The sequence below is a fragment of the Oncorhynchus keta genome, chromosome 15, assembly GCF_023373465.1.
Source record: "Oncorhynchus keta strain PuntledgeMale-10-30-2019 chromosome 15, Oket_V2, whole genome shotgun sequence".
In the NCBI taxonomy this organism is placed as follows: Eukaryota; Metazoa; Chordata; class Actinopteri; order Salmoniformes; family Salmonidae; genus Oncorhynchus; species Oncorhynchus keta.
The window spans coordinates 26,659,788-26,877,697 of record NC_068435.1 but is presented as its reverse complement, the minus strand read 5'-3'; the positions used below and the strand labels follow the sequence as shown (position 1 = coordinate 26,877,697).

At 42.1% G+C, this 217,910-nt stretch overlaps 3 protein-coding genes across 11 annotated transcripts; 1 reads left to right on the top strand and 2 right to left on the bottom strand.

Moving 5' to 3' along the window:
* Nucleotides 1-46,983: 46,983 nt before the first annotated feature.
* On the bottom strand, nt 46,984-48,443 carry LOC118395110 (pancreas transcription factor 1 subunit alpha-like). Its single transcript, XM_035788895.1, has 2 exons — nt 47,632-48,443; nt 46,984-47,511 (listed from the first exon to the last, which is right to left on the bottom strand). The coding sequence occupies exons 1-2, from the start codon at nt 48,230-48,232 to the stop codon at nt 47,303-47,305; spliced, it is 810 nt and encodes a 269-aa protein (XP_035644788.1). The 5' UTR covers nt 48,233-48,443; the 3' UTR covers nt 46,984-47,302.
* A 12,736-nt stretch (nt 48,444-61,179) lies between these two features.
* On the bottom strand, nt 61,180-192,140 carry LOC118394681 (disks large-associated protein 1-like). 8 transcript variants are annotated; one of them, XR_008065214.1, is made up of 13 exons: nt 186,557-187,011; nt 137,459-137,539; nt 100,549-101,684; nt 89,401-89,627; nt 84,479-84,674; nt 82,769-83,009; nt 67,201-67,595; nt 66,829-66,914; nt 65,269-65,708; nt 64,977-65,065; nt 64,711-64,878; nt 63,273-63,349; nt 63,003-63,129 (listed from the first exon to the last, which is right to left on the bottom strand). XR_008065214.1 is itself a non-coding variant. In XM_052463776.1 (12 exons), the coding sequence occupies exons 3-12, from the start codon at nt 101,626-101,628 to the stop codon at nt 62,914-62,916; spliced, it is 3,138 nt and encodes a 1,045-aa protein (XP_052319736.1). In that variant the 5' UTR covers nt 101,629-101,684; nt 137,459-137,539; nt 191,967-192,140; the 3' UTR covers nt 61,180-62,913. The 8 variants fall into 8 exon arrangements, 6 of the variants coding, with proteins under 6 accessions (XP_052319736.1, XP_052319735.1, XP_035644023.1 ...); XM_052463776.1 differs by lacking the exons at nt 63,273-63,349; nt 186,557-187,011 and adding an exon at nt 191,967-192,140 and having other exon boundaries at nt 61,180-63,129; XM_052463775.1 differs by lacking the exon at nt 63,273-63,349 and having other exon boundaries at nt 61,180-63,129.
* Nucleotides 192,141-192,148: 8 nt separating this feature from the next.
* Nucleotides 192,149-201,649, top strand: LOC118394683 (carbonic anhydrase-like). Of its 2 annotated transcripts, XM_035788134.2 has the most exons (7): nt 192,150-192,319; nt 192,622-192,819; nt 194,175-194,293; nt 194,405-194,497; nt 194,618-194,680; nt 194,793-194,948; nt 198,360-201,649. In XM_035788134.2, exons 1-7 carry the CDS (start codon nt 192,286-192,288, stop codon nt 198,477-198,479), a joined length of 783 nt encoding a protein of 260 aa, XP_035644027.1. In that variant the 5' UTR covers nt 192,150-192,285; the 3' UTR covers nt 198,480-201,649. The 2 variants fall into 2 exon arrangements, with proteins under 2 accessions (XP_035644028.1, XP_035644027.1); XM_035788135.2 differs by lacking the exon at nt 194,405-194,497 and having other exon boundaries at nt 192,149-192,319.
* Nucleotides 201,650-217,910: the final 16,261 nt, after the last annotated feature.

Here is a 217,910-nt window from a genome sequence, read left to right as displayed (position 1 = left end):
GATACCAATTCAACAAAGTAGGAACCAAAACGAAGTAGTTACTTCAGCAGCTAGCCTGGTATCATAGACTAGACGTAACTGGGACACTTTGTTAAGACCCGGTTATGAACTCGGGTCTCCGGTGTGAGAAACAGTCACTTAGCAAACTGTGTCACTAATAGTCGGCAGAACCCATAAGATGAGGCAGACACAGCAGTACTTGAGACAGTGTTTTAATAAAGTTAAAAGGAAAGTTCTTCAGGCAAAAATATAAATCCACAACATCAAAAGTAATTCCAAGAGAAAAAGGTAATCCTCCAAGTCAAAAGGTAAATCCACAAGGTGGTAGGTACAGCAGGAAAAAGACTCAAAAGATAATCAAAAATAAATGAGAACAAAACCAGAGTACCACAAGAGAGTCCAATTGGCACAACAAATGTTCACAGCATCACTGGGGCTGGGTGCTAACATTCAAACACAGAGCAAAGAACTGAGGAAAACTAAGGGTTTAAATACATTCAAGGGAAACGAGGCACATGTGCAAATAATAACTGGAAACAAGGGAAAACAAAAGGGTCAAAAAGCACAATGGGGGCATCTAGTGGCCAAAACCGGAACAATCCTGGCCAAATCCTGACACTCAAATTAGTTGATATGTTACATTTGGTATGGTTACATCAGACAGAACATTATTTAAAGCAAAAATTAAGAGGGTGGTTGGTCGTGGTGGATGGGTGGGCATATATCACAGAATCTAGCAACCCAAAGGTTGCGTTTTTGAATCTCATCACAGACAACTGTATCTAATTAGTAACTTTGCACTTCCTAACTACTTTTTTAGTACCTTGCAACTACTTAGCATGTTAGTTAACCCTTACCCTTTCCCCCAGCCCTTTTAGCTAACCCTTCCCCTAACCTTAACCCTTTAACCTAACTTCTAACCTTAACCCTAAGCGCCAACCCTAACCCCTAGTCTAGCTAATGTTAGCCAGCTGGGTATCTTGTATTTACGTACAGAATAATACGAAATGCTCTAAGACCAGGTTTCAGCCAGTAGCTGATTTAGTCTGACTATGCTAGCAGCTCAGTTAGATGCATGTCCCTTTAGTTTGACAAGAGCACAGTCTTGATGTGCATTTTGTATTTTAAAGTTAAAGGCTATAATACATAAGAACAGTTCATTATTTGGGGAGGCCTATTCAATTTATACGATATGTCGACTAAACAACATTTAGTTTACAGTATAAGAAGAACAATAATGCTAGATGCAGTTCAGTTGATGAATTGTGCTTGAATGTATTCCTGCTCAACATGTCTACATGTCTCCCCCTTTGCTTGTTACGATATAGATACCCTGAAAAAAGAGATTGTTTTGAAAATGACGTTCATACAGGCACACAATGAGCCCAGGCTTCAGGCAAGAGGCAGAGTCCTTGTAGGCTATACCAGAATCAACGACAGCAGTGAAGGGTTTAGTGAATCATCATAAGGACGTGAGAGATATTGATTCATTTTTCAAATGTATTTTGTTACATAAATAATGACCATGTTCTGAAGAAAATATACTGAACACAAATATAAACGCAACAGCCAACAATTTCAACAATTTTGCTGAGTTACAGTTCATATAAGGAAATCAGTCAATTTAAATAAATTCATTAGGTCCTAATCTATGGGTTTCACATGACTGGGCAGGGTATAGGCCCGCCCACTGGGAGCCAGGCCCAGCCAATCAAAATGAGTTTTTCCCCACAAAGGTCTTTATTACAGAGAGAAATAGTCATCAGATTCATCAGCTGTCCGGGGGGCTGGTCTCAGATGATCCCGCAGGTGAAGAAGCTGGATGTGGAGGTCCTGGGCTGGCATGATTACACGTGGTCGACAGATGTGAGGCCGGTTGGATGTACAGTACTGCCAAAATCTTTCATCAGCTTCTTGAAATGCCACACCTGTCAGGTGGATGGATTATCTGGGCAAATGAGAAATGCTCACTAACAGGGATGTAAACAAACTTGTGCAAACCATTTGAGAGAAATAAGCTTTTTGTGCATATGGAAAATGTATGGAAAATTTTATTTCAGCTCATGGGATCAACATGTTGCGTTTATATTTTTGGTCAGTGCATTCGGAAAGTATTCAGACCCTTTGACTTTTTTCACATTTTGTTATTTTATAGCCTTATTCTAAAAATGATTAAAACATTTCATCAATCTACACACAATACCCCATAATGACAAAGCTAAAAACTGAAATATCATATTTACGTACACATACAGACCCTTTACTCAGTACCTTGTTGAAGCACATTTGGCAGAGATTACAGCCTTCGACTGTTCTTGGGTGTGAGTTTCTCCCATTCTTCTCTGCAGATCCTCTCAAGCACGGTCAGGTTGGATTTGGAGTGTCGCTGCACAGCTATTTACAGATCTCTCCAGAGATGTTCGATTAGGTTCTCATCCAGGCTCTAGCAGGGCCCCTCAAGGACATTCAGAGACATCTCCCGAAGCCACTCCTGCGTTGTCTTGGCTGTGTGCTTGTCACGACTTCTACCGAAGTCGTTGCCTCTCCTTGTTCGGGCGGTGCTCGGCGTTCGACGTCACCGGTCTTCTAGCCATCATTGATCCATTTTTCATTTTCCATTGGTTTTGTCTTGTCTTCCCACACACCTGTTTTCAATCCCATTCATTACCTGTTGTGTATTTAACCCTCTGTTTCCCCTCATGTCTTTTTCAGAGATTGTTTATTGTCAGTGTAGTGTTGTTTGTTGTATAGGTGCGCGACAGGTCTTCGTACCCATATTTTGTTTATGTTCTTTTCCTGTTTAAGTGGTATGGAGCATGTTACTAGGACATTATTAAAAGACTCCATTTTACACTCCGTTTGACTCTCCTGCGCCTGACTTCCCTGCCACCTATACACATATGCCTGACAGTGCTTAGGGTCGTTGTTTTGTTGGAAGGTGAACCTTGCCCCAGTCTGAGGCCCTGATCGCTCTAGAGCAGGTTTTCATCAAGGATCTCTCTGTACTTTGCTCCGTACATCTTTCCCTCGATCCTGTCTAGTCTCCCAGTCCCTACTGCTGAATTACATCCCCACAGTATGATGCCACCACCATGCTTCACCGTAAGGATGGTGCCAGGTTTCCTCCAGACGTGGCGCTTGGCATTTAGGCCAAAGAGTTCTTGCTTCTCATTGCCTGAGAGTCCTTTCGGTGCCTTGTAGCAAACTCCATGCGGGCTGTGCCTTTCACTGCGGAGTGGCTTCTGTCTGGCCACTCTACCATAAAGGCTTGATTGGTGGAGTGCTGCATAGATGTTTGTCCTTCTGGAAGGCCTGTAGTGACATTTTTTAGCCAACATGTACTTTACTTGCATAAAAACGTTGGATGGAGACCTGGTTATAAATGCAATCCATGTAGTCAGAGCCATCTACAAGGTGGACACAGTCTGTGTGTCCCCTAGTTTGTGTTACAACCTTTCAGTGTGTATTCATTCCCAGCCATCACCATGTCTTGAGACACCTTGAGACATCTGAAGGCATGTCTTAGAAAATGGAGATGTCTTTAAGACCGTCTATATACACGTCTCGAACATACCAATGTCTTGAGACATCCGTCTTGAGACATTTTAGAATTTATGTTTTTACTTTTTTTTTTATTAGTTATGAATATAATAATAATTCACTCTACAATCATTCAATCTTGGAATAAATTAATGTCAATGTCAGTTGACTAAAGAATGTTCCATGAATTTGAAATGTTCAACATTCCAAAATTCTAAATATTACATTTACATTTAAGTCATTTAGCAGACGCTCTTATCCAGAGCGACTTACAAATTGGTGCATTCACCTTATGACATCCAGTGGAACAGCCACTTTACAATAGTGCATCTAAATCTTTTTAAGGGGGGTGAGAAGGATTACTTTATCCTATCCTAGGTATTCCTTAAAGAGGTGGGGTTTCAGGTGTCTCCGGAAGGTGGTGATTGACTCCGCTGTCCTGGCGTCGTGAACAGTTTGTTCCACCATTGGGGAGCCAGAGCAGCGAACAGTTTTGACTGGGCTGAGCGGGAACTGTACTTCCTCAGTGGTAGGGAGGCGAGCAGGCCAGAGGTGGATGAACGCAGTGCCCTTGTTTGGGTGTAGGGCCTGATCAGAGCCTGGAGGTACTGAGGTGCACGTTCCCCTCACAGCTCCGTAGGCAAGCACCATGGTCTTGTAGCGGATGCGAGCTTCAACTGGAAGCCAGTGGAGAGAGCGGAGGAGCGGGGTGACGTGAGAGAACTTGGGAAGGTTGAACACCAGACGGGCTGCAGCGTTCTGGATGAGTTGTAGGGGTTTAATGGCACAGGCAGGAGCCCAGCTAACAGTGAGTTGCAGTAATCCAGACGGGAGATGACAAGTGCCTGGATTAGGACCTGCGCCGCTTCCTGTGTGAGGCAGGGTCGTACTCTGCGGATGTTGTAGAGCATGAACCTACAGGAACGGGCCACCGCCTTGATGTTAGTTGAGGGGTGTTGTCCAGGATCACGCCAAGGTTCTTAGCGCTCTGGGAGGAGGACACAATGGAGTTGTCAACCGTGATGGCGAGATCATGGAACGGGCAGTCCTTCCCCGGGAGGAAGAGCAGCTCCGTCTTGCCGAGGTTCAGCTTGAGGTGGTGATCCGTCATCCACACTGATATGTCTGCCAGACATGCAGAGATGCGATTCACCACCTGGTCATCAGAAGGGGGAAAGGAGAAGATTAATTGTGTGTCGTCTGCATAGCAATGATAGGAGAGACCATGTGAGGTTATGACAGAGCCAAGTGACTTGGTGTATAGCGAGAATAGGAGAGGGCCTAGAACAGAGCCCTGGGGGACACCAGTGGTGAGAGCGCGTGAAACATAGTCATGGTACAATTTTACATGAATGTCTTGAGACATGTCTTAAAGACACACATAACACGTCTGAAAACAGTGTCTCATCTCGAGACATGTCTTAAAGACACACATAACACGTCTGAAAACAGTGTCTCACCTCGAGACATGTCTTAAAGACACACATAACACGTCTGAAAACAGTGTCTCACCTCGAGACATGTTTTAAAGACACACATAACACGTCTGAAAACAGTGTCTCACCTCGAGACATGTCTTAAAGACACATAACACGTCTGAAAACAGTGTCTCATCTCGAGACATGTCTTAAAGACACACATAACACGTCTGAAAACAGTGTCTCATCTCGAGACATGTCTTAAAGACACACATAACACGTCTGAAAACAGTGTCTCATCTCGAGACATGTCTTAAAGACACACATAACACGTCTGAAAACAGTGTCTCACCTCGAGACATGTCTTAAAGACACATAACACGTCTGAAAACAGTGTCTCATCTCGAGACATGTCTTAAAGACACACATAACACGTCTGAAAACAGTGTCTCACCTCGAGACATGTCTTAAAGACACACATAACACGTCTGAAAACAGTGTCTCACCTCGAGACATGTCTTAAAGACACATAACACGTCTGAAAACAGTGTCTCATCTCGAGACATGTCTTAAAGACACACATAACACGTCTGAAAACAGTGTCTCATCTCGAGACATGTCTTAAAGACACACATAACATGTCTGAAAACAGTGTCTCACCTCGAGACATGTCTTAAAGACACACATAACATGTCTGAAAACAGTGTCTCATCTCGAGACATGTCTTAAAGACACACATAACATGTCTGAAAACAGTGTCTCATCTCGAGACATGTCTTAAAGACACACATAACACGTCTGAAAACAGTGTCTCATCTCGAGACATGTCTTAAAGACACACATAACACGTCTGAAAACAGTGTCTCATCTCGAGACATGTCTTAAAGACACATAACACGTCTGAAAACAGTGTCTCATCTCGAGACATGTCTTAAAGACACACATAACACGTCTGAAAACAGTGTCTCATCTCGAGACATGTCTTAAAGACACACATAACACGTCTGAAAACAGTGTCTCATCTCGAGACATGTCTTAAAGACACATAACACGTCTGAAAACAGTGTCTCATCTCGAGACATGTCTTAAAGACACACATAACACGTCTGAATACAGTGTCTCAATTCGAGACATGTCTTCAAAATGTGTGATAAGACGTCTTGAGACGTCTCAATTGTATGCCACAAGACATCACAAGACATGTTAAAACAAAGGTGATGGCTGGGCATGTTGTCATCACTCTTATTGTACACCAAATATGAAAGAGCACTGTGTGTGCATGTCACTATGATGCTTTTGAAATATATTGACTGTGTATCGTTTTATTTCAGGATAACGACCTTAAAAAAAAGAGAACACGTTGTAGCTTTTGCCAGTGACACAGGGAGTCTGAAAGATCTGAGGAATGAGATCCAAGAGAAGAACTTCAAGATCGAGTGTATGAGTGAACAGCGGAGGGAATATGAGAAGAGAATCTAGGATCAGTGTGTTCTTCACTTTAACCACTTGGTGTAGTGATGCAAATCACATATTTAACTTTGTCTTATAATATGGCTAATAATATTTGAAATGAAGAATGTTCAAAGCTGAAGAATATTCAAGAATATTTCAAGTTTCACCTAGAGCTGCCGGTGGTGAACAATAAGATTGTAGTTACTCATGGTTAGATTAAAATGCCTTCCAGAGAGGGGCACTGATATAGACACCTCTTGTTTTACCAAAAGCTATTCATTTCTTATCACTCTTTCATCCCTCATACCTTTTATGTGGTGAGTGACACCCCGCAGAAATCAACATTAATGAGATATTTAGTGTTAAAAGGTGAGGTGCAGTCCCATAATTGCCTTGTTTTAATGAGCCCAGGCAGCCACTCATTCTATCTCCCTAAGTCCTCTCTTGGCCCTCAGTGTTTGAGTTTTGTCCAACCCAAGTGGGACTCTACTGTAGGCAGATGGCGGGGAGAGCAGTCACACAAAACCAGCCTCTCAAAGTGAAACGGATGACTGCAGCTCTGGAGAATCGCTCCTTTGTTCTTTGTGCTAATGAGACTGGTCACGGCCATGGGAGAACCGCATGGCTAATCACCCGTAGTTACCACTCTACGGCAGATGGTGGAGCCAGAGGTAAAGGAAGTAGCGTTTCTTCTTCAATCCCAGAGGAAACAGTCCCAGTCAGACATGCGGTGTTCTAGATACAGTTTAGATACAGTTGTTTAGAGAGAAACAGAGACAGGGGGAGCCTCCATAAAACAGGAAAAACGTGTGTCTATGGCTGTCACTCATAATTAGTAGACATGGCCTTAGATGGGAGAGGGAGAAGAAGGGATGGATGGTGTTTGGTGGTGCATGGAGAGGTGATCATCTGTTGATGTCGGTCGGGTTGGGGCTGTGCCAGGGTAGATGGAACGGTGCCCACAGTGATTACAGAGAGGACCAACTGGTAATCCTCTGTGGCATGACATGCAGTCTAGCCTAACGCAGTGTCAAAACTGCAGTGTCACACGCAAGCACTCCTAACCTTGTAATCCCTCTAAATGGTTTATTCATTATTTGATTAACTCGGATACAGCAAAATTGGCTAGTCTGTAGAATGCATGCAGTTATGAAGGATGACTTTAACTATCTGTGTACTGTTTTGCATTCTAATGTGGCTTTTGGCAACCTGAATGTATTGGGTGGGTCTCTGTTACAACAATCTATTGAATTCTCACAGTTTTGGACTTATTCCAAATGAAACAAAAAGGCATTCAAATTATTTTAAAAAGTGAGATTTCTTTACTCAAATATGACCGCTCTTCACAAAAGTACTGTCTTCTTTCATTCTAAAAGAAGAGGAGGAAACAAAACAAGGGAAAAGGAGGGTGGGGGGGGGACCTTGAAGCTTTGAAAGCCATTGAACGCCGGCACACTGCACAGTCCTAAGTGTGACAGGCATGCAAAAAGCCCTGTTAATGTCCAGGGCATGAATGGTGACTGCAGCACAAAGTGGAGGGCCAATTGCGTGGATATCACAGGAACCTGATGGGCTCCATGCGGCTCCCAGTCTGCAAACTTCACTGCTCTGACATGTGATGTGATCCTGGTGACACTGGCAGCGCTGCCACTGAGGGAAGGCACAAAGGCAACAAGCCCCCCCCCTGGAAGCTGTGCACTCTGCAAACCCCCTGGTGTTGCACAGGCATACTACCCCCAGTCTCTCCCTTCAGCCCTGCCTAGTTACAGGCAGCGGTTGTTAGAGACCAGGGCAAAGACCGTGGATGGAAAGGCCCAGCTGCCTCTTTGGACTTCCAGAATAAATTGACCTGAATGACAGGGGCACACAAACAGTATGATGTGTATTATTCCTGTCAATAAAAATGTCCCCATTAATTATGGTCTTTGTATATAATGTACTGCCTTCTTTCTTCCGGGCAAAGAGGGGAGAGAAAAAACCTAATGGCCAGAGTTTTTTTGTGTGTGTGTGTCTCAGCTTTTTATTATTCAGGGGGAAATCGTAGGAGGCAGAAAGTTGTACGATTGCTTTGTCTCTGAATAGGACTCATATTTGCCACGCAGCTTGAGCTGTGTGCCTTTTGTTTTGCAGATTAAAGAAAAAAACTAAAAAAGGAGTTGTCATTTTTTTCTTCAGATCAGCTCTGAGGGTGTGGAGGACTGAGACAAGAGAGTGAAAAGCTCAAAGATGACATTGACTCCATGCAAATTGTCATGGAGCAGGTCTGCAATTCTTTGGAGGCTAAAGAGAAGCGGTTGGAAGACTAAGGTATTGTGTGGATGTTTTTCTTTTTGGTAACAAATCCTATTCCCTGCAGTTTTTTTAAGCACTGCTTATTACCATTTTATAGGATTTAAGATGTTAAGTCATATACTATGGACCATAAAATCCATATTGATGTAATTCTGTGAATCTGTTGAGTGTATCTGATAAATCTTTACTTTTAAACCCCATATGCAATACTTCATGTGCCCCCTGGAGCAGATATTGTCTGAAAACATGAGCTAATGACTCACAGTTAGGCAGCCATTGGTCAGATTGTAATGTTTGACGACACTTGTCAGAATGGCCATCCAGTCCACAGTGTGGGAGTCCTTCAAGAGAAAGTAAACAGTGCACAGGTGTATTTTCATGGATCAGTGCTTTATCTATCTAAATGTTTGATGTTCATTCATTGCTTATGTAACTTAGGTAACTATCTGAATATGTCCCCCCGAGTGTATAGACTCAAATGGAGCACAAACATATCTCGCCAGATAAATTGTGATAGCGCCAATGCCTCAGTTGACTCCTACATGTTATAATTCATATCAGATGGGGTTTTGAAGAGAGGGCATACCTCACTAATATGACGTTAACCTTATTCTTTAAATGTGGTGTGTGGTGTTTGTCCAAGAGCATCTCCTCTTTTATATGCCCTTCATTAAAATACAATAAAGAACCACCTGCTAAAGGGTTTTGTTTTGGCTGTGACTAACATTAAGAGCTTTATCTGAAGGAGTTGGGTGCAAAGTTTGCAAACCCAACTTGGCCCTTGAACTTAGCGGTTTTAGGTCAGACCAGAGGAACAGTGGGTGGTAGGCCAAGCTCATCAAGGGCGGAATTCCAGGTCAGAACCTTGTCAGGAACCAGGCCACACTGGTTTCAAGTGGACTTTCTCAGACCACCACTGTAGCATAATGGGATGTGGATGGTCATGTTATACGACTCTCTCAAACTCCAACAACCACGTCTCTTAGACCTACTCTCCCCCTCCGCCCTATTCCTCTGATAGCCCAAAACCAGGTGAAAGTGGAAGTGTTTCCTGTCTCTTGCTATTCATTAAAATAACCAAAGTGCTCTTTCTACTTGTTTCAGCCCATGATCTAACTGATGTGAAAGCAAAGTTAGAGGGTGAGAAGAAATGCCCTTCAAAAGGTAAATGCAACAATGGTTGTTTTGCAAATAAAGCAAATGTAAACATAAGGCAAAACAATTCAGCTAATCGCCATGCATTGTTTGGTATAGAGTGGAGTGATTTAGGATTAATGGTGATCACCCATTTGAATTCTAGAAGACCATTGACTATGAATATCTGAAAGTAAAACTGAACACTGAGGACACCACAAGAAAGAAGGTAAGTATTCTTTCTCTTGTCACCAGTCTTTACAACCTGGACGGCTCTGACTTAGAATACGTGGACAACTACAAATACCTAGGTGTCTGGTTAGACTGTAAACTCTCCTTCCAGACCCACATCAAACATCTCCAATCCAAAGTTAAATCTAGAAATGGCTTCCTATTTCGCAACAAAGCATCCTTCACTCATGCAGCCAAACATACCCTTGTAAAACTGACCATCCTACCAATCCTCGACTTCGGCGATGTCATTTACAAAATAGCCTCCAATACCCTACTCAACAAATTGGATGCAGTCTATCACAGTGCCATCCGTTATGTCACCAAAGCCCATATACTACCAACCATTGCGACCTGTACGCTCTTGTTGGCTGGCCCTCGCTTCATACTCGTCGCCAAACCCACTGGCTCCATGTCATCTACAAGACCCTGCTAGGTAAAGTCCCCCCTTATCTCAGCTCGCTGGTCACCATAGCATCACCCACCTGTAGCACGCACTCCAGCAGGTATATCTCTCTGGTCACCCCCAAAACCAATTCTTTCTTTGGCGGCCTCTCCTTCCAGTTCTCTGCTGCCAATGACTGGAACGAACTACAAAAATCTCTGAAACTGGAAACACTTATCTCCCTCACTAGCTTTAAGCACCAGCTGTCAGAGCAGCTCGCAGATTACTGCACCTGTACATAGCCCACCTTAAATTTAGCGCAAACAACTACCTCTTTCCCTACAGTATTTATTTTATTTTATTTATTTATTTATTTATCTTTTGCACCCCATTATTTTTATTTCTACTTTGCACATTCTTCCACTGCAAATCTACCGTGTTTTACTTGCTATATTGTATTTACTTTGCCACCATGGCCTTTTTTTGCCTTTACCTCCCTTATCTCACCTCATTTCCTCACATCGTATATAGACTTGTTTCTACTGTATTATTGACTGTATGTTTGTTTTACTCCATGTGTAACTCTGTGTCGTTGTATGTGTCGAACTGCTTTGCTTTATCTTGGCCAAGTCGCAATTGTAAATGAGAACTTGTTCTCAACTTGCCTACCTGGTTAAATAAAGGTGAAATAAAATAAAATAAAAAAATACAAAAACCTCTAAGTGCATCCATGTTGCATTTGGCTGGTGAGAAAACTATGTTTACAAAAACATGCCTCCAAGCTCTCCACCTTCCACCTTCCACCTTCCCCAGGCTGAACTGCTGTTCTATCCACATTACACAGCCTGGGAGGCAGGTCTTCCTGGAAGTGTTTGCAGTCCACTAACATAGAGTGTGTGTGTGTGGGGGGGGGGCATATGCAATGTCAATATAAGGCAAGAGCCCTGTATTCTGATAGATTTCAGTGCAGGTGACTATCCTGTTAGTTTTGTCATCAAAATGAAGGATGCCAACAGATTGCTCCGTTTCTCTTACTGTAAAGCAACTGGTAAGTGGAGGCAGACAATCTAAATTATTTTATGACGTACTATCAAGCTTTCACTGAGAAAACCAAGGTTAATATTTGACACGGTACAGGGGTTCCATTGGCAAAACATTTGGCAAATGGGCCTTGAGGGTCGTGCTTTAATGTGCTGGATTAGGATTATTTATCATGCTTTCTTGATACTGTAAAGATATATTATCTCTTTAATATCTGTATGAGGTGTTATTAAGAATGTAATTCTGACAGATCATTTTACTGAATTGTGCTAGAAATTCTACAAATTGTGCCTATCAACTCTTTTGGAAAGCTCACCCCAACAGTATATATTTCTTCATTATTGATAGGACCTACCAGGTGTCCTATTGATTTGACCAATGTTAAAAAAATATATTTTTTGACAAAACAACTACCTTTTTTCATTTACAAAAGGTAGTAATCATCGCCCAAAGAAATGACATGGACTGTTGGTAAGGCAAATATACCAGTCATAATTGTTTTGACAGCCCCCTTCTCTTTTCACCCTAAATACTAACCGGCAGCGGGAGAATCAAAAAGCTGACACTTCCTGTGTTACTCAAGCACTTTTGCCACTTCTAACACACTATATTGAATGTGCTGCCCTGACCCTGTATGGTTGCTAAGATACATAATGCTGACATAATTTTAACCTAATTTAACTTTCGGATTAAGATTCACCTCATTGCATTCCAAATTTGTATCAATTGATCAATACATCATTTATATTGTATTAGGCATACATTAGTCACATAATACTTCAAATTTACTGCAGGCCTACTTCTCCCTCCAATCATAGGTTTCTTTGGAAATGCAAAACAATTGTCCATCTAAAGGATGCGTTGATTATTAGTATCCAACAATAGCCTAGGTCATTTTGGGCGATGTGGTTGAAACGGTCAAAATAAGAGTGAACATCGCAGAAAGCACTCAGCACATCAGTTGAAAGGAATCTGAACTTAGATACTGAGCGTCATCATAACGAAAACAACACTAATTGGCAATCTTGGTGAGAGGACGATCACCATTAGAAACTCAACAAAAACATATTGGTTGGAGATCAAAAGTGTGGCTCGTTGATAGACCCCACTCTCGTCACTTCAATAAACACAAAACAGCCAGGGATGAGTAGAGGTTAATGGTGTGTGGAGCAGATGGTGTGACAGAATCACCCCCATAATCACCCCCTCCTTAGAAGGTGTCTAAACAGCTTCTAAAGAGCAGCTTTAGTTAAAGACTACTAATAAACACGTCCTTAATATCATTTCAATCATCAGTCAAAAGGATTATCCATATTTAGTGTAACAATTCAGATCCCTCTCTTCTCAAATGTCTTTGTTGCCTGGCCTTTTGTACCCGTCCTGTGACAGACAAACTCAAAGTTAACTTCTACTATAATGTTTATACATAAAAATGGAAAATGGGGCGAAAAAGTTTTTCATGTTCTTTTGGTGACTTTAATCAATGAAGCAGAAAATGTGATTCCATAGCTGTAGGCCACCGATGGAGAGACTTCCAATGGGAGGCCAAAGAGCAGCCACTGAAAGCCCAGCTGGGTGTAAGCTTAGCTACCCATCTCAAAGGATCCCTGAATGTCACAATCAGATAGAACACCAACGTTGGCTTGCATCAAGGATGAATTATGCATCTGTACTTGTAAGAATATAAATGTATGTTCAGCTGTAGGGTGACATTTTTACCATGGTGGGGAGATGTGCGTGTTACACCACTGCTTATAACTATAAACAAACTATCTAAGATGTGCCAAATAAATTATCTTCAGCTCAGGGCTCCAGCTATGCATTTGGATGGCTAACTTGCTAAATAAGTGGCTAGATTGCAAGATCAAGCTTCTTGGTTACAGCAGAGACAATCAACCTCTCCTGGATCAAGATTCCTGCCGACCGAAATTTATTTTGTGCATTCCCCTGCCCTCAAAAATACTAATTCAAGGGTTTGTCTTTATTTTTCCTATTTTCTATATTGTAGAATAGTAGTGAAGACATTAGAACTATGAGATAACACATATGGAATCATGTAGTAACCACAAAAATGTTAAACAAATAAAAATATATTTGAGATTCTTCAAAGTAGCCACCCTTTGCCTTGATGACAGCTTTGCACACTCTTGGCATTCTCTCCAGCTTCACCTGGAATGCTTCCCACATATGCTCAGCACTTGTTGGCTGCTTTTCCTTCACTCTGTGGTCCACCTCATCCCAAACCATCTCAATTGGTTTGTGATCGGGTGATTGTGGAGGCCAGGTCATCTGATGCAGCACTCCATCACTCTCCTTCTTGGTCAAATAGCCCTTACACAGCCTGAATATGTGTTGGGTCATTGTCCCGTTGAAAAACAAATGATAGTCCCACTAAGCACAAACCAGATGGGATGGCTTATTGCTGCAGAATGCTGTGGTAGCCATGCTGGTTCAGTGTGCCTTGAATTACAAATAAATCACTGACAGTGTTACCAGCAAAGCACCCCCACACCATCACACCTCCTCCTCCATGATTCATGGTGGGAACTACACATGCGGAGATCACCCGTTCACCTACTCTGCATCTCACAATGGCACAGTGGTTGGAACCTAAAATCTCAAATTTGGACTCATCAGACCAAAGGACAGATTTCCAAAGGACATATTTCTATTGCTCGTGTTTCTTGGCCCAAGTAAGTGTTCTTCTTATTGGTGTCCTTTAGTAGTGGTGTCCTTTAATAATCTCTTTGCAGCAATTCAACCATGAAGCACTGATACATGCAGTCTCCTCTGAACAGTTGGTGTTGAGTTGTGTCTGATACTTGAACTCTGCATTTTGGAAAGAAACAGCGCCCCTTGTGCACACTGCCGGTAATACCGTATACCCCGGTATGGTATAGGAACAGTATAAAGGTATGAAAATCTGGATAAAGCCCAACCCTAGGCTTAGATTGTTGACAACATGTAAACTTAGTCTCCAAATGTTTATTGAAAAAATAGATACATTTGCACAATTTTTTATTTTATTTATTTATTTATTTTATTTCACCTTTATTTAAACAGGTAGGCTAGTTGAGAACAAGTTCTCATTTACAACTGCGACCTGGCCAAGATAAAGCATAGCAGTGTGAACAGACAACAACACAGAGTTACACATGGAGTAAACAATAAACAAGTCAATAACACAGTAGAAAAAAAGAGAGTCCATATACATTGTGTGCAAAAGGCATGAGGAGGTAGGCGAATAATTACAATTTAGCAGATTAACACTGGAGTGATAAATGATCAGATGGTCATGTGTAGGTAGAGATACTGGTGTGCAAAAGAGCAGAAAAGTAAATAAATAAAAAGAGTATGGGGATGAGGTAGGTAAATTGGGTGGGCTATTTACAGATAGACTATGTGCAGCTGCAGCGATCGGTTAGCTGCTCAGATAGCAGATGTTTAAAGTTGGGGAGGGAGATAAAAGTCTCCATCTTCAGCGATTTTTGCAATTCGTTCCAGTCACAGGCAGCAGAGAACTGGAAGGAAAGGCGGCCAAATGAGGTGTTAGCTTTAGGGATGATCAGTGAGATACACCTGCTGGAGCGCGTGCTACGGGTGGGTGTTGCCATCGTGACCAGTGAACTGAGATAAGGCGGAGCTTTACCTAGCATGGATTTGTAGATGACCTGGGGCCAGTGGGTCTGGCGACGAATATGTAGCGAGGGCCAGCTGACTAGAGCATACAGGTCGCAGTGGTGGATGGTATAAGGTGCTTTAGTAACAAAACCGATGGCACTGTGATAAACTGCATCCAGTTTACTGAGTAGAGTATTGGACGCTATTTTGTAGATCGAAGTTGAGGATCGGTAGGATAGTCAGTTTTACTACGGTAAGTTTGGCGGCGTGAGTGAAGGAGGCTTTGTTGCGAAATAGAAAGCCGACTCTAGATTTTATTTTAGATTGGAGATGTTTGATATGAGTCTGGAAGGAGAGTTTACAGTCTAGCCAGACACCTAGGTACTTATAGATGGCTACATATTCTAGGTCGGAACCATCCAGGGTGGTGATGCTAGTCGGGTGTGCGGAAGCAGGCAGCGAACAGTTGAAAAGCATGCATTTGGTTTTACTAGCGTTTAAGAGCAGTTGGAGGCCACGGAAGGAGTGTTGTATGGCATTGAAGCTCGTTTGGAGGTTAGATAGCACAGTGTCCAAGGAAGGGCCAGAGGTATACAGAATGGTGTCGTCTGCGTAGAGGTGGATCAGGGAATCACCCTCAGCAACAGCAACATCATTGATATATACAGAGAAAATAGTCGGCCCGAGAATTGAACCCTGTGGCACCCCTATAGAGACTGCCAGAGGACCGGACAACATGGCGTCCGATTTGACACACTGAACTCTGTCTGCAAAATAGTTGGTGAACCAGGCAAGGCAGGTCGATGAAGACGGCTGCACAGTACTGTCTTTTATCGATGGCGGTTATGATATCGTTTAGTACCTTGAGCGTGGCTGAAGTGCACCCATGACCGGCTCGGAAACTAGATTGCACAGCGGAGAAGGTACGGTGGGATTCGAGATGGTCAGTGATCTGTTTGTTGACTTGGCTTTCAAAGACCTTAGATAGGCAGGGAAGGATGGATATAGGTCTGTAACAGTTTGGGTCCAGGGTGTATCCCCCTTAGAAGAGGGGGATGACCGCGGCAGCTTTCCAATCCTTGGGGATCTCAGACGATACGAAAGAGAGGTTGAACAGGCTGGTAATAGGGGTTGCGACAATGGCGGCGGATAGTTTCAGAAATAGAGGGTCCAGATTGTCAAGCCCAGCTGATTTGTATGGGTCCAGGTTTTGCAGCTATTTCAGAACATCTGCTATCTGGATTTGGGTAAAGGAGAAGCTGGGGAGGCTTGGGCGAGTAGCTGCGGGGGGGCTGTTGGCCGAGGTTGGAGTAGTCAGGAGGAAGGCATGGCCAGCCATTGAGAAATGCTTGTTGAAGTTTTCGATTATCATGGATTTGTCGGTGGTGACCGTGTTACCTAGCCTCAGTGCAGTGGGCAGCTGGGAGGAGGTGCTCTTGTTCTCCATGGACTTTACAGTGTTCCAGAACTTTTTGGAGTTGGAGCTACAGGATGCAAATTTCTGCTTGAAAAAGCTGGCCTTTGTTTTCCTGACTGACTGCGTGTATTGGTTCTTGACTTCCCTGAACAGTTGCATATCGCGGGGACTATTCGATGCTATTGCAGTCCGCCACAGGATGTTTTTGTGCTGGTCGAGGGCAGTCAGGTCTGGAGTGAACCAAGGGATATATCTGTTCTTAGTTATGCATTTTTTGAACGGAGCATGCTTATATAAGATGGTGAGGAAGTTACTTTTAAAGAATGACCAGGCATCCTCAACTGACGGGATGAGGTCAATATCCTTCCAGGATACCCGGGCCAGGTCGATTAGAAAGGCCTGCTCGCAGAAGTGTTTTAGGGAGCGTTTGACAGTGATGAGGGGTGGTCGTTTGACCGCGGACCCGTAGCGGATACAGGCAATGAGGCAGTGATCGCTGAGATCCTGATTGAAGACAGCGAAGGTATATTTGGAGGGCCAGTTGGTCAGGATAATGTCTATGAGGGTGCCCATGTTTACAGATTTAGGGTTGTACCTGGTGGGTTCCTTGATGATTTGTGTGAGATTGATGGCATCTAGCTTAGATTGTAGGATTGCCGGGGTGTTAAGCATATCCCAGTTTAGGTCACCTAACAGAACAAACTCTGAACCTAGATGGGGGGCGATCAGGGCACAGCTGGGAGCTGAGGGGGGTCGGTAGCAGGCGGCAACAGTGAGAGACTTATTTCTGGAGAGAGTAATATTTAAAATTAGCAGTTTAGATATGGACCTGGAAAGTATGACATTACTTTGCAGGCTATCTCTGCAGTAGACTGCAACTCCTCCCCCTTTGGCAGTTCTATATTGATGGGCACTTGTTGTCTCTCAAAGACATTGTTACAGTTGTTGGTTAGTTAGCTAGTGATTTTTAGTCATATTAGCATATAACATTAGTCAACAAAAGACATGGTATCAAGAACAAGATAAAAGGTAGTTGAAACGAGACACCTACGATTCCCCACATAGCAGCTTCTTGTCATTGTTGCTAGCTGTATAGCATCTCAGAGTCGCCTTTTCACTGTTGACGTTGAGACTCCGGGTACTATTTAATGAAGCTGCCAGTTGAGGGCTTCTGAGGCATCTGTTTCTCAAACTTTACACTCTAATGTACTTGTCCTCTTGCTCAGTTGTGCACCGGGCCTCCCACTCCTCTTTCTATTCTGGTTAGTGCCAGTTCGCGCTATTCTGTGAAGGAACACAGAATACACAGCATTATACAAGATCTTCAGTTTCTTGGCAATTTCTCGGATGGAATAGCCTTCATTTCTCAGAACAAGAATAGACTGACGAGTTTCAGAAGAAATGTCTTTGTTTCTGGCCTGCAATCGAACCCACAAATGCTGATGCTCCAGATACTCAACTAATCTAAAAAATGGCAGTTGTATTGCTTCTTTAATCAGACAACAGTTTTCAGCTGTGCTAACATAATTGTCATTTTAAAATGATAAACTTGGATTAGCTAACACAGCGTGCCATTGGAACACAGGAGTGATGGTTGCTGATAATGGGCCTCTGTATGCCTATGTAGATATTCCATAAGAAATCAGCCATTTCCAGCTACAATAGTCATTTACAACATTAACAATGTCTACACGGTATTTCTGATAAACTTTATGTTCTTTTTTATTTATTTATAAAAAAAAATCGAATTTGACCCATTTTTCTCCCCAATTTCGTGGTATCCAATTCTTTAGTAGCTACTATAGTGTCTCATCGCTACAACTCCCGTACGGGCTTGGGAGAGACGAAGGTTGAAAGTCATGCGTCCTCCGATACACAACCCAAACAAGCCGCAATGCTTCTTAACACAGCGCCATCCAACCCGGAAGCCAGACGCACCAATGTGTCGGAGGAAACACTGTGCACCTGGCAACCTTGGTTAGCGCGCACTGCGCCCGGCCTGCCACAGGAGTCGCTGGTGCGCGATGAGACAAGGATTTCCCTACCGGCCAAACCCTCCCTAACCCGGACGACGCAAGGCCAATTGTGCATCGCCCCACGGACCTCCCGGTCGCGGCCGGTTACGACAGAGCCTGGGCTAGAACCCAGAGTCTCTGGTGGCACAGCTGGTGCTGCAGTACAACGCCCATAACCACTGTTCCACCCGGGAGGCCCAACTTTATGTTATTTTAATGCGGGAAAAAAGTGCTTTTCTTTCAAAAACAAGGACATTTATAAGCGACCCCAAACTTTTGAACTGCAGTGTATTTATATGGGATGTTGCACCAGTTAGGCTGGGTGAGGTCAGTCATGAAATCAGGAAGTTAGGTCCATCATTCAGACAGGTGCAGCCTGGCATCTTGCTAACCCTGTAGGTTCTGTCTTCCTTTACACAAATTATTATTATGGTGGATCTTTGTGTTCACCCACAGTGTCTTTAGAGGGCTCTTCAGTCAATGCAACTGAAGAAACGTACAGTACCAGTCAAAAGTTTGGACACACCGACTCATTCCAGGGTTTTTATTGATTTTTTAAAACTATTTTCTACATTGTATAATAATAGTGAAGGTATCATAACTATGAAATAACACATATGGAATCGTGTAGGAAGCTGATGACAGCTTTCTCTGTAACAGCCTTGTTTTTTCATTTCACAGATGAAGTTGCTTGAACAAGAGCTGGCAAAAGATATACAAAGCATTGAAGATTTCCGCCAGAGTGAAGTAATTGATATGGCGTGCTAGCGTTTTGTTACACCCGCAATAACATCTGCTAAACATGTGTATGGGACCAATCAAATTGGATTTGATTTCAATTTGATTTGCAAACGTTTTGTGTGTCGTGGAGGCCACCATTATATTTCCAATACTCTACAGGTAAGAACGTGCCACGGTCAAGTGCTGCCATCTGCGTTAGGATTTGAGAGATCCAGAAGTCTCTCCAGTGAAAGACAGTTAGTTCGTCATACCAGACATTAGGCTCATAAAGCAAAGAGAGGGGATAATATGCTGGGATAGTGTGTTGACTCTGTCCTATTGATATTAACCATGGGAGTTGGGTTAGAATACAACCTGTTCCACATAAGTCAACAGTGAAGTGCTGAATCTTGTAACTTTAAAGTCCTGCCGCCTCATAGCATATCACCATATTGCTTCTGTCCTCACATTACCCAGCTGGATTTATTGAAGCACAAAATATATACTTTGTTATAATTGCCCCAGCATATTTTTTATTATACACATTTTATGATTGTTTTAACACCTAGCCTTGATAACCCCCCCAAATCACCTCACCTCCACCACTATATTGACTCTATACAGTTTACTCTATCAACAATAAAGCTGCAGCACTTCAGCTACATATCGCTCTCAGTCTTGCTTATTCATCCCTTGGTCCGGGGGGAGGATAGGGGGTTGGGGGTGTTTCTGTCAACACACTGACCACATAGAGACCGACAGCCCCTGTGCTGAGAGAGAGAGACAGACGGGGACGGGGGGACGAGGGTAGAGAGGGGAGAGACAGAGAGAGAGCGGAATGCAGTGTGCAGCTGACACAACACGCTGATGGCTGGAGTGGATGGGCTAGCCTGATTAATGGGCCTCCACAATGAGGGGAGTTGAAAGTCCACTTCATAAAGAATGACTTAACAATACAGGGAGCATAGTGCCTGACCATTATGGATCTGTGGAGTTTTTGAATGGACAATGCGTACTGTCTCATCCTACTTAGGGCCATGGTCTTATTTAACACGTGCCCCTTGTACAGAAAGTCTCTAACCCAACCAGTTGACACGTTTGCTTTGGTTCCTGTTATTTGTCAGTGCACTGGGCTCAGTTGTCTATTGTTTCGGCATCTATGTGAGGCAACAAAGGTCTTCCTACATACGAGACGATTTTGCTGAGAGGTTTTCTCGGTACCTAAATTGTTATGAAAGAGAAAAAAACCCCAATGATGATCAAACTGGAAAATGGTATGGATTTATAGGGTAACATATTCTTGTTATGGCCTGGTGGTTTATCCAAGTTGATGAGACTGGCTGTTGGCTACATCCTATTGAAGCGGATAAACACCTATGCATTTTCTCCCTTTCTAAAGACAATGAGCCATCTTTACTTTTATTCTCAAACTGAGACGAAACTAAACCCCATCCTGACATCCTTGGCTTAACTAGACTAACAACACAGGTACTGTATAATATTCCCACCACTCACCATGGCAAGTCTTCGTCTGTCCCTATTCATTCATTTCCACATAGGAACCAACTCGCTCTCCATCTCAAGCCTTTACAATGAAGACCTGCGTTACTCCGTCAGATTATGGGAACATACAATATGTAACATTTCCTGCTGTTTAATGGGCATTTCAATTAATGATAGGGTATTCATTGATTATTGAATAATATAACTAAGAATAAATCTATGATTTCATGAGCATACATTTCCCCAGCCCCACCTCTCTTCTTACCAAACAAACAAAGTGTCAGGGTTAGGCTATTGATATTACAGATGCATTTAAGACATTTTCATACAACAGACACCCAGATCTGTCTTGAGAGTCAGAATTCGTCCTTTGAGGTCTCTTACTTTATGGAGGTCCTCTTAAGAAAAGAGGATGTCCAGCAGTGACCTGAGTTGACCTGACCTTCACACGCCCCGGACCATATGCACTAAATCAGCTAACATGGCCATTCACAATGCTTGCTCAGGTTCTGATTATAACGGTCACTAGTTTGTTTAAAAGTAACCATTGTTAGACCTGAGTTAGTGGGATGGCACAAAACATAAGACCCCCTATTTAAATAGAGTTTGAAAATTGATAAAACACCACTGATGTTCACTGATCACCACTGGCCAACAATGTGAGTTCCCAGAACTGTTTCAGTAGCCATGTTTTAATTTCTGAAAGAAGCTGAGGAGAAATTGAGTGCAGAGAAGTAAAAAACAAAACAGAGGAGTTATGCTTCCTCAGGAGGCCATTTTAAAAGGTCAAGCAGCAATAAAACAGCCTGTGGTAAGATTTGTTCTCTTCAATATCCATGGACATGCATGACATGATTTAAACTAACAAAACAGTAGAAGGAAACCGCTGAATAGATTCACCACTTATTTCTTTCTCTACGTCCAGGTTGTTGAAGGGGGGAAGGAGTTGATCCAACAACTCGATGAGCTTTAAAAGACGACCATACAGAAAAACTAAACAGAGAAGTATGTATCTAATGCATACAATCTCATTCATGTTGGATTGTAAAGAAGAGAGACATGAATAGGTCAGACAATAATATGGCATAATGCATTATCTGGTACTAGTATTACAGTGGTGATGAGTTGGCCTATATGCCACTATCACTCTTCATTGCAGCGTCAAAGATCAACCTTGCTATAACAAAAGAATCTATAATAACACATATCATTCTAATCTCAGTGCGTCAGACTCGTAGGGTGCATTGCAACCAAGTGGCAGAATGTAGCGCTGTGCTATATATTACCGCTGGATTTCTTAAAAACGCCACTAACAGGAGATTATCTGCATCTGCGTGTTAAAGCAAACTTGCTTGCAACTAAAAACCCACAAGTTGATCTCTCATTGTTACTGTGTCAAGTGATTATGATACTAGACCGCCCCCAATGAAATATGGATACTAAATACTTAATAGAGAATAAGTAGTAGGCCTAGATTTCGTTCAAACGTTTCACCTTAAATGGCAAAATAATATAACATATGCACATTTGAAATAAAAGTTTTTTAGCCTACATTTTCATTCAAGGAAAACATGTAGATGATATAACTAAATCAATATTGATTAAGTTGCACACCTCAAATATGGACAGTCCAGGGATATTTTTCCCCTGGTCTTGATAAGAAATGATCATACCAGACAATTTTATTTTAAAGACAGTTGTATTTAATCGATATCATAAATTGGAAACATAAAATAATAAGAGTAGACTACACCAACACTACTTTTCCATTCATACATCGTGTCGGATAAATTGCCACAGTAGACTTTTCGTGGTAAACAAGGAAATACATTATTTCAGTTGTATGCAATGATTGCCAAATAATGGGGGGATCAGCTAACTTCAACACATCTTTCCATGGTGCAGAGAGAAAAATGTGCAGTTTTATAATGCTATTCTACACATTTTGTCATGAGGTTAAGAGAACACGTTGCAGTTTTAAAGCTAATTTCCTGCAATTCCATACTTTTTGCCATGGGGCAAAATAATAAATATGTTATTTTATAGCTCATCTCATGCTATTCTACACATTTTGCCATGAGGCTGAGAGAAAATATTGCAGTTTTAAAGTTAATTTCCTGCAATTCTACACATTTTTCTATCATATGCTATCTGAGTTGGTGCCCTGGTGCATTCGGTAATCTGGCCCTGGCAAGCAGGACTAAGGTAACACCAGCATCAGCTTTTAGAGAGCGATAATGAGGTGATCAATAATGGAGATCAGCTGTGCGGGTGAATTTAGTACATATTGATGAAACATCATCTGGTGATCATCGATGGTCCCAATAGGCCCGCAACATCTGGCTCAACATGGGATTTAGTTCACTCACACTGTATTTTAATTTGTTGCTTTCTAACGACACCAAAAGCAGTTATTTCACGCCAATGGAATATGGGAGAAGAAACTTGAGATTCTGAAGGCGAGGTATGTACGAATGCCAGTTGACATTTTGTTTAATTATATTGAAATGTTATTTTTCACCACATTTTTCTCTAAAACATCGATTTAAAAAGTTTCCATGCCATCAGAGATTAGATGTTCTTACGACAGACGTTGCAGCGGCAAGTAGCTTCACTGCAACATGACTCAGTCAGCTACAGGGTGAGAAACAAAGCATTTAACATGAGATTTCGGGGCATTGTTTGCATGTAAAGATGTATATTAATACATTTGTATAAAGGTAAGAACAGTACGGTGATCTGAAAGGAACATGTAGTAGGGATACATTTCACTGTGTATAACATTCAAACCTTTGGTATGATTTTGTAACAATTCCTTGGCTCAGTCACATGAGGAAACCAACACCTGTGGAATACACACACACACACACACACACACACACACACACACACACACACACACACACACACACACACACACACACACACACACACACACACACACACACACACACACACACACACACACACACACACACACACACACACACACACACACACACACAGTCCTTATTACTACATGAGGCTTTTCCTTGTTTTTTAAATGGATACATAAGAGCACACATGTCAGAGTTTAACAGGTGTTGCCCCATTGAGCCCCTCATGTAGTCCTCAATGGATGTTGTTTATGAAAATTCTATGGTTTTTTGTTTTTTTCCCCCTCTTTTCCACATATGGCTGTTCTCCGTGAGCTCGGTATGCCACAAGTCAATCATTAGGAAGACAATTAAGATGAAAACAGGGTGGTGTTAAGATCCTAATGCTATGCATGTGAGTTTCACAATGCTATACACTGATCAAGCATCAATGCAAATAGTTGGCTGCTCCAATTATAAAGATAGAGAGAGCTTGTCATATACATGTATTTTTTATTTGCTGTAGATGGACAGTCCCGGTTCTTACCAAAGTCCTGTGTACAATAGATTCAAAATGCTGAGCAGATATGCTTTTCTCTTGTTTGTACCAAAAGAAAAAGACAAACATTGAAACTCAATTATTCTATGTTGGATTCTAAAGTCGTCTCTGTGTCAGCCCAACATAGATGGTTGTTTTCAGAAGATGGACAGGATAAGACTATGGACATCAGTGTGTTGAGTGGCAGAGGAACAAATTGTTCAGGTAAACAATTTAACCGACCATTTGGACCATATCCTAACCAGAGACACACATGCATAGCTCAAAGCTCATCCTCCATTGTCATTGATGCAGGATTTGCATGGAAGTTGAAGTACGTGCTTTTAATCTTTGGTGTCGAATAACAAATAATCTATTTCATATTTAGAAAAAAATCCAGGAATTGATTATTTCAATATCCCTGAAGGTGTCTTTTTGAGACACGGCTACGACCTATATGAAGAGACCTGTATCTACCGTCCTAACACATACAGTGTAACTTTCCTGATTTAAAAATAATTTTCCATATAGTTCATATACTGTACATGCATGTCCATTTGCCTTTGAAATTAGATTACAGTTGTCTAGGGTTAGGATCCCCTTGCTAACATGTGGTATCAGGAGTGAAGAAAACAGGAATTAACCCGACTAAGCTCTCTTTAAGCTCTCTATTTGTGCACTATTGACCTTCTGATAATTGGGATCCCTGCTAATGAGCTTAGCAGACCTGACTAATGAATTAAGTAGGCTGAATGAATTCTGTCAATATGAAAGCTCTCTCCCAGACAGAACTATCTGATGCACAGAGGCCAAAAAATGTATCCGCTGGATGATCTCGGTCATCCTGCTGAAATCTGTAAACAATCCAATAACCTAAGACAATATAACAGTGTCATTAAGAATGGCTACTTCCTTTTTTCCCTTTAAAATGTTTTGATGTCACAGATATGATATTATTCACATTTTTACGCCAGCCCACACTGTATGTCACTTTTGGTTAAAGGTATCAATTCAAATTTGATGGCAAATATGGATATACATTTTATAGTTCATATATGATTACATGTAGAACTGTTAGTTGTAGTAGAGTTAATGCATGTTTTTGTGATCTTTATACCATGAACTTTATTTGTATGCTCCGTGAGGTTTTATAACTTGCTCTAGCCGTGTCCAAGTGTCCATTGATACAGATCTAGCTTTGTGTGAGAGATCTAAAGGGCCCTTGATGCAATAGCATAGAGTCAACAAGGCTGACAAGCAGCGTGGTGAAGGGTGACCAAGTTGAAAAGCCACTGGTCTTCAGACCGAGTGGTCCGTGGGCAGTGAACTCTACATTATGCAGCCAGCCCCTGACTAAACCATGGGAATTCAGCCCATAGATCACCATTGACACTCCATAATTGAAACATTGGAGGTAAGGCACCAGCCAGCATACAAGTCCTGACACTTATAAGGAGTTGACTAACAGTGTTGTCACACAGCATATTCTGATTATTCTGTGGGTCAGTAATCTAAGATGTTCGGAATGATTTCTGCCCTGTGTTGCATTCTTGTGCTCTTTGATTGCTGACCATTTGGATGGAAAGGATTCAGAGTGGTGGGCATCCACTGAGCAAGGGGCACATATTACATTGCTAACAGGCTAAGCTATAGGCAGTGATTGGAGAATGTATAAACATATTTTTTGTAAGGGTCTTTCTATAAATTAGAGTACCAGTGAGGATTTCTTACACCGGACAACGTTTTACAGCTGTTGATAAGTCATCGATAATAATCTGCCAATTTTTTTCATGTCATTACATGAAGATATAATGGAGGTTCATAGCTATATTCAATATAATTCACAAGTTGATTTAAAAACCTATGTTTTACCCTTTATCATGGTTGATGTCTTTGATGGATTTGTCCAAAATCTGTCCTTGCATTTATGGCAGTGTAAGTTGTCATTATATCATATATTAAGCATTATTCAGTTAAGTTATACAACTTGAATCCTGTAAGAATCCTGGATATAGCTGTCTGACAGTTTCTTGTATAGAGATCTCAGAAATGCAGTGTAACTACCTAACATTTCTGTCTCCTTATGTTATGGGGTGAAAACAGTTTCCATGAGCACACAAATCGAATGCTTCTAACCCGGATGTCACATTACCTTGATGCTCTAAACCTAAATCGATACTGTCATTAATGTGGTTCTTCAATAATTACGCATAATACTTGTTGGATGCACATTTGGTGTCCAGCTGATTAGTTACGCTGTGATATTTTCACACAGGAGTTTTCCGATGACAGTCAAGTGAAGAACTGACTCACAGCAGGGTCTCCTTAAATTTAACAGATAAAGTATCAAGGTAATGTGTTCCTGTTTTTGTGCCTCGAAGTGGACACTCAGTGTGCAATTGTGAACAGCATAGACTATTGCGCAACACCCAATGCAATGAGATTGAAGTAGCCTACCTACTTGAACTTGAATTTTGAGCTCAGAAATGCAAGTACTGGAATAGATCTACCTTGAAACTCAGACTTTTCCTCAATTTGGTGCTTGAAAAGTCCTTATAATTATTGTAGCCAATTTCTAAGCTCTCCTGCTCCCATAAAATGATCTGTGATTTAATCTTCTGAGAGATGTGGCCTCTTGTATGTTTCCCGCCTCTTCAATTGAAGGGTGTTGTGCTACTCTGTTGCGGTTAAAACCATGTGAGGGTATTATGAGGACCACAAAATCTAATGTTGACTTTAACTTGGCTTTCCATGCAATTCCTTCCATAAAAAAAAGATCCCCCGTGGTTTCTGGTCACTTTCTCATTATAAAAATAGTGATGGTGAGATTCAAATGGTCAGATTAATGCTGCCGCATTATTCATGGCTTTATTATGTGTGCCTGTGTTGGCCACTTAGGCTACAGAAAAATTGTCATGCATGCATCCAATCTATTTAGTAAGGCAATGTCCACATTATTCTCACATGTTTTGGAATGTAATGATACTCTGAATATCAATGCATTGGCAAGGCCTAAAAAAGGCAGTATTCTTAAAGTGCTAATGACCTACTTTGACACTTTTTGCATGCTTAATTACAATTAATTGTTTGAAAAAGTCATTGAATTTGACTTGCCTATGTCTGTATGAACCCTGCTTAAATGATGTATAGTCCTAGTCCTATGTTGTTGTATACAGTTGGTGGAGTTATCAGTCAATTTGCATATATTCACTTTTATTCCTCTAAATACACATGTGAAACTGCGTGAAAATCCTTTTTAGTTTTGTTTCAATGTCACACATTGGCCCCATTATTTATAAAAAGAGCCTTAATTGTTTACCATTTTTGTTACAGATACATTTTAGATAACTATCGTTTTTCTTAATATATGCACATACTATTTATGCATATTGCTTTTTTCATCATCAGCAATAAGACCCATTGTATGCTTTTAATCTATATAACATTCCAATAAAAGTTTAATCTAAACACATACAAGTTAATGCTATCTAAAACCAAAAAATCTAAAGGGTAGAAATGTTATATTTTTATGGCAAGCTGTTTAAAATGCTTTGATTTTATGCAAAAAAATCCCCTCAAAATATGTTGTTAGAAGAACATACAAGGTAATACATTTTGTCCGTCTTTGTCAGTGAATACGTCTGGACCCCATATGCTTCAGTACAAAGCTATGTGAATAAGGCATTTACAAACCCAGGCCTACCCCATTTAACACTATAACAATCTTTGTTCATGGTAAGTTATCAGCCTCAATTAATCAACTTCAACAATGGAAATTCTGATGTGTTCAAGCACCCTGAAAGCTCTAGGTCAGTAGAAGGGCACATCAGAGCCCCGTTCTCAATTCAGCATCCTTTTCATGTTATTTCATTTTTCAAGTCTTAAACATTGTTTTCCTATATAAATGTTTCATATTTGAACAACTACTAGAAAAAGAAGGAATAAAATAAACAAAAAAGAGAAAAAGATCAGAGAGCCTAAAATGTTATTTATTCATGGTTTCTAATTGATTAAAAGCCTCCTAGTCACTCCCAAAGGACCATGTCCTCTGTGCTACAATGTGAATGGCATTGTTATGGCCATTCCTCTGCTGTTCAAAGGAGGTAACCACTGGTTTGATTCAGTTACACGGTTTAGTAAAGTTCCCCTCCCACTGCTTTGGGGTCTATGGAGCATCCATGACCTGTTTAGTATTGGCCAGGGCTATGTCGTGTCACCCCTCCCATGGGCATTACCCACATACATTTTTATTGTTATAGTGAAACCACTGCTTTGGGGTCTATGGAGCATCCATGACCTGTTTAGTATTGGCCAGGGCTATGTCGTGTCACCCCTCCCATGGGCATTACCCACATACATTTTTATTGTTATAGTGAAACCACTGCTTTGGGGTCTATGGAGCATCCATGACCTGTTTAGTATTGGCCAGGGCTATGTCGTGTCACCCCTCCCATGGGCATTACCCACATACATTTTTATTGTTATAGTGAAACCACTGCTTTGGGGTCTATGGAGCATCCATGACCTGTTTAGTATTGGCCAGGGCTATGTCGTGTCACCCCTCCCATGGGCATTACCCACATACATTTTTATTGTTATAGTGAAACCACTGCTTTCGAATCACAATTTATTGGACCGGACAAGAACAATACACACAGTAAAGGTGGGAATCAATCCAGAAGGATGGAGCAATAGTCCAGACTGCAGTGTGTTCTTAAAAGTGGCAATGATCTTTGAATTAAGAAACTATACCAAACAAATGTATGTATAAGTTTGTCAAATGCATTTGCTGCACACATTGAGTTTGTTGCGAGATGTTATACATGTCGTCAAGTAGGTTTATAAAACCTATATCATAATGACAGTTTTAAAGGTCCAGTGTAGTCAAAAACGAGAGTTCTCCCGATTTCATATATTCACACTATAAGGTTGGAATAATACTGTGAAATTGTGAAAATGATGATAATGCCATTTTACTGTAAGAGCTGTTTGAAAAGGCTGCCTGACATTACAGCCTGTTTTGGTGGGATGGAGTTTTGACCTGCCTGGTGACATCAGGCAGGCAGAGTTTCAAACCTCTCTGCCAATAGCAGCTGGTTTTCAAGTTACATATCCCTCCCAGTAGACTCATCCAAGTATACCTTTCAATAAGACCACTCCCACTAAGGTACCTTACTATAATTTACTCTAATCTTTTTATTTATTAAAATGGTCAAAACGAAACAAATTGCTTCTTAGCAAAGAGAAATTTCTCAAGCAAGAATTTTGCTAGGATTGTCTGGGACTGGTCTTATTGAAAGGCATTGGCACTTCATTGTTACCCAGTTGCAATGGGCCTTTAGCTGTTTAATTTACAGCCCATGATGCCAATATATTAATGCCACATTGATTTCATTCCTTAATCCCAGATGAAATCAGCTCCCTCTCCCTCTGTCCCATCAGGTAAACATCATCCCTCACAGATCTGCAATCTGCCCTCCCTCAAAATAAGATACCTATACCAACATTTATGCTTTCCAGACAATTAAACCAATTAGAACGTTTCATTCCAGATGCATTTCAGTAGCCTCTTTGACCTTATTATTGGAATACACATGCAATCGAGTTGCTATAAACGGGTGTAGGTTTAGTTCCTCCTCTTTCCTGCATGTCTTTCAATTGAGAAAAACTAATAGACAATCATATTTGTCCCAACTAAAAAAATTACAAATACAACAACAGCATTGATATTTGTTCTTAGGAATAGGAATTTAAAAGAAAGTATTGGCATTCATTAACTCTCATTGATGTATTCACCGAGTGCTTCTCTGTTGATGGAATGAATTGTGGAAACCATCCTAACTGCATGCAGTCGTTCGCCACAGAGTCCAGTGTGTCTTGTGGATATTCTTTAGCTTTCCGCATGCCTCGTACAGCACAAAACCTGTGGAATGCAAGGCTTTGGAGAGGCTCTCAATAGCTCTGCGGCCATACTCACAATGAGTGTTTTGGGGCTCTGATTCACATAAGCCTTTACATATTCCCTCAGTGAAATAGAAGGGTCCAAAAACGTGCCTCAGAAAAGGGCCATCTGCTCTCCAATTCTCTATATAATGTTATACTTCGTATAATATATTGATGATACCAAGTCAATTTTGCTTTCCCTCCTGTGTAGATGTATATTTAAGGTGGGAAAATTCCTAGCATACTTCAGCTGTTTGTCTTCCCTAATGTTTGGGTATGTATGGGTGGATGGTATCCTAGCTGTATGCTGCAACATTATAAGAAAATCCAGCCAGCCACGTCTCAATTTCCTCTCCCTTTTCCATGGCTGCATGCAGAAAAGGCCCCACAGTCCTCTGCTGCAGGCCCCTTTCATGTCCATCCTCATGACGTTCAACGACAAGCTTATAATCAATTAGCAATTTCTCCTTCAATGAAACGTAATTTATTACTGATGATGGTTGGAATATGATGGTCTCTTTCACTGTGCCACAGTCCTCTTTATAGAGATTATGTGATTATGCATGGACTCTTTATTTTCAACAGTAGGTCATTTGGTGACTTTTATAAGACACTTTTACATTCTCGTCCGGCCTTCAGTAAAAAACACTATGGGCTGTAAGCTAACCATGTTGTCATAGAAACTGCTGGCATATATATTATGTCTCTTAACAGTCTCAGGAGGGTTTCTTACTTGGGATGCTGCTTCCTCTTTCAGAGTTTCTGCATTGGTTGTGAAACAACAAAGTGGGGGGATTTTTGTTGGACTCGAAGTAATTGCTTTCATTAAATGCTGGATAAATAGCAATTGCTGGTATGGTGGAGTCCAGCAGAGTTTGAGCACACAGGGTTAATCAGAGTCAGTGCTGGCTGGAAACCTTCCCAGTACCATGGCTCTCAGCCAGTCACCCAAGCTTATAGTCACTTAGTACAAAACTTCTCAGATCAAGATGAATAGACCCACTGTCTGCAAGATACACAATCCCTACACATTAGAATAATATATGCATTTGTCATTATTGATTTATTTGGATGTTCTTCTGTTGCACCAATCTATTAGCATAATTTAGTGAATATCTTTACAAAGTAACTTCTGTAGATATATACAGATCTTCCATAAAACATTGTCAGAATGAAAACCCCATCATCTTGTCTTATTTAATATAACAATTTTGTTTTCATATAAATCTGAATTTATCCTTCTAAACTGAAACATTTTGTGTCACTTGACTCTCAGCTGCATTTGTCCTGTAAACACATCCCTGCTGCGCAATGCTTAGAATAGGAAAATAGATCATTTGCGAAGACAGCAGTGAAGTTCAAGCTAGCGAATAAGTGAAGGGCCTGTTTCATAGATTTACTTTTGTGAATATTAAAATGGGACCTGGTGAAAAATGATGCATGCTTTAACTCTTCTGAAACCTGGCAACTGAGAGGAGAAAAAATCTTTGCAGAACTCCATCATGAAGAACAAAAGAGCTGGACACATTTAGCTGGATTGCAACGAGTTTTGTGTCCCAGGCACATGAAGTCTATCACGGAAACATATTGTATCGAAATAGTTTTGAGGAGAATACTGGGGATGAAAGAGAAAGGGTCTCTTTGATCAGGGCCCTGGGGTCCCCGGCTCCCCGAGCGCAGTCAGACTGGCTGCAAGGCGTTATTCACATTCAGCTAGACACACTTACATTGCCTGTGAATGAAATTAGCATATTTGTAATTTATCACATTTTTGTTGAACTTTTTTGTTTTCGTTATGCAAGCTAAAAAGTTGACAAAATGAAAGTAGATCCATCATCATCGGAGCCTTGCAATTAACAGTTTCCCAAAAGGCAGAGAACGCGTTAATCAAAATCTGTTTGATGAGATGTGGAACAAATTAGTTCCTAGCATAACTTTTAAAACATACTTTCAAACGGTTTGTTGTGGAAATGTCCTAATAAGCCTTTTATTTTATTTTTGAATGAGAAGCCTTAAGTTTGTAGACTAATCAGTAACTGTCAGGAATAAAGCAGGTCTACCAAAAATGTTTCATCGCTTAATTACGTTTAAGGTAGATGTAATGGCATGACAATTATTGTAATGAATCTTTATAGGACATATGGCTGTAGAAATATATATATATATATGTATGTGTATAGTGTTTAAATTAAAATCAAAACGCGTTGTCTTGTGATTTTATGAACTCAGAACTTCCAACCCAAACTTTTACTGCATCCTTGACGTGAAAGAGCATCAATGAAAGGACAGTAATATTTCATATGGGGCAAGCAAAAGCTGTGTACAATGCCTCATATTAAGCACGATATCCACTCCTCTTTCAGTCGAACAAAGGTCATAGCAAGACGTCTTTATGGCTAATTCAGTCAAAAGCCCATGTCCCATTCCCCCGTGGAAAGGTCAGTGTTGTTGTGTTTGGTCCACCAAGGGGGCTTTTCAAGCCAGCTGTCTGTCATTGCCCAGCTATTGGGTGAGCGCACACTCTCATGCTTGTTATATTGCTATATAGGGTTGCTGATTAAAACATTCTGCAATAAAGAACTTAATTATTTACAATACTTGTGTAGCATATACAACAAAATCACCAACATAATTCAAATGGAGGTACAGTTTGAGTTCTTATTTCTACTAAATAAAACAATTCAAACAATGTTATTGGCCTGTAATAGAGGATACCACTCAGATATTCTATACTATTATCAAAAACGAAATATACAGAAGTATGTGGACACACCTTCAAATTAGTGGATTCGGCTATTTCAGCTACACCTGTTGCTGACAGGCAGGGGTGGAAAAAGAATCCAATGTTATTGTTTTAAACATTTATTTATTTAACCTTTATTTAACCAGGTAGGCTAGTTGAGAACAAGTTCTCATTTGCAACTGCGACCTGGCCAAGATAAAGCATAGCAGTGTGACACAGACAACAACACAGATTTATCATAGAGTAAACAATAAACAAGCCAATAACACAATAAACAAATCAAAGACACGGTAGAAAAAAGAAAGTCTATATACAGTGTGTGCAAAAGGCATGAGGAGGTAGGCAATAAATAGGTCATAGGAGCGAATAATTACAATTTAGCAGATTAACACTGGAGTGATAAATGAGCAAATTATGATGTGCAAGTAGAGATACTGGTGTGCAAAAGAGCAGAAAAGTACATAAAATAAAAACAGTATGGGGATGAGGTAGATAGATTGGGTGGGCTATTTACAGATGGACTATGTACAGCTGCAGCGATCGGTTAGCTGCTCAGATAGTTGATGTTTAAAGTTGGTGAGGGAAATAAAAGTCTCCAACTTCAGCGATTTTTGCAATTCGTTCCAGTCATAGGCAGCAGAGAACTGGAAGGAAAGGTGGAAGGAAAGGTGTGCTTCGGGTGGGTGTTGTTATTGTGACCAGTGAACTGAGATAAGGCGGAGCATTACCTAGCATAGACTTATAGATGACCTGGAGCCAGTGGGTCTGGCGAATATGTAGCGAGGGCCAGATGACTACAGCATCGCAGTGGTGGGTGGTATAAGGTGATTTGGTAACAAAACGGATGGCACTGTGATAGACTGCATCCAGTTTGCTGAGTAGAGTGTTGGAAGCTATTTTGTAGATGACATTGCCGAAGCCGAGGATCGGTAGGATAGTCAATTTTTGCAAACTGGAAAACATTTATCCGGAGGCTGCATTCATTGTAGCTGGGGATTTTAACAAAGCCAATCTGAAAACAAGACTCCCTAAATTTTATCAGCATATCGATTGCGCAACCAGGGGTGGTAAAACCTTGGATCATTGTTACTCTAACTTCCGCGACGCATATAAGGCCCTGCCCCGCCCCCCTTTCGGAAAAGCTGACCACGACTCCATTTTGCTGATCCCTGCCTACAGGCAGAAATTAAAACAAGAGGCTCCCACGCTGAGGTCTGTCCAACGCTGGTCAGACCAAGCTGACTCTACACTCCAAGACTGCCTCCATCACGTGGACTGGGACATGTTTCGTATTGCGTCAGATGGGAATATTGACGAATACGCTGATTCGGTGTGCGAGTTCATTAGAACGTGCGTCGAAGATGTCGTTCCCATAGCAACGATAAAAACATTCCCTAACCAGAAACCGTGGATTGATGGCAGCATTCGCGTGAAACTGAAAGCGCGAACCACTGCTTTTAATCAGAGCAAGGTGTCTGGCAACATGACTGAATACAAACAGTGCAGCTATTCCTCCGCAAGGCTATTAAACAAGCTAAGCGTCAGTACAGAGACAAAGTGGAATCTCAATTCAACGGCTCAGACACAAGAGGCATGTGGCAGGGTCTACAGTCAATCACGGACTACAAGATGAAATCCAGCCCAGTCACGAACCAGGATGTCTTGCTCCCAGGCAGACTAAATAACTTTTTGCCCGCTTTGAGGACAATACAGTGCCACTGACACGGCCTGCAACGGAAACATGCGGTCTCTCCTTCACTGCAGCCGAGGTGAGTAAGACATTTAAACGTGTTAACCCTCGCAAGGCTGCAGGCCCAGACGGCATCCCCAGCCGCGCCTCAGAGCATGCGCAGACCAGCTGGCCGGTGTGTTTACGGACATATTCAATCAATCCCTATACCAGTCTGCTGTTCCCACATGCTTCAAGAGGGCCACCATTGTTCCTGTTCCCAAGAAAGCTAAGGTAACTGAGCTAAACGACTACCGCCCCGTAGCACTCACTTCCGTCATCATGAAGTGCTTTGAGAGACTAGTCAAGGACCATATCACCTCCACCCTACCTGACACCCTAGACCCACTCCAATTTGCTTACCGCCCAAATAGGTCCACAGACGATGCAATCTCAACCACACTGCACACTGCCCTAACCCACCTGGACAAGAGGAATACCTATGTGAGAATGCTGTTCATCGACTACAGCTCGGCATTCAACACCATAGTACCCTCCAAGCTCGTCATCAAGCTCGAGACCCTGGGTCTCGACCCCGCCCTGTGCAACTGGGTACTGGACTTCCTGACGGGCCGCCCCCAGGTGGTGAGGGTAGGCAACAACATCTCCTCCCCGCTGATCCTCAACACGGGGGCCCCACAAGGGTGCGTTCTGAGCCCTCTCCTGTACTCCCTGTTCACCCACGACTGCGTGGCCACGCACGCCTCCAACTCAATCATCAAGTTTGCGGACGACACAACAGTGGTAGGCTTGATTACCAACAACGACGAGACGGCCTACAGGGAGGAGGTGAGGGCCCTCGGAGTGTGGTTTTCAGGAAAATAACCTCACACTCAACGTCAACAAAACTAAGGAGATGATTGTGGACTTCAGGAAACAGCAGAGGGAACACCCCCCTATCCACATCGATGGAACAGTAGTGGAGAGGGTAGCTAGTTTTAAGTTCCTCGGCATACACATCACAGACAAACTGAATTGGTCCACTCACACTGACAGCGTCGTGAAGAAGGCGCAGCAGCGCCTATTCAACCTCAGGAGGCTGAAGAAATTCGGCTTGTCACCAAAAGCACTCACAAACTTCTACAGATGCACAATCGAGAGCATCCTGGCGGGCTGTATCACCGCCTGGTACGGCAACTGCTCCGCCCTCAACCGTAAGGCTCTCCAGAGGGTAGTGAGGACTGCACAACGCATCACCGGGGGCAAACTACCTGCCCTCCAGGACACCTACACCACCCGTTGTTACAGGAAGGCCATAAAGATCATCAAGGACATCAACCACCCGAACCACTGCCTGTTCACCCCGCTATCATCCAGAAGGCGAGGTCAGTACAGGTGCATCAAAGCTGGGACCGAGAGACTGAAAAACAGCTTCTATCTCAAGGCCATCAGACTGTTAAACAGCCACCACTAACAGTGAGTGGCTGCTGCCAACACACTGTCATTGACACTGACCCAACTCCAGCCATTTTAATAATGGGAATTGATGGGAATTATGTAAATATATCACTAGCCACTTTAAACAATGCTACCTTAAATAATGTTACTTACCCTACATTATTCATCTCATATGCATATGTATATACTGTACTCTACATCATCGACTGCATCCTTATGTAACACATGTATCACTAGCCACTTTAACTATGCCACTTTGTTTACTTTGTCTACACACTCATCTCATATGTATATACTGTACTCGATACCATCTACTGTATGCTGCTCTGTACCATCACTCATTCATATATCCTTATGTACATATTCCTTATCCCCTTACACTGTGTATAAGACAGTAGTTTTGGAATTGTTAGTTAGATTACTTGTTGGTTATCACTGCATTGTCGGAACTAGAAGCACAAGCATTTCGCTACACTCGCATTTAACATCTGCTAACCATGTGTATGTGACAAATAAAATTTGATTTGATTTGATTTTACTAGGGTAAGTTTGGCGGTGTGAGTGAAGGAGGCTTTGTTGCGAAATAGAAAGCCGATTCTACTTGAGTAAAAGTAAAGATACCATAAAATATCATGATTAAAGTGGCCGGGGGGTCAAATAAATCAAGGTTAAATAAAAAATAAAAATAAATATCACCATGTGCAATGCCAAACATCGGCTGGAGTGGTGTAAAGCTTGCCGCCATTGGACTCTTGAGTAGAAACGCATTCTCTGGAGTGATGAATCATGCTTGATCATATGGCAGGTCGAAAGGACAAATCTGGATTTGGCGGATGCCAGGAGAACACTACCTGCCTGAATGCATAGTGCCACCTGTAAAGTTTGGTGGAGGAGGAATAATGGTCTGGGGTTGTTTTTCATGGTTGTGCTAGGCCCCCTAGTTCCAGTGAAGGGAAATCTTAACGCTAAAGCATACAATGACATTCTAGATGATTCTGTGCTTCCAGCTTTGTAGCAACAGTTTGGGGAAGGCCCTCTCCTGTTTCATCATGACAATGCCCCCGTGCACAAAGTGAGGTCCATACAGAAATGGTTTGTCGAGATCGGTGTTGAAGAACATGACAGACCTGCACACAACCCTGACCTCAAACCCATTTAACACCTTTGAGATTAATTGGAATGCCGACTGCAAGCCAGGCCTAATCGCCCAGCATCAGTGCCCAACCTCACTAATGCTCTTGTTGCTGAATGGAAGCAAGTCCCTGCAGCAATGTTCTAACATCTAGTGGAACGCCTTCCCAGAAGAGTGGAGGCTGTTATAGCAGCAGAGAGGGGGACCAATTTTGTTGTTACAGCCTGCATGTAAATGGATTACATTTAGATTGTTTTGTCTCTGGCCTACAATACCCCATAACGTAAAAGTGGAATGATTATTTTTCCTTTTTTTTAAACAAATGAATTACAAATTTAAAGCTGAAATGTATTGAGTCACTAAGTACTCAACCCTTTTGTTATGGCAAAGTTACATAAGTTACATAAGTTCAAGAGTAAAAATTTGCTAAACAAGTCACATACAGTTGAAGTCGGACGTTTACATACACTTAGGTGTAACTCATTTTTCAACCACTCCACACATTTCTTGTTAACAAACTATAGTTTTAGAAAGTCATTTAGGACATATATTTTGTATATACATATACCCCCCCCCCGCAAGGGGCGCCACCTGGCGTCCTACCTGGGCGCATACCTGGTTGAGAGGTGCTGAGTCCTGGTACTCCGCAGGAATGGCGGAGAGGTCCGGGGTACCTTCCGAGCCCCCAGGAAGACGTCCTGTGGCAGGCTGCACTGACTTCAGACACTGAGTGTGGCGGAACAGGCTCTAACCCATGATGGCACCAGCAGACCAATCAATAAGCGGATTGTGTCGCTGCAGTCAAGAGAATCCCAATACCACGGGAACCTGAGGAACCTCTAGGCTACGTGGGACGCTACTGTCCCACCTGACCAACACTGGTGAATTGGCAGAGCACCAAATTCAAATTAAATTACTATAAATATTAAACTTTATGAAATCAAACATGCAACACAACCAAATTAAAGCTACACTTGTTGTTAATCCAGTCAACGTGTCAGATTTCAAAAAGGCTTTAGGGCGAAAGCAAACCATGCTATTTTCTTGAGGACAGCACCCCATCAAACAAACACAGACAATCATATTTCATCCCGCCAGGCGCGACACGAAACTCAGAAATAAAGATATAATTCATGCCTTACCTTTGACGAGCTTCTTCTGTTGGCACTCCAATATGTCCAATAAACATCACAAATGGTCCTTTTGTTAGATTAATTCCATCATTATATATACAAAATATCCATTTATTTGGCGCGTTTGATCCAGAAAAACACAGGTTCCAAATTGTTTAACATGACTACAAAATATCTCATAAATTACCTGTAATCTTTGTCCAAACATTTCAAACAACTTTCCTAATACAACTTTAGGTATTTTTTTTTACATAAATAATCAATCAAATTTAAGACGGGATAAACAGTGTTCAATACCGGAGGAAAACAGGTCACGCACCTCTATCAAACAATACACTTCCCTCGAGCCTCGTTCTGAACAGGGCTACTTCTTCATTTCTCAAAGTAAAAACATCAACCAATTTCTAAGACTGTTGACATCCAGTGGAAGCGATAGGAACTGCAAGCAACTGCCTTAGAAATCTAGAATCCCAATGACAAGCGAGTGACCTCAAAATGTTTTTTTTTTTCCTGGATGGTTTGTCCTCCAGGTTTCCCCTGCCAAATACGTTCTGTTATACTCACAGACATCATTGAAACAGTTTGGAAAACTTCAGAGTGTTTTCTATCCAAATCTACTAATAATATGCATATCCTAGCTTCTGGGCCTGAGTAGCAGGCAGTTTACTGAGAGCATGTTTTTCATCTGGACATGAAATACTGCCCCCTATCCCAAAGAAGTTAATGAGCAGGAATTGGATTGTCTCGCTGTGGTTCCCTGACACCCATAGGTTGATGGGGTGGCATTGTGGGTGACCTGGCCTATAGAGCGCCTGTCCAGCGCTCTAACATCAATGGGAATGGAGAGGGGCTGAGTGGGGATACCTAGCTCGGACGCCATGACAGCGTCCATTAAGCTCTCATTAGCCCCAGAGTCGATGAGTACCCGAAAAGATTTAAAATGGTTTTCCCACAGCAAAATGGCATGAAAAGGGATGCAAGTAAGGGGAGATGAAAAGTGATCCTTATGACCCACCAGAGTGCACGCTCCTACCGGTGGCCCTGGTCTTTTAGTGGACAGGTGGAGACAAAATGGTCAGTAATTCCGCAATACAGGCAACTCAGTGTGAATCATGTATAGTTGTTCGGCTGGAGACAGCCTAGTGCTGCCTATTTGCATTGGCTTGGGAAGAGGTGAATCGGCAGCTTTCGAAGACTCGGGGGAACTCGGGTAGCCTCGGGTTCTCTCGGCAACTGAGCCGTCGGGGACTTCCGGGATTCCTCAGAGGCGAGGTGGAATCCTTGGGTGAGCGAAATCAAATCTCCTCTCCTTTCTTCATTCCCATAGTCGCCCATGGATGCGAATGGTGGTTCCCCCGCCGGAAGCTCGTCCTTTACTTCCTCCGATACTCTGTGCAGGAACATGTCGAACAGTGCTTCCAGGTTCCTAGGCACTCTCAGCTGCCAACGTGCGGAAATCCACCACATAGTCTGTCACACTGCGGGAGTCTTCTTGAAGCTGGAGTAATTTCCGGGCAGCCTCTCTCCCGGACAATGGAGCATCAAACTTTCTTTACCTCCACCACAAACTCCTCCAGACTGAAGCATATGCCGACTGCTGTTCCCATACTGCCCTGCCGTAGCCCAGGCGAGAGCCCTCCAGGACATCAGCGTGATGAGGTATGCTATCTTAGAGCAGTCGTGGGGAAGGAGGAGGGCTGCAGCTCGATAATGAGGGAAAACTGTGTGAGAAACTCCCGACAGGTGTCCGACTCACCATCAAAGTGTTCCGTGGGAGGTAAACAGGGTTCCTGGGAAACTGGGGTGGCAACGCTGCTAACAGCCGGGTTACTGAGGGGCTGGGAGGTTACCGTCGTGGTAGGCTGCCTAACAGGCAACCCACAATGTGTTCAACGCTCGGCCATGGCTTTCGGCCAAGGCCTGGAACCATTCCATAAGACCATGAAGCAACTCCTCGTGCCTTCCGATGATTGCTCCTTGGGAGGAGTTGGCATGGCGGAGCTGGTCTACTGGGTCAGTCATGGCCAGTTCGTACTATCACGTTTTAGGGAATACCCAGATGCAGACAGTGTCGAAGTAACAAACGTTTATTACTAGAACAGGGTCAGGCAAAACAACCGGTCAAGGGCAGGCAGAGGTCAGCAATCCGGGACGGTGTGACAAGGTACAGAACGGCAGGCAGGCTCAGGGTAAAGGCAGGCAAAATGATCAAAACCAGGAAAACTACAACACAGGAATTATAGAAAGACAGGAGCAAGGGGAAAACGCTGGTAGGCTTGACGGACAAAGCGAACTGGCAACAGACAAACAGAGAACACAGGTATAAATACACTGGGGATAATGGGGTAGGTGGGCAACACCTGGAGGGGGGTGGAGACAAGCACAAAGACAGGCGAAACAGATCACCCCCCCTCCCCGCAAGGGGTGCCGCCTGGCGTCCTACCTGGGTGCATACCTGGTTGACCGGACTGTTATAGTTCTATTTCTATTTTTGCCCTGTTTATCAAGAGTGTTGGAAAAACAATTTTAAAAAAATAAATAAATAACTGCCTGGCTTTCTTGATGCCTATAGTATCCTCTGATATGCAATCTGGTTCTGCTCAGGTTTTGGATGTGTCACTGCAACATTAACGGTCCTCAATGATGTCACCACTGGCCTTGATTCTAAGCAATGTTGTGTTGCTATTTTTATTGGCCTGGACAACGATTTTGATACCGTAAACCATTCCATTCTTGTGGGCCGGCTAAGGGGTATAGGTGTCTCTGAGGGGTCTTTGGGCTGGTTTGCTAACTATCTCTCTCAAAGAGTGCAGTGTATAAAGTCAGAACACCTGCTGTCTCAGCCATTGCCCAAGGGAGTACCCCAAGGCTCAATCCTAACAAATGTTAGAATTTTTCTTCAACTTTGACATTACAGTCTTTTGTGTAGATCGTTGACAAAAAAATGCCATACAGTGTATAGTGCATTCAGATAGTATTTATAGCCCTTTACTTTTTCACATTTTGTTACGTTACAGCCTTATTTCAAAATTGATTGTTTTTTTCCCCTCATTAATCTACACACAATAAACCATAAAAAACTTTACTTTGCTCCGTTCACCTTTCCTTTGATCATGACTAGTCTCCCAGTCTCTGCCGCTGAAAACCATACCCACAGCATGATGCTGCCACCACCAAGCTTCACCGTAGGGATGGTGCCATTTTTCCTCCATGCGTGACGCTTGGCATTCAGGCCAAAGAGTTCAATCTTGGTTTCATCAGACCAGAGAATATTGTTTATCTTGGTCTGAAAGTCTTTAGGTGTCTTTTCACAAACTCTAAACGGGCTGTCGTGTCTTTTACTGAGGAGTGGCTTCCGTCTGGCCACTCAACCGTAAAGGCCTGATTGGTGGAGTGCTGCAGAGATGGTTGTCCTTCTGGAAGGTTCTCCCATCTCCACAGAGGAACGCACAGTGACCATCGGATTATTGGTCACCTCCCTGACCAAGGCCCTTCTCCCCAGATTGCTCAGTTTGGCCAGACGGCCAGCTCTAGGGAAGAGTGTTGGTGGTTCCAAACTTTTGGTACCCTTCCCCAGATCTGTGCCTCGACACAATCCTGTCTCGGAGCTAAATGGACTATTCCTTCGACCTCATGTCTTGGTTTATGCTCAGACATGCACTGTCAAATGTGGGACCTTATATAAACAGGTGTGTGCCTTTCCAAATCAAGTCAAATCAATTGAATTGATGACAGGTGTACTCCAATCAAGTAATATAAACATCTCACTGATGGTCAATGGAAACATGATGCACCTGAGCTCAATTTCAAGTCTCAAAGGGTCTGAATAGTATGTAAATAAGTTATTTCTATTTAAAAAAATATATATACCTATATACATATACTGTTTTCACTTTGTAATTGTGGGGTATTGTGTGTAGATTGATGAGAAAAATAATCATTGTATCAATTTTAGAATAAGGCTGTTAATTAAGTAACAAAATGTGGAAAAAGTCTAGGGGTCTGAATACTTTCCGAATATACTATATATAGTCTTCACCGCACTTGAGTATCCATTGACGTCCTTTCACTTTCACTCTGATCTCACGCTGCATCAAACATCACCCTCACTCATTTCACCCACCCAATGACTCACTCCTTCAACATTCAGCGTCTTTTCTCAGTACAATCTCACATCCAATGTTCATTTCTTGAGCGTGTCTTGGTTTAAATGTGGTTTTAATTGTTTAAATAATGCTACATTACGGTCGGCCAACAGGCTGTGGGGTGGTTTTAGATGGCTCTGATTGGTGCGCTCATCTGAACGTGCCAGACTATTTTACCTAATATCTGCAATATGATTTTCATAATTTAAGATATGTGCGCGTAAACTTCAGTGCATTTTAAGATTCGACTATGGAACTATCCGTTACGCGTAAATGTATTGGATTTATATTTTCATTTAACTAACATAAACCCATAATGGCACGAACTGAACGACCAACCCTACACAATTTGAGGTCTTATTTGGTTATAGACATGGATAATGTGGTAACATTGACACTATTACTGCTGCATAGGAAATGTATGTTAGATAAGCCTGTTCAAGTGAAATATTTAAGCGAACATGGACCAAGTACACGACCTGTGATGTGGGTACTTTAGATTCAGAATTGGCAAAAAAGAACAGAGAAGCTCTCAATGCGCACCCTTACCTATCCATACACAGCCGAGGATATGGCTCCATGCGCAAAACGGACGCAGACGTTGGAGTATGTATGTCCTTCTCCTTGGGTCCACAATTACAATATTTTTCATCAATAACTGGTGTTCATTTTTCAAGGAGGGTTACAAATGTGTTGAAATTGCGAAATTACTCTTGTTTTATGCTCCAATTAAGAATATTGTCCTTTTAAAAAAACAACTTGCACCATATTGTACGCGCGCGCCTTGGGAACCCTTGTTGCCATGATCGGTAAGGCTATTTATTGAGAAGTTAATATCCCGTAAAACACAAGTTACCATATCGAGGGCTCCCCCAGTTCAAAAGACTGGTGCCTTAGCACCATATGCTTAATGTATTCAGCCGTGGAGGCTTTAATAAAGGTAAAATACGGTCTTTTAAAAGTTGGATAGGGTCTTTTATTTAATTTAGATGGAGTACTTGCGCACAAACCAAAGCGCGCCCGGGCATTGACTCGCCCTTTCTTTCAGGAAGCAAAGCGACCATCGTGTAGCGTGTTTCATTACAGCATAAGCTTTTCATCACCCTGCTTTGTCCCGAATGAAAGTAATGCTGTGAATTAAAGAAATGCCAATATTTTCTATCAGCTTGAACATCGAAGAGAAGGGCCCTCGAGCTTGGCAAAAATCAGGCACATCATTCATCATGTCATCCCGCACCTGTGGTCTTGCATTGAAAGTACACAAACCTATTCCTATTAACCTTAATTATTCAGAAACGCCACAATGGTTGAAATAGAGCAGGATGAAGTCTGTTTATTGGTCGTAAATGTTTTTCTGAAGATCTCCCCAACCTCTTTGTTAGTTCGGCGCAGAGTCCGCCTCTTTCTTTCAGACAGAATAGCCCTGGAGTTTTCCATTTTCAATCGTAACATCTGCTTAATCTTACGGATCAAAATATGGAGACAAAACATATGTAATGGAGGATTTGTGAAATCCTTGTAATGAGTTATTAACGGGAGAAAACAATGGGGCAGGATGGAAAGAGCCTTGTGGTAACAAGAGTCGCCAAATGAAACGCCTGACAGTTTCCTTGTTGGTAAATGGAACCCGTTTGAACGCCAGGTGATGGTAAGAAAATCAATGTCCTTATGAGCCAACCCAGCTCTAAGTTCTTTTTTCTAATTGGAAAATTAGCAGACATAAATTTAATTGGCTTATCAAGGCCCAGCAAAAGGCCGCAGTAATTGCCTGCAGATAGACGGGGGGACACAACAAGATTGAATGTTTGCTGGCTCGTATTAAGGCTTTCAATCCAAGTGTATCATTGAACATGTTTTATTATAACAAAACGTCATGCTTTACAGTTCCCATATTGTATAGACAATGGTTAATGGAACATTAAAGACGAAAACCATGCCAACAGGTCTTGGAGACATTGTAAGGGCCTCTCTCTTTGCTTGTTTTAAGCAGCTGCTGTCCAGGACCCAGAAGCACAAAAAGAACAAGTTTGTAATACCAGGTGCATCCTAAAGAACCTCGACGGGGATGGATATGTTACAGCCTAGGACATGTGAGTAGCAATAAAGATAGGCCTATCATTTGGATTGTAAGGCGCCTCCACGCCCTGTAAAAGGAGAGGCGCCTGGGCAGTGCGTTCTCTGGCAACATCGCCCTCCCCTCCATGGGTCTCTCTGTACCCGTATCCCCGGGCCAAGTCCTAACACCTGTTGGCTAGCCAAGTGCTAACGTCCATACTAACACAATAATCTATTTTGAATTATCACATATAATTATTGAATAATATGTGCGTATATTTTTCAATAATAATTTTTCCCCATTTGAGCATTTTGGTGCTTGGTGCGAAGGATTTAAAAGGCTACTCGCGAGGGTCACACTGCCCCATGGGCAGACTCAACTGGTGTTTGTTCAACCTCGCAGCTGGTACCCGGATGCCACAGTGGAGATACGTTAATGAAATCGCGGGAGTTCGGGGGATTTACACACTCTGGGCTCATATTCTTATGCGCGATAATCCAAAGTATCAGCAGTTACTTACAGTTTATGAGAATCTTGTTAGGCGTCCTTCCCAGTGTTTACCATACGCCTATCTACGGATTATTATAGTATTAATGGATGATGCATTTATTATGTTACTTTCATCTGATTAATAGAGATATGACTGAAATATGTTGGACATCATTAAGTAGAACGAGCATACCTTCATGAAATAGCCTAATGTTCTTAGAATTTGGATTTCCAATACGGTCTAATTATTTGTTATTCTCACTGTTGTCATTATTAGCCTCACATCTTTTTGTTTTATATTTCTGCATATCTTTGATCTGTCTTCTCCAATTTATGTGCAACCGTTATCCATTCGTTGGCTCTGAGTTGCATGCAAACTGATGCGCATATAGGGCTGCGCTTGTCACGAACAGCCTGGTGCGTCATTTTTTATTTGCAACAACTTTTAAATGGCAACAATAGGCTTGATATGTTAAAACCCAAAAACACATTGGGAAAGGTGTCACTGTAATTGAGCGTACACAATTGACATAGCACATCCATAAACCTCGTGTTTTTGTTTTTGCCAAGTTGGCACAGGCATACATTGGAGCCACTTGGGTCTAAATACGACTACAGCGCTAACATACGGCGGTTTTCTATGCCTCGTGACACATTTACTGACTATAAACTTGCCTTGTGTGCCAAAGCAGTCAGCAACATGTAGTCAAAGGCTACTCGAATGCTATAGAGCATTGCACGCCATTTCAGTATCACTAACTTATTCTTAGCGTAATTGGAGCTTGGCATGGTTTTCCAATGTTTAGCCGGGTAAGAAAAGGAATAAAACCTGTCAGTCTGTAAATGGTGCTCTTTTAAGCCTTGCCAAGACCAAGCACAACAGTGACAAGATAGAGACCCAAGTGTTTGACTGCGTAAGCCTTTCCCTTCCGTTTGATTGGTATTGCACTAAAGGATGTTTTGAGGGGTTTTGTACCGTGCTTGCGCACCAAAACGCAATATCTCAGCTACAGCTACTTCCTGGGCCTTTTATTTCGTTTAAGGCTGACTTGCTGACATTTGACGCTCGAATGAATGTAATTAGATGACATGGTCTCTTGTGTTGTGTCTAGGACGCGCATAACTGTGCTGTTAATGTGGCGGTAATACAAGAAGAGATGAAATTATAGGTCTACTGAGATTTCCAAAAAAGCAGATCCACGGAAAACTTGTAAAAATATTAACATCCAGTTTCATTCAATTTAGAAAAAAAGCACAATCTCATTCATATTTAACAACAAATTCGAGTACAGTAATAATAATAACCATAATAATATTATATAATACGATGTATCGTTATTATTAATAATAATAATATAGCAAGAAGTAAATCATCGAATTGCAAAGACTAATACAGAAAATGAATGTACCTTTCTTTTACCCCCATCCGAAATGCACGCATTAACCCGAAATGCTCTTAGCCAGTTGGTTTTATGAATGTGTGTTTGCAAGTTTGGGCACAGGCATATATCTGGGCTACCACTACATAGATATGGGAGAGCTGACGTAAAAATGTAAAGGGAACAGGTTGAAAGGATGCCGCTACCACGGGAAGAGTTTTCCTTGAAGCACCTGCAGAACATTGAAGCTAACAGTTTTTACTGCAAGCCATCGGGTTTAATGTACATCTGATGTGCATACCTAATGTAGTTTTACATGAAGTGTGTGTTTGTTTAAGCTACAGAGCTAAGATCCATACAGGCCGCAGCTTCATAAAACGTAGGCCCCGTGAAGGAGTTCAGACTCCATGAGATACCCAGTAGAATGAAGATAGTTGCTCATAGAGTATACGGACATGCATGGGTTGAGACCGAGGCCCAGTGTGCATTGCAATTCAACTAATAATGCTCGATATCACTTCAGTTCATTGATTTATGCACGGTTCTGCATGCGTATACCTTTCCTTTTATGGATATGTTATCTTCACAACTTGGATATTCAATGATACTTCTTAAATTTATGTAAGCATATTAGCCTAGGAAGAAAAGTGGTATAGACCAGGCAACACAACATATTCATTATTTAAGAGCATTTATCAGATTGCATATACATATAAATTATTTTACAATTCAGTAGGCCTATAAAAATATTTTGGTTTTAGTATATTCATCAATATTCAAATAAAACATATTATCATGGAAACAATTAAATACATGTTGCTATACATGATGATTGCCATGCTGCCTGAATTAAGAATAGAGATCATTGCCATATAAATATAATATTTACACTTAAATAATCAACGTTACATAAGAATCAACGTTATATATTAACATGGATTTATCATGGGTGTATAACAATGGATACCTTTAGAAATAAACATAAAATAACATTTATTGGACTGAGATTAAGGTTAAAGGAGGCTCGTTTTCAATGTTGGACAGGGAGGATTTCATGTTCAGTTTCCGTGGGTCCTCAGGTGTCCAGACTTTAGCGGTTCTGATTATGTTCTGGTCTTTCAGCTCTTTCTCGTCTTTCCAGGACAAAGAGTGTCCGGCGAGGGGAGGCAGCCCGTAGTCAGGATCACTTGGAGATGGAGATCCTGAGAAGGGGACAAATGATTAGTAACGGACCAAGTCTTTAACAAATGAGTAACAATACACTTCAAAGTTAAGTCATTATCATAGGCATTATCTAACCATATGAAATGTAGGCTACTTACTTGTTCCTCTGTGGCAAATTATAACTTTTTTGGATTGTGTCAGTGCGTCACTGTTGGAGTTTCGGATGCGCATATCGGACTGCACGAGCTCAGCGAGGAAGTTGATGTAGCCAATGGCCAGGCGCAGGGTATCGACTTTGGATAGCCTCTTTTCGTATGGTAGAGTGGGGATGTGAGACCGGAGTCCCTCGAAAGCATCGTTAATTGACTGCATCCTCCGCCGCTCACGGATGTTGGCAGCCTGCCGTAATTGTTGCATCTCCATATCGGATCTCATCCGCCTCCGCCTTTTCAGCATCGGACTATCTCCTCCCACCTGAGGCGATAGCTCTGAGGTGCTGTCAGTGCATTCATACGAGCAGGTAGACGAGGAGGAAGAGAAGGACAAGTTACTGATGTCACAATAGTCCCCATCGTGCGCTATCCTGCTGTCCTTATAGTAATCTTGGAAATGGCTGGTGAGAAAGTTGACATCGTCATCCAGAAACTCGTCGGTGTCCAAGTGGTCCCTGGAGGACTGGTCAGTAAAGAAATCATCGTCATCAAAATAAGGGGAGGAGAAGGAGTCCAGTCCAGTAAATGGATCCAAGACAGTGTCCATTTTTAGCTGTTGTTTTCGTGTTGCCCAGTAACAGCAAGTTTGCTCTTTGCGCTGTCTCTGGGTGCTCAAGAGTTAGTTCAGCTGAAGGCTGGCACGCGAGGACTCTTATAACTACATCCATAGTCGTGTGCCATTAAACAAAAAAAGCCAGCCAATCAGCGTTGAGTATACACTACGCTCGGCAGCGGAGGGTGCACCTAGAGATAATAATCTCTTACCACTCAGCCCCCCGTTCCATTTATGGCGCAGCGTTTACCCCCCTCCTGCCCTACATGGAAAACTGAACAGAGCGGAAACAAAGCATTAGAGGACCAATGACCTAAGTCTAAAACCTGCAGCCACCCTAATATTGTACCTTTTATTCAATACAGTTATTTTTAAGAGGGACTCGCACACTGCTCTTGCACGGATCACCTTTTAATATTGTATTTACTTATTGAAGCTTAATTAACCTGTCGGCCTCATTCTTGGCCTTCATCAGAACTTTTGTGAACATCTGTATTTCAGCAAGAGCAGTGTGCAGGTTTCTCTTTTCTTTGAAGTACTCGCATTATTCCCATTCCTTTATTGAATCTTTGTTTCAATACAACCATTACATTATTTGCTTGCATCATAAGTGTCCACATCTGGTTGCACGTTTCCACAATAATAGATTATTATTAGGCTGTTATATTGTAATACACATCAGAGTCCTTTCCGAGGCTCCACGGAGGCTCCACGTCTTAATTCTCGTATTGATCTTTTGTCAATGCAATCTAAATTGTTTTCCTCTTATTCAAAATCTCAATTTTGAGAACAGAAAAAGTCTGCATTAAATGGGCTTATCTTGCATCTACTGCACGCTTGCATTCATTGGGACTAACCAATGTGTAAAGTGAACAAAAAAGATGTAGTAATTAAAGGGTCGGTCATATAACAATGACAACATATCTGACACCTCATGAAGGCAGTCATCTTAAAGCAGGTACCTGCCCAATTCAAAAGCCGACCACTCGTGCCCGCAGCAAGCTGTTAGAGTCCTTTGGTCTGAGCACTTCATTATTGGAGGAGTCCAATTTCTATTAGAACCCATAGAACGCAGAGTAAACATTTGTATGAGAATAATGTCATTGAAATGAGACGTCATTTCAGTGATAGACAGGCGAGCATAATGATGTGTTCATCAGTCATAGGTTTTTCGATGCTGCTCTGCCTACCCATTGGCTCTGCACAGTGGACACTCGCCTGTTCACGCCGCAACAATCAAAAGAGAATAGAGAGCACTTTACCGACAAAGCAGGGGCGTTTCTTGCCTCTCAATAGCGACATACCCTCTGTCACCGTAAACGAGTAATTTATGACAAGAAGTGCTCTTATCTTAAAAAAAATGTGAAAAGGGCACAATGCAAAACAGCCACAAAACATTGAGAGCCCCTTGCAAGTGTGACTACAAAATCTGTAGCTCAAAAATAATATTAGGCTACAGCAAAACAATATATATGGAATTCCTCTTTGATAAACAGAATAGTTGGAAATACGCCTACTTTTCCTATTGCCTACAGGGATGTTTTATAACGTGTCGTCATATATATGAGACCTTATGAAGTCCTATCATAATGTTACGATGTCTTAAAATATAGGGGAAAGGTTACAGACTGAGAATAGTTGTAGTTATAGTCATCATTATGAGATTATATTAAGATACAAAAATGGGTTATACATGTTTATGATTTGACAAAGAAAGCGTGTATAACTGCATCATACCTGTTGATTTGAATGAAACCTAGTGGGATGAGGGATTATCTGTGGATGATCATCTGTCTCGTGCAGAGTTGAAATGTATCCTATATCGCAGGCAATGCTCAAAATAAGTTATTCATTTTGTTTGATCTCAATCAAAGATAAGGATGCAATTATAGTGCAACACTTATAGTGCAACAGGTAGACAACCTGAAGGCGTAGTGAAATATGGGCGGGGCAGCCTATTAATGTCAAAAGCAGCCACAAAATATCAGGCTAGCAAAATGTTCAAACTAAACTTGCATCATTTTAAAATCTCATTGACATGTTTGTTTCAGTTTTCACATTAAAGGTTGAATTCACCTGCCTTTATCGAAAATTAATCTTTCTGGTCGTCTTGAAACCATGTGTGCTGGAGTTTAAAAAAAAAATGTAACCTTTATTTAACTAGGCAAGTCAGCTTAGAAAAATGATTTACAATGACGGCCCCTGAACAGTGGGTTAACTGCCTTGTTCAGGGGCAGAACGACAGATTTTTACCTTGTCAGCTCGGGGATTCTATCTTGCAACCACTATTATTATAGTCATAATTGTACCCCAATGACAATTATATAAATTGTCTGATTTGGAAATATCTGACGATTTGTATCATGTGTTGGGCTAATATGTTGGATAGATGTCTGAAGAGGTTACAGGAGACGTAAATGTAAAAAGTGTCCCACTTTTTCTGAATTCACTCCTATAACAGTACTACAAGAAAACACGTACTATTACAAGAACCAGAGCCTTACCTAACACCAATACATAGTAACTACATTTACATCCCAATTTGGCACAGTGCATTATTTATTCGTTTTATAACCTTAACATCAAAACAGAAAAAACGATGTCAATGATCTTACCATATGCGTCAGGGGATGAGCTTCCTGTTTGAAGCTTTCTCTGGCCCCTCTATGATGTCACACCAATGTGATTTTGATCATGTAGTTTCTCTGCAAGGACTTATTAACAGTAGGTTTGATTTTCTCTTGTCAGACCAAGATATAAATGCCTCGGGATTAAGCTTTCCCAGTTTATATGATGTCCCATTATCCTTCTTCACCCTCGTTTAGATTTTTAAGGGAGCTATTGTTCGTTTTTTCAAGACTGCAGAATTGTGTAAAATAAGGATAAAGCTCGAAGTTAAGACCATATTGCTGATTTACATTGGCTTATATCAATTAACATTTAATTTGGTAGTATTCAAAACGATTTCTGAATGTGCGTAAAAATGTGCCCAACATTCTATGAATGCGATACCAAATAGTCCATAATATTGTAAGAAAACTCGATTTAAATCCTTCAGGTGTTCAGCACCATAATAAAAGTTCAAGCCTAAGTGGTTCCATGAACATAAAAAAATCCCCAGTAAAGAGACCGATACACTGACGAGAGCAAGTATGTTTTTTTTAAAATGGGGAAACTGGTGTCAGAGTAAAGGTAATGTGCCCTCACAGTGCGCGTCAGAGGGCGTTTACGCCGGTACCTGAAATGTTGACTGGTCGGAGTCTACGAAACTCCCATTCACTCCCATTCAGATTAAGATGGAGGGGGTCACTTTGTTAGTCGAAGGAGAAAACAAGTCTTTAACTGTAGGCTCGCCGCAAGCTACAACATGAGGCATTGGAGGCACAGGCCGTGGGAATAACGCCACTTGCGCGGTGAGCCAGTCAATGCAACACGTCCCATAATAATGAGTGCTGATGCTGCTTTGCACCTTGCATGCGCATTTTGGTTTTCTTATAATAGGCCTACGTTTATGTTAGAAGAGCTAATACAACATAATATAATATATTTCCACCTATTCTAGAACTTTTAAAGATATTTTGGAATTGGAAAGTATGCTATGAATCTGATAATAAACACATTTTCTTGATTCATACTGGCTTAAATGATATGTTCATGTTTACATGCACTAGATCCACAGGTCTGCATGATGGTTTATTGCACCAGTCTGGTGCCTGAATGCTGACTGGTCGTTTATTTACAAATTTCTCGCAGACAGGACCGTGACTGTCAACGTCACACGATCAATTCACCAATGTGACATACAGTATCTCAGTGCCAGCGGACGCTGCAAAGCGAGCGCCGGCATGGGAACAGCAACACTTGGGTCGCTTCAACAGACGGTATAATGGTGAACATTATAAATGAGGTGTATTACGAAGGTCATGGTGTATTACAATTCATGGTGAGGGAGGGCCAGTGATGCATGATTCCAGGACTCAATAGCCTACGCCTATAGTTTAATTGTAGATTTTTCGAAGTAGCTTTACGCTCACTAAATCAAGTGATGAATTAACATATAGCCTACTTGGTGTCTGCTGTGCTCAAAACACATGGATATGGAAAATCTCTTTGTTATAAAGTGAAAAGCCCAGTGCAAAAGGTGGCGGTAATCATCACAGAAATCCATCTTGAGTGTCCAAAATATTAGAGAGATGCATGACAAAATGCAAACTAAATGGTTTAAACAGATACAAAACGATTAAATAAATGTTACACCTTGCTATGCAAGTTTACACGTGCTTTGGAGCGCACATGTAAACATAGTATCAAGTGGCAAGGTATTTTTGGGGTTAAGAAAATGTGCTATAAACATTTGCGCCGAATATGAACGTTCTCAGGTGAACACGAACCTATGGGCCTAATCATTCATAATAGCACCTGTAACTAATACATTCATAGGTAGTGCAATTTACCATAACGCGTCCACACAGAACGAATGATGACAGAAATCAAAATATTAAGACTCACAGGTTACCCAATGTAACCAGCATATCCTGTGGTGCTGGAGTCAGCCCCCGTACCATAGTCGCACGCCCAGCCTTGTGCCATTAAATTGCTTTTATTCTGCTCGCACGCTTTTCTTTTTCTCACATTTTTAGTGACCTGGTACCTGAAAAGCTTGCTGGTAAAGTGCCATTGACGACCACAACCACGCGTTTTCATGGCCTGATTGAGGAGGTCAGAGTGTCAGCGCGAGGTGGATGAGCAAGCTGCCGAAACACTGGTGATTCCCTGGGAATCCCACCACATGCGCCGTGGCAACTGAAATAGCGCGCGGGGCGCTCGCTCTCCAGATTGCAAGACAAATTAGAACGGTGCTCATGGGGTCTGGAGAGTCTTGAGGCATTGATAGCAATGAATGCGCACGAAGTTCTTAAACCAATGTATTGTTTGAGATATTGTCTTCTAATTTTCCACCGACACACTATTTAGGCGTTCTCTGCTCACCAAGTGCAGCATCCATCCAACTTGTGAACTAAATGTTTGAAGGCTCATAGGCACACAACGCAGAGCAGAGTCTTGTGTTTCCAACAAGTCTGATGACTAGCCTTTGATTCAAACAATTATTAAACATTTAATCAGCGCACTTCAACAGGTAGCAAAATAAATTACCCCACTAATCAAAGCCCCCAATGTCTCTCTCCCTCCACCCATATACCCCTCTTCAGTCAACAACATATTAACATTACAATTGCTTAAGTATATCATATATATGATATAGAGTTTAAGGAAGATTAAGGAAGATTATTGATTCACTATTCCTTGGCCTGATAGATTTTTAGCACTAATCTGAAAGTCTCGGACTGGAGCCCTGGGCGGTTAAGGCTGTTTCACGCAGAGAGATTAGGGTAGGGATATTCGAGCGTCATACACATTGTAATACAACGCAGGAAACCTGGTGCTTCCTGTCTGATTTGGTCTCGTTTACAAAATCTAATCTTTCGGTCTGTTTCCTAAGTAGCCAAAATAGCAGTTTAGTCAAGTGGCATTAAATGATAAGTGAATAACTAGCTCGACATATGGCTAACCATTCTGTATATGATACATCCATATCGGGTTTCAGGGTGGCAATCTGGTGACCCGTGTTAACCTGTAGGTGGCCATTTACTGTTTCTCTCCCATTGCGTCAGAGCTCATAGCGACAGACAGACAGGCAAAATAAACACACAGGCCTACAATTTAAATTGATTAGTTGGAATCAAGTGTGACATGGAATAAAATATGCGCTGCTGCATCGGCCAAAAATACCCTGCAGTTCTATGGCTCGTGTCTTGTCTCACCTGCATATGTCGAAGAGGTAGCCTCAATTGCATTTAAAATAATTTCAGACCTTCCTTTTCAAACTGACTTTTGATTTTGAATATGATTATGATTTGCCATAGATAGGTGGTGTGTTAAGCACATTTTGTGTGGGAAATCCGCACTACAAATAAATACATTTAGTATTGGCTATATTATTTGATAGAATCTTGAGCAAATTGTTTTAATACTATTGTCACCTATCATTTTACTTACCGGCATGTACATTGACACAATCTAGGCTAAAGCAATAACCTGAAGAAAAGTTGAAGGTAGAGTAAAGAGTTTCAATTAGGCAATTAGCCTAATAACTGGGAATTTGACACGATATAAGAAGTCAGGTTGAGAATCTAGCCGGGACACTGGGGTTAACTCAATTGGGGTTAGAGTTTTTAGCAGAGGATCTGTACAGAGTTCTCAGTACTGCCTGGGGCGTTTGAGTGTAGAGCGATAAGTGCCCCCTACTGGCAATTCAATACCATGCACTTCCAGCAGCATCTGGTCTCCCATCTAGGGATGGAGAGGCCCAACACTCTTGAGTATCAGATTGCCCTGGGGCAGGTTTAAATCCAGATCAAAATAATGTTAGATTATTTTCCCGATATCCTCGGTTCATCCTCCTTGTTCAAATGGAAACGGGAAAGTGAATTAATATTTCAACCAAATGTCATGGGATTATTAGCATTACCTTGATTATAAACTACAATGTGGTATCATCGGATGTAATCAAAAAGCAAGGAGGGACCAACATCATTAAAGATGGCACAGGGTTATTTTAACCCCCCCAAAATAAAGGTGAAAAGTTGATCCCTGATGTGAAATTTGACCCATCTGCTCTACCCTATCTTGAAAGGTAAATGATATGTTCATATGCATATCTGAATTATTGACAAACGGAATTTAACTTTTACACGAACATAGTTTTGATGCACAGTTCCTTTAAATGGAGTAATTTAAGTTGAAATGTAATATACCATCAATGGGGTGCTCCTAATAAAGTTGCAGATAGAAATCTAATGTGTAGAGCTGACCATATTTACCCTACACTTAACGAAAAGTAGGTCCTACCTCGAACCATCAATTGTTCCCATTTTAGAACCTTCGGAAAATTTGTTTCGGTGGTGGTGGGGGGCGGGGGACCCTTTCACCACTAAAATGCTGTTTAACCTTTTTCACCACCAAAGTGTTCTACCTGGAAACAAAAAGGGTTCTCCTATGGGGAAAACGAATAACCCTTTTCTGTTATATACACTCTTAGAAGTAAAGTAGGTCTGTGTCTGTTCTATGCAATACATTTTTTTATCTGAACATTCTGTAACGTTTTCTAGGAAAAGCCCCAGTTGTTTCTGGCCATTGAGGACGCCTGGTGGTCAACAATGATACTATCATAATGTGCAGGTATTAAACACGGTTTAACCATGTCAAGAGCATGCATACTGTAGCTTCTCCTCCTTTGTACATCTACATTTTGGGCATCTTTTAATTATACAATATGTTTCATTTATTTATGTCCCAATATTGCAGATATAATGCTATTTTTTTGGTCAAGAAGTGGATCATAAATGGCGAGGCATCACATTGAAGAAAAAATGCTCACAACACATCAGAAAACAACTTGAGTAGGCCTATTTTAAATTAAATTATGGGCACAAAGACACATTCAACTCCATCGCTCATAGAATCAGATGGAGGATTCATCATAAAACAATTTGATGTTCCCAATTATTTGAATGATTCCTTCACTGGCAAAGTGGACAACTTTATGCAGGAAATGCCAACAGTGAACAATGAGCCATCATGTACATGCAAAAAAATAAAAATAAAATCAAACCATTTGAATTTTGTAAAGTTAGTGTGGGGGAGATGGAAAAATTATGACAATGACAATGAAAGATTAGTGGAATCTGTGTGGGTTGCTGGACAGGTAGGATGACTGACAGTGAAGGTGAACAGGTGGTCACGTGACAGAGGAATGTATGAGACTGAGGCAGGAATTCCTTTAACCATAAAGTGGTATATTTACTGAGTAGTCTGTGCTGCATCACAAAGGAAACAAATAACATGTATACAATCAAATTCATAGTCAAAGATCAAATCATATCAGTCATTATTAACACAAGTTAAGGAATTCAACAGTCCAGTTCATTAAGAAGTCAATAGTAATCATCCGCGAGTCATTTAGGCTCATAACTAATTATCATACATCATGAAAGAATACAAACAGTGAATGGTTATACAATCTATAATCCCCATGATCAAAGTCAATCAGTTAGCAAACAATGACGTTACTCATTTCACGCTTTCAATTGTCTTCATGTGTACATATAATTAATTTCAATACACATGAACCATATCGATTGCATAATTGGCCTATGAGGATCCGTAGGGCCGTGATCATTGACAATTCACATTACACAATATGTTTGAAGCTGCGCTCTAAGCCGCGCTCCGCGGTAATAACTATTAACAGTAACTGAATGGCCCACTCTCCCGATCGCCACTGATAATTCAGATGAAAGGTAAGAGTCGGTGGATTCATGGACGCACAGAACTTCTGGATGAGATGGAGTTAAGGAAGAGAAAGCAGCGAGATCAGGCGATGGCAATTTTCACCTTTTATGGAGTTGAGATCTGTCGGACATTTCCACCTGACCTAATTAAAGCGCCCCTGGCCCAGCTGAGTAAATGGCAATGAATTAAAGGAGTATTCCACCAAGTCCATGGGCCTTTTCTACAGACAAACCTCCTGGCATTGACAACTTAGGTGAGATACCTACGTTAGATTTCAGTGCAGCCTTTGATATTATTGACCATAACCTTTTGTTGAGAAACCTTGTGTTATGGCTTTTCAAACTCCATATTGTGGATGAAGCGCTATCTAATTGAACTCAAAGGGTTTTCATGAATGGAAGCTTCTCTAATGTCAGACATGTAAAGTGTAGTGTACTGCAGGGCAGCACTCTACTCTTTTCTATGTTTACCAATGACCTGCCACTGGCATTAAACAAAGCATGTGTGTCCATGTATGCTGATGATTCAACCATATATACATCAACAACCACAGATAATGAAGTCACTGAAACCCTTAACAAAGAGTTTCAGTCTGTTTAGGAATGGGTGGCCAGTAATAAACCGTCCCTGAACATCTCTAAAACTAGTAGCATTGTATTTGGTTCAAATCATTCCATAAATTCTAGGCCTCAGTTGAATCTGGTAATGAATGGTGTGGCTGTTGAACAAGTTGAGGAGACTAAATTACTTGGTGTTACCTTAGACTGTAAACTGTCATGGTCAAAATATATAGATGAAATGGTTATAAAGATGGGGAGAGGTCTGTCTGTAATAAAGAGATGCTCTGCTTTTTTGACACCACACTCCACAAAGCAAGTGCTGCAAAGACCTAGTTAAGATGCAGCTGGCCCAGAACAGAACGTCTAGCTCTTCATCTTAATCTGAAGGCGAATATTACTATGATGCATGCCAGTCTCTTGGATAAGAGTTGAGGAAAGACTGACTGCGTCACTTCTTGATTTTATAAGAAACATTAATGTGTCGGAAATTCAAAATGTTTTGTGTAGTCAACTTACACACAAGCACTGACAAACACACATACCCCACTCAACATGCCACCAGGGATCTTTTCACAATCCCCAGGTCCAGAACAAATTCAAGGAAACATATAGTATTATACAGAGCCATGAGTGCCTGGAACTCCCTTACATCTCATATAGAGCAAGTGAACAGCAAACCTGGTTCCAAAAAACAAATAAATCAAAACCTCACGGCACAATGCCTCGCCCTCATGTGACCTACTTGTTGTGTGTATGTACTGACATGTACAGTGCATTCGGAAAGTATTAAGAGCCTTTGACTTTTTATTCTAAAACAAATTAAATACATGTTTTTCTCAATCTACACATACAACCCCATAATGACAAAGCAAAAACAGTTATGACATTTATGCAAACGTATAAAATAAATTAAAAAAAACAAATACCTTATTTACATACAGTTGAAGTCGGAAGTTTACATACACTTAGGTCAAACTCGTTTTTCAACAACTCCACACGTTTCTTGTTAACAATCTGTAGTTTTGGCAAGTCGGTTAGGACATCTACTTTGTGCATGACACAAGTAATTTTTCCAACAATTGTTTACAAACAGATTATTTCACTTATAATTCACTGTATCACAATTCCAGTGGGTCAGAAGTTTACATACACTAAGTTGACTGTGCCAATAAACAGCTTGGAAAATTCCAGAAAATGATGTCATGGCTTTAGAAGCTTCTGATAGGCTAATTGAAATAATTTGAGTCAATTGCAGGTGTACCTGTGGATCTATTTCAAAGCTTACCTTCAAACTCAGTGCCTCTTTGCTTGACATCATGGGAAAATCAATAGCCAATAACTAAAAAAAAATGGTCTGGTTCATCCTTGGGAGCAATTTCCAAATGCCTGAAGGTACCATGTTCATCTGTACAAACAATAGTACGCAAGTATAAACACCATTGGACCACGCAGCTGTCATACCACTCAGGAAGAAGACGTGTTCTGTCTCCTAGAGATGAACGTACTTTGGTGCGAAAAGTGCAAATCATTCCCAGAACAACAGCAAAAGGACCCTGTGAAGATGCTGGAGGAAACAGGTACAAAAGTATCTATATCAACAGTCAAATGAGTCCTATATCGACATAACCTGAAAGGCCGCTCAGCAAGGAAGAAGACACTGCTCAAAAACCACCATGAAAAAGCCAGACTACGGTTTGCAACTGCACATGGGGACAAGATCATACTTTTCGGAGAAATGTCCTCTGGTCTGATGAAACAAAAATAGATCTGTTTGGACATAATGACCATTGTTATGTTCGGAGGAAAAAGGGGGAGGCTTGCAAGCCAAAGAACACCATCCCAACCGTGAAGCACAGGGATGGCAGCATCATGTTGTTGGGGGTGCTTTGCTACATGAGGGACTGGTGCACTTCACAAAATAGATGGCATCATGAGGAATTTAAAATTATGTGGATATATTGAAGCAACATCTCAAAGCTTGGTTACAAACGGGTCTTCCAAATGGACAATGACCCCAAGCATACTTCCAAAGTTGTGGCAAAATTGCTTCAGGACAACAAAGTCAAGGTATTTGAGTGGCTATCACAAAGCCCTGACATCAACACTATAGAACATTTGTGGGCAGAACTGAAAAAAAACGTGTGCGAGCAAGGAGGCCTACAAAGCTGACTCAGTTACACCAGCTCTGTCAGGAGGAATGGGCCAAAATCCACCCAACTTATTGTGGGAAGCTTGTGGAAGGCTACCTGAAATGTTTGACAATTTAAAGGCAATGCTACCAAATACTAATTGAGTGTATGTAAACTTCTGACCCACTGGGAATGTGATGAAAGAAATAAAAGCTGAAATAAATCATTCTCTCTACTATTATTTTGACATTTCACATTCTTAAAATAAATCCTAACTGACCTAAGACAGGGAATTTTTACTAGGATTAAATGTCAGGAATTGTGAAAAACTGAATTTAGATGTATTTGGCTGAGGTGTATGCAAACTTTCAACTTCAACTGTATGTTTTCAGACCCTTTGCTATGAGACCCAAAATTGAATTCAATTGATTGGACATAATTTGGATAGGCACACATCTGTCTATATAAGGTCCCATAGTTGACAGTGCATGTCAGAGCAAAAACCAAGCCATGGGGACAAATAAATTGTCCATAGCTCTCCGAGACAGGTCTGTGTCAAGCCACAGACCTGGGGAAGGGTACCAAAACATTTCTGCAGCATTGAAGGTCCCCAAAAACACAGTGGCCTGCATCATTCTTAAATGTAAGACGTTTGGAACCACCAAGACTTTCCCTAGAGCTGGCCTCCCAGCCATAATGAGCAATCGGGGGGAAAAATGCCTTGGTCAGGGAGGTGACCAAGAACCCAATGGCCACTCTGACAGAGCTCCAGAGTTCCTCTGTGGAGATGGAAAAACCTTCCAGAAGGACAACCATCTCTGTAGGACTCCACCAATCAGGCCTTTATGGTGGAGTGGCCAGATGGAAGCCACTCCTCAGTAAATGGCACATGATAACACACTTGGAGTTTGCCAAAAGGCACCTAAACGATTTTCAGACCATAAGAAACAAAGATTCTCTGGTCTGATGAAACCAAGATTGAACGCTTTGGCCTGAATGACAAGTGTCATGTCTGGAGGAAACCTGGCACCATCCCTGTATTTCAGTGGCATGGACTGAGTGACTAGTCAGGATCGTGGGAAAGGTGAACGGAGCAAAGTACAGAGGGATCCTTGATGAAAACCTTCTCCAGAGCGCTCAGGACCTCAGACTGGGGTGAAGGTTAACCTTCCAACAGGACAACGATCCTAAGCACACAGCCAGACAAGGCAGGAGGGGCTTCGGGACAAGTCTCTGAATGTCCTTGAGTGGCCCAGCGAGAGCCCAGACTTGAACCCGATTGAACATCTCTGGAGATACCTGAAAATAGCTGTGCAGCAACACTCTCCATCCAACCTGACAGAGCTTCAGAGGATCTGCAGAGAAGAATGGGAGAAACTCCCCAACTACAGGTGTGCCAAGCTTATAGCGTCATACCCAAGAAGACTTAAGGCTGTAATTGCTGCCAAAGGTGCTTCAGCAATGTACTGAGTAAAGGGTCTAAATACTTGTGATATTTGTTTATTTTTTATAAATTAGCAAACATTTCTAAAAACCTGTTTTTTCTTTGTCATTACGGGGCATTGTGTGTAGATTTGAGGGGGAAAAACAATTTTATCGATTTTAGAATAAGGCTATAACGTAACTGAATACTTTACGAATGCACTGTATGTGTGACTGATAGATGCACACACACTACATGTTAATGTTCTTAAATGTAAGTATTTCGTATTATCTTATTCGTCATGTGTCGGACCCAAGTAAGACTAGCAGTCGCCATTGGGGTCGGCTAATGGGGATCCTAATAAATCAAATAAGAAAATGAAATCAGCGGCACCGATTGGTCAAGACAGAAAAATAACATCAGGCTGACTGAAAAATGGAATCAGTCAGTGCAAATGAATACATGGTCAAGACCGGGAACAGTTCATAATTATTTTATTCTGTGTTCATATGTATGCACATATAATCCCTATACAATACAACATAAGATCAGAGTAGCATGACAGACCACTAAAACAGAATCCAAACAGTAAAAAAACGAAATCATCAATAAATAAATAGTTAAATAAATAAACTAATACAAGTATAAATTAGGTATAGATTTTGTATTTCTAATATCGTCTGCATGCTTAAAGGAACATCCTCATGTATAATTTCTGTACAAACACACACATGGCTATTTTCAAGTACAAGTGTTGTTTTGACTATGTACATTATGTTCACGAGGCTACTTGACCGTATTGAAGAAAGGCCAACATATCAAACAAGGAAATTAGGAAGCACTTTAAGAGACCCACACTCAAACATACACACTCACCTCTAAACACTGATGGACACAAACTGACACACACACACACACACACACACACACACACACACACACACACACACACACACACACACACACACACACACACACACACACACACACACACACACACACACACACACACACCACCAGCACTAGGAGACCCTGATTTGACAGACTGAATTTCCATCTCTTCCTGAGAAATAACAGAGCTAAGCCTGCTCAACCACAGTCACATGGCATTCCAGGAGTCCATTTGGGATTAAACTAACATACCAAGAAACTGTTTACTAATACAATTAAGCCACTGAACTTGCTACTGGAAAGACATTGTTAAGAAATGAAACAACTTGCATTCCAGAGATGTTTTTTAGTGTCCCCCACTAAGTGTTTAGGGTTTTTCATATTGGGCTGCTTATCACCACAAAGATCCTCACTTTTCATACACATCTACTTTAGACACCTGTCTGAATTTACAGAAGGAAAATCACCAGGATGAGTTAAGTACATGTATCAAAGAAATTTGTCTCTAGTTGTCCTTGTACCATTAATGATTAAAATGTTTAAACAGAGTGATTCTCTAGAATAAGCAACTATGTCTTTACAATTGACAGCATCAGCAGACAAAACCAACAGAATTGGCTACAGAAAGGAAGGAATCCTCTTTATCTAAAATCTCTGATCTTTACAGATGGGACTTCAAAACCAACGTGTTCAGTTGTTTTACACATTTACTTGATCTGATTTCAAATGAATATTGCTTAAGCATAATATACCCTGTTTGTTTGCCAATTATGTTACAATCCCCCCCAAAAATATTGAGAAGGTTGAAGGGGGCATCAAGCAAGCGATTCTGTTTGGCCTATGCTTAGGTAAAAGTAAAAATAGCTAAAGAAACCAAATACTCAAACATACTTATTTGCTATCTTTTAGGATATCAACAGGTGTCTACATTGATTAAGAATGCTATACATTTCACAAGATCATGATTTATGTTACTCAGGTGTGGGTAAAAGTGATACACTTTTTAAAAGAAGGATCACGAAGGAGTCATCTTCAAGCGAGGATCTATGTTACATAGATGGAAACAAGACCAGGATCAAATTTGTGAGAGAGACAAGAATATGTAAAAGAAACAACTATACTGTTGGCATTTCTCTTCCCACTACAGAGAAAATAGTTATTGTGGTTATATTACAAAATCTGTGTGGGTCTGTGTGCTCACAGGAACCATACCGTTAAAAGCATATGTGTGCGTTTAAATGTGTGTGAGATCTAGCGGTGTGTGAGATGTAAGTGAATCTGTCTGTATGGGTAGTGGTGAAGGTGTGCCTGCCGCGGAGCTCATAGCCTGGTCTGGGCCTCAGGGATATAGATCTCGATGCTGTCTGCACTCTCGGTGGCTGAGTTCTGCCGCACCGACGCGGCTCGCTTGGCGGCCATCAAGCGCTTGCGCGCATCCAGCCGCTGCTTCTCTGAGCTCTCCAGGGACCTATCGCGGGCCAGGGGAGGGTGACCTTTTGGGGGTTTCTTTGGCACAGGAGGGGGGATCCGTCTCTCCTGAACAGGGATGACAAATAGTCAGTTAGCCCTCGGGGGGAGGGGGGACAGGAGCGTAGACAGCATTAGTACACCTATAGCAGCACATGGCTAGCGCTACAGATAGACAACCACACACGACGCAGCGGCGGGGGGCGACTGACTGCATGAGGTACGGTGGCCCAGCGAGGTCAGGCCCCGTGGTGCGTGCCAGATGGAATGACTTCTCAAAACCAGCTCACTGTCGACAAGAACAACAGAACAAAAACATGGAGAAGCGGTCAGGAAATCAATAGTATAAGATGCAACAGCCATGATACTGTACAGTAAAAACATCTTTCCAGTCGCTAATACAACAAATTACAGGAAATGGCAACATTCAACTTTTGGGTGTGAGGTGTTTCACTGTGTTAAATGATTGTGTATAAAACTGAATGAATATGATGGTGAAAAAACTATTGATGGCGTATAAGTTGTAATGTGTGATTCACGCCATGTGAAGCACTTAAAGGTATGCGGTATATCTCATAAACCCTCACCATCTAGACCAGTGGTCACCAACCGGTCGATCTCCAAGGTATTCCTAGTCGAGCACCAAACATTTCTGTAAAAACCCCAATGATAAAGCCTTGCGTTCCTATTTTTATTTATTTATTCATGCTGTTGGCGGTAGGTGCACTTGATGCTGCAGCCCTAGTGCCGGGAAGGCAAAGTGTTCCCATTTTTTAACTATTTCATGTGTCTGAAGGGAGAACTCCATCTACCCAGCAGGCCCAGAGAGCAAATCAAGTGCACCTATAGGCCTACCACTGGCCAATCAAACTGTCTGCACAGTTTCATCAAGTCATAGACTGTAAAAAGAAGACTCGATCGCACAGCAAAATCAATACTGTGAGATTTCAAATGGTTTAAAAACATGAGACTCAACGAATACAGCAAAGAGCTGCTGTTTTTATGAGCAAAAGCTCATGTTTAAGTTGTTATTCAGTAATGTCAACACTTAAAATGCACGTTCTCCCTACTTCCACTTACGCTACAAACAGCACTGTCGCTGCATTAAAGGAGTAGCCTCTAGCAAAGTGTTCCCATAAGCTTGCATTGTTATTATTAGCGGCTTGTGTCTTTTTTAATATCCAGGAATATTTCACTTTCTCTGGTTTTAGGAGTAACATGGATTGGTCCATGAGGCAGAAATAATGCAGTGCCACTTGAGTTTCGCCATCAACTGAAAGACCGCGTCCCCTTTTGTCAGCGGCGGGAGGGACAGCAGAGGTTACTTCCGGTTACTAGTCCAACGCTCCAACCACTAGGATACGCTGCCGCCCCTGAACATGAAGTGATCTGGACTCAGAAAAGGTTGGTGACCACTGATCTAGACAAAAGTAATTTGTTGCCAAACCAGAGAAAATCATTGATACAGTATGTTATTAATAAATAATAATTGTGAAGTTACAACAGCAATACTAGATCATGCAATGAGTTGAAGCTACTGATTTGTTTCTGCATAATCAGTATATCTTGGCTGGTCGGAATGATGAGCTGAGTCTCCATTGACTTAGACAGCACAGACAGATACTAGCTGGTCCTGGATGCCTGTTTTACCTTTCTCTCCGGGGGGTCCAGGGGCTTCCAGTTGTTGGCCCTCAGCTGGTGCAGCTCATCAAACTTCAGGCTGATGTTCTCGATGGACAGCTGGAGCATGTCCCAGAAACCAGCCAGGTCCTGAGAGATGGGCCGCGGGCGGGCGTTGGGGTTCTGATCCCAGATCAGTAAAAAAGGGAAGAACGAAACAGAGTTTTACCTCAGATTTGATGTGAAGAACAGGGGGAGTCAAAGGAAACTGAAGAACTAGAAGAGTCGCACACCAGGTTCTCCTCACAAAGTTCCCTGAACTGCTGGAACTTCTGTGACATCAGGAGCTGAGCACTTCCTACGGCAAGCCTCATTTTCCCCAAGACTGTAGAGAGGAAGATAATGTAAATACAGATCAGATCACACAGGGAGAAATCAAAGGACTGTCATTGTAATGGCTGGAATGAGGCCACCTAATTGTACCTATCACAAGTACAATTACGCACAACTACGCGGCACTAGCCTCCACTGCTCTCACACAATTGTGATAGGTAGTGGTGTAAATGCTTTTGGACAGGCCAGACTCACTGTCATCCGGCAGGTCGTTCTCCTGTTCGTCCTGCTTCATCTGTCTGCACCAGCCCTTCATGCGGTCCGTCTCGGCCTGCAGCAGCTTGAGGAACCAGCGTCCGTCCCTCTGGCAGACAGACTTCTGGACTACCTCCAGGGGATCTTCAGTCACACTGTCGATCCAGGGGTCAGGCGGGGGCAGGATGGACGGGTCGAAGCACACGTCATCGTAGTCGTCTGAGGTACAGGCGTGGTAGTGGTTGCCCGAGCCCTGGATGCTGACGGTGGAGGCAGAGGCTGGCGAGGTGGCGGCTTCTCGGGAGTACTTGCGGGACACAGAGCCTGAGAAGGGCAGGTCTGTTTCTGGGGAGTCCAGGGGGCTGTCTAATATGTCAGGCATGTCCAGGTCTGCCTGTACTGCTGCCGTTACACTGTTGGAGCGGATGAACTGCCGGTATCTGCCAACAGGGGGAGATATACATCAGTGCTCAGTCTGAGGTGACCTGACTAGGAAAAACTTGAACCTAATTTAAGGCTTTACATAAGGTGCAGAGTTTTTCTGGCCAGGTCACAATGTGGTCAGAAGAACTTAAGGCCCTGCATTTGCTCTGAAACTACCAGTACTGCAATATTCTATTCTCCATCCATTCTGATGGATGGAAGGTTCATTTTACCACATTTTGAGCCAATCCATGGTACCATGAATGAACATCCCACACATAGTGTTAGTGTGTGAGGTGTACAGAGACACAGAGTAAGGGAACGGAAGGGGCCCTAGGCTGCAGTCATCACGGAGCAAGCCTACTACTCTAAAACACCCACCAGCCATGACTATTCCTTTAGAGGGAGCGCCCTTCACTGCAGACACAGCAGAGCTGTACAAGAAATGCCTCACGATGCCGATGACTATCGCTGCTATATTTGTCCTATACAACACATAGGGTGGAGCAGAACACACGCAGCTCAAGGAAGAAATATACAATAAGGTGTATAACGTGAATAATTTCACTCTGATTCAAACTCTCACAGTATTTATGACTAAATACTAATGACTAAGCTGCTGTAGTGGGCAGTCAGTGCTCCTCATTAACAGACAGAAGTTGGAGAAACCAGCTGCAGTCAGCTACTTTAAAGTCTACCCAGACTATTTCTCCAACTTCTATCTCCAGTATCAAAAATGAGAGAATAATCTTGTGAGTGAGAGTAGGCGTTTGGTTTGCCTCATCAGACTGCAGTCGCAGGTGAGCTGGAGATGACTCAGCTGAAGTCACTGAAGATGTGTCACCGGCGAGGCCAACAGACAAACACAACTCACTCACCATTTCCTTTTCAGAGAAACGGGGCAGGAAATGCCATAGTTCCAAATGTCTGTTTTGCTAGCGCAGCTGTTCCACCGTATTAACAACCCTAGGTACAAGCTGCTTCTCCCAGCAACCCTAGACTCACTTAGTAACAGCCTTCATTTGTAAATGGATGGCTTTCTCTGGACATTCACACAAAAAGGTAATGAAGGCAAGAAACAGTGAAGGACTGACATTCTGAACTGACTGATCGAGAGAAAGCGAGAGAGAGACTCACCCCCTCTCGTCCTGCACCTGGACCCCAATTGATTGGTACTTGGACTGGTCCTCCATCTCCAGAGCTTCCTCTTCTGGCCCATCCACCTGGACATAAAATTATCCAAAAAACGAATTCACCTATAAACTAGACATCTATTTTTCAGTTACTACCATATCCAGAACACCAGGGTGAAGTAATGTAAACATATGCCACTAGAGGACAGTATAGAGCAAGAGTAGAACCTGTCAACACAGAAAGGGGATGAGGATCCAGTCTCTCAAAACGTGGCTCGTGTGTCAACTAATTAATTTCTTATTATTCCCATATCAGATCAAACAAAATGTTAAACGACACCAGAAAAGTGATTGTGAGGTAGTGTCTACCACAGACCTGGATGCCGATGGACAGCTGGCACTTGGCCCGCCTGGCCTGCTCCTTCCTGCTGTCCTCAGTGATATGGGCCAGGGCCGAGGTGGTGGTGGTGATGGTGATGCTGCTGTTTGCAACATGCTGGCTAGCAGGGCCGTGGACCTGGGCGTTGGCCGCCTCAATGGCTGCCGTTAGGGCCTTCATGCTGTCGATGCTCTCTGTTGAGTTAGACAGGCCTGACTGGATGGTCATGTCTCCCTGCGGGTGACTATCCCTGCCCCCCTGGCCATGGCCATCCATGTAGGCATCCTGGGCCGACTCGGTGCTGCTCTGGGCTGTGATGGAGATGAAGGGTTTGGAGGTGCGGGGCGGCACCGGGGGTGGGGTCTTCTTATAGGTTGTGATGCATGATGACACTGTGGGGAACCATGGGAGAGGTAAAGTACTTGCGAGGGGGATATTTAACACACACGTCATAGCTTTCTAACATATCAAAGTAGGAATGTATATTCTACTCTCCCGCTGTGGACAGATTTTTGATGTTCTCATACACACAGTCAAATCTATAGGTGATCAGGGGAGGGCAACAAGTCTCATTGATGAAGAGGGAACATGTTACAATCTAAAAAGGTAGTGGTGATAGTAGTGGTAGAGGTCTGCGAGCAAATTTATAGAAAGACGTGAATAAAACACAAGAGTTTTTTATTCCTACTCGTTCTACCTCTTTCTCTACCACACTCACCCTATTTTTAAAGTTTTTGATAGCTTGGTTTTGTGATGGCTTACACAATCTAGTCAAGAGTTAACTGCTCATTACAAAATGTGCAATTACATCAAAAATAATGAGGGTTAGTCATTCATGTAAAAGTAGAGGGAAACACCAAAGCACAGCAAATGAACAGCCGTGGAGTTTCTCATAGAGTGCGGAAATGTGAGATGGTAAATCATGCAACACAAATGAGCAGACAGACAATACTATGCATTCGGAAAGTATTCAGACACCTCCATTTTCCCCCATTTTGTTATCTTACAGCCCTATTCTAAAAGGGATTACATCTACACACAATTCCCCATAATGACAATTCAAAAACAGGTTTGTAGACATTTTTGCAAATATATATTTATTTTTTAAAACTGAAATATTACATTTACATAACTATTTAGACCCTTTACTCAGTACTTTGTTGAAGCACCTTTGGCAGTGATTACAGCCTCAAGTCTTCTTGGGTATGACACTACAAGCTTGGCACACCTGTATTTGGGGAGTTTCTCCCATTCTTCTCTGCAGATCCTCTCAAATTTTGTCAGGCTGGATGGGGAGCGTCGCTGCGCAGCTATTTTCAGGTATCTCCAGAGACGTTCGGTCGGGTTCAAGTCCGGGCCCTGGCTGGGCCACTCAAGGACATTCAGAGACTTACTTGTCCCAAAGCCACTCCTGCATTGTCTTGGCTGTGTGCTTAGGGTCGTTGTGCTGTTGGAAGCTGAACCTTCTCCCCAGTCTGAGATCCTGAGCACCCTGGAGCAGGTTTTCATCAAGGATCTCTCTGTACTTTGCTTCGTTCATCTTTCCCTCGATCCTGACTAGTAATCCCAGTCCATTCCACTGAAAAACATACCCATATGTGTGCCTTTCCAAATCATGTCCAATCAATTGAATTTACCACAGGAAATTGAAGAAACATCTCAAGGATGATCAATGGAAACAGGATGCATCTCAGCTCAATTTCGAGTCTCATAGCAAAGGATCTACATACTTATGTAAATAAGGCATTTCGGTTTCTTTATATTGATTGAATTTTCCAAAATGTCTAAAAACCTGTTTTCACTTTGTCATTATGGGGTATTGTGTATATTGCTGAGGATTTAAAAAAAGTTTTCTTTCATCCATTTTAGAATAAGGCAAGTAACATAACAAAATGTGGAAAAAGTCAAGGGGTCTGAATACTTTCCCAAAGGCACTGTACAGTACAGAGAAAAACGTTGTACTTCTATCCATAGAAACATCAATACAGGTCCAATTGTACAAGAAAAATGCTTTTCAATTGAGTTCTTAAATGAATGTTTCACTTGTGAGAAATATTGGGATCGTCTCCAGCACATATTAGATATTTTATTCCATGGCAAGCTAACAAAGTGAAGTGTCTGTGGAGGAATGATCCATGTAGGGCGGCAGGATACTTATGTTACGTCGATGGAGAGAGTCTAGGCCCAGCCCCAGGATTCTGTCTGCTTTGACAAGTACTTCAAAACGCAAACTCTGACAGGACTGAATAAATAGCACCATGCCCTCAGACCACACAGAAGCAAAGAACAGTCTCTCTCTCTCTTTATCTCTCATACACAGACACACACCAACTCATGATCTCTTTTGACATCGCCACTTCTAAAACTTTGACGATAGAAATCAACTGTATGGCTTTGTTTTTGATGAGCGATGGCTGGCAGGGAGAGGGAGAAGGAGCACAGACACCACCAGCTCTGACAAACTGTGGAGTTTATTAGTGTGTAGCAGTGACCCCGCTGCACTCCGCCCCCTCTGTCCCTGGACCCCCCCCTGGCCCTGCTGCCTGTACTGTATCTATTACACACACACCTGAATAATCTATAGCTAATAACAAAACCAGAATTTGTCAAACAAAGCCTATTGTGCTGTAGAGACAATACTCAATACAGAATACACATAATATGCTGTTAGGTAGAATACACATATTATGCTGTTAAATCAATAGCCTCCTAGTAGCAGGTCCTTCCAGGGTTGTGTATGACATATACTCCCCTCCATATGCATTTGGACAGTGAAGCTAATGTATTCTTAATTTGGCTCGATACAACACCATTTTGGATTTGAGCTCAAATGTTTCATATTTTTATTTTATTTTTTATTTCACCTTTATTTAACCAGGTAGGCTAGTTGAGAACAAGTTCTCATTTGCAACTGCGACCTGGCCAAGATAAAGCATAGCAGTGTGAACAGACAGTACAGAGTTACACATGGAGTAAACAATAAACAAGTCAATAACACAGTAGAAAAGTCTATATACATTGTGTGCAAAAGGCATGAGGAGGTAGGTGAATAATTACAATTTTGCAGATTAACACTGGAGTGATAAAAGATCAGATGGTCATGTACAGGTAGAGATATTGGTGTGTAAAAGAGCAGAAAAGTAAATAAATAAAAACAGTACGGGGATGAGGTAGGTAAAATTGGGTGGGCTATTTACCGATAGACTATGTGCAGCTGCAGCGATCGGTTAGCTGCTCAGATAGCAGATGTTTGAAGTTGGTGAGGGAGATAAAAGTCTCCAACTTCAGCGATTTTTGCAATTCGTTCCAGTCACAGGCAGCAGAGAACTGGAACGAAAGGCGGCCAAATGAGGTGTTGGCTTTAGGGATGATCAGTGAGATACACCTGCTGGAGCGCGGGTGGGTGTTGCCATCGTGACCAGTGAACTGAGATAAGGCGGAGCTTTACCTAGCATGGACTTGTAGATGACCTGGAGCCAGTGGGTCTTGCGACGAATATGTAGCGAGGGCCAGCCGACTAGAGCATACAGGTCGCAGTGGTGGGTGGTATAAGGTGCTTTAGTAACAAAACGGATGGCACTGTGATAAACTGCATCCAGTTTGCTGAGTAGAGTGTTGGAAGCTATTTTGTAGATGACATCGCCGAAGTCGAGGATCGGTAGGATAGTCAGTTTTACTAGGGTAAGTTTGGCGGCATGAGTGAAGGAGGCTTTGTTGTGAAATAGAAAGCCGACTCTAGATTTGATTTTAGATTGGAGATGTTTGATATGAGTATGGAAGGAGAGTTTACAGACTAGCCAGACACCTAGGTACTTATAGATGTCCATATATTCAAGGTCGGAACCATCCAGGGTGGTGATGCTAGCATTTAAGAGTAGTTGGAGGCCACGGAAGGAGTGTTGTATGGCATTGAAGCTCGTTTGGAGGTTAGATAGCACGGTGTCCAAGGACGGGCCAGAAGTATACAGAATGGTGTCGTCTGCGTAGAGGTGGATCAGGTAATCGCCCGCAGAAAGAGCAACATCATTGATATATACAGAAAAAAGAGTCGGCCAGAGAATTGAACCCTGTGGCACCCCCATAGAGACTGCCATATGAGGCGGCAGTATATAATGTCACCTTTTACTTGAGGGTATTTTCATACATATCTGTTTTACCATTTAGAAATGAACACTCTTTATGTATCTAGCTCCCCATTTGAGTTAAAAATATGTTTTTAATCAAATTCACTGTCAATGCTACATCAAGTTTGCGACTATACAAACTTGTTGGATGCATTCACACGTTGTTTTGGTTGTGTTTCAGCAAGTGAATTGTTAATAAATGTATTGTGTCATTTTGGAGAAACTTTAATTGTGAGTAACAATAGAAGATGTTTCTGAACACACATACCATGGTTATGGATATGATTATGGATAATCATGGTAGCATTCACATTAATGTAGAAGTGTTCAGAAAGTTACAAAAGACACAAAGACCATTGACCCACCCACCCGACAAAAAACAAACCTCCCATTATTGGTAATGGTGAGAGGTTTTGTTTTGTTGTAGCCTCTAACCTTCTCACTCATCATTATTAATTAATTAATTACTGATTTGTCTTAATCATGGCATTATCTGGATTAATTCAGAAGTGTTCAGGAACATCTTATCTACTCACTGAGAAAGAAAATTACACCAGTCATCACTCAGTTCCTATTGGGTAAAACATGACCCAAAAGTTTTTAGGACTATCCAATCTAATCATCACATTAGGAATGGCGCACGTGTGCAGATGGTTTAGGTTCCATGTAGCCCTGCTCTGTCTTACATGGAACCCTAATCGGCTGCACGCGTGCGCCATCATGCATAAATGTATTTTGTCTCCCCACACCAAATGCAATCTTTTATTTATTTACCTTTATTTAACTAGGCAAGTCAGTTAAGAACAAAGTCTTATTTTCAATGACGGCCTAGGAACAGTGGGTTAACTGCCTGTTCAGGGGCAGAACGACAGATTTGTACCTTGTCAGCTCGGGGGTTTGAACTTGCAACCTTCCAGTTACTAGTCCAACGCTCTAACCACTAGGCTACCCTGCCTCCCCGATCATGACACGCAGGTTAAAATATTAAAACAAACTCTGAACCAATTATATTGATTTGGGGACAAGTCGAAAAGCATTAAACATTTATGGCAATTTAGCGAGCTAGCTTGCACTTGCTAGCTAATTTGTCCTATTTAGCTAGCTTGCTGTTGCTAGCTAATTTGTCCTGGGATATAAACATTGAGTTGTTATTTTACCTGAAATGCACAAGGTCCTCTACTCCACCAATTAATCCACACATACAACGGTTAACTGAATCGTTTCTAGTCAACTCTCCTCCTTCCAGGCTTTTTTCTTTGACTTTATATTGCAATGGGCAACTTTCATTAATTACGTGCATTACCCCCACCGACTTATTTCGTCTTTCAGTCACCCATGTGGGTATAACCAATGAGATGGCACGTGGGTACCTGTTTAGGAGTTGCAGGACTTGCAGCGTGATCTGCGTCAGAAATAGAACTGACTTCTATTTTAGCCCTTGGCAATGCAGAATAATATTGAATGATATAGATATCTAAATTTATTTTGCAACGCCTCGTAAGCGGTATAGTCAGCCTGTTAGAGGACAGGCTGAATGACACTGACACTACCAAGAAGACTAATCAATCCCGGCCAGATAACTAGTCTCCATTTCACGGACAGGCAGCACAGATCTGTGTGTTCCCTCTCTAAAGGCTCACACATCACACCGAATGTGGATCTAGCGTTCATCTGCAAATTTTCTCAGCGCACTGTGTGTTAGTGACCACCCAAAATTGTACGTGTGATTCTACATGTAGAATCGGTGCGCAGTCGGTTCACAAATTACGTTCAGCGATGTTAAGTACTTTCAACCAGCAAACACCATTGGTGTGTCTGAGCCCTAAGTGTGTGTGTTCCCTCCCTTATACACAAGAACAGACCGAAATACAGAGATGGATGTGTGATATAGCACACGAGCTATGTGGAATTCTTATTTTTTTGTATTCAGCCATGCAGGTAGTGTAGGTGGAAGTATGTAAATTCTTGTGAGTCATATCGTATGTCTGTGTTTATACGTTGCACATCTGGCTTCAGGGAAGAGAACACTCATTAGCTAAGTACAGTGTTATGCACCATGATCTAATCAGGATCTTCCTACAGTGGAAACAACAACCACAGCAACAACAAACATGGCTGCTTACAAAACAAGTGTTACTTGAGTTATTGATACCATCCTTACCTTCACTATTCTCTGTCACCAGCACAGTGTGGAAATGAAATTAAGATATGATTCAATTAAGATATAGGTAAGAACCCAAGAGAACGGATGGAGAACTTGAGTGTGTATGACTCAGCGTCTTTTTATTGAGAGAGAGAGATAATCCATCATAATTGCGTCAGTAAGAGCTAAATATGAAGATGTAGGAGTAGGTCACATATGCTATAAACCACGCTGGAGGTTACTGTGGACCAGGGCATCCATTGTAACACAAAGTACCATGACAACCATTTTACCATGACAACCATTTCCCTTTAATTGCCCACAATGTCGTCACTTTCTTCTCTGTGCTGTGCCTCTATGCACTGTATCTTTTTAAAGATCTCCATGGTACTGTACATGTTCTGGTTCACGATGTGAAGCAGAAATAACATTAGAAGACTTCAAAACAGCCCCAATCCTCCAAGGCCACTGCAGGAATCTATGTAAGGATCCGCTTTAGCTCCATAAAGCCATTGGACTAACTGCTAAACATGTACTGCAGTGCATAGTAAAGATGATCCCATATTAACCCATGTAACATGCTTACAAACCCTGTAATTCAGGAATCTAATGCCATTCCTTAACCATTTTCAAATAATAATAAAAATCAACTTCTTCCCATATGCATCTCATCTCGTCTGTTCCAGTCTGCAGTAGGAAGTAGCTGTCAACAGATTCACAGTTTCAGCAGAATATTCAAGTATTCCTTGACAGGGTCAGAGTGGAGGCAGAACCCCTCGTGTGTGTTGGCACACGCAGCGTCAGCGGAAGGAAAGACGGGCTCATTCATGCCCTTCTAGGCTGGAGGTTAACTGTGGTTGACAGACAGGCAGGAGCCAGGGCAGGGCCGGAGGGTGATGAATGAGGCCTTCTAGCCGTAGAACACAGATGGGTCATTCACCAGCGGTGTTACTCAGGCTGCCTTGGGGGAATGATCTCAGTCCATGGTGGACTTCTTTCTGGGAATGAGGCATGGAGACAGGCCCCACATGACTCCGATCTCCAGCTATAACCAGTGTTGTTTACACTGTACGACAGCGTCTGAGGAAATAATAGTCGAGGGTAAGATGACGGCTATTTGTATTCTACTACCGTGCTTGGCTTGCTGGAGATGAAGGTCAATATTTTTAAAATAGTTTGTAAGTGTAAATGCATTGCCTCTTGAAGAATGTATTATCAGCTGGCAGTTGTAGAAACACTGTAAATGTCGCTGAAACACCTGACTACACTAGAACAACTAGTGCTTTGAGAGTGCTTTCTTTCCCAAAACACTGATCCCTACACTGAGTACCACCAGTACCTACACTCTATTCTCTAAGTCCAGGGGACATCCTCTTGTAACAGCTCTGACTGCACAACTCCTGAGCTGTAACAGTATCCCCTCCTCATTTCGCTCTTTCTCTCCTCCTCGCTCACTCCTCTGCTGTATGTATGAGCCAGCAGGAGTCCTAGGGCTCAGCTTGCACCAGTATTACACAGATGTCATGTACAATCACCCATATCTACTCTCAGCAGCAGCAGCACCCACACCCACTCACCGCTACACACCAAAGGCCTCTTGGCATCCCATCATCTTAGCTGTTTAGGGAAACACGTCAATCACACACATCAGTCTCACAGATTAGTAAGGATGGGAGGATGGATGGAAAACACTTTCACAAGTATCATGGGATTAAGAAGCTTTATATCTGATCTGCCGCGTACCGTTTGGAAAAATATAGCCTCGCTTTCCAGGCTTCCTCAAGTGATTAACAAGACTTGGAAGGATGGCATCACAAGTCTAGTAAAATATGACACAAATAATCAGGAATCACATGGTAATTCATCAGATAAACAGAATCAATTTTATCTGACCTACAAGGATTCCTTGTAAATTGCATTCACCTAAAATAACCTAGAAACCTGAGTTACAACTTTGAACTATGCCCATCTCCTGCTTTCCATTCCCTTAGGCAGATGGTATGTCTCAGGGAGCCAGACTCAGAGCCATGTACGAGGGGTAGAGGTGCCCTCTGAATGTCAGCACCAACACTCCTCCCCATTAACTCTACCATAAGACTCTCTCTCCTCTCTCTCTCTCTCGTACAGCAGTGTATAAATCTCTCACAGCACCATGGCGATGAGCCATCACTGGGATCGCCCCCTTCCTCCACTGCACACCAAGCGTCAATGTCAGGGCCTCACTCTGATGAGCTTGGCTCTCTTATTTCTGTCTCAAAACATTGTGGACTTTCTTTTTCACAAAACCTTGAAGACCAAAAACATTTTCCTCTCAAAACATTGTGGACCAAACCCCTTTTCCTCTCAAAACCTTGTGGACCAAACCCCCATTCCTCTCAAAACCGTGTGGACCAAACCCCTTTTCCTCTCAAAACCGTGTGGACCAAACCCCTTTTCCTCTCAAAACATTGTGGACCAAACCCCTTTTCCTCTCAAAACCGTGTGGACCAAACCCCTTTTCCTCTCAAAACCGTGTGGACCAAACCCCCATTCCTCTCAAAACCGTGTGGACCAAACCCCTTTTCCTCTCAAAACCGTGTGGACCAAACCCCTTTTCCTCTCAAAACATTGTGGACCAAACCCCTTTTCCTCTCAAAACCGTGTGGACCAAATCCCTTTTCCTCTCAAAACCGTGTGGACCAAACCCCTTTTCCTCTCAAAACCTTGTGGACCAAACCCCCATTCCTCTCAAAACCGTGTGGACCAAACCCCTTTTCCTCTCAAAACCGTGTGGACCAAACCCCTTTTCCTCTCAAAACATTGTGGACCAAACCCCTTTTCCTCTCAAAACCGTGTGGACCAAATCCCTTTTCCTCTCAAAACCGTGTGGACCAAACCCCTTTTCCTCTCAAAACCGTGTGGACCAAACCCCTTTTCCTCTCAAAACCGTGTGGACCAAACCCCTTTTCCTCTCAAAACCTTGTGGACCAAACCCCTTTTCCTCTCAAAACCTTGTGGACCAAACCCCTTTTCCTCTCAAAACCTTGTGGACAATTTCTGTTGAACTGTGTTATTAGGAGAAGAGTCAACAAGGTTTTCGGAAGAAAGGGTTTAGGTTCACACGGTTTTGTCAGGGCTGTACGCTCCGGTTTGATTCCCTATTCTGTCTCTATTCCTCACAAAACAGCTTATGACGTTGTTGCAGCTGTTTTCAATTCACACACAAGCTTATCAAAGGATGTCGACGCCCTGTGTTCATATTAATATAATTATATATTTTTAGGCAGAATTATCTACAAAAAATGTAACGGCTTGTCTGCCTTTTTGAAATGGGTGGGGAAATTATAAATGGTGGGAAAGTAGGATATCAGAGATGCAGATAAGTCAAAGCACAGAAAGGGGAAGTGATTTGCATGGGCTTTAGATGTCTTAGCCTGGCTCTTAACTGAGGGTGACCTCTTTCAGGGCCATGCTCCCCTAATGCCTAATTAATCTGCTGCCTCATTAGAAATCTTCTTCAACTGCTTTTATTTGATGTGGACAAGGACGTCATAGGACAGATTATCAAGAATTGATGAAAACGTATCATACATAGACAATAACATACCTGTACAGTACGGAGTACAAAGAACACATATACTGCTTCTGTGCCCACATACAATGAAACATAGTACCACTCTCAAGCCCATTATCTAACATGCAAAGTAGATTTCGGCATCATGTTCAAACTTATGAGAGCAGCCTCTGATCCCCCCCCACAACTCAAATGTGGACAGGACGCAAATGCCAGCTTGATGTTTTCACTCAGACCCAACGGCCATCGTGAAAGATCAAATATTCCAGAAACTTCCCTCCACACATTTTCTCATCTAGGGTTGCAAAGCTACCGTTAATTTACCAATGTTAGTGGAATCTTCAGTAATTAACAGGTAATCTATGGTAACTTTGGCAATTTATACTTGAATAACTTAAAAGAAATGTATTCATATATAGTATTCTTTTTTTTTTTTTTTTTTTACATCTGTGTCCATATAGACCATATGGTCCAAGAGAAATTTATCCAATTAATGAGAAAATTATCTAATCAACAATGGCATTATTTTTTATTAACTCTGAAACTATTTTTTTCTCGACTGCCACCAGTTTGGCACATAAACATTTACAACAAAGACATATTGACATCGTGAAATAAATAATGTGTATAAAATAAATAAAATATATTTCACACGTTTTTCTTTCTCTCTCTTTTCTCCACTCGCTCAAGCAGCTCTCCTGTGGGTCCAGCCCATATGTCTGCCTTGACTACCCCCAGGTGCAGAGCAGCAGGATGGAAAGTAGCGAGCGCATATCTTCAGTCAGACATGCAGCACCAGCAAAGAGTTGGAGGTAGAGTTAAAGAAAGCCCTTATTATTTATCTGTTTCAGATGACTGTACCTATGCATCAACTATGCATATCTGAAGTCTTTGTTGTTGCAGTACTGAAGCATTATACGTTTTAAGAGCTAAACGAGAACTTAATAAGCAACTGGCTCCTTTATTTTCACAAGACAACTCAACATCAGTTAGAGAGATCTGTCCTTAGCAGTTTTGTTATTATTTCATTCTACCTCTGCATGGTAACAGTACTTTCATGATTATCTATAAACTCAACAATTATTTTCAAACTACATGTTGGTTTAATTTAAAATATGGCAAAATGATCCTGATGATAATTTCCTGGGACTACAGAGATGTCTCTTAACGTTTCATCCTGGGAGGTCAAACAGAGCCTTGCTGTCAGTGGATTGCCACTAGGAGAACAAGAATTCCCAGAGGAACAGTCAAACTAGGTTGCAGGAAGTACAACTCAAATCAGCACTGACACCTGGGACTCATCTGATGGGGAAGTCTCTAAGTTTGATAAAGTCATTTGAAGCATTTCAGTGAATTTTATAAAAACAATGACATTTTTTAAAATAAATAACTTGATAAGTGAATTTTAGAGGGTCCTTATCATATCACACTTTTTCTCTGAAAATATTGTATTAATTACAGAAATGACAGAAAATGTGTTTTTTTCTTGTAAGGATTTTCTTCAGCTCCATTAACCACATTTGAGAAATTAGTGCCATTTCCAAGCCTATTACACACACCAGCTCGGATTTAAAATGTTCTGTATATAACAGTGATTTAATATACCAGGGAGAGACAATCATGTTCCTCATGCTGGACTGGACCAGGCAAGCAGCCATGTTTTGACCATAGCACCAATAAAAGTAATCTCCTCTCAAAGAGATACAGTGGTGATAGGCCTCAGGCTCAGCTCTACTCCTGCTTAGCATCCTCAGGCTTAGTGCTGCTATGATTGTGTGTTGTGTGAGGGTGGTGTATGTTCTGGGAGTCAGGTGAACATACTGTGATCCTGTGGAGAGAGTCTTTCTTGACATTGACCTTTGCTGGTATGTGCTGCCCTGACAGTGTTGGTACAGTAGATCAATGTGCGTTGTGAAAGTGATAAACACAGACCTGTGGTGCTCTTGAGCGTCTCCATAGTGGTGGTGGTGTGAATTATAGGCGTTCCAGGGGAGACATTGACCTTTATTGGTCTATGCAACGCTGACAGTAGTGTTTGTTTTTGCTCTTGAGGGTCTAATCGTGGTGGTGGATTGAGAAGACACTTCCTTTTGCTACAGTGGTATGACAGAGCAGTGCGTGTTTTGACTCGCCAGACAAACAGCGCAACAGATCAAATTGTATTGGTCACAAACATATTTAGCAGATGTTATTGAGGGTGTAGCGAAATGCTTGTTTTCCAACAGTGCAGTGCAGAAGTATCTAACAAATCCCAACAATACACACACATCTAAAGTAAAATAAGGGAATTAAGAAATATATAAATATTAGGACAAGCAATGTCGGAGTGGCATTGACTAAAATACAGTATATACATACTGCTTTACTCATTTCATATGTAAACATTATTAAAGTGACTAGTGTTCCATTATTAAAGTGGCCAGTGATTCCATGTCTATAGGGCAGCAGCCTCTAAGGTGCCGGGTTGAGTAACCGGGTGGTATCCGGCTAGCTAACAGTCTGATGGCCTTGAGATAGAAGCGGTTTTTCAGTCTCTCGGTCCAAGCTTTGATGCACCTGTACTGACCTCGCCTTCTGGATGGTAGCGGGGTGAACAGGCCGTGGCTCGGGTGGTTGATGTCCTTGATGATCTTTTTGGCCTGTGACATCGGGTGCCCCCGGTGATGCCTTGGGCAGACTGCACCACCCTCTGGAGAGCCCTGTGAATGCGTGCAGTGCAGTTGCCATATCAGGCGGTGATCCCATCTGTAAAAGTTTGAGGGTCTTAGGGGCCAAGCCAAATTTCTTCAGCCTACTGAGCTTGAAGAGACGCTGTTGCGCGTTCTTAACCACACTGTGTGTGGGTGGACCATTTCAGATCGTCGGTGATGTGTTCGCCGAGGAACTTGAAGCTTTTCACCTTCTCTACTGTGGTCACGTCAGGAGAGTGCTCTCTCTGCTGTTTCCTGGAATCCACAAGCATTTTTTTTTTTACCCCCTTTTCTCCCCAATTTCGTGGTATCCAATTGTTAGTAGTTACTATCTTGTCTCATCGCTACAACTCCCGTACGGGCTAGGGACAGATGAAGGTCGAAAGCCATGCGTCCTCCGAAACACAACCCAACCAAGCCGCACTGCTTCTTAACACAGCGTGCATCGAACCCAGAAGCCAGCCACACCAATGTGCCGGAGGAAACACCGTGCACCTGGCGACCTGGTCCAGCCCGCCACAGGAATCGCTAGTGCGCGATGAGTCAAGGATATCCCTACCGGCCAAACCCTCCCTACCCTGGACGACGCTAGGCCAATTGTGCGTCGCCCATGGACCTCCCGGTCGATGCCGGCTGCGACAGAGCCTGGGCTCGAACCCAGAGTCTCTGGTGACACAGCTAGCACTGCGCCACCCAGGAGGCCTCTAGTCCACAAGCATTTTGATGACGTTGAGGGAGAATTTATTTTCCTGGCACCACTCCGCCAGGGACCTCACCTCCTCCCTGGAGGCTGTTTCATCATTGTTGGTAATCAGGACTCCAACTGTTGTGTCATCTGCAAACTTGATGATTACTTTAGAGGAATGTGTGGCCATGCATTCATGGGTAAACAGGGAATACAGGAGGGGGCTGAGCACGCACACTTGTGGGGCCGCTGTGTTGAGGATCAGCGAAGTGGAGGTGTTTCCTATCTTCACCACCTGGGGGCAGCCCATCAGGAAGTCCAGGACCCAGTTGCACAGGGCAGGGTTCAGACCAAGGGCCCCGAGCTTAATGATGAGCTTGGAGGGCACTATACTGTTGAAGGCTGAGCTATAGTCAATGAACAGCATTCTTACATAGGTATTCCTCTTGTCCAGATGGGATTTGGCAGTGTGCAGTGCGATGGCATCGTAGGTGGATCTATTTGGGCGCTATGCAAATTGAAGTGGGTTTAGGGTGTCAGGTAAGGTAGAGGCGATATGATCCTTAACTAGCCTCTCAAAGCACTTCATGATGACAGAAGTGAGTGCTATGGGGTGATACTCATTTAGTTCAGTTACCTTTGCTTTCTTGGGTACAGGAACAATGGTGTAAATATTGAAGTGGGGACAGTAGACTGGGAGAGGGAGAGATTGAATATGTCCGTAAACACTCCAGCCAGCTGGTCTGTGCATGCTCTGAGGACGTGGCTAGAGATTCCATCCTGGCTGGCAGCCTTGCGAGGGTTAACATGTTTAAATGTCTTACTCACGTTTGCCAAGGAGAACGAGAGACCACAGTCCTTGAGAGTGAGCCACATCAGCCACTTTGTTATCCTCAAAGCGGGAGAAGAACGTGTTTAGCTTGTGCGGGAGCAAGACATCGGTGTCCTCAATGTGGTTGGTTTCCCTTTGTAATCCGTGATTATCTATAGACCCTGCCACATTATCTATAGACCCTGTGTCTGAGCTGTTGAATTGCGACTCCACTTAATCTCTGTACTCACGTTTTGTCTGTTTGATTGCCTTATGGCGTGAATAACTATACTGTTTGTATTCAACCAAATTCCCAGTCACCTTGCCATGGTTAAATGCGGTGGTTCACATTTTCAGTTTTGCACAAATGCTGCCATCTATCCACGGTTTTTGATTTGGGTAGGTTTTAATAGTCACAGAGGGAACAACATCCACTATACACTTCCTGATGAACGTGTTCGTGTTCACGTCGATGTTGTTCAACCTGGAACATATCCCAGTCCACATGATCAAAACAATCTTGAAGAATGGATTCCGCTTAGTCAGACCATCATTGAATAGACCGTAGCACGTTTACATCCTGTTTGAGTTTCTGCCTATAGGAAAGGATGAGCAAAACGGAGTCATGATCTGATTTGCTGAAGGGAGGGCGGGGGAGGGCCTTGTAGGCTTTCCGGAAATTGGAGTAGCAGTGGTCAAGTGTTTTAGCAGCGCGAGTACTACAGTCAATGTTTTGATAGAACTTTGATAGCGTTTTCCTCAAATTTGCTTTGTTAAAATCCCCAGTTACAATAAATGCGGCCTCAGGATATGTGGTTTCCAGTTTGCACAAAGTCCAGTGTAGGTCTTTGAGGGCCGCCGTGGCATGACCGAAGAGAATTGTCTTGGGAGGTAATACAGTCGGCATTTGATTGTGAGGTATTCTAGTTTGGATGAACAAAAGGACTTGAGTTTCTGTAGGTTATCACAATCACACCATGAGTAGTTAATCATGAAACATACACCCCCGCCTTTCTTCTTCTTCCCCCGGAGAGTTCTTTATTCCTGTCTGTGCAATGTGCTGAGAACCCAGCTGGCTGTAAGGAGGGGGTCAGTATATTCGGACAGCCATGATTCCGTGAAACAGAGTATGTTACAGTCCCTGATGTCGCTCTAGAAGGACATCCTCAGAGACTGAACATTAGCGAGTAATATACTCGGCAGCGATGGATGGTGTGCACGCCTCCTGAGTCAGACTAGAATTCCACTCCGTATACCTCTTCTCTGTCAGTGGAGTTTTGGAGCAGCCTCTGGGATAGGTTCAACTGCCCTGGGGGGTACGAACAAAGGATCCAATTCGGGAAAGGCGTATTCCTGGTCGTAATCTTGGTTACCGCCGCTCTGATATCCAAAAGTTATTTCCGGCTGTATGTAATAACAAAAAACTTTCTGGGCTAATAATGTAAGAAATAAACTCAAAAAAACTAAATACTGCAAAGTTGCTTATGAGCTAAAAGCAGAGCTGCCAGACTGACCTGTGACTAATCCGTGTGTATTGTAAGAGTGATTAACCAACTGACCTGTGCTGCTCTGGATGGTCCTGACAGTGGTGGTGGTGGTCCTGGGGGGTGAGGCGGGCAGCAGAGACATCCCCTCATCCTCGGAGCAGCCCTGGTCCATGGCCCTCACATAGCTGTGGCTACGCATGCGGAAGCAGCTCGGCATGGGCAGGTCCAACGCATCCATGGCCTGCGACTCCATCTCGCTGAACATCTGCTCACACACCTGCTCTATCTGCCCGTTCACCTCCACCTCACTCACCTGCAAGGGGACAGGGATTGGGGGACGATGGGGGAGAGAAAGGGGGTGCAGCACAACCAGATATCAAAATATCAGTATACTAATCCTAACCTGGGAAACGCACCATAGAATAGCCACTTACCTAGAGTTTAATAGCCGTTAACATTTAACGCTGAGGAGCAGAGTAAACATATCTGGAATCATTAGGAGAAGTAAAGGGAGAGAACTACAACAGAAGAAGAGGAACCACAAAATAGCAGTAACAAGAGGAGGAAGAGTCGGAGGGAATGGGAGAGTGAGGGTCAATGTTAATTGGAGAACAAGCAAGTGCAGTGCCTAGAGAATGTTTGGGATGAGGAGGTGGCTTTATTCAGGGTCTGAACCAGAGTTAGGCATTCCCTTCTCAATTTGTCTTTCCTCAAATCCTGGCATACTCTCTCCTCGACTGCATTTCAAAAAACATTGGAGGAAAAGGGGGAGTAAGAGGGGAGTAACCTTGGATCTTCAAGAAAAGACTAATTGAGAAAAAGCCCTAGTCTATGAGGGTGAGGGGGTCTTGCAGTGGATCAGCACAGAAACAGAGGATAATGGGAGATGCAGGGGATGGGCCTGACAGTAGGTAAGACGAGTACCAGAGCATCTAAGATGGTTCACTAACATACTGTAGGTTTAGGTGGGATAAGGAGGGTTTGGATACAGTCTAAAGCATACCACTCCTACACAAAAAGATGAGAGCTTGAGGCGCTTTTGGCAAGACTAATGCTGAGATGTTTTGTAATTCCATCTGATTTTCACTGATAACTGAGGGAGGGTATTAAAGAAGAAACAGTTGGTGAATACTGATCCTTTATCCAAATATTTATTGCATTTTAGTTTGGGAGATGATTGTTCAGTGAGTTATATTTGTAGTTTCAGACATGAAAAGCAAAGGGCATATTGATTTTGACTGATTTTGGGTGACTTGTTTACTCCGAAATGGAATGTCCTTGGAATAGTTGAACATCAATAAGAATATGGTACGATACTTTGATTGTTATCTTTGAATCAATCTTTGAATCAAAATTATTTAGCTGAGAGTTAACATGAAGTAATGTGCATGACATACAGTACATTATGGAAGTCATATGATAATGGCTTATTTTTTATTATAATTTATTCTGTTATGCTATCTTTGAAATACTATGAAACAATTCACAACCGGCTTAGGATTTTTACACTGGTTGTAAAGGCAGACAACCGGAGCATTTTTCCTGTATCAAAATTCGTGAGATTTTTAAATGATAAATGGAACGGTAGTTTCATTTGGCTTCTCCTCTTAGGTTGACTCTTGATGTTTGAGGGCTGAACATTGACATTGGTTTGAAATAAAAAATTCATCTCATCACTGGAGAGATGAATTTGTGGCTGAGTTAATGGCTGACTGGACGTGACTTTCCTCCCTTGCACAGACGTAGCACCAGAGATGGTGACGTAATGCCGGGAGCACCAACCTGGCTGATGGTGCTCATTGCCCTCATGTAACTCTCGTTTCGCGAGCGGTATTGGGGTGAGGAGAGCAGCGCTTTGGGGTCCAGGAGCCCTTTGGGGTCCAGGGTGTCCAGGCTCCTATTGATGGAAACTTCACTCACCGCCCGCAGGTAGCTGTGGCTCCTGATCTGCAGCTTCGGAGAGTGTTCGTTGGAGATCCTGCCAATGAAGACAAGTCAACAGAGTTCAAACAGGTGTTAAAAATATACTTCTTGTTGTTAGCCTGATCCCAGATCTGTTTGTGCATCTTCCCAACTCTTTGTCACTCATTGTGAGTTTGTGTGACATTGAGATGGCAAGATCAGGCTACTCTGATGTCATGGGCTCTCATAAATGTGGACGTCATTGATGCATGTTAGTTATAGTCTGATTCACTGTGATCAGCAGTCAAAGGTATGGTGCAGTAGTTATGTCTGATGGACAGATCAAAGAGAGACATTTCTGGAGCACTGGCAAGTTGTACCGGTGTCATAATTATAGTTTCATGAATCACAGCAACAGACTGGAACATTGTATGAAACAAATATTTTTTTCCACACTAAGAATGTTTCTTTAACATGCTGGGCTCTATTTTAACACAATGGTAAAGCTAAGTGCAGGCGGTAACGCTATAGATTCAGCCTGTGTGTCAGAAATATTTTTAGCTATTTTCACGATTACAATTAACGGCGCGAAGGGGCTGGGTTTTGATGAATAAGCAAGTTGTGGGTGTGTTGAGGCTTGGCCTCTCACCGGCCAATCACAACCTGCTCCATGGCGAAATACTGTATGTGGTAGCTTTAAGTTGTGTATTTACATAATTGTATGTATTGCCCTGGAATGAACTCCAATTCGAATGTTAGTCCGTTATAGTTTGATAAATGGCTTACAGATGTAGACCTGTCTTTGCTAAATACGTTAACTTGAACCCATTTGCACTGTTCTAAGTAATTTCATGGCTTCAATAGCATTCACACTGATATATGGGCTAGGCATACTGTAAATTGGATTATGTCTGAGCAAAAACATGACAAACATTGTCAATAAGCAAGATGAAATTAATTATTGATAAGGCCTAAAAAGAGAACAACAATAAAAAGTTTAAAAACAAAACAACTCGTTTTAAATAGGCTATGTCACACTTACAGGCACCATAATGTATCCCTGTGGACATATAATATTAAAACAGCGAAGACTATGGAGGGTTTTACACACATCCAAACTGCTCTCAGTAGCTGGACAAAGATCCAATATAAAGAGAAAGGGAGAATGTCCACTGACCGTTATACTGCTCCCAAATAGGCCTAATTTATGAACATAATCGGAAAAACATCTCACAGATCTGATCGCATTCACACATCTCCAGAAGTTCCATAAAACCAGGGAGATTAATCATTCTAATAAGTTTGGTTGTAATACATTGTAACAAAGAACAAGCTGTTTAAAAATACAACAATAAATACATGTAATGGTATCATAAAATGGCCAGGATATTAAAAAAAAGACAGGCATTGCTGTTGAACCAGCCTTCATTATAGTAGGCCTAAGGGAGTGCTTGGGTTTTGAACAGATGGAACGTAAAACAAGCCATTTTTACAGGTTACAGATAACTTCTAAATACAAGGTTCATCAGTATTCACCCAGGTACTCATCTCTCGTTTCATGTTGGGCATGGACACATATCATGGAAGGGGTTTTACGCACGTCCAAAACGGGACCTGCATGGATAAAATAATGTGGGCCTGCCTACAATGCATAGATAAAAAGTGAATATCAGCTCACTGTTTTACTCCTCTCAAACGTCATATTTTAATAAAGCTTTGGTGATTAAGATTTATTTCCAAGCGGTCTCAGGAGCCAAACCCTTTATCGACAGTCGACTACTTTGAGATTGCATTAGGCAGACAAAAAAAGCATTCATTGAGAGGGTGGGAGGGTGCACCAAAAGCACTTTAGGCTACTCTTGTTTCATGTGCATATGGGCAGTGTGCGTCACGGCTGAATAGGCTAAGTTTCCGCTGTCAAAATTCATGCCATAACCAGCTTTGGGTTGGTTTTAAATATCCATATCAGCGCTGCCAGAAATTAGCACTTTGGATCATGTTTTTAAGGACACGCCTAAAATATTTCTACCCTGCCCATCTGAGCGCAAGCGAGCTAAAATAAGACAGGTTAATTGCTGAACCTGGCGTTAGAGCTGGAAAATGTCAGAGCGCCAATTTTTACATGACGAAATTGCAAACTAACGTCCGTTTGACACTAGCGCCGCCTTAACACCAACCGAAAATAGAGCTCGCTGTGTCTCATTTTCACCATAAAACAAAATAAAACCAGGTGAAATTAGATCGCAACAATGTGTCTGATCCCCTCTCATCAAGACTGGCATGCTCAGTGCACGTCACGTTCACATCAGATTTGCTTAAACCTCAATCTGAGAAGTTAAATACATCCAACGAATCTCTTGATTGATTGACTTGATGTTTGTCCACTCTGCTCCTTGCATGTATTATAATATGCATGGTTTTAAAATAGACCCTGGTTCCAGCTGCAAAGCCCTACCTCCATTATGCACTCTCCCATAAAGCAGGTCGAGCCAGCCAGCGACCACAGTGCTGAGGAGAAACAGCTAAATTCACTTAAGGCCACCCACGCAACACTCTAAGCAGCAGCAGTGAGGGAAGCCAAGCAGACAAGACAGCTAGGACAGTGCTGGGTTGGGTTGGCACTTGAGAAACTCTGTGTCTAAACTCGGTCTGCTCTGCTGCTGCAGCATGGTTCATTCGGTTCAGAAGTTTCTACTGAAACTCCACTGTGGTCCAAAAAGCCTTCTGGGAGCTGGACTCCGAATCCAGCAGAACAAAAGAAATTGAAAAAGTTGGGACCTAAAGTGCTTGAAGGGCCAAGCTGCGGATTCCTCGGTGTTTGGCTCTAAAGGGGTTTGGTTATGCCTGATGTCACTGAAGCAGAAACATTTTGGCTTATTTTACACCAATCAGAGTTGGGGTTGTGTCGTCCTTTGACATATGTGCTGCGTGCTCTCCTTCCTTCACATTAGCCACCTCTATGACTATCACTGTACTGTCCTATCAATGGCATGAAATAGCACTGCGTCATAAATGGTATTGCAATCAATGTTCACAGTAGTACAGTAATTGTACACCATGTAGTAGATCTCACAATATACTTGATGCATTATGGCAAATAAAAACACAAACCAACACACTGGTCATTAGTCATAAGACTCTTGATCATTCCAAAGCAAATGATATGAGACAGCAATGGGATTCATGACAAAGCATATTTGTGTCTCTCTGGTATTATATCCCTATGATTTATTGATTACCATTTGGTAACAAGAATCACATGACTGTGGTGCATTATCTAACAAGCACTGAAGGAAAACAGGTAAACGTCAAGAATACGCACGCACAAACACAGAAATGTGGGACACGTACAAAACATTGACTTATCAAACATTACCATAACATTATCAATAAATAAATCCAAACCGGCCTATACAATAACTGCATCAAAATGGAAATAACATAAATGAATGACACATACCCTCTGCCTGTAATCCAAGTCAGACAAAACAGCAATGAGGTTCCATTCTGTGAGTGCAGCACGTTTAAAGAGAAGTCCCCAGGCTAATTAATGTAATTACTCACCATACCTTCTCCAGCAGTGTGGGTACTTAGAGATAGAGACATGCATGGTGTGTTTGAGGAGAATCTAATTCATATCCCTGCGGTTAGTGAAAGGTCCAGGGAGCCTAGATACTACTGTAGGCCTATGTCATAGAGGGACAAAGAAAGAAATGCCAAACTATTAAACTATCTTCTTTTGTGTAATAAGTCAACCTTGTTCTTGTTGATTGGGAAGGTGATTTATCAGTGTAGATTATCACATCATTACTCCACACAGTGAGTGGAGCAATAGGCTGCACCATGCGTTTACACAGGCAGCCCAATTATTATCTTTCTTCCACTAACTGGTATTTTGACCAGTCACATCAAGTCTGTTGTTTCAGTGCTGACCTGATTCGTCAAAAGACCAATTAGTGAAAAAATATATCAGAATTGGGCTAACTGTAAACGCAGTCCGAGGGCCTGCCAAACTGTTTCTAGCACCTAGTGGAGTTCAGAACTGGAACAACTAGGAGAGGCACAGTACACTATCAAAGGCCAAGGAGCATGCAGACCTTCAGATAAAAAGCTAATTACAAGCAATGTTCAGAAAATGGATCACAGTCAGCCATGATTTCCACTTATGTTGTCCTTCAACCAATGCCTTTAGTGAAACGTTTGTCAAAGATCCCTTTCACATTTGCATTGAGATGATTGTGTTGCTCAGGGATTGACAGATTTGTTCATTGTGCACATTGCAATGAACCAATACGACTAGAATTAAGATCATTAACTCAAATGTTAATTTACACAGTAAAACATGTAAAACGAGGAGAACATTACATTCATTTCCCCTGGTGTTTGAAACGTTAATACTCTTTACTCATCGAGTGGAAAAGGATGCTGAGGGGATGTATAAGCACCAGGCTGGGTTGTCTTTTGACTTGGATGGCGCCTAAATAAATTCACAAATGCGAGCTGTACGCCCCAGATATGTCAGAGTGATACTGAAGGCTACGAGCAGCCTCTCTATATAATGGTATCAAATTATCCACCACTCGAAGGGAGTCAAAAGTACCATTAAAGCTGGAGGTTGGAGAACCTCATCCTGTCACTGTTGTCCGATTTCTTCACGCTATGCTTCTACACCACTGCAGTAAAACATTCCAGTAGGTACATCCCATGCCCCAAAGAATTCAACATCATAAGAACTATGATAGTTAGTTACATTAATTTAAAGTTAAAGTTATTTTAAAATGAGTTAAAGAGAGGAGTCTTACTTTAAGGTGGTCATTTCAGTCAGTGATGGCTGGGTGGCTTTGAGATAGCTGGCCCGTCGACCTTGGGCCTGGATCTTTGGACACAGCTTAGGACTTTCTTCTGAGTCTCCGCTGTCTTCATCCTCTGCCATAGCCTTCACGTAGCTGCCGCTGCGCATGCGCCGACACGGGATATCGTCCTCCTTCCCCTCCAGAGGTGAGAAGCCACTCCACTCATCCTGGGGCACCTGTGGGGATAGGGAAGGTGACAACAGGGCTTCAGGCACCTCCATGGATGACTGCATGGTGCCATGTACCATCCACCTGGTCCAGTCCGGCAAACGAGGCGTCACAACAATATCCAACACAGTCAGATGCGCCTCTATTTATCTCTCTGTCTCGTACTGAGCATCGAAGGTAATAGGTAATTAAGAGACTGGTGTGAGTTCGCATGATTACACTTAAAACCCTTTCCTGACAACCTGGGCATCTGTTAGCTTGGAGTCTCCCTATGGGCACAGCCTTATTAACAGGATGCTCACAAAGAACTAGGGTGTCAGGGTGGTATGACATTTTAATTAATCTGACTGGCTACTATTGTGGGTTAAGGAAAATAAATGATTGAAGAAGAAACAATGAGCTAGCCATATATATGGGCAAAACTAAATATTATAACTAGGGCACAAACACAACCTGAACTGAATCTATTATAAGTTGCTTAATAATAGATGAAGTACTAATATGAATAAAACTAAATCCACTCCTCCATACTGAGAGGAATTATGGCACCCTTGGCTCAAAAAGGTTAATTCAGACACTTTGAAAACATTTGTTACCAGAGAGTATCAATTTATCTTCCAATGATATACCTCATTTGGGTAGTTAGCATTGAGCATCCAGAAATACTTTGGAGACTAAGTTGATGCTGGAGAAGAGAGAATCCCACTCCTCTGAAGTCTTAGTAATTACATGAATCACTACAGAGGGCGAGGAGCCTTGGTAACTGAGGAAAAAGCCAGAGCAGAGCAGGCTAGGATGCTAGGGCCTTTGACGTAAGAGCAGAAATGAGCAGGTTGTATATAAAAGGAGGCTGTGGAGGCAGAGCGACTCAACCGCCAAGCGGCTCTATGCCCACACACTACAACACAGTACACACCGTGCTTGTGTTGCCTGTTTCCCCTGCTCGTCACAGAAATAGGCCTATCTTCACAAGTTCACACAGACCCACATGTACCTTAGCTACCATACTGGATGTGTTCAGTGCTTTGTTGTTATGATAACTCCACTATAACAGCTCTGTTTACTTTTATCTACTGTACCGAAATGGTCAATGCACATGGTGTGGGGCTGAATAGTTCAAGATCTGAATGTTGTGTTGCTTGGCTACTGCGGTAGCAAATAATTTATGAGTTATAAGAATATGTCAGTAATTTAGTACTGTATGTTTATGTATTTGTCATTGGGTTAAACCTGTTGAAGTTTTTGTTTGTGCATATATGTACAGAATACAGTATCCATAATACTTTAGTATACATAACTCAACAAATCTACTCACAACATAACATTGACAGCAAAATAACTACACTAATTTAGAAGTTTTGATTTCAGAAAAGCTGCATAACATTTTGGGCTTCAATTCTCCCATGGCACTGAACTTACGGACATAACTGGTCTCCATTTGTACTAATAATGCAGCCACTGCTATCCTATCCCAGCATTCAACTCAAACCTGCCAATAATGTTTCTATGGTAACAGGGTAACTATATTACAGCAGAAAAAGATTGCAGGATATGAGGGAGTAAATGGGAAGGAATCATCTATGCAGACCAATACTCCAAGTCGGTATTCACGTAATAAGAAGGAATTCCACTCGACCACGCAGCACACAAATTGGGAAAACAAACATTCTTTCCTATTGACCCCCATTGTAAAAGAGTCAAATTTGTCGCTGATCTATTGTTATACAGAGATAACAAGACATGCCGGAAAGCTGCTGTGTTGTTCCAACGTCCATGCAAACAGGTTAAATAAAATCCCGAACTACGGTTCGCAATGCTCCCACGTAGGGAAATAGAGCCTGCCAGAAGAGCCCTGAGGGTTCAGGCTATTGGGAGAGTGGGAAATGTGGGGACCATGTGTCCAAGTAGGCTTCACATACTGTAGCTATGTGTGTGGAAAACATTTCATCACAGGTAAGACATTTAACTTGTTTAGTATAGTCCGTTTGTAACGCCCTTCACTACTTGCAGCTGTATAGTCTGTTTGTTTGTGTTATTGGTCTTGGCTAGCTTAATGTTCGGGTTGGTAGCTAACTAGCACTCACTCACGTGAGTGCTAAAGGTGCATGAGGGAAGCCAAACAATTTTCAGTAGTTAGAAAACTCGGGAGCAGGCAATGTTAAAAAGTAATCTTTAGTCATGTTCTACTTTTCTTAAATGTAGTTTTGTAATTCACTAAAACAAGCAGACAAGAAAATTGTGTTAGAAAAAGGCGAGATATTTGCTGAGAGCCAATGGGGTAACCTAGGTTACCACAGGTTATTTTCTGTAATTCTGACTACTGAGTGTACAAACAGCAAGTTACAAGTGACTAAATCATATTTGTGTGTGTTCAGACAGCGGTCATCTGCTGACAAGGCTTTGCTAGTTGTCATAGTAACAGGTGTGTGCGCAGTGGTGTACGTTGATTGATGGTGGTGCTCCTGCTTCCTATCCCTCACAAGTGATGTAGCAAGCTAAGGTGACAACATTGCCTGCTATGGACGTTTCGCAGTTGCTTTGAATGTTCAAAATCATTGTGTAATAAACACTTTTAAAGCCTCAAAGGATAAGATGATCCAACTTTCAAAACGAGTCCTAGCTAGGTAGCTTTCTAGCACATTCAATAATTTGTTTGTGAAACATTAACAAGCTAGTTAGCTTCTACATGTTCAATGCCAAATAGTCTAAAAACCACTTGAGGGCAAATAAATTAGAATGGACCGCTCAGAATTCAAGTCACATGGCCAGGAATCAGTTTGGGATCTGACTTCAAACCACCTAAAAAAGGTGAAATGAAATGTGGCTTGAAATATCTGATTCCATGTGCTTTTTGGCTGTTCAGACTGCAGGGAAAATAACATATTTGAATCGGATATGCAAATAAATAGGATATTTTTATTACCCCCCTTTTCATGATATCCGATTGTAATCTTGTTTCATCGATGCAACTCCCCAACGGGCTTGGGAGAGGCGAAGGTCGAGTCAAACAATGCTCCTTAACACCCGCCTGCTTAGCCTGGAAGCCAGTCGCACCAATGTGTCGGAGGAAACACCATTCAACTGAAGACCTAAGTCAGCCTGCAGGCGCCCGGCCCGCCATAAGGAGTCGCTAGAGCTGTGATGAGCCAAGTGAAGTACCCCTGGCCAAACCCTCCTCTAACCCGGACGATGCTGGGCCAAATGTGTGCCGCCCTATGGGACTCCCAGTCACTACCAGTTGTGATACAGCTTGTGATCGAACCTGGGTCTGTAGTGATACCTCAAGCACTGCACTGCAGTGCCTTAGACCGCTGCGCCACTCGGGAGGCCCCAAATAAATAGGATTTGAGTCACTTCAAACTGCCAATGTGAACGCGGCTTTAGAGACTTACCCAGAAAGACTCACATCTGTAATCGCTGCCAAAGGTGGTTCTACAAAGTATTGACTCAGGGGTGTGAATACTTCTCTAAATGAGGTAATTAATTTTCAATAAAGTAACAAAAATATCTAAAAATTGTTTTCACTTTGTCATTATGGGGTATTGTGTGCAGATGGGTGAGAAAAAATATATTTAATCCCTTTTGAATATAGGCTGCAACACAACAACATGTGGAATAAATCAAGGGGTGTGAATACTTTCTGAAGGCACTACTACCGGTGACTTTTTATGTATAAACCCACCTCATCCAATATAGTACCCCTGCACATTGAATAAGTTGCTGGCACTGACCTCTATATACTACTTGGCGTTCGTATATATTTCTTTAAATCTTATAGGAGAAGCTTGTGTTTTTTATATAATTAAAGTTTTTATCATATTTTCTATATTATTAGTGATGCACCGATATGACATTTTTGGCCGATACCTATATCCAACATTTGTCTTGCCAAAAAACCCTGGTCTCTTAAGCATTCTAGTACAGTTAAATAGTTAACACACACAGCGGTCTAAGGCACTGCATCTCAGTGCAAGAGGTGTCACTGGTTCGAATCCAGGCTGTGATTGGCAGTCCCATAGAGCGGCGCACAATTGGCCCGCGTCGTCCAGGCCGTCATCGTAAATAAGAATTTTTTAAGAACTGACTTGCCTAGTTAAATAAAGGTTACACACACACACACACACCAAAAATTTTTTTTTTTTGGCATCTACGTATGTCCCCCATTACCAGTAAAACTTCATCAAAACCTATTTCGTTCACTTACTTGCTGTGCTGTTTCATTGTTCAGTAGTTTCATTCTCAACCAGGATTTCTATGGAACGGCGTTTGGGTCTTTGCATGTCAAACAAAGTTACTTGACACGTCAAATAGTGATTGTTGACCAATCAGGACCTGAATATGACTGCACGTTACATAATCATTTAACGCATTCATTGATTGACATAGTTATTACACATTGATTACACTATCACTCGTATGTCATATGTCACAACGATTCATCAATACGTATGCTATTATGCTGGTAAGCAAGCATTTTGCTACACTCGCATTAACATCTGCTAACCATGTGTATGTGACCAATAAAATTTGATTTGATAAAGTTGTATTGCACACCTACAGTGTTGGTCGTAAAAAAAAGCTAGCTAGCTCATGGATGCAAACAATTTTCTACCCCAAAAACATAGCAAAATGACAATCTAGGTGTCATCTAAAGAACTTTCATTTATAACACAGTTCTTATTTGATTAATGGTGGTCGGACCCATCTATGTGAAGCTAGACACAATAAGGATTAGCCACAATAGTGGACTTTGAGGTTAGCCTTCAAAATAAAAGTATGGCCGGCCTGGTCGAGCCTCAGTAGCCAGATGTAGACAGCTGGCTGCTTATAACGTTAGCTCTGGACAACAGGGTAAGTAGCTGGCTAGCTATTGGCTTATATTCATGAATGAAAGTTTAATTTCAATAGGCTAACAACAAGTGGCAACCTAGCTAATACTTACTCACAAGGATTCCTAAATCATTGCTCAGAAAAATGAAAGTGACTGCAGTTTCTACTGGTCATTGTTTTCAGGCTGGTTGTATTGGCGCTAGCTAGGTACCAAGCTAAAGCTAGCTAGCTAGCTTCATTACCAACACAGTATTGTAAGCACACCATTCGTGGCCGGTGTTTGCTTGTTTGCAGACTTTTTTGAACAGCTTTGACAGTACTACTGTGTATGTTTTGACACGCAAGAACCAAAAGGCATTCCATAGTATGTATGTCGTGAAGCTAATAGCAGTGACGCTATTACTGTGCAACATCTGAAAAAAAGCGCACTTGGTAGCATGTAACAGTGCTCGACCAGTCAGCGAAAGCAAACATCATCCACGACAGAGAACGGTTGATTGTCAAGGGCAATGAATTAAATTATCTTCTTAGGCCGCCCCATCCCGCATGCGGGATCGTGACTACAGCCTCAAGCTCATTACCATAACGCAACATTAGCGATTTCTGAAAATTGCAAATGAAATGAAATAAATATGCCTGTCCTCAAGCTTAGCCTTTTCTTAACAATCCTGTCGTCTCAGATTTTCAAAATATGCTTTAGAACCAGAGAAAATCAATAATTTGTGTAAGAGTGGTGATAGCTAGCTTAGCATTTAGCGTTAGCATTTAGCACGCAACATTCACAAAAACCAGCAAAGGGATCAAATAAAATAATTTACCTTTGAAGAACTTCAGATGTTTCAATGAGGAGACTCTCAGTTACATAGCAGATGTCCAGTTTTTCCTGAAAGATGCTTGTGTAGGACACAACGTTCCATTTTGTTACTATGCATTTGGCTACCGAAACTAACCGAAAATTCAGTCACCTAAACGTCGAACTTTTTTCCGAATTAACTCCATAATATCGACTGAAACATGGAAAACGTTGTTTGAATCAATCCTCAAGGTGTTTTGTCATATATCTCTTCATTGAAATGCCAGTCCTAGAAGCGTGCATTCTTCTCTGATTCGGATGGAAAAATACTGGGACCTGACTTTTGCGCACCAATTTCCACGCAGACACCGTGCGGGACACTTGGTAATTGTAGGCTCTTATGGTCAATCTTCCAATGATATGCCTACAAATACGTCACAATGCTGCAGACACCTGGGGAAACGATAGGAAGTGTCCGTTCATTCCTGTCGCATTCACAGCCATATAAGGAGATCATGGAAAACGTGCCTCCAGGAATCCTGTTGATTTCCTGGTCACTCAAACATCTTGGTTTTGCCTGTAGATTTTGTTCTATGGCACTCACAGTGAAAATCTTTGCAGTTCTGGAAACGTCAGAGTGTCTTCTTTCCAAAACTATCAATTCCAAGCATAGTCGAGCATCTTTTCGTGACAAAATATTGCGCTTAAAACGGGCACGTCTTTTTATCCAAAAATGAAATACTGCCCCTATAGGACTAACAGGATTTCGCCTTTGAGTTGTCTCGCTGAAATTTTCTTACCCTTTCAAATGACTGCTCGACTTGTTGACTGCTCGATCCACACAGCAGACATTGTGGGCAAGGTTAGGAATGCTGTGTTGCACGTGTAGTGCAAAACTTTACATGGCGTCATTACTTCATATAGGTATGCACGGTAACTCTGACATCGGTTTTTAACATCGGCGTTAAACTATCGGGCCAATACCAATGTTGGCATTTTCAGCTAATATCGTCCGATTCTGATATGTTCACCGATATATCGTGCATATGTAATTATTATTATCATCATCATCATCATCATTGCATTTTTGGGAAAGAGCGCTCACGGTAAGAATTTCAATGTACTGTTTTACATCTGTTGTATCCTGTGCATGTGGCAAATAAACTTTGAAACTAGAAACTGCTGACCAATGGTCTGCTTTCAGACACTTTTGTACTTGGTATGGGGACAAGAAAACGATGCCTGATTATACCTTTAATTTTTGCAATGGCAATTTAGCCTCTAGCACGGTGTTATTGTATGTGAGTGATCTAATACAGTCGAAGTCAGAAGTTGACATACAGTTAGGTTGGAGTCATAAAAACTAGTTGTTAACAACAATTGTTAACAAACAGATTATTTCACTTCTAATTCACTGTATCACAATTCCTGTGGGTCAGAAGTTTATATACACTAAGTTGACTGACTTAAAAGAGCTTGGAAGATTCCAGAAAATTATGTCATGGCTTTAAATAGGCTAATTGACATAATTCTAGTCAATTGGAGGTGTACCTGTGGATGTATTTCAAGGCCTACCGTCAAACTCAGTGCCTCTTTGCTTGACATCATAGGGAAATCAAAAGAAATCAGCCAAGACCTCAGAAAAAAAATTATAGACCTCCACATGTCTGGTTCGCCCTTGGAAGTAATTTCCAAATGCCTTAAGGTACCACATTCATCTGTACAAACAATAGTATGCAAGTATAAACACATTGGGACACTGCAGCCACTATACCGCTCAGGAAGGAGACGCGTTCTGTCTCCTAGAGATGAACGTACTTTGGTACAAAAAGTGCAAATTAATCCCAGAACAACAGCAAAGGACCTTGTGAAGATGCTGGAGGAAACAGGTACAAAAGTATCTATATCAACAGTAAAATGAGTCCTATATCGACATAACCTGAAAGGCCGCTCAGCAAGGAAGAAGACACTGCTCCAAAACCGCAATCAAAAAGCCAGACTACAGTTTGCAACTGTACGTGGGGACAAAGATCCTACTTTTTGGAGAAATGTCCTCTGGTCTGATGAAACAAAAATACAACTGTTTGGCCATAATGACCATCGTATGTTTGGGGGAAAAAAGGGGATGCTTGCAAGCCGAAGAACACCATCCCAACCGTGAAGCAAGGGGGTGGCAGCATCATGTTGTGGGGGTACTTTGCTGTAGGAGGGATGGCATCATGAGGATGGAAAATTATGTGGATATATTGAAGCAATATCTGAAGACATCAGCCAGGAAGTTAAAGCTTGGTTGCAAATGCGTCTTCCAAATGGACAATGACCCCAAGCATACTTCCAAAGTTCTGGCAAAATGGCTTAAGGACAACAAAGTCAAGGTATTGGAGTGGCCATCACAAAGCCCTGACCTCAATCCTATAGAAAATCTTTGGGCAGAACTGAAAAAGCGTGTGCGAGTAAGGAGGCCTACAAACCTGACTCAGTTACACCAGCTCTGTCAGGAGGAATGGGCCAAAATTCACCCAATTTATTGTGGGAAGCTTGTGGAAGGCTACCCAAAATGTTTGACCCAAGTTAAACAATTTAAAGGCAATGTTACCAACCACTAATTGAGTGTATGTACACTTCTGACCCACTGGGAATGTGATGAAGGAAATAAAAGCTGAAATAAACCACTCTTTACTATTATTCAGACATTTCAAATTCTTAAAAGAAAGTGGTGATCCTAACTGACCTAAGATAGGGAATTTTTACTAGGATTAAATGTCAGGAATTGTGTAAAACTGAGTTTAAATGTATTTGGATAAGGTGTATGTAAACTTCCGACTTCAATTGTACATTCCACCTTTGCCTTGTTCAAATGTTTAAAGGATTATAGTGCAGTCTCAGGATACAAATTAAAACAATGACAAAAGTGAGGTAATGCTGAATAATATGGATCATGCTACTATTAGAAGTCTTTTTTTGACCTCTGAAATAGTCACAGGAGGGTTTTAAGTACCTTGGGAACATGTAAGGAAAGAATGTTATACTTTTGTGAAAGATAATCATAGGACTATACTAGATATAACCAAGATAGATATCAATAGAAGGATGCACTGCTTCTTTCATAAATAGGCAGAGTCAATAGATTTTTTTTATATCCTCCCCAAATTATTATACCTATTTCAGTGCATACCACTGAAGCTACCTGCAAATTTATTACAAAATGTAAATAAAGTCATATCTTATTTTCAATGGCAGACAAAACCTGCCTGTGTAAGCATTCAAACTCTTCAAGCTCCTTATCCCAAAGGAAGACTTACACTTCCTAATTTTGAACTCTATTATCAAGCCACTCATTTCTGTCCTATACGGTGGCTATCAATAGAACATAGTTACATCTGTAACTTTGAAAGCGATCCCCTTTGTTGGACACCAAAATAATAGCATTTACAAAGAACCCCATCATCAAAAATACTTTTAACTCATAGCAGAGAGCTCATAAACTGCTTGGATTCAATAACATACTTGAAAGATCTATTCCGTTATGAACAATCCACTTATTCGAAAGGCAATTGCTAATAGAACGATACATTTATGGAACTCTAAAGGAATTTCTATTGTTGGGGACTTATAAGGAAAATACATTCATATCATTTAAACAACTCAAAGACGAGCATGAGCTTCCTCAAACTAGTTTAAAAAAAAACCTTTAGATATGGCACTGGGTAAAAGAAATGACAAAATACAATTTCCCTAATACTCCAGAGGAATCACTGCTCAAAAATCGTATCCATAGTACTGGGGCAACTCGAGGTCTGATCTCAAGGATGTATAACATACTCAATAATAATCTACCTACATATAATAACCTAAGATGGCTTGCATTTATGACTCAGTTGACTGGGATGACTTGATTGAAACCTCTCAGAGCTTCTTGATGGCAACCAAACAGACAGATGCAATTCAATATATTGCACAGGACATATTTTACTGCATATAGACTGAATTGACTTGATAAGATAACTGACAAATATCCTAGATGTGAGATAAGTACTGGATATATTTGCCTATTTTATGGAGTTGTCCCTACCTATAGAATTTGTGGGAAAATATCAGTAAAATTACATCAGAGATATTAGAGACAGAACTTCAAAATTACACCAGGATGCGGGTGTTAGGGAATATAACCTTGTTAAATACAGTATCAGATAGCACAAACAAATATGTATTTCTTCATGCTGCCACAGCAGGTAAAAAGTACATCTTAACTAAATGGAAATCAGAACATGCTCCATCAACACGACAATGGTTGAAGGAGGTGATGTCATATTGTACCCCAGAGAAAATATCATGCTCTATCAGGAAAAGCTACCCTCAATTCAGGAAAATCTGGGGTCCTTTAATAGATTTTCTTCCTAACATTCAAAACGTTTCTGATTGAGTGGAAGTTATCTGCTGATTGATGTCTCCGCCTATTTTTTTTATTACTACAAATGCCTTGCCTACTTGTTTAGGCTATATTTTATAATGTACATTTTCTTCTTATGGTGTTTTATTTTATTTGACTTATTTTAATTACTTAGTCCTGTGGTTTGTCGGTTTTGTTTGCAAAGTAAAAAAGAAAATGTCCAGTGGGGATCGTTATGTAAAAATGGAAGAGCCATATTGATTTTATTTTGACTGATTTAGAATATAGAACAAGTGAGAAAGAGATGAGAAACTAGCATACTGCACAGAACCACAATTACATATAATTTAGCTACATGAACATCATAATAATTTATAATCCTTCTTTTGATACTTCTGTAAAAACTGTGTGGAAGTGGAGTGCTTAGATCTATTTAGAGATGTGCTATTTGTGCTTCTGATGGGCCAACTGTGTCTTGAATGTGGAATTTCAGATTTGATGGGTTGAGCAGCAATCTTAGTGAACAACATCAGGAGAATAGTACACAATCATTCTTACACACACACACACACACACACACACACACACACACACACACACACACACACACACACACACACACACACACACACACACACACACACACACACACACACACACACACACACACACACACAATTAAGGAACCTCAAAACTGGGAAATCTATGAAATTAAGAGGTTTATAAACAGGAAATAATGCCAGTCACTGATGGGTTTAAATGAAAAAAAGCCTACTAAAGGAAGTAAGGCCACTACTGGTTTGCACTTACTTCTCTCTTCAAATCAAAAGAAAGTGGAGGGGGGGTGGGTCCTCTCCAGTGGGGTAACTAGGTGGATGAGGGGGAGGTTTAGGGGTACATTTTAAGAATTGCATACCTGCAAGAACTGGCATGAGCGCTCCTGCTGACAAGCCTCAGATTTCACTAGTGCTTTATGATCTAAGTTAACTGAGGCCTTCTGGTAGACTTGGCGAGCCCTGCTCACCGTTAGACTGGACGACCACAAGCTCTTCTTCATGAGCTGGGTGTCCATGCTTATGGGGATATGGGAGGGGACACAGGTGTGTTTTACTACATCGTTATTGCTGCGCGACGTTTTCATGGCGTGTTCGCTGATGGTGTTGTAGGCCTCCATGAAGTACTGTGACTGGGACTTGTCAGGGTGGCGGCCCATGGTCATGACTCCGGTGGGGCTGTGGAACAGGCTGTGGCTGTGGCAGATGTCTCGGTCATCCAGGAGGTCGTCTGAGCTCCAGTAGCCCGAGGTGGAGCTCCTTTGCTTTGGCTCTGCCGACTTGCAGCGCTCCCTGCTCTTGCTGCGTTTGCGGTGCTTCTGCGTGGGGGGCGTCTCACTCTCGGGGCTATTCCTGCTGCCATTGATGCTGCCCTGCTTGGAGTGCGTGTGTGGACCCTCCAGAGAGTGGGACTTGGCGAAGAGTTTCTGGACGGAGTGGACCAAGTGGCGGATGCGTCCGGGGCTGTCGCTGCGTTGCTCCAGAGCCGTCCTCTTGTACTGCAGCGTGTGGTACCCATCCCGCGTGAACGACGGCTGCCTCTCAAACTGGTCCAGCAGGTTGACTGGCAGGCGGACGTTGACGCCCTTGTTGGGGACCATGTTACCCACACCAACACCCACACCATAGGGCACCACAGGACACTCATCCTTCCCCATCCGATCCTTCAACTCGTAGTGTGAGCTACTGTAGTGTCGTCTGGGGAAGGTCCCATAGGGCACCACACTACTGTCTGAGGGGAAGGCAGTGTGGTTCCTCTGCTGGATGTGGCTCTGGACCTGGCCATAGTAGGGGTGGTCAGAGGGGTGAGACATGGGCATGTCAATTTGATTGATCAGGTAGGGATTGCGATCAGGGTGGTGGCCATGGCCTAGGGCATCATAGGAAGCAGGGTCATAGGTGACCACATGGTGGTGACTGCGGCTGCTTGATAGACCCTTCATGGTGTCTGTTCAGTCCACAGCCTGGGAACTGCTGCAGATGATGTTCCTGATAGGAGCTGTGAAGACAGGAGGGGAGAAACCACAACAAACTGTTAGAACAACTGGAAATCCAGACGGTAGACATTGTATGTTCCTTTTGTTTGTGCGCTTAGTGCTCTCAAAACAATCCACTCAGTAATAATTATTTTTCAAATCTACTCTAATAATTGTCAAGGTTAGGATTGCGTGGGGAGAGCTGAGATCCTAAAATCAGTATTTAACGCACACAATGTTTTGTCAGTGAAGTATTCATTTCTGAGAGGTTATTCAAACACTCACAACACCAGAGGAGTATTGGGTTCCTAGCATAGAGAATGACAGACAAAGAGGACATGTCAAGGAGTAAAAAGCTTCACTTCAAGAATACTGTCACAGTTCAGCTTCGATTTCATAATTCTGCGACACTAGCTAGTTTTCCTGGGCCCATGGCTTAGACTGGCTAACTGGTACTTTGATGTGCTTGTCATTAGTGAATCTTCATGAATATCAAATGGTGGAACAGCGGGAGCGGCATCCTATCCCCTGGTGATGTCTCATGGTAGATCATTACTCTACTCGAACCATATGGAGAAAGACCTTTTTTATTTTAGGGGTGGATTGAAATTTACAGAATTGGTACCTGGAGGAAAATGGGGGAGGGCTTTTTCAATTGCAGTCAAGGGGAGGCTTTAGTCTTTTTTGATCTTGTCCAGGGGAGGGTCATGTCATTTGTAATTGATAAAATTGATATAATTCTGTGCTTTAGAATCAGTTGCTTATTAGGCTATACAGTGTGGGAAAAAAAGTATTTTATCCCCTGCTGATTTTGTACGTTTGCCCACTGACAAAGAAATGATCAGTCTATAATTTTAATGGTAGGTTTATTTGAACAGTGAGAGAGAATAACAACAACAAAAATCCAGAACAACGCATGTCAGACATGTTATAAACTGATTTGCATTTTAATGAGTGAAATAAGTATTTGACCCCCTCTCAATCAGAAAGATTTCTGGCTCCCAGGTGTCTTTTATAGAGGTAACGAGCTGAGATTAGGAGCACACTCTTAAAGGGAGTGCTCCTAATCTCAACTTGTTACCTGTATAAAAGACACCTGTCCACAGAAGCAATCAATCAATCAGATTTCAAACTCTCCACAATGGCCAAGACCAAAGAGCTCTCCAAGGATGTCAGGGACAAGATTGTAGACCTACACAAGGCTGGAATGGGCTACAAGACCATGGCCAAGCAGCTTGGTGAGAATGTGACAACAGTTGGTGCAATTATTCACAAATGGAAGAAACACAAAAGAAATGTCAATCTCCCTCATCCTGGGACTCCATGCAAGACCTCACCTCGTGGAGTTGCAATGATCATGAGAACGGTGAGGAATCAGTCCAGAATTACACGGGATGATCTTGTCAATGTTCTCAAGGCAGCTGGGACAATAGTCACCAAGAAAACAATTGGGAACACATTACACCGTGAAGGACTGAAATCCTGCAGAGCCCGCGAGGTCCCCCTGCTCAAAAAAGCACATATACATGCCCATCTGAAGTTTGCCAATGAACATCTGAATGATTCAGAGGACAACTGGGTGAAAGTGTTATGGTCAGATGAGACCAAAATGGAGCTCTTTGGCATCAACTCAACTCGCCGTGTTTGGAGGAGGAGGAATGCTGCCTATGACCCCAAGAACACCATCCCCACCATCAAACATGGAGGTGGAAACATTATGCTTTGGGGGTGTTTTTCTGCTAAGGGGACAGGACAACTTCACCGGCTTCCAGTTGAAGCTCGCATCTGCTACAAGACCATGGTGCTTGCCTACGGAGCTGTGAGGGGAACAGCACCTCAGTACCTCCAGGCTCTGATCAGGCCCTACACCCAAACAAGGGCACTGCGTTCATCCACCTCTGGCCTGCTCGCCTCCCTACCACTGAGGAAGTACAGTTCCCGCTCAGCCCAGTCAAAACTGTTCGCTGCTCTGGCCCCCCAATGGTGGAACAAACTCCCTCACGACGCCAGGACAGCGGAGTCAATCACCACCTTCCGGAGACACCTGAAACCCCACCTCTTTAAGGAATACCTAGGATAGGATAAGTAATCCTTCTCACCCCCCCCCCCCTTTAAGATTTAGATGCACTATTGTAAAGTGACTATTCTACTGGATGTCATAAGGTGAATGCACCAATTTGTAAGTCGCTCTGGATAAGAGCGTCTGCTAAATGACTTAAATGTAATGTAAATGTAAATCAAAGGGATGATGGACGGGACCATGTACCGTCAAATCTTGGGAGAGAACCTCCTTCTCTCAGCCAGGGCATTGAAAATGGGTCGTGGATAGGTATTCCAGCATGACAATGACCCAAGGCAACAAAGTAGTGGCTCAAGAAGAAGCACATTAAGGTCCTGGAGTGGCCTAGCTAGTTTCCAGACCTTAATCCCATAGAAAATCTGTGGAGGGAGCTGAAGATTCGAGTTGCCAAACGTCAGCCTCGAAACCTTAATGGCTTGGAGAAGATCTGCGAAGAGGAGTGGGACAAAATCCCCCCTGAGATGTGTGCAAACCTGGTGGGCAACTACAAGAAAGGTCTGACCTCTGTGATTGCCAACAAGGGTTTTGCCACCAAGTACTTAGTCATGTTTTGCAGAGGGGTCAAATAATTATTTCCCTCATTAAAATGCAAATCAGTTTATAACATGTCTGACATGCGTTTTTCTGGATTTTTTTGTTATTATTCTGTCTCTCACTGTTCAAATAAACCTACCATTAATATTATAGACTGATCATTTCTTTGTCAGTGGGCAAACGTACAAAATCAGCAGGGGATCAAATACTTTTTTCCCCTCACTGTATATCAATGTGTGCCTGATGCCCCTCTTGATCTCTGATTCTCCACTCGGCACACAATATCAAGTGTGCCTATAGGCTATGTAATTTGGTCTCAATCAAATGATCCATAGCCTATAGGCTATAAGCTACAAAGTGCATGCTGGGAGAAGCACAGAGCAAAGTTACATTTCTAAGATAGCTGCTGGGATGGTGTAAATAAAACTAGGCTACATTACACAACGCAATGAATATTACAACCCTGAGCCCCGACCTGCTCTGCCCTTGAGGATAAAAACCTTTTTGTGTGCTGCCTAACCAGTGCTGTGCTGTGTAGGCCTACATTGGCAGTTCAGTAGGAGAGTCAAAGACTTCCTCCCCACATTTATTTCTATTAGCTCTATCTTGCGGGCAGACTAGCCCATGTTATTTTCAGTTTGAGAAAGAGAGTGCGACGATGAGGAGGAGGACCGGAGATAAACGCTGATACTATAGCTTGCTACTACTCTAATTTAATTTTTATAAAAACAACTTGTTTCTTGCCCATGATGTATTTATCAGAGTTATTGACCTCACAATAAGCCAGATTAGAGTAACTGACAATTTGGTGCTGAAAGTTGAAGCAGCCGCCTCGGCAGAATCAATCAGATATGGACTGCTCATGGTGCTCAAAGTAGGCAAATTCCAGTAGATATAATTGATTTAAACAGTCTTAATTTAAATTAGACATTACTAACAACAAGATTACTTTGTTTTGGATTACTTTTTAATTAAAAAAAAGGTAGGCCTACCTTTTTGACAGACGAAATTAGGCTATTAGCTGCAATATCCATAGATTCCTCCACCCACCATGCACTCTTTAAATAACAACGATTCACTGACACGGAAGTAGGCTAAGTTAAAACCCGGACTCGAATTGAGGGGGTATGAGGGGGTATTTTATTCAAAATTGCAAATAGTGATCTATAAGAGCGCTTTGATCCACAATACTTTATGCTACAAACAAGTTGTAAATACCTGGGAAAGACGTGACTCCGATGCATATGGTGAAATCATTGTTTTGTTTCTTTGACATTCAGAGGCTGAGCTACAACCTTCTATAGCCGAGGAGAATAATTGACTTTGCTTGGGAATGAGCCTAATTCTCTCACTATCAATTGATTAAGCTATTCACTTTCTGTACAATGGAATATCTTTTAACCCAGATAGTTTAGGGAAACACTTGTGACCTTCTCTTGTTGGGTTATGCCACAGAAGAAGAGTAGCCAGCAGTTAAAGCATTTTTCTGTGTCGGTAGGCCTACTCTGTCTTTTTTTTCACCAGGTAGACCAGTTGAGATCTAGTTCTCATTTACAACGGCGAGCTGGCCAAGATAAAGCAAGGCAGTGCGACATAAACAACAAAGTTACACAAACAAACATACAGTCAATAACACAATAGAAAAGAAAAATAGATGTTTCTATGTAGAAGAGTATGGAGGTAGGCAATAAATAGGCCACAGAGGCAAAATAATTACAATTTAACATTAATACTGGAGTGATAGATGTGCAAATGATGATGTGCAAGTAGAGATGCTGGGGTGCAAAAGAACAAGAGGGTAAATAATAATATGGGGATGAGGTAGTTGGGCGTATATGCTATTTACAGATTGGCTGTATACAGGTACAGTGATCGGTAAGCTGCTCTGACAGCTGATGCTTAAAAGTTAGAGAGGGAGATATAAGACTCTAGCTTCAGATAATTTTTTTATTAATTCTAGTCATTGGCAGCAGAGAACTGGAAGGAAAGGCGGCCAAAGTGTTGGCTTTGGGGATGACCAGTGCAATATACCTGCTGGAGCGCGTGCTATGGGTAGGTGATGCTATGGTGACCAGCGAGCTGAGATAAGGCAGGGCTTTACCTAGCAAAGACTTATAGATGACCTGGAGCCAGTGGGTTTGGCGACGGATATGTAGTGAAGGCCTGCCAACGAGAGCACAGGTCGCAGTGGTGGGTAGTATATGGGGCTTTGGTGACAAAACAGATGGCACTTTGATAGATTACATCCAGTTTGCTGAATAGAGTGTCTGTGGTGGAAAGGTAGGCAAAACTTTTAAAGTACCATGCTCAGATTCTTAATGACGTCTCAGATTGGTTTATTTTCAAACAGAGACTGTTTTTTGCAAACAAGACACAAACTGATTTGGCATTAGAGAAATATGATAAGATGAACACATAGGCATATCTCTGTCCATTCTTATACTTTGAAATTTGAGTAATTTGTGTGGTTTAAAAAAGATTCTGCTTCTATGTAAAATTATGTAGAATTGTATGAAATGTTTATAAAAGGCTATTGTTTCTCGGACCTGCAAATACGATGACAGATTCATGCACTTACTATAAACTAGATCTTTCCACCCCTACTCTTGTCCACGGTTGTCAGTGAACCCACAACCGTCTGGCCCACAGCCCTCTGCGCTATAGAAATCCTGTGATGCCATGTGATGCTTACAGGACAATGATAAAATCATTTATAAGGTTAAAAGATAAATGATTAAATAATTCTACCCGGAAACTTAACCATTAGGGATTAGAGGTTATGTAGCATGGATAAGGAGTAATTAAAAATATTAAACATAAGTCCGACTAGGTTAGACTGGGAGAGAGAGGAATGTGTGTGTGCCCAAGAAAACACCTAGAACAATTAAACTGTGGTTGAACCGACCCGGCTATATCTCTGAGAACGTACGATAGGACAGGGAGTACCCAAATCAAATAACATTTATTTATATAGCCCTTCGTACATCAGCTGATATCTCAAAGTGCTGTACAGAAACCCAGCCTAAAACCCCAAACAGCAAGCAATGCAAGTGTTGAAGCACGTTAGCTAGGAAAAACTCCCTAGAATGGCCAAAACCTAGGAAGAAACCTAAAGAGGAACCAGGCTATGAGGGGTGGCCAGTCCTCTTCTGGCTGTGCCGGGTGGAGATTATAACAGAACATGGCCAAGATGTTCAAATGTTCATAAATGACCAGCATGGTCAAATAATAGGTCTGGGACAGGTAGCACGTCTGGTGAACAGGTCAGGATTCCATAGCCGCAGGCAGAACAGTTGAAACTGGAGCAGCAGCACGGCCAGGTGGACTGGGGACAGCAAGGAGTCATGCCAGGTAGTCCTGAGGCATGGTCCTAGGGCTCAGGTCCTCCGAGAGAGAGAAAGAGAGAATTAGAGAGAGCATACTTAAATTCACACAGGTACACTGGATAAGATGGGAGAAGTACTCCAGATATAACAAACTGACCCTAGCCCCCTGACACAAACTACTGCAGCATAAATACTGGAGGCTGAGACAGGAGGCGTCAGGAGACACTGTGGCCCCATCTGATGATACCCCCAGACACGGCCAAACCCCTCCAGGTTTCCCTTATCTGGGGGGGAATGGAACTGTCAGCTGGGTAGTGATAAACTATGGTGAGAATTCTGGAGAAGAAGATAGCTCTCCTAATGTTAGTGCGCATGTGTGTGCATAAGAAAGATGTTATAAAAGGAATGTCTTTGTATATGAACGGCAGAGCTCTCGTGAATAAACCTTGATTTGATTATTGTGAGCTGGGAATTCTGTCGGTTTCATTTAAACCAGAACTTTACACACTCTGGTTTGCAGACCGATTAGAATAATTGAAATGTATAAACATTGATAATAGAATTCCATATCAGAAAATAATAGTTTTTAATATGGCATATCTAAGCCTCTGGTCTGTCCATGAAGTGAGGGTAAATGATAGGCATGTTCACTGCTATCCACTTTGTTTTCATTATTATTTTGGGTATTGGGGAGTGTCACTTATTTTTAAGCCTCCTAGAGTGTTTAGGTCAAATATATTTTGCAGAGGTTAGGGACATCCATTTTCATTTCAGAGAGGTCCGACTTTCGACACATAAACCTTTTTAGAAATTAATGCTCACTCCCTTACTACTTTTAATTCACAGACCCTCTGGAGTGACTAAAAAACAAACATGTATCATTGCATTATGCAATCTCCTGACATAAGGTAGGATAGAAATGAAGATGGTTTTTTATTTATTTTTTATTTTGAATGCTTTTGATCGCAAGCTGGGAATAAATGTAATTGTAATTTGAACCACAACCCAGTCTAATCACAGTCAAAAGAGAAAAGCCTCTCCACCAACCAATACTGACAACAACATCTTCACTGAGTCTTCTTCTGGTTGCACTGTACAACAGAACAGATCATGCTAGGCGCATCATAGTAATTGCGGCAGGCGGAGAGCCCCTCATTCAGCTGTGTTGACTGTGTGAAGTTCGTCAGGACAGGAAGCAGAACCCGCAGGGTCGCGCAGCAGGAAAGAAGGGGGCTCAACGGGGGGCAGAGAGAAAGCAGCCAGCCCTGTTATTATTGGACTATTATTGGCCCCTGTGATCCTCTAATGACACTGGGGGTTGAACCCCAGGATCCTGGCATCACTCACTGTGGAGGCATGGATGTAGTCTAGAAGGCTGTCTCTGCTAGTTTACTGGCTTTAGCTGCCTGGTTTTCAACTAAGTGTAAATACTAACACCTTTAGAGCATTTCGATTTTTATTTAACTAGACAAGTCAGTTAAGAATAAATTCTTATTTACAATGACGGCCTACACCGGCCAAACCCGGACGACGGTGGGCCAATTGTGCGCCGCCCTATGGGACTCACAATCACGGTCGGATGTGATAAAGTCTGGATTCGAACCAGAGACTGTAGTGATGCCTCTTGCACTGAGATGCAGTGCTTTAGACCGCTGCGCTACTCGGGAGCCTCGAGTGTGTAGCAACGGTAACTTTGGAAGCACACAATGACAGCCCACACAGTAATGATTTATACGTCTATGATAGAGCCATCATGTCTAGCAATAACACAAATTACACTTGTGGAGAGGAACTGGCAAGATTGGGAGGCGATCTTCTTGAAAATCATGCTTGATTGTTATATTTGCCTATTGAACATGACAATCTGAAAAATGGTTGGGAATTTAAATATATATATTTTTTATTTACAGTAAGTATATCTGCACTGCTGTTGTCTAGGGATATTTTTTTTAACAAATCTGGAGGTGTTACAGTGGCTGTTTCCCAAACGGCACCCTATTCCCTATATAGTGCAATACTTTTGACCAGAGCCCTATGGGCCAGAGACAGTGTGTGAAGGAAGTCTGGAAGTTGGTCTCTTCTACACCTTCAGAGAGAGGACATCTGAAGTACAGTATGCAGCCTCTCTCACTCCACAGAGGACCATCTTTCTGTGCTGCTGGCTTCCCTGACCTACTTGGTCTTCATTAGGCAGCAGGCTGCTTAACATAAGATGACAGCTCCACTAGTACTGTACAAGCCAACTCTAACAAGGTGCACTAGCTACCCTTCACTGCTGAATCCTAAAGCATGGGGAACTTTGAATAATAACTTGCAGTTGGTTGCTCAGTTTGTTGCCCAACAAACAATGTAACCAGAGAGCCAGCTACTTGTCAACACTTTTCCAGATACATTACCCAAATGGTGCATTTGGTTGTATTAAGCATTTCGCTACACTCACATTAACATCTGCTAACCATGTGTATGTGACAGAATAAAATGTGATTTCATTTAATACTGCTTCATCACAGTTTTGATTGAGGCAATATTACAGTAAAGCAGGCTTAATGAGATCTGTAGTTTCCAAGTGAAAAAGAAATAACTCATTATTTTCAACTTAACCTTATACTGGATACTTCACATTGTATGTTCAGATAGTATTAAGGCTAAGGGTCTGTTCAAAGTTGTGGAAAAAGCCGTTTGAATGTCCCAACCTCCAATCACAGTCATTGCCAGTAGGAGAAGGCTAACGACAGTTACAGTACATGTATATGTTTAATTACAACAGTGTTGCATGAAAACTATCCATCTGTCTGTTTCATAACTATTAATGAGAGTGGTTACGGTTAGTGAGTAATTGGTCTCTGAGGGAAAAGGGTCATTACACAGAGGCAAGGAGAGCAGATGGAACAAAAGGAAGAGAGATGGAGAGAGAGAGATGGAGAGAGAGAGACAGCAAGCGAGAGAGCGAGAGACACCGAGAGATGGAGAGCGAGACAGCAAGCGAGAGAGAAAGGGTGAGAGAGAAGAGGGGGGGTAAAAAGAAAAAGAGGAAAGAGAGCATAGAAAGATCAGGTAGTTAGCTATCCCATTTCCAAACATACCATCAAGCATTTGAAACTCCACTGGGAAGCAATTTTCCTAACAAATAGAAGAGAATAGAGCATTGTAATTCAAGGCAGGGATCTGACAGACACACGGAGAGAAGTGCTTGCTTGACAGTATTAGAGTGCGGTCGACAGACAGACCAAGTTGTCTACATTTCAAAAGGGACTCAGTTCTCGCCTTTGATCAGTTGTCCTCTACGTCTTTTCTCATGATTCTTTGGAGCCAGCAACATACGTACATTTGACTACCTAAACAACTGAGAAAAAGAACCATACAGTGACAGCATTATCAAAAGCATTCACAGAATCCTGACATTACACTACTGCTTCAGATATTGTCTTTGCATTCCATTGCCCGGGTTCATATTCTGAACATACCAAATATTTCAACACTTGGTTTGCATCCCAAATGGAACCCTATACCCTAGTGCACTGCAGTGCACTGTATATGGAATAGGGTGCCATGCCCTCATCTAAATTAGAGCACAATATAGGGAATATATATATATATATATATATATATATATAGGGAATAGGGTGCCATTTGGGACAGAGATTAGGTTTTGATGTCTTCCCAATTACAGATAAATTATCAACTTCTGTTACAATCAAGAGTAACCAATCAACCAATGACCTAGTCTCTTACTATTTCCCGTGGATTACCACTCTGTAAAGGGAATCCAACAACAACAACCGACTCTTCCAGGGTTATGATATAAATGAATCATGATATTTCAGGTCTCCTCCACAATAGTAGTGACAGGCAACTGAACGTTCAATATCTTGCTATTATCCTTTTTGAAGTACAGAGATCCATCATGTGATGTCTCCTGACAATCCTCAGCCAACCCATTAGAGTTCCACCCAGCTCTACCTGTCTGTAATGAGAGGGCCACCTCCCCATCCATCTCCCTGTCACAACAGACCCTGCCTGGGCCTGGGTGACACACCGAGGTGAAAATGTGACATCTATATGGCCTTCAAAAGCCTCCAATTCACAGTGCTGTCATGTAGTGAGTGAATTTCCGTCTGGACTTAGCTTTGACTATCATTCACAGTTTTGGTTAGGTACAGTAAGTGAATGTAAAGACCAGGCATTTGACCGGTCTTACTCATGCAGTTTGAGATAGAGAGAAATGTGTTGTTATTTTTTCCCACCTCACTGTAATACCAACATCATTGAATACAATTTTACACCACCACCGCAGCAGTATATTGTTGCTCTAAGGCTTTTCCGAAATGATGCATGATTTGGTTCATTTGATTTAAAAGGACCCAAGCTGCCTATATCAGGCAGACAGGAAGAATAGAGACACAAATAGAACACCCATGGCCATTAGATTTGTGCATTGTAGTGCTTTGGGGACGACAAAAACAACTTGAAATGTTCAAATTAGCATGTACAGGATATTCATTCTCAAAAACTCACTAAGGAAACGTATCTAAATGCTGGATAAACTGCATTCCCTAATGGAAGAGTGGAGACATCAGAAAAACACATCAGATTGACAGTGAAAACCTCTCGACGGTCCTTTTCAAAGCGCATGTGCGAGGCGTTTTGATGTCTGTTTATTTTAGAAAGCCTGGCAAAGAAAAGCCTTGGAGTCACATAAATGCAGTCCAACACTACTGAGCGACAACACAGACTCCACATATCTCACTATATGGCCACCTCTTTATGGTTTGTGTGTTGCGTGGTCGGACATAATTATTATAATAATGTGCAATCATTGGATGCTCTCCTGTGTTGGAAGTGTCATTGGTTTAACCCTTGATGCATAACCTATGGAACTAACACATTTCCATAACAGGTACCTCACATTACATTATGTTAAATAACATCTAAAAAGGGACAAACTGACCAATATGTTACAGTACAAATCTTCATCAATGAACGAGATCAATTTGACACATTTGAATGTGATTTGTCACTGTGCACCTCCGTGGCCCATGTTATGCATCTACGGAAGGCGTAAAGAATAAGCAATTCATGGCCAAGGCAACGATTACAATGTGTCAATATCAAACAGGAGTCCGGCAAAGTCATTGAATGAAGCAGGAGACTTGCATCATTTAAGGTAACTGTCCAGTAACCATTATTTTATCTCATACCCAAATGATGTGGTTGACTCATCCTATACTCATGTGGCCAAAGCATGAATTACAGAAAAAAAACACTTAAAACACCCAGTCTCAAACAGACCATTTAAAAGAATGCTTTCCATTTCCTCAAAGAGAATAATTTCATCAGTCAGCAGTCTACTCGAATTCATGTTTTTAATGACTGGTATATTTCACTCATATTGTAATTAATTATAGGTCATATTTCATAGAAATCTGTAAACACTGGACAGTTACTTTAAACAATGGATATATTTTTTCTCTCTCTGTAACACTAACAATTTAGGTGTTAGATGTTTAATGTGATATTTGTATTCATTATGGATCCCCAAGCTACTCTTCCTGGGGTCCAGGAAGAGTAGTAAAACAATCATTACATTACACAACAGATTTGTGTGCCTGTGTGTGTGTGTGTGTGTGTGTCTCTTCACAGTCCCTGCTTATCCATAAGGTGTATTTTTACATAAGTTACATAAGGTGTAACTCTCTCTCCTCTGCTCTCATCCTTCTAGACCTATCGGCTGCCTTCGATACTGTGAACCATCAGATCCTCCTCTCCACCCTCTCCGAGTTGGGCATCTCCGGCGCGGCCCACGCTTGGATTGCGTCCTACCTGACAGGTCGCTCCTACCAGGTGGCGTGGCGAGAATCTGTCTCCTCACCACGCGCTCTCACCACTGGTGTCCCCCAGGGCTCTGTTCTAGGCCCTCTCCTATTCTCGCTATACACCAAGTCACTTGGCTCTGTCATAACCTCACATGGTCTCTCCTATCATTGCTATGCAGACGACACACAATTAATCTTCTCCTTTCCTCCTTCTGATGACCAGGTGGTGAATCGCATCTCTGCATGTCTGGCAGACATATCAGTGTGGATGACGGATCACCACCTCAAGCTGAACCTCGGCAAGACGGAGCTGCTCTTCCTCCCGGGGAAGGACTGCCCGTTCCATGATCTCGCCATCACGGTTGACAACTCCATTGTGTCCTCCTCCCAGAGCGCTAAGAACCTTGGCGTGATCCTGGACAACACCCTGTCGTTCTCAACTAACATCAAGGCGGTGGCCCGTTCCTGTAGGTTCATGCTCTACAACATCCGCAGAGTACGACCCTGCCTCACACAGGAAGCGGCGCAGGTCCTAATCCAGGCACTTGTCATCTCCCGTCTGGATTACTGCAACTCGCTGTTGGCTGGGCTCCCTGCCTGTGCCATTAAACCCCTACAACTCATCCAGAACGCCGCAGCCCGTCTGGTGTTCAACCTTCCCAAGTTCTCTCACGTCACCCCGCTCCTCCGCTCTCTCCACTGGCTTCCAGTTGAAGCTCGCATCCGCTACAAGACCATGGTGCTTGCCTACGGAGCTGTGAGGGGAACGGCACCTCAGTACCTCCAGGCTCTGATCAGGCCCTACACCCAAACAAGGGCACTGCGTTCATCCACCTCTGGCCTGCTCGCCTCCCTACCACTGAGGAAGTACAGTTCCCGCTCAGCCCAGTCAAAACTGTTCGCTGCTCTGGCTCCCCAATGGTGGAACACACTCCCTCACGACGCCAGGACAGCGGAGTCAATCACCACCTTCCGGAGACACCTGAAACCCCACCTCTTTAAGGAATACCTAGGATAGGATAAAGTAATCCCCCCCCCCCCTTAAAAGATTTAGATGCACTATTGTAAAGTGGCTGTTCCACTGGATGTCATAAGGTGAATGCACCAATTTGTAAGTCGCTCTGGATAAGAGCGTCTGCTAAATGACTTAAATGTAATGTATGTAATGTATTTTGATCTGTTTTTAAAAAATCTGATTTTACTGTTACTTAATCTGGAATAGAGTTCCATGCAGTCATGGCTCTATGTAGCACTGTGCACCTCCCATAGTCTGTTCTGGACTTGGGGACTGTGAAGATACCTCTGGTTGCATGTCTTGTGGGGTATGCATGGGTGTCTAAGCTGTGTGCTAGTAGTTTAAAAACAGACAGCTCAGTGCATTCAACATGTCAATACTTCTCACAAATACAAGTAGTTATGACGTCAAGCTCTCGTCTATTTCGAGCCATGAGAGACTGACATGCATATGATTAATGTTAGCTCTTTGTGTACACTTAAGGGCCAGCCATTCCTGAGTCCTTTTTTGTGGCACCTGACCACAGGACTGGACCTTTGTAGTCCAGGTGTGACAACTAGGGCCTGTAGGACCTGCCTTGTTGATATCTTTGTTAAGATTCCCACTAGTTTATTATTAGCTACTGGTTGCAACAATATGTTTTGACCATGACAGTTTACAATCCAGGGTTACTCCGAGCAATTTAGTCTCCTCACTTCTACATTATTCATTACAAGATTTTGGGTTTAGTGAATGATTCGTTTAAAAAAAAACAATGTAAAGCCCAGCTCTGTGGAGTGTACGGCTTAGTGATCCTATGGACAGATACTCCAACCTCCGTTGTGGAGCTTTGCAGCTCCTGCAGGATTATCAAATCAAATGTATTTATATAGCCCTTCTTACATAGCTGATATCTAAGTGCTGTACAGAAACCCAGCCTAAAACCCCAAAAAGCAAGCAAAGCAGGTGTAGAAGCACAGTGGCTAGGACTGAAAAATCCCTAGAAAGGCCAAAACCTAGAAAGAAACCTAGAGAGGAATCAGGCTATGAGGGGTGGCTAAGTCCTCTTCTGGCTGTGCCGGGTGGAGATTATAACAGAACATGGCCAAGATGTTCAAATGTTCATAAATGACCAGCATGGTCAAATAATAATAATCACAGTAGTTGTCAATGGTGCAGCAAATCAGCACCTCAGGAGGAGTAAATGTCAGTTGGCTTTTCATAGCCGATCATTAAGAGTATCTCTACCACTCCTGCTGTCTCTCGTGACGGACGGTCTTTGTTGCCTCTCTGATTAATCCCCTCCTTGCCTGGTTTGTGAGTTTTGGTGGGCGGCCCTTTCTTGGAAGGTTTGTGTGGTGCCATATTCTTTCCATTTTTTTAGTAATGGACCTAATGGTGCTCCGTGGGATGTTCAAATTTCTGATATTTTTATATAACCCAACCTTGATCTGTAAGTCTCCACAACTTTGTTCCTGACCTGTTTGGAGAGCTCATTTGTCTTCATGGTGCCGCTTGCTTGGTGGTGTCCCTTGCTTAGTGGTGTTGCAGACTCTGGGGCCTTTCAGAACAGGTGTATATATATTTTTACTGAGATCATGAGACAGATCACGTGACACTTAAATAAAGTCCAGCTGTGTGCAATCTAGCCAATTATGTGACTTCTTAAGGTAATTTATTGCACCAGATCTTATTTAGGGGCTTCATAGCAAAGGGGGTGAATACCACTTTTCCATTTGGAATTGTTTAGAATTTTTTGAAACAAGTTATTTTTTAAAATTTCACTTTACCAATTTGGACTATTTTGTTATGTCCATTACATGAAATCCAAATACAAATCAATGAAATGACAGGTTATAATGCAACAAAATAGGAAAAATGCCAAGGGGGATAAATACTTTTGCAAGGCACTGTACATAGACACATAGGCTTTACACAGAGCCAGTGCCAGATCATTAGTAAAGATTGACAAAAGTAAGGGGCCTAGAAAGCTGCCCTGGGGAATGTCTGACTCTACCTGGATTATGTTGGAAAGGTTTCCACTAATTAACAACCTCTGTGTTCTGTTAGACGGGTAGCTCTCGATCCACAATATAGCAGGGGATGTAAAGCCATAACACATACGTTTTTCCAGCAGCAGATTATGATCAATGTGAAAAGCTGCATTGAAGTCTAACAAAAGAGCTCCCAATCTTATGATTCATTTCTCTCAGCCAATCATCAGTCAATCAAATTTCAATCAATCAAATGTATTTATAAAGCCCTTCTTACATCAGCTGATGTCACAAAGTGCTGTACAGAAACCCAGCCTAAAACCCCAAACAGCAAGCAATGCAGGTGTAGAAGCACGGTGGCTAGGAAAAACTCCCTTGTCATTTGTGTAATTGCCGTACATGTTGACTGCCCGTCCCTATAAGCATTGCTGAACATTTGTTGTTAATTTGTTTACTGTGAAATAGCATTGTATCTGGTCAACACAATTATAAACACAGCTATTATGTGATTTACTGGTAATTTACTGATAATCAATTTTCTAGCTGAAATAATAAGAACCAGAATGTTACATGGACCTGAATGTTGATGGTTGTCTCATCTGATTCGATACTTTTTCAGTAAGGGTAATATTCCGAATATATATTAACAGTCTCAAATTCCCAGGTCTGAATTAGTTAATATGTGGTGCACATACAAACTAGAAGCCTCTATAGCCCCTAACAACTGTAGCTAAATGCATCCTTGACAAATGGATTTCACCATGTGGCGCAAGCTCAGGATGGGAGGGGAGTGACCGTGTGATGTTAATGAATCTAAATAAGGCTGTGAAAGGCTCTATCAAATGTACTAAAATGATATAACACACTACTGTACAATTTACTGTTGATTACAGGTCTATTTCAAGTGGATGTTGTTTACAGTAAAGGACACATTACTGCAACATATTTTCACATTTCCATGGCCTTTAGTTTGGGGTGTTAATATGGGTAGTCAAAGTGAGGCATGCGTGTGTGTTTATATATATATATACTTCAGAAATATTGCTGAAGGAAAGGAAGGATTTCACCATGGAAACAAAATAAAACCTTGTTGCAAAATGTGTGCAAACATATCTGATACATTCAATAACAGCTTGAACAATGACAAAATCTAATATATAGCCACCAACAGTGGAAGTGACTCTTTGGTTGATGTCAATAAAGACACTGGTTGATTTCAATAAAATAAGCCATGGAGGAAGACAGTCCTGGCATACTCAGCCACTGAGAACAGATAGTGCTCTACGACAGGCTCAATATGCAAGATGGATACTACATACTTAGATAGTAGATACTTGAATGTAAAACCAACAGTTTAAAATCACAAACTTAGTGGGAATCTGAGGCTTCTGCGTATGGGAGCAGTGTGTTTTTTTCTTTATTGACTATTGTCTTTGAAGATTTTATGTTAATTACAACACGCTTTACTGAACTATGTTTCCTAGAGGAAAGCTGCTGGGTGAGTGGATGGGGAAGTAAAGCCATGGGGGAGTTTTCTGGAATACCAAATAGGGCATTCTAAAATGCCCAAATCTCACAGCATTGTGAACACAGTTGTATAAATGAAATAATGATGAAATATGACGTGATGCTACTTCTTATTATTTGTCAAAAATGTTTTGTTTAAAAAAAAATTACTGTGACTATCATTGGGATCAAATCCACCACCAATACCATGACGTTTGAATTTGGAGTAGAGAAACAGCGATAGACCATTCAAGGCTAATTCATAAGAAGCTAACAAGTTTTCACTGCGTTGTGTTCCCATGACTGGCTTGTCTGTGAGAATCACTATCAAGCAGGCGGGCTGGCTGTGCAAAAGCCACCCCTGAAGCAGCAAGACAGGCCAGCCACATCTCTAAACTAATTTTAGCATGTATAGTACAGTAGATCTACTATAGAAAACTATCCAATCCACAGGAGTAAGACAGAGGAACAAGAAAATGAGCTATGGGGCTCTCAGTGGCCTACATTCTCCATTTAGTGTTGGGGCTGTTTCTTATAAAACATTAAATAACATTGTGCAGCACTAACGGTGGTTTGAGGCTGACTCTCCAAGACATTAAATAACATGGTTCAAGGCTGCCCTGACTGACACTCCAAGGAGTGCACTCGAAGAACTCAAATCTGGTGAGGGATAGAAAATTCTCCTCAACTCTGTGATTGAAAACCCTATATAATTTTGCTCCCTAAAGTAAGGGACTATTGTCTGACCAAGCCAAATCCTCAGATTTATCACAAAATGTCAGTTAATAAATGGTTTAGATGCTAACAGATCACTAGGCCTATGCCAAATACTTGTGGATGGCCACATAGGTGCCAGAGCCAGACAGACTATTTATATTCAAAACAGAATTTGATATCATTTCTAATAGTATCTTTAACTATTAGAAAGCTTTGACATGACTTTGCCAAGGGAAACCCTCAAACTAACACACAGTAAGGTGATCTATCTAGGAACTGTAGTGTAGTGCCATGGTTGTTATAGTTAGTTGTTATCCTGAACCTAGGTATAGTGCACTCACTGCTATCAGCAGATCCATGTTACTGTAAGGGCATACCAGAGGAGGCAATGCTATTTGTGACACGCCAGCCCAACGTGGGTGGATGACGCTAGTTCCTACTTTACAGTAGGGCCTTTAAAAAATATATATTTTTGTGTGCAGAAATGCCTTCTTGAACATGTGAAATGTCATGTGCCTTAAAGACAACATTTTATGGGATCGTTAAATATGAATACAATTTTAAATTAGGAGCCTAGTTTAGACAAGGAGAAAGCACTGCTATATAGGGAAAAAGACCGGATCCTTCCTGGCTAGCCATGATTGGATGAGATAATGGAGGGGTTTGACCATGCTGATGGTTGGCCATGTGTTTACATGTGAAATCTTAAAGAGATGGGTGGGTCTATGACTTAAGAGGGTGTGAACGATGTTGAATGGGCGTAAACAAAGAGCTCTCAAGTACTCATCAAAATCTTTCTTGTCTCCTAAGTGGGATAACAAGTTTATACATGTTTAAAGCAGCATAACTGTCCCAATTATCCTCCAATCACAGTGAATGACATTTAATTTTGGAGTTCTGAATCTGAACCTTTGTAATCTGTAAAAACAAGCATTTGGGATTTTTCTACATTAACACCAGTTGGGATGGGCCGTCACATTTGTGTTCAGGAGGCAGAGTAGTGACGATCACCCAGCTGACAGTGGAAGGAGACACTGATGGCAGCTCCATAAATCAAAGCAGACAACAGCACGAGGACACTGCTCAAGTGCTCTCTGGATTTGTATCACGTGTCTTCTGCACACTGACTTGACCTCCTTCATTCATCTGCTTCTATGATGAAATCCAGGGCGTTCATGTCCCACGTGTACACACCCCATCGTCTTACACCCTCCTCTATCCCATTACAATATATGATTTGTACGCTGCAAGTCTGAATAGGTCAGCTTGAGTTCATAGTCTGATGGCGAGAGACTGTACTGTTATCTGTTGCAGGCCATCAATCAATATTTACAGCTTTGTCCAGCCTAGCATCCATATTAGTATGAAAGGAAATGGTTTGGTACTGTATGGAGGTTGCGTAATTCTCAAAAAAATGGTGTTTGCAATGTATGCATATACATTTCCTGTCTGCTGTCATAGGTCAACGATGACATCATTCTGTTAAGAGTACAGACTCCCATAATACATAGTCACATTAAAATTAGAAAGTGCGAGAAATATAAATGTCAGAGAAAAACCTGCTGGAGGCTGTGTTCTCCAGTGCGCCAGGGATATACGTCAGAGCAGAATCTCTGTCTTTCGGAGGAAAGAAATGCGTATCCCTCCCACTCACTCTTATGATTCAGCCCAGCCTGCAGAGCGTGGGCTCAGACTCCTTTCTCTTTCACACAGAAAATAGCAAGCTCCAACACACTTTTCTCTGCCATTCTGTTCAAAATGCAAAGATGAGCATCTGGACCAAATATGTTTTATGTAAAGATTGAATACCCAAATGCATGTCTGCGTATATGGACATTGTATGGACCCACCAGTGAACTGGCTGTTAACCATATTTTAATGGTATTCTATATGTAATCCCTCTGTCACATGTAGAATAGTTAACTGTCGGCGGAGCAACAATGGGAATGCAAACAACAGTTTTAATTCCCATTTCTGGCAATGGAGCAGATTGCTGGCTGGCTGAGCCTATAGCGAGAGTCACTGATGTCACCCCAATAGGATGCTCCTATAGGATTTTGATCTATAGATTCAAACATATTGTCGCTACCATTTGCAATTAAAATAAATCACCATGCATTACCACACTGCAGATGTAGGATATGGATTGGAAAGCAAATTAAAAAACAGCATAAAGACATTCATAATGTATAGGTGACAACTCCATCAACTGCATACATAATCCACTTATGTTAATCAGTATTACTTTCAAGAGAGGAAAATCTAATTCCATCATATTTCAAACAACAAGCTTTGATTCCGAACAACCAACACCCTTTGAAACAGAGCTATTTAGGTTGTAAAATAGTTCTGGCTAAATTCCAAGAGAGCGAGAGAGAGAAAGATCCACCATTTGTGTTCCACATGAAAATATGTCCTAGAGGCATGCACTGTCATTAATGTGCTTCCGTACTTTCCCTCCTCACCAAACAAAGAGCAAGCAAATATCAAAGGCCTGTAGTGCTAACATATTCACTTGGAAAATATGCTAGCTATCTGCATTGATTTACAGTTCCTGAAAGAGCACAAACACTAGAAGCAGAGAAACAAAAAACAGCATTTAAATTCAATAACAAATTGAAGACATACAAGATCTCCTTGGTCCATAATTTGTTCTCAATAAATACATTTCTTCAAGACTGTGAAATCATATTGAGAATAATCTATTTTACTCTAAGAGCTGAGTCATAACTGCACTTACTTTTTACCAACAGAAAAGCTATTAGTCGTGACCATCCACAGAACATTCTAAAAAATGAACTTTATGATGAATGTACCACAGCTAATTGTTTAGTGAACCCAAACATGTTTTAATTTTGAAACGGTCAACACATCATTAACATATCCTACGGCTTTATAGCCAAGATAGCAGACAACGACCAAAATAATATACACAGTCTATACATGTCACTGCCCTTTATGTAAATGCCTCATATTATCTGTGGAGTAGGGGGGGGGGGGGTAGAAGCCTTTCTGGTTTTTAGTCTTCAGAGTGAGTTAATCTGGCCTGAGCTAATTACTGCAAACTAAGGAACTTTCTCTCACACACACACACACACACACACACACACACACACACACACACACACACACACACACACACACACACACACACACACACACACACCTCTCCTCAACCCTAAAAGTCTGAGTCAGATCTTAATTACATACACTACCTACGGGAAACATTTATTCATCAAATGGCCCATTTGTTCCCTGTAGATCTACAACAACCCACTCCTCCAGCCTTATCCTCCTGTTCAGTGGACTGCAGGGGGCTCTAAACATCCCTATCTCCCCACTGCAGAGAAACCTGGCTTCCATGAATCCATGTTAGGAATGAACCATGGTATCTCTGTAACTATGTCACATGTTTCTTTTGCTCTGCATCTATCTACTCGCTCAGGCTTCTAAAATACAGGGCAGCTCTCTAGAATGGACTCTGTTCAGCAGCAGTCTGTTGACATGTAATGTAATCTCTCTGATATTGAACACATCCTTTTGCCCTTTGAATTTTCATATATCTGTATGATTTTTACCCAAACAGAAGAATGGATAGGGTTGCAAAATAAAGCCCAAATAAACCCACTGTACATTATCACATGAAGAAAACATGAAGAAAACCAATGCAGCTTTTCAAGAGACTGATATTTGGAACAGATTCATGCATGGGTAATACACTACATGACCAAAAGTACAGTGCCTTGCAAATGTATTTATCCTTGGCATTTATGCTATTTTGTTGCATTACAACCTGTAATTGAAATAGATTTTGGGGGGGGATTTCATGTAATAGACATACACAAAACAGTCCAAATTGGTGAAGTGAAATTTAAAAAAGAACTTGTTTCAAAAAAATAAAAAACAGAAAAGTGGTGTGTGTATGTATTCACCCCCTTTGCTATGAAGTCCCTAAATAAGATCTGGTGCAACAAATTACCTTCAGAAGTCACATAATTAGTTAGATTAGACACAGCTGGACTTTATTTAAGTCTGTATACAGCCCCGCTATTGTTATTTACTGCTGCTCTTTAATTATTTGTTATTATTATCTCTTACTTATTTAAAGGTATTTCCTTAACTGCATTGTTGGTTAAGGGCTTGTAAGTAAGCATTTCAATGTAAGGTCTACACCTGTTGTATTCGGCGCATGTAACAAATATATTTTTATTTGATTTGAACATTGCTGCAAGGACTTGCTTCCATTCAGCCACAAGAGCATTAGTGAGGTCAGGCACTGATGTTTGGTGATTAAGCCTGGCTTGCATTCGGTGTTCCAATTCATCCCGAAGGTGTTCGATGGGGTTGAGGTCAGGGGTCTCTGCAATCCAGTCAAGTTCTTCCACACCGATCTCAACAAATTATTTCTGTATGGACCTTGCTTTGTGCACTGGGGCATTGTCATGCTGAAACAGGAAAGTGCCTTTCCCCAAACTGTTGCCACAACGTCGTTGAATACTGTAGCATTAAGATTTCCCTTCACTGGAATTAAGGCGCCTAGCCCGAACCATGAAAAACAGCCACAGACCATTATTCTTCCTCCACCAAACTTTACAGTTGACACTATGCATCGGGGCAGGTAACAGTCTCCCAGTATCCACCAAACCCAGATTTGTCAATTGGCCAAATGGTGAAGTGTGATTCATCACTCCAGAGAACGCATTTCCACTACTCCAGAGTCCAATGGCGGTAACGACGCTTGGAATTGTGCATAGTGATCTTAGGCTTGTGTGTGTCTTCTCAGCCATGGAAACCCATTTCATGAAGCTCCCGACAAGCAGCTCGTGTTGACGTTGCTTCCACAGGCAGTTTCGAACTAGTGAGTTTTGCATCTGAGGACAGACAATTTTTACACGCTACAACACTCGGCGCTCCATTCTGTGAGCTTGTGTGGCTACCACTTCGGGTGTGGCTAAAATAGCCAAATCCACTAATTTGAATGTCCACATACTTTTGTATACATAGTGTATATCTCATTCATGAATAGATCTGAAATGCACAAATACCTATATTGAGCTAATCCTTTCCATTGAAGAATCAGCTACCACCTACTGTGACAGCTGGATCCATTCCGACTGCATCATCATCCTCCCATACACGAAGGCTGCGCATCCCAAATGGCACCTTATCCCAAATGGCACCATAGGGCTCTGGTCAAAAGTGGTGCACTATATAGGGAATATGGTGTCATTTTGGATGCAGAAGCCTTTCAGCTGGATGTATGATCCCACAAAGCTGATTGTTCCACACTTCACCACTTATTAACTGCAGTGCCAGACAGCTCTGAGCAACCTCATTGGCTTTCACACCAGAGCTTTGGCTTTCACACCACAGCTGTGAGATGAGGTACAGTACCCTCCCTGGGTAGCTGATTCCCATCTTTGGCTGTTTACCAAATGGCACCATATTACTTACAAAAGTAGTGCACTACGTAAAGAATAGGTTGCCATTTGGTAAATACCCAAGGATGGGAATCAGCTTGGGTGCCATTTGGGACGCAAGCTTTGTCTTCCTGCTTATCTCCAGTGAGTGACAGTGGAATTAGAGCATGCACATCCAGTCCCAGTCACAGGTGGATAGGCTTTCATCTGTGTTGATCAAAGGAGAAGGTCGAAACATGTACAGAAGACACACGTCACTTTGCATGACTCTTAATAGTTGCTACCCACATGAAAAAAATACTACACTATGGTACAAATAGTAAAAACAATACAGTGAACACTAGTATTCACTGTAGTTTTGCAAACTTTACTGTCATACTCACTGTAGTATACTGTCATATTTACAGTTAACTATAGTACAATTACTGTAGTAAAATAAAACTGTAGTGTATACACTGTAGTAATTAATGTAATGAAAAAAATAATCCTTAAATTCAAATCTAAAAAGGGAATACATTCCATTTTTCCCCTGCAGATCTACACAACCTAATCTACATTTTTAAAGTGAAAGAAAAATGTCCAAATGATTGCATATGTCTTCACACCTCAGCGTTAATGGAAACCCCTTTGGCAGCCATTACAGCTGTGAATAATTTAGAATAAGACTAACTTTGCAAAACTCTTAGGTAAACATTTATCCATTGTTTTTGTCAAGCTCAGTACATTTATTCAAGCTCAGTAAATTTGTTTGGGAATCATTAATGGACAGAAATATTCAAACCTTTTATAAAAGGACATTTAAGTCAGGACTGAGACTGGACCACTTAGGAACACTCAACACCTCTTGGAAAGCAATTCTGATGTGCCTTTGGCATTACAAATTGTGTAACTGTCTCGCTGAAAAAAAAACTATCCCAGGGTTAGGGTTTCAAAAGACTGAGGCGGGTTTTCCTCTAAGTTTTTACCTGCGGTTTGCTGATTTCATATTTATTTTGATCCTAACAAACTCCCCAGTGCCTACAGGTGACAGAAATGCCCATAACATGATGCAGCCACCACAAAATAGAGGGTTTAACTCTGTTGTATTGAATTTGATCCAAGCCTGTAGTTTTAAATTTAGGCCAAAAAGTTCATTTATTTGCAGTGTTGTCTTGCAGTATTACTTAACGGACTTGTTGCAAATGTAATGGATGATTTGGAGTGATACACAGATACAATAGGCAGAAATATCAAATTTGAATATTTATGATGAATGCAAGCTTACTTTTTGGTAGCTGATTAATAGACAACTCTTATTCAGATTAGGGTTAGTGGTACTCAGTGAAGTTTTGTGTTGGATTTGCCCCAAACATAACGTTTGTATTCAGGACATAAAGTTAATACCTTTGCCACATTTTTATTGCAGTTTTACATTACTGCCTTGTTGCAAACAGGATGCATATTATCGAATATTTGTATTCTGTAAAGACTTCCATTTAAAAAAAACTTTGGTTAGTATTGTGGAGTAACTACAACATTTTTAATCTATCCTCAGTTCTCCTTTTACAGCCATTAAACTCTGGAACGGTTTTAAAGTCACCATTGACCTCATGGTGACATCCCTGAGCGGTTTCCTTACTATCGGAGTTAGGAAGGACGTCTGTATCTTTGTAGTGACTGTGTGTATTGATACACAATCCAAAGTGTAATTAATAAGTTCACCATACTCAAAGGGATATTCAAAGTCTTATTTTTGAATTTTTACCCATCTACCAATAGGTGGCCTTCTTTGCGAGGCATTCAAAAACCTCCCTGGTCTTTGTGTTTGAATCTGTGTTTAAAATGTACTGCTCGACTGAGGGACCTTACAGATAATTGTATGTGTGGGGTACAGAGATGAGGTAGTCATTCAAAAATTATTTTAAACACAATTACTGCACACAGAGTGAGTCCATGAAACTTATTATGCGACTTGTTAGGGAGATTTTTACAACTGAACTTATTTAGGCTTGCCATAACAAAGGGGTTGAATACTTATTGACCTAAGACATTTCAGCTCTTCATTTTAAAATTAATTTGTAAACATTCCTAAAAACATAATTCCAGACATTATCGGGTATTTGTATTTATTATGGATCCATGCTGCAGTTATGTCACACAACAATGCCACAGATGTCAAGTTTTGATGGAGTGTGCAATTGGCAAGATGACTGCAGGAATGTCCCCCAGAGCTGTTTCCAGAGAATTGAATGTTAAGTTCTCTACCATAAACTGACTCCAACATAATTTTAGAGAATTTGGCAGTATTTCCAATCAGCGTCGTGTGGGAAAGCGGTTTGCTGATGTGAACAGAGTGTCTTATGGTGGCAGTGGGGTTATGGTATGGGCAGGCATAAGCTACGTACAATGAACACAATTGCATTTTATTGATAGCAATTTGAATGCACAAAGATACCGTGACGAGGCCCATTGTGAGGCCCATTATTTTTAAGGTATCTGTGAACAATAGATGCATATCTGGATTCCCAGTCATGTGAAATCCCTAGATAAGGGCCTAAAAAATGGATTTAAATTGACTGATTTCCTTATATGAACTGTAACTCAGAACGAGCTACAAAAAATTCTGAAACTGGAAACACTTATCTCCCTCACTAGCTTTAAGCACCAGCTGTCAGAGCAGCTCACAGATTACTGCACCTGTACATAGCCCATCTATGGTTTAGCCCAAACAACAACCTCTCCCCCTACTGTATTTATTTTGCTCCTTTGCACCCCATTATTTATATCTCCACCTTGCACATTCTTCTACTGCAAATCCAGTGTTTTACTTGCTATATTGTAGTTACTTTGCCACCATGGCCTTTTTTTGCCTTTACCTCCCATCTCACCTCATTTGCTCACATTGTATATAAACTTACTTTTCTACTGTATTATTGACTGTATGATTGTTTTACTCCATGTGTAACTGTGTTGTTGTATGTGTCGAACTGCTTTGCTTTATCTTGGCAAGGTCGCAATTGTAAGTGAGAACTTGTTCTCAACTTGCCTACCTGGTTAAATAAAGGTGATATAAAAATAAATATATGAAATCTTTGAAATTGTTGCATTTTGCATTACTATTTTGGTTTAGTATATGTTTCCCTAAGAGTTGTACAAAGTTAGTAGAATCTTATTCATTCAAAATTATTCTCAGCTGTAATGGCCAAATATGCTTCTACTAAGTATTAACTCTTGGGTAGGAAGACATACGCAATCAAGACATCTTCCTTTTTAACTTTTAATTCAATTTTCTTTCACTTTGAAAACGTTGATTAGGTTGTGTATATCAAATGTAATACATTTTTTTGTGAATTACTGTGCAAGGGGTGTGTTAGGTGCCTCCTAAGAAGAGGTAGGTGCAGGAGTCGGGAGAGCAAGGAATTCCAGTTTGCACAGTTGTTTAATACAAGTCCCAACCCATCAACAACAGGCAGGGAAAATCATGAAACACACGGAGGAGAAACCTCTACTCCTAACACAGTATCAATGGTACAACGACTGAGGGGAAAAAAACCCTGTGGCACAAACACGCACCCCTAACAGAGCTAGCACAGCAAAATAATATTGGACAAAGGCTAGCAGGCAGCGGAGGTTAATAAACTCACCGAAATGAACTAATCAGACACAGGTGATAACAACAGACACAAACTAAAAGGAAAAATGGATCGTTGGCAGCTTGTTAGCCGGTGACGACGACCACAGAGCACCGCCCGAACAGGGAGAGGAGCCACCTTTGGTGGAAGTCGTGACAGTACCCCCCTCTTGACGTGCGCCTCGAGGACGACCCGGAGGACGAGGCGCAGGGCGATCCGGATGGAGGCGGTGAAACTCACTCAGCACAGATGGATCAAAGACGTCCTCCACCGGCACCCAGCATCTCTCCTCCGGACCGTACCCCTCCCAATCCACGAGCTACTGCAGGCCCCTCAACCGATGCCTGGAATCCAGCATGGATCGCACTGCGTACGCCGGAGCACAATCAATGTCCAGGGGGGGCGGAGGGACCTCCCGCACCTCAGCTTCTTGAAGCGGACCAGCTACCACCGGCCTGAGGAGAGACACATGAAACGAGGGGTTAATACGGTAATAAGGAGGAGCTGTAACCTATAACACACCTCCTTTATTCTCCTCAGATCTTTAAAAAGATCGTGGTGTTGCCCTGAGACGGAGGAAGATCGGTCAGGAAGTCCACCGACAGGTGTGACCAAGGCAGCAGTGGAACGGGGAGGGGTTGTAACTTCCTTCTGGGCAGGTGCCTAGGAGCCTTGCACTGAGCGCACACCGAACAGGAAGAGACAAACCCTCATGCCCTTAGCTAAAGTGGCCCACCAGTACTTCCCTCTAAGGCATCGCACCGTCCTATCGATACCCGGACGACCAGAAGAGGGTAACGTGTGAGCCCACCGAATCAACCTGTCGCGAACACCAAGCAGGACGTACTTCCGTCCAGCTGGGCACTGAAGTGGAGTAGGCTCTGACCGAGATGCCCGCTTGATGTCCACATCCACCTCGCATACCACCGGTGCCACCAGACAAGAGGCCGGATGGGGGTGGGATCGATGGACCGCTCATCTGTATCAAAGGCAGTAAATCTGCCTTAGCGTTCTGGGACCCTGGTCTATACGATATCCTAAATCTGAATCTGGTGAAAAACATGGCCCACCTTGCCTGGCGAGGGTTCAGTCTCCTCGCCGCCCGGATGTACTCCAGATTACGGTGGTCAGTCCAGATGAGAAAAGGGTGTTGAGCCCCCTCAAGCCAATGTCTCCACACCTTCAGAGCTTTTACGACAGCCAGAAACTCCCGGTCCACCACGTCATAGTTTCGCTCCGCCGGGCTGAGCTTCCTCGAAAAGAAAGCGCAGGGGCGGAGCTTCAGTGGCGCGCCAGAGCGCTGTGAGAACATGGCTCCAATCCCAGCCTCGGATGCATCCACCTCCACTATGAATTTCAAAGAGGGATCCGGATGCGCCAACACGGGAGCCTCGGTAAACAGAGTCCTCAAGCGACGAAACGCTCTGTCCGCCTCAGCCGACCACCGCAGACGCACCGCCCCCCCCTTCAGCAGTGAAGTAATGGGAGCAGCCACCTGCCCAAAACCCCGGATAAACCTCCGGTAGTAATTGGCAAACCCTAAAAACCGCTGCACCTCCTTTACCGTGGTGGGAGTCGGCCAATTACACACGGCTGCAATGCGGTCACACTCCATCACCAACCCTGATGTGGAAATGCGATACCCCAGGAAGGGCACGGCCTGTTGGGAATTCTCAGCCTTGACGTATCGGTCATGCTCCAACAGTCGCCCAAGTACTCTGCGCACCAGAGACGCATGCGCGGCGCATGTGGCGGAATATATCAGAATGTCATCGATATAAGCCACCACACCCTGCCTGTGCAGGTCCCTGAGAATCTTGTCTAAAAAGGATTGGAAGACGGCTGGGGCATTCTTCAACCCATACGGCATGACGAGGTACTCATAATGGCAGGATGTGGTACTAAACTCTGTCTTCCACTCATCTCCCTCCCGGATACACACCAAGTTATACGCGCTCCTGAGATCCAGTTTTGTGGAAAAGCGTGCTCCGTGAAATGACTCAATCGCCGTAGCGATGAGAGGTAGCGGGTAACTGTACCCCACCGTAATAGAATTTAGACCTCTATAGGCAATGCACGAACACAGACCTCCCTCCTTCACAAAAAATAAACTTGAGGAGGCGGGTGACGTGAATGCCTCAGAGATGCAGAGACACATGTTTCCATAGCCACATTCTCCTTCTGTGACTGGGGATACACGTGACTCCTGGGAAGTGCGGCATTTTCCTGGAGGTTTATCGCACAATCCCCTCGTCGATGGTGGTCACCCTCTTTTTTTTTTACAGAAGGTGTTAGCCAAATCGGCATATTAGGGGGGATTTGGTCAGGACTCTCCACCGTCGTTGCACCGATAGAAACTCCCACACACCTACCTGAACACTCCTCTGACCACCCCTTTAGAACCCTCTGTTGCCACAAAATAGTGGGGTTGTGAAAGGCCAACCAGGGAATCCCCACCACCACTGGAAACGCAGGGGACTCAATGAGGAAGAGACTAATTCTTGGCCATTCTAACACCTGGATATGTTTATTTTTGAACCATTCCATTGTAGATTTTGCTTTATGTTTTGGATCATTGTCTTGTTGGAAGACAAATCTCCGTCCCAGTCTCAGGTCTTTTGCAGACTCCATCAGGTTCTTCCAGAATGGTCCTGTATTTGGCTCCATCCATCTTCCCATCAATTTTAACCATCTTCCCTGTCCCTGCTGAAGAAAAGCAGGCCCAAACCATGATGCTGCCACCACCATGTTTGACAGTGGGGATGATGTGTTCAGGGTGATGAGCTGTGTTGCTTTTACGCCAAACATAACATTTTGCATTGTTGCCAAAAAGTTCCATTTTGGTTTCATCTGACCAGAGCACCTTCTTCCACATGTTTGGTGTGTCTCCCAGGTGGCTTGTGGCAAACTTTAAACGACACTTTTTATGGATATCTTTAAGAAATGGGTTTCTTCTTGCCACTCTTCCATAAAGGCCAGATTTGTGCAATATACGACTGATTGTTGTCCTATGGACAGAGTCTCCCACCTCAGCTGTAGATCTCTGCAGTTCATTCAGAGTGATCATGGGCCTCCTGGCTGCATCTGTGATCAGTCTTCTCCTTGTATGAGCTGAAAGTTTAGAGGGACGGCCAGGTCTTGGTAGATTTGCAGTGGTCTGATACTCCTTCCATTTCAATATTATCGCTTGCACAGTGCTCCTTGGGATGTTTAAAGCTTGGGAAATCTTTTTGTATCCAAATCCGGCTTTAAACTTCTTCACAACAGTATCTCGGACCTGCCTGGTGTGTTCCTTGTTCTTCATGATGCTCTCTGCGCTTTTAACGGACCTCTGAGACTATCATAGTGCAGGTGCATTTATATGGAGACTTGATTACACACAGGTGGATTGTATTTATCATCATTAGTCATTTAGGTCAACATTGGATCATTCAGAGATCCTCACTGAACTTCTGGAGAGAGTTTGCTGCACTGAAAGTAAAGGGGCTGAATAATTTTGCACGCCCAATTTTTCAGTTTTTGATTTGTTAAAAAAGTTAGAAATATCCAAGAAATATCCAATAAATGTCGTTCCACTTCATGATTGTGTCCCACTTGTTGTTGATTCTTCACAAAAAAATACAGTTTTATATCTTTATGTTTGAAGCCTGAAATGTGGCAAAAGTTCACAAATTTCAAGGGGGCCGAATACTTTCGCAAGGCACTGTATGTGCCAAACTATAGTCCACGAAATTCCCCGCTGTGCCTGAATCTACTAGTGCCTTATGGTGGGAATGGGGGGAAAACTCAGGGAAATAAATCAACACATACATGTGACCAACAGGGGGCTCTGGGTGAGCCTGGTGCTGACTCACCTGGGGTGTCCGAACAGTGCTCGGCCTGCCGTCTCGACTCCCAGACGAGTCCCTCCAGCACCGGTCAGCAGTGTGCCTTCCCCAGACCACACCTAGTGCAGAAAGGGGCTCCTCCTCCGGCCGCCTTCGCTGCAGCACCCCCTAAATCCATGGGGGTTGGCGTGGAGGTGCTGGGGGATGGAACCAACAGGACCCAATTCGGATGCCCTCGTGTAGCCAGCAAGTTGTCCAACCTTATGGACATGTCCACAAGCTGGTCCAGGGTGAGGGTGGCGTCTCTGCATGCTAGCTCACTCCCTCGTGAGCGCGAGCCGAATACCGCTGGTGCCAGACGACATCGGAGAAGGTGGTGGTGCTGGTTGGAGTGTGGCTGGTGGAGGGGTAGGAAAGCCACCCCTCTCCCATCTCTCCATCGTCACCATCACCTGATCCATGGCGGTCCCCAGACGGTGGAGAATGGTGGTGTGGTGTTGCACGCGCTCCTCCATGGAAGTGGAGAGCATGTCAGCTCCTGCTGACTCCATTTCATTATGGTGCGGGAGTCAGGAGCAGGAGAGCAAGGAATTCCAGTTTGCACAGCTGTTTAATAAGTCCCAACCCACCAACAACAGGCGGGGAAAATCACGAAACACATGGAGGAGAAACCTCTACTCCTAACACAGTACCAATGGTACAACGACTGTGAGGGAAAAAACCCTGTGGCGTAAACACGCACCCCTAACAGAATTAACACAGCAAAATAATCCTGGACAAAGACTAGCAGGCAGCGGAGGTTAATAAACTCACGAAAATGAACTAATCAGACACAGGTGATAACAACAGACACAACCTAAAAATGGACCGGTGGCAGCTAGTAGGCCTTCGACGACGACCGCCGAGCACCTCCCGAACAGGGAGAGGCAGGGTGTGTAGAGGGGTGTAAATGCTAAACTGCTTACTGACTATACACTAACGTTACTGCATGATTGTTGAGGGTTTACTAACACATGAATTATATTAGCTATGTTAACAATGACATTACTTTAGCTAATATGGTGACAAAGATGTAAGCTGTGTGTAGTGGATATGATATGTTTTGGTTTGGAAAGTTTTTTTTGCATGGTCAGATACTGCTGATGTTTTGTGCATTGAAGTCCACAAACATAGGGAAAATGTGAGGAGAAAAGCGCATAGATGCAAGAAGCAATAAAACATGGCTGCTATGAAAGTGAACTGGGGGGTATTCATTCCCCCTGATTCTGTTGAAAATCGTTTCTTAAACAGAAGCAAATGTAACGAAACAGGGATAAAAATTCCAGATATTGTCCAATAGAAACTCTCGTTTGCAACTGTTGGACTAATGATTACAGCCTAGATCAGCTAGAGGCAGGCAAGAGTGTGCAAGGCGGTATTGAATGCGTCACTGTCTGTCCATGTGTCACCTCAATTTTTTCTTTTTGACCTGTGCACCTACGTTGTAAACTTTCATTCATAGAGTAGGTTATAGCAACCTCATGATGGGTATAGGGAAAATGTGAGTATCATGTAGTAGGCTAAACCTATCGATGTTACTGGGTGATTGGAATATGAATGACAGTCATCCAATATTGTGTAATAGAAATAAGGCCATGCGAATTAAACATTTTTTTTGTCCTCTGTCATTTTAAACAGAACCGACTGCCACTCGTCTTCAACTATATAATATGTAAGGAATAATCAAAGAAGGGCTATGTATTCTTTGGAAAATAATGAACGACTTGGAAGGTGTGTTCCACGATGCGCTCGTGGAGTAGAAGTAACCTTCCATGGATTATTTTCCAGAGAACATATACAGCCTCGAGTTGATTATCCCTTTGATATCATGGCTATAATTTGACACATTTACCGCTAGAAATGTGTTCAACATCCACTGAAGTAGCTAGCAAGCTTACTAGATGGTGGTTGCCTTGGTAGCCACTGGTTAGCTAGTTTAGCGAACCAAACTATCAGTTCTAGCTTGCAACTATGAACATTTAATTTAACAATGTTTTCCATTTGACTTTTGCTTTCATAAGCAGCTCAAACATTGAACATGTAAGAATTAACTATAGCATTTCCACGAGGGGCGAGGACATTGGAAATGTAATCAAGCCTACTGGATGATAACTGACTTTTCCCACAATAACGTAGGTACAGCAGATCCCCCTTATTGTATGGGACACTTATGTGCCTTTAGAGGCCATGAAATTCAGTACTCATCTAAGGAAATGGAAGGATTAACAGTACACATAGATAGCAATAAAAACAGTACCATAAAGGCTCAGAATAAGTTTGAGGAAAAACAAAAAGAAATGTAGGAACTTTATCAAGACAGATCAAGTGCAATATATTTTTTAAAATAAAGCGAACTTTGTACCAAATGCACTAAATTATTTTTTAATCTTCTACATAGAAATGCTACCAAAAATAATTTATTGAAACTTGTTACAAATGTCAGTCACCCATTTTCACCCATTTTGAAAGAGGAAGTAAAGTACTTTAAGCATATGTTTTTGTTTCAGTCTCCTCCATCTCCTCTAACTAAGCTAATTGTATAGATGTTTTTCCTATTAATAATGTAAAATTAACAGCTGTACAGAAAGACTCATGTGAAGGACAAATTACAGAGGAGGAACTTCTTGATGCAACTAAAGACCGGGAAACCTCTAGGGCTGGATGGTATACAAGTGGAGGTATACCAAACCTTTTTTTGATATACTCAGATGACCGTTATTAGCATGTTCTAACCACTCATCTATACATGGTAGAATGTCAGACACACAACAAGGTCGTCTGATTTCATTATTATGGAAACACGGTTCAAATTGGAAATATAAAGATCCAGTCTATTTAAAAAACTGGAGGCCTCTCACAAAAACTGTAGCAAAATTATTAGCGCATAGAATTAAAAAAGGTATTGTCGGATATTATTAATCCGAAATCAGACAGGTTTTTATACTTCAACGATACATTGGAGATAATATAAGACAAGTACTGGAAACAATAGAATACCATTGTCACGGCCGTTGGTGGAAGAAGGTGAGGACCAAGGTGCAGCATGGTACATGTTCATAATTTATTTATTAGCAACTGAACACTAAATACGAAAATGACAAAAAGAATAACCGAAACAGTTCTGTCTGGTAACCAGATACGAAACAGAAAACAACTCCCACAAAACCCATGTGGGCAAGACCTACCTAAGTATGGTTCTCAATCAGAGACAACGACAGACCGCTGTCCCTGATTGAGAACCATACCCGGCCAAAAACAAAGAAATACAAAAACATAGAAAAAAGAACATAGAATGCCCACCCTAGTCACACCCTGGCCTAACCAAAATAGAGAATAAAAAGCCTTTTTATGGCCAGGATGTGACAACTATGAAATATCGGGGAAACCAGGACTGGTTTTCATTGCTGATTTTGAATTTGCTTACCATATTTGCTTATGGTTTTGCCTACACCTAGTGAGCTGCTTTTTAAATTATATGAAGAAAAAATATTCAATTTTATATAGAATGGCAAGCCAGACAAATTAAAAAGGGCATATTTATATAACAAATATGAATTTGGAGGACAGAAATGATTAAATATTAAAGCATTAGACCTCTCACTAAAGGCATCAGTCATACAAAAGTTATACTAGTAAATTAGTAAGAATGTCTCACCCCATGTTCAAGAATGGCCTTTTTCCCTTTATTCAGCTCACTTTCAGTTATATGAAAATGAAATCTCCAAAATATTGTTAGTTTTTAAACTAGCCTTAGAAAGTTGGTTGAAATTTCAGTTTAATCCACCTGAAAAAGACAGACCAAATAATAAAGACAGACCAAATAATACAACAAAGAGTGGTTAAACTCAAATATACAAACTGATAAAAAAAAAAACGTATTTGTCGCAATTTTTTTTTAAAGTAATTTTTGTAAATATACTGTGCGTTATAGGAAGGTAATGCACACTCTAGAATGCCCTTCAAGCCAATCAGAAACGACTATTCAACAATGCCATGGTAAAATTAGCATTACAAACTGGGTGGTTCGAGCCCTGAATGCTGATTGGCCGACAGCCGTGGTATACCATGTGTATGACAAAACACTTCTTTTTACTGCTTAAATTCTGTTGGTAACCAGTTTATAATAGCAATAAGGCACCTCAGGGGTTTGTGATATATGGCCAGTACACCACAGCTAAGGGCTGTGTCCAGGCAGTCCGTGTTGCGTCGTGCGTAAGAACCGCCCTTAGCCGTGGTGTATTGGCCATATACCACACCCCCTCGGGCCTTAATGCTTAAGTATGACAGAGTGAGCTGATGTCAAGTGAGCAGCATCAGTTGTAAAGCAGACCGACACCCACAGTAACGTATTATGCTTGTCATCAACTCGTCAAACATACGTCTTGGGACTGCTTTCCAAGCTTTCATACAGCGAAGCTACAGTCCTTGAGTACAGTTTTTGAATATATTATAGGCAGGGTTTTATTTTATGCTTCCACTCATCATGCTTCTACAGCAAATTCTACTGTAAATACATTACTACCAGCCCAAAACCCTTAGATTTCTAACATGTATAATCCAACAATAATTGTTGTTCATGCTTCCTTCTCATCTAATCCACTATCTACTTTACCATCAGATCTCTGCCCCTCCCAGAAATAACACCACTAAAAATAAGGAAATACACCATTTCTCTTAAGATCTAATGAGCAGTGTTTTCGCCAGGGGCGAATGGAGTACAGATTCCAAGTGAGTGCCTTTTGCACTACGTCTCACCTTCTGGTGCACTTAGGGAAAAAAACATCACAGCTGAAACCGCTGGAAGCAAGATTTTTAGATTTTTTACTTTCAAATTTTTAACCACAGACCCAAAAGCAGTTGATGGAGTCACTTAGGCAGAATTCTGACACAAATGTGTACTGTTAACTTGGCACAACCAATCAAATTGCAAGGGTCAGCTGTGAAAACACATGGGGTAGAGCCAATGCAGGGCAACATAAAAATTAAGGTTGTGTGTGCAGCTGTTAAAAGAGGCAGTGAATATTATGAGACAGTGTGAAAGCCCTCTGATGTTCACTTATGGGTCCTCTCCACTGTAGTCTTCAAACTGCATTGAGAATGCTGCCCTGCTGTGGTTCAGATCAGACGGCTTACTCCCTTTCTCTCTTCTTGGCTCCTCTCCACCCCACTCCTCTCCTCTCCAGCTCAGTGTGTTACAGCTAAAAGCTTGTTTCTTTACTCCATCCCGGGACATCATGATCTCCATTTCATCAACAGCTACAATTAGTTGTTTAGCTGCAGGCTTTCCCTTCAAAACATATCATACTTGGTATTCTCATGGCATTGGTTGCGGTGATATAAAGAACTAAGAAGACTATCATCCAGACACGTGCAATGTGAGGTTAACTGGCCTCTCTCCCTGCTACCAGACCCTGTCTGTGTCCCAAATGGTACCCTATTCTCTATTTACCGCACTGCTTTTGACCAGGCTGTCCCAGGCTGCTGCAGAGCCTCTGTGCGTCACTTTGCTCCTGTTGTCTGCCTGTTGTCTCACTCCCCCATGTTACACTGGGCCAAACTGACAGCTCTGACTGCCAGGTCAGTCATCTGCCTGTCGCTTTGGCCTCATCTTTCTGCGACCAGCATTTTGAAGTGTTACTTTATACCTCCAGCTACCACTGGAAAGTCTGTTCTGATTTCTGCCTCAGGCCTTTAGAGGTCCCTGTCATGATCCTTTTTCACCCCTCTTCCCCTCTAAATATAAGAATTGCGGTACGCATCTTTGATCGAGTGGGTGTGTGGCTGAGGGGTTGTTTGGCTGAATGGCTTCAAGTGAAGACAAATGTGTTTAGTCTGGTCTGACCTAGCCAATGGCCACAGTCAATATAATGTACACATGTATACATTTCAATTAACCCTAAACAAACTCTTGATTAACCGTTAGTAATCCTACTCACCCTCTTCAATTCCCCATCGTAGATTGTTGTCTGGAAGGCATCAGAATCCCTGTGTGTTAGCCTTCACACCGATATAGTCCACTGGAAAAGACAAAAGCAAACAAACAGAAAGGGTAATTTCATTAGGATGTATTAGAGATGTCTCATGAAACAACACACTGTCTATTGTTACATTTTTAAAAAGTCAATTCAATTGAATTTTCAGTTCAGATGACACAGGGTTCACACCGAGCCAGTTGCGCAATCAGAGATCCTGAAATGATAGTTGGACGCACTGACACTTGAATTCCTTCATGCTAATTTGGCCAGCTACAGTACAGTGGTGCAGACAGAGATACCACAGCTAAATTATGAAATAGCTTCTTCAGCCGTTACTCCACAGCCCTTTGTTCTGAAAGAGGAGCCATGAGTACAATTTGAGATAAGCCCCAGCTTTGCCCAAGGTCTAAAAAGAACATGTCCCTGATTACACATCGCCAGTCCCCCTAGCCCTAGGATGTAACACAGCACACGCTGTTCCGGCAACATTATTATTCACACAGACAAGCATCATTGGCTTTGATCATTAGATGTTATCTTTGATGAGACTCCATAACATAAACTTGTAAACTGCCAACAAAAAGAGGATATAATGACTTTGAACGCAGTGTTGATTTCCCAGATGAGCTGAATTTATGGTGTGTGCTGTGATTCTCTCTATTCCCAATCTCCCACAATGCCCCCAAATGTTCGTAACAATCAAAGTCACTACAAAAAACAAGGCCGCACACACGCAAACACACACCTCTCTCTCATCATAATAGGTTAGTAATAAGTTCAGGTAGTGGATTGCAGCACATGGAGGTTGCCTGGTTATGCAGTGCAAAACAGTGCACACAAAAACTGTTTAGGCTGTTTATTTCAGTACACTGCAACCATACCCTAACACGTCCAACCCACCCTCTCCTGTCCTCCTGACCATATGTATTCCCCAACACTTCATTCATTCAATTCATACCCAATGTAAAATCATGTTTGACAAGGTGGGAAGTAGACCCCCCATCTCCCTCTTTTCACTAACATGAAGAGGGTTATCTGGCTGTTAGAATTCATATTGAGCTTAGCCTAATTCAATTGTCAGCCATTTGCAGCCCTTATTGTAGCAAAGGTCATCATTAACACTAAGGATGGAACACGACTGGAACCACACAAAAAATCCTCTGTCTAGGCCTACTTGGACTCACCTGCACTGTCTAGACTGCCTCATTAATTACTATTGTTATCACATTATGTTACAAACAAGTGTGTCAATAGCATAGTACCCTCAGTTTAAGTATCAACACACTTGGCTCTAGATTACACCTATCTATACATACTTTACATTGTTTGTGAGATCAGACATTATATCATTATAAACAGAGTGTTCATTTTTAGTTGTTGCTTTCATTTCAGCGCATCTAATTTGTTAAAGTTTCAACTGTAGCAAATTACTTATTTCAAATTCCACCAAAAATGAACACCCATCCAAAGAAATGTAGCTTTCTTCTCATTCTTGTGATGTAAGTGTTGAGATGTGTTAAATCCCTGACGAAGCTTTAGCAATCTTATAGACACATCGGAAAGACAATATATTCCATTGAGCCCATTTCAGCCATTACCGGGGTGTGTTTGACAGGTAAGTACAAACATTTCGTAACTTTAATGGGGGACGACGACATGCACAAGCAAGCGTATGAAAGAGTCGCAGGAGTAAAATGAAAATCAATCAATCCTGCGAGATTTAAGTGACAAAAGGATGTTGCACCACTCAAACAGGAAATAGACGTCTCAAAAAGACAGATGCTTAGGTGGACGTGGCACGCGCATTGCTCCTTATTATTATTATGCCTTCTTCCCCAGCCTCAGCGCTCTATGACTGATGGGGATCATTTATGAGCCTCTATCTATCTATTACTTCATGTGATGAGGCAACCCCCCTGGGGAATATTAAACCAGTGGCACAATGAGAAGATACAGCTGAGGAGCAGAGTAGAGCAGAACCGCCAGGGCCCTTGATGTATGGCACTGCCTAAGGGGCTAGGGGGAACACATAACTGCGGGTGGATAATGCAATATGTTCAGATTTGAAGGGACACGGATTGAATTTCTGTGGGAGATGGAAAGTCTGCTAATCTGGCAAAGGAATTAATGGAGGACGTCGATGTAAGGTGAAGAGATTGGGGTTTTGTTTTAAAGCAAACTTCCGCTAGACTTTGCAGGTGGTAGTAAAAGAAGCTCTTGTTGTGTGCCATGTCAGAACAGGGAAAGGGAAGTGACGCGGAAGGAGATTCCTCCACTTGTTCTTTGCCCACCTGGTTTAAGTTGTTGCAATATAGCCATCTCGTAACATTTATCCTCTTCCACATGCTTTTGCTGTGTGTTATGTGACAATCCGAGTGAACGTGACATCACATAAAGGCCTCGGTTGGTGGGAAGTGTATGAAATTAAACCTCCCTTGGCCACGGCGTTTATAGAACGGCTTAGCAACGGCCTCAGGAAAGCATAAGGTGGGTACAATTCAAAGTTAATTAAAATGTAATTTTAGATTATTAGCTGGCAAGGAGAAAGGAGGCAGAGAGAGCAATGCGGCAGGCAAAGCAGTTTAAAAGCAGAAAGGAACTGTACGGAAGGAAGCATATAGCAGCTGCCAGGGATCATTGTGCTGTAAGGAGGTTTGTTCCACCTCAAAAAGCACAAGAGGATTTCAACACCCACCATCTCAGACTGTTATGAAATCATTTCTGTAGTTATTAACAGATACGATTAGTATTCCTGAAACATTATTTAGTTGAAATATAATTTGATCTCTGAAAATTTCAGCTAATTGTTTGCACCCAAGATGACCATTTTTATTTCTAGGATTCAGATGTTTCAGGAATGCCAATAGTATCTGTTTCGAACTACAGAAACAATTTCAGAACAACCTGAGATAGTGAGTGTCATGGCTTGCTGAAGTGAAATGGAACTATTCAGGATTCAGATGTTAATAATGGGCCCCCTCTCTCCCTCTTCTCAGGGTTGATTTTACAGGCAGTACTTCATCATCTGCACAAGTGATTTGTGGCACTGTTGTTTCACAAACTAATTTGTTTGTCAAAAATAATTTGTCACTCGACTGGCAAACATCTTTTGGAACGGAACGCTAAAAGTCAAAGTTGTTCACTTGAAATTGGCTTATTAAAATCCAACCACTGACAAACACACACTAGGAATGAGTTTGCACGTCAAAAGCACATCTGTCGGCGTACAATTTACTTGGACCGGGACAATACCAGTATCGCCAATTCTTTTCTATGGCAAAAATCTTAACCCCCCTCAGACCAAACTCTGGTCCTTTAAAAACCTACTCTATGTAAAATATAGTGCGCTATTACTCGTATAACTCTTGAACCAGTAGCCTTTAGCCCATTGGCTGTCCCAGAAGTATCAATATACACAGAGTGTAAAAAAAAAACATTAGGAACACCTTCCTAATATTGAGTTGCACCCCATTCTGCCATAAGAACAGCCTCAATTCGTCGGAGCAGGGACTACTAGGTGTCGAAAGCATTCCACAGGGATGCTGGCCCATGTTGACGCCAATGCTTCCCACAGTTGTGTCAAGTTGGCTGGATGTCCGTTGGGTGGTGGACCAGTCTTGATACAGACGGGAAAATGTTGAGCATCAAAAATCCAACAGCGTTGCAGTTCTTGACACACTCAAACCGGTGCCCCTGGCACCTACTACCATACCCCATTCAAAGGCACTTACATATTTTGTCATGCCCAGTCACCCTCTGAATGGCACACATACACATTCCATGTCTCAGTTGTCCCAAGGCTTAAAAATCCTTCTTTACCATATCTCCTTCCCAGTATCTACACTGATTCAAGTGCATTTAACAGGTGACATCAATAAGGGATCACACCTCTCACCCGGTCAGTTTGTCATGGAAAGAGCAGGTGTTCCTAATGTTTTGTACACCCAGTGTATGTATGTATGTATGTATGTATGTATGTATGCATGTATGCATGTATGTAAGAAAAGAAGCACCTTGCTCTTGATTGCTGGATATAAAATAGGAAGTTTGAATGGCGAGAGCTTCTTTGGTGTTATGTGACCACATTCGCTGGTGGTAAAAATGAAATTAAGAGGTATCCTCTGTTCTCCCCGCACCCATTGTTTATCTTTACAATTAAATGTATTATGTCAGAATGCTCAAATGTTTGAATTTTCCAATCAAATGTATGAATTGTGTTAGAAAGTTTTACTATCAGTCTAATTTGCATAAACATTGTGATTGGAAGACAGCTTTGAGGATTATCAATCAGGATCAAATCCTCTGATCTCCTCAAGCTCATTAATGATAGAGTGTTCATATTTGAAGATTGCCAAAAGGCCAGTTTCTTTGGCAAATGACAGGAGTGGCAAGTAGTGGAATGTAATAGCTGAACAGAGACAGCAACCAGGCTAGCTGTGTAGTGCCAGGGCAAAAACAAAAATGTGTACCCCTTTGGGTCCCCAGGACCAGGATGCTCTAGGCTAGATGATGAAGACCCATTCAGTTCAATAATGACACAGAGAGGATATGATGCAGCAGTAGGCTAATTCTCTGACTTTATGTAAACACACTATATATGAGAGAGAAAGAGAGAACATGAATGGTGACCGGGGCGTGAAATGAGCTATTCTCCTAAATAACATGAATATTTAACTTCTATATTGCTTTTTTATAATTGAGATTTCTAAGTGCTTCATAAGAAAAAACCAAAACTAACATGCAATATATCATTGCCATTCGTACAAAACGAGAGAGCCTATAGGGAGGAGGTCAGAGACCTGGCCAGGTGGTGCCAGAATAACAACCTATCCCTCAACTTAACCAACACTAAGGAGATGATTGTGGACTACAGGAAAAGGAGGACAGAGCACGCCTCCATTCTCATTGACGGGGCTGTAGTGGTGCAGGTTGAGAGCTTCAAGTTCCTTGGTGTCCACATCAACAACAAACTAGAATGGTCTAAACACACCAAGACAGTCTTGAAGAGGGCACGACAAAGCCTATTCCCCCTCAGGAAACTAAAAAGATTTGGCATGGGTCCTCAGATTCTCAAAAGGTTCTACAGCTGCAACATCGAGAGCATCCTCACTGCCAGGTACGGCAATTGCTCGGCCTCTGACCGCAAAACACTACAGAGGGTAGTGCATACGGCCCAGTACATCACTGGGGCTAAGCTGCCTGCCATCCAGGACCTCTACACCAGCCGGTGTCAGAGGAAGGCCCTAAAAATGGTCAAAGACCCCAGCCACCCTAGTCATAGACTGTTCTTTCTACTACTGAGTGCCAAGTCTAGGACAAAAAGACTTCAACAGTTTTTACCCCCAAGCCATAAGACTCCTGAACAGGTAATCAAATGGCCACCCGGACTATTTGCATAGTGTGCCCCCCTTTTACGCTGCTGCTACTCTCTGTTTATAATATATGCATAGTCACTTTAACTATACATTCATGTACATATGACCTCAATTGGGCCGACCAACCAGTGCTCCCACACATTGGCTAACAGGGCTATCTGCATTGTGTCCCACCCACCACCCCCTCTTTTATGTTACTGCTACTCTCTGTTCATCATATATGCATAGTCACTTTAACCATATCTAAATGTACATTCTACCTCAAATCAGCCCGACTAACTGGTGCCTGTATATAGCCTTGTTACTGTATATAGCCTGTCTTTTTACTGTTGTTTTATTTCTTTACCTACCCATTGTTCACCTAATACCTTTTTTACACAATTGGTTAGAGCCTGTAAGTAAGCATATCACTGTAACCTGTTGTATTCGGCTCACATGACAAATAAACTTTGATTTGATAGCTAGGTAGCTAATGCTAACGTTATCTAGGTGGCTAACGTTAGCTAAGCTAGGGGTTGGGAGTTAGGATAAAGGGTTAAGGGAAGGGTTAGTTTACATGCTAAGTAGTTGCAAAGTAGCAAAAAACTAGCACGTAGTTACAAAGTTGCAAATAACCTAAAATGATAAAGTTGTCCATGATGAGATTCAAACACCTAATCTACCCATCTGTTATACGCCTACCCACCCACCCCGACCAACTACCCTACTTTTGTTTTTACCTAAGTAACCCTCTGTCTTATGTTATAATTGGTATGGTTACTAATTTCAGTGTCCCGGATTCACATTTATAATGTTACGTCTAGTCTATGAGACGAGGCTGCTTAATTATCATTCTTCTCCCCCCCATTAGTTCCTAATAGTTTAAACACATTAGTCTCCTTAATTAGGACTAGCAGGGTCACAAGAGATTTGAATCTTGTAGTTGTGCCATTATTCCCCAATAGCATAATAAGAGAAGGTAGCCTAAATTAAAACCTGAATGGCTTCTCACCACTATCCCCTAGCTCTCCAGACATACTGGACATAGTGTATATAACAAGGGGGTGACTCTGATTAATCATAGGATCCATTAACCTGCTGTCACATGCAGGTCACTCCATTACCTCACAGACCCTTCTGTCTGTGGATGAGCCAACAGATTCTCTCCTCGAGACACAAACAGACTGAATGATGAGTCACAGGCTCACAGGGGCAGAATAGCTCTGTGTGGGCCACAGGGATGATCTTTGGCCTTTGTAGAATAATTATCGTTCATCATGATACAAAGAATAATAAGAAACGTAGGATATCGACTCTCATAGAAGGACCATGAAGGCCTGTGGGTGGGCCACGATTTGGACTGAACTGATCTTAAACTGTACAGCTAGTCTTCGACTATGAGAAATTTGACATTACTCCCACACTGGAAATACTGTACTATTAAAGTGAAATACCACATGTATCATCAGTTATCATTTAGGCAGGGACTCACTTTTCAGCCTAAAATGAACAACAGTCCTCAGCATTGGAGTAGCTGACGTCACAGAACGATTAAATACACAACATGTATTTTTTTCCATCAGGGGATTTTAAAAAGCTTTGCAGATATTAATCTTTTTTATTCCTTTGTAACGCCACGTTAAACCCAGAAGAGCACAGTATGCAGTGTGCATAAATAAATGAGAAATGATTCACAAGGTCATCTTTTTGGCTAAGTCAAATTGTCTTGACCTGTAGACATAATTTCAGTGTAAAACGCAGCAGTGACCTGACAATACTGCACAACCAGACGGTAGAGTGGCCATCCCTCTAGACTAGTCTAGGGTTAGGCCTACTGCATAACCAATCGGGTGTTAGGTCAAACAGTTGATGGCATGAATCAAGACCATGTTACTGTAATGGTTCTCTTGGTGTGAAGGAGAGTCGGACCAAAATGCAGCGTGTAGATTGCGATCCATGTTTTAATAAACAAACGTAACACGAATCTAAATACAAACACTACAAAAAACAATAAACGTAACGAAAACCGAAACAGCCTATACTTGTGTAACCTAACACATAGCCAGGAACAAGGACACTAAGGACAATCACCCACGACAAACTCAAAGAATATGGCTGCCTAAATGTGGTTCCCAATCAGAGACAACGATAAACACCTGCCTCTGATTGAGAACCACTCCAGACAGCCATAGACTTTGCTAGATCACCCCACTAGCTACAATACCAATATATATACACCGCATACAAAAACCCATGCCACACCCTGGCCTGACCCAATACATGAAGATAAACACAAAATACTTCGACCAGGACGTGACAGTTACCCAGATGAGATAATGTAGTGGGAGCTAACACAAGTCTTCCTACAATACACTTTGTCTGCTTTGAATGATCAGGGTCACGGCACCAATGTAACCGATTATTATACATCAACCCTGAGTAATTTACATAATCCAATGTCTTTTCAAAATGTAAATATTGCCGTTTTTAAGAACAAAATGGAAATAAACATTTTCTACAAGTATTGGTCTATAGCTAGGTTTCCATCCAATTGGCGACAGATTTTCATGCAAATATTCTACAATGTTTATATTTTATATTTTCCCACCAGAGATGTGTTTCCATCAAACTGACTTATTGTGGATAAAAAGGCTGTGCGTGATGACGTACAGTAGTGCACATAAAAATAACATTTGTGGTTAAATTCCTATGTACTGTTTCCATCGCATTTTCAACACTACTAATGGTAGTCATAAAAACTTGCGTTATATTGCAAATGTGTCTACTTTAGTCTTGGCAAGTGCGCTCTAGCCAATAGCTTACAGATACAGTGCGGGTAGGCTACCTACATGATGAGATTATTATGGATAAAATAGATTTTTAATTTGTCAAAACGGCAGCCAAGCATTGATCATCATGTCACCAGAATAAGACCCTGGATATTTATTGGAAAGGAGCATCAAGCTCATCAACGTACACTTTCGCCACGCTTTGAGGTTCATCATAATTGATTTATTCTGTAGCCTAATAAAATGCATGCATTTCCACTGACATTTCTACCATAATTAATTTTACCCGCACAAAAGGATCCCAACATGTCGAACGATCAAATTCTCTGTTGCGATTTATAAATTGTACCAGCATTTCCTGCTTCCATAAGCCAGGTCATGACTTTCATCCGTATGAAATCGTTGGATGGAAACCTGGTTGATGTGATGAATAAAAGCACAAGACACAATTGTGCTTTTAACCCCAGATGGGTACTCCTGTAGTAAAACTGTAGGAGTAAGATGGCGCCGGAAGAAATGGCAGCCGTTTTAGGGGCGCCTAACCAATTGTGCTATTATGTGTTTTTTTTGTACATAATGTTTCTGCCACCGTATTTTATGGCAAAAAAAATAGCTTCTGGATATCAGGACAGCGATCCTTCACCTCGGATTAGGCAAAGATTTTTTCTTCAACAAGCAGGATGCACAGGATGTACCCGACGAGGCCGAAATCCTTGTCATTGGCAAGATAAAGAGACGCAGGTATAGAGGGCACAGGGTGGGGTGCCTTGTAAAAATCTGTTGACGGCGAGTGAGAAATCTGCCCTTAACATCAATATTACTTGCCAACGTACAATCATTTTAGGCAACTGAGCTAAAAGGGCAGAGCTGCCGCTTTCAAGGTGTGGGACTCTAACCCGGAAGCTTATAAGAAATCCTGCTATGCCCTCAGCCAAACCATCAAACAGGCAAAGGGCCAATACAGGACTAAGATTGAATCATACTACACCAGCTCCAACGCTCGTCGGATGTGGCAGCGCCTGCAAACTACGCTGCCGCTGGGGCGGCAGCGTAGCCTAGTGGTGAGAGCGTTGGACTAGTAACCGGAAGGTTGCGAGTTCAAACCCCCGAGCTGACAAGGTACAAATCTGTCGTTCTGCCCCTGAACAGGCAGTTAACCCACTGTTCCCAGGCCGTCATTGAAAATAAGAATATGTTCTTAACTGACTTGCCTGGTTAAATAAAGGTAAAATAAATAAAAAAATGACAGACTACAAAGGGAAAGCACTCCATATATTCTATGCTTCTGATCTATAAATTGATTTAATATCTCAATGTTAAAATTTTTGCCAATTCCAACAGTAGATAGCAACACAGCTGCCACGCTGATCCTCAACACTGGAGCCCCTAAGGGGTGCATGCTAAGTCCCCTCCTGTACTCCCTGTTCATCCACGACTGCATGGCCAGGCACGACGCCAACACCATCATTAAGGCCTAATCTCCGACAACGATGAAACAGCCTATAGGGAGGAGGTCAGAGACCTGGCTGTGTGGTGCCAGAATAACAACCTATCCCTCAACATAATCAAACAAGGGAGATGATTGGGGACTACAGGAAAGGACAGAGCACGCCCCCATTCTCATCGACGGGGCTGTAGTGGAGCAGGTTGAGAGCTTCAAGTTCCTTGGTGTCCACATCACCAACAAACTAGAATGGTCAAAACAAACCAAGAGAGTCGTGAAGAGAGCACAAGAAAACTGATTCACTCTCAGGAGACTGAAAAGATTTAGCATGGGTCCTCAGACCATCAGTTTCTACAGCTGCATCACTGCCTGGTAAGGCAACAGCTCGGTCACCTGTATATAGCATCACTACTGTTATTTTCACTGTAATTTTACATTTTATCTCTTTACTTATTTATTGTTTACCTAATACCTATTTTTTACTTAAGCAAGCATTTCACTGTTGTATTCGGCACACGTGACAAATACATTTGGATTTGATTAGGTAATAAAACCGTATGACTTCTGTTACTAGAACACTGTTTTTCGGTCTCTGACTATGAGCATAAAATCAGTAATTGTCACAGACTATTTGATATTATACAGTTGAAGTCGGAAGTTTACCTACACCTTAGCCAAATACATTTAAACTCAGTTTCTCACAATTCCTGACATTTAATCCTAGTAAAAATTCCCTGTCTTAGGTCAGTTAGGATCACCACTTTATTTTAAGAATGTGAACGGTCAGAATAATATTAGAGCGAATGATTTCAGCTTTAATTTCTTTCATCACATTCCCAGTGGGTCAGAAGTTTACATGCACTCAATTAGTATTTGGTAGCATTGCCTTTAAATTGTTTAACTTGGGTAAAACATTTCGGGTAGCCTTCCATAAACTTCCCACAATAAGTTGGGTGAATTTTGGCCCATTCCTCCTGACAGAGCTGGTGTAACAGTCAGGTTTGTAGGCCTCCTTGCTCGCACACTTTCAGTTCTGCCCACAAATTTTCCATAGGATTGAGGTCAGGGCTGTGTGAGGGCCACTCCAATACCTTGACTTTGTTGTCCTTAAGCCATTTTGCCACAACTTTGGAAGTATGCTTGGGGTCATTGACCATTTGGAAGACCCACTTGCGACCAAGCTTTAACTGACTGGCGTCTTGAGATGTCGCTTCAATATATCCACATAATTTTCCTCCCTCATGATGCCATCTAGTTTGTGAAGTACACCAGTCCCTCCTGCAGCAAACCACCCCCAAAACATGATGCTGCCACCCCTGTGCTTCACAGTTAGGATGGTGTTCTTCAGCTTGCAAGCCTCCCCCTTTTCCTCCAAACATAACGATGGTCATTATGACCAAACAGTTCCTATTTTTGTTTCATCAGACCAGAGGACATTTCTCCAAAAAAGTACGATCTTTGTCCCCATGTGCAGTTGCCAACCGTGGTCTGGCTTTTTTATGGCGGTTTTGGAGCAGTGGCTTCATCCTTGCTGAGCGGCCTTTCAGCTTATGTCGATATAGGACTCGTTTTAATGTGGATATAGATACTTTTGTACCGGTTTCTCCCAGCATCTTCACAACGTCCTTTGCTGTTGTTCTGGGATGGATTTGCACTTTTGTACCAAAGTATGTTCATCTCTAGGAGGCAGAACACATCTCCTTCCTGAGGCATATGACGGCTGCGTGGTCCCATGGTGTTTATACTTGCATACTATTGTTTGTACAGATGGACGTGGTACCTTCAAGCGTTTGGAAATTGCTCCCAAGGATGAACCAGACTTGGAGGCCTACAATTTTTCAGAGGTCTTCACTGATTTCTTTTGATTTTCCCATGATGTCAAGCAAAGAGGCACTGAGTTTGAAGGAAGGCCTTGAAATACATCCACAGGTACACATCCAATTGACTCAAATGATGTCAATTAGCCTATCAGAAGTTTCTAAAGCCATAACATAATTTTCTGTAATTTTCCAAGCTGTTTAAAGACACAGTCATCTTAGTGTATGTAAACTTCTGACCCACTGGAATTGTGATACAGTGAATTATAAGTGAAATAATCTGTTTGTAAATAATTGTTGGAACAATTAGTTGCATCATGCACAAAGTAGATGTCCTAACCAAATTGCCAAAACCATAGTTTGCTAACGAGAAATTTGTGGAGTGGTTGAAAAACAAGTTTTAATGACTCCAACCTAAATGTATGTAAACTTCTGACTTCAACTGTATGTGTCTGTCTCTAGGTGAGGTGATGTCATATGGTTTGGAAAGCTGAAAACTCTCCACTGTATGAAAACTGAAAGCTCCCCAAAGTAATTTGCAACAAATGGCGTCTCGAGCAAAGACTTAATGAAATAAATATGTAAAAGCCTAACTGATTCTTTCAAACTCCTTGATCTGCTCCTAGAATCCCATATTTAATCCTAGATTAAGATTAATAGTGATTTAAACATGCACAATGCATTGGAATCTGTCCCATGTCCTTGTCCTGAGAAAACTGCTCATTTAACACCGTTTTCCGTTTGTTATATCAAATGACATGTTTTATCGATTGATGCATATTTGTCTCTTATCACTTGGCCTAAGGAATTTACTTGGCCCTTTGTAGCAATCTGTTTATGTATTGCTCTCATTAATTTAAATGTGTGTTAATTCACACATTAAACTGTTTCACGTCAGTCCTTCAAATGTAATTACATTAAAGAAACAATATTTAATCACTAAATTGTTGAGGCAAAGTCAATTTAGCCAATTACTGAGTAGAGTCAGATTTCACCCAATAGAAATGAATTGTTACCAGAAATCTGAAACCCAGATCACATGGATCTAATACTTACTGTTATATCTGTCTCTTCCCCAGACCAACCTGTTAATATTCCTATTTCCTAAACTCTCCAAAGTTCTGTACTGTAACCTGTACTGTACTGCAAGCTGTATGTTGACAAGTCAATCGTCCAACTTTACTCCCTCTCTGCGCTAAACTGATAAGATTATGAGCTTTAGGGATCTATCTCGCTCTCCCGTTTCACCAGTAGCTGGGCTGAGAGAGAACAGTAACTGTCTGCAGTACAGTCTGAGGCCCTCTCACCGTCTCATCTCAGGTTGTACACTGCTCATCTCAGGTTGTACACTGCAGGTTGAGTTCCTCTTCATATCCACTAGGAGGGTGACAAAATGTTGTGAGGCATAACATATGAGACATTCACAGCCTGCCTGTGCTGTAATAAAGAAACACTTTGTTGCCTTGTTGGGGACTAATCCCCTTTTCTAGGATGCAAAGGATTCTCCGCGTCAGCTGGAATGATTCAAGTCAATGCTGCTGTTGGCATTGCCACTCTCAGTCAGTCAGAACCACAACTAATATGCTCCTGGCAATCCAATCCCCCCTCCCTTCTCCTCTTTCCTCCCCACCTCGCAGTTCTTTCTTCCCATTCAGCCATCCATTGTGACAGAGCCTAGCTCTGCATATAGCTGAGGATCCTCTGTTCCTCCACCCCAGCTGCAGTGGCCCAGATACTGTTAGTGGATTATTCCTCTGACATCACTGCATTGTGCGTTCCCATGCATTTTTCACTGCCTTTTGTGCGGGCTGTAACCACTCTTGATCTGTGTGTTTAAGCCTGTGGCCTTGCCCAAAGTGGTCTGACTGCAGTCACTGCACTTTTTCCTTCAGGAGGCTTGAGTGGCTCCATCCTCCCAGCAGGGGAACACACTGCACGCGCACACAGAGTGATGCACATGCACGCACACACAGAGCGATGCACATGCACGCACACACAGAGCGATGCACATGCATGCAAGCGCGCACACACACAGGACTTTACTCTCCACCAATACACAGTTTTGTCTCAACAGAACCCACTACCAATTAGAGATAAGAAGCTGCGTTGGCAAGTTGATTAATTAAGCAGGCTTTTGCGATAGTCTCTGCAAGATACTGTATACATCCCATTCATTGTTTACATGGCATACTTCCCTACATTCCTCTTCCAGAGGGTAGAAGTACACAGGGGCGAGTGCATGGGGAAATCCTCATCCAACCTAAAAGTGGATCCTTCACAGTCTAGTTATAGTATCGGTCACTGTAAGGCTACCACAACCACACCACCACCCTCATCCCACAGAAACCAGGCCAGTATCACAAATCTGAACACTTAGCTCATGAGCTGGGACACTAACCTACTGAACCATACATCCATCCATAATTCACACAGCATGGTACTATGTGAACATTCTCTGAATAGCTTCTACAGTTGAGGGGAGCGCTGAGCAAAGACAGAATAACAGCAAGTATGAGAACCAATTTCATGACAGAGCTGTATAAAGTCAATTTCTGATCATCAACAACCATTCACCATGACAAATAATGCAACAGTGAGTTACTTTGAAACACTGCAATGGGCAAGTTTGGTGGTGAGGTCTGCTTGGCGCAATCCATGGTTCTGAACTAGCACCACTGATCTGATACTGTGTGAATAATACAGCCTTATCTTGGAGTTTGACAGCATTCAATCTACAACCCTAAAAGCAGTAGGGATATGAGATGAAGGAATATGGGTGATATCTGTCTTGTGTGCTTACCGCTGTTAAATCCTACGTAGAATCTACTATGGCAGTCACAATGGCTCATCATAATGGCTAAATGTGACTGACCACCTTGATTATTTTCAGTCATATGTAGCAAAATTTGAAATTGTGTTTTTACATTATATAAAAGTAGAGACTTAGAGCTACAAAATGGTATATCATACACTGCATTTGAGGAACAATGGGAAAGTAATTATGCTTTGAAAGTTGATCAACTTGTAAACTCACTTTTGAGAAAATCACCTTTGAATGTTTTGCTATCTAGTGAAGAGCTCTATTTTGTCTACACACATTCAGCATTGTTCACACCCTCACCCTAAGCTTTAGCCCCACCCATCTAGTTTCGCTCTCGAAGCGAAACAAATCGACGCTCTGGCCGATGATTTGTTTACCTCCGGATAACATGAAAACAGCCTAAATTGCTGGCAACAATTTCATTAATTTTTTTTGCAGACCTTTACAAACACCGGCCATATTCAACGGGTGTGATACACACGTCACATTAGCTAACAAGCCAGCCAACCAGCCAACGTTAAAGTTAGTTAAACAATAAACAGTGCCAACAATGCCACAGTGCTGGGAGCTAACCAACCATGTTCAATGTTAGCTAGCTAACATTAGGCTCTAACCTGAATAGCACACGGTTCTGGGAAACGAAAAATAACGTCAGCTAGGGAGCCAGCCAGCTAACGTTACCCATCTAGCTAACAGTACACTTTAGCTTAAGACATATAGCTTGCTAGCTAGGTAAACAATATACTTAGCTAGGTAAACACCGTGTAAGTGCACACATGTCACATAATGTTAGCTAATGACCCAGCCAACTAACATTAGCTAGTTAAACAACAATGAACAGTGCCAACAATGCCACAGTGCTGGGAGCTAACCAACCATGTTCAATGTTAGCTAGCTAACATTAGGCTCTAACTAGAAGACCAAACGGCTCTGGGAAACTAATGATAACATCAGCTAGGGAGCCAGCCAGCTGACGTTAGCTAGCTGGCTAACAGTACACTTTAGCTTGAAATGAAACCACTTTCTGTCAACATTAGAAACATGTAATATCTGAAAATGTAACATTAGCGAGCTAAACGCTAGACTATCATCTTGCATGGACGCGTCTCCCTGTCAGGAATGCCATACAACGGTTGCCCTTAGTTTGAAGATGTAATCCGGAGACAGATATTTCCTCCATCTCATTAGCTGTCATTCTCCAATTCCACTGATTTTAAAACTTGATCCTCCAGAAAGTGGAGAGCCACACTTATGCAGCTCCACTATACAACAATTAAGAAAAAAGCTGTGTAAGACAATATTACCAACAGACTGCCAAGCTTCTATGGCAAACCAATCCGAACTCCTCTCTCGGCATGTCCAGCCCACTCATTACCTCAGCCAATCATGGCTAGTGGGAAGGTTGCTATCTTTTCTATGGCTTAACCAACTAGACTCATAATATAACAATTTTATTCTTATTTACAGATGGCCTATGGTTTTGATATTAAGGCACATGAACGTTCACATGTTCAAGAAGGCATTTCTGGCCAAACATTTTTTTTACATTCAAATGGCTCCCCTGTGAAGTCGTGACTTATGACATACGCCTAGTTTCCTGAATCAAGTCACAAATGTAATCATTTCTTTAGAAAGGTGAAATCCATGTTTTGATATCTTCACAGTACCGCAAGTTAAATAGAAAAATGCATTAATTATCACATGATAGCCCACTAATGTGTAATTTCATGATTCATCTTGGTTTCATGAATACACAGAAATCATAGTATATGGCATGTAGTAGTATTGCATTGTGGCATTCCAAGATTGGATGATATCCGTCATTCTGAAAGGAATCAACACAGTGACAGTTAAACTATGAAATACACAAACCTATGTCTGTTCTTACTAAATCACTATTACCACCAACATTTTAAATATCTTCAATTCCACTTTTTTTGTCGACCATTGACATTTAAGGAGAACATATGACTAGTAAATTATGGGAACCAACATATCTACTTGAGATTTAAGTGAAACATTGCAGTCAGAATTTGGAGTAAGACACAGCTCCCCACCATTTACTGGTTTCTATAAAATAACATGTCCATCTGTCATTAACTGATATTACAGTAAGCTCTCTTTTGTACTGCACTTTTATAGCTTCAGACAGGGATTGATAAAACATATGGCCTGGGCAAAAATCTATAGAGCTTTTGATATTCATAACATTATCAAATAAATTATCATTTCATGAACTGCAGAACCAAGTCAATTACTGTATTTGTATTTCGTTTGGAATTTTTTTTTTAATCTCTATTCACTCTCCCAGAGGACTTGTTGAGATGAGGATTCAAGTAATTAGAAAAATGAACCCGTTAATCCATTATGAAACAGCTCTCATAGCGTGCAGGTTAAAGTATGTCAAAGAAGTAGATTAATAAAATGATAATTTAATACAGACATATCAAATGTTATTTGTTACAGGCTTCGTAAACAACAGGTGTAGACTAACAGTGAAATGCCAACAATGCAGAGAGAAAGAAAATAGAGAAGTAATAACGTGTAATAATAAAAGTAATAAATACACAGAGTAACGATAACTTGGCTATATACACGGGTACCGTTACAGAGTCAATTTACAGGGGTACGGGGTAAATCTGTACAGTGTCAATATAATATATATAGAGAGAATAGTCAAAACTAGCCATTCTGATCAATTTAAAGTGTACTATAATAATGTACTCTAATCTTTTTATAATCTCAAACAGCTGTCATAGTACACTCATATTAAACATCAAATAAGGACATACTGCTTTCCCGAGAACAGGCCCAAATCCCTGTCATTTACGTGAAGAGAAGATGGAGGTCAGGCTGTCTTCTGAGAATTCGTAAATTATTTAATAAACCCCCACTGCCATCCGTTCTACTAGCTAACATGCAAACATTGGAAAATAAAATGGACGACCTAAGAGGAAGATTAAACTACCAACGGGACATTAAAAACTGTAATATCTTATGCTTCATTTATTTTTTTTATTTCACCTTGTTGAGAACAAGTTCTCATTTGCAACTGCGACCTGGCCAAGATAAAGCATAGCAGTGTGAACAGACAACAGAGTTACACATGGAGTAAACAATTGACAAGTCAATAACACAGTAGGAAAAAAAAGGGGAATCTATATACATTGTGTGTGCAAAAGGCATGAGGAGGTAGGCGAATAATTACAATTTTGCAGATTAACACTGGAGTGAATGATCAGATGGTCATGTACAGGTAGAGATATTGGTGTGCAAAAGAGCAGAAAAGTAAATGAATAAAAACAGTATGGGGATGAGGTAGGTAAAAATGGGTGGGCTATTTACCGATAGACTATGTACAGCTGCAGCGATCGGTTAGCTGCTCAGATAGCAGATGTTTGAAGTTGGTGAGGGAGATAAAAGTCTCCAACTTCAGCGATTTTTGCAATTCGTTCCAGTCACAGGCAGCAGAGAACTGGAACGAAAGGCGGCCAAATGAGGTGTTGGCTTTAGGGATGATCAGTGAGATACACCTGCTGGAGCGCATGCTACGGATGGGTGTCGCCATCGTGACCAGTGAACTGAGATAAGGCGGAGCTTTACCTAGCATGGACTTGTAGATGACCTGGAGCCAGTGGGTCTGGCGACGAATATGTAGCGAGGGCCAGCCGACTAGAGCATACAAGTTGCAGTGGTGGGTGGTATAAGGTGCTTTAGTGACAAAACGGATGGCACTGTGAAAAACTGCATCCAGTTTGCTGAGTAGAGTGTTGGAAGCAATTTTGTAGATGACATCGCCGAAGTCGAGGATCGGTAGGATAGTCAGTTTTACTAGGGTAAGTTTGGCTGCGTGAGTGAAGGAGGCTTTGTTGCGGAATAGAAAGCAGACTTTTGATTTGATTTTCGATTGAAGATGTTTGATATGAGTCTGGAAGGAGAGTTTACAGTCTATCCAGACACCTAGGTACTTATAGATGTCCACATATTCAAGGTCGGAACCATCCATGGTGGTGATGCTGGTCAGGCGTGCGGGTGCAGGCAGCGAACGGTTGAAAAGCATGCATTTGGTTTTACTAGTGTTTAAGAGCAGTTGGAGGCCACGGAAGGAGTGTTGTATGGCATTGAAGCTTGTTTGGAGGTTAGATAGCACAGCGTCCAAGGACGGGCCAGAAGTATATAGAATGGTGTCGTCTGCGTAGAGGTGGATCAGGGAATCGCCCGCAGCAAGAGCAACATCTTTGGCGGCGGATAGTTTCAGAAATAGAGGGTCCAGATTGTCAAGCCCAGCTGAGTTGTACGGGTCCAGGTTTTGCAGCTCTTTCAGAACATCTGCTATCTGGATTTGGGTAAAGGAGAACCTGGAGAGGCTTGGGCGAGTAGCTGCAGGGGGGGGCGGAGCTGTTGGCCGAGGTTGGAGTAGCCAGGCGGAAGGCATGGCCAGCCGTTGAGAAATGCTTGAAGTTTTCGATAATCATGGATTTATCGGTGGTGACCGTGTTACCATGCCTCAGTGCAGTGGGCAGCTGGGAGGAGGTGCTCTTGTTCTCCATGGACTTTAGTGTCCCAGAACTTTTTGGAGTTGGAGCTACAGGATGCAAACTTCTGCCTGAAGAAGCTGGCCTTAGCTTTCCTGACTGACTGCGTATATTGGTTCCTGACTTCCCTGAACAGTTGCATATCGCGGGGACTATTCAATGCTATTGCAGTCCGCCACAGGATGTTTTTGTGCTGGTCGAGGGCAGTCAGGTCTGGAGTGAACCAAGGGCTATATCTGTTCTTAGTTCTGCATTTTCTGAACGGAGCATGCTTATCTAAAATGGTGAGGAAGTTACTTTTAAAGAATGACCAGGCATCCTCAACTGACGGGATGAGGTCAATGTCCTTCCAGGATACCCGGGCCAGGTCGATTAGAAAGGCCTGCTCACAGAAGTGTTTTAGGGAGCGTTTGACAGTGATGAGGGGTGGTCGTTTGACTGCGGCTCCGTAGCGGATACAGGCAATGAGGCAGTGATCGCCGAGATCCTGGTTGAAGGCAGCGGAGGTGTATTTGGAGGGCCAGTTGGTCAGGATGACGTCTATGAGGGTGCCCTTGTTTACAGATTTAGGGTTGTACCTGGTGGGTTCCTTGATGGGTTCTAGCTTAGATTGTAGGACTGCCGGGGTGTTAAGCATATCCCAGTTTAGGTCACCTTACAGAACAAACACTGAAGCTAGATGCGGGGCGATCAATTCACAAATGGTGTCCAGGGCACAGCTGGGAGCTGAGGGGGGTCGGTAGCAGGCGGCAACAGTGAGAGACTTATTTCTGGAGAGAGTAATTTTCAAAATTAGTAGTTCGAACTGTTTGGGTATGGATCTGGAAAGTATGACATTACTTTGCAGGCTATCTCTGCAGTAGACTGCAACTCCTCCCCCTTTGGCAGTTCTATCTTGACGGAAGATGTTATAGTTGGGTATGGAAATCTCAGAATTTTTGGTGGCCTTCCTGAGCAAGGATTCAGACACGGCAAGGACATCAGGGTTAGCAGAGTGTGCTAAAGCAGTGAGTAAAACAAACTTAGGGAGGAGGCTTCTGATGTTGACATGCATGAAACCAAGGCTTTTTCGATCACAGAAGTCAACAAATGAGGGTGCCTGGGGAGATGCAGGGCCTGGGTTTACCACCACATCACCCGCGGAACAGAGGAGGAGTAGTATGAGGGTGCGGCTAAAGGCTATCAAAACTGGTCGCCTAGAGCGTTGGGGACAGAGAATAAAAGGAGCAGATTTCTGGGCATGGTAGAAAATATTCAGGGCATAATGCGCAGACAGGGGTATGGTGGGGTGCGGGTACAGCGAAGGTAAGCCCAGGCACTGGGTGATGATGAGAGAGGTTGTATCTCTGGACATGCTGGTTGTAATGGGTGAGGTCACCGCATGTGTGGGAGGTGGGACAAAGGAGGGATCAGGGGTATGAAGAGTGGAACTAGGGGTTCCATTGTAAACTAAAACAATGATAACTAACCTGAACAACAGTATACAAGGCATATTGACATTTGAGAGAGACATACAGCGAGGCATACAGTAATCACAGGTGTTGAATTGGGAAAGCTAGCTAAAACAGTGGGTGAGACAACAGCTAATCAGCTAGCACAACAACAGCAGGTAAAATGGCGTTGACTAGGCAGGGAGGGTCGGATTAACTACACACAGAGCCTGAGTGCGGCTGGGGCCGACAGATAAAACATAAACAAGCAGAATGGAGTACCGTGATTAATGGACAGTCCAGCATGTATCAGCTATGTAGCCAAGTGATGGATGGGGCAGGGAAGCTGGACTGGCGAGTGTTATCCAGGTTAAAAAAGAACTGTCTGGCTGTGCAAAAGGTAAAAGCCGCTAGCAGTGGCTAACAATGACTGAATAGCTTGTAGCTAGTTAGCTGGTTAGCTTCTGGAGGTTATTGAGTGTGTTCTAAAAATTAAAAATAATAGCGATTCCGTATCACATTGGGTGAGGCAGGTTACCGGAAGGTATAAACAAATTAAAAATCGAAAAGAGGTAGAAAGTAAATATGGGTCCAGTGAGTGTTTGGGACGCGGCGATTCAGACAGTTAGCAGGCCTGTGCTAACAAGCTAACAGTTAGTAGGCCGGGGCTAAACAAGGTAGCAGTTAGCGGACCGGGGCTAAACAAGGTAGCAGTTGTTGCTGAACGATGACATTATCAACATACTGCTGGTTATGTATTGGCATGATGGAACAGTGGCGTCTGGTAAGACAAGGGGGAGTCAAACTATGTGTATTTGTAAACAACAGCAGCTGGTGCACGATATCTAAGGAAGTCTCAAGGTTTTGTTCACCTCAGGTAGAGAATCTCATGATAAACGGTAGACCACACCATCTACCTAATCTGTAATTTCATAGCTGTCTACATACCACCACAGACCGATGCTGTCACTAAGACTGCACTCAATGAGCTGTATTCTGGCATAAGCGAACAGGAAAACGCTCAACAAGAGGCGGCGCTCCTAGTGGCCGGGGACTTTAATGCAGGGAAACTTAAATCCGTTTTTACCAACAACAACAACAATTCTAGACCACCTTTACTCCACACACAGAGCTCTCCCTTGCCCTCTATCTGGCAAATCTGACCATAATTCTATCCTCCTGATTTCTGCTTACAAGCTAAAAATTTAAGCAGGAAGCACCAGCAACTCAGTCAATAAAAAAAGGGGTCAGATGAAGCAGATGCAAAGCCAGACGACTGGTTTGCTAGCACAGACTGGAATATGTTCCGGGATTCTTCCCGATGGCATTGAGGAGTACACCACATCAGTCATTGGCTTCATCAATAAGTGCATTGATGATGTCGTCTCCACAGTGACTGTACGTACATACCCCAACCAGAAGCCATGGATGACAGGCAACATCCTCACTTAGCTAAAGGCTAGAGCTGCCGCTTTCAAGGTGTGGGACTCTAACCCAGAAGCTTATAAGAAATTCCGCTATGCCCTCCGATGAACCATCAAACAGGCAAAGCTTCAATACAGGACTAAGATCGAATCGTACTACACTGGCTCAGACGCTCGACGGATGTGGCAGGGCTTGCAAGCCATTAAACACTACAAAATGGAAGCACAGCCGAGAGCTGCCCAGGGACATGAGCCTACCAGACGAGCTAAACAACTTTAATGCTTGCTTCGAGGCAAATAACACTGAAACATGCATGCACGGGCACATCGAACACCACTACCTAGCATTCTTCTTGCCAATGTCCAGTCTCTTGACAATAAGGTTGATGAAATCCGAGCAAGGGTAGCATTCCAGAGGGACATCAGAGACTGTAACGTCCTCTGCTTCACCGAAACATGGCTCACTGGGAAGATGCTATCCGGGGCGGTGCAGCCAACGGGTTTCTCCACGCATCGCGCCGACAGAAACAAACAAGAGGCGCAGCAGCGCCTCTTCAACCTCAGGAGGCTGAAGAAATTCAGCTTGTCACCAAAAGCACTCAAACTTCTACAGATGCACAATCGAGAGCATCCTGGCGGGCTGTATCACCGCCTGATACGGCAACTGCTCCGCCCTCAACCGTAAGGCTCTCCAGAGGGTAGTGAGGTCTGCACAACGCATCACCGGGGGCAAACTACCTGCCCTCCAGGACACCTACACCACCCGATGTTACAGGAAGGCCATAAAGATCATCAAGGACATCAACCACCCGAGCCACTGCCTGTTCACCCCGCTATCATCCAGAAGGCGAGGTCAGTACAGGTGCATCAAAGCTGGGACCGAGAGAATGAAAAACAGCTTCTATCTCAAGGCCATCAGACTGTTAAACAGCCACCACTAACATTGAGTGGCTGCTGCCAACACACTGTCATTGACACTGACCCAACTCCAGCCACTTTAATAATGGGAATTGATGGGAAATGATGTAAATATATCACTAGCCACTTTAAACAATGCTACCTTATATAATGTTACTTACCCTACATTATTCATCTCATATGCATACGTATATACTGTACTCTATATCATCGACTGCATCCTTATGTAATACATGTATCACTAGCCACTTTAACTATGCCACTATGTTTACTTTGTACATACTCATCTCATATGTATATACTGTACTCAATACCATCTACTGCATGCTGCCCTGTACCATCACTCATTCATATATCCTTATGTACATATTCTTTATCCCCTTACACTGTGTATAAGACAGTAGTTTTGGAATTGTTAGTTAGATTACTTGTTGGTTATCACTGCATTGTCGGAACTAGAAGCACAAGCATTTCGCTACACTCGCATTAACATCTGCTAACCATGTGTATGTGACAAATGACATTTGATTTGAGAGCACCAGCTTTTCCGGGCAACTGTGTGATCACACTCTCCGCAGCCAATGTGAGTAAGACCTTGAAACAGGTCAACATTCACAAGGCCGCAGGGCCAGATGGATTACCAGGATGTGTACTGCGAGCATGCGCTGACCAACTGGCAAGTGTCTTAACTGAAATTTCAACCTCTCCCTGTGCGAGTCTGTAATACCAACATGTTTTAAGCAGACCACCATAGTGTTCTTGGGCACAGGGACTAAGGTAAACTGCCTAAATGGCTGCAGCCATGAAGTGCTTAAAAAGGCTGGTCATGGCTCACATCAACACCATTAACCCAGAAACCCTAGACCCACTCCAATTTGCATACCGCCCTAACAGATCCACAGACGATGCAATCTCCATTGCACTCCACACTGCCCTTTCTCACCTGGATGAAAAGAACACCTACGCGAGAATGCTATTCATTGACTACAGCTCAGCGTTCAACACCATAGTGCCCTCAAAGCGTATCAATAAGCTAAGGACCCTGGGACTAAACTCTCCCTCCACAACTAGATCCTGGACTTTGACGGGCCGCCCCCAGGTGGTAAGGGTAGGTAACAACACATCTGCCGCGCTGATCCTCAACATGGGGGCCTGTCAGGGGTGCGTGCTCAGTCCCCTCCTGTACTCCCCGTTCACACATGACTACACGGCCAGGAACGACTCCAACACCATCACTAAGTTCGCCTATGACAACAGTGGTAGGCCTGATCACAGACAACGATGAGACAGCCTATAAGGAGGAGGTCAGAGACCTGGCCATGTGGTGCCAGGACAACCACCTCTCCGTCAAGATGATCAAGACAAAGGAGATGAATGTGGAAAACAGGAAAAGGAGGACCGAGCATGCCCCCATTCTCATCGACGTGGCTATAGTGGAGAGCTGAGAGCTTCAATTCCTTGCTGTCCACATCTCCAAGAAACTAACATGGTCCAAGCACACCAAGACAGTCATGAAGAGGGCATAAAAAACAACAATTCCCCCTCAGGGGACTGAAAAGATTTGGCATGGATCCTCAAAAGGTTCTACAGCTGCACCATCGAGAGCATTCTGACTGGTTGCATCACTGCCTTTTATTGCAACTGCTCATCCTCTGACAGCAAGGCACTACAGAGAGTAGTGTGTATGGCCCAGCACATCACCGGGGCCAAGCTTCCTGCCATCCAGTACCTCTATACCAGGCGGTGTCAGAGGAATGCCCTAAAAATGGCCAAAGACTCCAGCCACCCTAGTCAAAGACTGTTCTCTCTGCTACCGCACGGCAAGCGGTACCAGAGCGCCAAGTCTAAGTAAAAGAGGCTTCTACCCCCAAGCCATAAGACTGCTGAACATGATTTGCATTGCCCCACCACCCCCTCTTCTCCACCGCTGCTACTCTTATTATCTATGGATAGTCACTTTAATAACTCTACATGCATGTACATATTACCTCAATTACCTCGACTAACCGGTGCCCCCACACATTGACGCTGTACTGGTACCCCCTGTATATAGTCTCGCTATTGTTATTTTACTGCTGCTCTTTAATGACTTGTTCCTTTTATTTCTTATTCGTATTCTGTAAGCCTTTCCCTGTAAGGGCTACACCTGTTGTATTCAGCACATGTGATTAATAACATTTCATTTGATTTGAATAATGCATATACTGAAACATCAACATGTCAGAACTAGTGGCTGTTCCTGAAACAAGACAAATCTTTCAACAAGACAATTCCTCTCCACAGAATTTTGTGATGTTTTCACATAAAAAAATTATACTCTGAAATTGAGAAATAGACTGCAACAGTGAATGATGGGGAAATTATATAAAGTTAAGTTGACCAGTCAATCTGCCACCATCTGTTAGCAATCAATTTGACTATCTTCCAATTCACTGACAGTGACTCACAGTGTACACTCACATAGGTTACTGTTGTGTCATCACAGAGGTCTTTAACCAGCCATACCCAGGGTACAGTAGTTAGTCACTTGGGCTCCTCAGCATGCCCTGTTGAGTCTGTCAGAGCACACAGTTCCCCAAATCCTGATTAACATGTTACAGTCACAACTGCTGAGGCTGGAAGAATGACAAGATTATAATCTCTCCACCTTTTTCCTACAGCGCTCTCGATTTGTATGGTTGGGGACCTGGGGTTTACAGATACAAACCTATGTTGTCGGTGTAACTCAAGATCACGATAGCCCACTGAGCTACAGTAGAGCTTAGGTATGAGCTCTCGGAGCTAGCATGGGTCTTCAGGTCTCAGGTAGAGTTACTCATTCTGTACACCTAACCACCTCAGCCACACTTGCATGCATTCTCTTTTGAAGAAAATGTGTGCTTGGTCAAAACATGTTTGGGTAGAGAAAATTACTGTGTGTAAAATGATGCAAGAATATTTCACAAAAGGAAGTATATATAATTTAACTAAAGGATTTAAAAATAGCTGTATAGCTATGGCCCATTAGAGTAATCTTCACATGCTCCAAAACAGCCAGCTATTGAAATGTAATTAACCTTCTCACAGAGACACCAAGCAGTCGGAAGAGTCAACATCTCGTTAGGTGACTTGACAAAAATCTAGAACAAAAAACTCGAACCGGGTAAGGATTCCTCCTCTAAGAATGTTCTAAAAAAATAACAAGACACCTGATTGAGAAAGGCGACTTGGTAGGGTGCCAAGGAACATTGTGAAGTCAAGGGACTGGACTGGCAAGGGTCCAGCTAGAAATGAAAAGTGAAGCACGCTCCAGTGGTCAGTCGGTTCCTGCCTGTCAGATCAACTACAGATGTAGGACCTTCATTTGATCTTAACTTTAAAACTTGTAGGGTATGAGGTTTAAAAAGGCTTCTGGAGTTTGTAATTCCCACATGGACATTTTTGACGTGATTTTACCTTACAAAAATGTCCATTAATTATACTCCTCATATTAATTAACATTTCCTGTCGCTGCAAGATTATTTTACTTCTGTAGCAAATTGAGATCTGACATCTGTAGTGTGGAGTGTAGGGACCAGGGGAGAGATTCAGGGCACGCCTTCGGCGCATTCAATTACAAGATAAAGACGAACACAAGAGGCATGCAGTGCAATGGGGAAAGTAGTTTTACTAAGGCACATTAATAAACTATGATTCAGACATTTGGGAGTGAATAAATTACACTTTTTTAAAAAATGAACACAGTTTGGGGTCATTTAAACTCAAATGATGTATTTCCTAAAGAGCCAAAAATCTATAATTAGCTAAATATTGAAATGATCATCAGGATTGGAGCTGTGGTGTGTAACAACATATTTAGCACACCTTCACATAATAATATATGATATACTCAGGGGAGTGACTTGAATAGTTTTTTTACCCAGCGAAATATGAATCATCCATTTATTTGAGAGCCAGGCAGAAGTGAGACTTAATACATAGAAATAGTCAACAACATTTTCCATGCACAAGCAGACATGTTTCATGATAGTAAATCCATTTTGCGCAATGTGAAACATGACAAGTTGTTCAATTTTCATTTTGTGGTTACTCAAGTCTGATTTGGATATATTTGGCTATTTTCGCATTATATGTAGAAGTTGTCCCTTTTCAGGTTTAGAAAAAGTGACTAAATGCTAACTCCCGTTCATATAAGCTGGTTAGCATAGCTAGCATACATAAGATACAGTGCCTTGCAAAAGTATTCATCCCCCTTGGCGTTTTTCCTATTTTGTTGCATTTCAACCTGTAATACAAATAGATTTTTTTATTTGGATTTCATGTAATGGACATACACAAAATAGTCAAAATTGGTGAAGTGAAAAAAAAAACTTGCTTCAGAAAATTAAAAAAAAGACAAAAAAAGAAAAGTGGTGTGTGCATATGTATTCACCCCCTTTGCTATGAAGCCCCTAAATAGGATCTGGTGCAAACAATTGCCTTCAGAAGTCACATAATTAGTTAAATAAAGTCCAACTGTGTGCAATCTAAGTGTCACATGATCTGTCACATGATCTCAGTAAATATACATCTGTTCTGAAAGGCCCCAGAGTCCGCAACACCACTAAGCAAGGGGACCCACCAAGCAAGCGACACCATGAAGACCAAGGAGCGCTCCAAACAGGTAAGGGGCAAATCTAATCTGCCCGAGGGAGTTATTCAAATGGCCCCTCCGTTGCGATGTCCCCTGAATGCCCATCTGCTAGACGTGGCCCACTAGCTGTCTGGAGCAAATCAGCTGTTAGCTGAATAGGTCCATCGGACAATTTCTTGGGCCACTATACCTATTCTGTCAATTGGACTGGTCCCCTTTACCGCACGGAACTGGTCCCCATTACCAATCCATCACGACTGGTCTACCGACGTAAACGCACGGGGAGGCTCCGCACAAGGAGGCTATAAACAGACTTTCTCCGTCGCGATGTCCCTCTGAGGCCCTTCTGTTAGCTTGTTAATCCCAAGCCCGCTAGCTGTCTGAATTGCCGCGTCTCCAACCAGCCTCACTACTCACTGGACCCTATGATCACTTAGCTACGTATGCATCTCCTTAATGTCAATATGCCTTGTCTATTGCTGTTCTGGTTAGTGATTGTCTTATTTCACTGTAGAGCCTCTAGCCCTGCTCAATATGCCTTAGCCAACCCTTTAGTTACACCTCCCACACATATGTGATGACATCACCTGGTTTAAATGTTTCTAGAGACAATATCTCTCTCATCATAATTACTCAATGCCTAGGCCTACCTCCACTGTATTCACATCCTACCATACCTTTGTCTGAACATTATGCCAGGAATCGATTCTATCGCGCCCAGAAACGTGCTCCCTTTACTCTCTGTTCCGGACGTACTAGACGACCAGTTCTTATAGCCTTTAGCCGTACCTGTATCCTACTCCTCCTCCTCTGTTCCTCTGGTGATGTAGAGGTTAATCTAGGCCCTGCAGTGCCTAGCTCCACTCCTATTGCCCAGGTGCTCTCATTTGTTGACAACTGTAACCGTAAAAGCCATGGATTCATGCAAGACAGAACTGCCAAAGGGGGCGGTGTTGCAATCTACTGCAGAGACAGCCTGCAGAGTTCTGTCTTTACTATCCAGGTCTGTACCCAAACAATTCAAGCTTCTACTTTTAAAAATCCACCTTTCCAAAAACAAGTCTCTCACTGCTGCCACTTACTATAGACACCCGGGCCATCCTACAATCTAAGCTTGATGCCCTCAATCTCACACAAATGATCAATGAACCTACCAGGTACAAGCCCAAAGCTGTAAACACGGGCACCATTGTAGAGATCATCCTAACCAACTTGCCCCCTAAATACACCTCTGCTGTTTCAAATAAGATCTCAGTGATCACTGCGTCATTGCCTGCATGTGTAATGTGTCTGTGGTTAAACGACCACCCCTCATCACTGTCAAATGCTCCCTAAACACTTCAGCGAACAGGTCTTTCTAATAAACCTGGCCCGGGTATCGTGGAAGGATACTGATCTCATCCCGTCAGTAGAGGATACCTGATTATTCTTAGAAAGTGCCTTCCTCACCATCTTAAATAAGCATGACCCATTCAAAAAATGTAGAAACAGATATAGACCTTAGTTCACTCCAGACCTGACTGCTGGCCATGCTTTCTACCTGGCTACACCTTCCCCGGTCAACAGCCCTGCACCCCCCATAGCAACTCACCCAAGCCTCCCCCATTTCTCCTTGACCAAATCCAGATAGCTAATGTTCTGAAAAAGCTGCAAAATTTCGACCCCTACAAATCAGCTGGGCTAGACAATCTGGACCCTCTCTTTCTAAAATGATCTGCTGAAATTGTTGCAACCCCTATTACTAGTCTGTTCAACCTCTTTTGTATTGTCTGAGATTCCCAAAGATTGGAAAGCAGCCGCGGTCATCCCCCTCTTCAAAGGGGGAGACATTCTAGACTCAAACTGCTGCAGACCTATATCTATCCCGCCCTGCCTTTTAAAGTCTTCGAAAGCCAAGTTAACAAACAGATTACCGACCATTTCGAAACCGACCGTACCTTCTCTGCTATGCAATCTGGGTTCAGAGCTGGTCATGGGTGCACATCAGCCACGCTCAAGGTCCTAAACGATATCACAACCGCCATCGATAAGAGACAATACTGTGCAGCCATATTCATCGACCTGGCCAAGGCTTTCGACTCTGTCAAATCACCACATTCTTATCGGCAGACTCGACAGCCTTGGTTTCTCAAATGATTGCCTCGCCTGGTTCACCAACTACTTCTCTGATAGAGTTCAGTGTGTCAAATCGGAGGGCCTGTTGTCCGGACCTCTGACTATGGGGGTGCCACAGGGTTCAATTCTCGGGCCGACTCTTCTCTGTATACATCAATGATGCCGCTCTTGCTCCTGGTGATTCTCTGATCCACCTCTACGCAGACTACACCATTCTGTATACTTCTGGCCCTTCGTTGGACACTGTTAACTAACCTCCAGACAAGCTTCAATGCCATACAACTCTTTCCGTGGCCTCCAACTGCTCTTAAATGCAGGTAAAACTAAATGCATGCTCTTCAACCGATCGCTCCCCGCACCTGCCTGCCCGTCCAGCATCACTACTCTGGACAGTTTGACTTAGAATATGTGGACAACTACCAATACATAGGTGTCTGGTTAGACTGTAATCTCTCCTTCCAGACTCACATTAAGCATCTCCAATCCAGAATTAAATCTAGAATCGGCTTCCTATTTCGCAACAAAGCATTCTTTACTCATGCTGCCAAACATACCCTTGTAAAACTGACCATCCTACCGATCCTCGACTTCGGCGATGTCATTTACAAAATAGCCTCTAACACTCTACTCAACAAATTGGATGCAGTCTCACAGTGACACCGGTTTTGTCACCAAAGCCACATATACTACCCACCACTATGACCTGAATGCTGTCGTTGGCTGGTCCTCGCTTCATACTCGTCGCCAAACCCACTGGCTCCAGGTCATCTACAAGGCTCTGCTAGGTAAAGCCCTGCCTTATCTCAGCTCACCATAGCAGCACCCACCCGTAGCACGCGCTCAAGCTGGTATCTCACTGGTCACCCAAAGTCAATTCCTCCTTTCCTTCCAGTTCTCTGCTGCCAATGACTGGAACAAATTGCAAAAATCACTGAAACTGGAGACACATATCTCCCCCACTAGCTTTCAGCATCAGCTGTCAAAGCAGCTCACAGATCACTGCACCTGTACTTAGCCCATCAACTACCTCATCCACATACTGCATCTATCTCTACTTGCACATTCATCTTCTGCACATCTACCATTCCAGTGTTTAATTACTATATTGTAATTACTTCGCCACCATGGACTATTTATTGCCTTACCTCCCTTATTTGCACACACTGTATATAGATTTTTTATACTGTATAATTGACTGTTTATTCCATGTGTAACGCTGTGTTGTTGTATGTGTCGAACTGCATTGCTTTCTTGGCCAGGTTGCAGTTGTAAATGAGAACTTGTTCTCAACTAGCCTACCTGGTTAAATAAAGCTGAAATAGAAACTATATATTTTTTTAAAGTTGTGGAGAAGTACAGATCAGGGTTGGGCTATAAAAAAAAATCTGAAACTTTGAACATCCCACAGAGCACCGTTAAATCAATTATAAAAAATGAAAGAAAATGACACCACAACAAACCTGTCAAGAGAGGGACACCCACCAAAATTCAGACCAGGCAAGGAGGGCATTAAATCAGAGAGGCAACAAAGAGAGCAAAGATAACCCTGCAGGAGCTGCAAAGGTCCCCAGCGGAGATTGGAGCATCTGTCCATAGGACCACTTTAAGCCGTAAACTCCACAGAGCTGGGCTTTATGGAAGAGTGGCCAGATAAAAAGCCATTGCTTAAAGAAAATAATAAGCAAACACATTTGGTGTTGACCAAAAGGCACGTGGGAAACTCCCCAAACATATGGAAGAAGGTATTCTGGTCAGATGAGACTAAAATGTAGCTTTTTGGCTATCAAGGAAAAATGCTAAGTCTGGCGCAAACCCAACACCTCTTATCACCCTGAGAACCCTATCCCCACAGTGAAGCTTGGTGGTGGCAGCATCATGCTGTGGGGATATTTTTCCATCGGCAGGGACTGGGAAACTGGTCAGAATTGAAGGATGTTGCTAAATACAGGCAAATTCTGACCCTATGCACACCGCTAAGGCAACACTTGAGTTGTTTAAGGGGAAACATTTAAATGTCTTGGAATGGCCTAGTCAAGGCCAGGACCTAAATTCAATTGAGAATCTGTGCTATGACTTAAAGATTGCGGAACCCATCCAACTTGAAGGAGCTGGAGCAGTTTTGCCTTGAAGAATGGGCAAAAATCCCAGTGGCTAGATGTGCCAAGCTTACAGAGACATACCCCAAGTGACTTGGAGCTGTAATTGCTGCAAAGCAAAGGGTGGCTCTAAAAAGTATTACTGGGGGGGGATAGTTATGAATGCTCAAGTTCTGTTGTCTTATTTCTATAAGACAAATATGTTGCATTTTCAAAGTGGTAGGCATGTTGTGTAAATCAAATGATACAAATCCCCCCAAAATCCCTTTTAATTCCAGGTTGTAAGGCAACAAAATGGGACAAATGCCAAGGGGAGTGAACATTTTTGCAAGCCACTATTTATATTGTATTTGAAAATAACAAACGTTTCATACCTTGATTACATTAAGACACGATTAGGGTTGCAAAACCAGCGAATGTATTGAAAGTTCCTGGAATTTTGCAACCCTAGACACGACAATCTTGTTGTTTGTGGGAATACTCTGGAACTAAAACAAACGTTTTGCCGACCTCTGAAATAGTGTGATTATATACACTAGAAGTCATACACCTTAGCCAAATACTTTTAAATTCAGTTTCAGGTTTGTAGACCTCCTTGCTCGCACACGCTTTTTCAGTTCTGCCCACAAATTGTCTATAGGATTCAGGTCAGGGCTTTTATGGCCACTCCAATACCTTGAATTTATTACCCTTAAGCCATTTTGCCACAACTTTGGAAGTATGCTTGGGGTCATTGTCCATTTGGAAGACCCATTTGCGACCAAGTTTTAACGTCCTGACTGATGTCTTGAGATGTTACTTGAATATCCACATAATTTTCCCTACCTCATGATGCCATCTATTTTGTGAAGTACCCCAGTCCCTCCTGCTGCAAAGCACCCCTACAACAATGTACTGCCACCCCCGTGCTTCACTGTGGGGTGGTGTTCTTCGGCGTGCAAGCCTTCCCCTTTTTCCTCCAAACATAACGATGGTTATTATAGCCAAAAAGTTCTATTTGTTTCATCAGACCAGAGGACATTTCTCCGAAAAGTACGATCTTTGTCCATGTGCAGTTGCAAAAGGTAGTCTGGCTTTTTTATGGCGGTTTCGGAGCAGTGGCTTCTTCCTTGCTGAGTGGCCTTTCAGGTTATGTTGATATAGGACTCGTAATACTGTGGACATAGATACTTTTGTATCTGTTTCCTTCAGCATCTTCACAATGTCCTTTGCTGTTGATCTGGGACTGATTTGTACTTTTCGCACCAAAGTACGTTCATCTGTAGGAGACAGAATGCATCACCTTCCTGAGCAGTATGACGGCTGCGTGGTCCCATGTTTATACTTGCGCACTATTTGTACATATGAACGTGGTACCTTCAGGCATTTGGAAATTTCTCCCAAGGATGAACCAGACTTGTGGAGGTCTATAATTGTTGAGGTCTTGGCTGATTTCTTTTGATTTTCCCATGATGTCAAGCAAAGAGGCACTGAGTTTGAAGGTAGGCCTTGAAATACATCCACAGGTACACCTCCAATTGACTCCAATTATGTCAATTAGCCTATCAGATGTTTCTAAAACAATAACAATTTTCTGGAATTTTCCAAGCTGTTTAAAGGCACAGTCAACTTAGTGTGTGTAAACTTCTGACCCACTGGAATTGTGATGCAGTGAAATAATCTGTCTGTAAACAACTGGTGGAAAAATGTGTCCAGCACAAAGTAGATGTCCTAACCAACTTGACAAAACTATAGTTTGTTAACAAGAAATTTGTGGAGTGGTTGAAAACGAGTTAATGACTACAACCTGAGAGTTTGTAAACTTCCGATTCCAACGGTATGCATTCTCTTAACTCGACCAATTTGGGCCTCTGACCTGCTATATGGGGTGGAAATGCTGGAATCCCCATGCAATGCTTGCTACACCACATACCATTACATTTTCCCTGATTCCCTGGACCTTCTGCAATCAACGCAATGGTCAAACCCTGCAACACAAAGGGTTTCAACAGGCAACAACCGTGCAATGTGTAGAAACTAATTTGCATTTCCAGATAGACCCTTGAACGCATAAACCAATCTCACACTCAACATTCAAAATGGCTGGGGATTACGCAGGTCTGTTCTGAATTCTGAATGCATTTACACATTTTCTTAATCCTGAAGCAAATACTGTACATCTCAACAGTTTGATGAAAATTACTTTTAGGTTTTTTGGACACTGCCATTCCGTACATTTGAAAATATCATGTCTTAGTCTTTTTTTTTGTTATACCTACCAGACCATGTCCAGCATTGATTAAAACTTAATCCTAAATGAAAGTGTCAAAGGTTCAGCAGCATAGTGAATGCCTCAGCAGGTGAATAAGCCAGCATATCAAATGTTTTAGTAGCCCATTGCAGGCAGGAAGAAATCATGTAAAATGAATGATTGAAAAACTTTGCACATACACATTTCATATTAAACTCAGCAAAAAAAGAAACATCCTCTCACTGTCAACTGCGTTTATTTTCAGCAAACTTAACATGTGTAAATATTTGTAAGAACATAAGATTCAACAACTGACAAACTAAACAAGTTTCACAGACATGTGACTAATAGAAATGGAATAATGTGTCCCTGAAAAAAGTCTAAATCCAAGTCAGTCAGTCTATCTGGTGTGGCCACCAGCTGCTTTAACTACTGCAGTGAATCTCCTCATGGACTGCACCATATTTGCCAGTTCTTGCTGTGAGATGTTACCCACTCTTCCACCTAGGCACCTGCAAGTTCCCGGACATTTGTGCTGAATGCCCTAGCCCTCACCCTCGGATCCAACAGGCCCCAGACGTGCTTCAATGGGATTGAGATGCTCTTCGCTGGCTATGGCAGAACACTGACATTCCTGTCTTGCAGGAAATCACGCACAGAACGAGCAGTATGGCTGGTGACATTGCCATGTCTTCCTTGTAATGCACAGCGTTGAGATTGCCTGCAACAACAAGCTCAGTCCGATGATGCTGTGACACATCGCCCCAGACCATGACGGACCCTCCACCTCCAAATCGATCCCGCTACAGAGTACAGGCCACGGTGTAACGCTCATTTCTTCGACGATAAACACAAATCCGACCATCACCCCTGGTGAGAGAGACAAAACTGCAACACGTCAGTGAAGAGCACTTTTTGCCAGTCCTGTCTGGTGCAGAGATGGTGGGTTTGTGCCCATAGGCGACGTTGTTGCCGGTGATGTCTGGTGAGGACCTGCCTTACAACAGGTCTACAAGCCCTCAGTCCAGCCTCTCTCAGCCTATTGCGGACAGTCTGAGCTCTGATGGCGGGATTGTGCACTCCTGGTGTAACTCGGGCAGTTGCTGTTGCCATCCTTTCCCGCAGGTGTGATGTTCGGCTGTACCGATCCTGTGCAAGTGTTACACGTGGTCTGCCACTGCGAGGACGATCAGCTGTCCTGGCTCCCTATAGCGCTGTCTAATGCGTCTCACAGTACGGACATTGCAATTTATTGCCCTGGCCACATCTACAGTTCTCATGCCTCCTTGCAGCATGCCGAAGGCAAATTTACACAGATGAGCAGGGACCCTGGGAATCTTTCGTGTTTTTCAGAGTCCGTAGAAAGGCCTCTTTAGTGTCCTAAGTTACATAACTTTGACCTTAATTGCCTACAGTCTGTAAGTTGTTAGTGTCTTAATGACCATTCCACAGGTGCATGTTCATTAATTGTTTATGGTTCATTGAACAAGAATGGGAAACTGTGTTAAAACGTTCACAATGTAGATCTGTGAAGTTTGGGATTTTTACGAATTTTCTTTGAAAGACAGGGTCCTGAAAAAGGGTCATTTCTTTTATTTTGCCGAGTTTGACTTACATTATGTGTGTGCCGTTTTGTTATACTTTATTAAGGAGTAAAATATTATGGCAAAGATGGTTCTTTTTGTATTCAACCATTTCCCATTTATAGAGATGCCCTGCACCTAAAGGTCAAATATGGGACAGGTAAACACAATTTTGCAGGCAGTCAATAAAATACAATTGTCACACCCTTTTAGTGCAGACCTAAAACATAAAGTGCTTGCTTGGCTATCTTTCACATGTTCCTTTCCAGCAGGGTTCCAGCAACTATGGTGGATGGGTGACAGCACAGTACAGCTTGCTCTGTCTTGGCTTGTATTAGTAGTGTGAAAAGGTTCAAACTGTCCTGAGAGATTGTGCCAATACCTGACCTAATGTAGTGTGACCTTCCCTAGTGGTTCAGCAGTTCAGAGGTTAAGCCATTGGAAGGACTCTCGGGGGACTAGTGGAGGAGGTTTGAGAGGAATAGGTAATTGCTGGGTTGACAGATAACCCAAAGCTAACTATAAGGAAATAAACCACTTGACTCTACCAGTCAATGATTGTAACAATAAACGGAGTGTGTATAGCAGTACGTGATCCAGGAGTGTTTCTCCTTTAGATCCATACAGAAAGTGGTCTTCAAGACCACAGATAGACCTTTGTAACTGACCGACACTACCAGAGTCTTCTACAGGGTACCCAGCCTCCTATCAGCTTTCACATCTATTTCAAATTGAACCTCAGCCTTACGAACAGCTTTAAATCAGAGGAAATGTATCATCTTGATAAATTACAACATGATTAACACTACACTGATCTATCTCCTGCTTTCGACTAGACAGTCTGCTCCACCCCTATATAATAGAATCCCATCTATTCTATAGTGGTAGAGACAGAGCTAGATACAGTTCTAAGAGAAAATCCTTGACTGGCGTCTATTTCTGGCTGTATGGAGCCGATGCTGTTCAGAGATGAACTGGCACAATGTCAGTTCACTTGACACAGTGGACTAGCTGGGCTCTAATAAATCTGATTATGACCCTCCTCCACAGTTGGACCTGCCTCTCTCCTCTCTACTCCTCAGGACCCACTTGCCATCTAGCCCACTGCACATAGCTGTGGGAAGTAGGGGTACAGTGTTTAAAGTACTTCAGTAAAAATACTTTAAAGTACTACTTAGGTAGTATCTGTACTTTCCTAGGTATATTTGACTACTTTTACTCCACTACATTCCAAAACAAAATAATTAACTTTTTACTCCATGAATTTTCCCTGACACCCAAAAGTACATTGTTACATTTTGAATGCTTAGTAGGACTGGAAAATGGTTCAATTCACACACTTATCAAGAGAACATCCCTGGTCATCGCTACTGCCTCTGATCTGGTGGACTCACTAAACACAAATGCATTGTTTGTAAATGATGTCTGCGTGTTGGAGTGTTCCCCTTGGCTATCCATAAAATAAACAAGAAAGTCTTGCTGTCTGGTTTGCTTTATATAAGGAATGGGAAACTATTTATACTATACTTTAATTTTGATACTATATTTTAACAATTACATTTACTTTTAATACTTAAGTATATTTAAAACCAAATACTTTTAGAATTTTACTCGTAGTATTTTACTGGGTGACTTTCACATTTTCTATAAAAGGTATCTTTACTTTTACTCAAGTATGCCAATTGGGTACTTTTTCCACCACTGGTGCTGTAAATGAGATGTTTTTAATTGTAATATATTTGCAACAAAAAAACTGTTTTCCCTTTGTCATTATGGGGTATTGTGTATAGATGAGGATTTGTTTTATTTCATCAAATTTAGAATAAGGCTGGGGGGGGTCTGAATACTTAACGAATGCACTAATATATATATCACATACATGCATGGAGTACCAGTCAAAAGTTTGGACACTCATGGTTTTTCTTTATTTTTACTATTTTGTATATTGTAGAATAATAGTGAAGACATCAAAACTATGAAATAACACATATGGAATCATGTAGTAACGAGAAAAGTGTTAAATAAATCAAAATGTTATTTGAGATTCTTCAAAGTAGCCACCCTTTGCCGTGATAACAGTTTTGCACACTCTTGGCATCCTCACATTCAGCTTCAGCTGGAATGCTTTTCCAACAGTCTTAAAAGGAGTTCCCACATGCTGAGCACTTGTTGGTTGCTTTTCCTTCACTCTGCGGTCCAACTCATCCCAAACCATCTCAATTGGGTTGAGGTCAGGTGATTGTGGAGGCCAGGTCATCTGATCACTCTCCTTGGTAAAATAGTTCTTACACAGCCTTGACGTGTGTTTTGGGTCATTGTTGAAAAACAAATTATATCCCACTAAGCGCAAACCCGATGGGATGGCGAATCGCTGCAGAATGCTGCGGTAACCATGCTGGTTAAGCGTGCTTTGAATTCTAAATAAATCACTGACAGTATCACCAACAAAGCACTGCCACACCACACCTCCATGCTTCACGGTGGGACCCACACATGCAGAGATAATCCGTTCACCTACTCTGCGTCTCACAAAGACACGTCGGTTGGAACCAATCATCTCAAATTTGGACTCATCAGACCAAAGGACAGATTTCACCAGTCTAATGTCCACTGCTCGTGTTTCTGGCCCAAGCAAGTCTCTTATTATTGGTGCCCTTTAGTAGTTGTTTCTTTGCAGCAATTCGGCAACAAAGGTCTGATTCACGCATTCTCCTCTGAACAATTGATGTTGAGATGTGTCCGTTACTTGAACTCTGAAGTGTTTATTTGGGCTGCAATCTGAGATGCAGTTAACTCTAATGAACTGATCCTCTGCAGTAGAACTAACTCTGGGTCCTCATTTCCTGTGCCGGTCCTCATGAGAGCCAGTTCATCATAGCGCTTGATGGTTCATGCGACAACACTTGAAGAAACGTTCAAAGTTCTTGAAATTTTCCAGATTGATTGACCTTCATATCTTAAGTAATGATGGACTGTCGTTTCCATTTGCTTATTTGAGCTGTTCTTCCTATAATATGGACGTGGTATATGACCAAATAGGGCTATCTTCTGTATACCACCCCTACCTTGTCACAACTGATTGGCTCAAACACCTTAATTAACTTTTAACAAGTCATACCTGTTAATTGAAAAGCATTGCTGGTGACTACCTCACTCCGTTCAGAATTGCGCAAACTGGCTCTAACCAGAATAGAATGAGTGGGAGGCCCCGGTGCACAACTGAGAAAGAGGATATGTACATTAGTGTCTCGTTTGAGAAACAGATGCCGAACAAGTCCTCAACTGGCAGCTTCATTAAATAGTACACACAACACCAGTCTCAACGTCAACAGTGAAGAGGCGACTTCGGGCTGCTGGCCTTTTAGGCAGAGTTGCAAAGACCAAGCCATATCTCAGACTGGCCAATAAAAAGAAAAGATTATGATGTGCAAAAATAAGACACTGGACAGAGGAACATACTTTCTATGAAACTATTTTATGAAGCTGCCAGTTGAGGACTTGTGAGGCGTCTGTTTCTCAAGCTAGATACTCTAATGTACATGTCCTCTTGCTCAGTTGTGCATCGGGGCCTCCCACTCTTTATATTCTGGTTAGGGCCAATTTGCGCTATTCTGTGAAGGTAGTAATACACAGCGTTGAATGAGATCTTCAGTTTCTTGGCAATTTCTCACATGGAATAGCCTTCATTTTTCACAACAAGAATAGACTGATGAGTTTCAGAAGAAATGTCTTTGTTTCTGGCCATTTTGAGGCTGTAATCGAACCCACAAATGCTGATGTTCCAGATACTCCACTAGTCTAAAGAAGGCCAGTTGTATTGCTTCTTTAATCAGAACAACAGTTTTCAGCTGTGCTAACATAATTGCAAAATGGTTTTCTAATGATCAAGTAGCCTTTTAAAATGATCAACTTGGATTAGCTAACACAACGTGCCATTGGAACACAGGAGTGATGGTTGCTGATAATAGGCCTCTGTACACCTATGTAGATAATCCATAAAAAAAATTAAATCTGCTGTTTCCAGTTACAATAGTCATTTACAACGTCTACACTGTATTTTGGATACGTTGATGTTATTTTAAATGGACGCATTTTTGTTTTTCTTTCAAAAACAAGAACATTTGTAAGTGACCCCAAACTTTTGAATGGCAGTCTATGTAATCCTGATATAGTTCTAACCCACAGTGAGAGGGGGACTGTGATGCAGAGGATACTTGGTGCTTGACAATCAGTTCCACTTTGTGATACTGTGATAGTGTAGCCTGTAATGTGAAGACACTGACACTGGTACATTATCTACAAACAGTATATTATTGGGCCTAACTCAAAAATGCAATATCTATCCTCCCTCGTAGTGTGTGGCACAATGAAGTTGACAACCAAATCTTTTTAAGTTAATTCCTCCGTTGTTTAGGACTCTTGCTGACAAATAAGAAGTAATTAAAGTAGTAATTTCAGATTGTAACAAAACAAGTGTAGAGAAATATTGTACCATCTAAACCATTGTGAAATATATTTTCAATCACCAGCTGTTTTAAGATGGTGTTAAAAAATGAAAGTAAAATATGCAAAAACAAAACATAAGAACAGAAAGCATAGAAAAAGCATTAGAACTTATCTACTGCTTTTTAGACTTGCTTTCAATGAGACTGATCTATAACTCACATTTCTATGGAGAATTTGGTCGGTTGCCCCAAAAGATTATATTGCAGCTTTAAAAAGGAATACTAATCCAGTGAAATGTAAAAATTGGCCGATGATGATAGTAGCCTAGCCCAATACGTTCTTGGAGAGCAGAGGTCTTTCTTAGAAAACGGCAGAGCCTGACAGATGCCAGTTAAGTCAAAATGTCCTGTATTATACATTGAGATGTTTATTTTATCAACTCTTTACTCCCTGCTCTGTCTCTGGACCAATTTTGCCCTTTAATCAAATGTAATGCCATTTGTTATGGTCTTTCCACAGAACAATACTTTTACAATCCCACTGAGTCTCTCAAACATGGTACATATCATACGATGCATATCCCACAAACTCAGCAAAAATAGAAACGTCCCCTTTTCAGGACACGGTCGTTGAAATATAATTTGTAAAAGTCAAAATAACTTCAGATCTTCATTGTAAAGGGTTTAAACACTGTATCCCATGCTTGTTCAATGAACATGCACCTGTGGAACAGTCATTAAGACACTAACTGTAACAGCTTAGACAGTATGCAATTAAGGTCACAGTTATGAAAACATAGGACACTAAAGAGGCCTTTCAACTGACTCTGAAAAATACAAATCATGATGCCCAGGGTACCTACTCATCTGCGTGAACGTGCCTTAGGCATGCTGCAAGGAGGCATGAGGACTGCAGATGTGGCCAGGGCAATAAATTGCATTGTCCGTACAATGAGACGCATAAGACAGAGCTACAGGGAGCCAGGACAGACAGCTGATCGTCCTCGCAGTGGCAGACCACGTGTAACAACACCGGCACAGGATCGGTACATCCGAACATCACACCCGCGGGACAGGTACAGGATGGCAACAACAACTGCCAGAGTTACACCAGGAACGCACAATCCCTCCATCAGTGCTCAGACTGTCCACAATAGGCTGGACTGAGGGCTTGTAGGACTGTTGTAAGGCAGGTCCTCACCAGATATCACTGGCAACAACGTTGCCTATGGGCACAAACCCACCATCGCTGGACCAGACAGGACTGGCAAAAAGTGCTCTATACTGACAAGTCGCGGTTTTGTCTCACCAGGGGTGACAGTCAGATTTGCTTTTATCATCAAAGGAATGAGCGTTACACCAAGGCATGTACTCTGTAGCGGGATCGATTTGGAGGTGGAGGGTCCATCATGGTCTGGGGCGTTGTGTCACAGCATCATCGGACTGAGCTTGTTGACATTGTAGGCAATCTCAAGGCTGTGCGTTACAGGGAAGACATCCTCCTCCCTCATGTGTTACTCTCCCTGCAGGCTCATCCTGACATGACCCTCCAGCATGACAGTGCCACCAGCCATACGGCTCATTCTGTGCGTGATTTCCTGGAAGACAGGAATGTCAGTGATCTGCCATGGCCAACGAAGACATCGGATCTCAATCCCAATGGGCACGTCTGGGACCTGTTGGATCGGTGAGTGAGGGCTAGGGCCATTCCCCCCAAAAATGTCCGGGAACTTGCAGGTGCCTTGGTGGAAGAGTGGGGTAACGTCTCACAGCATGAACTGGCAAATCTGGTGCAGTCCATGAGGAGGAGATGCACTGCAGTACTTAATGCAGCTGGTGGCAACACCAGATACTGACAGTTGTTTTTGATTTGGACCTCCCTTTGTTCAGGGACACATTCTTCCATTTCTGTTAGTCACATGTCAGTGGAACTTGGTTCAGTTTATGTCTCAGTTGTTGAATCTTGTTAATGTTCATACAAATATTTACAGATGTTAAGTTTGAAAATAAACGCAGTAGACAGTGAGGATGTTTATTTTTTCTGAGTTTATTGTACATACAGTTGAAATCGGACATTTACATCCACCTTAGCCAACTACATTTAAACTCAGTTTCACAATTACTGACATTTAATCCTAGTAAAAATTCCCTTATGTCAGTTAGAAGAAAGTGGTGATCCTAAGAATTTGAAATGTCTGAATAATAGTAGAGAGTGACTTATTTCAGCTGTCAGAATAACAGTTGAGTATTTTCCGGCATTTGGAAATTGCTCCCAAGGATGAACCAGACTTGCGGAGGTCTACAATTTTTTTCTGAGGTCTCGGCTGATTCCTTTTGATTTTCTCATGATGTCAAGCAGACACACTGAGTTTGAAGGTAGGCCTTGAAATACATCCACAGGTACACCTCCAATTGACTCAAATGTCAATTAGCCTGTCAGAAGCTTCTAATTACATCATTTTCTGGAATTTTCCAAGCTGTTTAAAGGCAGAGTAAACTTAGTGTATGTAAACTTCTGACCCACTGGAATTGTGATACAGTGAATTATAAGTGAAATAATCTGTCTAAACAATTGTTGGATAATTACTTGTGTCATGCAAAGTAGTTGTCCTAACTGACTTGCCAAAACTATAGTCTGTTAACAAGAAATTTGAGGAGTGGTTGATAAACAAGTTTTAATGACTTCAACTTAAATGTATGTAAACTTCTGACTTTAACTGTATCATATCCCAACCAAAAACCGTGGGTAAATGGCAACAAAATCAATCAGATACAAAAACACAGTACAGTGACAAAATGGAATCGCAATTCAATCATGCAAGACATGTTGCAAGGACTACTGTATAAAGGGAAAACCAGCTACGTGGCGAACACCAATGCCGCAGTCCCAGACGAGCTAAAAACCTTTTTACGCTTGCTCCAAGGAAATCATTGATCCTCCTATGAGAATCCCCGCTGCAGGGTGCTCTCTTTCTCTGTGGACAAAGTGAGTAAGACTTAAGTCTGAGAATACTTTCAAAGCAGCCGGCCCAGATGGTATGGCTGGAGTATTTATTAACATATTCAACCTCTCCCCATCTCATTGTGTAATCTTCACATGTTTCAAGTTGTCCATCATTGTCCCTGTACCCAACCAAACAAAGGAAACTTGCCTAAACAGCCATCGCCCTGTGGCACTTCATGATGACAGAAGTGAGTGCTTAGAGAAGCTGATCAAGGACCAAATCAGCTCCACCTTACCTGACACCCAGGTTACCTGACACCCTGGACCCACTTCAAAATGCATTGCACCTCAACAGATCCACGGACAATTGCCACAGCACTGCATACTGCCCAATCACATCTTGACTAAATGAATACCTATATGAGAATGCTATTAAATGACTACAGCTCAGCTTTCAACACCATAGTCCCTTCCAAGCTGGTCATTAAGCTCAGGGCCCTGAACACCTCCCTGCTATGATCAATGCCTCTCCGTAGCCAATGTTTTTTATTTGATTTTTTAATTAACAGGTAGGCCAGTTGAGAACAACTTCTCATTTACTACTGCGACCTGGCCAAGATAAAGCAAAGCAGTGCGACACAAACACAGAGTTACACATGGGATAAACAATCAGTCAATAACAATAGAAAAATCTATATACAGTTTGTGCAAATGTAGTAAGATTAGGGAGGGAAAGGCAATAAATAGGCCATAATGGCAATATAATTACAATTTAGCAATTAAACACTGGCGTGATAGATGTGCAAGTAGAGATACTAGGATGCAAAGGAGCAAAAAAAAATACAATATGGGGATGAGTTAGTTGGGTGGGCTATTTACAGATGGGCTGTGTACGGGTGCAATGATCGGTAAGCTGGTGCTTAAATTCTTTGGGACAGGGGACAATATTTTCACGCCCGGATGAAAAGCATGTCCAAAGTAAAACGGCCTGCTACTCAGACCCAGAAGCTATTATTAGTAGATTTGGATAGAAAACACTGAAGTTTCTAAAACTGTTTGAATCATGTCTGAGTATAACAGAACTTATTTGGCAGGCGAAACCCCGAGGACAAACCGTTCAGATGTTTTTTTTGTTGTCACTCTTTATAATGAGTTTTCATTGGGAATCCAGATTTCTAATCGACTTTCCTGCAGTTCCTATCGCTTTCACTGGATGTCAACAGTCTTTATAAATTGGTTGAAGTTTTTCCTTTGAGAAATTAACACTGTTCAGAATGAGGCACGGGAGGGGAAGTGTACTCTTTGTTAGAGGCGCGTGACCTGAAAGCACGCTCCACTTTGTTTTCCTCCGGTATTGAACACAGATTCCGTCTTCGATTTGATCTATTATTTGCATAAAAAATACCTAAAGTTGTAGTACAAAAGTAGTTTGAAATGTTTAGACAATGCTTACAGGTAACATTTGAGATATTCTGTAGTCACGTTGCGTGAGTTGAACCTGTGTTTTTCTGGATCAAAAGCACCAAATAAATTGACATTTTGGATATATATCGACGGAATTAATCGAACAAAAGGACCATTTGTGATGTTTATGGGACATATTAAGTAAGGTAAGGCATGAATTATATTTTTATTTCTGCGTTTTGTGTCGTGCATGCAGGGTTGAAATATGCTTCTTTGTTTACTGGGGTGCCATCCTCAGATAATAGCATCGTTCGCGTTAAAGCATTTTTTAAATCTGACACGTTGTTTGGATTCACAACAAGTGCAGCTTTAATTTGGTATATTGAATGTGTGATTTCATCAAAGTTGAATTTTTATAGTAATTTATTTGAATTTGGCGCTCTGCATTGTTGGCCATGGTGGGACGCTACTGTCCCATATATCCCAGAGAGGTTAAAGCTACTGAGGGAGGGTTCAGTGATTTTTTTTTTTTAAACATTTTTTTTATTTTTGGCGCTCCGGTACTGCGCGGTAGCAGAGAGAAACGTCTATGACTTGGGTGACTGGAGACTATGAACATTTTTGGGGCCTTCCTCTGACAACGCCTTGTATATAGGTCCTAGATGGCAGGAAGCTTGTACTGGGCTGTACGCACTACACTCTGTAGCACTTTACGGTCGGATGCCGAGCAGTTGCCATAACAGGCGGTGATGCTCTCAATGGAGCAGCTGTATAACTTTGAGGATCTGGGGACCAATGCCAAATATTTTCAGTCTTTTGAGGGGGAAAAGGCATTGTTGTGCCCTCTTCACAAATTTCTTGCGGTGTTTGGACTATGATAGTTTGTTGTTGATGTGGTCACCAAGGACCTTAACTCTCGACCTGCTCCACTATAGCCCCGTCAATATGAATGGAGAAGTGTTTGGCCATCCTTTTTCTGTAGTCCACAATAATCTCCATTGTCTTGCTCACGCTGAGGGAGAGGTTGTTGTCCTGGCAACACGATGCCATGTCTTCAACTTGCCCACTATAGACTGTCTCATCGTTGTCGGTGATCAGGCCTGCCACCGTTGTGTAGTCAAAACTTAGATGGTGTGTGTCATGCTTGGCCACGCAGTCGTGGGTGAACAGGGAGAACAGGAGGGGACTAAGCATGCACCCTAAGGAGCCCCCGTGTTGAGGATCAGCGTGGCAGATATGTTGTTGCCTACCCTTACCACCTGGGGGTGGCCCGTCAAAGTCCAGGATCCAGATGCAGAGGGAGGTGTTTAGTCCAAGGATCCTCAGCTTAGTGAGCATTTTCTTGTTTGTTTATAGCCTTATACAGCTCGTTGAATGCAGTCTTAGTGCCAGCATCGGTTTGTGGTGGTAAATAGACGGCTACAAAAAATATAGATGAAAACTCTTGGTAGATAGTGTGATCTACAGCTTATCATGAGGTATTCTACCTCAGGTGAGCAATACCACGAGACTACCTTAAATATTAGACGTTGCGCACCACCTCTTATTGACAAATAGACACACCCCCACCCCATCGTCTTACCGGATGTAGCTGTTCTGTTCTGCCGATGCAAGGGAAAACCCAGCCAACTACACTTCTCAAAAAAATAAAAGGGAACACTTAAAACAACACAATGTAACTCCAAGTCAATCACACTTCTGTGAAATCAAACTGTCCACTTAGGAAGCAAAACTGATTGACAATACATTTTACATGCTGTTGTGCAAATGGAATAAACAGGTGGAAATTATAGGCAATTAGCAAGACACCCCCAATAAAGGAGTGGTTCTTCAGATGGGACCACAGACCACTTCTCAGTTTATATGCTTCCTGGCTGATGTTTTGGTCACTTTTGAATGCTGGCGGTGCTTTCACTCTAGTGGTAGCATGAGACGGAGTCTACAACCCACACAAGTGGCTCAGGTAGTGCCGCTCATCCAGGATGGCACATCAATGAGAGCTGTGGCAAGAAGGTTTGCTGTGTCTGTCAGCGTAGTGTCCAAAGCATGGAGGCGCTACCAGGAGACAGGCCAGTACATCAGGAGACGTGGAGGAGGCCGTAGGAGGGCAACAACCCAACAGCAGGACCGCTACCTCCGCATTTGTGCAAGGAGGAGCAGGAGGAGCACTGCCAGAGCCCTGCAAAATGACCTCCAGCAGGCCACAAATGTGCATGTGTCTGCTCAAATGGTCAGAAACAGACTCCATGGGGGTGGTATGAGGGCCCGACGTCCACAGGTGGGGGTTGTGCTTACAGCCCAACACCGTGCAGGGCGTTTTTCATTTGCCAGAGAACACCAAGATTGGCAAATTCGCCACTGGCGCCCTGTGCTCTTCACAAATGAAAGCAGGTTCACACTGAGCACATGTAACAGACGTGACAGTCTGGAGACGCCGTGGAGAACGTTCTGCTGCCTGCAACATCCTCCAGCATGACCGGTTTGGCAGTGGGTCAGTCATGGTGTGGGGTGGCATTTCTTTGGGGGGCCGCACAGCCCTCCATGTGCTCGCCAGAGGTAGCCTGACTGACATTAGGTACCGAGATGAGATCCTCAGACCCCTTGTGAGACCATATGCTAGTGCGGTTGGCCCTGGGTTCCTCCTAATGCAAGACGATGCTAGACCTCATGTGGCTGGAGTCTGTCAGCAGTTCCTGCAAGAGGAAGGCATTGATGCTATGGACTGGCCTGCCCATTCCCCAGACCTGAATCCAATTGAGCACATCTGGGACATCATGTCTCGCTCCATCCACCAACGCCACGTTGCACCACAGACTGTCCAGGAGTTGGCGGATGCTTTAGTCCAGGTCTGGGAGGAGATCCCTCAGGAGACCATCCGCCACCTCTTTAGGAGCATGCCCAGGCGTTGTAGGGAGGTCATACAGGCACATGGAGGCCACACACACTACTGAGCCTCATTTCGACTTGTATTAAGGACATTACATCAAAGTTGGATCAGCCTGTAGTATGGTTTTCCACTTTAATTTTGAGTGTGACTCCAAATCCAGGCCCTCCATGGGTTGATAAATATGATTTCCATTGATTTGTGTCAGCACATTCAACTATGTAATGAAAAAAGTATTTAATAAGAATATTTCATTCATTCAGATCTAGGATGTGTTTTTTTAGTGTTCCCTTAAGTTTTTTGAGCAGTGTATATATTATCCATGTCGTCGTTCAGCTATGACTCCGTGAAACATAAGCTTTTACAGTTTTTAATGTCCCGTTGGTAGGATAGTCTCAAACGGAGCTCATCCAGTTTAAAGGCCACTCACTGACATTCTCACAAGGTACCCTGATCTTCGCCCCCTGTATTTCCTTCATGTGAATGACAGGGATTTGGGCCTTGTCTGGGATCAACATTTTATCCTTCGCGTTCAACTCAATAAAGAAAAAATCTTTGTCCAGTTTGAGGTGAGTAATCTGATATCTGGTCAGATATCCAGAAGCTTTTTTCGGTCATAAGAGACAGCAACATCAACATTATTTACAAAATAAGTTACAAACAATGCTAAAAGAACTCACAAAATAGCCCAATTGGTTAAGAGCTCGTAAAACGACAGCCATCCCTTCCGGCAACATTTTTAAACCTCCCTTTGCAACTGGATCCTGGACATCCTGATGGTCCACTCCCAGGTGGTGAATGTAGGCAACACATTCACCATGCTGACCCTCAACAAGGGGGGCCACTTTGGGGTGCATGCTAAGTCCCTTCCTGTACTCCATGTTCAGCCACAACTGCGTGGCAGTGCACAACTCCAACAATATAATTAAGTTTGCAGATGACAACGGTGGTAGGCTGGATCACCGACGACAATGAGACAGCCTACAGGGAGGAGGTCAGAGACCTGGCTGTGTGGTGCCAACCTTTCCCTCAATGTCAGCAAGACAAAGGAGATGATCGTGGACTACAGGAAACAGAGGGCTGAGCACCCCCATCCACATCAACAGGGCTGTAATGGAGCAGATCCAGAGCTTCAAGTTCCTCGTTGTCCACATCACTAAGGAATTATCATGGTCCACACACACAAACGCAGTCGTGAAGAGAGCACGACAACGCCTCGTCCCCGTTCAGGAGGTTGAAAATATTTGTCATGGGCCCACAGATCCTCAAAAAGTTATACAGCTCTACCCTTGAGAGCATCTTGACTGGCTGCATCACCGCTTGGTATGGCAACTACTTGGCATCCAACAGCAAGACACTACAGAGGGCAGCCCAGTACATTACTGGGGCCAAGCTTCCTGCCATCGAGGACCTCTATGTCAGAGGAAGACCCTAAAAAAAGTGCCATCTGATGTAGGTATTAATAATATTTAGGAGGGGAAACCCTGGCAATACCTGCTTAGTTACATAGATAAATCTGCAACACTGATGTCTTCTCTCTCGTCTTCTCTCTGCTAGAATGATAACGCCCATCTCTGTCCATGACTTGAAGCAATACTTTAGAGCAACAGTATACATCTATGAAATACTACAATTTGTCTCCTGATTAGTAGGCTATTTGATATACTAATCGGAAGAAAGTGTGTTTGATCAAAACACTCATGTTCAACTATGCAAATAGCAAAAACTTGTTTCCAAACACTTATTGAACAGTTAAATGACTCACGAGCTATAGACACAGCATGCACTGCATTCCAAGACGAGAAAATAATAGAATACTGTCAGAAAATGTGCATGCATTCATCGATAGCTTTAACTCAAACAGCGCACAGACTATTCACGACATGTGTAGGAGCAGCAGGCTTGGCTTTTGCGGTCTTTATCTTGCTTCATATGTTGCGCTGCTGTGTGCAACTGATGTGGGCTGCTGTATCGGCGCTAGAATTCTGGAATTTCATTGTGCGATCAGCGTGTGTTTGTTACAACCAAAATGTTGGTGGTTACAATGTAGCCTATTTTAAAATAATGCCTTTCGGCCAACAAACAGTTGTCAAAGAAGGTAGATAGTAGGCTAATGTGGTCCATTCCTCACCATTAGTATATTCATCAAATCAACCACTTGCTATTTGTATGGAGGAAAACATGCAACATATCGGAAAAATATTGAGAGCTTACCTTCAGAGTATTCTCAAGTCAACATTCATGAGTGGAACGATATTCGATAAATCCTAAATGAAACAGCCGTTTATGAGAAATAATAGAAGCGACTGGTGGTGGGCAGTATAGGTATCAAACCGCACGAGCCTCTGCTCCATGCACCTGACAGCTCGCTCTGTTGATGCAACGCATAGAGGAGGAAAACCCACACAGCAGAAATCAAGATGCCACTAAGACCCGGCATGGCGGATGGACCTGGGACAATTAATTGTTTTTGGCTGCTAAACTGTTGTGATGGAGACAATTGCGTAGGGAATATAGAGTATAATTATGAATTATTTATACAAATGTTTTCCTTCAGCACATAGACAATTGCCACCAAACATAGAACTGACTTCACAACAATGAATTGCTCTACCATATTTTCAACAAAACATATACACCGAGTGTACAACACCTTCCTAATATTGAGTTGCAACCCCTTTTGCCCTCAAAACAGCCTCAAACCGTTGGGGCATGACTATAAGGTGTCGAAAGCTACCCACAGGGCTGCTGGCCCATGTTGACTTAATTGCTTCCCACATTTGTGTCAAGTTGGCTGGATGTCCTTTGGGTGGTGGACCATTCTTGATACACACGGGAAACTGTTGAGCATGAAAAACCCAGCAGCGTTGCAGTTCTTGACAATCTGGTGTGCCTGGCACCTATTACCATATCCCGTTCAAAGGCACTTAAATCCGTTGTCTTACCCATTCACCCTCTGAACGGCACACATAGGCAATCCATCAAGGCTTGAAAATCCTTCTCTAACCTGTCTCCACCCCTTCAGATGTCCCTAATGTTTTGTACACTGTGTATTATATTTTTTGGGTATTTTAAAAATGGTTAAACATTTTGTCAGAGATATGAATACTTGTGCCGAACAGACTTATGTAAGTATACATCTAGACCTTGTAACATCCAGTTATTTAGATGGCTTATGTTAAGAACTGAGGCATTCATATACTTTAGTTTAACTTTACTCAGAAGTACGCTGGCATTACATAGTTCACATGGCATATCCCTCCCACCCGCTGGCTACTGTAAAACATGGAACTGGAATCTCACACGATGAAAAGACAGACTGGATTATGGCATAACGTTCACTACATTACAGACCTAACAAAGAAAATTGACTGTGGGCTATTAATAGCCTAATTATACAGCATTTCCTAGAGTTGTGTCCAATATAATCCCTAAAAAGCAACAGCAGATTGTTCCCATCCATTGCCAGTAATACTGATCCATGTAAGTTTGTTTTTATCTCAGCATTGTGTAGGGAGGGGCAGTGTATTGTGTGTTAGGGGCCCTTAGAAAATAAAATACAACAGTTAGTGTGCCCAATTTTCTAATTATTATCTCACACACTGTGTAGCTGTGTTAGTAACTAATGTGGCAATGATTGCATGATTGAAAGCAATGCTTTACATGTTAAAGTGAAATGCTGAGGGATTACTTTCAGGACTACAAAACTCAGTGTCCTCCAGCCCCCTGCCTAAAATTCTGCAGTTTTGATAGTAGTGAACTACTTACCATAACAGTAGCATACAAACAATCTTTACTGTTTATGTCCAATGTGTGCTATAGCTTTACCAGTTTTATACACTGAGTGTACAAAACATTAAGAACACTTTAATATTGAGCCGCACCCCCTTTTGCCTTCAGTACAGCTTCAATTCTTCTGGGAATGGACTCTACAAGGTGTCGAAAGAATTCCACAGGGATGTAGGCCAATGTTGACTCAAATGTTTCCCATAGTCATGTCAAGTTGGTTGATGTCCTTTGGTTGGTGGATACTTGATACACACAGGAAACTGTTGAATGGAAAAAAACAGCAGGTTTGCAATTCTTGACACACTCAAACCTGTTTGCCTGACACCTACTACCATAACCAGTTCAAAAGCACTCTTTTCTTGTCCATTCACCATCTGAATGGCACACATAACACTCCATGTCTCAATTGTCTTAAAGCTTAACAATCCTTCTTTAACCTGTCTCCTCTCCTTCATCTACAATGATTGAAGTGGATTTAACAGGTGACATCCATAAGGGATCCTAGCTTTTACCTGGATTCACCTGATCAGTCTGTACACAGTGTCTCTCACCCATTGACATTTTTTATGAAGAAACATCACATACTGTAACTAACTATACACTCGCACAGCTCAACATGCTGACCTATCAAAGCACTAGACAATAAGATATTCTCCCATCCTGTGAGGTAATAGGGACTGTGCATGCAGAGAGGAGATGGCAGGTTATTCAGTGGAGATCAAATGGGGACTGGCATCTGCTTTGCAAACAGATTGGGCTTGTCCACAACTGTGGCTCATTAGTTATCATGCTGTCACTATAAACAGAGGGGGACATGACGAAAACCCATGACAGCTGCAATTTAGTCCACCACAGAATTCTGCTGATAAATCAAAACTGTGAGAAACGACAACAAATTAGTTAGTGAAGATGATGTAATGAAGTTACGTTTGGGACTGAAGAAAGTGAAATTAAATCTTGCTTTTTGGAGAGATTGACATTCATTTTGTATAAACTGACCATTTAGGCTATAGTATACTCTAAATATTTCCTGATCAAAAACAATGAGATGGATGTATTTATTTTAGAAGTGTATAGAAACATAACAATTATGAGGAAAAGCATTCCACTTGGTTGTCTGTAAAGGTCAAACTGTTCTGTCTTGTCAGACTGCTGATGCCATTTCCTGTCGGTCAGAAAAATCGTCATGGGAATCAAATATTGTAGAGAAATGAATGAATGGGCCAAATGAGATCACGTCAGAAGATCCTTGCGTTAGTGCCATTTGTTCCCATACTCAGGCTTACTATTCCATCTGAACTGGGGACAAAAACACACATCTGTGCCATGAAAAGAGGCTAAATCACACCCTTTCAGAGCTGAGATTCCCCCGTATTGATTTTGTTCGTAGGATGAGATGTTTTTTTGGTAAGAAGAAAAGAAAAGCTGAATGGATAAAATCACGATAAATATGTTTGATTTGCTTAAATTGTAAAAAGGCTCATTTAGTCTAAGCAAGATCTCAAATGGCTGCATTACATGTTTTTTTTTACAATAAACACTCACTATTAAATAATGCCTTGCATATGTTTTAGGTTTACTCGCTGTACCAGATGCCAATTTATTTCTATTCTACCCTAACAATGTTGTCTACACCATCAATGGGCCTCTGAGTAGTGAGATCTTTGTTGAAATGTCCCCAATCATCTGTAAATCCAATTTATCTAATTTTAGTACTCTGATTTATACATGACACTACCCCATCCTCTCTCGCACTATAGACCCAATTAGTCATTGTCATTTTGTCCCTTGCTAATAGTTTATAGGTAGAAATGACAAATCAAGCCCTTCTTTCTGTGGGCTTAATGAGTCCTTTTCACTGAGACTTTGCGAGAGCTTGGGACTATAAGGTTCTATGTGCAAAAAGACGATTGAGAACTGGTTTTAAAGTTCCGAACCCTCATTGGTTTGAATGGTCAGCATTTTTTTTAAAAATTGTATTATTTTGACCTTAACATGAACCGAGGTATTTAGAGTACTATATAGGTAGAGGACATTGAACAGAAGGCTGTGTCAATAACTCTGTTTGGACAGAAATGCAATAAGGTTCTAAGGTCTCGTAATAGTACTGATCATTTTTGGGCCACTTACTCAACTGGAGGGCTGACGTGTGTGGTCATATCAATACAAGTACAACTAATTACAGAGGAGAGCCTCTCTTTTATGTAAATGTATCTACACAACTTTTGACTTTCTTGCATTCTTTGGATGGAAGGTTGGGCATCATGCATGCCTTTTTGTTTCTTTGTGTACCTAACAAGATGTCTAAATAAGATGAGTCACAGTATGATTTGCCCTGATATGACAATATATATCATACTGATATTGTACAATTAAAAATATCTATAATTGCTGACACAAACTATGCCGCACCCTAACAAAAGTGTATGTGCATTTTGCAGTGAAAAACATTGTGGCAAAAAATAAATTTAAAAAAGTTAAGGATACTGAAGCATAATTTAAATGATATGATCTTAAAGCGCACATTTTACTTCCTACTTCCAAGATATTCTCTGTGTTAATCATGGATCATCTCATCCAGCCTTTGCAGGTCAAAATGCACAAGGGGATGTGTTGGCATTGAGTATGTGTGTCAGTGACAAAAACAATATAAAAGACATGTGAGAAGCAACTGTCAAACATGGGGATCCAATCACGGCCTACATAAAACACTGTGTTTCTAAATAAAGAACTGGCACAACATGTGTGTGATTGTGTCATGATAAATATGCTAATTTACATTCACCACAAGAGAATGGAATATTATCAAAATGACAGTGAAATGTTGATTTATTTCTAATCAGCGTTTCCGCATTGTCGGTTTAGAATTTCTGATATAGAAAAGTCATGCTTACTGCACAACTGGTTAGATCCCAAACTGTATCGCATATAGCCTATTCATTATTATTAACCTCACCTGCGTCACCTTGTTCAAGTTTGGTAGTAATTGTGTCAAGAAGCAATACCCAGCAATTGCCACATGTTGCAGTCATTGCTAAGAAGAGAGTAGACATATGCGAATGCCAATGTCTGTGATACATCATTGTACCAGTAGATGGAAGCAAATGCACATGACATTTTCTTGGACTTGACATAAAGCAAAATGTCCTTTAATGGATTCAAATACACAAATCCTGGAAAAAAAGCATTTTCAGGAATATTTTGAATTACCAAAAACTATGCGTCACGTTATCAACAAAATGGAACGTGTAATTCATTGGCACTTGTTTCATATCAGTCAACTCATTCCAAATGACATTTGTTTAACCGATGTTATAAAGTGACGAATAAACTGGTAGGCGCATAAAAACAAGTTTTGCCAAATTATTTATGCACATCTGGGCAAATATTGTGCCAAGTCTAATTACCTGTAGGCCTACTACTGGTGACTGACGTCCTATTGTCTTTGTCCCTTTAATTAAGCGCTGGAGAGGAAGAGTCTATTGCGCGTATAATATTAGGTTTTTACGCTGACTTCAAAGGGACATCGGCAGTTCATAGAAAAAATCAAATGCCTTGCAGTTTGATTTGCATACTTGTTTTCCATCTTGTCGATTCTGCTCTTTTCACATCTCACATACGACAGGCTAAGTGTTCTACTACTGGCTGAGACTACGTAGAAGAGCTCAAGGTCAGTGAAACTGGCAGGCCTCGCTAACAGAAGATACATCTATTTGGGGATAGCACTAGAAAAAACCCTCAGAGGACACCATGCTGAAGGAACTACACATGAAATGTGTGTAATTTATTAACAGCAAAGCTTTTGGCAAGACTACATTGTCTGGAATGCACTCACTCAACAGGTTCTCCTTCTTTCTCACCATCTGAGACCAGGTCGACTGATAGAATGACACGCTCCACAGTGAATGGGACCAAAAGAACGTGGTGTGATCCGGTTCATGTATTGAATCTGCTTGAACACCTGCTTTGATGACGCCAAAAGATAACGAGGCTAAACCCACCCACTTGAGGTACAGGACAACTGATACGAGGGGAAGTCTATATAGCCTAAACCCTGACACCTGTTGTTCAAGGGTATCACAAATTAGATCCTTGCATCGAGGTCTAACCATTTGAAAGTGATTATATTTGCGTAGGAGCAGACGTCAATAATCATGTCTCATGGCTGGGGTTACGGACCATCTGACGGTGAGGCATTCAGTGTCATCTGACGCTGATTGCACTTTTGCAACCTACTAGTTGAAACTAAATTGCAACAGTTGCAGGAAAGAGTAGCTCTATGCATTTATTATCTGGAAAAAAAACTAAATAAGTGTTAATATTTTCTGGTGTGTTACTGTAAATAAATCATTAGCCCTACATTGTTAGGTTATTGTCATACGTTTATGAATTTATCTGTGAGAACACAATTGGACTGTTTAGAATAGAGTGAATGATACATTTGTATGTTTCCTCTGTTTTTGTCTTTGTCCTGTTTTTTTCTATCATAGGACCTGTCAACTGGTGTAAGGACTTCCCCATTGCTAATGGGCCCAGGCAGTCTCCTATTAATATTATTAGTGGCCAAGCATCCTACGATTCTGCCCTGAACCCCCTCAAACTGCACTATGACCCATCCAACTCCACAGACATTCTGAACAATGGCCATTTCTTCCAAGTTGGCTTTGTGGATGATACTGACAGTTCAAGTAAGCCTTAGAATCCATATGCAATTATATACATTCCATGATTATCTCCGTTTCTCACTTCACAAAATATGACCTTCATTTTCTATATAAGTTACATTCTGATGGGTTCTGAGGTGTGGATTCAGTAAGGTAAGGGGCAATGAGAATGAGGCTAGCTGCAAACTGGTTACATATTAACTCAGTGGCTGTGTGTCGAACAAATATCAAACACGGTGTTGAATTAATTTCTGTATGCACTGTCTTTGTCCATTGTGCATATAGGCTGCTGTACAGTAGATGATATTGATAGGTGGGTTGAGAGTAGGCAGGTGTTTGAAAAGACGCTAGTTGTCTGGTTGTTGTCTATTGACGTGGTGCCGGGAAGCAAGCACACCTGTCTGCAGACTAGATTGTTCAAAACGAACGTTTCCTACCCTACCTTATCATTTATTTTATAGTAGTGTATTTTACGATCAGGATAATCTATGAAGTAAGCATATTGCGGTATTGCTTCCCAACGTGTTCCTTTTGAGTTGTTAGGGAGAGTACTTTTGCACATATAACACACTGTGGCTGAGGAAAAGCGCTTCTCCCAATATAAGTGAACCCCAAATCATGTAGTTATCATATTTGTGCCTCTTCGATGGTCCATCGTTCGGCTTTCCCGGGTAAGGGGGCAGTAGCTCTTCGACTGCATCAGATTCACAACTGTCACTGTCAGTGTCCATGACAGCTGGGCTCGCAACAAATGTGGAATTACTGATACTAGCTTTGGATGTCCTCATGGAAGCTGAACAACTTGTCGTTGACAGGTGCAGTACCGATGGTAGTAGCAGTACTACCAGTAGAGCTGGTATGTGTGTCTATGGACGCGGGCATTACTTTAAAAAAAATAAATTTTCGAGCAAATGGAATGAGCATCAACTACATTTGGCTACATACGGACCGTTAGTGGAATTCCCGCGAGAGAGTAACGGTTAATGTGATTGGATGTTAATTATTTGACTAGGCTACCTGTATATGACATTGTGTTATTTCACTGAACACTAGATGGTTTAATTTTATTTTTGGCAGTGAAATGAGGCTACTCAGGCGAGGGGATAAAATCCTCACCCAAATGTATAGCCCCGTTGGAAAATATAAATGGACTTTTTTTTTTTTTTTTAAATGTGAATTTAAAAAAATAGAAATGTGAATCACGTTTTTATTTGGCGAACACCTGCCTTAAATAAATTCAAACGCAACAGCCTGTAACTGTAGTAGATGACTAGTAATCATCTGTCATTTGCCTGCATTTGGACACTTTGGATATTTTGAAGAGCAGCATTAAAAGTGCCTGCGTGTATGTTTGTGTGTCCGTGCGTTCCTGCTCGCAGCACTGACCGGAGGCCCCATCACCGGCACATACAGGCTGAAGCAGTTCCACTTCCACTGGGGAGCCAGTGATTACAGGGGCTCTGAGCACACCGTCAATGGAATCAAGTTCCCATGTGAGGTAGGCAGTTCAAGACCTAGATTTTACAACCGGACAAGCTGTATGACTTCAGATCAGTATTTGGATTGGCTACCTGAGCTAAACCTGACATCCATCTTTCTGTTTTTAAAGCTCCATCTGGTGCACTGGAACACCAAGTACCTCAGCTTTGGTGAAGCTGCTAGCCATCCTGATGGTCTTGCTGTAGTTGGAGTGTTTCTGAATGTACAGATCTAATACAATTGAAATGTTTAGAATTAGTTCATATGCTATTTATGCTTCCTTGTGATTTAATTCTAAAAGTTGCCTGATTCCCTTGTTTAACTGAATTCTTGTTTCCTATAGCTTGGTGCTGCAAACCCCAGACTACAAAAGGTTCTGGATGCTCTGGATGCCATCAAATCAAAGGTGAAATCAAAACTGACTACTACTCAAATTTAGCTGTAGTGGGAATTGGATGGGAATGTTGAAGTAAGTCTTTGTTTAAACATGTATAAATCACAATTTGTGTCTTCTGTAGGGGAAGCAAACTACGTTTTCCAACTTTGACGCCGCAACTCTGCTGCCTGACTCACTGGACTACTGGACATACAATGGCTCCCTGACCACTCCCCCTCTGCTGGAGAGTGTCACCTGGATTGTCCTGAAGGAATCAATCAATGTCAGCCTTACCCAGGTACAATAACTTTACACAGCACCTTCATTGTCACTAATCAACTTCATCAGTTCAGCCCCAATTCATTGACCAAGGTCAGCACTGGTGTAGCACACCCTGCCACACAGACAACTAGGTTAGTTGTACTCTAGTTTTTATAGTCAGAAGTTTAGCCATTCACTTAATGGACTTGGCCGCTTTCACTTTAGATTACATTATCGTGGTGGCCCATAGTGCTTATTTAGTAACTCCTGCCAGTATCATTTGAATAGCCCACCACTTCTATGAAAGTAGCCTTCACCCATATTAATATACCAATCATGTGTTAGTAAAGGTATGTTCTTTCCCTATATCATGGGCTAAAAAAGTTTGTTACTCCATGCGGTCCTAGAACTTCCGAAGTCTGTCTGTAAATAATTTACAATCTGTCTTCCTATGATGAAATAAGAAACACATCTGCAACAGTACATAGCTACACAGACACCTCCCCAATTATTAGAGATTAAAGAGTGGACCGTTTCTTTTATACTGTTTTTTTACTATGTGTATTCATACAGTGGTCTTCGGAAAGTATTCAGACCCCTTGACTTTTTCCACATTTTGTTACATTACATCCTTTTTGTAAAATGGATTAAATATTTTTTCCCCCTTAATCTACACACAATACCCCATAATAGCAAAGCAAAAACAGGTCTAGAAATGTTAATTTATTTCAAATAAAACAGTGAAATCACATTTACATAAGTATTCAGACCCTCTACGCAGTACTTTGTTGAAGCACCTTTGGGTATGACGCTACAAGCTTGGCACACCTGTATTTGGGGAGTTTCTCCCCTTCTCTGCAGATCGTCTTAAGCTCTGTCAGGTTGGATGGGGAGCGTCGCTGCACAGCTATTTTCAAGTCTCTCCAGAGATGTTTGATCGGGTTCAAGTCCAGGCTTTGACTGGGCCACTCAAGGACATTCAGAGGCTTGTACTGAAGCCACTACTGCATTGTCTTGGCTGTGTGCTTAGGGTCGTTGTCTTGTTGGAAGGTGAACCTTCGCCCCAGTCGGAGATCCTGAGCGCTCTGGAGCAGGTTTTCATCAAGGATCTCTCTGTACTTTGCTCCGTACATCTTTGCTTCGATCCTGACTAGTCTCCCAGTCCCTGCCACTGAAAAACATCCTCACAGCATGATGCTGCCACCACACTTCACTATAGGGATGATGCCAGGTTTCCTCCACTTGGCGTTCAGGCCAGAGTTCAATCTTGGTTTCATCAGACCATAGAATCTTGTTTCTCATGGTCTGAGAGTCTTTAGGTACCTTTTGGCAAACTCCAAGCAGGCTGTCATGTGCCTTTTTACTGAGCAGTGGCTTCCATCTGGCCACTCTACCATTAAGGCCTGATCGGTGGAGTGCTGCAGAGATGGTTGTCCTTCTGGAAGGTTCTCCTATCTTCAAAGAGGAACTCTAGAGCTCTGGCAGAGTCACCTCCCTGACAAAGGCCCTTCACCCCCGATTGGCCGGGGGGGGGGGGGGGGGCAGCTCTCGGACAAGTCTTGGTTGTTCCAAACTTCTTCCATTTAAGAATGGAGGCCACTGTGTCCTTGGGGACCTTTAATGCTGCATATTTTTATATATTGGTACCCTTTCCCAGATCTGTGGCTTGACACTTTGCGCTCTACGGACGATTCCTTCAACCTTTTGGCTTGGTTTTTGCTCTGACATGCACTGTTAACTGTGGGACCTTATATAAACAGGTGTTCGCCTTTCCAAATCATGTTCAATTAATTTAATTTAACACGGGTGGACACAATCCACCTGTAGAAACATCTCATGGAGGATCAAAGGAAACAGGATGCACCTGAGCTCAATTTCGAGTCTCATAGCAAAGGGTCTGGATGCTTATGTAAATAAGGTTATGTTAAAAATAAAATTTCATACATTTCAAAAAACCTGTTTTCGCTTTGTGATTATGGTGTATTGTGTGTAGATTAATGTGGATTTTTATTTAATCCATTGTACTGTAAAGTAACAAAATGTGGAAATAATCAAGGGGCTTGAATACTTTTCAAAGGCACTGTATACTGTATTGATAGTTAATTCTAATATACCTACTACTGTACATTACATTTTGTTACACTGTTTATTTATACACTGTATTCTTGACATAACTCATTGTAATGTACAGTGTCTCCTGCTGTACATATCATTCTTAGTATATGTTATTGGTGAATATATGCATAGATTGTATTTGGATTACTGATAGTGTTATTTGGGTTGTTAACTGAATTCTGATTTCTTATTTCTAGTTTTTGATTATTATTTGTGTACATGTTTGACATTTTTGCTGCACTGTTAGGTGCTAGTAACACAAGCATTTCGTTGCATCCGCTATAACATCTGCTAAACTGTATACGCCACCAATAAACTTTGATTTGATTTATTATTGAAGCTCCTTGGGGATATCAAATCCCGAAGTCCAATTTCACCAGCTGGCATTTACATTTGGTCCCCAAGAAGACTTGTTTACTGAAAGCTCAAAAAGCTGCAGTCAAAAGCATTGTCTCACAAATGTCATCATGAAGATTGTAGCCCTCCCTAAATCGACACTTTCAGCCATATGCATTGCTGAGGTAAAGTTAAGGTGTAGCGCAAGGCAGCAATAACTTGGATGGAGAGAGTTTTACAGTTCTCACAGAGTACTGATGCAATGTCGTGTTGGAAAAAGCCTTTCACCTATATACAGTAGGACGGTCTAGGACCCATGCCTAAAGAGTGTGAGACTACAGAATAAAGAAAATTAATGCACTTTCATTATTTTTTGGGTGATTTCACATTTCGCTGTCAATGAGAACAAGTTGAACAGTGTGTCAATTGATACGGTCTACACCTACATTTTGAACTTTTACTAGGAAATGAGACTGTACAGACTCTGCAGCTGGTCATTGTCATGGTATGCATAGTAATATGAATTTAGTGAAGACATTTTCATTCTTATAGCAACCTGGATGTACACTCTTTACTTGCTTATGGCTGTACGTCTGATTACTTTGATTCCAATGTGGAGTTTGTGCTAATGACAAATTTATATGGCTTTGCAGGCGAATATGAGACCCACATGGTTTAACAAGTGAGGTTTAGGTGAACTCTCTACCAGAGAGGGGTTCCCAAGCTGCACGCTGGTGTCATTGCGCATACTGTTCTATTCTTCCCTCTGTGATTGTGTCCTCCACTCTTTATTCTCAAAACTTCACTCTACATTGTGATCAGTTAGACCTCTATAGGAACATTGGTACTTATTTGAAATTGTTTTAGGGATTATAGGAAATCGTTTTTGGAGAGCAGTAGGCCACAGCAACCACTTTAGCATGAGTCAAAGGCCGCAGTGTTGACATTCTGCTTCTAACCATTGTATCTCCCTTTCTTGCGCTCTCTCGCTTGACAGATGGGTAAATTCCGCAGCTTGAAATTCAGTGGGGACGGAGAGGCACATTGCTGCATGCAGGACAACTACAGACCCACTCAGCCTCTCAAGGGACGCAAGGTCCGCCGGTCCTTCAAGTAAACAGCCACGTGTCACACCATCCCCCATCCATCTTCCCCAGGTTATATATACATCGTGTGCCATTTTAGCACATGCATTGGTGTCAGAATCTGCTAATTGTTAACCCCATTGACAAAACCATCAGTAAATACTACAAAACAGAAATGTAAACTTAAACCAATGCAATTTAATAACGAGCCAGTGCAGATGAGATTTATGCGCTGGTATGGATGGATAGCAGCTCCTGTAATCCCTGACGATCAGCCTCAGGATCACCCTAGATTAATGTAATTTAGCTGCCTGCCCCTGCAATAACAGATGAGTCAGTCAGAGATAGAGGCCTTTAATGGTATAATACTACAGGGCTTTTTTTCTCTTCTCTACTCTCAATAAGCACAAACAGTTGCTATGCAAGAGATGGAATCTTGAATGAATCCTTAAACACTTACAATATAAAAATGGAATCTTCACATCATCAATGTATTGTTTGATTTGTGTTGCTTTAGATTACAGGTCCATGCCAAATATAAGAGCTGTAATGTAAGTGTTATATATATATATATATTTGTACTCATAACTTACCTCTCTACCAGTGCATTATCGTTGTCTTAAAATCACGAGTGAAAGAAAATGTTGTGTGTGAGGTGTCATTATGTCATCCAAGTCCCATCCACTATAATGAAATCCTGTGTTAATATCAGTAACTGTTTATAAACTCAATGTTTCTGGAATGACACATCTGTTGGAAAGCTTTGCACATTTTTGGGGGTATGTGGAATTACCACACTACAGAAATGTCAGTTGCCCTTTGGCTGTGTGGGATCAGCCTTACCCAGCTACGGAAACAGACCCCACTGTTGATAATCAGATATCTTCCTTTTAAGTACGGACAGAAGGCTTATTTTACAGTCACGTGCCCTTAACAAGGAAGAATTGACCTGAGTTCTCCACCTCTGGTTCAGGACAAGTTAATCAATCACGTTGTGTGGTACAAACAACAGTCACTGCAACTTAAATGTCTTTGATTAACCCGTTCACATCCTTGTACAATATCAAAATGCGCCTCAGAACAAATGACTTTTTGTGTAAATGCATGGAATTTGGTGTCAACATAGTAAACGTGTCTAGACAGGTCACATTGAAATGTTAAGATTATCATACTTCGTTAAAATGACTTCAGCATATGCATGTCGACTCATAGTATTGTTCTTTGACCTGTTCTAAACCCAACTATGTCTAATATATGATTCAACTCAGTAGTTTGAACCTACAGCTATTTCTCTATAGTACTATATTTAGTCTTTGGACACATGGGTTACTGTTTTTTTACACATTTCAAGAATCTAGTCATGTGAATACAATCAAATGATCAGAATAATTTTTGGTATATAGATTGTCAGGACCAATATACACTGCATATACGAAACCTGCTCTTTCCATGACAGACTGACGAAAGGTGAAAGCTATTATTAATACCTTATTGATGTCACCTGTTAAATCCACTTCAATCAGTGTAGATGAAAGAGAGGAGACATGTTAGAGAATGATTTTTAAGCTTTGAGACAATTGGGACATGGATTGTGTATTTGTGCCATTTAGAGGGTGAATGAGCAAGACAAAATATTGAAGTGCCTTTGAACGGCGTATGGTAGTAGGTGCCAGGCGCACCGATTTCGAGTGTGTTAACTGCAACACTGCTTTTTCACACTCAACAGTTTCCCATGTGTATCAAGAATGGTCCACCAGCCAACTTGACACAACTGTGGGAAGCATTGAAGTCAACATGGACCAGCATCCCTGTAGAATGCTTGACACCTTATAGAGTCCATCTCAATGCCCCCAATGAATTGAGACTGTTCTGAAGGCAAAAGGGGGAAGGTGTTCTTAATGTTTTGTGCTCTCATTGTAGTTGTCTATTTTGTATTATTTAAAGATCTCCACACTCCTGGGGTCTTGCAACATTAAGGCAGATATATAGAATTTTATATATTACATTTTATAACACTTTTAGGCCACTACTCCACTATCACATATTTACAATACAACGCCTGTGTGTGTGCCTGTGTGTGTGTGTGTCTCTTCACAGTCCTCGCTGTTCCATCAGATGTATTTTTTAAATTTTTTAATCTGATTCTACTGCTTGCATCAGTTACCTGACGTGGAATAGAGTTCCATGTAACAATGGCTCTATGTTGTACTGTGCACCTCCCATAGTCTGTCCTTGACTTGGAGATTGTGAAGAGACTTGCTGGCATGTCTTGTAGGGTATGCATGGGTGTCTGAGCTGTGTGCTACTAGTTTAAACCGACACCTCAGTGCATTCAGCATGTTAACACTTCTTACAAAATCAAGCAGTGATGAAGTCAATCTCTCCTCCACTTTGAGTCATGAGAGTTTACATGCATATTATTAGTGTTAGCTCTCCATGTACATAGGGCAAGGCGTGCTGCACTTTTCTGAGCCAATTGTCATTTCCTGGAGGTCTCTCTTTGGCACCTGACTACACGGCTGAAAAGTGCGACAAAATTAGGGACTGTAGGAACCTGCCTTGTTGATAGTGTCGTTAAGGCAGAGCTTTATTATGGACAGACTTCTCCAATTTTAGCTACTGTTGTATCAACATGTTTTGAGCATGACAGTTTACAATCCAGGGTTACTTGCTCAATTTCCACATTATTTATTACAATATTTAGTTGAGGTTTATGGTTTAGCAAATTATTTGTCCCAGATACAATGCTTTAGATTTTGAAATATTTAGGACTAACTTATTCCTTGCCACCCATTCTGAAACTAACTGCAGCTCTTTTTTTAAGTTGCAGTGATTTCACTCGCTGTAGTAGCTGATGTGTATAGTGTTGAGTCATCCACATACATAGACACACTGGCTTTACTCAAAGCCAGTCACATGTCATTAGTAAAGATTGAAAAAAGTAAGGGGTTGACCGCTGCCCTGAGGAATTCCTGATTCCACCTGGATTATGTTGGAGAGGCTTCCATTAACCCTTTGCCACGTACGATCACATATTTGTGATCATTGTTGACTGGTCCCTGCAGCATACCATCTCAAATATGTGATTGGAACAGTAGTAACAGAACATATGATGGAACAAACTTGTATAAACAGCATTGTTTTCTGAAAGCATCTAAACACTGCTTTGTACTGCTGGGAAATAAAGGTCTTCACACCTTTATTCATCAATATCACCTTTTATTGAAAAAGATAAATGCGAACATCATCATCCAAATATCACACAGAACACATCCACAGCCAAACTCATTCCATAAACCAGTCTAAATAAAAGGTTGTGCTAACAAAAAACAAAACGGTTAGCAACCTAACAGCTAGACTTGTTTATCATGTACCACATCTCTGGTGAGCACAAGAGAGAAATATGGTTTAGAAAAGTGATGGGTGTCAGCTAAGCTAACTGCAGCTAAATTCTTTATGATGGCAGCCATGTTTGTTTGTTTGACAAGCGAAAACTCCCAAATCCCAGAATGCCATTCACTATAAGACGCAAATAAACAAAGTAAAAGATGGCTGCACCCATTGCTTGAGAATATTAACTTAATTTGTCAATTTTTCATCATATTACAAATCTTCAATGTACTTGTTACAGTGTATACAAGAACTGGAGCACATGACTTGACAAGTTATTTACCATTTTTGACAAAGCAATTATAATGTTATCCCCTCAGATCATCACAACAAATACAAGCCTACTGCCTAGCCTAACCATAGTGTGAAAGATATACAGGGATGAAACCATTTTAGGGGGGGTTTGTGGGGGTAGAAATGGAGCGAGGTTTCGTGGAGGGATGTGATGCAGGAAATATTACTATGATGGGGGATTTATTTATAAAATGGGGGGCAAACACAGGAGAAGTTTATACGCTAAATAAAAATAAAACCCCTGGAAGGGAGGGGGGGGGTCTGAGCTGGCAACCCTGAAGTACCATAGCTACAATCTGATGCCGTGTTTAAGACAACTACAACTCGGGAGAACATTAGCTCTGAATGGGCAATATCGTTTTGAACTGTCATCCAACTCGGAATTCCAGCTTGGGAACTCGGGCCTCTTTATAGAGCTCCGACCTTCTGACCTGAAGTTCACTGACGTCATGATTTGGCATCGTATTTTTCAGAATTCCCAGTTGTCTTGAAAGCACCATACGTCTGTCAAGTGAACTATCCCTTGTTAAAACATCTTTGGTCTGACAGACACTTACGTGACAACCAGAATGCATTGTATGATGTCAACAAACATGGCACCACACATAGCTGGAAAATAGCTTAGCATTAGCTTATCATAATCAGTACAATCTTCAAAAAAGATTACAATCTATGCAAGAATTGTAATGCATGATTTGACACCAGTACTTGAAAATGTGAATAAAGCAGTAAATGATCGTGGATGTCAGGAAACAGCAGAGGGAGCACCCACCTATCCACATCGACGAGAAAGCAGTGGAGTAGGTGGAAAGTTTTAAGTTCCCCGGCATACACATCACGGACAAACTGAAATGGTCCACCAACACAGACAGTGTGGTGAAGAAGGCGCAACAGCACCTCTTCAACCTCAGGAGGCTGAAGAAATGTGTCTTGTCACCTAAAAACCTCACAAACTTTTACAGATGCACAATTGAGAGCATCCTGTCGGGCTGTATTACCGCCTGGTAAGGCAACTTACTGGTAAGGCACCGCCCACAACCGCAAGGCTCTCCAGAGGGTGGAGCGGTCTGCAAAAGTCATCACTTGGGGGCAAACTACCTGCCCTCCAGGACACCTACAGCACCCGATGTCACAGGAAGACCTAAAAGATCATCAAGGACAACAACCACCCGAGCCAATGCCTGTTCACCCCACTACCATCCAGAAGGACACTCTGTCATTGCTCATCCATATATTTATATGTATTATTCTTACTCCATCCCTTTACTTATATTTATGTGTATTAGGTAGTTGTTGTGGAATTGTTAGAATACTTGTTAGAAATTACTGCACTGTCGGAACTAGAAGCACAAGCATTTCACTTCATTACCTTCGTTTCCCTCCAGTCCTGAGGGCACACACTTTCTAGTAGGCTTAGATTAAAGACATGGCAAATAGGAGTGGCTATATCGTCCGCTATTATCCTCAGACCTCGGTGGTTTGTCATTGTTGATAGACACTTTTTTCACTTCTTCCACATTTTATGGAATTCAAAATTACAATGCTTGTCTTTCATAATTTAATCAGTTATACTTGGATGTGTAGTATCAGCGTTTATTGCTGGCATGGCATGCCTAAATTAGCTAATCTTGCCAATGAAAATCATTAAAGTAATTGGCAATATCAGTGGGGTTTTTGACGAATGAGCCATAGAGATGGCGCTGGAGTAGATGGCTGCCATTTTACAGGCTCCTAACCAATTGTGTTGTGTGTTTTTTTGCGTTATTTGGAATTTATTTTGTACATAATGTTTCTGCCACCATCTCTTATGACCGAAAAGAGCTTCTGGATATCAGGACAGCGATTACTCACCTCGTAGTGGACTAAGAGTTTTTCTTTAAGTAGTGGACGCAAAGGATTTACTTCAGACACACGGAAAGGCCCAAATCCCCACCATTCACATGAAGAAGAGACAGAGATATCTACAACGTATGTCGGGGTGCCTTGTAAGGAACCCGAGGGCGAATGCGTAATCCGCTTCTAACATCAGTCCTATTAGCCAATGTGCAGTCAATGGACAATAAAATGGATGAGCTCCGATCAAGACTATCCTAACAACGGGACATTAAAAACTGTAATATCTTATGTTTCACCGAGTCGTGACTTAACGGCGACATGGATAACATACAGCTGGTTGGGTTTTCGGTGCATCGGTAAGATAGGACAGCTGTCTCCGGTAAGAATGGGTGGCGGTCTGTGTCTATTTGTAAATAACAGCTGGTGAACGAATAGAAAGGAAGTCTCAAGGTTTTTCTCGCTTAAGGTAGAGATCTCATGATAAGCTGTAGACCACACTATTTACCAAGAGAGTTTTCATTTATATTTTTCATAGCTGTCTATTTACCACCACAAACCAATGATGGCACTAAGACCGCATTCAAAGAGCTGTATAAGGCCATAAGCAAACAAGAAAATTCTCATTCAGAGAGTGGCCGGGGACTTAATGCAGGGAAGCGTAAATCAGTTTTATGTCATTTATACCAGCATTTTACACGTGTAACCAAAGGAAAAAAAACTCTAGACCTCCTTTACTCCACACACAGAGACGCACACAAGAGCTCTTCTTCGCCCTCCATTTGGAAAACCTGACCATAACTCCGTCCTCCTGATTTCTGCTTACAAGCAAAAACTAAAGCAGGAAGTACCAGTGACTCACTCAATAAGGAAGTGGTCAGATTACTGAGATGCTAAGCTACATGACTGTTTTGCTAGCACAGACTGGAATATGTTCCGGAATTCTTCCGATGGCATTGAGGAGTACACCACATCAGTCACTGGCATCAACAATAAGTACATCGTCGTCCCTACAGTGACCGTACATACCATACTGATCCTCAACACGGGGGGCCCTCAGGGGTGAGTGCTCAGTCCCCTCCTGTACTCCCTGTTCACCCATGACTGTATGCCCAAACATGACTCCAACACCATCATTAAGTTTGCCGACAACACAACAGTGGTAGGCCTCATCACCTACAACGATGAGACAGCCTATAGGGAGGAGGTCAGAGACCTGGCAGTGTGGTGCCAGGATAACAACCTCTCCCTCAATGTGATCAAGACAAAGGAGATGATTGTGGACTACGGGAAAGGAGGACCGAGCACGCCCCCATTCTCATTGACAGTGGCTGTAGTGGAGCAGGTTGAGAGCTTCAAGTCCACATCACCAAAAAACTATCATGGTCCAAACACACCAAGACAGTCGTGATGAGGGCACAGCAACGCCTACTTCCCCTCAGGAGACTGAAAAGAATTGGCATGGGTCCTCAGATCCTCAAAAAGTTCTACAGCTGCACCATCGAGAGCTCAGGACTGCAGACTGGGACAAAGGTTCACCTTCCAACAGGACAACAACCCTAAGCACACTGGTTGCATAACCACCTGGTATGGTAACTGCTTGGCCTCCGACCGCAAGGCACTACAGAGGGTAGTGCGTACAGCCCAGTACATCACTGGGGCCAAGCTTCATGCCACCCAGGACCTCTATACCAGGCGGTGTCAGAGGAAGGCCCTAAAAATGGTTCTCTCTGCTAGCGCATGGAATGCAGTACCGGAGCTCCAAGTCTAGGTCCAAAAGGCTTCTTAACAGCTTCTACCCCCAAGCCGTAAGACTCAAATGGCTACCCGGACTATTTGCATAGTCACTTTACCTCTACCTACATGTACATATTACCTCAATTACCTTGGCTAACCTGTGACCTCGCATATTGACTCTGTACCGGTCCCTCCTGTATATAGCCTTGCTACTGTTCTTTTATTGGTGCCCTTTAATGATTTGTTATTTTTCTATTTTCTTTTTTATTTACATTTTTTTTACAACAGTTTATTTTAGTAAATACTTTATCAAATACTCTTAAAACTGCATTGTTGGTTAAGGGCTTGAAGGTAAGCATTTCACTGTAAGGTCTGTGATAATGTGATAATAATATTTTATTTTATTTGATATGATTCAATAAATGTTGCAGTTGAGTTAGCCTTTTTGCCAAAAATTTCACTTAAGGTGCTGCAAAGCATTTTATTATCATTGTTTATGTAATTTATCTGTGTTTCATTGTATGCAGTGCCTTCGGAAAGTATTCAGACCCCTCGGCTTCAACAGTTTGTTTACATTACAACCTCATTCTAAAAAGGATTAAAAAAATGTATCAACAATCTACACACAATACCCCATAATGACAAAGCAAAAACGGGGTTTTAGATATTTTTGCAGAATTTATATAAAAAAATACAAAAAATACCTTATTTACATAGGTATTCAGACCCTTTGTTATGAGACTTGAAATTGAACTCAGGCGCATCCTGTTTCCATTGATCATCCTTGAGATGTTTGTACAACTTGATGGAGACTATCTATGGTAAATTCAATTGATTGGCCATGATTTGTAAAGGAACACACCTGTCTATATAAGGTCCCACAGTTGAAAGTGCATCTCATAGCAACAACCAAGGAATGAAGTCGAAGGAATTGTCCGAATTGTCAGGGAGGTGACAAAGAACCCAATGGTCACTTTGACAGAGCTCTAGAGTTCCTCTGTGGAGATGGGAGAAACTTCAAGAAGGACAACCATCTCTGCAGCACTCCACCAATCAGGCCTTTATGGTAGAGTGGCCAGACGGAAGCCACTACTCAGTAAAAGGCACATGGCAGTCTGCTTGGAGTTTACCAAATGGCACCAAAAGACTCTGACCATGAGAAACAAGAATATATGGTCTGATGAAACCAAGATTTAACTTTTTGGCCTGAATGCCAAGCGTCACGTCTGGAGGAAACCTCACACTATCCCTACGGTCAAGCATGGTGTTGGCAGCATCATGATGTGGGGATGTTTTTCAGAGGCAGGGACTGGGAGACTCGTCAAGATCGAGGCAAAGATGTACGGAGCAAAGTAGAGAGATTCTTGATAAAAACCTGCTCCAGAGCGCTCAGGACTGCAGACTGGGACAAAGGTTCACCTTCCAACAGGACAACAACCCTAAGCACACAGCCAAGACAACACAGGAGTAGCTTCTGGACAAGTCTCTGAATGTCCTTGAGTGGCCAAGCCAGAGCCCGGACTTGAACCCAATCGAACATCTCTGGAGAGACCTGAAAATAGCTGTGCAGCGACGCTCCCCATCCAACCTGACAGAGCTTGTGAGGATCTGTAGAGAAGAATGGGAGAAACTCCCCAGATACATGTGTGCCAAACTTGTAGCGTCATACACAAGTAGACTCAAGGCTGTGATCAGCTTGGTGGTTGCATAGGAACGGCGTCACCAACCCGAATTCTAATCGAGCTGGCGCCAGTTGTGAAACTGGGCTGTGCTAGCTCGGGTTTCACTTGACCCAGCTCAAATTTGAAGTACAAGTGAAAACGGGGCTCAAGTTTTTGTCTAACTTGTTCGGAAAGTGATAAAAACGGCAGCTGTTTCATGAAGTTAGGAAGAAAAGCAGTTATCTGGTTCTAAAACAGCTGCACTGTTTGATTGGTAGAATATATTCCTGTTCTGATTTGAAAAGCAGCGAAGTAGAGCAAGATTTCATATGCTCTAAATTGGTGCAGGGATAATGTATAGATACAAATCAATGTTGATATTTGCATTTTGCAATGCATTAAATGTCTTTGAATTAATACATTACTTCATATTTTATGTCTGCTGTCATTTTCTGCTGTCTGCTGAAATATGAAAATATGAAATATTTTCCCAGACTCTTCTCAGTACATGATAGGTACAGTTCTGGCAGGCCATGACAATTTCAAAGAACACCATCTAGACCAGGTATGGAAGTCGCATGACCAGTTTCACAGCTCAAGGCAAGAACACACCCTATGATAGGTGTGGAGATTGCATGACCAGTTTCACAGCTCCATGCAAGAACACACCCCGTGGCCAGGTATGGAGATTGCATGAACAGTTTTACACTGTCAACTTCAGATGCATTTTTACTGGATTTCATCAATTAAAACTTAGTGTCTCATTTGTTCGTAATACTGTGCAGCAAGTACTAGTAACCAATATAAACAGGGTACAGTGAGGGCCGGAATTATTGGATCCCTTGATAAAGATGAACCAAAAAGACTGTAAAATACATAATACAAATACGAAGGTCTATTGTACAGCTGAAGTCAGAAGTTTACATACACTTAAGTTGGAGTCATTAAAACTCATTTTTCAACCATTCCACAAATTTCTTGTTAACAAACTATAGTTTTGGCAAATCTGTTAGGACATCTACTTTGTGCATGACACAAGTACTTTTTCCAACAATTGTTTACAGACAGATTATATCACTTATAATTCACTGTATCACAATTCCAGTGGGTCAGAAGTTTACATACACGAAGTTGACTGTGCCTTTAAAAAGCTTGGAAAATTCCAGAAAAATATGTCATGGCTTTAGAAGATTCTGATAGGCTAATTGATATCATTTGAGTCAATTGGAGGTGTACCTGTGGATGTATTTCAAGGACTACTTTCAAACTCAGTGCCTCTTTGCTTGACATCATGGGAAAATCAAAAGAAATCAGCCAAGACCTCAGAAAAAAAATGTGTAGACCTCCACAAGTCTGGTTCATCCTTGGGAGCAATTTCCAAACATCTGAAGGTACCACGTTCATCTGTACAAACAATAGTACGCAAGTATAAACATCATGGGACCACGCAGCCGTCATACCGCTCAGGAAGGAGACGTTTTCTGTCTCTTAGAGATGAACGTACTTTGGTGCAAAAAATGCAAATCAATCCCAGAACAACAGCAAAGGACCTTGTGAAGATGCTGGAGGAAACCAGTACAAAATTATCTATATCCACAGTGAAACAAGTCCTAAATCGATATATAACCTGAAAGGCTGCTCAGCAAGGAAGAAGCCACTGCTCCAAAACCGCCATGAAAAAGCCAGACTACGGGTTGCAACTGCATATGGGGACAAAGATCATACTTTTTGGAGAAATGTCCTCTGGTCTGATGAAAAAAAACTGTTTGGCTATAATGACCATCGTTATTTTTGGAAGGAAAAAGGGGGAGGCTTGCAAGCCGAAGAACACCATCCCAACTGTGAAGTACAGGGATGGAAGCATCATGTTGTGGGGGTGCTTTGCTGCAGGAGGGACTTGTGCACTTCACAAAATAGATGGCATCATGAGGAAGGAAAATTACGTGGATATATTAATGCAACATCTCAAGACATCTGTCAGGAAATTAAAGCTTGGTTGCAAATGGGTCTTCCAAATGGACCATGACCCCAAGCATACTTCCAAAGTTTGTCAAAATGGCTTACGGACAATAAAGTCAAGGTATTGGAGTGGCCTTCACAAAGCCCTGACTTCAATCCTATAGAAAATTTGTGGGCAGTACTGAAAAAGTGTGGCTGAGCAAGGAGGCCTACAAACCTGGCTCAGTTACACCAGCTCTGTCAGGAGGAATGGGCCAAATTTCACTCAACTTATTGTGGGAAGCTTGTGGAAGGCTACCCGAATTGTTTGACCCAAGTTAAACAATTTAAAGGCAATGCTGCCAAATACTAATTGAGTGTATGTAAACTTCTGACCCCTGGGAATGTGATGGAAGAAATAAAAGCTGAAATATATCATTCTCTCTACTATTATTCTGACATTTCACATTCTTAAAATAAATTGGTGATCCTAACTAACCTAAGACAGGGTATTTTTACTAGGATTAAATGTCAGGAATTTGGCTAAGGTGTGTGTAAACTTCTGATTCAACTGTATGTTCAAAACATTTTTTTTATTATATTATTTTATACTAATATGTGACCAAATGTTTAATTGACCACAAAATCTAAAATTTGCAATGGCCATCTTAGTCTCCGGAATTGAAGAGAATAGCCCATAATTACAGATGAAGGATATCATGTATGGAGGAATGGTCTAAGATCCCTCCCTCCCAGTGTGTTCTCAAATCTTATAAAACATTTTGAAAAATGGCTCAGTGTCGTCATACTCGCAAGGGGAGGGTGATGGTGTATTGAAAACAGGAGATCCAATAATTTTGACCCCTATCTTGTTGAAATTTTTCTTGTATTACTTCTTGAACAAAATCTATTTCTCTGAGCAATTGTATTGGTATAAAATAATATAAATTATACATTTTTGGAGCATCGGTATTTGAATGATTTATTTCATACAATCTTTTTTGCTTATCTTTATCAAGGGATCCAATAATTTCGGACACAACTGTAGATCTTAATATCAGTTTGTCCTTCGTCTTTGCAAACACGATTTGTAAAAATGTAAACACCCAGTCTATTCAGTAAAACATATTTTGGTTATTAAACCTCATGTATACACAGCAATATATTTTGTGTAAGCAGACATTGAAAAATACATTTCTACAGAGTACTACAGCATCATAAGCCATAGAATGTGTTTTCAAGATCTCAAAATGTTCAAGTTTTGTAGTAATGATTCCCATTTGCATTCTGCCAAAATCAAACAGGGAATTGAGGGTAAAAAAGTGTTGTTCAAAAATTGAGACCAGTGTAGCAGTAACCAGGGTTTGGAAGTGGTTCAGGGAACAGAACTGGAAACTGGAAAATATTTTAGAATAAGGTTAAACATAACAAGTGTGGATATAAGGTGGGATGTATAGACTTATGGACAGTATGTGGACAGAATATATAGTATATCTGAAGAATATGTGGATAGAATAGTATATGTACAGCAATAGTTGAATATAATTGCCTTGACTAGAACACAGTATATACATATGAAATGGGTAAAACAGCATTTAAACATTATACAGTGACCAGTGTCCCATTATTCAAGTTACCAGTGTTCCATATCTATGAACATAAGGCATCAGCCTCTAAGGTGCAGGGATGAGTCACTGGGTGGTAGCCGCCTTGGAACAGTGACTAAGTTCAGGGCAGGGTACTGGGTGGAGGCTGGTTAGTAATGGCTATTTAACAGTCTGATGGTCTTGAGATAGAAGCTGTTTTTCAGTCTCTCGGTCCCAGCTTTGATGCACCTGTACTGACTTCTCCTTCTGGATGGTAGTGGGCTGAACAGGCTGTGGCTCGGGTGGCTTGGAGGTGGCCACGCAGTCATGGGTAAACACAGAGTACAGGAGGCGGCTGAGAGTGCACCCTTAGTGGGGCCCCTGTGTTGAGAATCAGCGTAGTGCCTACCTTTACCCCCTCGGGGGTGGCCCGTCAGGAAATCCAGGACCCAGTTGCACAGGGCGGGGTTCAGTTCCCGGGCTTCATGATGAGCTTGGAGGGTACTATGGTATTGAAGGCTGAGCTGTAGTCAATGAACAGCATTCTTATATACAGTTGTTCAGTTTATGTCTCAGTTGTTGAATCTTGTTATGTTCATACATGTTAAGTTTGCTGAAAATAAACGCAGTTGACAGTGAGACAACGTTTTTTTTTATATTTGAGTTTATATTGTACATACAGTTGAAATCGGAAGTTTACATACACCTCAGCCAAATACATTTAATCTCAGTTTTTCACAATTCCTGACATTTAATCCTAGTAAAATTCCATGAATTAGGTCAGTTAGGATCACCACTTTATTTTAAGAATGTGAAATGTTAGAATAATAGTAGAGAGAATTATTTTTTTCAGCTTTTATTTCTTTCATCACATTCCCAGTGGGTCAGAAGTTTACATTTTAAATTTAAATTGTTTAACTTGGGTCAAATCGTTTTTGGTAGCCTTCCACAAGCTTCCCACAATAAGTTGGGTGAATTTTGGCCCATTCCTCCTGACAAAGCTGGTGTAACTGAGTCAGGATTGTAGGCCTCCTTGCTCGCATGCACTTTTTCAGGTCTGCCCACACATTTTCTATAGGATTGAGGTCAGGGATTTGTGATGGCCACTCCAATACCTTGACTTTGTTGTCCTTAAGCCATTTGCCACAACTTTGGAAGTATGCTTGGGGTCATTGTCCATTTGGAAGACTCATTTTCGACCAAGCTTCAACTTCCTGACTGATGACTTGAGATGTTGCTTCAATACATCCACATTCTTCTCCCCTCTCATGATGCCATTTATTTTGTGAAGTGCACCAGTCCCTCCTGCAGCAAAGCACCCTCACAAAATGATGCTGCCACCCCTGTGCTTCACGGTTGGGATGGTGTACTTCGGCTTGCAAGCCTCCCCCTTTTTCCTCCAAACATAACAATGGTCATTATGGCCAAACAGTTCTATATTTGTTTCATCAGACCAGACCACATTTCTCCAAAAAGCACAATCTTTGTCCCCAGAAGAGGACTGGCCACCCTCATAGCCTGGTTCCTCTCTAGGTTTCTTCCTAGGTTCTGGCCTTTATATGGAGTTTTTCCTAGCCACCATTGCCTGCTGTTTGGGCTTTTAGGCTGGGTTTCTGTACAGCATTTTGAGATATCTGGTGATGTAAGAAGGGATTTATAAATACATTTGTTTTGATTTGATGTGCAGTTGCCACCCGGAGTCTGGCTTTTTCATGGCGGTTTTGGAGCAGTGGCTTCTACCTTGCTGAGCAGCCTTTCAGGTTAATATTGATATAGGACTAGTTTTACTGAGGATATAGATACTTTTGTACCGGTTTCCTCCAATATCTTCACAAGGTCCTTTGCTCTTGTTCTGGGATTGATTTGCACTTTTCGCACCAAAGTACGTTCATCTCTAGGAGACAGAACGCGTCTCCTTCCTGAGCGGTTTGACGGCTGCGTGTTCCCATGCTGTTTATACTTGCACACTATTGTTTGTACAGATGAACATGGTACCTTCAGGAGTTTGGAAATTGCTCCCAAGGATGAACCAGACTTGTGGAGGTCTACAAAAAGTCTTGGCTGATTTCTTTTGATTTTCCCATGATGTCAAGCAAAGAGGCACTGAGTTTGAAGGTAGGCCTTGAAATTCATCCACAGGTACACCTCCAATGAACTAAAATGATGTCAATTAGACTATCAGAAGCTTCTAAAACATGACAACATGTTCCAAGCTGTTTAAAGGCACAGTCAACTTAGTGTATGTAAACTTCTGACCCACTGGAATTGTGAGACCGTGAATTAAAAGTGAAATAATCTGTCTGTAAACAATTGTTGGAAAAATTACTTGTGTCTTGCACAAAGTAGATGTCCTAACTGACTTGCCAAAACTATAGTTTGTTAACAAGAAATTTGTGGAGTGGTTGAAAGATTAGTTTTAATTGACTCCAACCTAAGTGTATGTAAACTTCTGACTTCAACTGTAGGTATTCCTCTTGACCAGATGGGACAGGGCAGTGTGCAGTGTGCAGTGTGATGGCGATTGAATCATCCATTGGATCTGTTGAGATGGTTTGCGAATTGCAGTGGGTCTAGGTTGTCAGGTAAGGTGGAAGTGATATGATCCTTAACTAGCCTCTCAAAGCCCTTCATGAGGACATGAGTGAGTGCTACGGGGCGAAAGTCATTTAGTTTAGCCCCCTTCACTTTCTTGGGTGCAGGAACAATGGTGGACATCTTGATGCAAGTGGGGTTAGCAGACTGGTGTAGGGAGAGCATGAATATGTCCGTAAACACTCCCGCCAGCTGGTCTGTGCATGCTCTGAGGACGCGGCTAGGGATGCCGTCTGGCCGGCAGCATTGCGAGGGTTAAAAATGCTTAAATGTCTTTCTTACATTGGCCAAGGAGTCCTAGGGAGCGGTCTGTGTCAGCGGCACTGTGTTAGCCTCAAGAGGGCGAAGAAGGTGTTCAGTAGTAGTAGTATTAACTATGGTAGAAGTAAGCATAATAGTAGTAGACGTTGTATCAGTACACTGCAATAGTAATAGTAACTGTTGCAGATAGGTAGGCCTATAATCAAATAATCATATGGGCTAGCTATGGTAAGTGGCGTAGCTATTGTAGAGTGTTTAGGGAGTGTGGGGTTGGAGTGTGTTGGAGTGAACTATGTGGCATAACCAGTCTTAGAATAGTTTGATAATTCTGAAAGTTTCATGGCAGTTAACTCAACAGTGGGAAGTTTAAAGGAAGTTTAAAGCATAAAGAAAGTAGCTGATGCGGTGTCTAAAATAGATGTATTGTTTGATTGCTACCACTGTAATCCTATGGTTCTCATTCAAACCAATGTTAATTTGAAACATTTCAAATTGTTATAGTTTAAAAAGTATACATAGTATCAACACGCTGTATGCAAGCTCTCTAAGTTGAGTCAGTTTGTACATCACAACCTTAGTTTGGAGTTGATAGCTTAAACAGAGAGAATAGGGTGCACATTTACCAATTCAACAATAAAGTATATGGAGTTTTTATGCAAATGTAAAATAGTTATAATTCAAAAAGTATAAATAGTATCTAAAAGCTGTATACAAACAATCTAAGTTTGGTCAGTCTGCACCTTTCAAATAGGTTTGATGTTAAAGCTTAAACAATTCAAGAGGAGTAGCGAACCCCCCCAAAATTGTAGGAAAAGTAATCATAATGCTAAAAAAGTATATTTCCTAAAGAAAATGTGGTGTGCTTGCTAGTTTGTCTTGAAGTATTTTTGGTTGTGAAACAAGTGATAGCCTGAATATGTGAAAGTTTGTTTGGTGTCTCTAGCTTCAACGATTCAAAAGTTATTATTATTGTTGTTGGGATATTTGATGTCAATTTATGCAAATGTCAATAGTTATAATTTATACACTTTTTAAAGTTGTTTTAATGTTTGTAGCTTAAAATGGTTAAACAGAAGTGGCATTAAAAATGTTGGTATTGAAGCCCTGATGTTTTATGCTAATTTAGGAAATAATAAAAAAAAAAAAGTTTATAAAAGGTTTTAGATAATTTAAAGTTAAGTTGGTCTGGGCATTTTAAAATGTATTTTGTAATTCATTGGCAAAGGAGCAGGACCATTTTGAATCGCTGCCACTGATTTCCTATAGTTCTCATTCAAACCCATGATAATTTAGGAACATTTTAAATCGTTGTAGTTGAAAAAGTATAAATAGATGGAAAAACTGATCGATTGATTGTTTTGATAGAAACATAAGAAAGTCGGTTTGGTATCTCTAGCTCGAACGGTTTAACTGTCTTGTCTAGTTAAATACAGGTAAGATATATATATAGGTTAATTTAGTATTTTATAAAGTGTTAAAGTTATTTTCATGTTTGTAGCTGAAATGGGTAAAAAGTAGTAACATTTGAAATGTCTACCACTGTGTTCTTATGATTAGCATTTGAATCCATAAAATGTTATGCCAATTGATGCAAAATGTGTATAGTTTATAAAGGTTTAAAATAATCTGAAGTTAGGATAGCCTGAACATTTTAAAGTTGGTTTTAATTGTTTTTCATTGTATATAGCTACCACTGTATTCCCTTGGTTCTTAATCAAACCCATGTTAATTTATGCCAATTTCAAATGGTTATAATTCAAAAAGTATAAATCGTATAAAATATCTGAAAGCAAGCAATCTAAATTGGGCCAGTCTGAACGTCTCAACATTGGATTGGGGTTGATAGCTTAAACGGTGAAAGAGATGCATTTAGACATTTAGATTTTTAGAAGTGCACTGGAGATAAATCAAAAATTCTAAAATTCAAAAGGTATAAATGCCATTAAAAATATTTAATGGGATACTGTGTGTAGATTGATGAGGGAAAAAAATATTTCATCAGTTTTAGAACAAGTCTATATCGTAATTAAATGTGGAAAAAGTCAAGGGGGTCTCAATACTTTCTGAATGCACTGTAGTTATACGAAAGATTTCAAATAATTTGAAGTTAGGATAGCCTGAATGTTTTAAAGTTGGTTTTATAGCTTAATTGGCCAAGGAGCAAAACCAATTGAAATAGCTACCACTGTGTCACGCCTACTCCCACTCCCCCACTACAGCGCTCATCGTCGCCGGTCAGATAGGAGCCCCACCACCGAGAGGTCCAAGGTTGCCACGGTAATTTCCATGCTGACAGAGTGGGCGTTGGAGTGGGCTATGGCCGTCAGAGAGAGAGGAGAGGAAAAGCTGGGTTCCTATGAGAAGTTCATGGCCCTGTCCAGGGAGGTCTTCGACCATCCACCGGAGGGCGGAGACGGAGGTGAGAGACCACTCCAACTCCGGTCAGGGTGCCCAGGCCTTCAGCAGACGTAATGAGCCGGCGCGCCGCACCCTATTCCTGAAGTTGACTGCACGAGGGGGTAGTCAGAACAGAAATTACAAGATTATGTTATAATGCTGTTATTGCATCAAATAATTGTTTTATGCAACAGAATAAGGGGTTGTTAGAACGCACATCTGTGTGTGTTCTACTGAGGATGGGCCTCTGTAAGATATACGATATCTTTGGGTGATACCACATTCCAGAGCATGAGTTAATGTTTCTGTTCTATAAGGTACCGGGGATAGATAACTCCAGGGCCAGCCCCTGGTCTCTACCAAATGAGTTTGCTGTGAATTATAAGTATCTTTCATACTAATCTTAAACTTGTGGCCCATTCCATATATCTGTTGTTTGTCATGTAGCCTGGGGTGTATCTTGGCTATGAAATACCTTTGAACTTTTGTCTCAGGGCTCTCAACGAATCATCTGAGGGTGATTCGTCAACCAGCCATCATTAACGTAGATCACTTAATGAGTTTGTGATAAGTTTGTCTCTCCTCATTTGATAGTAAAGAAATGAACCACCACAGGGTCCAGACGGAGTTGGCTTGTCGGAACAGACAGCTGGGGCTCTGTTCCTATTGCAGCCAGGAGAGGCATCTGCTTCAACGCTATTCGGTGCTTCCCAACCCTGGATCCACAGGGGCAGAGGGGCGGCCACATGATTATCCGTATTCCGGGGTAGACGTGTATTCCATCAGCATCTCTTTCACCAAACCTTTACTGGTTTCCATTTCACTGGCTGGCAGTTCCTCACGTGTTGTCCCAACAAGCCCTAGTGGACTCTGGTGCCCCAGGGAATTTCATCGACCAGGCCCTTGCCTCCTCCCTGAACATCATCTTGTACCTGCACTCCTCTCCTCTTCCTAGTCCAAGCCCTGGATAATCAACCAGTGGGATCCGGCACAATCACACACAACACAACGCCACTCACCCTCACTGTGGGACCCATGCACCAAGAAAGCCTTCCCTTCCTCAGTATCACCGCACCTGTACACAAAGTCATCCTCAGACTCCCGTGTTTCCTACATCATGACCCCACCACTCCCTCCTCATTGCCCCTGGTGGTTTTAACTGAGACCATGGTGGAGTACATCTCTCCAACTGGGTTCCATCTGCTCATCAACCTCCCCTGTGTCGGAAGGCTTCTTCTTTATGGAGTTCTACGTCTGTGCATCGATTACAGAGGCCTCAATTCAATCACCACCAAGTCCCGCTTCCCTCTTCCATTGGTGCGGTCCACTATCGAACAGCTTTTTTACTAAATTGGACCTGCAGAGGGCCTACAATGTGATCCTCATCCGGGAGGGGAATGAATGGAGGATCACATTGCTCACATCTGAGTAGTCCTGGGATGCCTCCTGGAGAACCGCCTGTATGTGAAAGCGGAGAGGTGCCAGCTCCATCAGGTCACTATCCTATCTAATTTTTGGGAAACCGGATCAGACTGCAGGAAGTGATAATGGATAAAAGGAAGGTTGAAGCAGTCAGGTCATGGCCAGTTCCAACTACTATATTGGGGCTACAACGTTTTTTGAGAGTTTGCCAACTTCTATCGCAGCTTCATTAAAAACATAAACTCCATCGCCTATCCTCAAGGGCGGCCCCTGTAAATTGGTGTGTAGTCCTGCAGCTGATGAGGCCTTCCGCCTACTGAAGGGGTGTTTCACCTCCCCTCATTGATGAAAC

Coding starts and splice junctions, on each gene's coding strand:
- LOC118395110 (XM_035788895.1), bottom strand. CDS start 48,232: ATGGACACTGTCTTGGATCCATTTACTGGACTGGACTCCTTCTCCTCC. Junction 47,512..47,631: donor AATTTGCCACAGAGGAACAA/GTAAGTAGCCTA, acceptor TCCCCTTCTCAG/GATCTCCATCTCCAAGTGAT.
- LOC118394681 (XM_052463776.1), bottom strand. CDS start 101,628: ATGAAGGGTCTATCAAGCAGCCGCAGTCACCACCATGTGGTCACCTAT. Junction 84,675..89,400: donor ACTGAAATGACCACCTTAAA/GTAAGACTCCTC, acceptor CTTCATTGGCAG/GATCTCCAACGAACACTCTC. Junction 66,915..67,200: donor AGCTGTCCATCGGCATCCAG/GTCTGTGGTAGA, acceptor TTTTATGTCCAG/GTGGATGGGCCAGAAGAGGA.
- LOC118394683 (XM_035788134.2), top strand. CDS start 192,286: ATGTCTCATGGCTGGGGTTACGGACCATCTGACG. Junction 192,820..194,174: donor GGATGATACTGACAGTTCAA/GTAAGCCTTAGA, acceptor TCCTGCTCGCAG/CACTGACCGGAGGCCCCATC. Junction 194,294..194,404: donor GAATCAAGTTCCCATGTGAG/GTAGGCAGTTCA, acceptor CTGTTTTTAAAG/CTCCATCTGGTGCACTGGAA.